The sequence below is a fragment of the Rousettus aegyptiacus genome, unplaced genomic scaffold (genome assembly GCF_014176215.1).
Source record: "Rousettus aegyptiacus isolate mRouAeg1 unplaced genomic scaffold, mRouAeg1.p scaffold_m13_p_1, whole genome shotgun sequence".
NCBI lineage: Eukaryota > Metazoa > Chordata > Mammalia > Chiroptera > Pteropodidae > Rousettus > Rousettus aegyptiacus.
Window position 1 is genome coordinate 25,879,220 of NW_023416284.1, and position 286,034 is coordinate 26,165,253.

General features: G+C 44.1%; 7 protein-coding genes, 2 long non-coding RNA genes, 1 other non-coding gene and 4 pseudogenes across 33 annotated transcripts; 11 read left to right on the forward strand and 3 right to left on the reverse strand.

The window, feature by feature from the left end:
- Positions 1–200: 200 nt before the first annotated feature.
- On the reverse strand, positions 201–1,301 carry LOC118611453. The gene is made up of 2 exons (XR_004954460.1): positions 1,116–1,301; positions 201–359 (listed from the first exon to the last, which is right to left on the reverse strand). It is a non-coding gene; the product is annotated as an uncharacterized LOC118611453 (long non-coding RNA).
- Positions 1,296–12,331, forward strand: ZFP69B (ZFP69 zinc finger protein B). 2 transcript variants are annotated; one of them, XM_016140042.2, is made up of 6 exons: positions 1,296–1,463; positions 1,940–2,390; positions 4,667–4,752; positions 6,611–6,737; positions 6,990–7,085; positions 9,494–12,331. In XM_016140042.2, exons 2-6 carry the CDS (start codon positions 2,156–2,158, stop codon positions 10,660–10,662), a joined length of 1,713 nt encoding a protein of 570 aa, XP_015995528.2. In that variant the 5' UTR covers positions 1,296–1,463; positions 1,940–2,155; the 3' UTR covers positions 10,663–12,331. The 2 variants fall into 2 exon arrangements, with proteins under 2 accessions (XP_015995528.2, XP_036088295.1); XM_036232402.1 differs by having other exon boundaries at positions 2,104–2,390.
- A 6,677-nt stretch (positions 12,332–19,008) lies between these two features.
- On the forward strand, positions 19,009–32,412 carry ZFP69 (ZFP69 zinc finger protein). Of its 3 annotated transcripts, none has more exons than XM_036232416.1 (6): positions 19,009–19,444; positions 20,542–20,986; positions 22,321–22,406; positions 26,439–26,565; positions 26,883–26,981; positions 29,746–32,412. In XM_036232416.1, exons 2-6 carry the CDS (start codon positions 20,860–20,862, stop codon positions 30,879–30,881), a joined length of 1,575 nt encoding a protein of 524 aa, XP_036088309.1. In that variant the 5' UTR covers positions 19,009–19,444; positions 20,542–20,859; the 3' UTR covers positions 30,882–32,412. The 3 variants fall into 3 exon arrangements, with proteins under 3 accessions (XP_036088309.1, XP_015995532.2, XP_015995533.2); XM_016140046.2 differs by having other exon boundaries at positions 26,886–26,981; XM_016140047.2 differs by lacking the exons at positions 19,009–19,444; positions 20,542–20,986 and adding an exon at positions 21,003–22,250.
- Positions 32,413–33,782: 1,370 nt separating this feature from the next.
- LOC118604691 lies at positions 33,783–33,901 on the reverse strand (annotated as a pseudogene).
- A 5,012-nt stretch (positions 33,902–38,913) lies between these two features.
- Positions 38,914–43,645, forward strand: EXO5 (exonuclease 5). 4 transcript variants are annotated; one of them, XM_016140052.2, is made up of 3 exons: positions 38,914–39,014; positions 39,189–39,245; positions 42,090–43,645. In XM_016140052.2, the coding sequence occupies exon 3, from the start codon at positions 42,116–42,118 to the stop codon at positions 43,202–43,204; it is 1,089 nt and encodes a 362-aa protein (XP_015995538.2). In that variant the 5' UTR covers positions 38,914–39,014; positions 39,189–39,245; positions 42,090–42,115; the 3' UTR covers positions 43,205–43,645. The 4 variants fall into 4 exon arrangements, with proteins under 4 accessions (XP_015995538.2, XP_015995540.2, XP_015995539.2 ...); XM_016140053.2 differs by having other exon boundaries at positions 38,942–39,080; XM_016140054.2 differs by lacking the exon at positions 39,189–39,245.
- Positions 39,191–62,589, forward strand: ZNF684 (zinc finger protein 684). Of its 3 annotated transcripts, XM_036232457.1 has the most exons (7): positions 43,776–47,594; positions 48,516–50,266; positions 51,537–51,575; positions 56,570–56,696; positions 57,022–57,111; positions 58,158–58,205; positions 61,015–62,589. In XM_036232457.1, exons 3-7 carry the CDS (start codon positions 51,561–51,563, stop codon positions 61,920–61,922), a joined length of 1,188 nt encoding a protein of 395 aa, XP_036088350.1. In that variant the 5' UTR covers positions 43,776–47,594; positions 48,516–50,266; positions 51,537–51,560; the 3' UTR covers positions 61,923–62,589. The 3 variants fall into 3 exon arrangements, with proteins under 3 accessions (XP_015995535.2, XP_036088350.1, XP_036088355.1); XM_016140049.2 differs by lacking the exons at positions 43,776–47,594; positions 58,158–58,205 and adding an exon at positions 39,191–39,245; XM_036232462.1 differs by lacking the exon at positions 56,570–56,696 and having other exon boundaries at positions 48,516–48,637.
- Positions 59,332–59,450, forward strand: LOC118606868 (annotated as a pseudogene).
- A 2,242-nt stretch (positions 62,590–64,831) lies between the features above and the next one.
- On the forward strand, positions 64,832–73,595 carry LOC107508318. The gene is made up of 3 exons (XR_001596289.2): positions 64,832–65,273; positions 65,824–65,933; positions 71,568–73,595. It is a non-coding gene; the product is annotated as an uncharacterized LOC107508318 (long non-coding RNA).
- A 6,623-nt stretch (positions 73,596–80,218) lies between these two features.
- Positions 80,219–80,337, forward strand: LOC118604043 (annotated as a pseudogene).
- Positions 80,338–97,861: 17,524 nt separating this feature from the next.
- Positions 97,862–136,963, reverse strand: RIMS3 (regulating synaptic membrane exocytosis 3). 3 transcript variants are annotated; one of them, XM_016140056.2, is made up of 8 exons: positions 136,688–136,963; positions 120,912–121,139; positions 116,288–116,535; positions 110,729–110,870; positions 108,281–108,393; positions 106,013–106,114; positions 105,526–105,665; positions 97,862–104,014 (listed from the first exon to the last, which is right to left on the reverse strand). In XM_016140056.2, the coding sequence occupies exons 3-8, from the start codon at positions 116,502–116,504 to the stop codon at positions 103,802–103,804; spliced, it is 927 nt and encodes a 308-aa protein (XP_015995542.1). In that variant the 5' UTR covers positions 116,505–116,535; positions 120,912–121,139; positions 136,688–136,963; the 3' UTR covers positions 97,862–103,801. The 3 variants fall into 3 exon arrangements, with proteins under 3 accessions (XP_015995542.1, XP_015995541.1, XP_015995543.1); XM_016140055.2 differs by having other exon boundaries at positions 120,963–121,139; positions 136,688–136,962; XM_016140057.2 differs by lacking the exon at positions 136,688–136,963 and adding an exon at positions 122,807–123,134 and having other exon boundaries at positions 120,963–121,139.
- A 6,297-nt stretch (positions 136,964–143,260) lies between these two features.
- Positions 143,261–143,376, forward strand: LOC118605233 (annotated as a pseudogene).
- Positions 143,377–155,049: 11,673 nt separating this feature from the next.
- Positions 155,050–213,330, forward strand: NFYC (nuclear transcription factor Y subunit gamma). Of its 13 annotated transcripts, XM_036232530.1 has the most exons (12): positions 166,386–168,340; positions 170,100–170,193; positions 177,643–177,718; positions 185,866–185,978; positions 192,019–192,090; positions 193,413–193,526; positions 196,966–197,061; positions 202,085–202,258; positions 205,416–205,574; positions 208,671–208,778; positions 211,122–211,181; positions 212,117–213,330. In XM_036232530.1, the coding sequence occupies exons 4-12, from the start codon at positions 185,874–185,876 to the stop codon at positions 212,546–212,548; spliced, it is 1,320 nt and encodes a 439-aa protein (XP_036088423.1). In that variant the 5' UTR covers positions 166,386–168,340; positions 170,100–170,193; positions 177,643–177,718; positions 185,866–185,873; the 3' UTR covers positions 212,549–213,330. The 13 variants fall into 13 exon arrangements, with proteins under 13 accessions (XP_015995525.1, XP_036088409.1, XP_015995526.1 ...); XM_036232526.1 differs by lacking the exon at positions 177,643–177,718; XM_016140039.2 differs by lacking the exons at positions 166,386–168,340; positions 170,100–170,193; positions 177,643–177,718 and adding an exon at positions 155,050–155,214 and having other exon boundaries at positions 212,429–213,330.
- LOC118606404 lies at positions 194,554–194,660 on the forward strand. The gene has a single exon (XR_004952360.1). It is a non-coding gene; the product is annotated as a U6 spliceosomal RNA (small nuclear RNA).
- A 10,000-nt stretch (positions 213,331–223,330) lies between the features above and the next one.
- Positions 223,331–280,339, forward strand: KCNQ4 (potassium voltage-gated channel subfamily Q member 4). Of its 2 annotated transcripts, XM_016140035.2 has the most exons (14): positions 223,331–223,958; positions 253,470–253,560; positions 254,206–254,332; positions 254,525–254,700; positions 255,424–255,549; positions 255,944–256,054; positions 256,230–256,325; positions 258,596–258,684; positions 260,392–260,553; positions 267,280–267,500; positions 269,261–269,360; positions 271,584–271,715; positions 273,925–274,054; positions 274,690–280,339. In XM_016140035.2, exons 1-14 carry the CDS (start codon positions 223,645–223,647, stop codon positions 274,900–274,902), a joined length of 2,088 nt encoding a protein of 695 aa, XP_015995521.2. In that variant the 5' UTR covers positions 223,331–223,644; the 3' UTR covers positions 274,903–280,339. The 2 variants fall into 2 exon arrangements, with proteins under 2 accessions (XP_015995521.2, XP_036088464.1); XM_036232571.1 differs by lacking the exon at positions 274,690–280,339 and having other exon boundaries at positions 223,645–223,958; positions 273,925–274,638.
- Positions 280,340–286,034: the final 5,695 nt, after the last annotated feature.

Genomic DNA, 286,034 nt, shown 5'->3' on the forward strand with positions numbered 1-286,034 from the left:
AAGTTACTCAATTTCTTCAAATCTCAGTTTTCTTATCTGCAAAGTGGGGATAATACTACTACTTACCTCAAGGGGTTGTTATGAGGACTAAATCAGTTAAAATATGTAATGCACTTGGAACGAAGCCTCATACTTTGTAAATACTATATGCTACTGTATTAGTCTGCTTAGGCTGCTACTACAAAATATAAGAGACCGAGTAGCTTAAAACAAAAATTTATTTTCTCGCACTTCTGAAGGATAGAAGTCTCAGATCAAGGTCTGGCAGGCTCAGTTTTTGGTGAGGGTTTTTTTTCCTGGCTTTGTAGATGGTGCCTTCTTGCTAAATCCTCATCATGCCCTTTCTTCAGTGCCTGTACCTTCAGAGAAAGAAAGAGTGGGAGGGAGGGGAGGAGGGTGAGACAGAGACAGAGACAGACAGACACCTCTCTGCTGTTTCTCGTAAGGACACTAATCCTATGGGATTAGGGCCCTGCCTTTATGATCTCATTTAATCTTAATTACTTCCTTTCTCCAAATACAGCTACACTGGGGTTTAGGGCTTCAACATATGAATTTGGGGGAGTGGGTGGAGAGACACTCAGTCCATAAAAGCTAGCAACTACATAGTTTCTATTTTTCTAAATTGCTATTTTTGTAAGCTATTGATATATATATTTGGAAAGATGTATTCCTATTTTGTTGGGGAGACAAAACCCAGCAATAAAACAGCATTACAGTGTGATCATTTTTGGGAAAAAAAAAAAAAAGAGGCATGAAAAACCACTGCTCTGTGTGTGTGTGTGTGTGTGTGTGTGTGTGTGCACCAAATGTTAACAATCTATTTCTGCTTGGTGAGATTATAGATAATAATTAATGCTTTGTGTATTTCCTGGCGTTTCAGAAATATAAGGAAAGCGACTGACATAAGAACTTGCTGAATTATAGAACAAAACACTATCTGATCATGGTATTCTTTTAGTAAAACCTTGGATTCTACTCCATTTTCATCCTTTTTTCATATATTTATTATACAGTGACAGTGGCATGGATTCCTTCATACCAATGTTTCGACAAAAAATGATACAGATGTTTCCCTTCTGTCAAGGGTTTCAAACTTCCCCACAGAAACTCACATTCCTATTCTCGGCAGAGGAGAGCTGGTTCTATTTCGTAGTCCCTGTGTGGGGTAGGGGAACAAGAACACAGGCTCCGGTTCTCCTGCCGAAGCGGAGCTGCTTCCCCCTGTTCGGATCCGGGATGTCACAAACGGAGAGGGACCGAAGCGCACGACGAGCATCCCGGGAGGCGACTGCGAGCGGGTAGCTGCCCTAGAGGACGCTGGGAACCACGCGTGGAGGCCGCGCCCGCGCAGGCGCAGGGGCCGGCGCCGTGCTACGTGGGAGCGTTTTCGCGTGGCGTGGACACCGGCTGGCCGCGGCGGTGGGCCGAGGGCTTGGGCTTGCGGTCCGCGCCGATGAGGGGTGAGCCGGAACTCTCCGGGGTCTGGGGAGGAGATGAGCAGGGGTGCGCCGGTTCTGCCCCGCGGGCGGTCACCCGTGGCGCGCGGTGAGCCCAGAGCCCCGGAGTCGGGCTCAGACAAAGGCTGCGAGGGCAGGGCCAGCCGGTACAGCTCTGGGGAAAGGTTCAGCCTCTCCATTTATCAGGGAGGAAACGGGATTAAAGCGGGTACAGGATTTGCCACAAACGACAAGTAAAGGAGCTGGGATTCAAATCCAGATCGTTTTTGATTCCAAATCTCAGACTGTTTTACACATACTGGTGCCTGAAACAAAGAATTGGGTTGTCCCCGACTATTTATGCTTCACTGACTCCAGCACCGTGCTTTGAACCATGTGTGTTGTGTATAAATTGTTCAGTGATTCGTGCAAGTTCTAGAATTCTGACCATGTGCTTGAGGCTTCTAGATTCTTTGCTGACTCTAATATTTTCTGTCCAGCATCACCAGGGGTCAATAGAGGTCGCTGTTTAGCATAAATACCTGGAGCTTCCTTCCACCTGCCTGCTGAGAAGACAAATGGAGCTCAATACGGGACGTATGCCTTGAGAGCCTTGATATTAAAAGGTCCAGACTCCGGATTTTGGTACTGTTATGTTCCCCAGGTTCCTGAGAGGGAGGTCACCGATACGACTGTGACGCCTCCTTTTAGAGTTTATGGCAGTTTCCTCATCAAAAGTGGACAAGCCCCATCAGGACTCTCTGCCTTGTGGACTGAGGCCAGAGAGTCCCACGGAAAGGAAGAGAAGGAGAGCAGATGTCATCATGCTGCAGCAGCTCCTGATCACCCTGCCCACCCAGGCCCCCACCTGGGTGAAGTTGCACCATCCAAGGAAGGCCAAGAAGGGGGCGCCCCTATGGGAGGACATGACTAAGATGTTTGAAAGAGAAGGTGAGAGTAGACTGATGGGTGGGAGGGAGGAAAAGCAACATCTTCTAGTGTGAGAAGGAAGGTAGACACCTGAGCAGAAGCATCTCCTGGGGAGACAATTGGGTAAGGGTCTCTGGAGGTCTTGATTATGGCTCCTGGCCTGGGGTTTTCCTGAGTAGTCATGTTCAACTTAAAACCATTATTTCAGTGTCATCACTGTATATGTTATTTCTTTTCATCTTCCCCATGGGTGTATAGGGCAGGGAGGACTTGCCTGATTTTCCATATTTTATAATAAAGAAATGTGAATCAAACAAGAGAGCTGGCCAGGTATTTGGTGGCTAGGTCAGAAGTAGAAGGCAGCAGGGAGAGTACCAGGTGAGCCCGGAGTATCTTGTGCTAGAAAGCAAGAAAAAGCTCAAAAACTAATGGAAATTTATCACATGAATACAACAGCCAGGTTCAGGGGGCTTCTACTGGACAAATTTGACCATGTAAGTGTGCAAATTGATTGTAACACCTTGAATAAATAAAATTCCATAAGTTCATGATAATATTAAAATAGAGAAGGAAGGGGGAAAAACTCATTTGCCAACATTGGTGGTGATTAATACACTGATTTCTTACTTTGAAAATAGATTATTATGTGAATGAAGGATGCAATTTATCTTGCTTGTTAGATCATTTCCATTTATTGAGGGAAAGTTCTTTACTGAAAATATCTGCCAATAATAAATATAGAAGAAATTATAGAATATTTTATTATAAATGAAATAATTGAAAGGTTGACGGAGAACAGGATATTCACAAGGTATCAGAGTTTCGTGCCTATACATTATTTGCTAAATGCCAAGGAAAGGACATACTTTTCCAATGGTGATATCTGGTGGTCAGATCTTAACCAAGTGTCCCAATAAAGAGATAACCTGACATTTTGCACCTTGTGGGTAATGCACTATAAGGCACATGATATCACCTGTAAAATGTTTAACGTGATCCTAAATTAAGCTTAAAGACTGAACTTCTGGTTTAAAGAAAATACAGGGAATGGAGAAATAAGATAAACCTCACCATGAGGATATAATCCGACTGTTCTAATCTCTAAAAAGAGCGAAAGTCCTGGAAAAAGGGGAAATACTATTCTAGAGTAAGAGAGAGTAGAGATAACAACCACTTTGAATGTGTGAACCTTTACTGGTCCCTGGTTAGGAAAAAATCCATAAGAAGAGACAGTTTGGGAACAATTGAGGAAATCTGAATATGGGCTGAATTTTTAGATGATACTGTGGAGTTACAAATGGTATTATGATAAATGATATTGTGGTTACTCAGTAGAAGAACGTTATTTGAAGTATTTTTGGATGAAGTATCATGATGTCTATAAATGCAAAACGGTTTAGAAAAAAATACAGATGGATGAAGCCAATATGGCCAATGTTAATAGTCATTGAATGTAGGTGGTGGATATATGAGTGTTCGATATTCATGATAAAAAGTTGGGAAAAAAATACGAGGACAATGATTGTGTGCCTTCATTCCTAATTTATAATTTAATACCTCAAATTCAGCTGCTATTTCTTGGAATTCTAGCAACCTGGCAGGGTGTTATGTTTAACACTTTAAAAGATGGGAAAAAATAAACCAAATACAGTTTCTACGCATTTACTCATAATTACACTCAATTGAAGGAGATAAATATCTAAATAAATATAATAGGCAGCCTGGCATAGATACCAGAGGGGAGAAAAAAACTTTGGGGGAGTACAGGGGAGAGGAACGTTTCTCCTTATTAAGGATGCCTTGAGAAAATTTCACTCAAACTGGTCCAAAAGGATACCTCAGTTTTTTCACTGAAGAGGACCTGGGGGAAAGTGCTTGAGGTGGGTACTATCCAGGTATGTTCAGTGAATGGTGAATAGGATGACGTGGGGGAGTGTGGCCAGTGGATGAGGATGATGTTAAGAGGGAGATAATACTTGGAGAAGCAGTTTTGGACTGGCGGTGGAGGATTTTGAAGCCCATGGTGAAATGTTTGGATTTTTCTTTCTTGTCAGTGGGGAGCCTCTGAGGATTTTTGAATAGAGGCGTGCTTTTGGTCTAGCACTGACATTGAGAAACATTAATCCCCAAAGCACTACAGATCCTCATTAGAGAGGTTCCAGTCTGCCCTTGAATTGTTCTAAATGTGCCTCTTCATGAATGTATTGAGGGAGGAGCCACATTAGCAAGTCTGCAGGCAGTTTTTTGATTTGGGGGATCTGGGAGATACAAACCTCATGGCTCTTTTCCTTCCCCAGCTCTGCTATCTCAGGATGCTGATGAGACTCAGGGAGAAAGTTTCGAGAAGGAAGTGACCCTGGGGCCCTCTACAACAGAATCCCAGGTGGGTTGGAGTTTCCTGTCACTTACTTGAAATTGTTTCTCAGATTTTAAGAGCCCTAGACTTGGATTTTCTTTGACTTTGATTTACCTGGCTTGGATTTTCTTAGCCTGTTCGAAACGAAGCTGAATCCATTGATTTCCCAGGTAATTTCCCCACCAGTAGTAACCTTCCTCAGGAATCCTCTTGTTTCTAGCAAACCTCCAGCCATTTATGCAACACATTTAAAAATTATGCTGGTGTGTGGGGGATGGGGTGGTAAAAGTATATAGTGTAGTTCTTACTCTTAAACCTCAGGAATGTCATCTGGTAGAAAGAAAAACATTGTAAACATTTTAAGCCCCATTTAAAAATGAACACATACAGATTCTGGTGTTCTTGGAGATGTATACACTTCATTAATGACCTATGAGATGATTTTTGGTCACATACTGGAGCACAATGGTAGCTGAAAAGAGAAATGAGTAGAGAAGCTCCTAGCGGGTCATGAAAGGCAACAACTAAATAGGCTGAACAGAAAAGGAAAGAAAACTTCTAAGAGTAGAGTAAGTGTCCGTATATCATAAACGAGCTAATCAGAAAACCAGTGGCACCGGCAAAGCTCTATGCTACCAAAGCCCAGAAGCATAGGGAAACTCAAGAAGAAAATTATAATCAGAGAAAACCAATACAGAAGGAGATATTATTAGAGAACAGAAGTGTTTTATTTTAAGAATTTTTTAAATTAATTTTTTGATGACATCGATTAATGAAATCCAGTAAGTTTCAGGTGAACAATTTAACAGTAAGGCATATAGATATTGCATTGTGTGGTCCCCTCCCATAGTTAGACTTTTTTTCTGTCGCCACATATTTGACCTCTTTCACTCCATCTCCATCCCTCCTCTCCGCTTCCCTCCCCCTTTGGTAACCACTAGTCTGTTGTCCATGTCCATGAGTCTCTGTTTGTTTGTCCTGCTCGTTTGTTGCTTTTAAGTTTATATCCCACATGTGAGTGACATCATGTGGTTTTCAACTTTTTCTGTCTGGCTTATTTCGTTTAGCATGATTATCTCAAGGTACATCCATGAGAAGTGTTTTAAAGTGGGGTGTCTTAGCTTCCAAAATTACATGGTACAGGATTTAGTCCCATGTGTTTAACCTTCCTGAAATTCAGTTTGTCATTTGTTCAATGTGGATGCTAATATCAGCCTAATAGGCATGAAATACATTATTTACGGTACATAAAAAACATTAAAATAGTCTCCGTACTTAAGGAATTTGTTGAGTCTTCTGGATTTTGAGTTCTCTTTGCATTTGGGAATATTTTTTTTTAAATAGCTATCAAATGGTTATTTAATTTGTCTAGATCGTACATAACAGACTCTTGTACTTCACAAGGCAGAACGTCGACTTCCATCAGGGAACCTTCCTTACTAGGTATAATTCCTGCACTCTCCAGAAACATGCTCTTCTCACATACTTTTCTTACTAACAGAAATACCCAGCTACTAGTATTTTACCCAAGCTGAAATGTTCTCATTTTCACTAATTCTTTCAGCCCAGCAGTGGTCCCCATCTCTTCTTGTGGCCTTTGCCCCTTTTGAACTCTCTTCTTTCTCACATATTTCTGATCTTTATTGTCTTTAAGTTATTACACAATGTTCTGTGACCTTCTTTAATATTGCATGACTATTTTGCTTTCCGCCAAGTTTTAAGTTGCAAAAGACAGCTTACATGCCCTAACCTGCAGCAGAGAATCATCAGCCAAACAATTCCCAAGAGGGTGTCCAGGAAAACTTGACTAGAATCTTAAAAGATTAGATAAGGTCAGAACAACTTCCTGAACTCTGGCTGAAAAGGAACATATTTGATATTCTAGGAACTGTTAACTTTCAAGGACATATCTGTGGACTTCACCCAGGAGGAGTGGGGGCATCTGGCCCCTGCTCACCGGAATCTGTACCGGGAGGTGATGCTGGAGAACTATGGGAACCTGATCTCAGTGGGTAAGGATGAGTCCCGCTTGTAACTAGAACCTACCTATTGGAAGAAAATCTTTATTTCTAAGTTAAATGGTATGCTTGGGCTTTAGGTTCTCTTTTATAGGTTTCTATACCAAATCAGGATTGCTGTGGTCTTTTGTGCCCTGGTCTTTGTACGCCACCCTTCAGAAAATCTGAATACCAAAGAACTCTCTTGAAATTCTTGGAATGGCTTTTTGACCTCAGCACATACAGTTTTTTCTTCTCCATGAGCAGGATACGAGCTTTCTAAACCTGGTGTGATTTCCCAGTTGGAGAAGGGAAAAGAACCCTGGCTGATTGAGAGAGAGATTTCAGGAGGTCCAAGTTCAGGTAAGAGTAAGACAAATGGAGTCTTTGTCATGTTTGCCAGAGAGTTCCACTCAAAAGTTTCTCTGGGCTGTGGGGAAAGGCTGAGGCCACTAGGATAGAATTCACAAGAAACCTGATTACTACCGTTACCCGTTTCCTGCATTTGCCTCTTCTCATTAGTTTCTCTGGAGTCAGAGGAAGAGATGCCTTTCTCGTCAGGGTAAGTCGTCTTTACCATATCTCCTGATCTGACTTCTATGATTTTCTTGCTTTCTCTAGCATTCTAAAACCTACCCTGATCATCGTTTCTTTCTCTTGTACATTCAGGTATCCACAGATCTCTCCTCATTAAATACAGTACCCTTCACTGGATTCTCATGTCATTTTATCATAGATTTCACTCTCTCATGATTCCATTTAAAATCTTCCTACTACATTTTATTCTGTGATCCTAGCTTCAATTCTGATTATCTTTTTAATTCGTGTGACTTAACTTTTTATTTCAAATAATTTATGACTCTTTAAGAAATCACTACAGAATTCCTTACCAAATCTGGTGGCTCCGTCAACTTCTAAGAACAGTAATAGTGACAGCTATTTAACGAGCTGGCCTCTGTGAGTCGTGTGCCTACTCTGGCCTCATCTTACAAATGGGGAAAAGAAAGCTCAGAGAGTAAGGAATTTCTACAAGGTCCCTAAACTACTACTTAGTGGAGTCAGTATTTGAATTCTAATCATTCCGACTCCAACTCCACAGCTTGCGTGCTTATGGTGCTATTCTACAGGCCAGCATTAGGTTGTATAGACTTCATCACCTCGGTATTCTTTCCTCCAACAGCCAATTTAATAGTATTGTTTCCTTTTTCAGTGTTTCTCATCAATATCCTTTCGATACAGATTTATTCTTTCCACCTTTGTTAGGATAGGCTAAACTACTACAGCAAATGGATTCTAAAATTTGTCTCAAATGGAATAGGAATTTCTCACATCTACTGGTCTGTTGGTTCAGTGGACAGTTCTTTTCTTCCACCTGGTGGCTCCACAATCCCCTAGAGTCTCCTCATCATCTGAATTTAGCCAGCAGTAGGATAAGCACAAGAGGGAGTTCGTTTGGGAGTTTCTTATGGGCCAGCCTGGAGTGGTTCACATCACTTTCACGCTCATTCACTTCATGGGGGAGACCTTTGTCACTTAACTCAATCAAATTCAAGGAAGACTGGGAAATATGGTATAGTTGTGTATTCAGAAATGGGGAGAACAGATTACAGTGAACAGCCAGCAGTCTCTGCCACAATCCCCAAGGAGCCCCTGTCTTTTACATTGCAGTTCTGTTTCTGTACAAACTCCCACAAATGAATTGTGATGGTTTCAACTCTCCCTTTGACACCTATATTCTCCATATTTTCATCTTGGTCTTATACATTCGTATGAACTCTAATCCTATATATCCCTGGTATCTAGGACATCTCTATATAAATGCACTGTTGTCACTTCAAACCCATAAATAAGCAAAAATTATGAAGATTGATAAAAATCCTGTGAGTTTGCAGGGAAAGGCACTCACATTCACTGAAAGCACACATACCCACGACCCAATAATTCCTCTTTAGTAAATCCTATGAAACACTGACAGGCGTGTACACAAATGTATGTATAATGGGAAAATTTAGATAACTACTGTTTTTCAGTAGGGAAAAGTCAGATTATGATATATTCATTAAGTGTAATGTAATGCAGTTGTTAAAAAGAATGAGGTAAATATAAATATATAGACATGGTGAAAGGGGGCCTAAAAATGTAGATGAGTTAAAAAACAAAACAGATACATAACTCTATGTATACCATAATCCCTTCTCTGTGCAAATGTATATTTGTGAACATATATATGTAAATGCAAACATTCCCATCACATGTTGTTGAGAAATGTCTGAACAGATGCAATCCACAATCTTAAGAGACTGAAGGGAATGGGGATGAGGTTGAGGAAGCTACCCCATTTTAGTGAATGAATTCCTATATTATTTAATGTTTTAATGTGTAAAAAATATGAGATAAATATTTTTAAAATTTTTAATAAAGAAAATTTTGTCATACAAATAAGGGCTTGAGATGATATGGTATTAGAATCCTGTCTTCCTTAATCTTATCTCTTATATTTGCCCTTACACCAATGCTTTCTTCTTACTCCATTTTCTCTTGCAATTCCCATGGTTGAACTCTCCTGGTTTTTTAAAGTCACCCCTTGACAGCTTCCTTTGACCACTTCCTCACTTCCTTCACATTAGCTTTCTAGGTGGCATGATCACGTTTAAAGACAATCCAAGCTTCCTTAACTAGTATGTTATTTTTCTCTCCTGTTCTTACTATAGCCATTTATTTTTTTTAAATGAAGTGAATATGGGTCATTTGTATTTTTAAATTTCTTTCAGACTTGGAGAGTAAAACAGAATCCAAAGAGTTAACCTTAAAGAGTGATATTTCGTGGGAAGAATTACACCATGACCTGATGCTGGAAAGGTCCACAAGAGGAAGCACCTTGCACACCACATTTGGAAGAATCACCAAATGTGTTAAGTTAGAAAGTCACCAGGAAAACCAAGGAATGGGTGAAGGGCAGATCCCCTTGATCCACAAGAAAATGCTTACTCAGGAGAGAAGCCAAGAATCTAACAGATTTGAGAAAAGTATTAATGTGAGCTCGAAAGTTATTCCAGGACCAGTAAGTACTCCAAGAAAAAGGGACCGTAAATATGACAAAGCCAAAAAGAGAAGTAGATGCCATTTAGATTTGATTAATCATTCAAGGAGTTATACAAGAATAAAAACCTTTGAGTGTAATATTTGTGAAAAAATTTTCAAACAGCTTATTCACCTTACAGAACACATGAGAATTCATACTGGTGAGAAACCTTTCAGATGTAAAGAATGTGGAAAAGCCTTTAGCCAAAGTTCATCCCTTATTCCACATCAGAGAATCCATACTGGTGAGAAACCCTATGAATGTAAGGAATGTGGGAAAACCTTCAGACACCCATCATCTCTTACTCAACATGTGAGAATTCATACTGGGGAGAAGCCCTACGAATGTGGTGTATGTGAAAAAACATTCAGCCAGAGCATTGGGCTGATCCAGCATCTGAGAACTCATGTTAAAGAAAAACCTTTTACATGCACAGACTGTGGAAAAACATTTTTCCAGATTAGACACCTTAGGCAACATGAGATTATTCATACTGGCGTGAAACCCTATGTTTGTAATGTATGCAGTAAAACCTTCAGCCACAGCACATATCTAACTCAACACCAGAGAACTCATACTGGAGAAAGACCATATACGTGTAAGGAATGTGGGAAAGCTTTTAGCCAGAGAATACATCTTTCTATTCATCAGCGAGTACACACTGGAGTGAAACCTTATGAATGCAGTCATTGTGGGAAAGCCTTTAGGCATGATTCATCCTTTGCTAAACATCAGAGAATTCATACTGGAGAAAAACCTTACGATTGTAATGAATGTGGAAAAGCCTTCAGCTGTAGTTCATCACTTATTAGACATTGCAAAACACATTTAAGAAATACCTTTAGCAAAGATATGTGAAATATGTTCAACATCAAAGAATCCTCATCTTGGATTGGTGATTTTCTGACTTTTAGATTTCGAGAACCAATAATATTTTTATTGGTTTGACCCAAAGTTACAACTATTAATTTTTCCATATTAAAAAACTCACCTATTATTAACATTTTTCAGAAAAGAAAGGCATTTTAATATTTAAACATATAGGAAAGATTTAATCATAAAGAACAGCCCTTTATATCGAATTAAGTCACCTTTGTGAAAATCTCCCAAATATGTGTTTATTTTTCTCATTTCTCTATAGTCCAGTGGAAACTTTATCATGGCAGGTCAGTGATCTGTGGACTGGCTTTTGAGAATCACTGTTTTAAATTTCCCTTTAATGAATCAGAGCAACTTATACTGTAGTCCTTTATATGGCTGGAAGAGGTATAAATAAAAATATTGGTTGGCTCATTTCAAGAAGAAACAATGTTAAAGGAAGTTAGCTAAAATTGATTGATAACCTACTATACATGAGATCCTTATGTATATTTTATGGTTTCTTATAAAGAAGAATTGGCAAACTTTTTCTGTAAGGGGCCGCATAGTAAATAGGTTTGTTAGGTGTTATGGGCCATAAGACCTCTGTCAGAAATGGTGAACTCTACCATTTTAGTATAGAATCATCCAGAGACAATATATGAACCAGGGTATCTCAGCCTTAGCATTGTTGATCTTTTGGGGTGGATACTTTGTTATGGAAAGCTGTCCTGTGCACTGTTTATCTCTGGTCACTAGATGCCAGTGGTTCCCTCACCCGCAGTGACAACCAAAAATGTCTCCAGACATTGCTAGATATTCCCTGGGGATTAAGATTATCCCTAGTGAAGAACCAAAATGAATGAATGTAGCTGTGTTCTAATAAATTTATTTAAGAAACAGTTATTGGGTTATATGTAGTCCAAAGGCTGTAGTTTGCCACTTCTGTTATAGATTATGTAAATAACTACTAATGGCAAGAAACACATTTAATGTCAAATTAGTATGTTTGTGTATATATCTGTCGCAAGTCTTATGTCCTTATTAATTCCTTTTGTATTTTGTTGCAAGAATTTTAAGGAATCACATTTGTAAAGCTGTTGTGGAAGCCTAGGTTGTATTTATGGAAATATTTATGAAGACTTCAGTGTATAGTGATGCTTGTTTTGGTTCATCTATAAGTACTTGGGAAATGTGTCTTAAAAGATAAGCACTCATTTTTAAGACAGCCGCAATGCTGTTATTACTCCTAAAATTATTAGCCATAATTCTTTAATACATATTGATGACTTTTTGAGATAGAAATATTGAGATCAGCAGTCACCATTTTAATTTTTTTAGTTTTCCCTTTGATAAGTATATAGTATTAGATTTGAAAATGTGCATTCTGTTGATTGGAAGGGATTTAGAGGTAACCCCCAGAACAACACATCTAGGGACCCACTAAAGAGGTCGAGGGAGAAAGTGACTGCAAGAGCCATATTGAGGCAGGGAAGTATGAGGGAGGAAGTGGAGGAACTGACTTATAGTAGTACTTCACTACACTTAATAAATGCTGCATCCTTCCAAACATAATATGAGATAGGTCAAGTTCAGCTTCTTAGGTAGCAGAATAATTCGAGTGCCTGAGCATTGTGTGAACTATCAAAAGTAAAACTGTAAATCTGGACTATAACATTATCTCTAGATTTTTTTGTATTGCTACATTTATTTTTTTTTAACTGGACTCTAGTTCTTAAGTCCTTGTGTGACTTTGATGGTGCAAAGAGAAAGGGGAATATGCACTCTTCCTTACATATGTTCTATCATGTTTCTGTGGTCTTAGGTTTCCTAAGAGTTTGGGGTTTTCTTATGGCTTCTTTCAGGGCAGGGCGCTTTATCAACAGTCCCTGTCTCAGTAATCTCATGTAGCCTTATGGCATAAAATACCATCTCTATTTAACTGTCAAATTTACATCTCCAGCCCAGACCTCCTTCATGAGCCCCAGCTTTGTTCCTGACATTGGGTCTTTGCACCAGCTGTTCCTTTAGATATCCTACACCCTTATCTTCTCAAACTTTGCTCAGATGATGTGTTTTCACTGAAGCCTATCCTGATCATGCTGCTATACTTAGTATTGCAATCAGCTCCTTACTCCCCAACTCCAATATTCCTAAACCACCTTAATTTTCTCTTTTTTTGTTATCACATATCACCTAACATAATAGATATTTTTGCACATTTATTGTGCTTATTGTTTACTACTGTCTCTAGTATGTAATCTATGAGGGCAAGGATCTGTTTTTTTCACTGACGTATATCACATAATAGGGACTCAAATATTTGTTCTATTCTGATTTGAACTGCTTGACTTATGTATCCCTGATAACAGCAGAGAAAGGTGATCCCTGTACTTTCCTATCTAGATTTTGTACATAAGATCTTTCTGTTTCTTTTTCTTTTTTTTTTATTTTCTTTTTTCTTGCTTTGCAAATGGATGCAATTTATAGGCCTCTAAGAACTATGAATTATAACCGACATACTTTTAAGATGGCAGGGTATTTTTTAATTTGCCAAAAATGCAGTTAAATATGACTGATTAACAACATAAGTTTACCTTTGTTTTGTAAGCATGAGTTAATAAAAAGCTAAGGGTGAGTAAAGGACAATACAGCAGCAGATAAGAGATGTCAACACAATTTTGAAGAGGAGTGGTTACTGATTTAGCATAGCCTACAGATAAGTATCCAGGCAAGAAGTCCCTGGGAAGACAGGCCTTGGAGACACTGGGCATCATGGAAGACGAAGGGTTGAAAATTGGAATTAGTTGGAATTCTGTAGTTAGACCCCAAGATCCTCTCACCTACCCCATACACACACATTCCTCTCTCATCTCTTTCTCCATTCCATTACCACTTTCCCTCATCTCAGAGGAGACTAGAAGTTTGTTCCCTGGAGAAGGAGGACCAGAGTTGCTCTGGAATCAGGGACACCAGAGACAGTAGAGGCCAGGGGTAAGATGCAGGGCTGGAAACGAGACTAAGGCTACATGTGAACTGTAGGGACCTCATCTACTTTTGCTAGTGAAAGCCAGGCTCCACCCCTTCAATAGTCTCTACCTTCATCCCCCAAACATAGGCTGAGTGGCTTATAAACAGTAGAAATATATTGCTCACAGTTTTTGAGGTTGTTAATCTGAGACCAGGATACCAGCAGGGTTGGGTTCTGGTGAAAGTGGCCTCTTCTGGATCACAGACTGCCGATGGGTCCTCACTCCTGGATGTGTATTAGGCATCTCAAATTTAACAAGCCCATTTCTGAACCTGCTCTACCTCTAATGTTTCTTGTTTCCATAAATAGGAACATCTAATTAGACTCATCCTTGATGCCTCTAACTCTATATTAAATCCATCAAAAATTCTGTGGGCTCTATCTTCAAAATATATCTTTTCTCATCACCTCTACTACTGCTACCAAGTCCAGTACATGATTTTCTCTCACTTGGATTATCGCACACTTGCATCCCCCATGGTTCATTCTCCAAATAGCACCCAAATAATTTTGTTAATATAGAAGTAAGATCATCCTGCTTCTCAGTTCAAAACTCTCAAGGGCTTCCCACTATTTTCAGAATAGATCCAATGTTCTTAACTATAGTTTGTCTTAATATAGCATTCAATGCACATGCCCACAAGTGCTTCCACCTCAGAGCCTTTTGCCTGCTGCTAACATGCTCCTTCTCCAGATATCAACATGGTTCACTTCCTGTCTATCAAGTCTGTTCAAATAGCATCTCATCAGAGGAACTTTTCTTGATTACCCTCTATAAAACATCTCCCCACTTCTTATAGTTATTCTCTTGGGTTGATTATATTTTACTATTTCTTTCACCCTTTTTACTAGTTTGAAGTTAGGTACTCTACTTCTTTTAGTAGTTGTCCTGAAATAACATGCATCTAAAAAAAACTTTATTAAATTATAATAGTCATATGGATAAATGAATACATGTGGATATCTTGATGAATTTCAAAATTAAATATATCTATGTAACCAGCTCATAGATTAAGAACAGAAATTATAGCATTTCAGTCATTATCCTCCAAAGGGTAACATCTAAAACCATAGGTTAATTTCACCTGTTTTTGTACTTTATATAAATAGAATTACATGGTGTGTATTCTTTTGTGTCTGGCTTCCTTTGCTCAACACTGTGTGTGTGAAATTCATTAATATTGAGTGTAGTTGTTGTATGTTTATTTTCATTGTATGTATTCCATTTTGTGATACTGAAATATTTATTTACCCACTCCACTGTTGATAGGCATTTGAGTAGTTTCCAGTTTGGGGCTAATATAAAGAGCATGCTATAAACATTCTAGTATATGTCTTTTGGTGAACATATGTATGCATTCCTGTTGGGTGTACACCCAGGAATGGGATTACTGCGTCATAATGTTCGGCTTTAGTAAATACTGCCAAATGTTTTTTCAAAATAATTGTACTAATTTATATTCTCACTAGAAGTGTCTGAAATGTCTGGTTTTTAATTTTTATCTGGGTTAATTTATCAGTCTTTTCTTTATGTTTAGCACTTTTCATCCCATGTAATAAATCTATGCCTATTGCAAAATTATAAAAATATTCTCCTATTATGTTCTAAAGTTTCATTGTTTTACCTATCACATTTAGCTCTGCAAACCAGCTAGACTAATTTTTGTGTTGTAAAGTAGGGGTCAACATGAATATCCAATTGACCCAGTACCAATTTATGAAAAAGACTTTCTCTCCCCCACACTTGTCATAAATCAGGTGATGGTCAATGTTTGTGTCTGAATCTGGACCCTGTTCTGTTCCGTCGTTCAGTTTACCTATTATTTCACCAATACCTACCACATTTTTCTTAATTACTATAACTTTATAAGAGGTTTTTATAAGTATTCTAGCTAATGATGTACATTTTTTTTACTTATTTAATGCTATAAATTTAATGTTAATGATACCTCTACCCTCCTCCAAGATAGTCCTTATAGAACTTAAACTTAGTTTAACATAATTAACACTTAAAAGTGTTATATTTTAACTTAGAATACTTTAACTCCATCCCCTTCTGACTTACATGCTATTTTTCTTGGGTATTTTAATTATATCTTTTAAAACCTCACAAATAAAAGATTTTTAGTCTATAAATGCTCATTTAGATTTAGTCATGTATTCTGATTTCTTTGTTTTTCTTTCCTTTTTGTATCTTTGTGCTTTCATCTGGAATCATATTCTTTCTACCTGAAATTCAACCTTGAGAGTTTCCTTTAGTATAATCTTCTGGTGGCAAACATAGTTTTTGCTTTTGTCTGAAAATATCTTTATGTCACCTCTATTCTTGAAGGATTTTTTTTTTTTACTCTGCACTGAATAACTCTGGTTGTCAATTATTTTCTCACAAAACATTGAAGATTTCATTGCATAATCTTCTGGCTTCCATCATTGCTTTATTGCTGAGATAAATTTGCTGTCATAATGCCACTTGTATTAGTTATCAAATTTTGCCATTGCATTAGTTAGCAATTGCTGCATAACAACTCTAAAATTTGTTGGCTTAAAAAATAAACATTTTTTAATCTCACATTTTTCATGGATCAGTAACTCAGAAGCTGCTTAGATGGGAGATTCTGGCTCAGGATGCAGTCAACATGAAGTTGCCATCAAGATGCCAGCTGATGTTAGCGTTATCCGAAAGCTTGATTGGGGATAGAGAATACACTTCCAAGATGGCTCACTCATGTGGCTGGCAAGCTGATCCTCCTGGTTTTCAGCTGGCTTTCCTCAGAGCAAGCAAGGAGTATGCAAGGTAGAAGTGGTAATGTCTTTTATGACTTAGCTTCTGAAATCACACACAATCACTTCCCCACATTCTATTCTTTAGAAGTGAGTCTGCCTCACATTCAAGGGGAGAGAAATTAATCTCTACATATTAGAGGGAGGAACGGATGTATTTTAAAACCACCACAGCTACTTTTAAGATTTTCTCTTTGTCTTCAGTTTTTTGAAGTTTAACTATAATGTATCTAAGTGTGGATTTCTTTTTATTTATCCTGTTAGGTAGTTATTGAGTTCTTATATCTGTGATCTGGTTGCTTTCATAAATACTGAAAAAAATTCAGCCATTATCTCTTCAAATACTGTTTCTGGTCCAGCTTTTTAAACTTATGCTAAATCTTCTCCCTTAATCATGTATGTCTCTTATCCTCTCTTCTGTACATTCTACCCTTTTGTTTCTCAATGCTCTATTCTAGATAATCTCTTCTGACCTACTTTCCATTTCATTTATTCTCTATTCAGCTATGTCTACACATTCACTGAGTTCTTAATTTTGTTACAGTATTTCTGTCATAGAATTTCTGTTTAGTTCTTTTTTTTAGACCTGCTCTATCACTTTTAATAGTTTCCAGATACCTGCCCAAACTGTCTGTTATCATTTATTTCTTTGTACAAAGAAAATAGAAATTATTTTACAGTTTGCATCTGATAATTCCGAAACAAGTTATTTTTGCATGTCTTTTTCTGTTTATGTTTCTGGTGAAGCATTCACCAAAGATAGTCTTGTTTCCTGTGTACCTGTTTATCTTTAATTCTGTACTTAAAATTTCTATGATAACTTTTGTGTAGGAACAATTTAAGACCTATGAATATACTGCTTTCCTCCAGTGAGGATTTGTATTTGCTTTTGCCAGTTATCTGTCTGGTGGCATTACAGTCAGAGACCGCCGGAAACCAAGACAGGCAATTTGACCCCAGCCTGTAAATTCCTCTCAAGCTATTCCACTACCAGTTCATCCTCATCCTGAAGGTGTAGCCCTTTGGAGTCCCAGTTATTATACAGAGGGTCTTCTATGTTGCCCCTTACACATTGTGTTTTATTTATTTATTCCTCCTTTGAAGTACAAAAGGAAGATCATTTTCCAGCTAGCTAAATGCCTCAGGGCAAAGCATCTTCCAGTGTTCCAAGTTGGATTACCTTCTTGGACCCTGGCTTTCCAGCTTATGGCCTGGTAATTCCATCTTGCCATCTCTTAGACACCTTGTTATGGGCTGAATTGTGTGTCCCAAAATTCATATGTCGAAACCCTACCCCCTAGTACTGTATTTAATCACATATTTCCATGATTAAACTTAATCACTTTAAAGAGATAATTGAGTTAAAATGAAGCGTTAGGTTGTGCTCTAAACCAATTTGACTGGTGTCCTTATAAGAAGAGGAAATTTGTGCACACAGAGAGACAGACACCAGGGGCATGCAAGTACAAGAAGGAAAGACCCTGTGAGAACACAGGGAGGAGAGACCAGGTGAAGATAAAGGGAGAAGACCAAATGAAGACACAGCCATTTGCAAGCCAAAGAGAAAGGTCTCAGAAGAAACCAACCCTGTTGAGACCTAGATCCTGGATTTTTAGCCTCCACAACTGTGAAAAAATATTCTGCCATTTAAGCCACCCAGTTGGTGTTATTCCAGTTGGTGTTATTTTATGACAGCCCTAGCAAATTAACACACCTCTAAGAGCATTTATATATATTATATGTGTGTGTGTGTGTGTGTGTATTCCAGACTTATTTTTTATTATTATTGTTTTCTGAGGGGGTTGATATAAATATCCTAGCCCACTATTAACAGAAAGAGGAACTCCAGTTATCCTCTATCCCCCACTCTACACACTGCTTTCCTTTTCCTCATAGCCCTTATCATCACCTGGGATAGTATCTATTTTTTTATTTATCTATTTAGTCTCATTGGATATAGTATGCAAGAAAGCAGGGACTGCATTTTGATAACTGCTGTATCCTCTGACCTTGTAACAATGCATGGCAGACCTAGGCACTAAGAAGACAGTTGAATGAATGAATGAATGAATGAATGAATGAATGACAGAGAAGGGGCTTCCCCACTGGAAAAACTCCCAGCCACGTAGTCTCTGGGGACCACTGTCGGAAAAAGTCAGGCGGTCTGCTTGGGTGGCCACCGCCCCTGGGTCTGGGCAGCCCCCGGAGACGCGCTCCGCTGCATCCGGGTTTCCGGGTTTTAGGGCGCTCCCCGCATTTCTGGAGCGGGCGGGCTTCTGGCGGCCCTCGTGGGCGGAGCTGGCAGCGGGCCGGGCGGAGCCTGCAGGCGGGCTTGAGGCGCCCACCGGAAGACGCTTGGGCGCTGGACTGGGTGGCGGCACCGCCGCGTGGGTGGGCCGCACCCGGGGGCCCACCGGGGCCTGCGCGAGGGCGACCTGCAGCGCTGGCAACCGGGAGGGCGCGTGGGGAGGCGGAGGCGCGGGGAGATACCGCGCTGCGGCCCAAGAAGCAGGGCACTGGGGACCTGGCCACTGCCGCCTCCCCGGCATTGGAGCCGCAGCCGGCGAGGTGTATCCTCGCCCGGGTCCGGGGAAAGCCAGTTCAGGGCACCCCTCCCACTGCGGCCCCCAGATCCCGGCTCTTGTGGGCGCAGCCGAGAAAGGCCACCTTGGAGGACGGTGGGTTGATGTGGAGCAGCAGCACCCTCCCTAGACCGCCTCTCGTGGGAATTTGGAGAAGACCCACCTCCAGTCCGGAGGCCGACGTTAACGTTGGCTGGGTTTTGTTTTTTGTTTTTTTAGGAATGGTTGTGTTGAGTGGGGATGTGGTCTCTCTGTAAAAGGCTGGATACGAACAAATCCGTTACCACTCAATCCTCCTCTAAAGAGACACCCTCTGGAGCTGAAAGCCTCAAGAGCGAGCGCGCTTACACCCGGGGCTCTGGTCCTACCTGCGTCCAAGGCCGATCTGGTGAGTCGGAGGCTACATCGCCTGTGTCTGCTGTCTCAGTCCGAGGGAGGCATATCTGGGAGCGGCGAAAAGGGGCATCTTCGAAAGGAAGATTCTCTGTCATTAACTGTTTCATAAGTTTCTCCACTTTTGTAACAAGGTATTTGTTATATATTCAGAGAGCATTTTTCCCACATTCTCCAGAGTTCATAGAATGTGCAGCTCCTTTCTCTTCATCAGTTACAGCTGAAAAAAAGATACGCCCGTAAACCACATACCCTTGCCCACAAACTTCAAAAAGTTGGGTTGGCCTCCTTTCCACGGAGCTAGGACTGTTCTTGGGGCTCCAGATACACTGGACCTAGACTGACTTACCTGCTCAGATGCCAGGGGTTGGATGATTTAGATGATGTATTTGGGTTTCGTTTTTTTTTTCCCCCCCAAATTTGTTACAAACAGCTATGTACTCATTATACTCGAGGTACTGTATTTCCTCCATTTGACGACTTACCCTCTCTCCGATTTTTGACATTTTTGAAACCAGGATGCATCTTAACAAAGAGGTAAAAAGGACTTGCCAGCTGCTGGGGAAACATGGGTGGTGGTGTGTCTGTCACCGCTTGCCTATGTGAAAACTGCAGCTATGTGACTATTCCATCAGTTGAGATACTTGAAAGGAACTTTAAATTGAGATCTCTAATTGTTTTAAAAGATAACTTTAAAAGATATGCTATGATGCAGCATTAAAACAAAATGTTTATAACAATGTTTAATAAGGGTTTGCTGTATGCCTGACATTGTCTCTAATCAACATTACAACCCTATGAAGAAAAAACATATATTATTATTCCTGTTTTATAGATGAAGAAACTGAAGCTCAGTTGAAGCGTCTCAGAGTTTTTAAATGCAAGTATCAGGATTCTAACCCAGGCTGTCTGATTTCAAACATGCATGCAGCTTACAAAGAGGGACGTTAAGGCAGAGTCTGTGCTTGTTTGTGTATCTTTTGCTTTTTGTGAATGTGTGTATGGAACTGGGAGGTAGAGTCACAAATCAAGAGCATTGATTATACTTATTCTCACATTGATGCCAAATCTTTGTTTTTGAATCTTTTGCAGTTTTAAATATATTTTTTTGCAAGCTCTGGAGTTCTGGCTGTATGATTAGTACTTCTGGGTTCCTCATCTCCTGCCTTTTGCTCCTCTAGAAGAACAAAAGCATGGTCTCGGACCTACTCAACCAGCTGCCTCCCGAGGAGGCAGTACTTAATTTAAGAGAGGAGTGAGTTTTTCAGCATTGTTAAAGTCACAGAACATGCCAAAGTGCTGAAGGCTGGAGATTGTGATCAGAAGAGCACGCAGCTGTGAAGCCTCTCAGCAGGGCTTCTGGCAGTTTCCTCACCAGAAGTGGACAAGCCCAGCTAACAGGTTGTGGTCATGCTGCAGCAGCTCATGATTACCCTGCCCACCCAGGCCAGCACCTGGGTGAAGTTGCAGCATCCTCAGAAGGCCCAGGAGGGGGCGCTCCTGTGGGAGGATGTGACTAAGATCTTTGAAGGAGAAGGTGAGAATAGACTGATGGTTGTGGGGATGGAAGGGGAAGAAAGAGGTCTCGTTTGTATGTGAAAAGATAGATACATACTTCATTGTTCTGATCTCTTGGGTAGAAAACTGGGGGAAAGCATATCTCAGGTTCATACTTGTGGCTTTTGGGAAGGGAATAACTATGAGAAAAAATATTCTGCACTCCATGCCGCTCCCATCTCCAATCCTCAAATACGCACATGACAAGACAGGCACATGATGTTCCCCACCAGCCACTCCCAAGTGTGTAAATGTGATTCATAGACAGCAAGGTCAAAGGCTTTTGCACCTTTAGGACCTCCAATGGTTTTCTTTTACAAGTTTCAGTCATTTTAGCCCCAAACTAATATTTTTCATGAGTATCTGTTTTTTGTTTTCATCATCTGCTGAGAGGAAGGAATGATATGCTTGATTACTTTCATTTTACCTTGAAATTTAAGAGTTCAATGGGAAACATGTCCAAGATTACACGTTATTTAGTGTTGTAGTCATAAGAGACAGATGGACAGAGGAATTCGTGTGTTTGATGTGGCCTTTTAGTTCATACCTTTAACACTTCAAAAACAGCCAATATTTATTGTATTCTCACTGTGCCAAGCAGGGACTTTGCTAAGCACCCTTACAGATGGAAAAAATGAATAATGATCTTTAGTGCTAATTATTAATTGATAGAGAGAGACATATACCCAGATCAAAATAATAGCAGGTAGCCTAGGAAAAATGCTGTGGTAAAGTTCTTTTGGAAGACAAGGGATAGGAAGCGTTCTTCCGATTGTATTTATATGAGAAATTTTAACAAATGAGATAGCATTGAATTTGGCCTTGAAAGATGTGCAAATTTTTTAGGATATAAGGATATAAGAGTGGATACCTTGAAGAGTGGTTCAGAGAATGGAGAACATTGTAATCTAACTGAGGGTTAAGAATGTGGTCAGTGTATGTGTCAACAGGTAAAGGATGGTGATTAGAGGCAACCAATAATGGGAAAATATGCTCCAGGGAGATTATAGAGTGCCTAGAAGACCATGGGAAATGTCTGGTTTTTTCTTTGTTTTAGGGAACCTTTGAACAGAGGCGTGGCCTGGTGGATCTGTGTTTTTGGACCACAGTATTGGGAAATACTGATCCCCAAAGCAGTACGCTGCAGATCCTCATTAAAGAGGCTCCAGTCTGTTCTTGCGTCCTTGCGTCATTCTAAATGTCCCTCTTTGTGAATATATTGAGGGAAGAGCCACATTCAGCAGGTCTGCAGGCAGTTTTTTGGTTTGGGGGACTTGGGGAAATGCAAACGTCATGGCTCTTTTCCTTCCCCAGCTCTGCTATCTCAGGATGCTGATGAGACCCAGGGAGAAAGTTTAAAGGATGAAGCAACCTCTAGGGCCTTGACTGCAGAATCCCAGGTAAGTTGGAGTTTCCTCTCATTTTCTTGACATGCTTCTTGGTTTTTAAGGCTATAACTTGCCCCTTTTTTAGGGGGTAAGGGATGAATTCAGCCTTGGGAGCTTAGAGGAAGTTGCTCTTACACAGAAAACTGGGCCATGGTGGTAGCAGTTTATGTCCTTATAGTGGCTTCCCACCATGTAACTCTTGTTTCTAACCAACGTCTAGATCTAATGTTGTGCTAATTTCCATAGAGAAAGCAAAATGAATGATATCATTCTAGCTCCTAAAAACTAACAGATACCACTTGGGGTCTAGAATAAGCCTCATTGTATTTGAGTATTTCATATTAAAAGACAAACTTTGTGAGAAGAAAGTTCTGACATTCTTAATGATGTACATATATTGCTTGTGAACTTGACGAGGTGACCGTTAGTGTAGTATTGGGAACAGGACAAACGGCAGCCAAAGAAGTGAGTAGAGAAGAAATGGTCATGCCATACATTGCACACAGTAGGCCAAGCAGATACAGCAGAGCATCAGGAGTGGTGAGAAGAATAGGTGAAACAGAAGGAAAATTGTTGAATAAACAGGAAGGGAAAACTATTAAAGAGAAGATGTTATTTGAGAACAGAAGAATTTCAAGTGAAAAGAACTTGGGTTCTGGAATTAGATGGTAAAGGATTTGAATTCCTCTCTTGTATTTACTAGCTTAGTGATATGGGGCAATTTTTTTTCTTTTTTTTTCTTTCCTTTTTTTTTTTTTTTTTTTTTTGCCGTTTTACAACCTCCATTTCTGCAACTAATTCAGATGCTAATATCTTCTAGGATTGAAATGCATTCTAAAGTTATTTACAGAAATATGGAAGAAGTGACAATAGTCTAATTTTTTAAGGAGTTAACTTATTTCTATATTCTACTTTTCTGGAATTTCTTACTTCCTGACATTAAAAACTGATGGAATTCTTAGCACTGGGAAAAGGTTAATTTTTTTAAATTGTGGTATAATTTACATATAGGAAAAAAACACTTAAGAAAGTGCATAGTTCTATTTTGACATATGTGTGTACCATGCAGTCAAATCAAGATAAAGAACATGTCCACAATCTCAGAAATTTTTCTCATACCTCTTTCCAATCAAAACTCTGCTTCACTCCCAGGAGAGAGTACAGGAGATCTCTGTATTATTTCTTATAACTGCATGTAAATAGATTTACATATAAAATCCTGTTAAATTATCTCAAAATAAAAGGTTTAAATAAGAATGTATATTTTCTAGTTGTTAGGTATAATGTTCTATAAATGTCAGGTTAAGTTAGCAATAAGTTGTTCAAGCTATGTCCTTGATGAATTTTTGTCTACTTATCTCAATTACTGAAGAGGAATATTAAAATGTCTACTTATTGTGGTTTTGTCTGTATCACCCTTTAATTCTATCAGCCTGCTTTAGTTTGAATTCTATTATCAGATGCATAAATGTGTAGGATTGTTGTCTTTTTGATGAATTGACCCTTTATGAAATGTCTCTTTTTATGCCTAGTAATATTCCTTTTTCTGAAGTCCCCTTTGTCTTATTTAATATAGCTTCTCCAGTGTTCTTTTAGTTATTGTTTGTATGGTATAGCTTTTTACATTCTTTTACTTTTGACCTATCTGTGTCTTTATATTTAACGTGTGACCTTCTTAAATATAGCTAGGTCTTGCTTGGTTAGTACATTTACATAATAATTAATATGATTGGATTTAAGTGTATAATCTTGTTCTTTGGTTGTCTCTGTTCTTTGTTTCCTTGTTCTTCCTCTCCTGCCTTCTTTTGAATCGAATAGTTTTTTAGTATTCCGTTTTATGTCCCTACTTAGCTATACTTCTTTGATTAGTTTTAGCAGTTACTTTAGCCATTACAGTATACATTTTTAACATATCACAGTTGCTTTGAATTAATATTATACTGTTTCACATATAATATGAAAGCATTATATTTCTATTTACTCTCTCCCATTCTTTGTATATTGTCATCATACGTTTCACTTAACATGTTATAAACCCCACAATACAGTGTTCTTATTTTTACTTTTTACAGTAAATTGTGCATAGAAAAATTAAGAAAAAGAAAAGAAAATGAGTCTTTCATATGAATACACATATTTACCAATTCTGGCACTCTTAATTCCTTTCTTTAGTTCTGAGCTTCTATCTGGCATCATTTCCCTGCAGACTAAAGAATGTCTTTTAGCATTTCTTGTAGTATGGGTGTCCTGATGACAAGTTCTCACTGTTTTTTGTTGATAGAAAAATGTCTTTATATTGTCTTCCTATTTGAGGATCTTTTACTAGATATAGATTTCTAGGTTGACTGTTCTTTCTTTTAAACACTATAAAGATGTTCCATGACCTTTTGTTATTTATGTTGTTTGGGATGAGAAGTTAGCTGTTTTATCATTTGCCTATATATGGTGTGTCTGCTTTTTTTTATGACAACTTTTCTTGTTTTTCTTTTTCCTCCTTTCCTACCTTATTTTGGCTACTTTTGCAATCTTCTCTTTTAACTTCGCTCTTCAGCACTTTTACTCTGATGTGCATGGGAATGTTTTTCTTTGGATTTATTCTTTCTGGGGTTTGCAGAGTTTCTTGGATCTGTGAGTTGATTTGGAAACTTTTTAGCCTTTATCTCTTCAAATATTTGTCTGCCCATTTTCTCATCTCCTGAGATTCTAATGATATGTATATGAAACTGCTTGATATCCCAGATTTTTTTTCTCTTGGTGCTTCAGTTTTAATAGTATCTACTGAGCTGTCTTAAGTTTTACTGATCTTGTCTTTATCAGGGTCTAGTCTGCCATTAAGCCCATCCAGTGGACTTTTCAGATATATTTTTCAGGTGTAGAATTTTCATTTAGTTCTTTTTTAGCGTTTCTGTCTCTCCCTCAATTGCTCATGTTTGCACCCATTCTATCTATATTTTATTTTAAATTATTTAACTTATTTTAATAATTGCTTTAAACTTTTTGTCTACTAATTTTAATTACTTGGTCACCCATGTGTTTGTTTCATTGATTTTTATTTTTTTGATTATAGGTCAGATTTTCCTCCGTATTCACATGTCTGACAATTTTTTTTTATAGTTCAGATACTGTGAATAAAAGAATAGTGGAGGTTTAAACATACAGTTTGCTTCGTTTCATTCTGTTTATTTCTAAGAGACTCTAAGTCCTTTCCTCTGGTGGTTAATAAGTACTGATTCTTCATATTCCTCCTAGAGCTGTGGCTGAGCTCTGGCTAAGATACAGCTTTGATTGAGTTCACTTCTGATTGACCCAGCTACCAGTGCCCCATGCCAGCACTGTGGAGGGAATGATCTTTTTTTTATTTTTTTTTATCTCTTCAGTGTTTGAGCTAGGAAGGGATTAAGACTACAGTTCTGGATGGTTTTGTTCTTTTGTTTTTTTTTTTTTTTTTTTTTTTTTTTTTTTTTTTTTTTTTTTCATTAAACTCCAGCAGAGCCCCAGAATTTAAGGTCAGCAGAAATGCATTGGTCTTTGCCCCAGTAGGTGCTAAAAGCCTTTCTTCTTTGTCCTTCTCCTCCCCAGGCCTCTCTGATCTCATCTTCTTCCACTCTCTCCTTTACTAACCTGCCTCCAGTGATACTGTTCACTTTCCCATTTCTCAGACAAGACAAGGACACTTTCACCTTAGTTCCTTTATACCAGCCTGAAATTTTCTCCCTTTAAATTTCCACATGACTTTTCCTCACTGAATTCACACCTCTGGTCAAATGTCACCCTTTTCAGAGAGGCCTCCTCCAACATCGCTAACCCTCACTGCGGCTCTCCCTATTCCCCTTATCCTGCTTAATTTTTTCCAAGGCACATATGACCACCTGTTTTTCTATGTATTGAATTATTTACATAATCTCTAGAGAATCTCTAAACAGACCTAGAGGAGGCTCCAAGTAAAACAATTTAGAATCTCTTGAAACTTAAAATACTATCAGAACTCTTTGGACTTTGATGGAGGTGATCTCTGGCTGAAAAGAAATATATTTGATATTCTAGGAACAATTGACCTTCAAGGACATATCTGTGAACTTCACTCAGGAGGAGTGGGGGCAACTGACTCCTGCTTACCAGAATTTGTACCGGGAGGTGATGTTGGAAAACTATGGGAACCTGGTCTCAGTGGGTAAGGATGGGCTAAACATACAAAACCTGCCCATTACAGGAAAATCATTATTTCTAAATTGTTAAATGTTGTAGATTCCCTGGATCTTGGCCTTGGATCCTGTATTCAAGATGTCTCATTCCTTTGAAAATCAAGTCAGGACATATCTGATTCTCCTTCCTCAGGGGAACAACTTTACTTTGTAGAGCTAGAATAGACATGCTGTGGTACCCCTTTCTATTTTCAGAGACCCTAACTATCAGAGGACTGGAACTAAATTCTGGGGGTGGCTCTTAGACTCCAACGTAAACATTCATATTCTTTTTTTATTCCATAAGCAGGATATCAAATTTCCAAACCTAGGGTAATTTCCCAGTTGGAGAAAGGAGAAGACCCATGGATAACAGAGAAAGAAGGCCCAGGACATCCCAGTTCAGGTGAGACTAAGGCAGATACTATGTTTTCATATGTAGGCCAGTGTGCCCAAAGTCTTTCTAGGCTGTGGCCACTGGACAGGTCATGCATTAGACTCGACTTCACCCCTCACTCTGCCGCCCCTTTTTTTCCACTTACCTTGGAAAAGTCTTTCTGGAGTTGGAGGGAAGAGAAGTCTTATCTTCCTTAAGGTTAAACGTGATTTTCCCTTTTTCTTTAATATCCTAAAGTCAGCAATTGAAAGCTCCTTTCTCTATTTAGTCAGCTATATGTGGTCTCTCCTTACAGAAGACAGATCTCTTTTTAGGATTCTCACTGCAGTCTACAAATCTTGATTTTCTCTCTTGTATTCTATTCACCATCTTTTATTTAATAATCCTAGATTTCAATTCCCACTCTTTTTAACTCGTGTATCTTAATTTTTTGTAACAATTACTTTATGAAAACTCCTGCAAGAGAAATTACTACAGGATTCCTTCTCACCAAATTCAAAGATCACCACAATCTCCTTAAAGTCTGCCATTTTATGAAATATTTTTGATGTTCAGAAAGGCATAGAGAACATTATAACAAGTTTCTTTGTCACTTCCACCTAGATTAAGAAATAAAACAGAGTTGAAGTCTCATTGTTCCCCTCCTACCTTTTGGAAAAAAAACAACTTTTCTGGATATAAATATTACCATTCTCATATGTGCCATCATAATTTTATTATATGTATATATCCCTCAACAATATATAGTACTTTTTCATATCTTATTTTTTAAATAAAAGGTAAATATTCTTCTACTTGCTTTTCTCATTCGACACTGTTTTCTATTCATATTGTTCTGGTTCATACATTTCGTTGACTTAATAAACCACAGTTTATCCACTTTCCTGTTGGTAAACATCTATACTGTTTCTAAATTTGGTGTTACGAAGATGCCGTAGTCAATCTTCATGTATGTATCTTCTTGTGTACATATACAAGTGTTTCTTAGGTTTAATTAGGTTTAATTTACCTGAGATTTATTTTATATATAGTGTGAAGTGAGTAGTGTAATATTTTCCACATGGATAATCAGTCTGTTAGTTTATTATTATAATTATAATTATAAGTTTATTATTATAATTATTAATAGTTATTTATTAACAGTTAATGGTACTCTGTCACCTGTCAAGTTTATTTATCTGCTTGGGTCTATTTCTAGGCTCTCTATTCTGTTCCAGTTTTCTATTTTTCTATCACTACTCTAATGTCAGGCTGTCTTAATTACTGTATTTCATCTGAAACTTAATATCTGGTAGAGGTAGTTCCACCAGCTTGTTCTTCAGAATTACCCTGGCTATTCTTAGCCCCTTGCTTTTTCATATAAGTTGTATAATGAATGCATCAAATAAAAATCAGTCTGTTAGTTTATTATTATAATTATAATTATAAGTTTATTATTATAATTATTAATACTTAATGAAGTTTCAGGATTTTCTCCGTAAAGCTCTTGTACATATTGCATCTCTTTTTTTACATTCATGTTGAAGACTCTATATTTTGTTGCTTTTATAGATGGCATTTAAAATTGTGTTTTCTGTTTGTTGCTCGTGTATAATAACAATTGGTTTTGTATATTGATCTTACAGCTGATCACCTTGTTTCACTCTGTTATTAATTCCAGTACATTCTCGGGTTTTCTCATTTTCAACTTATAATAATGAAAATAATAATAAAAACTACAATTATATTCTTTCCCTACTTCTGGATGAAATCTCAAAGAGGTCCCCTTGATGGCCCAGTCCCTTTACATAATAAAAACAGTCTGGTTTTAGTAAAATGTTTAGTTCAGTACAATAATAAAAACTCTCATCTTCATTCAAAGTTAAATCTCCTCTTCTCCCCTAGCTTGGGCCTACTTCAGGCCTAGATACTGAACTGGGGAGGCGGACAGAGACGGCAGCTTCATCTTTCCCTGTCTTCCCTTTCTCCTCCACTATTCAGGACCAGAGTCAGGGGCCTGCAGAACATAGACTCTGTTCTTACTTCTGTTCATTTAGAATGTGGAAATTGGAAGTACCGATAATCCTTTTGTGTTGACAAAAACATCCTACAAGATGTTTTACCTTTCGGGAATACAGAGCTATCAGATGAAATATTAGTAATGCATGCAACAAATTGTCAAGTAAGAAAACTAGCCAGAATTTTAAAGATTAAAGGATATTTTCATAGAAAATAGCAATAGTAGTGATATAGTCTGGGTTTCTTACAAGTCTCCCTTGTATAAATAACACTTCCAGTGACAGATTAATAAGCACAAGAAACAGAACAATGTGTAAATGTTAACATGAGTTTCAGTAAAATACAGCTTAATGTTCTTGTGAATATCCTTAGTTCCAACCTTAGTTTTTGAACTAATGTCTCAGACTGCTGCTGGGGTTGAGGGACGGATATCTTTTTATCTTTCTGAGATGGTTTTCTAAAAGTTGTCAATTTAAAAACGTATTAAGACATAGCTCTGAAATTTCATTATTTAGTGTTATTAGAAAAAGCAGGAGTAAATTGCTCAAATTTTACTCTCTGTATGAAGTTACACTTTTACTCTGTTTACTGTTTACTCTGTTTACTGTTTCTTAATTCCTCTCCAGGCTGCATAACCATATTTAAATATAATCAAAATCTCATATACTTTGTATATATTGTTATTTAAGTCTCTATTCCATATACCCTCTTAGAATAATTGATTTTTCAAAGCATAAAGAACATGAATTATTTGTATTTTTTCCATTTCTTTCAGATTTGAAGAGTAAAACAGAAAGCAGTATGTCAACTGCAAAGAATGCTATTTTACAGAAACAGTTATATCATGGCATTATGATGGAAAGGTTTGTGAGGGATAATGTCATTTGTTCCACATTAAAAAAAGTCTCCAGATATGATGATGAGTTAGAAAGGCATCAGGATGCCCATGGAAGAGATGTAAGACAAGCCATCTTGACCCACAAGAAGAGAGGCCAAGAAACTAACAAATTTGGGGAAAATATTGTGAATTCAAATGTTGTTATAGAACAGAGGCACCGTAAATATGACACACTTAGAAAGAGGAAAAAATACAAATTAGATTCAATGAATCATCCAACAAGTTACATAAGAACAAAAACCTATGAATGTAATATATGTGAAAAAATCTTCAAACAACCCATTCATCTCACTGAACACATGAGAATTCATACTGGTGAGAAACCTTTCAGATGTAAGGAATGTGGAAGGGCCTTTAGTCAAAGCGCATCCCTTAATACCCACCAGAGAATCCATACTGGTGAGAAACCCTTTGAATGTGAAGAATGTGGCAAAGCCTTCAGACATCGCTCATCTCTTAATCAGCATCACAGAACTCACACGGGGGAGAAACCCTATGTATGTGATAAATGTCAGAAAGCTTTCAGCCAGAACATTAGTTTGATCCAACATTTGAGAACTCATTCTGGAGAGAAACCCTTTACCTGCAATGAATGTGGGAAAACCTTTCGACAGATTAGACACCTTAGTGAACATGTAAGAATTCACACTGGGGAGAAGCCCTATGCATGCACTGCATGTTGTAAAACCTTTAGTCATAGAGCGTATCTAACGCATCATCAAAGAATTCATACTGGGGAGAGACCCTACAAGTGTAAGGAATGTGGTAAGGCCTTTAGGCAGAGGATACACCTTAGCAACCATAAAACTGTTCATACAGGAGTGAAAGCATATGAATGCAACCGCTGTGGAAAAGCCTATAGGCATGATTCCTCCTTTAAGAAACATCAGAGACATCACACTGGAGAAAAACCTTATGAATGTAATGAATGTGGAAAAGCCTTCAGCTATAATTCATCACTTACTCGACATCATGAAATACATAGGAGGAATGCCTTCCTAAATAACATGTAACAACTGATTATCCAACATGAGAACAAAAGCCATGTCAAAATCAGTGATTCTATACTTTGTTTCAGCACTTTTGATTTATTGATATAATGATGCTGACTTTTAAATTATGCCCATTGTGTAAATAAACACTACATTGGTAATAACTGTCTACTAACACCTCCATACAAAGTACTTAAGAATACAGGGTGGTCCCTCAAATTAAATCTAGCCATGTGGAAAATTCACACATTCTTATTATTTTTCTGATTTCATGGTGGATTAGTTATTATTCATGGGCATTCACTGACCAGCATTTGGGAACTACTATTTAAAATGTCACGCCCCCATTTTTTAAATTAAAACTTTATTTTTTTAATGAGAAAAACTTTCAAGTATACAAAGTTCAAAAGGCACATACAGTCATATAAGTGAAAAGTTTTCTTCCTCCATTCCCTCATGACCAAATTCTACCTAGAGGCAACCATTTTTTATAACTAAATTTTTTGTGTACCTTTCCAGAGGTTTTTCTACTTATATCCAAGAGCATACAAATATATAGTTTTCCTTTTTAAGCATTAACAGCAGAAACATCTGCACTTAATATTACTTGCCATATGTCGTAGAGGTCATTCCATATCAGTAGATCAAGTGCCTACTCATTCTTTATAGCTGCATAGTATTCCATGGTCCGAATGTAGTTTTTACTTAGCCAGTTCACTATAGAGGGACTTTTGTATTTCCACTCTTGTTTATATAATGTTACAGTGAGTAGTCTTATAAATTCTTACTTCTCACACATGTAAGTATATATGTAGGGTAAATTCCTAGAACTGGAATTTTGGTGCTAGAGGATGTGTGCATTTGTATGGATATTGCCAACTTGACTTTCCTAGAGGTTGGACCAATTTATTTTCCCACCAGCAAGATATAAAACTCCATATCTTGTGCTGAAGCATCTCTCAAACCAACAGCCCTATCAGCTATCAAAGAAATACCAACTTGTCTCAGTACCATAGTCTAGAAATACAAGCTGAGCTACATCCTCAGAAAGATGAGCACTTGCCATCCCTGGAGCCAGAGAGGAATCTGCATCTTATCTAATAGTAGCCAAGTCCATCAATTTCTCAACTGGAGAAGACATTTCTCCACCAACTGCTATAGTCCTTAATTTTTGAGACTGAAACTATCCGATAAATGAGAGTCCCTTTAAAGAGACTGATCCACCTGCCTTAGCAAATATAATCTTGGCTAATTTTGATTGGAAAGAAGAAAAACTGACAATGATTTCATAGTGCTTGATGGTAGGGTCTGTCATAATCAACTGACCATATGTAGCATTTTATAGGATGGTTGTGTTAGCGAGTTATGAATACATTGAGGGAGAAGAGTAGGACACAATTTTTAAATTAATAAACAATGAATGAGAACATTAATTAATAAATTGACATTGCTTATGTTGTAAAAACAGCACCAAGGTCAAGACCACAGTGATTTCGTACCTGTTCATTTTTCAATCCAATAACACTTTATTAAAGTTTTCATGATTCTCCCATTTACTTTTTTCCTTCCCGTGTGTGCTCTAAGTATATTAGTTGGGACTCTAGGTTGTAAATAACAAATCAATTGGTGCTATTTGTCTCAAAGGAGGTGTTACTAGAGGGATATTGGGGGTATCTCATGTAACTCAGGTTGCAATAGCTTCTAACTGGAATGGAACCAGAACCTAAAGTATTTTGAAAAACCCAGGCAGTTTTTTCTCCATTTGTCACCTCTGTTTCTTGTGTTGTCTACATTCTGGCTTTTTTTTTTTTTTTTAAATACTTCATTGCGAATCATGATTACCATCAACTCTAGATGTTATATATATTTGAGTTACCCATCATCCAGAGAAAAGCTGTCTTTTCTTTCTCACTTCCTATCCAAAATCCTAGGGAAGGTCTCATAGGCCCACCTAGGTCAGATAATCATCTCTGAAGTTAACTGAAGGAGTACATCTCAGCTTCTATGAGAGTCATGTAGATGGTGTGAATGCTGGATGAGCAGGGAAGGAAGAGACGGAAACGGTTATTGCTCATAGACTTCCAAATCCTACTCATTTTTCAATGCCAGCTCATTGGATCTGAACTTTAGAACTAGAAAGTGTCCAGGAATTCACCTAATCAAAACTCCTCACTTTATAGATGAAAAAAAGGTGGATCTCCTTTAATTATTCATATCCTTTTACCTGAATCACATTTTTGAGAGCATTTTTTTTTTTAAGTTTGTTAGCCTAGCTTTTCAAACACCTGCCCTAAATAGCTAAACAGAGCTGCTCTTTGTCATTCTAAGAGCTTTACTTCTTAGGTCTGCTATGGCCCTGGGGTCTTCATAGGTTAGGATACAGAGCTTACCCACTGAGCTTGCCTTTTCATTAGTGCCTGTTCATTCTATTTCTCCCACAGGAACTTTTCCCTCCGCTGGTCAGTGAATGTTCTTCCTCAGAGCTGTATATCCTTAGGCATATTCTCTTCTCAAGCTAGTTTGTCTGATTGATTTTGTTAAACATTCCAACACTTCTTACATCTACATCTTATGTCTTAGAAATCTCTCCTGAGCTCCAGAACACTTGTCCCATTTGGATATCCTCTGGTTACCACGAAGTATGTCCAAAACTCATAATTTTTTCAATAAAATCTGTATTCCTTAATCGAAAAAGTGGTGCCACCACCTATCCAATTCTCCAGTTTAAAGTTCTTCCTCTCCCTCACTCATCACCTCCCTCAGTCTGTCACCCGATCCTTTATATGCTATTTCGGATTTTTTTTTTTCTGTTGGTTTTTAAAATTTCTTATTTATTTATTTTTAGTCAAGGTAACCCTTGGTTGGCCTCACAGATTGCAAGGACCTCATCAGCTTACAATCCCTTATTTTTTTTATTTTTTATGCCTACAATACCTGGCCTTCCTAGGTGGGCTCCCAGCCAAGTACTAACCAGGCTCAACCCTACTTAGCTTCTGAGATCAGATGGGATCGGGCCTGTTCAGGGTGACATGGCTGTACATGATATTTAGGATTTCCATCTATCTTCTCCACTCCATTCCCATTTTAGTGCTTTAATCAGGCTCTTAGCACTTCCTAGCTGCTTAAATAGGTTTCCAACTGGTTTTTCTATATATCTAATCTGAACTCATGTCTCCACTCGCCTCACTGCTGCTAGAGCATTAGAAAACACATATCTAATCAAATGACATGATTGTTTTAAATTCCTCACTGTTTTTTCATAACTTGAAGATAAAGGTCAGATTCCTTAATATAGGACACTTGATGTAGAACACTTTATTTTTCTAGTAGTGGTTCCCAAATTTTACCCCAAGCATATTTCACTCCAGACATAAACATCTTATGGTCCTCTAGATATTCCATGCTATTTCATGAGGTCTGGTCCTCAACTGTGCTATTTTTAATTCCTTCTGCCCAATTTCTTTGTTTAGCTAGCTCTTATCATCTTTCCAATTTTAGTTTGTGTCACATCATCAGGAAGTACACACCTCACAAAATTTATGCCTTCTTTGATGAACAATTGAATTATTGGCCGAATTTACTAAATAAACCAAAGAAATAGGCCTTATCTTATAGGATTTTTGACCAGAGAGTGATAACATGGAATTTGAATTTTGTGAAATTACTCCAGAATCAATATGGAAGACCATGGCTCAACATGAAGCAATAGCCAATGCTGGACCACTTTAATTTGTTTCATGTTTTTGCTTCACTTCCTTCTTATCCTTGCTCCGTTTTCTAGAAAACTCTGGCTAAGATTGACATATAACCCCAGTTAGGCTATTAGGGACGATGGGACAATTTCTGGACTTATCTTTGAACTATTAGGGAAATGAATGTCTTTTTTTCGCCTGGGCACAAATCTGAAAGGCTGTATCCCCAGAAGCTATTGGCAGTGGGAGAAGAGGGAAGCTGCTACAAATGGAGCAAATGCACTGGAAATACATCCAAGAAATGGAGAGAGAAGATCAATTATAGTCATGCTGTTCAACCCCATGAATCAAGCTAGAGCTCCTGGGCTTTAAAACTTTTATAAATAAATAAACCTGTAAGAGTGAAAAATTCTCCAATAAGCTAGTCACAAAGACAAGACAGGGAGCGATATCTTCAAGTGCCAGCTCCCAAAGGAAAAAAATAATATCACTGCCAGGATGCAAATAACAGAACTGTCTACCAGGCCCTGTTTGTTATAAGATTTAAGAGTACTCCAGAAACAACATTTTTGCACCAGACCATAACAGCCAACTTCTGCTTCTATAATCTGCTTAATGTATAACTAGGGTGTAGTTCTAAGAGATGTCCTGAGCAAAGATGTACTGATGGCTAACTTCTGCTTCTGTAAACTGCTTGCTTGTTTGATGTGGTTTTAGGCTTTATAAGCTACCTCCTCTAAAAGCTTGGGGCTGACTCTCTAGTGGGGAGAATCAGTCACTGGCCAGCTAATAAAGGCTCATAATTAATCTCAATTGGCTCCATGGGTTTTAAATGTGAACGCACCACAACAAACCCTAATTGATTCACAGAATCAAAAGTGCTATAGCTGAAGCTGCCTTTTATTTTATTTTATTTTTATTTTTTTTTTATTTTTTAATTTTTTTTAGCAGAAGCATGCCCCAGTCTTACCTCCTTAGCTCATTTCCACCTTCCCCAAATTCCTAACTTTGGGCTACCTTCTCTGGCTTTCTCCAACTAAGCAATGCCCTTTCAATTACTGGACATTGGTGTTTTGCTGAAGAAAGGCTGATCTTAATATGGAGAAGAGAAGATTATCAGATACAGAATGTTGTCAGTGGGCTTCTCTTGAGCATATAAAAATCATGTCAATAAATGTTCTAGCACCTGTGAGGAACACAAACTAGACCAAGATAAATCCCCTGCCCTTAGGCTCTGATACTCTAGAGCAGCACTGTCTAAGAGAGATGTGAGTCCAAACACAAATGTGAACTACATATGTAATTTAAAACTTTCTAGCAGCCACGTTGATACAATAAGTACAATTAAGTTTAAAATATAACATTTATTTCATTTAATCCAATATATTCAAATATTATTTCAGCATGTAATCAATATAAAAATTATTGCTTATTTTGCCTTTTTTCATGCTAAGTCGCAAAAATATGATGTACATTTTATAGTTACAGTTCATCCCATTTTGGACTAGCCACATTTCAAGTGCTTGAGAGCCACATGTGGCTAGTGGCTACTGTATTGGACAGTGAAGCTCTGGAGAGTATTCATATAGGCAAAATTTATCATATAGATAAAAACTTACATGATAGACCATAAACAGTGTGATGTTAGAGGTACAAATTCTATACTCTGAAAGAGTGAGGAAGGAAAGATGGAAAGAGAGGAAAACACCATTCATGTCTAGCAGTATTTCTTTGGTTACAGATATCTTGAAGATAAATGAACTAAATCAATGACTTTGTATATGGATGAGGCTTAAATATACAGACTTCTTAGGTTAGTCTATTGGAGGAAGGACATCTTTTCCTGAAATTTGAGTCCCAGAGTCTTGAGAATAAAAGCTTTGGGGAACATGGTTCTGCTATTTTGAGTATTTCTTTTTCCCAGAGAATCCATGATCGTTTCTGAATATATTTTGCTTCACTCTATCCAGTAGCGTTACCTGCCCCCCAACTCCATCTGAAGATAGGTCAATGTGTGAAACTGCTGAGGAAGGGTTTTCCTGGCTTTGAGAGTTATATCCTGGTGAAAGAAGGTTATACTGGGGAGGAGGCAGAAACTTCTAGTCTCAATCTAGCAGTGCCTACTCATATTTCACTTTATTAAAAAGATTTTCCAACTTTAATATTTCCAAGAGCAAGGACGTTTTCCTACACAACCACAAGATCATTATCACACTCGAGATATTATAATTGATTGATACTATTACCAATACACAAGTCACATTTAAATTTCCCTCAACTGACCCAAAATAATCTTTGTAGTTTAACATTTTTGATATTTTTATTTAAGAATTTTTCCCTAAAATGAAGCCCAAAAGGTACTTTGCCATTTAATGTTCTAAATGCTTTATAGTTTAGTTTTTCACATTTAGGTCTTTAATCCTTCTGGAATTATTTTTGGGATGAAGTCAGATAGAGGTCTCATATTTTTAAAATAAGATTACCCTACTGTCACAGAACGTTCATTGAAAAGACCATCTTTTCTCCATTGCTATGCAATGTCATCTTTGTCAGAAATAAAGTTTCCAAATATGTGATAAAACTGTAAAGAAAAGCAAAGAAGTGACTCGTAAAAGTCAAGCTAGTGGTTTCCTCAGGAAGGAGGCATGGGAATGTGCTTGGGAAGGGCCTGACACTATTCTGTTTTTGCTTTAATGATAACATGTGGAGAGCCGGTTGCAAGCTGACAAGGTCCTTGCAATCTGTGAGGCCAACCAAGGGTTGCCTCACCTCTACAAATCCGAAGAATGGGGAAGTAGGAACTGATTGGAGAACATTGCGGTGCTGCGGTGCTGAAATGCAAATGATTACAGCAGGGTGTGTAGGGTGGAGATAATCTACGGAAATGCAAATAATTATAGTAGGATGTGTAAGTTGAGTGGGGCTAATTTTATTTTAGCCAGCAAATGTATGCTCTAGTATAAAAGCAACTTGCAAAAATAAAATCGCTCTCTACTCCATCATCAGTGGATAATGCGCCTCCAGATCTCAGCTGTCTTCCTCCTTTCCTCAATCTCCCACCGTTCCTACTCAGGATTATTTTCCAGAGCCACGCTGGACGTGGCAAGATTTATCACTTGCTGGATGTGGCAAAACATGTCCAATAATTATTATTCATGCCTTCATTTCATATTTCAAAATGCATTGTCACATTTCTCAATAAAAAAGGTCAATTAAAATGTAAATAAATAAATAAAAACATTTATGAGACGAGCGACAGCATCTTTGAAGAGAGTTCGTGGTTGTTCTCTCGACTGGGAAAGCTGGTGCGAGGTGCAAAGAGGGGACTACAAAATCCAAGGGTGGCAAAGCAAAGACGCAACACTTAACGGGCAGAGAGCAGGTGCCCGGACCTTCCCTAGATACGGGATTGGCAGTAGCTGGAAGACGTCCCCGCCCCCGCTTCAAAGTCAAATGATAGCGCAGTTCTGTCCGGAATTAAATCACACGCACAGCCAGCTGCGCACAGGAAGGGCCTCTCCAGAGGTAGACCCGGCGTGAAGACGCTCCCCTGCGGGGCAGCGTGTTGGCTCCAGCAGAGCTGCAGCCGCTCCAGGCCTAGGCGGTGCCGCTGAGGCCTCTGGGATGGGGCGGTCCTTGGGCAGCCGCTGGGGATTCTGGGCCTGGTTTTTTGTGCCTTTGTTTGTGGCGGGGAAGGAAAGGGCTACTTCTCGACCTGCTCACGCTGGTCTGGGTTAGCGTACTGGAGCATTTCCGAGGTCGTGGCGGAGCCAGGTGGAGTTGGGAGTTCGCAGAAGTATCTGAGGTTAGGAGAAGACCGGCGAATGGGGGTGGCGGACTGAGGGGCTGTGTTTTGGAACCTAGGGGTCTGTCCCCGCGGTTGCCTCATTCTCCTCCCTCGCCACACACACCCCTCCCCATGTGGCAGAGGTTCCCAGGCAGACCAGGCTCCTGTGGGTTCTCGACCTTTCGCCCCCAGAAGACCCTGCGATGAGCTGGGACCCCTTCCGGAGGCCTACAACCGCTTGCTGTCATTCTCGGCTCCCATTGTAGGAAGCGCTCAGTAAACTTTAGGGCATGCGTGGAACTCCCGGGAAGACAGTGGTGTGGGTCCGGTGGAAACGTTTGCAAAATGCATGTGTTTTCAGAGCCCGTAAGTCTGGGCTGCTCTGAAGAAGTCAGGGTGTTGAGGGTGACAGCACTGGCAGTTACACAAGCAGCAGGACCCCATCAAAGAATAAAAGCCTCAGTCTGACCTGAAGTCTCTCTCTGAGCTTCAGAACTGAGCTCAGGCCTGGAAGAGAGAACTGAACGCAGAAGTCCTGGGGGACCTTGGTTATTTTTGATCCTTTTGCTTACAGGGAGCAGGGACTGGATCAAGTAACTGCATCCAGGGTACAGGGGAAATGAATTCATGGAGGATTTGTTCCTGGAGAGAGGCAAACGTTACCTAGGACCTCAGGTGAGCAACAGTCTGTGTGGCGTGGATCAGAGAGAAGGAAACGCCACAATGTGAGGGAGTGGTCAGGTGAGAAAGGACCAAAAGTCCCCGTTCTACCACAGCAAGATTCAGAGTTGATAATCTGGATTCTTCGAAGCAGACCTTGTCTTTCAGAGCTCCTTTCTTCTCCCTTAGCTTTGTCATTTCAGCATTCTGCCTTGCCCTGTGAGGACGAAGATCAACGAAATCCCTGTAAGTAGTTTTCCTCTCTCCTAAGGCTTAATTTCATTTGTTAAGGAAATTGATACAGTCTCATCTCTTCCTTGGGAAGGGGAAGAAGATCCACATCTGTTGAGTATGTGTGTGTGTGTGTGTGTATGTATGTGTGTGTATGTATGTGTGTATATATGTGTGTATATATACATACATACATACTGTTTTATCATGCAGTCATTTGAATAACTGAGTACAGTTGGAAGGAATACTCTAAAGATGTAAACCCCAAGAAAACTAAACACTTGTAGTAGAGTGCTCCTAAGGAAAGTAGCATACTACTAAATACTGCTGATCTAGTAAGGATCAGATCCAGAATCCGTATCTGTAGGTCCCCAAGACTCTTAACACTATGCTGGTGTTTCCTAAACATTTCATTCACTTACTACCAAATGATTTTTGCCTTACATATATAGTACCTCTATTGTTGTTCTCATATTTTTAATTTTTACTTACAGTTATTTAAAAATCAAACTTGTCCTCCAAGAAACATTATCTATGAAATTATACATTTCATGAATACTCTACTAGCTTTACATTTATTCTAAGATATATCTAAAAATGTTGATCAATGTACTGTGTAAAATCATCTTGCATCAGATAATCCAAACTGCATTTTGGCACATAATGCACTGCATCATGCTCTCACTGGGATTTTTTTTCTGCATAGGGAAGTCCAAGAAACACATCCCCAGTGTATTGCTTTCTTTTTCGAGATGAGTAAGTCTGCAGAGAATGCTTCTGCCCCTCTTTGTGTCTTCTCAACAAAACATTTCACTTTCTTGTTTAGGACTGCTCTGTTCTCAACGTTGTATATAAAACAATTGGAAAGTCCATACCTTTCAAGAATTTCCTCTTTCTTTAGGGAATTAATATACATGAATAATCTAAATCACTACTGTCCAATAGAGCTTTCTGTGATAAAGGAAGTGCTCTGTATCTGTGCCTTATAATGTGGTACCCACTAGCCACATGTAGCTACTGAGCGCTTGAAATGTGCTTAATGCAACTGAAAAAATGAGTTTTAAATTTTATGTATGTTAATTAAGTTTAGCTACTTGTAGTCGGTGGCTACATACTGAATAGCCCAGGTCTAGATATGTGAAATAAAATATTTTCAAGATCAATTGATTTGAATTTAGTGCCCTTCCCCCACAGGGAAAGGAAACCTACAAAGTACACATCATGTTCATTGCTACTTTAACTTTAGTTTCTTGGGACTTTCTCACTAACTTTCAGGGACTTTCTCACCAACCTTCAGGGACTTCATAGTCCAAATAACATTACTCATTTTGAAACTATCATCATTTAAGGGACATGTACAATTTAAGACACTTGTACAAATGTGCAGTTTCTGTGTTTTATTACTGTTGAAGTATACCATTTCAAAGCATCATTTCTTAAGCTTTTAAGTTGGTACATTCAGCTTATTCATTGCTTATTAGAATAGCAAGGAGGAAAGGGGGCTCATAGTTCCCTCGATCTGCTTAAATTCTTTGTCATATTGTCTTCCTAGCACCCAAAGTCAAATACTAGTCAACTGGTCATATCTTATTTTGTTTCGTTTTCTCTCTATGCAGTGTTAGATGTGTCAGGTTAGGAGGAAGACTTAAAAAGAGTATCACAAGATACTTTGCCTAGTTTCTTAAGATTAAATATATTTGAGAGACAAAACAAGTCAAATACAATGTGTGGGCCTTGTTTCCTGGTTTTTAAAAAAAGCTACCCAAGACATTTTAGGGCAGTTGGAGAAATTTGAATACAGACAAGAGTATTAAGGAATTATTATTTTTGTAAGATATGACAATAGCATTGTAGTTAATGTAGGAGAATGTGCTTATTTGGAAATATATGCCAAAACATTTATATTTGAAGTGTTATGATGTCTCTAATTTACTTTAAAATTGTTCAGCCAAAAAAAAAAAAAATAAAAAAAAAAAGGCATGTGAAAGAAGCAAATACAGCAACATATCAACAGTTGTTTATCTGAATGGTGTATATATGGGTGTTCATTGTTCTTTTTATTTCTCTGTATGTGTGAAATTTTTCATAGTGAAAATTTTAAAAAAGTACCTGTCTCACAATAAAGCAGTAAGATATTGGATGTGAAGAACTTGTCTCGATGCCTAGTACACAATAACTGCATAATAGATATTATTTTTTATAGCAAATATAGTGATATCTTAATACTTCTTATTGACATGCTTTCCATCATAAGCTAATGTCTTGCGGAAGGAAACACCAGTTTTTACAATGTTAGGAGGATTAAGTCAGAAGGGGTAAAGTAAAATCCACCAAGAGCTTTTTTTCTTTGCCACTTCCTTAATATATCTCAAGTATAAAAAGCAACTGATTTCCACCTGTCACTGTGAACAACCTCTCTCATTATCTCATTCTCTTTGATTTTGAGTGTATGTTTGTTTTTATCTATAGTTAGTTTTTAAATTTCACCATACTTTGTTCTTGAGAACAACATTTAAAAAGTCATTGTAGAGCTGATTTTTCTCCAGGAACAGTTTGTAGTTGTGATTTATTTTCCTAGTCAAGGACTTTGTATCAGAATAATTGTAGAAGTGGCCCATGGTAAATTGTCAAACATTTACAAAGATCTATATTCACATAAAATAATAAAATAATGTCCCAAGTCAGTAGAAGTTTGAAGTGGAAAGGCAAATCTCAAATCTTTTAAATGAAATTGAGGTTAAGGAAGGTGATTTACTTAAAATCACATGCAATAGTCATGATTTGTTTTACCTCATTGGAATTTGAAAGTGTTCTTTAGAAATTTTTTTGGATAATGCATTTCTTTAACATGATATGCAGGGCTTAACCCAGCCCAGAGCTGTGCCATGGCAGAGACTGGGGAAGAGGAGACGGTGTTAGCAGAAGCCTCGGGGTTCTCAGACCTGAGTGACTCGGAGTTTCTGGATCTAGAAGATTTCAAAGAGTCAAGTGCTTTACTTAGTAAGCCTGGCCCCTCTTCTAAACTCCCCGAAAAGGATGGCAACGTCACATGCTTACCAAAGTGGAAAAGAGAATTGGATATCTTATCACCCATGGAGCGATTCCACCTTAAATATTTGTATGTCACTGACCTGTCCACTCAGAACTGGTGTGAAAAGCAAATGGTATATGGAAAGGAATTTCCTGGTTTCTTGGCACCCGAGAAAGCAGCTGTTTTGGATACTGGTGCCAGCATCCACCTAGCCAGAGAACTAGAAGTTCATGATCTTGTGACTATCCCCGTCAACACTAAAGAAGATGCTTGGGCAATTAAGTTTCTGAACATATTATCAATGATTCCTACTCTGCAATCAGAAGGGTGCATTAGAGAGTTTCCAGTGTTTGGAGAAATGGAAGGTGTGCTTCTTGTTGGAGTAATTGATGAGCTGCACTATACAGCCAAGGGGGAACTGGAACTCGTTGAACTCAAGACACGCAGACGCCCTGTGCTCCCTTTGGAAGCCCAGAAAAAAAAAGACTGTTTTCAAGTCAGCCTATACAAATATATCTTTGATGCCATGGTACAAGGTAATGTGACCACTGCTAGCCTAATCCACCATGTAAAATTGTGTCCAGAAAAGCCACTGGGACCTTCTGTGCTAAGGCATGCCCGGAAGGGAGGCTTCTCTGTGAAGTCCTTGGGTGACCTTATGGAGCTGGTCTTTTTGTCTCTAACACTGTCTGACCTCCCAGTTGTCGATATTATGAAAATTGAGTATATTCACCAAGAGACTACCACTGTGCTGGGTACAGAGATCGTGGCCTATGAAGAGAAGGAGCTGAAAAGCAAAGTGCAGCACTATATGGCCTACTGGATGGGCCAACGAGAGCCTCTTGGGGTTGATGTGGAGGAAGCATGGAAATGCCGGACATGCAACTATGCAGATATCTGTGAGTGGAGGAAGGGTGGTGGGGTGCACAGTTCCATGCTTTAGCCCCAAGCCAAAAAAGCCAGATGAACAGAAGGTACACCTTCAGAAACTGATCCTTCCTGCTCCTGATGTACTCAACAGAATGAAAGAGGACCAGTCTCTGATCTTCACTTTCATGGAAAATGTTCCTATTTTGGTTCTTTTTATAGTTCCTCAATGGCTAACTCTTCAAATTCAGGACCAAGGGTTAGGGGTGAGTGGGAGAGATCGGGGTTTATACTGTACCTGGAGTTTTGCCATAGGTCACCAAGCATAGCTGGAGTATGAACCGCAAGAAAAGGTAGAATGGATATTGAGTGACAGCTTACAATCTCTGCTCCATCGAGATTTTACATCAGCAGTCACTGCTTTCCTAAGAAAATTCTTCGGTTTCTGTTAGGTCCCTTTCCTATTTTTCCTCAATCAAGGTTTTCTACATTTTGCATAATAAAATGAAACACTGTCCAGTTTGGTTGAACTGATTTTTTTCCCCCATAATCTCAGTCTTCCAAAGAAGACCACTATAAATGTGTGTATGCTATTCCAGGCCTTTAAATATATGCATAAACATATTTCTGAAGTAGAATTAATGGAACAAGCAAAACAAGAAATTTTAGCATAATAAATATGCTTAAAGAAAAAGGGAAAATGAAGCAGGAACAGGCAGTTATAAACAATGAAAATATCAGATATAAAAAATATAATACATGAAGTAACATTTACAGTGTACAATCCAGCATTACCACTCGTAGGCATATGCTAAGAGAAATTGTTATACAAATGCAATAGGAAATATGAATAAGAAGATACTTATAGCACTTTCACAATAGTGAAACCTAAACCTAAAAACTATCCAGACGCCTATCATCAGAAGACTGGATGATGTGGTACAGCAGCCAAAACAAGTGAGCTACAGTGACATGCAACAGTGTAGCTGCACAACAGTAAGTGAAAAGTCCCAATAGGTTATATAAGGTATGATACCATTTTTATAAAGGGAGAAACAAAAAAAACATTTTGAGTAAAGTGTAAAGATAATAGAGAGGAATCTCAGTGCATCTTAGAAGGCAATGGAGCCCTTATCTGTAGACATCACCCAAGAGGCCAGAGGAAAGAATGATATGGACATCAGTCATCTGGAAAATAAAGACATGTTTATGGAGACTACTGGAGAATCAGCAGAGAAAGATGGAAGGGAAGAGGAGTTGGTGGGGTGGAGTTTCTATATTAACTGGAAGGCCAAGAGCCAGCAGAACTTGAATATTGTTAATGTGACTCCATGTTATACATGAACTGGTAAAACCTGGACAGTTGTAAGATAGAATAGGTTACCTCTAGAGGCCTTCTGAGTTAACATATGCTTTTCTTATGGACATTGAGAATTTTATGATAACTTCCCAGTTACTGAGTGAATGTTATGTACCAGGCACTGTGCTAAGCACTTTTATGATTAAATCTATGTATATCCATTATTATCCTTGATGAGGGAAATGAGGCTTACAGGATAATAAAATTTACCCAGGATCTCACAGTTTAAAAGTGGTAGACTCCTGCCTAGATATGTCTGACTGCAGTAAATTTTTCTTTCTGTTGCTAAGCCTCATGCACTGCATGTTTTTCTAGGTCCTAGGAAGTTGGAAATCAAATTGAGGGCATAGTAAAGTGGGCCTTATAGGATAGTGTTACCATAATAGTCTTCAAGAAAATAACTTGATCGGGGTTCTGTGGCATCATCTTATACTAGAAACTTTAAGAAGAGGAAAATGAGAAAATCCATTGGTTTCAGACAGTTACCCTGTCAGAACTCAGGAATTAGGTAAATCAGTAACTCCCTGAGCTCTGAAATCCTTATTTTAAGTTAACATCTTTTGATTATCACTTTATGGTTTCTTACAAAATAGTTGAGGCATCTGTAGTTTGGATCACCTCAGAATCACTGATGATGTTTTCTACAACAAATACTTCCCTGATTTGCAGCCTTCACATGAAAAATAATTTCATCTCTCCCTTGTAAATTCTGCCTAAGGTGTCTGAACCCCAAATTATGGACTTCTTAGATGAGTGGGTAAAAAAGAGACATCACAATGAAGCTATTTCTTCATTTTTTTTTTTTTTTAACTTGCCTTCTTGGCCAGAGAATGGGAAAATACCTTAATTGGGATTAGGTTCAATTGTTCATAATAGAAATTGCCAAAATAATAGTAGTTAAACAAAATAGAAATTTATTTCTTATGAAAAAGAACCCTAAATGTAGTTAGTCTAGGTATGATGTGGCACCCTGTGGTGTCAGGAGCCCAAGTTCCTTCTCTCTTATTTCTCTTAATATCAACATGTATCTTCGTACTTCATAGTCCAGAATGGCTGGCCAACCTCCAGTCACTCATTACATATTCAGTATAGAGCTGAAATAGGAAAAGGACATTTTAAGGACACTCCTAAATTGGCATCACTGCTTCCACTTCCATCCCACTAGCCCAAACTTGGTCACTTGCTCATAGTTAGCTACAAGGGAGGCTGGGATATGTAATTTTTTTTTCTAGGAAAGCATTACCCAGACAAAAACTGGAGATTCTATGAACTGCAAGAAAGGGTAGAATGGATATTGAGTGACAGTTTACAATCTGCTCCATTGAGATTTTCAGAAACAGCGCTGATAATTTTTGCCTTGCCAAGGACCCTAAACCCTTGGGAGAAAGAGGAAGAGATGAACATGACTAGTCCTTAATTGGTTCCCACAACTCTATCCTGGTACCAAAATGTGCTAGAACTGACAGTTCTAGGTTAAGGCTCATAATTTAAAAAAATCTGGTAACATGATTTTTTAGATGGAATCTGGACAATTGTTTCTCCGCCTTGCATGTTCTAGGGAAAAAAACATCAGATTGAAAGGGTCAACTTTCAGAATTTGATACTTGCAAATCTATTGAAGGCTTGCAGGAGACAGATAATCAAGGCCATGAGATTCTTGGAAGTTTACCTCATCATTCTGGGCATCCTGTGGTAGGCACAAAGGGAGCAGATTTGAGAGGACCCAGTCAAGACATTCAGTTCTGGTCCTCATGCTTTATATAGTCTAGCAAAGAATATAGACAAGTAAAAAGGCAATGACAGACCCATGTGACGAATTTGTTTGGGTGATACAAGATACTAGAGATTCACAAAAGGAAGTCTACACTGGACTTTTGAGGTCAGGGAAGCTTTCTGATAGAAGTGAAGGCTGCTGAGACCTGAACAGAGTGAGTTAGCTGGGTTGAAAGAGTTTAAGCAATAGTTTTGCAGGCAGAGAAAGGTATATACAACAGCCTGGCAGATATAGAACATGGTGGCTTCAAGAAGTAAAGAAGTTTATTAAATTTAGGTACTAGGATGAAGGAAAGTGGGAGGAGATGGAAGATAGATAAGCAAGGCATGGGATTGTACAACCTTAAAAATCTTGTATAAAATTTTGGAATGAGAATTCCTGTATGTCTGCCCCTAATTTCTCTTTTTCCCTCAATTTTCAACATCTTAAAACATTTTTTTTTATTGTGGTAAAGTATGTAACAAAATTTACCATTTTAATCATTTATAAGTGTACGATTCAATGACATTAAGTACATTCACATTGTTGTGTAACCATCTCCATCCATCTCCATCATCCACGTACAGAACTTTTTCAACTTCCCCAACTGAAACTGTGTATCCATTCACTAATTCCCCATTCCTTCCTGCGTCCAGCCCCTGACAACCACTATTCTACTTTCAGTCTCTATGTATTTGACTACTGTATCTCATATAAGTGGAATCATACAATATTTGTCCTTTTGTGTTTGGCTTATTTCACTTAGCATAATGTCTTAAAAGTTTCATCTATGTCATAGTATATGTCAGATCAATATTCAAAACTAAATTGTATTTCTACTTAATTGCAGTAAACAAGTGGAAATTTAAAAAATAATTTATAACATCAAAATGTGAAATACTTAGGGATAAATCTGACAAAAAATATGTAAATCTTACACTAAAAACTAGAAAACATCTCTGAGAGAAAGCAGACCTAAATAAATGAGATATACCATGCTCATGGATTGAAAAACTCAATACTGTTATCAGTTTTCTCCAAATTGATCTTTAGATTCAAATGATGAGCCAGACAAGTTCCATAATGCATTTATGGAGATAAAACTATAGACGGACTTACATTTATTCATTATTAACAAGTATTTATTTAGCACCTATTATGTGTCAGACTTTGGAATTAATGTCATGAACAAAACGAAGATTCCACTCACAGCAATTCTAATGTGTGTTTCTTTTCTCCACCACCAAGTGAGTCTCTGACAACAGTTTGGTGTCCTACAATTCAACTCACTTCTGACACTATATACCTGGTGAAGTTGGAGGTGGCTTTTAGATACTCAAGGGGAGATTTCAGGTGGGCATAAGGAATTAGGGGTCTGAAGTTCAGGGGAGAGGTGAGGGCTAGAGATAAAGATTTGTCTGTCATATAAGCGGTATTTAAAGCCATGGGACCGAATGAATCTTTTAGTGAAAAACTGCAGAAAGAAAAAAACTGCAAAAAAAAAAAAATGGCTCAAGGCCAAACCCTTGAGTATTCCAACATTTGGATGTGGAACATTGGAAGGGGATTCAGTAAAGGAAATAGAAAAACAGTCTTGGTTAGGTGGGATAAACTAGTTTTTATGAGATTTTCTGGAAACCTCACAAGGAAGATTTTATTCCAATTTTGTCGAATGCTCTGGATGAAAAATATGTTGAGGACAGAGCCCATTTCATTTTGCAACTGAAATTTCACTGGTAATTTGACCAGAGCAGTTTCAGGAGAATAGGATCAAGAAACCAAATTAGAGTGGACTGAGTTAGAGGTGAGAAAATGTAGGCAGCCACAAGAAGGAACTTTTTAGAGAAAATTTTCTATGAAGGAAAGCTAGGAAATGGTACAATGATCAAGTGGGCTATAGTACAAGAAAGGATTTTTTTAAAGATGAGCTATAAAAATATGTCTTTATGACACTGGGAATGCCAGGAAAGTCAATGGCAACTAATATCAAGTGGGCTCAATGCTGCCAGGCAATAGTTACTACTTTTTCTTTATTCACTGTTTCACATTCTTAAACAGCATTAGAATCTCAGATGTCATTGATTATAAGATGCATCATTATTTTACATACTATTAAGCAAGAAGAAATACTGCCAATTAAACTATAGCACGCTATCATTTGTAAGATAGCAATTTCACAGTTGTTGACATACGAAAAAGTGTGTTAGAATCACTGTAATATAGTAGTATTATTTCCCAAGACTTCTAATACCTTCTCTTTATTTTCACTTTCAGCTTCCTATTTCACTGAGAAAATAGAAGGATTCAGAAGAGGATGTCCTCATTTGCCCACTATCAAATCTGCCTGCCTGTGTGCATCTGTATCTATGAACTGTGCCTCCCATTTATTTCAATAGGTGAATTGTCCATATTCTTCCAACTGACCCTTCTGATTGTGTACTGGATTTCATCCTTTCTCTCTTCAAGGATTTTCTTCCAACTGTTTTGTCTCCTCTATTGTCAATTTCCCCCTCTCTATGTTATCATTTTTATTAGAATACAAAATACGGTAATTTCTTGCATTTAAAAAAAATTCTGGACCCATAATCCATGCAAAGACACCTTTATTTTTCTGCACACCCTAAAAAGCAAAACTTCTTAAAATTACTATCTGTACTTACTTTCTTTACTTCCTCTTCTATGCTTTCATCCCACTCTTATCAAACTCTTATCAGATATTATCAAACTTCCACCACTTTGCCAAAATGGCATGTTTCGACAACTTCTACATTGCTAAATTCAATGGTCAATTCTTGGTTCTCATCCTATTTGACCCATGAGCAGCATTTTACACAGTGGATCGCTCCCTACTTGAAACAAAATATTAACTGTGTGAAACAAAATACTTAACTGTGTAAACCCAAATATTTACTTAACTGTGTGAAACAAAATATTTACTTAACTGTGCGAACCAAAATATATACTTAACTGTGTAAATCGAAATATTTACTTAACTGTGTGCATTGACTGTGCGAGACAGGTAAGTAGACTGCCCGCTGATATCAATATTTACTAAGAGTGTAAGCATGAGAAAATATTTAGGTTGCTCGCTCGCTATCTTGCTCATAACATGCAATGCTCGCGTGTGATGGACAATATAAGAAGGGTGTATCCAAGAAATGGCATAGAGTGGGGCCGAGAAGGTAGCAGCACATTCTCCAACGCTGACCGACGTGAGACGACGTGTCATGAGACCTACTTGAGGCTGCAGCCGACGCCGAGGAGAACCACGGGGCCCCACTCTTAAGCTGAACTCGGACTGTGAGTAATAAAGTGTTCGTGTGCAACGTCTGTATTCTTCCTCCGGTGTCTTTAATTATGAGATCCAAGTCCTGTGCGAGGTTCTAGGGACGCCTGGAGCCTAGTAGGTGATTGCCACGATGAAGGTCACTTACTTGGGACTAATTAAATACAAGTAACAGGTCAGAACATTCTACTTGGACAAGATTTAAATTCTACTTTTCCATCTACCTCACGGATTATTCCTTCTCGGTCTTTGTTGGGTCCTCGTCATCTCCCTGATTTAAGCTACTGCATTGTTAACAGAAACTAAACTGAGAAGGGGTAAATTAGTCTCTTAGTATACTGCTGATTTAGAGTTTCCAGTATTTAAAAATTCTAATGTCTTTTTAAACGAAAATGACACGTACACCTGAATTTTAAAAATGACTATGGCTCTGAGAGATACCACCCCAGGAATCTCCAACAAAAGACGCAGAAGCCTCTGACGCCTTCCGGAAACGGGCTCCATCGGCCTTATGGGAAATGTAGTCTCCGATGGGCAGCCTGCACCGCGGGGAAGCCTGGGAACTCTATGTGAGCAGTTACTTCCGCACATGCCCAGTGGAGTGGTAGCCAATGTTCCGTAATCCTCGAACCATCCCCGCTTGCGAGTGGGTGTTGCTCCTCGAGTCTCTGGGAGATGTCTATAAACTGAATTAGGGTTTAGGGCCGGAGCTGGGAGCGTGGCTGTGAAAGGCTGATCGGTATGACTCTGCGGGACTTGGGGCTGTAAGGGAAGGGCAGGGAGAAAGACAAGAGCAGGTTTATTAGTTTACCCAATTGAAGATAAAAGTTAACTTGCACGTGCGGTGATTTTGTGTCTGGATGAGTGGACCTTGTCCAATTTTGAAGTAGTTCAGAGAAAGCAAGCGAGGGCTCCAACTGTCACTCCGTAGGTTCCTAGATCCCAGGTGGGGCTGGGAAAGGCTCAGTTTGCATTCCTGCTCTTGTTGGTAAAGGTCACTGTGTAGGAGTCTGTGCATCAAACTGTACCTTTCCTGGTTACAACAGCACCGTTGGTCCTATCAGAGCCTGCAACAGGAAATAGTTAAAACATTTCAAGGAATCTAGGAAGAAAGCATTTTTAGAGAAACTGCTATGCTGTTTTCCTAAAGTATTTTCACAACAATCATAAGAAGTAAGTTATCTTCATTTTGCATATGATTAATTGAAGCCGAGAGAAGTTACTTGGGCAGAGACACAGCTTATGAAGTGGAAGAGCTGAGATTCAGATTCAGATAAATTTTCTACAAATTTCATTCTTTTTTGCAAAATAGCCCCCTGCAAAAACCGATGAGTTGGTTGTTATCCTTTTGAAATATCTGAACAATGAATACTGAGTAAATTTCAATTTGTCGGCATTTTTAAAAGGATCTCTAGGTGACTCTGCAGATCTTCCAGTTAAGACTCTATAATAAAGCTTAAATCTGTGAGTCCCTCTTGCACATTGTAGCTTTTCTAGGGTTCCAGCAGTGTTGGTTGACTGCACTCATACGAGATGATGAGTTAAAAGAGGGAGAGAGATTGAGATTGACTGATTGATTTGGAGTCTAAACCGGTCTCCAAGTTAAAAAAAAAAAAAAAAAGTTTCCTGGTCTCCAGATCCAACCTTCTCAAGAAAGTCCAGCCTAATTTGAGATCTTTTACTCCAGCTTCAGAGCAGGGACCAGAGAATCACAGGAAGGAATAACTTCCAGAGATACTGAGCTTCAGAGACCAGGCTTTTAGTTAGTCTTTTAACTCATTTATTATGAGGATACATTTCTGTACAACATCTTTACATTCAGAACAATCACAAGAAGAGATTGGCGCTTATAAAATAGGGGCTTTTCTGACTTGCTAGAAACATCATTCTCCCACTAGGTGGCATTCTCTGAGGCAAGAGTCTGGGTCGCTTCTGTTTTGATAGAACAGGGTTCTACATTGCAGTCCTGATTTTTCATGTCTTTCTATTTCCCATTTCTACTTTCATAGATCTCTGTGCAAGAGTTGCAGAAAATGATCAGCTTCCAGGTAAGGCATCCATTTACTTAGTCATTTAAATCTCTCAAAATCCATATAAAAAGGAAATGTATTATCAGGGAAATGTAGATTTGAATAGATTAGGTCCAAAAGGAAATTTAGAAAATTGATTAGTTGATATTCAGGTCACAGGATCTGCATATAGTTGGAATAGATTTGAGCTGCATATGTGTACCTCGTCTTTCTGGCGATCATAGAAAATGGATAGCCAACCAGTTAAAGGTTTGATATTGTGAGGAGGATAAAGCAAAAATGTTCCCCAGATAAGTAAAGTTTTTCTTGGCACAGTTCTCTGAAAAAAATATCTTATAATGGATTTTCATACATATAATGTTAAAAATAACATTCACAGCAAGAATCCTGTGATGTTATGTTTTATAACAACAGATTTCTTATGACTTTCTAATAGTGTTCCCTAGAGTACCAGTGAACTCAATTTGTAAGTCCAGGTACATAGCCCTTTTAATATTCATCTGGATCCATAAGTAAACTTTGTACCTTTTCGAGGGTCTCCAGCTATTCCTGAAGATTGTCTCTTCCATGTGCATTTTAGAATAAGGTTGTCAAGGTCCATAAAAGAGTGTGTGTTAGGTATTTTATTGTGATTGATTGAATTACATTTTTGGATTAATTCGGAGAGAATAACTTTTCAATAATGAGCCCTCTATTTACTTTTTCTTCATTACAGTTTTATAGTTTTATTGTAATTCTTGTACTTTTTTTGGTAACATTTATTCTTACATGTTGTTAAAGTTGCTATCAAGAATGGTATGGATCTTTATTATGTTTTATTGGTTATCGTATATAGAAAATTATGGATTAATCAATTTGACTTTATAGTCATGCACCGCTTTACGATTGAGAAATGCATCATTAGGTATTTTCGTCATTGTGTGAACATCATAGAGTATACTTACACAAACCTGGATAGTATAGCCTACTACACACCTAGGCTAGATGGTATAGCTTGTTGCTTCTAGGGAACAAGTCTGTACAGCATGTTACTATATAAAACAACACAAGAGTAAACCAAGCACAAGAGAAAATGATTCACAGGAGATACAGGAAATGAGATTTTTTTTTTAATAAGCAGAAAGAGTACACTCTAAAATAGTGATTAACTAAACTCAAGGACCTTGGACTTAAAGAGGATTTTATGAATTTGACCTCAAAGACTGGGTAAGTAAAAGTAAAAATAAATGAATAGGACTACATCAAACTAAAAAGCTTCTGCTCAGCAAAAAAAAAAAAAAAAAAAAAGTCGTCAACAAGGTAAAGAGACAACCATCCAAATGAGAAAGTATATTTGCAAGCAATGCCACTGATAAGGGCCTAATGTCCAAAATATATTAACAACTCATATGGCTTAATAACAACAAAAAAGACAAATGATCCAATCAAAAAATGGGCAGAGGACCCGAACAGACACTGTTGGACACACAAATGGCTGACATATATATGAAAAGATGCTCAACATCGCTAGCTATTAGGGAAATGCAAATCAAAACCACAATGAGATACCATCTCACACATGTTAGAATAGCTATAATCAACAGGACAAGTAATAACAAATGTTGGAGAGGATGCAGAGAAAAAGGAACCCCCATACACTGCTGGTGGGACTGCAAATTGGTACAGCCACTATGGAAAACAGTATGGAGGTTCCTCAAAAAACTAAGAATTGATCTACCATATGATCCAGCAATCCCCCAAAGACTTGAAAACCTATATCCGAAAAGATATTTGCACACCAATGTTCATAGCAGCATTATTCACAGTGGCCAGGACATGGAAGCAACCAAAGCGTCCTATGATAGATGATTGGCTAAAGAAGCTGTGGCACATATATACAATGGAATATTACCCAGCCATAAGAAGAGATGAAATACTGCCATTTGTGACAACATAGATGGACCTCGAGATAATCATGCTAAGTGAAATAAGCCAGACTAAAAAAATTGAAAATCACATGATATCATTTATATGTGGGATATAAACCTAAAAGCAACAAATGATCAGGACAAACAGAGACTCAGGGACATGGACAATGAACTAGTGATTACCAGAGGATAGGGGGTGAGGGAAGAAGGAAAAGGTAGATGGAGTAAAGGGAGTCAAATATAGGGAGGTAGGGGGAGAATGAAGTGGATAAAGGGGATCAAATATATGGTAGCTGAAGGAAACTGGACTCTGAGTGGTAATCACACAATAGAATATATAGATATCAAATTATAATGTACACCCAAAATTATATAACTGTATTAACCAATGTTACCCTAATAAATGTAAAGAAATAAAATAATGATTAAAAAGTAGTTTATTACTTTTAATGATAGTTCATTATTATTAAATAGCATATACTGTACATAATAACTGTATGTGCTAAACTTGTATGACTGGTAGCACAATAGGTTTGTTTACACCAGCATTACCACAGACACAAGAATAATGTGTTGCACTATGACCTTACGACAGCTACGACATCACTATGTGATGGGAATTTTTCAGCTCCATTATAATCTTATGGGATCACCATTGTCTATGTGGTCAGTCATTGACTGAAACATTATTATGCAGCACATGACTGTATGTCAACTTACAGAACTCTTATTAAGTCCAAGAGGTTTTTGGTTGATCCTTAGATTTTTCTAGTTAGACAATCATATACTCTTCAAATGGAGTTTGTCCCTTACTGTGCAACACGTATGTCTCCATTTTTTTCTTGTCTTACTGCAATGGCCTGGACTTCTAGTAACTATAATTTTGAATGTAATTGCTAGCAAAAATCTTTTTGTTCCATTTTTAATGGAAATGCTTCCAGTGTTTCACTGTTTCCTCTTGTATTCTGGTAGATAGTTGTTTTTTGTTTTTGTTTTTAATCAGGTTAAGGATTTTTAACTCGTGAAGATTGTTTTCATAAACTGGAACTTTTTTCTCATATCCTTTTTTTAATACCTGTCAATAAAATCATATATTTTCATTTCTCTAATACAGTTTATAGAGAATTTCTAATACGTTTCCAATAATGAACTATCTGTGATTTCCTGGGATAAAACCTACCTAGTTTTTTTCACTTTTTAAAGGGGTCAAATGGTAAATATCTTAGGCTCGAAGGCCATACAGCCTCTGTAGCAACTATACAACTCTGCTCTTGTAGCTGAAGTAAATTAATGGGTTTAACTACATTCCAGCAATATTTTATTTACAAAAACAGGAAGTCAGCCCTTGAGTTGTGGTTTGCTGACCTCTGCTCTATGTGGTCTTAACTGTCTCTTTGTGATAGACATGTAGCCACATCCCTTTTTAAAATTTCAGTTTAAGTTAATTAAACATGATTTTGGTTTTGTGGTTGGGAGGATATATTTTATCATATTAAAAGATCCACATCTTCCTATTTTATTATGCTTACGTGAGTCTGGTATGTTAACCTTACAGCCCCTGTAATATCTTATTGCACTTATATGTTTACTTTGTAGTGTCTAATAAACTGTAGGATCTCTGAGGGCAGTGTTAATTTTATTTTTTTGCATCACTAGTACAGTATTTGGTCAGTCTTCATTAAATATTTTATGAGTGAACAAATGAAGAACATAAAAATATTTTAAAATAATTTGATTGAGATATAATTTGCATATTACAAATTAACCTGTTTAAAGTACATACAATTCAGTAGTTTTGCTATATTCATGGAATTGTGAAACCATCACTACTGTCTTAATTTAAGAACATTTTCATTATCCTTAAAAGAAACCCCACACCTGTTAGCAGTCACTCCCCATTTCTGTGGAACTGTACGATCTGATCTTTTGTGACTGGCTTCTTTCATCCAGCTCAATGTTTTAACTATGTTGTAGGTTCCTTTTTATTGCTGAGCAATATTGCATCATATGGATATACAGAAGCATGTTTATCCATTCATCAGTTGATGGATAACCATATTGATTTCACTTTTTGGCCATCATTAATGATCCTGCTGTGAAAAAGTGTATACAGGTTTTTGTGTGGGCATTCTTTCAATTCTCTTGGGTATATATCTATGAGAAATTGTTGGGTCATATGGTAACTCTATGTTTAACATTTTGAGGAACTGCCAAACTGTTTTCCATAGCTGCTGAACAATTTTACAATCCCTCCAGCAATGTACAAGAGTTCCAGATTCTCCATGTCCTTGCTAACACTTGTCATTGTCTGTCTTTAATTTTAACCATCTTCGAGGGTGTGAAGTGATATCTCATTGTGATTTTGATTTGCACTTTGCTAATGACTAGTGATGTTGAGCATCTTCATAAGCTTATGGACTATATATGTCTTTGGAAAAATGTCTGTTCAAATCCTTTGCCTATTTTTAAATTAGATTGTCTCTTTATTGTTGAGTTATAAGAATTATTTTTATATTCTTACAAATCTCTTGTCAGATTTATGATTTGCAAGTATTTCCTCCCATTCTCTGTGTTGTTGTTTCATTTTCTTGGTGGTCCTTCGAAGCACAAGATTTTTAATTTTGATGATTTCCACTTTTTCTATTTTTTCTTTTGTCACTTAAACTTTTTCTGTCACATCTAAGAAACCGCTGCCTAATCCAAGGTCACAAGATTTACTCCTATGTTTTCTTCTAATAATTTTATAATGTTAGCTCTTACATTTAGGTCTCTGACCCATTTTTAGGCTCATTTTTGTGTATGATGTGAGGTGTGTGTGGGAGGCAAGTTCAACTTCATTCTTTTGCAAGTGGCTATCCACTTGTCCCAACACCATTTGTTAAAAAGACTATACTTTTCCCCATTGAATTGCTGGTACTAGTTGAATATTTTTATTTGATTTTTGTTTCTATCACGAAATATACCTCCGAATCAAAGATACAGTAGTTATCATGCGTAACATTATGAAAACCCAGCAATGAACATAATATGACCATAAGAGGCTGATTTTCTTGTGAGTCTTTAAATAATGCACATTTTAGTTTGAAGATCGATGTGCTGTTGCAGGGATCAGTGACATTCCAGGATGTGGCTCTGGACTTCACCCCAGAGGAGTGGCAGCTGCTTGACTGTGATCAGAGAACCTTGTATTGGGATGTGATGTTGGAGAACTTTAGAAACCTCATCTCAGTGGGTAAGGACAGTGGGTGGTAACTTTTCAGTGTAACTCAGAATGTGTTAATATTGCCCTTCCTGAAGACCCATGAAAGCTGTGAACATTCTGAAGTTTTAGTAAGTTTGTCCCTGAATTTTAGTGATCAAAGATTCTTAATCCCTTTTGGGGGTCAGATAGTCTGTTTATGCTTCTGCCTCCCAAACGGAGGAGAAGGGTCTTTCTGTTCTAAAGACTGCTTGTCATCCTTTACAGGCGTTGAGACTCAAGGAGGCAGACGTGAGTTGTGAGATAGTTATTTGTCCCTAGCACCTGTTTCCAGTTCTGTGTTGTTTCCCATGAACAGGAGGTCCAGTTACCAAAACAAAAGTGATCTTCAAGCAAGGGCAAGAACCACAGATGGTGGAGGGAGAGAACCTACATTGGAACTGTCCAGGTGAGTGAGAGAAACTGGGTAGATGGGAGCCTTGGGAGTTGAGATCCCAGTCAGTCAGTGAGGGACAGGCACCTTAGAGATACTTTGCAGGAAGCATCTCTTAAACGCTACACTCCTTTGGAAGTGACTAGGTATACTTGACATAACATCATCAGATCCCCAAATGACACCTTCACTTTCAGTGTCCCCACATAGCTGCTGTTCCTCTTTGCTCAACTCTGGTGTAAAGGAATGTCTGTCTCTTCTCTGCTGTGGCTTCTCGCACTGCCGCTTCTTCTAGGTCCTTGCTTTGTACTCTTAATTTCTAAAATCTTCATTCTCTTTCCTTCCTAAACAGGATCGCAGATCTTTTCTTTATAATGTATTCAGGTTGTGTGGATTCGAAGTCTTCCTCCACCAATCGCTGTCTAACCTAATTAGTTTGTAGCACAACTTTATAAAATAGGGATAATATTAATTCTTAGCTCAGATTGAAATTCTTAGCTTAGATTATTTGAGTCAATACATGCAAAACCCTTTAAATAGTTGGCAGATAGTAAGTGTGTAGCATGTTAGTTGTTTTTATTTAAAAACTTTGTTACATTATGCTTTCTAATGATTTTCCTTTTAAAAAACTCATTCCTTTTCTTACATCATGTATCCCACCTATGCACCTCACCTTGCTTATCTTTAGTCTCAGTGCTAACTTGGGGTAGCTACCTTTTAGTGCATCTTTTTGTTTCAATTGGTAGTGTCAGTTTTCTACTGGAAATTATCCTCCAACTTTATTCAAGTTGGTTCCTTGCTAATATGCCCTTACCCTTTTTTACTCTTTATTTACCTTTTGCTTCTTGTCTTCTCTTTACATCTTCTTACCTTTTTTCCACAGTAACTCTCTCAGAAACTTCATCACTCTAAAAACTAAAATTATTTGTTTTATGTCATCTTTAGCATCTTTGCCTCACCAACTTTCCATTCCCTTAATGTCACCCTATCTGGCTTTATAGTCTCTGTTTTTTTATAGCAACCAATATTCTTCAACCTTCACCATTATCTTTATATTACAGTAAAGAACAATGACTGGTCTGCTGCTCTGCAGTCTCAAAGTCACTGTGGTAAGCAGGTTGGTTTTTTCTCTTAAGAGTTCCTCCTGAAGTACTGTTGTGACTTATTGCTTATGATTTCAACTATTAGTTTATCCAAGACTGATTCAAAATAAAATCTTCCTTTTCCACAGAGACCATAAAAGAAACATATTTCAAATGATTATGATGCCAATTAAGTGTACTTAGATTCCCTGGGACCCCAACACCTAATGATGTAAACCAAATGGACTTTAACTCCTAATATGGCATCTGTGCTGTTTGCATTCCTATATTGCAAATTCTGTTCTATTTTCTAATTTATCTGAGATGTTCCTGCAAGATTTATCGAAATTATTTCATTTTTCCTGTCACTCTCCTGACAAATAGGCATGTTATTCCTGTATAACCTGTATTGTGATATTTAAATGGCTTTTAAAGCCCTCTGTAATGTGATCCCAGAATTAGCCAGAATTATCCATCTTTTCTCTATTCCATGGCAGTTGAGTTCTTTAGCATCCTCTATATACAGTTTTCTTCTCTGCATCAGTCCTTTGATCCTGCTAGGCTCCACCTAACTAAAACCAGCATGCTGCTAAATCTAAATTCTTATTTCTCTTCTCTTATGATAATTCCAGTATGCATTACCTTCTCCTTCCTTTGGAGTCCCATCCCAACTCTAGTATGGCTCTATCATAAAAACTTGACATATACTGTCTTGATTTTTTTTAAAACCCTGTGGTTTTCTCATAATAATGCCCCGAGGAGAAAGACCTATATCATTTTTTCCTTTACACCATTGCTGAGCACATAATAGGCATTTAGTGAACATTTCATTCATTTGTAAATTCAGGCATTATGGGGATGTTTCTTATTCTTTATTCAACAAGGCTTTTTATTGTTTTCTGAAAAGTTGTCAATGAAAGCAAAAAAAAAAAAAAAACATTATTTTTTTCCAGGTTTGTAAATTTTAATTGAAAAGCAACATAGCCATATAAAATATTCTAAAACTTGGCAAGTGTGGAATGTTTGTTCAGTGCACAATAACACTACAGTTTTGTTCTAGTTAATTGTCAAAATGCATGGTTTAGGCAGCAGCAGTGACTACCTTAAAAGTTCAAAGAAAATGGAGCTTAAAGTTTAAAGTATGCAAGGATAAGTGTACAGCCATGCCACCCTGAACAAGCCTGATCCCATCTGATCTCAGAAGCTAAGCAGGGTCGGGCCTGGTTAGTACTTGGAGCGGAGATCACCAAGGAAGACCAGGTGGTGTAGACTTATAAAAAAATAAAAAGTAAGGGATTGTAAGCTGACATTCTGTGAGGTCAACCAAGGGTTGCCTTGCCTAAAATAAAGAAAGAAAGAAAGAGAGAGAGAGAGAGAGAAAGGATCAGAGGAGTCATTTTTTGAGATCATGGGACAATGGCTCCTTCCTATATATATCTAAGTACTAGATAGGATGAGAGGGAAGTAGGGAGGGCAGGTTACGGTGGGGAAGGAACATGAGCAAAAGATTATTTATTTGAGTCTAGAATCCTTGGAATGGAAGGTAGTTGTTGACAACTAAAAGAATTCATGCTTAGTTACTACGAGTAGATTCATTATACTGCATAGTTTGTTCACCAGGCTGATTACCCTGTATTTTTCAGTTAGTTATTATTGGTTGAGGTAGCACAGGGTGCTGCTTCCCATTGGTTATAGCAGAGAAGAAAGAAGACAGAAATCCAATTCCCATACTTACACTCTATAAAGAAGTATGTACTAATGTCTATAGCCTACTACTCAGTCCAGCTCCACAGAGAAAGATAAGGAATGGAGCAGGAGGCTAAGGGTGTTTTGCTAACACTTCACATGGAAGGAAACTCATAAGCAGGGAATTATAATCCCCTATTCCTATTTTCTTCTTCTACTTCTTCTTCGTCTTTTTTTTTTAATGGAGCAGTGGGTTTGGGATTTATATGATTTTTGAGGATAGACATGAAAAAGTGTGACTTTAGGAGCAAGGCAGCTTTCTGGGGGTTAGTTTGTTAGGCAGATTGAAAGAGGATGTAAAAACAGTATTTGTCAAATAAAAACATGACAGATAGTTGTCATATATAGAAATCCAGCCAGAATAAAAATGATAACAAGCAGAAAGAATCTATGCCTGGGCTGAGGATGACTTGCCCTTGATTGGCTTATTGGACATTTGTGTTCCTGGGTTACAAGAAAGTACATGTAAGAATGATGCCCAGCTATAGCAGAGTTGCAGCCCTATCTACAGATACATCCGTCTCAACTGTGGTTTGGATGAGGTTAGAGGACTGGAGATAAAAGAATGTTCCTGAAGGGAACTGACATTGCATCAGGTGGTTAAGAGGAGAAGGAGAGATGAATAAGGGTAATAGGGAGCTATCTTAACAAAGTAACCTCGAACTTAGGCAGTGAGGACTCTGATCTGCCTCCTTTAAATTGATTTTTTCCTCTGATATTTTCCCTTAACTTGCTTGTCTCTTGTTCCTCTGGTTACCCTATCAATTCATCAGATCTCCACAGTGGGCACCATCCATTCTGTGAACTAACCATGCACCCTTGTTGAGCATCCTTTGACTTCCCTTGTATCCTACTCACTATACCTTGTGCCTATTTTACTGTCTTCCCAGAAGTCACAAGTTAAGCTATCTCTTCTTGACATTCATCTGCTCCCATTTCCTCTTTAGAGTTTTATTCTTAAAGCTCAGGAGCAACACAAATATAGGATTTGTTTCAAAATGAGAGATTAGATTTGAAGTCATATATATTTCTTTCTGTAATTGTTGATGGAAAATATTAACTAGGAATGTTATATTGTATTCCTTTTTAGAAACCGAGTGCCCGCATATTGATGATGCATCAGAGAAGCACCAGGAAAGCAAAGACAATTTTTTGAATTCAATTTTGTTTACATTCAATAAAATTCTGACTATGGAGAGACTCCATGGTTATAATATGAGCACAAGTCTTAATCCTACAAGAAAAAGATCATATAAATGCAAATCATATGGAAAGAGTTTGCAACCCACTTTAGACTTACTTAATTATAACAGATTGTATACTGGAGAAAACCCTTATGAATGCAAGGAATGTGGGAAAGCCTCCAAAAAGAAGTTTCATTTTATTAGACATGAAAAAAATCATACAAGAAAAAAACACTTTGAATGCAATGAGTGTGGTAAAGCCTATAGCAGGAAGGCACACCTTGCAAATCATCAGAAGGTTCATAGTGGAGAGAGACCCTTTGTGTGCAATGATTGTGGAAAAGCTTTTATGCATAAAGCACAGCTCGTGGTCCACCAGAGACTTCACACTGGAGAGAAACCTTACGAATGTAGTCAGTGTGGGAAATCGTTCACTTGGAATTCCTCCTTTACTCAACATGTGAAATCTCATACACTGGAGAACTCATTTGAATGTAAAGAATGTGGGAAAACCTTCAAGTACAGTTCATCCCTTTACAAACATTCTAGGTTTCATACTGGAGAGAAACCGTACCAATGTATCGTATGTGGCAAAGCCTTCGGCAACACATCTGTGCTTGTTACGCATCAAAGGATTCACACAGGAGAGAAACCTTATGGATGTATTGAATGTGGCAAAGCCTTTATCAAGAAGTCTCATCTCCTTAGACATCAGATCACTCATACAGGAGAAAAGCCTTATGAATGTAACAAATGTGGGAAAGCATTTTCACAGAAGTCAAATCTTATTGTACATCAGAAAATTCACACATAATATTCATTTATGAAATATGAGAAAGCCTTAGATATTGAATAAATCTTATTAAATAGAGAATTCATGGTAAGGCAAAATCCATGAATTTGAGTGAATTTGGAAATGTCGATTCTCATTAAAAGGTAATCAATGCCAATCATGTTCTGGAAGTGATAATAAAGGTTCTATAGAAAAGATCACAGAAAACATTGAATTATAAATAATAGAGCATAGAGCTTGGAAAGAAAGCATAAATTAAGGAATCAGTGAAAACTAAATTTACCATATCTTTATTTTTATAATATTAAATAATTATTTAAGTGAATTTAAAATGTTTATACATTATACTAAATTATATTAAGTTTCTGCAGTAAATATCACCATTTTCCTTCTAATAACATGCAAGTGAAAAAAACATGTTTTGGTATCTAGTATGAATTTCAGTTATATTTTATCCCATTTGCTGGCACTTTTAATGAGCATGGCAGTGTTATTGAATAAGTGTCTCCTCTTTAATTATGAAACTTCTTATAAAGATATTTTCCTATGTATGTAAACACCAAAACAAAAAATTTAACAAGATACCAATTGAGAGGGAAAAAGCAATTGTATTCTTTAGTGCAATAAGCATTCAGTTGAGGAAAAGAAGTATTTAAATAAGTATGTAATTAAAACATTTGCACTCAAACATTTCTGTTCTTTTTCATTGGTGTATCTACATAAGATGTAAGCCCAGTTCAAGTATTATTTAACTGACGTGTCTGTATTTGATTTAAATAAGTAGGGTGTCATGATATCTTGCAACCTTCGTGGAGCTAGTTTTTGGGTCTGATTTTTGTGGGGGTTTTTTTGTAAGAAGTTAATACAAGTTTAGCTCCTAGGGGTGCCTGGAATTTTCTATATGTGACAGCACGAACAGCATTAACTAAGGTGAAAAGAGCAAATTTTTCTGCTTAGCAGCTTTGCTGTGAAATGTGACAGTTTGTAAGTTCCATATATTTCCTTAAAGGATGACCCATCCATTATTTAAAGTTTTTATTGCTGTCCACAGTATTTCTTGATAATGTCAAAAAATCTTTATGACTTTTCTTGGGTGATGCTAAAACAGCTTGAACCTAAATTCATAAATTAAGCCTTTACGCTTAAACTTACCTTTAAGTTTAAACTCTGTTACAACTACATTGCATTGTTTTTCTTTCATTAACCATTTTTGAAGAGTAATTGTTGAGTAGCGATTGTAAATGAATGGTAGTGCTTTTTTGAACCAGCATACTAGAACTTAAGGATATAAATTATATCTTGTCTACTGACACATATTCTTTGACCAAACTTTAGTCCTAGGCCCATCTGTGCACTTCCTTGTAAAATTTAGTTTCTCGTAGGAACCCTGCTGAAGCATTTTAACCAGAATTCCCACCCTTGATATCTGATGAATTACTACTCATCCTCACCACCCTTCAGCTGATGGCTTATCATCCTGGCCTATCTTCAGCAAGAATCCTGTTAGGTAGATTTAGCCAGAACCCCACCTCCCCTCTTTCTCCTGGTGTTTCCTCTTATTAATTTTCCATCCACTGACCCTCACCCTGCTCCTTGGCTATAAATCCCCACTTGTCCATGCTGTATTTGGAATTGAGCTCAATATTTTCTCTATTAAAATCTCATTGTAGCGGTCCCTGTATCTCTTATGATAGTACTGAATAAGGTCTGCCTTGCCATCTTTAATAAGTGTCATTGAATATCTTTTTTCTTTAACACTTTCCAAGTTATTTTAGGGGGCTTCATGCTGCTTTCACTTTTGCAATCATTCCAGAGTTTCTGGAAACTTTCGGAATTTTCTTCAGAATCAGTTTACCAGCCACCCAGGAAATTGTTCAGGTATTTATAGTCACAGGACTTTCCTTTTCTTCAGCTCAGCAGATTTCTCATTTCCTACATGAGATCCTCATTTTGCCCTACTTAGTGCTCACCATTTGCATCCTATCTCCCCTTCCCATGCCTCTCATCTGAGAAACTCCAAAATACTTCAAACTAAAAGACACATATTAGGAGGGAGTGGAAGTTTCCACTGTTGCCAGGATGATGTGAAGTCCCCTTGAGAGAACAGCTCTGAAGATCAAGGTAGCAAGAAGTGTGCAATGGTCTGCTATAGGAATAAGGGACTAAAACAAGAATTTTAATTGTAATAGATCAGGAAGCATATAATATGTCCCCTAAGTAATTTGTTAGCTCCCTTCCATAAGTGTAAGAAGGAATACAGAATGATATATACAAAATGTATTTCCAGTACTGGACAAATATAAACTCACCTAGAGAGCTTTTGTCACTGACCTCCATTGCCTTAGGCTGTAGAAGGTTTTGGAAAGAAGAAAACCAAAACTATGGTCATCCAAACATAGAAACTAAATCAACATATTTTAGTTGAATGAATGTTAGATATATGTTTACAATAGGCCTCACAGTATACACATTTTTTTAAAAAAGGGCAGAGGGTGGCGTAGGGAGAGAAAAGTCTGAAGAACCCTATAAAGAGAAATTGTCCCAAACCCGGTATAGAAAAAAATTTTTTCATACTATGATTTATGACTTCTTTCTGGAAAAATTATTCCTGATAAGCAATTTTAAAACGACTTTTATGAGATTAAATCTTGTTCTAGAAAGTAGTTGTCTACCTTCTCTTTTCCTATATAGAGTCTTTTCCCTGAGTGAAACTTGAAATTGGGCTCTTGCTGTTCCCTTGCAGCAAGATTGTAATAAAACTTTGAAACATACCCATAACTGAGACGTTTGAAACAAAACACCTTTTTGACATGGATCTAATACATAATTTGCATAATCTATGTTTAAAAATGATTTAGTTATGATATGCTTATGTTATTTCCATATTACTAAAATAAGTTTAATTCTTTTTAAAAGTAAAATGAAAGCATACTTGGTCATGGTATATTTTCCTTTTAATAAATTATTGTTTTCTATTTGCCATGTCTGTATGCCATGTTTTCTATATATCATGTCTATATTAATATGTAAAAATTATATACACATTTCTCTTCAGTATGACCAGAGCTCTCCATGAATGAAGCTCAAGCAACACCAAACTAGAAATCTCTTCTGGGTGAAGAGGAAACCTCTGATACCTTCCAGACCTAAGTTCCATAAGCCTTATGGGAAATGTAGTCTTGGATGGTTTCTTCGAAGGACCCTGGGAAATCTGAGCAAATCACTGCTTCCTACATGCGCAGTGGGGTCATCAGGCCGTGTTATGCGTATCTTGGCTGTGTTTTGATACAAGAGGCTGGTGACCCCGAAGTGCCTGAGGGACACATGAAGAGCAAAGACCAGCTTGATGGTTTATATTAAGGAAGTAAAATTGTAGGTAACCCCTATGCGCAGGGACATTTGGCTCAGAAAGAGCTGGGTAAAGAAGGGCAGGGCTGCCGCTGCCCTGATGTGGAGCCCGGGTCCGGTGGGGGTGTGGCGGGCCAGTCTGTATTGCTGTGTTGGAAGTAGCGTGTGCTGCGTGGGGAACCCATGCCGGTGTACCTCACTGTACCTCATTCTAGGAGCCTTTTGTCCTGCAGACGGCAGTAAACCCTTTCAAACAGGCGGTGAGAGAATCAACATACCCAGTGCCAGGCACTATTAAACACTTTCAAAAGAGTATGACATTTATCACAGTTACTCTGTTATGTAAGTATCCTCATAGTTTTACAGAGACATGTGAAGAAGTTACTGGCTTCAAATCGCACAGCTAGTAAGTGGAGACAATACTAACTGCAATTTTACCCGAAATTTCATTCTTTTTGCAACATAGTACTTTGCCTAAAACAAAAAGTTTGTATTCTCGTTTCTGAGGCGTGAATGCTAAGTGAATTTCAACTTGAGATCACTGTTTCTGAGAGAACTCTTGCTGTCTCTGCAGAAAGGCTGTATATTGAAACCGTGAGTCCCTCTTGCATATTCTTGCCTGTCTCAGCTTCCAGCAGCCGTGGTTAAAATCTACAAAAGGCCAACGGAGGGCTGTAGATGATGGTGAGTTCACAGAATACCAGTTGAAATAGTGTTGCTTCTCTGTCATCCAGTTCATCTTTTCTAGGAGAAAGGAAAGGGAAAAGAGATTAATCCTGGGAAGAGGCTCTCCTGACCTGTGACTTTTTACCCGACTTTAGTAGAGACAAGAATCAACTTTTGTCTCTCCTGTCTAATGATAGTAGGGCTTGACTCATGGCATTACATGTAGAAGCCATCAAGGGCTGTGCCCATGAGGTGTTCCAAATGTTTGAGGAAAGAGGTGAGAGTTATAGAATAATGGAGAGTGTGGATTTATGTGGTCAGGCTCCACAGGAAAAGGAAACTCACAGGAGGAGAATAAGGAAATGGTCAAGAAAGGAGGACCCAGGAGCTGCTACGGGAGAAATTCTACTTCTTTCCTAAACACATACTCTCTGTCTTTCTGTTTCTGCTCGGCTCTCACAAACACACATTAACAGCAGTGCATTCCCTTCATTCCCCATTGGTTCTTTCAAGATTCGGTTGGCTCCATACTATCTCAGTTATCATATTTGGCCTTTGAGATTATACTGATTCCCTATGTTCTACCTAAATGCAGAAATAGTTTACAAAGTAATCACAGATTGGTAGTGCTAGAAGGGCTTTGGGATCTTTTAGTTCTGCTTCTTACTTTAAGGAGGAATAAAGGGAGAATTTGAGATCTTGCTCCTGGCACACGTTGTCCGTTTGGCTGAAATAAACTCTTATTTAAAAAAAGGCAGGGCACTAAGACTAGCCCTGAGATGGCAATTGGGAGCTGAGACTCTCACACTTTATTAGTGTCTAAATCAGGCCTAAAATCTAGCCTTCAATTCTTTTTCCTGCATCACAGTTCATTGGGCCAAAGTTGCTTCATAAGTTTCTGTGAAAATGTATAACGAGGAAAGAATGAACAATAAAAGAGGGTCGTCCATTCATTCAACCCTGAGCGTCTATCGTGGACCAAATACTGTTATGGTGCTTTATGGACCACAATGAGCAAATCAGAGTATGGTGTGTGTGTGTGTGTGTGTGTGTGTGTGTGTGTGTGTGTAGATAAACAAAAACCAAATAGATTACACAGTCTGTCATTTAGTGGCAGGTGCTATGGAGAAAAATAAAAGCATAGTATGGGTGTACAGATTGATGGTGACAGTGAGGGAGGCTCTTTTGTATGAGATGGTCAAGAAAAGCTTCACCAGTGAGTGACAGGTAAGCAGACACCTAAAGAAATTTAGAATGAGCCGTGCAATGTCTGTGTGTTTTTGTTTTTGTTTTTGTTTTCTGCTGAAGAATAGTTCATTCAGAAAAAAAGGTACAGAGATCCTGAGTAATCAACCTTGGTATTTTCGAGTGTCAGCAATAAAGCTGAATGGCTGATCAGAGCGAGCTCTAGGAGAGTGATTGAAGGATTGAAGTAAATGAGGTAAATGAGGTGCTGTAAGACCTTGACTTCTCCAAGGTCTTAACAGGGACTCATTCTGCATCCTTGTTAAGAGTCCTGTTTAACGTTCTTTGTCATTATTATAACTTTACTTTGCACCTATTTCACCATCTTTCACGGGTAGGAAAGTCATAAATAGAAAAAGCTAATTGTTTTTGTTATGGTTAGTTTTCCAGAATGGGAAACTAGAGCTGAAACAAGAGACCCATGTGCCTGTGTGTGTGTGTTGGGGGGGGGGGGGGTAAAAAACAATGTGAAGTTTACCTTCTTGCCAAATTTTTAAGTGTGTGGTACAGTATTGTTAGCTATATGTACATTGTCATACAACACATCTAGAACTTTTTCATTTCGTATGACTAAAATTCCATAGCCACTGAACAGCAACTTCTCATTTCCCACTCCCTCTAGACCCTGGCATCCACCATTCTGCTTTCTGCTCCTATGAGTTTGTGTATTTAAATACTTCATATTAGTGGAATCATGCAGTATTTGTCTTTCTGTGACTGGCTTATTCCACCTAGCCTGATGTTCTTAAGGTTTATCCATGTTGTAGCGTATGTCAGGATTTTCTTTTTAAAAATATGTACATACCACTTTTTTTCTTTCTTTATCTGTCAGTGTACATTTAGATTGTTTATACCTCTTGGCTGTTGTGAATAATGCCGCAGTGAATATGGGAGTGAAAATATCTCTTTGAAATCCTGTTTTCAGTTTTTGTTGTTGTTTTTGATAAATACACAGAAATGGGTTTTCTAGATCATGTGATGATTTTAGTTTTTATCTTTCTGAAGAATATTCATGTTCTTTTTCCATAGCGGCTGTTCCATTTTTCATTCCCATGAGCAGCCTATAATGGTTTCAATTTCTCTATATTTTTGTCAAAACTTGTTATTTTCTGTTTCGTTTATTTTTGTTTTTGATAATAGACATCCTAACAGGGGTGAGGTGGTATCTTATTGTAGTTTTGATTTCCATTCCCCTGAGGATTAGTGATGTTGAGCATCTTTTCATATACCTGTTACCCATTCATATGTTTCCTTTGAAGAAATGTCTATTCAAATGCTTTGCTAATTTTTAAATCAATTTATTATTATTATTATTATTATTATTATTGCTATCGAGTTGTAGGGGTTCCTTCTGTATTTTGGATATTAATCCCTTATCCAACATACGTTTTAAAAATATTTTTTCCCCATTCTGTAGGCCGCCTTTCTCTCTGTCAATTTTTCCCTTTGCTGTACAGAAGCTTTTTAGTTTGATGCAGTGCCAGTTGTCTGTTTTTGCTTTTGCTGCCTGTGCTTTTGATGTCATTCCAATGTTATGAAGCTTTCCCCTATGTTTCCTTCTAATTTCGGGTCATACATTTAAGTCTTGAATCCATTTTTAATTAATTTTTGTGTTTGGTATATGATTGGGTCCAATTTCATTCTTTTCTACGTGGATGTCCTGTTTTCCCAGCACTATTTGTTGAAGAGTCTATCCTTTTCCCACTGTGTAGTCCTGGCACCCTTGTTGCAGACTTCTTGTGAGTTGGTTTCTTTCAGGGCTCTCTATTTTGTTCTGTTGGACTATACATCGGTTTGTGTGCTAGTACCATATCGTTTTCGTTACTGTGGCTTTGCAGTACAGTTTGAAATCAGGAAGCGTGAGGCCTCCAGTTCTTTTCCAGAACTGTTTTGGCTATTTAGAGTCCTTTGCGGTTCTATACGAATGTTTGAATTTTTTTTTCTATTTCTGCAAAAAAATGCTATTGGGATTTTTGATAGGGATTGTGTTGAATCTGTAGATTGCTTTGCATAGTATGGACATTTTAATAGTATTAAGCCTTCCAGTCCTTGAACATGTGATATGTTTCCATTTATTTGTGTATAATTTCTTTCAGCAGTGTTTTGTAGTTTTCCTTGTACTAGTCTTTCACTGCCTTGGTTTAAGTTTATTCCAAAGTATTTTATTCTTTTTGATGCTATTGTAAATAGGATTGCTTCCTTAATTATTTTTTGGATTGGTCATTTTTAGTGTATAGGAAATAATTGATTTCTGTATGTTGATTTCGTGTCCTGCAATGCAACTTTGCTGATTTTTTTAGTTCTAGCAGGTGTGTGTGTGTGTGTGTGTGTGTGTGTGTGTGTGTGTGTAATCTTTAGGGTTTTCTACATGTGACATTTCTGTCCAAAAATCAAATGAGAATGATTCCGAGAGATTCCCCCGTGGAGATTGGGGCTACTTGCAAGTAGGGGCTTGGAAGCCCATATAGAAACAGCAAAGCAGTCAATGTGACGGCTGAGTGGGCATCGTATTAAGTATACTATCTGGGGATGGGGGACGGACCCAGAGAGTTGGAAGAGGTCACAGTAGGGTGGAGCTCCCCATCGGAGAACCACGCGGGAGGAGAGCTGCACACACCTGCCCTTCGCGACCTTGTCTTAGAAAGCCTGCTTGCCCACCCAGAGGCACCTGTGCAGGTGTTAGTGGAAGCCAGTGCGGTGGCATTTCAGAGAGGACTACTGGCAAAATAGGAGACGCCAGTCCCTTTACCTCCTCTTAGCCCCAATCGCTTAGGAGCCAGACTGAGAAGGGCAAGGGGAAGGATTAGTACAAGGAGGGCTCGCCCGGGCTCGGCTCGCTCCACTCCGAGCTTCTTATCGGAAAAAGGGAGGCCGTCTGCATTACCATTGCAGAATCCCAGGAATTAAAATTAAAAAATGATTTTTTCTACCCCATAACAAGGCTGAAAGGGAAATGTCCACACGCTACAGCATGAAGGTTAGGGCAGCGCCAGCACCCAGGGGTCTTGTGGGAGGTACCACGGGCTCTCTGCGCAGGCACAGAACGACCCCGCAGCATGGGTGGGCGCCGCGCAGGTAGGTGTGGGCGGGTCTTCGCAGCGCCAGCAGCTACTCTCTCACAGGACTGGGGCTAGGAAAGGCACGCTGGGTCAGTGGGCAAATGGAGATCTAAGGGCCAGAGTTGGGATGCGATAGAGCTACTTGAAGCCCCAAATCAGGGGTCTCAGGAGCTATGGTCCAAAAAGAATGGCTCCTGCGATTGGTTAGAGAGGGTCGGATCCTTCCAAGTTCCCTAAAGCAGTCTCTTCACCCAGCTTTGCTCACCTCAGACAAGAGCATCAGGAATCTGCCGTCCGTGTAGCTCCAGGATCCCTTTCTCCTTCAGATTCCAGCCTTGGCTCGGCAGCTCTGTGTCCCGCTGATCCCGGCCGTCAGCGGCATTAGATCCCGGCCGCGATCTCGGGATAGCGGCGGTGCGGGTCAGCCGTGGATCTTTCCTCACAGAGCAGTTTGTGCCGATATTTCCACCTTTTGGTGCCTCAGGTTTCTCCCTCAAGTGTTGCAGTCTCGATGTCCAGAGATCCCTAGCCTGGGTTCCTCCAGGACTGTATCCAAGGAGGTGCTTTGTGTAGGGGAATCATCAGTTTAGGTTTAGGGTTTTTGTTTGTTTGTTTGTTTGTTTTTGGTTCAGGATTCTTGACTATCATCTTTTACCCTCAGGACTCTGGAGACCTTGTACCATTGTCTTCTGCCAATACTATTCTCTTTTTCGAGGAAGTAACTTGCTTTGTTTTTTAATATTTTGTATGCTCATTAGATGTTTTCTTGATCTTTGAAATTCAGAAATTTCATCCAGAGTCTGTATGTGTTAGTTTGTCCTTTTTTTTTTTTTTTTTTTAGCACTCCTACACAGTACTGGAGGACTATTTTCAATCTAAAGAATCAAATTCTCTTTCAGTTAAGTACATTTTCACATTTATTCTGTTTGTTCTCTCCTTCTGGATCTCTCAAAGGTATTTAAGATCTGTCCTTCAGGACTTAGTATTTTTCTCAGAATTTCACTTTTTAAATTCTTTTTTTCTGAGTCCTGGTAGAACTCTTCAAGTGGGTCTTTTAGTTGACTAGTGTAGTTTTCCACATTCTCCAGTCTGATATCCTATTGCTTGCACATTAAGATTTTTTAGTTTGACAATCATGTTTTTCATTCTTGTAAACATTTTCTCATTCTCAGAGCATCCCCTTTTTCATGCAGGAAAGAAACTTTATGACTGTGCTGAGTGTAGCAAGAGCTTCAGTTGGAGCACAGATCTTCGCTATCATTAGAGAATTCACACCGGAGAGAAACCTTTCATATGTGATACATGTGGCAAAGGCTTCAGTTATAATGCAAAATCTTCTCATTCACAGAGGGTTCACACAGGAGAGAAACCTTTTAAGAGTGAGGTGTGTGGCAAAGGCTTCCATCAAAGCTCCAATCTTCAAATCCATCAGAGTCCACACTGAAGAGAAACTCCACAAATGTGGTAAGTGCGCTAAGGGCTTCAGTTGGAACATAGATCTCCAAGTACATCAGAGTCCACACAAGAGAAACTGTTTAAATGTGGGACTTTTAAGACACAAACTTTCATGCTCATCAGGAAGTCCACACAGGAGAGAAAACTTTAAGTGTGAGGAGTGTGGTAAAGACTTCAATCATAGCTCTAATCTTCACGTTGTCCAGAGAGTGAAACTGGAGAGAAATTCCACAAGTATGACGTTGTATGATAAGGGCCTTTTCAGAGTATATATCTTCAAGGTTATCAAATAATTCACACAGAAGAAAAACCATTTATATGGGAAAAGTGTAGTAAGGGCTTGAGTTCATCAATAAGTCTACACAGGAGAGAAATGTTCTGATGTGCTGAGTGTGGTGAAAGTTTTGTTTAGAACACAGATTTTTCTCTAACAGAGAATCTACACAGGAGACAGTAGCCGCTCAGTAAATACTTGTTGAATGAGAATCCATGTGGGAGAGAATCCCTATTCATGTGATATGTGTGGTAAAGGCTTTAAGGTGCAACATTGAAAACCTTTAAATTCATGGTAAAGATTTTAATCAGATTACCAGTTTCATCATGAGTTAATCCCTGCAGGAGAGAAATCCTGTTAACGTAATGAATATGCTAATGGACTTAATCAGAAATGTTCAAGTTATTAAATCAGTGTAGTAATTTAAAAATACTTATCTTCAATTAAGAATCCATACCCCCAAAACTATGTCAACTATAAAAGCACTTTAGTAAAAACTCATAGGATAAAATGTGTATCTATTTATTATTTGGGGAAAAAAATTCCATGAATATCTTAAATGAGATTATGTGTGGGGCTCTGGACTGACCACATAAGGTAGACTCTACCAGAATCTGGTAACAGGAGCTATTCTTTTATTTTATATTTCGTCTCAAGGAGGCATATGTTAACATAACCAGTGAGTTATCCAGGACCAGTGACTAACGGGTCTTCCTCCTGGGAAAGACGCCCATTCCCTGGCAAAGTGTCCGAGGATGAAAGCCTCCTGGTCCTAATTGAGTGTCTCCCTACCTGTTATGTCACCAGGCAGCTGGATATCTCTCACCATGATAAGGCATCTTCAGGATAGATGTCTGTAGAAGAGATAGCTAAAGAAGGAGTCTGGGTCAGGGTTTACGGAGGGAGTTAAAGGAGAGGAAAGCAAATCTGAGAGTGTAGAGAATGATAGAAAGAATAAAAAGAAAAGTACAGTGCTAGATTGTGGGCTGGTAGGAGTGGAAATCTTGGAGGCTTCTCCAGCAAGTGTATTGGCCCCCCGGTACAGGGCTCTCCCTGGAAGTCTGTGCTGACCAGAGTGTGGTCCGTGGTGGGTAGAGATTGACCCCATTGGCATCAGGGCCAGTTGAGACCAGAGGTAGAAGAGCTTCTGTGAGGGACCTTGGAAGGCAAATCCACGTCCCATCATTTCCCCAAGTGTCCCAAATCAGGTGGGACCGTTATCCCTCCAATGGAAGGAAGGATCATACATGAAGGCAATAATAGGGCTGATCCCCTTTGGGAGATGTAATTGGGGCACAGAGCCTGGGGACGTGGCAATGAAGAGGAAAAACCCCGGGCAGTGGAGGTTAGGAAGAGGTCATCACTAAATGTGGGTTGGGAAGAGAGAGAGTTTGCAACATTTCAACTGAATCCTTCACAAAGCAATGTGTACTACTCTGTCCCCCTAAGCAGCTATTTCGGGGAAAAGGATATCCATGATTAGAAAAGCTTTGGGGCTCTTCAGGGGGACAGCAGTTGAGCAGTCCAGGGACCACCATTCCAAGTTAAGAAAGAGGGTTAGTATCCCTGAGCACTATGATGGTAGCTGACACATGGAAGGCACTCAGACATCATCAAATGAAGATATTAATAAAATTCTCATAACAACTCGGAGGTTTTATATTAGTTTCTTTTCCTTCCTCTTTGTTTTTCCTTTCTGTTTCTTTTATTTTTTCCTTTTGTTTTTAGATTGACAAATATTTTAAATATAAAATATATCAGATGTACAAAAACGTTTAGAAAATATAACAGTTATTTTCTCTCCTTTGAGATCAAGTAGATGTTAAAATTTTTGCCATATTAGCTTCAGATCTTTTTTGTTTAGGAAAAAAAAAACAGATACAACTAAAACCTTATGCTCTATCTTTTCTCTTAACTCTGCCCAGCAGTAAGCATTATGCCTAAATTACTGTGTATTACTCTTGTGTATGTTTTCATTTCTTAATGACCTGTATGTCCATGGTGTTTAAAACTTTTATGTAGAGATATCATATTGTATATTATCTTTTTGCAATTCGCTTTATTTACCAAACATTACATTTTTCACATTTTTTATGCTGATGTTTTAGAACTAACTGATGGATTTTAACTTCTTTTGTGTTCTAAGCTATCTCAGATAGATGTACTTTTCAATAGATTATTTGTATATTCCTGTGCCAATAACACAATTTTGACTTTTATAGGTATTGACTTTCAATTTTGACTTTGTAAGTATTGCCTTTGCTAGTTAAAGCCCTTTATTCTTATTGTAGTATCAATTTGTCAAAATCTTTGAAAAAAATCTGTTGAATTAGAGTTTTGGGGGTTTCCTTCCTTCCTTCCTTCCTTCCTTCCTTCCTTCCTTCCTTCCTTCCTTCCTTCCTTCCTTCTTTCATTCCTTCCATTGGATGATGTTTTTTGTCCTCTGCAAGATTCGTAGTTACAATTTTATATTTTTTTGTTTTATGTTATCATACATAACTTGACAATATCTGAGTTATGCCCCTTCTTAATGATATGGAGCAGAAAGTTTTAACTCTTTTTCTCCTTCTTACATGTTACATGCTGTATATGGTTTTATTTTCATTATGTTTTTAACATGCCCCTAAATTTGTCACTATTATTATTATAAAGAACCAATTAAAGCTTGGATTAACCTGTACATTTGCCAATTTTTTACCACTTGTTCTTGCATTTTATCCTTCCGAGTTCCATTTCCTTAGCTTCCCAGAGCAGGGGCAGCATGTATGGTGGTTAAAGGTACCAACTCTGCATCCAGACTCCCCGGGTTTGATGTTCAGCTTTGTTGATCTTTAGCTATGTGACCTTAGGCAGATAACTTAATTTCTTTGTTCTTCAATTTCTCCATCTGTAAAATAGGGATGAAATTATTATTTACTTTGTGGGGTCGTTATTAGGATCAAATGAATTAATATTTATAGAATGATTAAAATAGTGCCTACCACATTGTGTTTTTACAGAAATAAAATAAAAGAATCCTTTAGTAGTTTTTTAGCAAGTACATCTGAGAGTAGTAAATTCTTTATTTCTTGAATTATAGCATAGCTGGGTATAGAGACCTACACTGACATTTATTTTTACTTGCCTCCAGTACTGCTATTGAAAAGTCTGAAAAAAAAAAAAAGTCTTGTTTTAGTCTAATTATTATTTCCTTTGAGACAGTCTGTCTTTTCTTTCTGATTATTTTTAAGATGACTTCTTCATCTTTGAAGAGGTCCTGTAAAATCCTGAAAAACAGAGAAGTATTCTGCCATTTTACTAAATGTATGTAGGTGTGAGTTTACATATATTTTTCCTAATCAGGACACACTGTATTTCTATATGATATTTTCTATTTTATTAATATTTTATTCTTTATTATATCCTTCTACTTCTTTTAGGTTTATAGTTTTTTTCTAGCTTCTTGGAGTTACATGGTTAGAGTTTATTTAACTTCAAGCTTTCTTGTTTTCTAATAAAATGCATTTCACTGAATTAAATTTCCACTCAGTACTTTGACAGCATCCTTTCTAGAACATAGTTTGGCAATATATATCATAAGCCTTTCAAATGACAATGTCATTTGACTCAGAAATTTCATAGCTAAGAATCTAGGTGAAGGAAATAATCAAATGAATTATGCATAAGAGATACACATTACCATATTATTTCTACTATTTTTACAAGGAAGAAAAAGATACTTTATAATAAAAGAAATGTTTTCTAAATCACAATATAGCTATATAATGCAGCATTCCTCAGCAAGAAAAATAATGTTTTTGGATTATTTTTAATGACTTAGGAAAATGTTCATGATATAGCAGATATAAAGATACATACATAGAGGAAAAAACTAGAAAGCAATATACTATTAATAGTGCCAATGAATGACTTTTAATTTTACTTTATACTTTTCAGGATTTTATAAGCAGTCTATAATGCTTCCCACTTCCTATTGACAACTGTATTGATTCTTCTAATTACAAAATAATATATGTCTATTATAAAATTCATAATATAGCAATGTATAAGTAAATGTAACTGGTTTATTATGGGATATCAACTCAGTGGGTTATATAAGATCATGAAAAAGTTTTTATTTTTTCCCATTCACTGCCTTTATCTGAATCCCTCTGAATGAATGAATAAATATTGAGTGGGAAAAAGAGACCTGAAGGAGAGCTTTAGGAAAGAAGAAGACTTTCTCCCTCACCAGTTCCCTAAGGAAAAATACAAACTGGGTAAAAGATTAAAAACTGGTGAAAGTATTTACAATCCATATCACAGACAAAGAGTTTCATCTCCCTATTTATTCAGAGCTCTCAGAAATCAAGAAGAAAAGTGCAGAAAATGTGAAGAGACTGTTCAGGGATAATACAAATGGTGTTTATATGTATGAAAATGTGTCAAATTTTATTCATAATATAAGAAATACACATTAAAACCATGCTGAGACACCATTTACTACCTATCAGATTAACAAAAAATTGAAAAGTCAAAGTCCATTGTTAATAAGGCAACAGAGAGATAAGCATTCTCATATATTAATTTGGGGTGTGCAAAATGGAACTCTTATAGGTAGGAATTTGACAATATCTACCAAAATGATTGATACATTTACCTTTCAATACAAATATCCTACTTCTGAGAATCTATCCCACAAATACACCTCCAAATGTGCTTTGAAAATATTTGGTATTGTTACCAATAGTGAAAAATGGAACAGATTACAAATGTTCATCAATAGAGGACTGGTTTAATAAACTACATTTGCACAATGGAATGGTATGCAGCTGCAGTAAAAAATTAGGAAAAATTTCTTTTCGAAATGGAAATATATCTAAGATATATTATTAAATGAAAAATCAAGATGAAAAGTAATGTGTATATGTGCACATATATAAAATATGTATTAGATAAAATGTATAAAATATAATATATAATGCATTTTATGTATTATGAAGGGAAATTAGAATCTATTTCCATGTTTGTTTATATTTGTATTATCTTACACTGGGAGAATAAACAAGGGACAAATAAAATGGTTGTGTGGGTGACTAATGGTGGTAGTGAGTCTTTTCTGTACTTTTTTCTTTTTTCTTTTTGTGTTTTTAAATATAGCTTTGAGTTGAACATACTAGCTATTTTTAAAATAATGCCTAATGAGACCAATGGCTTTTCAGCATTTATTGATATTATAATATTGGTTTCCCTATTATTTTATGGAATTAATTCATTTTAATAAAATGTTTTATATGTAGTTTTTGCATCTATAGGTTTGTCTTTTATTTTTTCTTTCTTGGTACTATTTTAATCAGGATTTGGTATTATGGTTATATAATCTCCCAAATGGGGTAATTCACCTTAAATAACCTAGAAAAAGAAGAGCAAAGTAAACTCAAAGCAAGCAGGAGGAAATAATAAATCAATGAACTTGAAAACAGAAAAGTAAAGAAAAATAAATGAAAGCAAAAGCTAATTCTCAAAAAAAAAAAAAATTAAAGTTGATAAGTGTTTAGCCAGATGGCCAAGAAAAAAGAGGGAAGACACAAATTATTGACATACAGAATAAAAGTGGAGACATTACTACTCTGTCTACATTAAAAGTGTAATAAGGAAATGCTATGAACATATATACAACAACTTAAATGAAATGGAACGATTTCTTGAAAAACATAAATTACCAAAACTCAAGGAGAAATAAAGTGCAATTCCTATACCTATTAAAGAAATCTAATTCATGGCTTCCAAAAAAAGAAAACTCTAGGTTAAGATGATTTCACTGGTGAATTCTACCAAACATTTAAGGAAGAAATAACAATTCTTCACAATCTCTTTCAGAAGATTAAGAGGCAATACTTTTTAGCTCATTTTGTAAAGCCAACAGTACTCTCATATCAAAACTAGATAAAGAGTACAAAAAAAAAAAACCTACAGACCAAATCCCCCATGAACATAGATGCAAAAATTCCTCAGCAAAATATTAGCAAATCAAATTCAGCAGTATATAAAAAGATAACACATAACCAAATGATGTTTATCCCAGGAATACAAAACTGGTTCAACACTTCAAAATCAAGGTAATTCGCCACATTAACCACATGACCAAATCGATAAGGTGCAGACAAAGCACTTGACAAAATGTAACATACATTCACAATAAAAATTCAGCAAACTAGAAATAGAAGGTAACTTCAGTCTGATAAAGGTCATCTACACAAAATTACAGCTGACATTATACTTAATGATGAAAGATGGAATGCCTTCCTCCTAAGATTGAAAACTAAGGCAAGAATGTCTCCTGTCATTACTCCTATTGAATATTGCTCTGGGAGACTTAGCAAATGCAGTAAGGCTACAGAAAAAAAGCATTCTGTTTGAAATGGAAGATGTAAAAGTATTCACAGATGATATGATTGTCTATGTAGAAAATTCCAAGGAATCTATAAAAAAAATTTTTAAAAACCTCCTAGAACTAAAAGTTTAACAAGTATGTGAGATACAAGATCAATATACAGAATATGGTATTTATAATGAACAACATTTAAAACACAGTACCATTTGTAATAGCTCTAAAAGAAAAAGAGAAATAAGTATAAATATAACAAAATATGTGCAGGCTCTCTATCTTAAAAACTATGACGTGCTAATGAAAGAGTTGAAAAAGAACTAAAGAACTAAAGAGACATACCATGTTCATGGGGTATACGACTCAATAGAGTTAAGATGTCAGTTCTGCCCAAACTGATCTGTAAAGTTTAATGCAATCCCAAACAAAAACTGATATATAAAGGTAAAGGAACTAGATGAGCCAAGACAATTTTGAGAAAGAAAAAAGTTGGAGGACTCATACCTGATTTTAAGACATACTATAAATCTACAGTAGTCAAGACAGTGTAATATGGGTAAAAGGATAACAGAATAATGGAACAGAATAGAAAATCAAGATATGAACTAGAGTGGCAGTCTCAAATGGAGGATTGACTGGGGAAGATCCACTCCCAAGCGTGATTATTGGCAGATTCAGTTACTTGAGGGCTATCAGACTCTGAGCCCCAGTTCCTTACTTGCTGTTGGCTGGAGACCCTTGTTCTCTGCCAGGTGGCTCTCTCCATCAGTACAAGCTTGCAAGAAAAACCAGAAAGAGATTAGCAAAACAGAAGTCATACTCTTTTGTAACTTAACCACAGGAAAAACACCCCATCACTGCTGCCATAATCATTTTGGTTTAAGAAAATGAAAGGGAAATCAATATTTTTATTGTTTCTTAGTCTATTTGTTTGAAGCAAGTTATTTGGTTTAGCTCAAACTCAAGAGGACTACACAAGGGTGTGATTACCTAGAGACATGAATATCATGGGAGGCCATGTCAGAAGTTTCTTACCTACCACATGCCCTTTTTAGATGAGTCAAAAATTTTAAGTACTGACAATACCAAGTGATGGCAAGTGTGCGAAGCAACAGAAACTCATACGTTGCTGGTGGGAATGGAAAATGTTACAGCCACTCTGAAAAACAGTTTGGCAGTTTCTTAAAAGTTTAAACATATACCATATGACTCATCAATTCCTCTTCTAGACAGTTACAATCACACGAAAACCTGTACGAAAATGTTTATAGCAGCATTATTCGTAATCACCCAAATCTGAAATCAACCCAAATAGTGGGTAAATGGAATACTACCCAGCAATAAAAGCGATGAACAGTTGATGCATGCAACAACATGGATGAATCTCGAACGCATTGTTCTCAGTCTCCAAAAGTTACATATTGTTCAATTCAATTTATATGACATAGGAAAGGACAAAAATACAGAAAGAGAACAGATCAGTGGTTGCCAGGGTTAGGTGCTAAGGAGAGGATCTGAGTACAGATTAGCCAGAAACAGTGCATTTGACAATAAAAAGCACAAAGAGATGGTTTCCAAATGTGAAGAGGAAGAGGTGGTGCCTAGATACAAAAAAGAATCTTTGTATACACCGACTAGACAGCAAACAAATACATCTTTTCCCCCCATTCTGAACCTTCATCAATATATCTCTATGCCTCACAGGTGTGAGCATCGTAAAGCCTTCAGCCTGCGTATGGGTCTTTGAGTTCATCAGACAACCCACACAGGGTAGATGTTGTATATGTGAAGAATGTCTTAAGAGCTTCCACAGAATTCATCTTGGAGTTCACGCAGTAGAAGGGCCTTACAAATGTGATGAATGGGCTATAGGTATCAGCCAGTTCAAAAATATTTGCAATCAGTCTATGGCCATGCTATCCTGAACAAGCCTGATCCTATCTGATCTTGGAAGCTAAGCAGAGTTGGGCCTGGTTAGTACTTGGATGGGAGACCACCTAGGAAGACCAGGTGTTATAGGAGTAAAAAATTAAAAAATAAGGGATTGTAAGCTGACAAGGTCCTTGCAATCTGTGATGTCAACTAAGGGTCGCTTCACCTAAAAATTAATTAATTAATTAATTAATTAGTTAATTCATTAAAAAAAATATTTGCGATCATGAAAGTATCCATATAAAAGAGAAACCCTATCAATAAGGTAAAGATGGCAAGGGTTATTGTAGAGCTGCAGATCTTTGAGTTCATCAAATTCCACTTAGGAGAGAAAGCATAGTAAGGGTTTCACTGGCCAGGCCACTCTTTTCCATGATATCCTCCATTCAGGAGAGAAGGCATATCAATGCGATAAGTTTAGTAAGAATTTTTCTTAGAATGCAAAGGTTGGCATTCCTGAGAGTCCACAAGGGAGAGAGACCTTATGAATGAAATTAGTGCAATGAGGGCTCCTGTGAGGCTTCAAAATTTCACATTCATCAGAGAATTCACACAAGGGAAAATTGCTATTAATGAGTGTGATATAGACTTTAGGTTAGAAAGGAAATGTTCACCTCTAGGAGAAACTACACAGAAGAGAATCCTATATAATCAATGCAATAATAAGGATATCAAAACTGTAAGTTACAGACATGCAGAAAAGATACCTACTATAAATATGACAATTAAATATAGTGGAAAAAAGTTTACCCAAAACCTTAAAACCCACAACAAAATTACACATAAGAAATAAACCAAACCAATAGCCTAAATGAAATTTAAATGAAAATATTATTTGTCAAGTGTTTTAATGTTACAAGATGTAGGAGTTACCTTAAGGTTCTGTTTGTGAAGAAGCAATAAAAGGAGTCGAAAAGAATGATCACCATGGGACATCTTGGACCCATTATGAGACTAAAAAGCCTCATGAAGAGTTGGATTCATACCATGACTTGTCCAATGGTACATGGTTCTGCCAAGAACGTCAGGGATCATGGACGTAGGTCCATAATGCCACTTTTCCTGTGTAACGGTGTTTTATGCATTGTGTAAAATCTTGTTTTGAGAGGTGTGAGAGTTTCTAATTTAACATCTCTTACATATGTATTCTTGTTTCTCAAAGTGTGGTTTGCAGACTACTTATATCGGAATTACTCAAGGTGAGTCCTAGAATGTAAATAATACTTTAGTATTTAGTGCACAGAAACTTCAGTGTACATAATTAATTGGGGGAGGAGGGCTTGTAAAAATGCAGATTCCTGGACCTTGTGCCATGTCTACTTAATCAGTCTGTAGGTGTGAGGACCAAAGATTTGCATTTGTAAAAGCTACTCCTTTTCCTGTAGGTGATTATTGTGTATGCTAAAGTTGGAGAATTAACTGCTCTATGGAATGCTTGCATAAGGTTAAGAAAAAGAAAAAATCTTAGGTGGCATTTTTGCTAGTGTGCTGAGTCCACTGAATTTTAGCCAATAAATTGAAATAGGAAGTAAAGTTCAGGAGACTTGAAAATGCACATCAACTGGCCCAAGAAAACATTAACAAATGCGATCTGATATGACCCATGATATGAAATGGGTGATGATCACAGCTAAAAACTAGTGAGGACAAACAACCATAACTGGGCTTTCAAATGATGTTATTTCTAAAGCTTTAAACAAACATTAAACTGGTTTGGCATGGGAATATTCAACTTGAGAAAGGGCATCTGATATGGATCTGTTATATATGAAAAAAACAGATTGAGAAATTCCTATATAAGGATAATGTTTAAATCATCCTTAGTGCGACACTGATTACATCAGAAACATCAGCATAAATTCAATCTGTTACAGAAATAATCTTCGCTGTCTCTAGCTTATTTACTGCAAATGGTCATATGGAATGGCAAAAACATGCAACTGATACCCTAATCTCAGTCTGTATCACTGGTTCCCAGATGTGGCTGGGCATCACAATCAACTCTACAGCTTGTTAAAAATAGAGTTATCTTGGGTCCCACCCTAGGAGACTGTGATTCAGCATTTCTGTGAGAAGGACTGACTAAGCATCTAAGTTCCAGTTTGGAGAACTGCTGCTTTGTACATCTTTTTAAAATAGAACCTGGCTTCCTAGAGGCTGGCTAATTCAGAATCGAGATGGGACCTGGAACATCCTGTTAAGGTTCTGATGCTTACAGAGTTTCCTGGGGTAGCAATTAAGGGAAGTAAAGGGACCAGACAAGAAGAGGGCTTCTGCTTATGAGAATGGTCAGGCAATGACAAGTGGAGTTGTCAAAGCAACCTCTGATCATCCTGCCTTAGGGCTAATGAATATGTTCCACAAGTACTCTTTAAAGAATGTAAAAATAATTGTGCACTTATCAGCAGTTCCTCCCAGAAAAATGTTTCTGGGACTGGAACATATTGCTCTACAAGTAAGAAGGAGTCAGTACTGTGATAAATAAGCCCCTGCTTTTTGACATGGTGCCACAGGAATGAGTGAACCAATAGGATCCGAGCACTCACTCCCAGCTTCTCCATAGAAAATTTAAGGTTTCAAAGACATTCAATAGATTTCAATAAGGAGCAGGCGTCTGCTTCTGAAAACAGGCCGAGAAGGGGCAAAGAGACCAAAAGGGTTGAGTGAGCAGTTGTCAAGGGCAGGGCTATTGTGGTGCCCATCCTTTTTTTGATGGCACTTTAAAACATTTAACACCTAGGCTTCCCTGAAACTAGCGAACAACTAAGGGTGACAAGCCATGGTCAGGAGAAACCTCTTCACCAAGGGCTTTGCCAGCCACTTGTCTGGGACTAAAAGTGGAATTTTTGGGGGGGAAGGGGGAATCATTATTTTGTAGGGGCCATTGCACCCCAACAAATAAGCCTTTATTTTAATAATCTATCATCAGGCAACTAATTTGGTCAGTCCCCAGGGGTCGGTTATGAAGGAGGAGGCCATACCATTCCCTTTATCTTCCTCTGGCTCTCCCAGCTAACCCGGGCCATCTGGAACCCTAAAGCACACTTTCAGATTCGTCCATAAGCAGCTCGGGCAATTTCTTTATCAAGCCTTTCTTCCAACTTAAAATTTCCTCTTAAGTCAGAAATGGTTATATTTGAAAACTTGATTTGGGTTAAATCTTGTCAAATTAATGCCTAAGCCCTGGGATGGCTATTGAGTTTCATTGAAGGAGTTACTTCTCTCCTCTCCCACTGTCCCTTAGTCACTTGTTTCCCTCAAGTGGCTAAGACTGTCATTTTTACTTTTGATCTATTTCTCCTCTGCCCTTTGCCTGCATACTGATCTTCAGAACAGGAAATGAGTGACATCTCTCAGACCAGGGCTGTCCTCCTTCTAAATTATCCCAAAGGGTGTGCCTCCTGGTAATCGTTGAGGAGCTTCTTGTGTTTGGTGCCTTCGCCATCCAGAATTCTGATTGCAATTCTTTCTGTCAAACATTAAGGACAACCATGACTTATGTCAAAGACTCTCTGTGGAGGAAATAATAAATGAGCATTGAATAAGTTCTTTTTTTCAATGGTATAAGTAGAGGAAAATAGTACACAGAAGGTAGCCTTAGTAGTATCAGTTAGCTGGCCCTCTCTCCCAGCCTTTCAATCTCTCTCTCCATCAGTTCTGAATATAATTTTTAGCACCTTTCTATATCTGGGACACGGAGCCAAGCTTTGCTTAATTTAGTCATATTGTTCTAGTTAAATGAATTGCAACCTTCAAAATGAATTTATAAAATCCTGATATTCATTTCATTCCAAATATTGTTACCCTTCCAGCCAGAAAGTCCTTGGAGCCACTTTACCCACTTGCTTTTAAATTTTCCAGCGCTTCACTTACCCATTAAATTGACTCAAATTCAACCATGAATTGTCCTTGACTGTCTAATTGGATGGATATATTTAGTAAATGTTCCTGCATTAGCCATTTATTCATTTAACATTCGTTTAAAAAACGTTCAGTGAGTGCCGGTCCTGTGCCAAGCAATCCGATGTGTAAAGGCGAGTGTGCTCATTCCCCATCACGTGCCCCTCCAATGTGGACTGAAAATGCGTAGCGTCTCCGTGAGCTAGCCAAGGTTGGCCAGCACTATATATGTCACTTGGAACATTCTGGAATTTCAACAAATAGTGTTATTTTTGAGGAAATCGATGAGATCACTTAGAGCACGATTCCTTTTATTCATCTTTTATAAATAATTGGAACTCAGATTTCATGGACAGTGCTTATTAATAGCAGGATAAAGTATGGATGGCCTAGAAAATTATGTAGAGGTCTAGGACTTAAAGCAGTGACTTAAAGACTCAAGGTCATACACCAGGTATGGAATAAAGAATATTGGGTATTTCAAGCAGAAAATTTGACAGAGACATCAAGATTATTTAGAAACTGAGTGACAGCAGTCAATGCTATTAAGAAACTTAGTATTTCAGTCACGGAGTGATAGAGACCTAGCTCAGCAGTGTACAAAGGGAAGGGAGAGTGTGGGAGGGTCTAAGAGCTATTTCCCTAGAAAATGATAGAAAACAAAGGAAATATTGGTGGTAGAAAATATAATATTAGTTCAAGCTGACTCCATAGTTTCTAAGAGAGAATGTTTTCCTCTCTTGGTGGCTGTATGTCTTTACAGAAGCTACTTAACGTCAATGACCACCACCCTCTGCCTTTCCAGTTTGGGTTCTCTGGTACCCACACTCCAATAATTCTTCAACCTCATTCGGACCTCCCAGGACCTGACACCCCCACTACTTTCCACTCTATCCCTGCTCGCCTGTCTCCACTGTCCACCTGTCCCAGCATAGACTCCACGGTTCCTCATTATAGATCTATGTAAACAGCTTCAATACTCTCCCCGCTCTCCATCCATCACACTAATCTAGAACTCTCCCCTCCCCCGCAAACCCTTGATAAACCCAGCTCTGACTTTTCTGGGCTGTACTCAAGCAGCCGACCACTGCTGGAGAAGGGCCACACAACCCTGACTGCCTTCACTTTAACCCCTTGACCGTTGGTAGTTGTGTTCAATCAGCATCACTCAAGATGTAATCAAACTTTATTTTTGTCTCTTATCAGCCCTTTAATATTTATTTAGTGGAGTAAACTCCTTCTTTGGAAGAGACTCCAGCTACCCATAACTTTTCTTCTCTTAGGAAATAAACAGTCCTATAGTCACTTTAGGACCAGACATGACTCAGTGTTGAGTCTTCCCACCTTTCACAGGTGGAAACGGCTTCAGGCAGGAAGCTTGCCATGGGGCAAGGGCTTCCTCACTCTGCTCTCCTTTCTTCCTCGTTTTGTCCCCTATCACATGGTTTGGGACCTGCCAAAGTGTAAGGAGAGGGGAGAAAATAAAGTAGTATGTGAACTGGTATTCCTGAAATCTGGTTTCAAGGCCTCTGGTGCAAGCTGGCACTCTTGTTGGGTCAAGTAGATGAATAAAGTCAGTGCTCTCATGGGTGCTTTGATGGTTATTCAGAGGTTTTCCCTCTCTGACATCTCTCTCTCAGTAAGCTTACCTCAGATGAATGCATCTCTATTCTAGATGGCTGCTTATTATTCCTTCCTCAGCCCTGGCTTCAAGTACCACTTCTCAGTCTCTGCTCACCACAGTCTCCTCACCCTTCCAGATAGCCTAGTTGTACAGGACCCAAGATAACACCAGGCCAGTTCCCTCTTGAGCTTCTCGCCCACAGGAAACATTTGTATCCTCTTGCCATGGCATATTCCAGGAATGAGACCTGTCCCAGTATAGCAAAATACCCTGACCAACGCAGTCCAACAGCCCTCCTGTGGCCCTGCAGACGTCCACGTCCGCAGCCTGCTGTAACTTTCCCAGGCTTATCCAAGCCTCTTTGCTCCCAGCTCAGGGAATGCAACTCAAAGCTGTCCTGGTGGGAGCTTTGTAAAAGGAGGAATCTCAGCCTGGCATCAGCGACATGTCTCCAAAGAAGTCCCTTCACTAGTCTCTTCCTCTTACTCTTGAGCTCCTTGGTTTGGCGGAGGATTCAAGGAGTTCTGGAAGAGGTTCTTAAACCATTTATCTTGTAGCTCCTCGAAGGGTCATTTGGCCTCTCACTCTGGCATTTTACATCTGTTGCATCTTGTTTCACAGCTATTGTATCTCATTGCTAAGTCAAAACTTCATTTCGAACAACTTGTTTCGCTTTAACGAGTACTCAGTACTGAGTACCACTGCTGTTCACTAATTTGCATGCTGCCTGCTTTCCAAGACAACAGGAAAGTCAGGGCAATGGTGTCTGACATTGCAGAGCCTGGGATCAAACCCTCTCTCTGCCCACTTAGCAGTTGGGTAACTCAGGCAAGTTAGCTAACTTCTCTGTGCCTCATTTCCTTACCTGAAGAATGGGCTCAAAATGCTTATTACTTCACAGGGTCGTTATGAGGATTAAATGAGTTGACACCAACAAAGCTCTTAGACAGTAACTAGAGTCTAGTAACTGCTCAATTAAGTGTGGCTGTTATAACTTTCCGTAAACCAGCTGCAGCTCACCCAGCTCTCATGTGATGATTTTGCCTCATGTTTTATTGAAAGAATAAGGCACCCAGAAAAGGAATCCTCTTCTTGCTACCAAGTCTACCAATGTGCCTGCATTTGTACTAATATTTTTCTTTCCTCTGCCTGTTAAAAATATCTTTGCCAACTCCTCCACCTGACCTGTTCTCAAGAGCCCACTCAGTTTACCTTCAAGAACTTCTTTGACTTCCCCTCTTCCTAGTATCATTCTCTGCCTAACAGCGAGCAGATATTTTTTTAAAACAAGAGCCCCCCCCCCAAAAAAAAGGCAAACCCTTCCTCAACCCCGCATCCCTCAGCAGCCTTTGAAGGATGGAGTAGGAGAGCAGAAGAGAGTCCACATCTCCCATGTGGGGTTGCTGAGAGTGAAAAGAAAATGTCTAATAAATGATGTCAAGTCCTAACCACAGCATCTAGCTTACGGCACCCGTAAATGTTGGCCACTATTACTGTTGTTGCTATTATTATTGTAAACTTTCATTTCCATGCTGGCTGCCAGAGTGGAATCTCGTAAAGATATTTTAGGCAACAATTAGGGATCCAAATTTAAGATACAATTCACATAACTTACTTGAAGGGAAAAAAGGATTCTTAATATAGCCTGTTCCCAGTTGATCAATCAGACACCATCCTCCCTCGCCTGCCAGCTGGCAAGTTTTAACGATCACACTCTCCTTCTCTTAATATTTTTGTCATCAATGTGTCTGTATATGAAAAGATTATGTTTTAAGCATTTCAAAAACAGCTTTGTTCTTCAGTAATTCTAGAATGTAGAACTTTGTTCCCCTCCACACACATAACCACTACACCCCCACTCACAGCCCGCCCCAAACCAGAGTTCTTGGGGACACTTTCCTTTGTTCCTGGCTGTGCCACTTTGGACTTAGATTAGCTGAGCTCTTCGAGGGTGCAGCAAAGCCAGGCAGTCCTCAGAAAATATTTTCTCATTTCATTTATTTTTTATTTTCTTGTTTTACGATCTAAAAGTGAATATTTAAAAACAAACAAACAAAAAAGATATTTAGTTCCCCTTCCCCTCACTACTGATAACCCAGTCTCGGATCCGTTTTTGTGCTGCAAGATTGTCACGCCCATATCGTCTCCTCCATCATGACAAAAGGCCGTCTCCCTCACTCTTGGCTGTGACCCAATAATGCTGGTACTCTGCCTTCAGCCCCATGTGTTTTTGGGGGGCCCTTTTACACTTTGAACACCTGTTTCCTGTAAGATTCCCTTCAGGTACACAACAGGTTGCATAGTGATGCCAACCAAGTCCTTTACGTCATAATACTGGTATTTCTCAAAGGCAGCAAATAGCAAGGCTAACGCCTGATCTTTGTCAGCCTGCACTCTCCTTCCGTCCTCCTTTTCCCCCTCATATTCAGTGTTGCACTGATGATTAGTGACAGGTTCCTAACAGGTTGTGACCGCCCTACACGGTGTCTATACGGTTCTCGGTTCTCGTTCTCACAGGTTTGGAGGACTGCTCTATTTGCATTCCCTTCAGTCTCATGTAGTTTTTACTTGCAGCAGGTCTACATTACAGCCGCTGTACCCACTGATCCATCCAGGTAGAGCTTACCTAGTGCACCCTCAGACAACGCAGTGAGGATCTGCCCTTTGATCCCCTGCAAGAGAAACCAAAGCTCCTCCGTGGGAGCGCGGACCGCGGTGGGTTGTCCAGCAGTCTCCTGAATGCTCTGGAGTTGGATAGCCTGAGTTCAAACCCAGGCTCTGCCTCTTACTGATTGTGTGGCCTTCGGGGTGGGGGTGGGGGTGGGGGTGGGGACGCTTAACCTCTCCGCGGCTACTCTTCTGCATTGGTAAAATGAAAATAATAATAGTGCCTACCTCTTTGAGGTTGATATGAGAATTAAATGAATTAGTAAAGTGCCTGACATGTAGTAAGGACTAAGTAAAAGCCACTAGAATGCCAGTTCCACAATGGTAAGGGATTTTGTCTGTTTTGTTTATGCTGTATCACCTACGCACAGAACAGTGCCTGGCACCAAATAGTGTTTTAAAAATATTCCTTGACTACGTAGAAAAAATTTTCTATAAAACATATTATGGGTACGCTAAAATAAAAATACTCATAATAAAAAAATTTGGAAACATTCCAAATGTCCAACAATATAGAAATGAATAATAAATAACAGAATGAACGAAAAAGGAATATTGTGAAATTCCAGAAACCAAGGATTAAGAAAAAAAATACTAAAAGCATTCACAAAAAAAAAACCACAAAAAACAAAAAACAAAAAACAGATTCCCTATCAATGGAATATACATCATGTTGACTTCAGACTTTGCATCTGCAGCAATAATTGCAAAACTACAGTGAAGCAATAGCTTCCAATTTCTGAGAGAAAATAATGTTGATCCTGAAGCTCTAAACTCCACCAAACTTTCATTCTAGTGTGAAGACAAAAATATACATTTTTACCCACAGACCCTCCCTTAATAAATTTCTAGGGGATAAAAAAGAAAATCTGGAGAAAGAAGCCAAATACCAAAAACAATAATAAACAAAAAATGAGTAAAATTTATTGGTAAGTTCAAATTCCTGCTGATTAAAAGATTTTGGAACATTTAGCATAATCATATAGAACTAACACCCTGGATGCTCTTCAGTTCCCACTTTCCCTTTCTCAGTGACCTTGGAAGCTGTGAGCCCCTCAGGAGATAGGGATAAGATGTCCCTACATTACTACTTGGAGGACAAAAGCCCAAGACAGTGGCCTGACTCTCATTGAAATAGGACATGAATGATAAGTAAGACTTTGTTATATTGAGCTGCTGAGATTTCAGGGTTTGCTATGCAAGCATAACCTGCCCATTCTGACAATTATGCCTCTCTACCTACAGGCTCCACTGTTTGAAGGGCCTCAGGGCAGGTGCTGAAGATGGGTGGCAAAGAGACATGGGACCAGGATGGGTACGTTGGGGATGAGATTCATATAGACTCAGAGAATACTCGAGGTTGAAGGGGCGGTTGTGGCTTCTGTCATTATATCCATGTCTCTATCCTGGTCCTGGTATATTATTCCCAGGCCGTGTGGCCCTGGGCAAGTGTCTACCCCTATCTGGGCATAGTTTCTCTTTCCTTAAAATGAAGGTAACATCCCTGCCCTGTGAACTTCTAATGAGACAGTGAGAAAGTTGTGGGAGCGTCTAATGCAATGACTCGGGGGAGGCTCTAAACTCTCTTTGACCCCTCCTTCTGCTGCGAGACCTTCTCCCCCATGTCTCATACCCCAGGCCTGAATCTGAGTGCAATTATTGCTTGGCGACCAGGTCAGCACTGGTGTTTCCTTCATGTTCAGTTCAGTGTCTCTCCTGGGCATATGCAGTGGGCTTTTTCATGGTGGGGGGATTAGGGACTTATTGCAGCTTTTGGTAATGGCTAGAGAGGAGTAGAAGGTACCTTTCGAGGCTCCTTACAGAATGATACAGAACAGTCGCTTCCATTGCCTATATCTAGGGTGAGCCTTAATGATCAGAGGGATTTTGCAGGTATCTTCCAAGTCAAAATGCTGTAGAATTTTGGGCTCTCTTTTAATGGAATCTGAGTCATAATGGAATCAAGCAAAGAAAGAATGCAGAACACTGAACCCATCACACAGACCCTCAGCTGACAGCCATGCAGAAGAAGCTGCCCTGTCTCATTCCTGCTCAGTCTCCTCTTCATCGTACTTCTCCTGGTGGCCCGGCTCAGCTTCCAGCTCCCTCCCTTTCCCCTGTCCTGCCTCTTGTCCCTATTACTTCCATGTCTCTTCGCCCTGTGCCGGCCTCAGTCACTGGCTACTCAGACCAACCTGGTCCTCCTCCTACCTCATGCCCAGATCGTCTCCCCCCTCTTACCAGTTTCACCCCTTCCCACCTTCCTACCTGGGTCACCTCGACCCTTGCCTGTCCCCCTGCTCCTCCTCCTACCTGCCTTCCTCCTCTCCCTCTCCCTTCCATTCGCCGCCCCTTCCGGCTTGCTCCCCTCTTCTCCCACACCCCTCCCTTTACCCCTGATTCTCCTTCTCACCCTACTTCTTCCCCCACCTGCCGGGGCCTTGGGCACAGATAAGCCTGCCCTGCTCCTGCTAGGACATCTGCCCCAACCAGCCCTCACTAAGCATGATGATTACTACATTCCATTGTGGGAAACTTGTGTCTCTACCAGTGGGACACCCGGCCTATCCCAGAACTCCTGAGAATGTGGTACTCAAGATCCTGGTGACTTGGTGGACATGGGGGACACTGGATGATGACCAACAGTCATACGACCTGGAGGGGGCACCTCCCTCAGGTAAGGGCTTCTTTTCCAAGACAGAGTTCTCAGCCACCCCTACCCCGTGTCTTGGTTATCTTGCACCTGAATTTAGCATATGCCTCTATTCCCAATCTTTATGGCAAATATAGATAGAGAGCTTACTTTTATATAAGAGACTCCACAAGGAGTAAAGTGTAGGAAAAATTGAATTCTGATTATCTCTATTTGTCTCAATATTTAAGTCATGGACACTGGTGCACACTACCCGGCACCAACGTTCCTGGTCACCATAACTCTGTGCAAGTATCAGCACAGAAGTACGAGGCATCTTTGGCCTGATGATGTGATTGAAATACTCCTGAGACGTTCTGTTTTCCCAGCCCTTTTATACAGTACAAAACACTTGGAATCTCTCAGTTTGCTTCTATATCATATCCAGTTGCGGTCCATTTGGACATAGGATACATTTATCTTGGAATGGGGAAACTTTTTTTTTTTAACCTCAGGAGCAGAGGACTAAGTTAATATTTCTCCTTTGTTCATATCATGCTTTGTCATGGGCCTGTGGCTTTTTAAAAAATTTTTCAGACATATTATATGCTAGATTTCATTTTGTTTACTACTTTTTCATTCAGCATTCTATTTCTAAGATTTATCTATGTGTATGTGTGTCATCTGTTTCTAACTACTCACTGTACCCTGCTCAGTGTCTCCTCCATATGATCCTCATCCATTTTTCCAGTGACACATGGACACCTAGATTTACTCTAACTCTCTACCACGGCGGACAATTCTGAACTGACCATTCGCATACACTCCCTCTTTTGATACCATGTGGTAGTTCTCTGGGATAGGTGCCCAGCACCGGGAGCGCTGAATTAAAAGGTGCTTCAGTTGAATCTTCCATCATTCATGTGCAAGTGTTCTTGTTGGGATGAGTTTTTCATTATATATATTCATAAGTCAAGTTCAGTAAGCTCCCTCTGGGCCATTGATACACCCAAGACCTAGGAAAGGTAATAATTTTATCAAACCTATAAGATATCTTTTAGTTTTGTCGAGGTCAAGACTTTTATAACCAGCTTAAATTTTTTAAATATTCCTGGATCTCAGTAGATGTTCTTTATAAATCTCTGGAGCTTTGAGACAAGTACAACACATACGAATCAAGACTTTAGACTCTCGTCTCAATCACCAGCACCAGCAAATATTAGCTAATTAATTGGTTAATGCTCATTGTTAAACTTTATTTATAAAGGAGCTGCCAGCCAGTCTACTTCTGCAACTTTTTTACAACTTGTTCTTGCAATTATTAGAATTACAAATCACAAATCTTACTTACAATCCATATTGCCTCACAATTTCAAAAGCCGTTAGGATCTTCAGCAAGTTTTTTTTCCTTAAGCAGGTTGATCCTCCTGCATCCCTTAGTCCTGCCTGGTTGGTTAGCCTTTCTCTCGAAGGAGATTTGCCTTTGTAATTGTCCCTTTGCACCACTTGGGCCTTTGGCAAAACCATGGAAGATGCAGGATTAGCGATAGCTGAGCTAGAGAAAAATGCAGGGGTCTACCCTCTGAGACATCATGACTTGAGTTTCCCAAGTAACTTTCTTCCAGGTGTACCATCTCATCTGTATCCCAAGAATAATCCAAAATAATTGTCTATGACCACCGAGGCTTTCCAGCTCAGAGAATCCACATTCTTCAGGAAGACAGGTTTCCAGTGTTCCTATCAAAACTGTGACCCTCTCAAATGGCCTTTGCCCTGGAATTTACAAGGGACCAGGGTTTGGAAGGGTATTCTAGATCATAGGAATCTGATTTACAGATGCTATTTTAAACATAGATATTACTGAGGTATAATTTGAGGTATAATTTACATAAAATAAAATGCCTCCATTTTAGGGGTACAGTTTGATGAATTTTGATAAATGTACATATACATGTAACCGTTACAACAAACCAGGTATGTAATATTTCCATCATGATCTCCAAATTCCTTTGTGTTCCTTTGCAGTCAATACCACTTACCCCAAATCCCTGGGCAAAACTCATTGACATTTTGTCCCTATAAATTAGTTTTGTATGTCCTAGAATTTCATACAACAGTACTTACCTTTTTGTGTCTGGTTTCTTTCATTCAGTATGCTGTTTTTGCAATCTATGTTGCATATATTCATCGTTCATTCTATTTACTTCTGAGTGGTATCCCATTATACATATATACCACAAATCATTTTTTCCATCGTGCTCATTGATAGATGCGACAATTCTCAACTTACTGCCTCTCAAACTCTAAATTTATTATCTTTCATCACCTACTCTGTGTTTAGTGCGATAGCCCCTTTAAGCATTTCTACTTTGCAGAGAGAACAGTATTGAGCTTTGTCAGTAGATGGCGCTGGAGGGACACTGTAGGTGAAGAAACTTCTTTTCCGGAACCAGGGTACTTATGTTTTGCTTCTCTTCTTCAGGTAGCACTGCCTTCAAAGGCACAGGCATGTGGACATCCACTAGTATTCTGCCCTCACTGTGCATCTGGAGCGCACGATGCCTGTGAGATCACAGCCTAGCCCAGTGCCCACCTCACTCTCATTGTGGACTCTGCCCACCTCTCAGGCTTGCACAGACTCTGTTGGTGAGCAGGCTCCCGGCACTCTGTCTTTAGCTGGACATATGTTTTTATTTTTCCTGATAAACACCTAGGAGTGAAATTGCTATGTCATGTGGTCAGTGTGTAAGAAATTTATAAGAAATTGCCACTGTTTACTATTTTATATTTTCATCAAAAATTCTGCTCCCTATCACCACCAGCTCTTGATATTGCCAGTCTTTAATTCTAGTGGGTAAGCGGGTCCCTGATGAACATGGGTGATGAGTATCCCTTATTGGCAACTTGTGTATCTCCTTTTGTGACATGTCTGTTCAAATCTTGTGCCCATTTCCACTTGGGTTGTCTTATTTATTAAGTTACCATTTTATTATGAGTCGTAATGCTGTCTTTCAAAGAGAAGAAATTTTAAGTTTGATAAAATCTAATTTATCTCTTTATTCTAAAGTTAGTGCTATTTATTGAGGTATAATTGACATATAACATTATATTAGTTGCAGGTGTACAATATTTGATTCAATATTTGTATACACTGTGAAATGATCACCACAATAAGTCTAGTTACCATCTATCACCATATATAGTTAGAAAAAAATTTTTTTTCTTGCAACGAAGACTTTTAAGATTTACTCTTAGCAACTTTCAAATATGCAATGTAGCATTATTAACGATAGTCTCCATGCTGCACGTTATTTCCCTGTGACTATTTTGTAACTGGAAATTTTGGCCCCTTTCGCCCATTTCGCCCACTCTTCTGGCAACCACCAATCTGTTGTTTTCTGTATCTAAGACTTGGCTTTTGGGCTTCGTTTGTTTTGTTTGTTTTGTTTTTAGATTCTATATATAAGTAAGATCATATGGTATTTGTCTTTCTGACTTATTTCACTTAGCATAATGTCCTCAAATGTCATCTGTGTTGTCACAAATGGCAAGTTTTCATTTTTTTTTATATTAAACTGTCTCATCCAAAAACAGGGAATGTCTCTTCATTTATTCAGATCACCAACTCTGTTATTGATGTGAAGATTCTCTCTATAGAGATCTTATAATACATATATCACCTCTTTATCTCTTCATCCGTCAATGAACACTTAGCTCACTTCCACATCTTGGCTATTATAAATAATGCTGCAATGAACATTATTGAATTTTTGAATTAGTGTTTTTATTTTCCTTGGATAAATACCCAGAGGTGGAATTGCTGGGTCATATGGTAGTTCTAGTTTTAATTTTTTGAAGAGTCTCCATACTGTTTTCCATAGCAGCTGCACCAATTTACAGTCCCACCAACAGTGCACAGGGTCTGCATAGAATTGGACCAGATAATGTCAAGTTGATCTCTGTACTGGCTTCACCAACTATATCTCCATGTCCCCGTCATTATTTAGCATTATCCAGTTTTCTAATTTTCGCAAGTCTATTATAGGTATAAAGTGATATCTCATTATTGTTTTAATTTGCATTTCTGATTATAGTAATTCTGAGGTTACTTTCATATGCTTATTAGCTTTTGGAGTTTGCTTGTTCATTTCCTTTGACCATTTTTCCATTGAAGTTGTTGTCTTTTTATTGCTGATTTGCAAGACTTCCTTGTATATTCTAGGTATTAATGCCATTTTTTGACATTGCAAATTACTATTCTGTAATGTTTGTTAACTTTTGTCCATGATGTCATCCATTAAATAGAAATCCTTATTTTTAATGTAATCACATCATAGTTTTTTAATGTATGATTTGTGCTTCTGAAATTTTAAAAGTTCTTCCTTGAACTTAGTTCACAAAAATATTTCTTACATTTTCTTTTATTAATTTTACATGTTACCTTTCAATATTGGGTCTATTAAACCAGCTAGGACTTACTTTATATCTTGGTTCAGGTAGGGATTTTTTTTTGTCCAGGTAGTGATCCTGTTTTCCTAATACATATTTTAAACAGTTCTTTTCCCTTATTGTTTTAAGGTGCCCTCTTTGTCATATATTAAATTCTCAGCTATATATGTGTCAATGTTTGAGTCTGCTCTTTTTTTCTTTAAACAGAAGTTGATTTAACCATTCATGGACTTATATTATTGAATATAAGTTGTAGAGTAAGTTTAGTAGAGTAAGTAGTTCTTAACATACCAACTGAAAATTTTATTTATGTTACATCGAGTTTATAGATTAGTTTGGGGAGAGTTAATATCTTTACATTAAGTGGTCTCATTCGAGAATAGAAAATGTCTCTTCCTTTATTCAGATCACCAACTGTTATTAATGTGAACATTCTCTCCATAGACACCTTATGTGTTCTTAAATAATCCCTACTTAATAACATAAATCACTATTGTGGATAGTAGCTGCTTATTGTTTATTGATTCCAGCTGTTATAAAAAAAATACAATTGATTTTTGTAAGGTGATCTTGTATCCAGCAACCTTGTGGAATGCTCTTATTAGTTCTAATAATTTATTGTTTTTTAAAAATTAGTGATCAAATTATCTATAAATGATAGCTTTATCTCTTCTCTTTCAATAGTCGCACTTCTTTTTCCCTTTATGGCACTGTACAGGATTCCTACAACTATGTTAAATGGTAGCAATGATAGTGGACCTCCTTGTGTTGATCTTAATCTTAAAGAGAGTGTATCTAAAGTGTTCCATTAACATAATATTTGCTGTAGGTTTTTTGATATATGACTTTATCAAATTAATAGTTACCTTGACTTTACTTAAAGTTTTTATTATGAATAGGACTACACCTTATAAAATGCTTTTTCTACATTAGAATAATTATGATTTTTCTCCCTTAGCCTATTACTGTGGTGAATTACAGTGATGAATTTTTCTGATAATAATGAACCATCCTTGCATTCCTGAGAAAAATATCACTTGATTACCATTTATTATTTTTTAATACACTGTTGGATTTCATAGTTGGTATTTAGGATTTTTGCGTCTACTAAATTTTATCTTCTTAGTATTTAATGTAGATTTTAGAATAGATACTTAGGGATATTAGTTTGTGCTAACATTTTTTAACTTCACAAATTAAATATTGAAGTTTTACAATGTAGGTATGTTACTATTCACTAATTTTAAAAACCTATTTATTTGATCACTTTTTTTTTCTTGTATCTCAGCCTTTCCATCTAGGATCATTTTCCTTCATAACAGCAAAAGCATTTACTATGTGCCAGGCACCGTTCTGAGCACTTTAAACATAGTCTCATTGTAATCCCCCAATAATCCTATGGGGTACGGACTACATTCCTTCTGTCCGAAGAACATCCTTTAGAATTTCTCTCTCTAGATCTGTTTTTGTTGTTTGTCCATTTTTGGAAATAATTTTGCTGGCTAGACGCACAGGAATTCTTAAACTCATGAGAGTGTATGGGATGTCTCAGGGAGAGAGCATAAGCAGAAAAGAAGTAAAAGATAGACCCTTGGGCAGCATCAGAGCTCATATATTGGTCTCGCGAACTTTCTTTCAAGAGATGGTGCCTACTTAGGGCCAGAGCCAAAGCAGTGGAGGTCACCTGAAAAGGTTCTTGGGTTAGAGAATGCCAGCCTTTCCCTAGCAAGCAAGTGCTGTGACCGCTACTTTTCCTTTATCCATCTTTTACACCCCTAGACCCAGTCCTAGGAGCAATGGCACTGCTCAGAAGTGACTAAATATTAACATACCTTTCTGTCTCTTCCTGAAGCCAGGAGTGCTCCAGGAGTCAATGCTTAATGTAGTCCACATCACTGGAGGTCTACTTGCTATATTTACCGCTTAAATAAGCAAGAGTGGCTTAAATAAGCAAGAGTGCCCCAGCCATATGCTGGAGCAGAGCTGCTAGACCCAAGAGCTCAGAAAGAAAGGAATAGTCTGTGGATTGTAAGCCTTTGCTCCATTTATGTGGCTCTGGGGATCCCCTGAGGACTCTGTGGGAATAGAAGCTTTGAGGGCCTGTAAGCAGAGACCATGGGAGGCAGAGCCTGGAAGTTGCCTGGATCGGTCAGATTCCATGGCCTTAGGACATCACAATGGCAACAGAGTTCCCAAACAAGAGTCAGAGGCCCAGGTCATATTTTTTTCAAGCCTTTTTCTGAGATGTATTGCTCTCTCTCGTGCCTCTCAACCAAAGCATCCTCCTCCTCTTTTTTTCTCTCTCTCCTAGAAGAACCGCCTTCAGAAAGCAACACATGAGACCATTTTCAAACTGACTTTAATCATTTTTTGCTGCCCAAATACTGTACATGCAGAAGCCATGTGAAGAATTTTCTCCTCAAGGGAATTGGCAAGAATGTTGTACAGAACAGCCGGCAAGTCCTTCCCAGCCATCCACCTGCCACCCAGGAGCCACAACCAGTTTGGAAAGATGCTGCACATAGAAAACGTATAGAGCACAGATATAAAAGGCTAATTGCTTCTTATCTAAACAGTGTGCTTGTCAGTCCCTATCAGCTATCTCTTTCTTTGCAGGATGCATTTGGAAATTCTAAAAAAGAGGTCCCTGCCTCCTGTGAATTTACATTCTAAAGGAGTGGATAGAAAAATCAGGCCAGCTTTTCCTAAGGAAGCAGCCACTCTGCTTGCTGAGATGTTGTCTCAGTAAAAGACATTCTGGAGAGAGGAGTGGTCGAAGAAGCAAAATACATGGAAGGGAAATTTATTCTCTCTCTTTCCATCAGCGAGCATTTCCTTTCAAATCCTCAGATGTTCAGCTCTCCCACGGATATCATTCTAGAAGCTGAAATGAGGACCGACCTAGCCTCATCTGCTGGTGGGGATACTGACCTTCACAGGATGCAGCTGAGGTTGCGACATCACATCAGCACCTTGAAAACTGTCCATTGTAGACACCCCTTAATTATTTTCATCATTACATAAGAATAAAAGAGAGAGAGCACACCACAAACAGGCGGAATCAGTCTGTTAGGATTCCCCGAGTTCTTGTCAGAAGTAGCATCTGAGCATAGACGGGTGAGGACTGAACCCAGCTTGGGCACCAGGGGCTGGAAGGAACCAGCCTGTGAAACCAGGTGCCACATGTGCCAGGCTTGCAACCCTCATCGGCTCCAGGTCAGACTTTTAAAACCTGAAGGGAACCATGGAGCAACCAGCAAGTGCTCTGATTTTGCAGATGAGAAAGCTGAGGCCCAGAAAAGTGAGGAGTCTTGCACATGGTCACGGCTTCTGGCAAACTTTATGGAACAGCCTTTGATGCTCTATAGCCAGCTGTTCAGGCCACTGGCCAATGGCGCAGATGCTCTGTTGGCCCTGGAATTCCCAGGGCTCATTTCTGTCAGACAAGCTCTCTGGAATCCAGTCCCAGGGACCCTTCCTGGCATTGGCATGAACTTCTTGGGAAGCCCAAGGCCCTTGTCCTTACTGGCCAACTTTCCAACCAGAGTGCTAGAAGTTTGCCAAAACATTCGTGCTTTCCAACGAGCACTCGCCCCCAGCCAGTCTCGGCCCCTAAGGAGATGCAAGTTTCTCTCTCCGGTGTGGTTTCCCTCACAGGCACAGCCATGCTGGGCCCACAAAAGCCCAAGCTCAGGGTTGAGGGAAGGGGGAGTTGCTTTGCTACCTGGAAAGATTAAGCCCTTTGTCAGAGAACAAGGTCCCATCATCAGGCAGGCCAACAGAGTTGGTGCCTAAGGAGGCCAAGTTGCTCTCTTTGGCATCACTGACATTGCTCTGAGATGCTCAGGCACTCTTTCAAAATAACCCTTTCCCAGCCAGACCAAGATAATCCAGCTCCCATTAGGCCTCACCTGATCAGGTGGGGCTTCCCTGCCCTTCATTCACGATCTTTTTGTTTTGCCCCAATCTCTTCTGACCTGAGTGAAAGCAGACTTGAGGGAGAAGGCAGGAGACGACGCGCCCACATTCCCATCTCCTCCCTGATCATCCAGTGAGAGATATTCCAGTATAGGAAGCAGCATTTTAAAGACCCTCTTTACGTGTTGGGATGTTGGAGAAGAAAAGGTTGAGGAGAGGAAGAGAAAGGGAGGGGTCGGCAGGACAGGGGGCCTCTTCTTTTCCATCTCCTTGAAGCCACTGGAGAAACACTGCTGGTCAACTCCCTGGCCCTAAATGTCACACTATCTCTCTGCACTCAGGTGGAGGACACCTCATTACAACATCAAGCAAAGGCAGCAATTTCTTGCAGAATTTGCACAGTGCAGGAAGCAATCAGAGAAACAGAAGAGCAGCCTTACTGAACCCCTGCTGCTTTCTGGGCCAAAGAAGATGGGGGATCGGAGGTATTAGGAGCTCTAGAGCCCCAGGGAAGGAGTGCAGGTCTCTGGAGCAGCAGGGCACGGAGCAAGAGCCCTGCTCCTGGTAACGCACTCTAAGGTTGTGCTACATTTCATTTCCGAAGAAGTACCCTTGGAGGATTCTATTGTCTTTAAAAGGGGTGGGGGAGGCTTATGCTCTCCTCAAGGCTGGCAGTAAAGAAGAGCTCGGGTATGCTTGCCCTGGTGGGTGTCATGCCCCACAGAGAACTGGCTTGACCTCTGTGTCTAACCGGCAGCGATCCCAGGAGTGATGAGCTGCATGGGCACCCACTCTCTGGAGCTTCTAGGTTGTGCCTCAGCCAATCCTGGCAACGCATAGCAAGAGCCTCCTGAGTGCTCCTTTCCTAAGAGAGCTGGGTGGTGGAAGAGACTGGATGGGGAGTAGTTTTGGAGATGGTTCTCCCCTGAAGGATCAATCCCCCATGTCAAACCAAGACTTGGCCCATTTAGTTGAGCCTGATTCATACCAAAGGCCCATCACAGGCTTCCCTGTAGGGAAGGAGTCTATGAAGGAAGTGGGACAGATTGAACAGAGCAGAAATGTGAAGACAGATGCTCTGAATCATTTGCCGTGGTTCCTGCCCACAGCCCAGCATCGCTGCAGGGCCATTTCTGTCTCTGTCACATCTTCCACGAATCCTGCCTGAGCAGAAGAAGATGAAATGACAGAGAGCCCCAGCCTGTAGTCATCTGGGTTCCACCTGGGGTAAGAACGCATACTGGAGCCAAGATACTGTACCTGGCACTGAGTGGTCTCAGGTTAGGGAGTACTCTTAGGGGATCATGTTCCTTCCTCCCCTCCCTGCCCCCCATCCTCTCTTCAAAGGACAGATGCTACTCCCACCCTAGCCCCTGCCCAGGGAAGGCCAGGAGTCTCCCTGGAACTCCTTCCTCTCCTGGGACAGGCGAGCTCCAGAGCAGCTTCTCAGACAAGCGCCTACATCCTGGAAGCTGAGAAACAAACCCTAAATCTAGCCGGTCACCATCACACGCAGCAGCCTCACACGACTCCACCCGCATGGGGGAAAATCCCGGTAGGGGTTAGTCACTTATTTGGTGCAAAGGGTTAAAAAGAATAATTCCCAAGGTTAACTTGGGGGCAGGAGATTATTTCCCATCAGAGAGGTGGAAGTGGGGAGTGGCCCAACTCCTGGGCAGTGTTGGCAGCTGAGGACTGCAGGCAGCTCAGCCCATTAGCAGCCTGTCAGGCCCCGCCTCTGGCTGGAACTCCCCCTGTGCTAACCTACCTTCCGGCAGAGGCAAGGGGAACCGGCCTCCAGCTACCCAGCAGCAGCCGCTCTGCTGGCAGCCCCTACTTTCTCTCGTGACCTTTCTGGGTCCCTGGAGGAATGAGTGATCTCCCTCAGTGACACCCCTATTCCCTGGGGGTGACTGCGCGGTCTGAGGATCACCACTCAATGCTACATCAACAGATGTCTATGCTACCACAAATAATCCTACCACCCCAAGGTGCATTTTCACACCATCCTGAGGGTGACCTCTGTCGAGGCGAACACATCACAGACAGGACATAAAAATACCTTCCTTCAAGTGAGTTTCCTCCCTCCCTCTCCCCACCCACCCTAGGATCACAGAGTACAGAGCCCTTTGCTTCATTTTAGAAAGATGAGAAAAGCATGCATTACTCAGTCCTGGCAATGGGAGAGAGTTTCTGCAGAAAGAGAAGACAAGACCCAGCTGCCTCCTCCCTCTCCTCCACGCACACGACAGTTCTGGTCTGTGATACAAGACTGGAGGTTCCAGCAGGAGACGGGAGCCCAGAAGCTCACCGTGTGTGTCTCTTTACTGCCCATATTAACAACTTGTTGTCTGTGGTCAGAACTGATGGGCTCCTGTCATCTTCTCCACATTTCTTGGGCAGGAGGGTACCGAGCTCTGGCTTTAGCTGAACGTGGATCCCGCCAGAAAAGGAGGCCTTTTGGCAACAAAGGCCGTATCTCTGGAGAGCCTCCACCTACACCCCTCCCTCGGAATCCACTTCCATGCCCATCCAGCTTTGGTTACAGATGGCGCCCAAGAGCGCAGGCCTGGAGACCTCTCCACCGCTCCCCTGGGTCACTCCCCGACCTGGTGTGTATGTGGTTGGTTCGAGTCACTGCAGCATTGCGGTTGATGTCAGGGGAAGAGACAGAGAGAGCCTGCCCCATACCTTGACCCCTCCAGCCATCTCTTTCTTCCCCATCAGACATGGACCCAAGGACTGCTATACCTGTCTCCTGGGCAACCTCTCACCTTTCACCCTAGACTTGAGGAGGGAGAAGGACTAATCTGGGCATTCCTGAGCCAGACTTCAGGATTCTCAGCAGACATCTCACAAGATCCAGTCCGGATGCTGGTCCCCACCCACGAGGCCCAGCTATCACATCAAGTCAGGGTTAGAGTAGATTGGGGAAGCTCCAATCAGACAAGGGTGGAAATAAAGCAGAGGCAGGTAGGTGCCTGAAGCAGGCCACTCTCCAGGGGGCAGCAGTGGAGGGCAAGGGGACAGGGAGGCTAAGACAGGTGAGTATTGCTTGTACAGAGCTGGTGACTGTGGCAGTCTAGAGTCCAGAGCCAGGCTGTCCATGGAGCCAAGAGGCTAGAGCCTACATGAGTCTAAGCTCCCAGACAGGGACCCTGGTCTGAGAATGAGCAAAAAATGAGCCCCAAACGATCGCCTTCATGCAGCTAATCCCCAAAGGTCAGGATTCTCAACAGCGGCTCAGAGCAAGTCAGCACCCTCCCTCCTTATTTCAACAAATGGCCCCACCTTCAGGACCTCCTCACAGGCCAGGCACCACCTGGATGAGCCCAGCGGGGGACAGGGCCACCCTTGGGGCCTGGGGAGGACACCGGTGCCTCCAGGGACTGTCTGCTGTGGCAGATTACATCCCCTCTGAGGCCAGCCTCCTGGATGTCAAGACCCTACCGTCCACACGTCCCAGGGTCCACTGGGAGAGCTCCTTTGGCATGTCAGAAGTGAGGAGGCTTGGAGGGACACAGGAGGTGAAGAGCAGTGTTATGGAAGGTACTGGCAATTCCCTCTAAGGTATCTGGCCAGTAACCCTGGGAACTAAGACCTCCCCGTGTTTGGCCTGTAGGAAGGAGGTGGCTCCAGCAATCTCCAATCCCTCAGCTTCCCGGGCATCTTTGCTCCCAGGGCACTGGCCAAAGCACTAGACGAGCATGCTACATGCCGCAGATGCATTTAGTGGGAAAAGCTGCCAGAGTGCTTGGTAGAAGGAGGGGTGTCAGGGTTCCCAGAGGGGCCTCAGTGTGGCCAGCTGCAGTGGATGCTACATTCCTCAAAAAAAAGCAGCAGTGCTGGAGAGGCAAAGGTGGAACAAAGAACAAGACAGAAAATTATGCAGGGACCACTAAGAGGCATAGGCAGGGACACACCGGCCCCGCCCTGCACACCGGACCAGGCAGGATGACCAACAGCCACGTCCCCCTCTTCCATCCCTGGATTGAGGGGGAGTCGTAACCACACAAGACGCCTTTGGGTTTCTTTTCAACAAGACACAGAGAGACATAGATTCCAGCCCACGTAGTCACCAAGACTGACTATACCCAGACAAATGAACGGATATAACATGGTCACACACAGACACACATACACACACACACACATGTGCACGGGTGCGCACGCGCGCGCGCGCACACACACACACACACACACACACACACTACGGTCTCCACTGCCAGCTGGGACGGGCCCAGTAGCCAACAGGCATGCAGCAGGGTGAAGGGGCCAGAAAGACGTGACTATGTACAGGGGAGGAGGTGGCGGGCCAGCAGGCACCTCTTCCCACACTGCATCCCGGCCTCTTCCTGAGGTCCTTAGGAGCATGAGGGGCTGGTGGCACTCTCCAGGGAGGACTGGGACAGGCGCCTGGTGAGGGATCCGAGCGTAGAGTCTGCCACAGAGGATGTGGGGAAGAGTTTATACCAGCCAGTGACCGCGGCACTCAGGTCCAGCTCATCCAGCATGATCTGGGCCATACCCATGAAGCACTTGTGGTCCATGCGGCCGTAGTCTCCCCAGACGATTACCTGCCAGTGGGGAAGAGGAGAGAAGCTGAGCCACCTCCCCGACTCCAGGCTGGGCAGTGGGCCCAGGGACCTACATATTTTGCCAGGGCACAGATGGGACAGAGAAAGCCAAACTTGGATTGATTCCAGGCAATAACTTATTGAGCTCTTAAGAAGTGCCAGGCTCCATCCTATGGGCCTTAAATATATCATCTCAATTGTTGCAACCATCTAGGCAGAGGTGCTGTGCATTATTATTCCCACAAAGAAGAAACTGCTGCTCAGAGAGGATAATTAACTAACCCCAAAATACACAGGACTTGGTGGCAGAGCTGGATTGGAACCTGGGTCTGACTTTCAGAGCCTCTCGGTATCCCAGATGACAGTTATTCCCAGGACGGAGCACACTCAGAGTCCAGGATGTGAGTCACTGTTCCTGCTCTGCCACAAGCACCTGGCCCTCACTGGACCTCAGTGTTCATACTCATATAAGTGAGTGAGGGGAATAGATAACTCTGTGATTTTCAAACTCTTGTTTTATCGATGAACCCTTTTCTCAAGACAGAATCCCAATATATATAAACACAGACACCCGAGACCACCCTTTCCCCCACAGATCCCCAGGGTCCCTCAGTTCCTACTGTTTGCAACTCCAGGGGCCCCTGCTATGGAACTACCTCAGCCCAGAGAACAGCCCTGGACAAAAAGTCACACAGCCCAGACAATCCCCAGCCAAAGCCTCTCCTCTGCCACCTCCATGGCCTAAGGCAAGGCCAACGGCTTCCACCACCACCACTGTTAAGGCTTAGTGAGTAGCTGTCTGTGGGCCAGGCGCTGTGTGAGGCCCTCTACGTGCATCTCTCATTTAATCTTTACCACATACTACAGTTGGTAAGTGATCAAGCTGGAACTTGAACCCAGGACTGAACCCGGAGGCCGACCACCACTGTGCTCTGGCCCCATGTAACCCCTTATGCACTTCGGGCACTTCATCCATGAAACGAGCATGACGCGCCCTCCCTCCAAGGCCTGTGGTGAAGTGTGTTGTCACTCTCACGTAGTTGGGGTGAGAGTCACCCAAACCTGGGCTGAACTTGCTAGCAAAAACCTCCAGCTAGTCACTCCATCTTTCTGAGACCGCGTCTTCATTTGTAAAATGGGGAGAATCATACCTGCTTCACAGGGTCATCTCAAGGACAAAGTTAGGTCACGTTTGGAAAGCACCTACCACAGAGCCTGGGGTGAAGCTGAAGCACAATAAACACCAGCACCAGCTGACAGGAGGAGGTGACGGCCAAACGGATCCTGCTCCTACCTTCCCGTGGTGCAATCTGGGGGCATTTGAGTTATCCCCCAAACCTCAGTCTCCTTATGAATCAACTGGGGGCAGTAATACCTCGCTTGGTTGTAAAAATAAATAGGTGATGTGTACTAATGCATCCGGCATTAGTGCCTGGCCCAGGAGAAATCATAAGTGAAATAAATTTTAAATTATGACTTGCAGTCTTTGAGAGTCATCCTGTCATACTCACCTGCAGCACCCTGCCCTGGGGCCCCTCGTCAAAAAGCAGAGCCTGCTGGTACAGGGGGTCACAGGTCTTCTTGGCTACCTTTGTTTTCTTCTTGGCCACGCAGGCCCCGTTCTCAAGCAGGTAAACCTTGATATAGGTAGCTGAGGGATAGAAGAAAGCACGACGGGAGAGACTGCTGTGGCCTGCCCCATCCCCAAACTCCAGGTCATCTTGGAGGCAGGCAGGGTGAGCAGGATGAGCTGCCCAGTGAACAGCAGGTGGAAGAGACTGACTCTAATACTGACTCCTCCACCTACCCCGACCCCCACCCCTGTTCACTGGCCTTCCAGGCAAGCCAGGACTCTGGTGTTGAGAATACTGACTTAGGTGAATGGGGAGCTGAGGACTTGCTAGACCAAGAACTCAGCTACATATCCCTCCCTGGAAGGACCCCCCATGTCCAAAATCCCTCTCGTAGCTGCTCGTCCTCGTAGCTGCTCGTCCTCACCTGGGAGGGATTTGGAGCCAGGTTTGGGGGTCAGGCCCCGAGCTTCGATCACTTCCACCTCAAGCTGGCCGCTCCGGTCCATGATGGCAATGTGCACGTCCCCTGTGAGGGAGAAGAGGGACAGTCCAGCCAGAGCCAGATCAGGGGCAGGCCAGCAAGCCGCTGTGCAGAATGCCAGTCTGCAGAGGACACCACAGCATTGGAAAGGCCACAAGATGGAGAACATCACATGTCTAAGAACTGTCCCCAGGAGATCACTTTAAGGTGGCTGGGAAATGCTTTGCTAGGTCCCTTGGAGTGGGGTGGGGGCATGACCCTCAAGGGACATACGTGCTTGGGGAACAACAAATGGCTGCCAAACTCCCATCTAAGTCTGGTTAACTGAGGGGCTTCTGCTGTGCTGAGCAAAATAGGCACGTTTGGGGACAGAGCTTCATGTCAGGAAGATGGAGGGAAGGCTCAGTGACTCTCATTCACCTTCTACGCAGCTGCCCACAGCCACTTCTCTAAATAAATGTCAAACAAATATTTAAAGAATATCAGTTTGCAGAGATGCTGAGATATAAGCCTGCCCAGGACACGAGGCCCTCCCTGGGAATGAGGGTCTGCTTGTACCCTTGCCAAAGGATGGAGGGAAGGTTGGCAGATTTCCAGGGAGCAGAGAACTGAGAACCCCTCACTGTGCTCTCACAAAACGGATAATCTGCTGGGACAAGTTCTATGTGTGGAGTCTTGTTAGTTATCTGATTTCTGCAACTGTTAGCTTTGTTCAACCTGAGTTAGCAGAATTTGAAATTACATATTAGTCATTTGAAACAGCCTTCAAAGAAGTGCAGAATCATAAGCTTGGTGCAAAAAGATTAAAATAGGCTAGACTTTGGGTTCAGCTACCCATTTTAGATTCTCTGAGCCATTATGCAATTGTTTGTATTTGCATACTTGGGAAGATGGGGATTTATTATTTTTAGGAGACATTCTGGAATTCATCCCCCTCCTCCAGCTAATCCTGACCTCCCCATGGGGAAGAGAAGGTGAGTGACTCAGGAATTAATTTCCTCCTTGTCTCTGAAACATCTCTAAGATGGACAAACGCAAACCTGTCCTTCCCAGTTTGGGACGCCAGAGGGCACCACATGCATAGTTCTAGGCTGTGATGGCGCATTTGCCTTGTGGAAGTGGCTGACTCCTCTCACCGTCTCTCACTCAGCCTTTGGCTGGGCCTAGGGCTGGGAAAAGCAGACCTCCGAGGCTCTTAAGAGTCTCAAAGTAGGGGCTGGGAATTAGCCAAATCCAACCCAAGAGTCAGATAAGAGCTGACGCTCACCCTCCGAGGGTCCCCATGGACCCCTCTTCCAGCAGACAGAGGCTCCTGGGTTAGCACATTCGAGGAAGACAGGGCAGTGCAATGGGAGGAGTCCTGGCCTGGAATAAAATCCCAGCTCCACTGTATTGCTCACAGCAGGGCACTGTCTGCACTCAGCTTGCTCATTTGCTGTAAGGTCAGTGCAGATGTGTGGGTCAGACACTGTTCAAGTCAGACACATGGAGAGGAGGATGGAGATGAAGAGGTATCTCTGGGGTAGCTAGGTCTGGAGGAGCTGCTTGCAGCCAACATAGCCAATATCTAAGGGAGAGGAGGGAGCCAGAATTGCAGCTAAGAGGACCAAGTATTGACTTTAGGAAGTACTTCCTAGCTGCAGGGAAGATAGATGAGAAAATTACTAAAAGGCTTCTAAGTGCCAGACACCGTTAGAAGTAAATAAGGCATAGTTCCTAAGCAGTAAATGAAATACTTCATGCAAGCATCAGGAAAAAAACCCCAAAAAACAAAAAACTCAATAAACTTGGATTGCAGAATTAAGGCAGGTATAAATCCCATTTTACAGATGAGGAAACAGCCTCAAGGAAGGGACGCTTGTGCAAGGCCACACAGAGAACTGATGCTAGAATAGACTCCGTAAAAGTTGATGCCATGAAAATTTTTGCTCACCGTTTTAAGTCCAGCACTTAGCACTGCTGGGTACACAGTAGGTGTGTGAGTGTGTGGTGAAGCGAGGGAGGGAATGTGCTAGAAAATCTGTTGCAGGATAGCTTCCTTTTCGAGGAGGGGCGTATTGACGAGCGCTATGCTCACTACTTCTCGTTGGCACCGAAGCCTGAGCCAGGGCTCATTTCTGCTGCTTGGGTCACACAGGGCCCTCATTGGGCATATCCTGTCTGCTGCTTGACTGCCATTACCCCACTTGCCCTGCCCTCCAGAGGACTCACCCATTGGTGGTGTTGCCAGTGTCTGTCGCCCCACAATCTGGGCTGGTCCCAGCCCATCCAGGAAATCGCTGAACTGGCTTTCAGCCCCTAGCCGGGTGGTGGGGAAGATGAACCTGGGGAAGGAGGCAGAGGGGCATGTGAGGGCATCTGGCTGGTAGGATACAGTGGCTCTGTTTCTTGGGCCCTGGGCATGCTCCTCTGTGCCTCAGTTTCCCCTCTACAAAGTGTGCGTGTACTACTGTGGCTGGGGACAAACAGACTGTCTCTGCACGTTAAAGAAAACTACTTGGATGTCACCTGAAAAGAGACTAATCGACGTAATGTAATGATGGTATTTAATCCTCACGCTCCAGGATTCCTTAGGTGACCCTTAAAAGGCAGGGCTTGCTGGACACCTGTGCCCTCACCAGGGGATATGAATGCCAAGAAACAGAGGCATAGGCCAGAAATTTCAATGCCTGGAGCAAGTTCCAAGAACTGAGGTTTCGTTTATTCTAAGTCTGAAATCAAGTCAATAGCATGAGGTGGTGCCCAAAACAGCTACTGAGACCAAAATAACACAATTATAGGGTTGAGATTAATGACGAGTGATGGTAGGTGGTCCACGGTTGTAGGGGGGCCTGGAAATAGTAACGAGAAAAACTGATGATGATTGAAAGTTGGCCAGATGCCAATAGCACACTAAAGGCTCTATGTGCACCATATAATTTAATTCTTACAACCACTCTGTGTGGCAGGAGCGATTATCCAATTTTACAGATGAGAAAACAGAGATTTCAAGAGGTAAAGACTTGCCAGCAAAACAGAGATGATGCCCAATTCATGTAGTGTTATGGTGAGGGTTAGGGCGGATGGCGCATAAAAAGTTCCAGACAAACAGAAAACAATAAATGGTAATTATCATTGGCATTGTTATCATCAAAAGAGAAGTACTACTTGCTCATGTCCTCAAGCCTAGGTGTTCTGGGTGTGGCCCGTAGAAAAAGGAAGGATGAGGGAGGGCTGACCCAGGTCTGTTCATGGGATACAGTGGACCAAACAAAGTTCTAAGATCTCTTGGAACAGCTCAGACTCCTGGCTAGGGAGACAAAAGGCTGTCCTGGAACAATTCCCCTGCGGGACAGCTTGGCCTTGCATCCCCCTTGGCCAGTGACAGGCAGGGAGGGGAGATAGGGTGCAAATGCTATTGGAGAGGGCCTGGGTGTCTCTCTGCACTCTCCAGGAAGAGGCTCTGAGGCTCACCCTCTGTTACTGGCCACAGTCGGCAGTACCCTAATATCATATTCTTAAGATAATGGTATCAGAGAAGGTTAAATAAAGAAATGTAGACTCTGGAGGTCCTAGAATTTCAGGAGCTTGGTGCAGAGAGTGTAGAGATCATGAACAAGGGTTATAAAGTCGAATGGCCTTAATTCAAATCCTGACTCCACCACCATTTAATAGCTGTGACCTTGGGTCAGGTACCTCATCTTCCTCCCATGCCTCAGTTTCTCGGGTAGTAAGGACATCCCTCAGGGGTGTTGTGTTAAATGAGACAGTTTTTGTTCTGATAGTGACTGGTAGATTCCAGAGTAAGAAGCACTGATCTGAACTGCCCAGTGATGCTCTGCGCATGGCTAAGACCCCAGAAACGCTAGTGGCTGCTCGCATTCATGAACGCAGGCATGGTCGCGAGATATGTGATCACAGAATCTTAAACAACAGAGCTACACAATCCTGAAATCACTGTGCCTTAATGAAGCCAAATCATAAAATCTTAATCACATGACCATAGTTTCATAATTCAGAAGAGATCCGAGGGGATATCTAAGCCAGTGACTTTCCCATTTTTGGCTGTGACCCACGCAACGAATGTAAGAAATACATTTAATGTCATAGACCTATGTGCATCCATAGAGTCAAAATACTGAAACAGAAGTTCATGAGGTAATTCATCCTTACTCTATAGGATAAATTTGAATTTCTATTTCTTCTTCTAATGCAGGTTTTGCTCCTTCTTTCCTATGAGTCACCACCCACAGTTTGAAAGACATGAGCTAGTCCAATCTCCTAAGTGCCAAGGAAGGCGACTTATGAGGATTCCACTTATCTGAGCCATAAAAATGGTTTTAGATTAAAAGGATTTTAGAATCACATTTTCCTTTTGAACCCTCTCCTCTGGAGCAGGGCAGCATGTAGGTGCTGGGAGGCGGGAGGCATGAAACAAACAGAAGGGATGAACTGTTCCCGGGCCACTGGGGCGTTTGGGTGAGAAACAGCAGGCTGGAGCCATAGCAAGACTGGGGCCCAGGCACAGGATGTCGGGGGAAGAGGATGGTGGGAGACAGGGGCACAGAGGAGCCCAGACGTCTGGGCTGGAAATCCAGCTGGAGGTTTTCTTGCCCTGCCCCTGGCTCAGTGTAGGACCAAGGAGGAGGGCGGGGGCCACGGTGGGTGGGCTGAACGCACGTGCCGTCGGAGCTGTTGCTGTTGGTGCTCCCGTCGGTGGACTCTCGGCTGCCCTGGCGCGTGACCCGGCTCCGCATCTCCACAGCGATTCCTGTCTCCGTGCTCCGCCGGATGTTGCTGCGCAGCTTCTTGGTCGCCCCTTCTGTGACGCCCCAAAGCACAGAGAGGGAACAAGGTCAGATCACAGACGAGCTGCCCGAAGTCACCCGCTTGGGAAGGGGCATGATGGCAGGGCTGTGACTGGAGGCGGAGCCATGAGATGACCTCTAAAGCCGTCTGCAGCCTGCCCCCTGGCCCTGCTCAGGGCAGTGGCACACACAAAGCGGGCTAGGAAGCTGGATGGAGGCAGAGTTGGGATGGTGGGGCTGGGATGTGTTGAGAATCAGGGAAAGTCCTTGCCCCGCAGTGCTTGGCCCTCCCCATCCCCGTCGCCAGGCTTCCCTGACAGCCACCTTCCCACTCAATTTCAGCCCTTGACCCAAAGGACTTGTTTTTGCCTCTCTCTTCTGGAAAGTTTGCCTTCAGTGGGATTCCAAGATTTGCTTCCCCTTGTGCATCTTATCACACTCGGAGCTCATAACCCGCCTCTCTGATACCTTCATGGGCCCTATAAAAATCCTGGCCACTCTCAAACTAACATGCATTCTCAAGGTGGGATTCCCCATTAGGGAGGCAAGACTGGGAGAGGGTTGGCTAGCTTGACCTGAACTGACTTTGGCCTTGAGAGAGAAGTCTGCAGAAGAACCCTAGAAGGTATGCAGAGAGAGCTCACCCCCTGTCACTGTGCCTCCTGTTCAGAGCGCCCCTCTACCCCCTATCCCAGCACCCCCCCTCAGCCTTGAAGGGAACATGGACACTTTGCCTGTCCTAGCAGCACACCATCCTGCTTGGGTTTCCGTGGCAACCTCCTCAGCATTGCAGTGTGGTCCCTCTAGATACCTTCTCCTCCTGGGGCAGGGGTGTGGGGAGCAGATGTGTTGAGGGTTTACAGGACTTCCCCTGCAGAAGCTTGGCTGCCTGCAGAGCCTGATGGGAAGGGAAGTGATACTCAGATAGGGACTGTATCAAAGGAGCCATCTGCTGTCACCGATTAGAGACCCAGGCAAATTAAGAGTGAAGTTTCCTACAGGGATGAGGAGAGCTGCGGGTGGGACAGGACGTGCAGCACCCCTTTCCCAAAGCAGTGGGGTGAGGGGAGCTTGTTACCCTGGCAACCCCTTCTTCCACCCATATCTAATGGTAGGTTGGGAAGGGGATTTCAAAGATCCCGGCCTGGGAAAAGGGTAACTTTATTTCTACTGCTTTGTCCTACTTATCTTTCAGAAGTCCCACTGAGGGAGGGAAGGCTGAGAAGGCTAGCATCACTGGTAGATGAGATGGGGGACCGGAAGCAGGGGTGGTAGTGAGGAGGAATGTCTTCTTTGAAACCATCCCAACTGCCAGGATATTGGAATAGCTAACTATCCAGGAATCAATGGGACCATCAATATGTCTGTCTGCCTGTCTGTCTGTCTTACACACACAGTCACATTAGCTCCTACATACTTCTTTCATACCAACAGGCATAAGAAGACACACACTAGTGCTCACAATCACATTTATGAAGACAATGATCTCATATACAAGGTCATGTGTATGTTCATACAATAGTCACAGATGGTCCTACCAGGTCTTAGTCATAAATACACATGACATACTCTGCCACATAAATGTGACCTTCGCACACTAACACTTGGAGTTGAACCCATCCACTCAATCACACACACACACACACACACACACACACACACAGATGCAAACCCACAAACAGTGTGTGACCCACCACTCACAGCGTTGGCAATAATGGTGGGTGTCGGGGGACTTGTCTTGTCCCTGGCTCCTAACTGCCAATCTCCTCTAACCCAGTTAGAAGACAGGTGGGTCTGTGGGAGCTGCACTCTACCCTCCCTTCCCTGGAATGCCCCCCACAACACACACCAAGTTGACAGAGCCTCACTACCACATGGCCCCAGTCCCCCCTCTTCTAGAGCTTGAAAAAGCTTTGACCCATTTGGGAGGAAATGTACCTTCTTTGATCAGACCTGCCCAACCCACTGTGAGCCCTTGGATAGGGGAGGCACATAATCCTGAAATGTTAGACACTTCAGCTAGCCCCCTGCCCCTGCCACTTCACAGATGGGGAACCTGAGGCCCAGGGTCTCATAGGGCTGGGGCTGGACCCCAGGCCCACTGACTCCCAGTCTACTACATGCTACTTCCCACTCCCCTCCACCAGCTGCACGTTGGTTTGAGATGTGATTCAGCAGAGATTAAATTCCACGTCTTCTGGATGGGGAGAAAAGTCTTGCAACCTTAGAGAAAATTTCTTTACTGTTTCATACCTGTCCAGTCTCTAAATTCTGTTGATCTGGGGAGCAACTTTATGTAGCCTCTCTCTCTAGAGAACGAGGCCAAGTTGCTTGCAATAAATCTGTGGTCTCTGGAGACCGAAAGATGCCAGGGATCATCCCATTTGTCCCACCACATACAAGGGAGAGGCAGTTACAGCTCCCAACAGCACTCCCCATGGCATCTTCTGGAATGACCCAGCGTCCAGAGCCCAGGAGGGTGGAGCTGCTGTCCTTGGTACTGAAAGAGGAATTTCATTCGAGCAGGGGCTGGGACAAACCAGGATGGCCCTGTATGGACTCAGCCTAGGGCTAGGCCAGAACTCACCTGAGTCCTGGGACCCCAATGCTCTGACTCCACCCTCCTCACTGCTCCCACAACTTAGAGAATGTTAGATCTAGAAGGAAGCTGGGAGAGCGTCTTTTGAGCTCCAATTTACAGAGGAAACAGACCCAATGGGAAAGTGACTTCCCCAAGGTACCATGAGGAGTTAGAACCAGGACTAGTTCTCTAAAGCTTCGGGTAAATTTTTGAAAGCCACTCTATGGCGGTGTGAGAAATAAACTAGAAGGGGCATGCAAGAGATCAGGGAACTAGAGTGAAGGCTGGTCCAGGCAGCTTTAAAACACAAAAGAGAGGATGGGCAGAGCTCGAGCCAATGCAGGGTATGGATAAACCAGGAGAAAGGAGGCCCCTGGGAAGGCAGATCCAGAGCCCAGAAGACTGGGTCCAGGAGAGGAATTCCTCACCACTTTGCACAGCCCAGCCCTGCAGGCAACTGAGCCATCCCACCTCGAGCCAGCAGGGGACACTTTGCTAAGATCTTTTCCCAGAACGGAGTTTCCATGGCTGATACCCACAGTGAGTCATCCCCATACATTCCTCTGAGGCCAGATTATGCTACCTAGGATAAGGCTCCAAGCTGGGACACTGGCAACCTCAAAGCCTGGGGGGAAATATGAGGACAAGGAATTATAGATGGGAGAGGAATACGCTACAAGTAAGAGGCAGAGCTGTGAAGGTCAGAAAACTCACATTTGGCCCTACTGTGTGACCATGGGTAAGAATAATAACCCCAACCGTTACTATGTACAAGGCTGGCTGCCTTCACATCTCCTATCTCATTTAATCCCCTGGGCAACTCTGCAAGGCATGTGTTATTGTCCTTATTGTCAAACAAGGAGGCAAGCACTGAGAGCTGAAGTAACTTGCCTGAGTCACCCAGCTAGTAAATGGCAAGGTATGGCTCTGAAGGCCACCTTGAAGTCATTTTCCAAGAAAGTGCCTTCTGCTCTTCAGGCTCAGATGCCTCATCAATAAAATGAGTCCATCAGACTAGATGATCTCAAGGGGCCCTTCCTGCACTGACATTTAGTGATTGGATGATTCATAGAGACCTTCGATTAGAAGGGGATCGAGGTAATTCCCCTGGCTCTGGCCCCAGTCCTTCAGCCGTGCCTTCGCATACCACTGAAATGAGTGATCCAGATCCCCATCACTCAGCTCCCCTCAAGGCTAGAGGTCTCCCTGGTGCCCACTCCAGTCCCCGTCTGCTGACTAGAGTCTAGGAAGATGGACAAATGGAGGCAGATCACTGAAATACCTCCCAGTGACTCAGGCTCCTGACTTGGCTTTGAAAGACTGTCTGTCCAGATCACTTTGAGCACCGAAAACCCTTTGGGTCTGAAGCTGACTCAGCAGAGATCAGCAGGGCTTGGTCTTTTGAAGTCCAACACCTCCTTGATTTAATCTTAATCCTCCAACCTTAATCCCACCTCTTGGTCTGGTCCCAGCCCAACTCCTGGATCCCCAGCTCCCCATCTTCCTGACCTTCAGGTCTACACTGCATATTCACAGAGGCTATGCCCACCCTGGGGCACTGATAACTGCAAGCCCCCTCCCCATTTAGCATTTCTGTGAGCCAGAAACCACATTGCAGCTTGAGTGCTAGAAAAGACCATCCCACATGCTCCTGTGGAGGGCTTTGTAAAAATCTATTTTAAGGCCTGGAAAAGTCCCCCACCCCCAGCCCCAACTGGGAGTCTTGATGAGCGTTCTCCCCGGATCCTCCGGCACCCCCGCCCCCTCACCACCCCCACCCAGCTGCCTATTTGAAGGTTTCTTGGGGAAGTTGTTACTCTGAGAAAAATAAGCAGGAAGAGATTTTAATACACAACCAGCTGGTGTCTGGGCTAATGCCACAAAGTAAAGAGGTCTTGGTGGGGAGGGCTGGCTCCCTGTGATGTGGGGTCCAGGTGTGACTCTATGTGATCAGGTGGTCACCCACCAGTTTGAGGATATCTGGGATTCCATAACTAGGCGTCTGAGAAAGCATATTTATCAGTATATAGCTAGTAAGGTGTGTGAATGCGGTTTTTCATGAGGTATGTACATACACATGTGCAACGTTTCTGTGACCATGGGCCATTGTGCGTGCATGTGGGCGTAATGGAGTTTCTCTGATCTGGGTCTGTCTGTATCAGAGGACTGTGTTGGCATGATCTGCATGACTAGCACTTGTGACCATGTACAGCATGACTGGCTGTATAATCCTTTCCTGACAGTAGGGCAGTGTCTTACCTGAGTAACACAGCACACTATCTATGTGACTATGCAAGGCATGTGTCTTAATGTGTGTACGTCTCTCTCGTGACTTTGTAATGTATGTGTATGACTATGCAACTACATTTGTGTGACTCTTCGTACTTAGGAAACAGAGATTACAGGTGAGACTGAGTCTTGTGGATGTGTGTGTCTGTGAAGTTGTGTCACTTAGCACAGTGCCAGGAACACAATGACTGTTTAGTAAATACTTGCTGATTATGTCACTTTGTGCATGGAGGCAGCAGAATATAATGGTTAGGAGTTCTGTAATGGTAATAAACTCAGAGGCCCAACTGCTGGGGTTTGAATCCAGGTTCTACCACTTACTTGCTATGTAGTCTGGGGCATCTTACTTCCCTTTTGTGTGCTTTTGTACTTGCCTCATAGAATGACATGATGGTTCAATGAGTCAGGACGCATACCAGACCTAGAAAAGTGCCTGGTATATGGTAAGTGCTACATAAGTGTTTGTGGGTGTGGGCATGCACACCCAAAAGGACAGTCCCTGGACGCCCTGTCATTGCAAGGTGCCCCACCCCGGCCCCTTGGTGTCCCATGCCCCCTTACCAGGCTGGGGGAGCTGCAGTGTGCTCTTGCTCCACTGGGTCAGGCCCACGATGGCCACCATCTTGGCCCCAAGGCTGCTGCGCCGCTTCTTGGCAGTGGTGACCCCTGTCCCACCCCCCACCTGCTGGGATCCGCATATTTCGCCGCTGATGCTGGAGCTCCGAACCACATTCCTGGAGCCCGCGGCCGAGGCTGGACCCGGCTCCCCGTCAAACATGGTCTGAGGAGCAGCGGGGCCTCAGGCAACTCTGTGGGGGAGACAAAGAAACAAAGGGGTCCCACATCAGACCCCAGGGCCACTCTACTGCAGTCACCACTTCCTAGCTGTGGGACCTTGGGCAACCTCTCTGAGGTTGTAAGAATTCAATGAACAAACAAATGTAGAGTGTGCACAGAGTCTGGTTCAATATATTGGACTATTCTTATGGACACATGGCTGCCCTGGCAAGTGACATAGTTTGGTAGCAAAGACTGAGGCTATGGAATCGCACAGCCCACGCTTGGATTTCCAAAGGCCTCTGTACACTAGCTGTATGACCTTGTGACCAAGCATCTTGGGGTTTCAGTGAACACCTCAGCAAAACAAGAAATAAAAGCACTCACCTCATCAAATTGCTGTAGGGATTAATGTGTGAGGCAGAGAGTAAATACTCAATAAGTGTTAGCAATTGTTATTTCATAGCCAACAAGAACAGGGAGAACAAAACTGGCTGGAACTTGAGCAAGTGGAAGGGGTCCTCCTGTTTGAAGGGGATGGTACAGAAAAGGCTAAAGAAGCAGCCAAAAGTCGCCCTTAACTGCACTGCTGAGAGGCAGCCACAATGCATTTAACCTATTTCCTCTCAGTCTCTTTTCTATGAATTTTTTAAAATAATTAAACTCATACTGCAAATACAATTTTATATCCCAGGATTTTCCATTTAGCATTGTATCACAAGCATTTCCCAATGTCATTAACAGTTTGTATAAATGTTTTAACGCCACCATAATATTACATTGTATGGAGGTAGCATAATTGACTTAAACACTTCAATACAATTACCTTTTAGATTAGGTCCGACTTTCTTCTCTCTGTCTTCACTCCACTCCCTTCCCTCCCTCCTGTCTTTTAGATAACACTGCAATAAATCTCTTTCTACACTGATTTTATCTGCTTTTTTTCCTTAGGATTGATTCATAGAAATTGGGTGACTGGTTTAAAGGGCTGTGGATACTGCTGGTAGCTTCCATTCTCTCCTCCTGCTTCCTGAAGGAGTTGCTGGTTTTATCCAATATCCTGATTAGTTTAAGCTGGTCAGCGAGTGACAATCACCTTGGGAACTCTTACTGGTCCAAAGGTAAGCATGTGACAATGTTGGCCCAATCCAACTTAGGGAAAAGACTCAGATTCCATGCTTACAAGAGAGGGGTCTCTCTCCCCCTGCCTCTCTCTTTCACTTCCTCCCTCAAGACTCCTCCCCATAGAGAGGGCCCAGTCCTAGGATGAAGCCAGTGTTGCTGAGGACAGCAAAACACAGATACAGAAAGGACCTCGGGCCACCCTGAAGCCTGCCTTTCTCTGATCTTCCCATTAAGTGAGTCAATGTGCCTCCCCTGGCTTAAGCCAGTCTGAATCAGGGTTCTCTCATATCCAAAAGCACCCTACTTGATATTGAGGGCATAAACATTTTTTTTTTTGATTCTTGGAATATACTGCCAAATTCCTTTCCAAAGTATACAAATTGACTCTCCACATTAACTGCATTCAACAAATATTTAAGCCCCTAAAATCCCAAGGCTTATGTTGAGTGCCAAAGATACAGTAGTGAGCCAGGTGGAGTTAGTCCTGCCCTCCTAAAGCCTTCATTCCAAGAGGACAGACAGACAGTACACAACTAATTATGTAATTAAATATTTAATGACGGTTCCGATGGGTACTAGGGAAGAGCACAGAAGGTACTGGGAGTCATTCAGGGGGAGTCAGGCAACAGGTATCTATGGGTCTGTTTTGAGGAGAGGTGGGATCTCTGGCTATTGGTCCTACAATTTGGCTGAAAGTCTGATGCTCAGGGCAAGTTCTGGAGAAACAGCTGCTCCAGCATGCTTTTCATTCAGTCCTTCCTGGCTCTGTCTGGCCCACAACACTTTTCCCAGGGCAGCTCCCCATCTCAGGGCTCAGGGCACTTTCTAGGACTCTTTACCTTCAGGCCTGTCACCCTGAGGGAATTCAACTTTTCAAAAAGACATAGAAAGGGGTGGGAAAATAGAGGTGGGAAAGGGAAGGCACCCCTCTGGCTGACTGGGAAGGCAGTTCCCAGATGGCTGAGAATGGCCACCTGGTGTCCTGGTCAGCATGGCTCCTGCTGGGCTGGTGAATTAGGGCTGATAGTGATGATGAGTCGATGCCATATTTTGCCTTCTTTGTGATTGTCTGGCCTGTTCTCGCTCACCCTGTGATGTGTGCAGAGCCCTGGATTGTATTTCTCCATCCATCCCCCATCAACCTTGCAACTAATGGAAAGTCCCCTGGACTTGGGCCTATGATGATCTCTTCTCTTTACTTTCCAATTCTAGTGCCAGTCTGTGTGTTTCTTGGGGCATCTGCGTGGTCTCTTGGTGGATAGTGGAAGGGTGCTTATCTGATACTCTGAATCTGCTACACTGTAAGTCTAACTTACTCGTGAAAGTATTTCTGTTAGGTGTACTGTTATCTTCATGTCACAGATGAGAAAACTGAGTCTCAGAGAAGTCGAGACCTTGCCCATCCTATTTGGCTAAAAAGTGGCAAGGCCTGGACTCGAGCCCAGGTCTCCTGTTTCCACAGAGAGACAGACACACTCTGCAGTCCCTGCCCCTTCAACCCAGAGCTCACCCAAAGATGTGGGCCCATCCCTCCTGCTCAGGTTTTGCCCTGGGTCTCTGGGCTCTTTGAGAAAAGTGCAAGGAAAGTATCTATTATGAAACAAAAACAAAAACAAAAAAACCCCTCTGGCTCAGGTTCCCACAGCTGGTATGAGCATCTAAAGGGCAGCAGAGATCCCACCCAGACCATAGCTGGAGAAGCAAGTGCTCCCCCCAAGCAGCCAGCCTATAGCAAGCTCAAGAACATCACTCCCAGGGGACAAGGAGGAAGGAGGGTAAGGGACAAAATTCCTGATCCCGCCAACCCAGGGACTCATGTTTCCTCATGAATAATAAATAGAACTGACAAGCAGATGGTTTGACATCCAGGACTCTGCACCATCCAGAGCCACTTCTCATCTTTAACCACTCAGAGGGCCTGGAGAGCTGATGAATGCCTGGAAGGACCCAGCCCAGCTGGCTATCCCCAAGGGGATGGGAGGAGCCAGACCCAAACCACTGGACCCAAGGTCTTAGGGCCTGACCCTTGGTATTGGAATCCTACGTAGGTAGTCTGGGAGAGTTAAGAATCAGGATAGTGGGATTAAGATGCATACAGATACCTTGTGGCACCTGTCTGGGCCTTGGTTTCTTTATCTGTATGTAAAAATGAATGGGTTACATTAGGTGATCTCTAAAAGTCCTTTTGACTAGGAGAGCAGAGTCTGTGAATACATACTGCATTGGCAGGCTCAGAACTGGGGTTCTAGTTGCTTCTCTGGTAGCCAGTCTAGCTCATGAAGGGAAAGACAGAGAGACAGACAGAGCCAGCTACCTGGCCCATGAGGAGGGAAGTCCTACTGCACAGCAAGCCCTGTGCTGTCTGACCACGGGGATGGGAAAGGGGCAGCAGGCAGAGTGGTGAGGGGCCGGCAGGATACAGAACACAGCACCTAAAAGATTATTAAATGAACTACATACTTTCCACAAAAGCCACTTCAACAATTTCCTGCCTCTGAGGACTGTCCCTTTCCCAGCCCAGTTCAAGGCACCCCAAGGAAGGGAACTTTGCCCAGACTTTGCTGGGTCATGGGGACCTCACTGTCAAGTTCTCCCTGCTGACACCACTTTACGGCTCAGCAGCATCTATGACTACAGCTCAGATTCACCACTCAGGGAGGAGGCCACTGCCTCCACTTCTATCAAAGCTCCACGCCAAGTTCCAAGTTCCCCAAGGAACAAGCTTGGTGTTTTCTTTCCAGCCCTCAATGCTTGGCTTCTATCATGGGGTCTCAGTACCCTAAAGGCTTCCCAAACCTTCTACAGAACCCCAACAACAGCAGGTCTCAGGGCTCTGTCAGGCCACCCTGGGCCCCTGGGTCCCTTTGACCAAGTGTCCAACCAAATAATGAGCTTTATAGGAGTCAGTGAGACCATCCAAAAGCCAAAGATGAACCCAGCCACCCAACTTCTCAACAGGGAAGGTAAAGGAATCTATCACAGGATAATGGACTGTTAGGCTGGAAGGGGTGGCAAATAACCACTTCTCCCCATCCTCCAACCACAGCAGACATCACTAATCCCTCTCTTTCCCATTGAGGCAGATTTAACCTCAGAATCCCTCTCAGCACTGTGTTCCAGCACCAACTGATGGGAACCAGCTCAGGAGTCAAAACCAATTTGCCACCCCTATTGCATCCTGAGGTCCAGAATGGGAAGGAGACACACCCAAGGTGACAAAAAAAAGCTGGTGAAAACACCGGAGCACCGACCCAGGTCTCCTAACTCCCAGGTTCTGCATCACCTGTTAGGTGCTTCCTCCTCACATCTCGCCTCGAAGAAAACCCAAACTCACTGAGCTGATGAATCTGAGAGCGGCGTTCCACATCACAGGGGGCTGGGCCCCTCCTGACGACACTCCCTTAGGGCATTGACGCGAGGCTTCAGTTAACTTCTGCTGAGACACTAGTTTTCGAGAAAGGAGGTGAAGGCAGTCCAGGTAGCTCCCAGGAGGAAGTGATGTGATAAGAGTCTGGAAGGAAAGCGGGGAGGTTATAAGAAGGGCTAAAGGAGACATCTGTCCTCAAAGGCTTCCAGTAGCTTGCGGAATAAAAAGACAAACTTTCTAGATCACCATGTGACCTTGAGCAAATCACTTCAGCTCTCTGATTTGCTGTTTCCTCCTTCACAAAATCCTCCAAACTCTGGGTCCCCTAATCTGAACTTTAACATCAAGCTGCTGGTGCTGAAGCCCCACCCACAATTTTAGGACTTTTAACACAGGAGGGACTCATCCAGGTCCAAATGCTAAGGAGCTCTAGACAGTATTCTTCCTTCCTCTGTCCTCCTCCTGACTAATGGGGTCTGTGTCCCTCCCCAGACACTTGGTGACATGCCCAGGAGTCAGGAGTGCGGAGGAGGGGCACTCCTGGCTCCAAGCCCAGCCAGTCATTCAGCTTCTCTGAACCTCAATCACTTTTCTATAAAATAAGTCTACTGGCCACCTGGACCCAGCCCGACTCTCCAGGCCAGACTGGGCATCAGGTGAGATGACGAGGAGCAGGAAAGCAAAGTGACTAAAAGCACAGGCTTTGGAGGCAGACGGACTTAGTTCAAAACCCAGATCTGCCACTTACGAGCTGTATGAGACAGGGCAATCTCCTTAACAAACCAAGCCTACCAGTCATCATCTCTAAAGTGGGGATAATAATAACAGCCTTAGGATTCTTAGACGAAATATTATAAAATAAGGATTGGTACATGCTAAATGCTTAGTTGGGCAATTACATTATTACTGCTCATAGTGGTACCTTTGTAAACGGTAAGGGACTGTACAGGTGTTAGTGCTTGCTGGCCTGGATTGCACGTCAGATGCGACCACTTGATAGGAAGGCCCAGAAACCAATAGGGTCGGCTCCCACTCCAGTCCGGGGTGCTTCTACCCAGAGCCCAGGATTAAGTGTGGGATCTGGAATCCTGCACCTCTCAGTTGGAGTGGGAGCTGCGACGTAAGGCTGTGCCCTTCTTTGTCGGCATCTCAGCTCCTGGCCCCTTACTGGATGCTGGGCCTGGAATTTGAGACCCTTGCCCTGACCCTGGCCCAGTACCAGGGCTGCCCACCACATCACCCATGCCACTCCGTGCCTGTGTCAGAGGCCAGCGCCTACATCCACAGAAGGGGAGAAGGGTTCCCTGGTTCCTAGCCTTTCCTCTTCCTCCTCAGGGACATACCGGTGGGTGACAGGGCCGGTGCGTGATGGGGGAGGTAGGCTGGGCTGAAGGAGTATAACCAGCCTGAGTGGGGAACACTGTGCCAGCTCCTCTCCTGGTTGTGCAATCTTTATCTCCCACAAAGCTCACACACACACACACACACACACACACACACACACACACACACACACTATACACATAGGAAGAGACACAGGGCACAGAATTTCAAATGTATGATCACACACCACACAGACTCACACTGATAATACACATAAAGACACAGTCACATGCATACACAGATATGTCCACACACCTTCAAGATACTCATCCACACAAAGGCACACAGAAGCAGTCATGTGGACAGCCACAAGCCTTCACACACCCACGCATGCTCACACACACGCCATTGCCTCGGCCCCTGCCTAGCCCAGCGAGGAAGGAAAAGCCTCATCCCTTCAGCAGGCAGGGAACTGGGAAGTATCTTACCCAAATCTGTTGGTTCCCTTGGCCGAGGCACACACACGAGCTCTGCGCAGGCACTTGTGTGAGCCTGAACACACACACACTCATACACGCTCCAACCCCCAATCTCACACTCCTGGCCCCCATCTCAGCAGGCCGGACAAAAGAGCTCATCGGTGAGGTTTGTGGTGAGGAGATGAGAAGGCTGGCAGGGAGCAGCTGCTGTCACCATGGCTACCGAGCTGACCCACTTCTCCTCCACTCAGCCTGGCCCACCCAGCCCAGCCAAGGGAAGACAGGCAGCACTGGGCAGGGGGGCCCTCTCCTATCACACACAGTAAAGGGGTGGCCCTCTGAGGGTGTGGTAAGGGACAGGTTAAGCATCAAATCGGCTGGGTCCTGCATAGGAAGGCAATATCCAGACCTCCCTTGAGGGTAGCAAGGTGCTGAGGAGATGGCACCGGCAAGACCCAGCTCCTTGTCTCCCCCAGCATTGGGGCCTCTGGCCTCAGGGACCCACAAGGGTCATGCACTTGCCCTGGACACATTCTTATACAGTCCCCACAGCAAAATGGAGAGAAGGGCGGCCAAGCCCAAAGCTGAGCTCCCCAGACTCCAAAGACTCAGGATACTCAAGGGTGAGGCAGACCCAGAGCTGGGTGAGCCCTGTGTCCTGTTCAGGACAAGGTTCTCAAGGTCAAGGCTCGTCCTTCCCGCTTGGACTGGGGGCTGCTGGGGGCATGGTCATGCCTTCTGTCTTTAGACAGGGCTTCCATGTGTCTTCTCTCAGCCAAGGGGCTCTTTAGGACATGGCCATGTGTCTTCCCTCAGAACTGGGGACACAGAGGAACAACAGAGCCCTCAGATAACTCAGTTTTTTGAGGAGACAGGTCACAAAGCAGAATGAATCACTCCTGCGTGACAGTCTCCCATAGCTCCGCACTGCTTCCAGAAGAAAGTAAAAGCTCCTCATCAAGACCCACAAGCCAAGTGACCCAGCTCATCCCATGCATTTGCTCCTCCTCTGTATTCTAGTCGCACTGAACTTTTTGTCACTCCTCAAATGTACCACTTTGTCAACTGTCTGCCTGAAATACTCTTCTTTAGCTGCCCTCATGTTCTGTGGCCCCCAGATTTGTCTGTCATGCCATCTTTGCCTGCCTGATCCATACTCATCGCTCAGTCCCAGTTTGAATGTAATTTCCTAGGACAGTCTTCACAGACAAGGTTAGTCCCCTACTGTGCTCCCCAAGACTCTGTACTGTTCCCACATGTGATGGGTTGGATTGTGTCCCTACAAAAAAAAAGATACATTGAGGTTCTAGCCTAATATCTCAGAATATGACCTCAGAATAAGGTCATCACAAATGTGATTACTTGAGGTCACACTGGAGTAGAGTAGGTCCTTAATCCAATATGACTGCTGTCCTTGTAAGAAGATCGCCTTGTGAAGACAAAGACACATGGGGGAACACCTATGTGAGGATGGAGGTAGAGATTGGAGTGATGCAGCAACAAGCCAAGGGATGCCAAGGATTGTCAGCTGTCACCAGAAGCCAAAACAGAGCCATGGAACAGTGTCTTTCTCAAAGCTCTCAGAAGGAATCAACCTTGCCAACACCTTGATTTTGAACTTCTAGCCTCCCGGACTGCAAGAAAATAAATTTCTGTTGTTTAAGCCATCCAGTCTGTGGTATAGGTTACCGCTGCCCTGGGTAATTAATACAGCGATGTTCCTAACTTGTTCAGTGCCTGTCACCCGCATCCCACCCCCTGGCCATGAGCTGCCTGGAAACAGGAACCACATCATCTTCACCCAGAACCCCCAGTGCCTGGCACAGGTCTGGCACATTGTGGGGCTCTGTAAATATTTGTGGAATGAATGAATGGTGATCTAAAATAAACATGAAATCAATAGTATTTATAGCTGAATAATAGAATTGTGAGTCATGTATATTTTCTTCATGTGACATATTGTGTTTTCTAAAGTTACCACTTCAGAAACTGTATTAATTATGTATGTTATCATAAAGAACAAACTAAAACACATTTTTTTCTGCAAAACATACATTAAAATAACAGACATTTCTACTACTATATATTTTGTGAAGAGGGAAAAGTTTTGCTATATGCTTGATAACTGCTTTTTTATTGATTAATTGATTTCTCCTCATGTTGCTGGAGTGCTTTCACGAGTCAGATTTAGAGTTTGAGCTCTGGGGTCTTGCGGGGCATAGATTCCGGGCAGGAAGGGTCCATACCATCCACTGCTTGTGGGATCTGAGCAGATGTGGCACTTGTCACCTGACAGGGGCTGCTAGCTTTGGCCCTTCAGAATACCACCGGCCCAGGCAGAAGGCCACTTCCAAACAAAGCAAGCTCCCGCCCTCGATGAACACACTGGCCAGTGCTTCTCAAACTTAAATGTGCTCAAAAAAATCACCTGGGGATCTTGTTGAAATGCAGATTCTGATTCCTTGGGTCCCAGGTGAAGCCTGAGATTCTGCATTTCTAACAGACTCCCATGTTGCTGGTCCACAGACTACGTGAGGTGCTGAGAGGTAGAGATAAAATACTCTGGTTGTTCTGCAGGAGGAGTGATGACCAGAGAAGGCATCATGGGAAAGTGCATTGTAGAGCATCTCAAAAAATACGTGGGATTTGGGGAGGTAGACTTGGCAGGAAAGTGGTGGGAATTCCCTAGGAAGGTCCAGAGAGAAAACTTTATGTTCTGAGACAATGCCATTGGAGTTTCAGAAGGTAAACACAACTGCAAAGAGTGGGCTGGAAAAGGTAGGCTGGGAATAGCCAGTGAAGGACTCTGAATGCAGGACTAAGAGGTTTGGCTTTAATCCTGAAGGGAGCGAAATCTGACATAACTGAGATGTAATACATTATAGAGATCAGTCTGACATTGAGCACAGAATCAGAAGAAAGCCTGACGGCAGGAGGAGCAGTCAGGAAGCAGGTAAGAAGGGCTGCCTTGCTTCAGATAGTGCAGGTGTAGAGTAAAGAGTGGCCAGTAGTCATGGGAGGGTTTGGGGGGGGGGGGCTGGCTAGAGTTAGTAATGACAAGTTTGGGGAGAAGGGAAAAGAAACAGAATCCAAGGTGATTTATAGGAAGGGTGTGGGATGAGAGGTGACATTGGCTGAGTTAAAGGTCTAGAGAAAAAAATTGGCTTAAAGGGAATGATTCCCCAATTAGATATGATAAGTGTGTGATAATATTGCAACTCCTACATGGAGGTGTTGGGCAGGTAAGCAGACTCACTGGAGCTCAGAAGAATATTGTGAGTGGGCAGGATTCGGTATGCTCCCCAGAGGAAAAAGTGGGGTACGGAAAGGAAGGAGAATGCCCACAGAAGAGTACAGAGGGAGGAAAGAGCGAGAGGTAATACCCACAGTTAGGGATAAGAGGGAAGCGAAGCCCATCAAAGTGGGGCGAATCAGCAGTTAAAAGTAGGGAAAGATGGCATGAAGATGGCCGAACTGGAGGCCCCACCACACCCTGCCTCTGAGACCAAGAACAGGCCTTCCCAGTCCAGGATGCAAGAGGGAGGCCAGGGAGCACCCTGACTCTCTCTCAGGGGGCAGGGGAAGCCCAGGTCTGAAAAACAGCACAGCATATACAGAAAGCAGAATTTGGACTGGTAGAAAAGGGGGCTAGATCCCCCAGAGAAGGTCAAAGCTGCAGCAAAATCCCCAAAGCCCCGCGGCTCCCAAGCGCTCATTCTAGCTCAGCCCAAGCACAGGAATGACAATCCTCCCACTCAAACACACACAGCACTTGCACACCCACATGACTACAGAAGCCCTAGGGCAAAGCAGAGAAGGTGGGGGGAAAGGTCTTTGGAGCAAAGTCTTATTTCTGGGGAGCACATACTTTATCATTCCACTGGGACTATTTTGAGAATGAGCAGGGACTACTAAGAATCACACAGAGACCACAGGTGTAAATTAGGACTATCCCTGGTAAACCCAGCAGTATGGTCATCCTGGCCCTGGGAAATACTAGATCTCAACAAAACACCCATTTGGTCTCTGTTCCCCCTTCCTAGATGGGCTAGCAGAACTGACAGACAGGCTGGAGGGACAGGCTAGTTCATCCTCGGAGGCAGGGCCTCTGCTGAGGGCGCTGGTGGATGGGGAAGTCTCTCTCCTCCTTGCCCCAACGCCCCCTTCAGGGGAAACACAGCAGCACCAAGGACAGCGGCCGGTTGCCTGCCTGGGTTTTTTATTTTTTATTTATTTATTTATTTTTTTACCAGGGCTGCTGCTAGGCTGGATCAATATTTCATGGGTGAAGGGGCTCAGGTTACCAGCTCCGCGCCAAGCAGGAAGGCGCCGCCCACTCCCGCCACCAGCCTTGGGGACCCTCCTCAGAACTCATCACACCTGAAGCCCCAGCCCAAATAGACACCGCCCTCAACGTACTCCAAATTTCCAGCACAGCCCACTGTCCACCCCTAATCCCTTTCCAGGGCACAGAGACCCGTGTGCACACTACATGCTTTTAAGTGGCCACTCAGAAACACCACATAGCCAGAGCTGTACAAAGCTAACGACATACACAATACAACAGGCACACACCACACCCAGCAAACAAGCTGCCTAGACACACACACACACACACACACACACACACACACACACTATATGCCTCAGACACATTACATGGAGATGCAATCACCATAGACCCACATGCACATCACGCACAGACACATGAGACACCCTGCCACTCATGCTGCACAAAAATACTCTCACAGAGAACCTCAGACATGACACAAAGATGTCTTTACCACAGACACACACGTCACACACCCACACATGCATGCATGCACACACACACAAACACACATAACATGCTCTCTGAGAGACCCCCAAACATATCTCTCAGAGCTACATTCGTCACAGACACACACACACTGCATGCACATATACATATAAACTTAAGCTCTCACATGCACATACATACACAATATACCTTCACAGAGACCCTCGGACATTCACTTTGGATAGTCCCACACCATCCAGGCCCCCCACCCTCCGGGAGCCCAGGCCTCCCCTCTCACTGTGGACATGGGACTGGGGAGGGGGCAGGCAAGTCTCGGGCCCAGTGGATAAATCTTGTGTCCTCTGAGGCTTCCTGAGGTTGATGCTCAATCCCCAGGAGCAGGCAGTCAGCAAAACAAAAAGGTGGGGAAGTGGGGAGCAGGTGAAAGGGGGCCTTTGAGACCCCAAAGCCTCCTGGTTTCACTGTCCCTGGGCTCAAAGTTCTGGGGCATGAAGCTCTGGGGACAGCCTGGCCATCACCCACAACGTCGGCAGTCCGTGGAACTCCAGGCCTCTGGGAGGCCCTGATACCTGCGTTGTCCATAGAGACGGGGAGAACTGTGGAGCCTGCACCTCCCACTCCTCTCAGGAGTGTCCAAACCCTGCCTCAGAGATGAGGGTGCACCATTCGCCATCCAGATACCCCAACTTCAAGAGCCACCCCCCTCAAACAGGCTGAAGGGACTGTGGCACAAATTCTCCTTTCTGCGGGACAATCATGGCAGGATTCTCTGAAAGCAAGCCACGCCAGGGCACAAGGTGAGGAGAGAGAAGCAAGCTGGCACAGCACAGAAAGATGCTCAAATTTACCAGGTAGGTGGGAGGGACCTGCAAGATTATCTAGGCCAATGGTTCCCATCTCTGTCATCCCCGTACCACTTTTCGATTTTGCATCATCTACATAACACAGTGCTCCCTCAACGACATCTGCCAAATCTATACATTCCTGAGGTGCTCATTATTTGTTTTCTCAAAATTTACACTTCTATGTGCATTTACTTTAAGCAGAACTCTGTGTTACTATTATAAACAGGAAGCCAATATCACTTTTAATAAATGGAAAACGACAGTAAAATAAGGTCAGTATTAACAAAGCTATATTATTAAATTTTAGCTACATGGAGCTGCCAGTCAGGATCTCTTTGTTGAAAAGGAGAGAGCGGCAAGTACTGGAAAGTTGTTAAAGACACACTACCACTACATGGACACTCTCCCTGGGACAAGCTTGGATTTGATAGAGCTGAAAGGAAACCCACTTTCTCACTATGTGATTCAGTGTCGTGCAATGGCAGGCCCAGGAGCCACTGAAAGTCATGTCAAGTATCAATGAAGGTACCACTCTCCATGCTGGGAAGCTCCAGGCTTGTTCGCCTTTTATAGAAGGTTGGGCACAGCGGCCAGCTGGCACCCTGCTGCCATGGTCCATTCCAGTAATAACAATCCTTAGAAATCGCTCAGTTCTTTCCTATTTACAAATCATCCTTCCACCCACTATCTAATACTAGACCCACATTTTTTAATGAGGAAACTAAGGCTGTGGATGGTTAAGAGACTTGTCTATAGCAAAGCTTTTTGGCACCAGGAACTGGTGCTTCTATGAGAATCTAATGCCCGATGGTCTGAGATGGAGCTGAGGTGGTGATACCAGCGCTTATTCACCTACCGCTCACCTCCTGCTGTGCAGCCTGGCTCCTAACAGGCCTTGGACTGGTCCATGGCCCGAGGTTTGGGGACCCCAGGTTTAGAGGCACACAGCTACACAAGACTGATCCACAAGCAGGAGACCTTCTCCCTACTCAAATGGCCTTTCTACTCTACCTTCATCCATCTGTCCCACTGTGGGGAGCCCTTGCTCTGGTCTGACCCTCATCGGGCAGTGGGGAGTAGAGGGAGGATGGTAGTTGGTTATTTGCCCATGAGGCCCTCCCAGTTCCAAAAAAAAAAAAAAAATAGGCAAGTGTATAAGTAGCTGAAGTTAAGAGAGGTTAAGAGCTTTTACTCTGGAGCCACACTGTCGTGTGTTCCTAGTTTGTAAAGGTCACCTCTCTGACCCTCGGTTTCCTTGTCTGTAAAATGAAGATAATAATAGTACCTCTCTCAAAGGGTATGAGGATTAAGTAAAATAATGCATATGCGTAGTGCCTGGCACAGAGTAAATACTTGAAAATGTTCAGTACTAGAGAAGTATAAAAAATAGAATTAATGTAGGTAAAAAATGACTGATAAGAGCAGGCATGGCGTGGTTCTTCGCTGAGGAAAGGAAATGAGCTAAGTCTGGGAGGATACGTAGGATTTTAGAAGGGAGAACTGTCCTAACGGCTTAGGCCCTTCTCCTCCCTCTCTCATCACTCCAAGGAGAGGTGAGAAAATTCAAGGTTTCATCTCACAATCTCTCTGCTCAGGCCTCTGAATGACACTTGAAAGGTTCTTCAGAGCCTGTCCTGAGCAGTGCTGCCCCAGGATAAGACTACCCTTTAAATTACAATGCCCTCTAGGTGCTATCCAGATGGAAGGTTGGAGGCCAGGCCCACAGTGGTACTCTAAGAATTCTAGAACATGTCTTTTGAAGTACTTTCCTTGATAACAAAAACCCCTACTTTCTCTAAGGGGGTCAAGAACCATGTTTGCATGTCTGACTTTATGATCCTTCCCAGCAGGCTGCAGTTGAATGGACCAGCGTGGGCACTTGACCCACTCAGCCAATCAGACCTTCACTTGTTAGTTTGGACTTGGACCTGTCAAACCCTTGGTTCTATCTCTAAATATGCCTGGAAATGAGGGACACAATACAGAAACTATTAGTGGCCCAGCATCTGGAAAAGCAAAGAAAATAGTTTGTGGAGACAGAAAGGTAAAGGTGGCCAGCATGGTGCAGAGAATGGCTGCTTCAATTTCTCCTGGCCTACAGATCCTGCTTCCCAGAGGCTAACAAATTTTCTGTCCCTTAGTTCCCAGGAATCCCTTGTGTCCTTGTAATAAACCCTGCTGTATTACTAAAGCTGGCTTGAGTGGGTTTCTGTATACAAGCAAAGACCTAATTAAGACAGGGGAGAAGCTGGGAGCTGGAGACACAAAGATGAACAATCCTGAAGAAAAATAATCACTGTGCCTGCACTGGAGGAGCTCAGTTTAACGAGAGACAAAGAGGAAGACATGGAGACTCCATGCAGATGCAGCTGAGGGAGGTGGCCTAACTCTGCCTAGGGAGGGCTGGGAGGGCTCCTTAGAGACTTCACAGCAAAGGTGGCAGCTGAACTGGTTTTCACAAATAAAGGACTTTCTCCAGAGAGATAAAGCAGAGGTGGGGAGGCATCACAGGCAGAGGGAACAGCAAGTGCAGAGGCACAGAGGCACAAAACAGCTGATCCGCTAGAGGAACTGCCAGGAGTTCAAAGTGTGGTGGGGGAGCAGAGGAGATGAGGCTGGAGAGGCAGTCGGGAGCAGATCACAAAGGGCTTTGAACACCATGCTGAGGCCTTTCCTGTCAGCAATGGGGAGCTACTGAAGTATTTTAAGTACCAGGAGTGACAAGGTCGGTTCTGTGTTTTAGAAAGATGGCTCTGGTATTGTAATGAGAAAGGATTAGAGAAGGCAGGAAGACCAGAGGATGCTGTAGCAATGATTCATCTATTCCTTCGTTCACTGAACAGCTTGCTGTGTACCTACTATGTGCCAGGGCTAAGCAAAACGGTATTCCTGACCCCATGGAGTTCACAGTCTAGCAAGAAAGAGAGACAAAGGAAAAGCAATTCAAGTGTGATGAGTACCATGAAGAAGTACAAGGTCCTATGGAGGGGGAGGGGTGTTTAGTTTCCAGTTTTTAGGCTTTGCTGCAGAAATGATGTTTAAGCTGGTATCTATCTGCAGGTTAGCACATAGGTTAAGTAGGAGTTAACAGGGCAGCAAGAGGAGGAGTACATTCCAGGATGAAGGACATGTGTGAAAGTTCTGCAGCTCAGGGAGAGGGAGATCCAAGATGATAACAAAAAGGTAGGCAAGGACCAGCTCACGCAGGGCCTCACAGATTACATCAGAGTCTAGCTTTTATTCCAAGAAGTCTTGGAAGGGTCTTAAGCAGAAAAATGGTATAAACATTTATGTTTAGAAGATCACTCCAGCTACAGTGGGAAAATGAAATCAAGTGGGGTAAGAATAGAAATGTAAGGAGACCAGTTTAGGAGGCTGTCGCAGTGGTCCAGGTGAGAGCTAATGGTGGTCTAGGATGGGGTGGCGGGCAGGGAAAGAGATGACAGATTCAAGAGAGATATTCAGGAGAACTAACAGGACTTGCTGAGGATTGGCTGTGGGATGTGGGGGTGAGGGAGAGGGAGGTGTCCAGGAGAACTTCCAGCTTTCCAGCTTGAGCAAGTGGGTGGATGGTGGTGGCAGAGATGAGCTGGGGACATTGGAGGCAGAGCAGGTGCTGGCAGGCAGAGCTGGGGACCTGAGTTTGGACCTGAGGCTGATTGTGAGACATCTAAATGTGGCCCAGGAGGCAGTTAAACCTTCAGGTCTTGAGCTCAGAAAAGATAATTAAAGTCAAGAGAGTAGATAAGATTACCTGGTAGTGGGGGAGAAGTGTGCAACAGGGCAAGAAAAGGGGCCAGGCAGCTCCGAGGAATCATGGTAGCAGCAGGGACTGGGGTAAGAGTGACTAGGAGCTCTGAGCTTGAAAAATCACAACCATGAAATCCAAAGGTTATTTCCTTCAGCCTTTGAGAGACATCTGGACTCGGTTCCACCTTTCCTGGCCAAGCGCGACGCCTCGGCACAGGTGTTTCCCCACTGAGACAGCCCTCCCTTCCCCACAACACCCTCCTCCTTGGCAAACTCCAAGATGTCCCTCAGACCCAGCTCAGGGGCCCCTTCTCATAGTTGAAGACTTCCCTGGTCCAGGCATGTGCTCTGCAGTCCAACAACCTGGTTTGAATCCCAGCTGTGCTACTTGATGGCTATGTGACTTTGGCCAAGAAACTTAACTAACCTCATTTTCCTCATCTATACAATGGAAATAATAATAGTACCTACCTCATAGGGCTATTTGAAGATGAGTATGTAAAGTGCTTAGCAGAAAACCTAGCACACAGTAAGCACTAAATAAATGTTACTATTATTAACATCCCACCCACCCTAGGACAGTTAGTCATGTCCTCCACCTTATACCTCCTCCACTTGGGAACTATTTGCAGGTCTCTGTCCCTCCCTGCTTCCTCTTACCCCCACCCAATTTGCAAGGCTATATAATATGTAGGGCCCAGTGCTTAATGAAAATGCAGGACCCCTTATTCAAAATTATTCAGAATTTCAAGATGGTGACAGCAAAACAGTAATCCAAGCGTGGGGTCCTAAGCGCAGGGCCCTGCGCAACCACAGACTCATGAAACCAGCCCTGCCCCCACCCACAGCCAGCCCTGGGCCTGGCCCAAGTAAGTGTTAGCCCCTATGCAACAGAGTAAAAATGCTAACTGACATTGAGATAGAGTTGTGTGATTTCCAGCTGGAATTTAATTTAATTGTATCATCCCCATAGGAAGATAATATCAATCCCATTCTGTAGTTGAGGTTCAGAGATGGGGTGTGCCTTGCCGGAGGTCACCCACATGTTGAACTAGAGATCTGGGATGGGAACATAGGCCAGCCTGGTGCCTCAGCCCTGCCTCGTGCCCTCTGGCTCTGCAGGTAGACTGGGAGAACCTGAACCCAAGGGATGAACTCTGTCAACAAGGCCCAGAGTGAGAGAGCTGGAGGGACTGGGACTGGTCCTCTCCCTCCTGAGATGAGCCACATAAACAACCAGGTCCCTGGGCACCAGGGCTGCTGCAAGGGAAGGGGGTAGGAAAGGGCAAAAGGTCAATTCTGAGATGGTTCTGCCTGAGGGCCACAGACCCCAGCCCACACTCTCTGGAAGTGGGATTCTGCCTCCTCTACTTAAAATCCCTTAGGGGCTGCCCTTGGCCTCAGGAAAATTCCCAAATCTTTAGTATTCTGCTAGACCGGGGAGTTTTGGCCTGGCTGTGCTGATGCCTGCCCACTCTCTCCCCTCTTTCTACCACTGCTGTCCTTCTCCCATCACACAAGGCCTGTTCCTACCATCATTGAACCCTTAGCACAAAGTGTTCCCTTTCCTTCATCCCTTCTTTTTTGCCTTCTCAACTCCTTGTCACCCTAGTCTCCCTGACTCCCTTCTTTCAACACACGTCACCTGCTCTGGGCCATCTCCTGGCTAGAATGGACGTTCCCAGAGGCAGAGGCTGCCTGGCTCACAGAGCTTGGTACATCAGGTGTCCGAATGCATCCCACTCAGCAGGGGGCGGGGCCTGCACTCTTTCTCCCCTTCTCTCCACTCCTCCCCACTCCTACCTTCCTTTTCTTGTCCAGGGCTCCTCACACCTTTTCTTGAGCACAAGGTGTGAGAAACCCAAACCTGCAAAGAGAAGAGAATCATCATTCACTATGCGCCCTCCACCTGCCAGCCCTGGGCTGGGTGCCGGACTTCCAGTTAGTACATTTAATCCCCTAAGCACCTTCATGGGGGTGGGGCAGTCTGGGTGTAAATTATTCCTATTTTCCGGAGGAGTGTGAGACTACCTGCCCGAAATGGTAACAGAGCCTGGAAGTGGAGGATGCGGCATTTGAACTCACATCTGTCTGCTGCCCAAGTACCTGGTGTCTATGACTCACTGTTCACAGCCAGCTCACCTCCAACCAGAGATCAACTGTTTCTCACCCATACCCTCAGTTCACACACACCCCAGGCAACACAGTTCCTCTGTTAGATCAGCAAAACACCAATGTAAAGGCCAATGTAGAAACCACTCCTTCCCTGGGTCAACAAAATACCAGTATGGGAGAAATACCCCCAGGACAGCCAGACACTAATCAGAGAGACACCCCCATTGTCAGTGAAGTGCCCATACAGGAGGCACGCCTTGCATCCTCAGTCAGCAAAAGGCCATTGTGGGAGACACTCCCCTATACCACCCTCTGCCCAGGCCCATGACGTGGGCTGGGGGTGCACAGATAGAGTCCTTCAAGGTGGTGCTCCCGGGGTGGGGTAGGCAACATAGCTGGGGCTGCTGCTGCTGCTTGGGGGAGAAGGCTGTGGCTGGGGAATGGGGTAGACTCGGTGAGAGTTCTCACATGGCACTAATGAAATCAACCACCAGCCCGTGGCCCCCCCCCTTCCCAAGGGACCCTCCAGGCTCCAGCTGATGCAATGCCCAGGCCGGATAATTGTTTTCTTCCTTCCTTAAAGGGCCAGCTGCTGTTACAGCTGCATACATAATCCAGACCCCTGACAGACCCCGCAGAACTTAGTACCTGGTTAGGGATGGGGGAAGCCCAGAAAGGAGCACCTTAGGCCTGGGTTCTACAGAAGAAAATCCAATTAATGTCCAGAGACTAGAGGTGTCTGTGAGCAAGAAGGGAGGGAAAGATAATAACACAGACCACATGCCCAGAGGGAGGGACCTTGGTCCCTGCTAGGTCCTCAGCACCTGACTCCAGCCTGCCTCTCCTGTCAAGTCCTTGGCACAGGAATTGGTGCTAAGTTTAGCAGCTATCTTATTGAGCTCCCCTGAGTGCTAGGCACTGTGCTAAGCAGCCTAAACCCACCATTTTATTTACTCCTCCCAGCAGATATAGAAGGTTGGTCTGTTTTACTAAAGGAGGCTCAGGGAGGGGAAGTGACTTCTTGAATAGCAACAGCCAGAAAGTGGCACAGTCTGGGTCTGAAGCCAAGTTTGCCTAACTCTGGGCTTCATATCCTACAGAGAGTCAAGTAGGTGTTGAACCGCAGGGCTGGAGGTCCCTAAGCCAGGCAGCCTGGCACAGAGGGCAGGGAAGGGGCCTGTGGGTCCTAAACAGGCGCTGAAGGGCATGGTGCTTGGTTTAAGCACAGGTTGCACAGAACCTGCCCCAAGAGAATGTCCCATTAGGTTGCCCACATGCCCTCAGGGACAGTTGGCAGCTGCCTGATTACAGACTAATTGGTGGCTGGCAGCAACTGTGGGGGCTGGCTAGTTAACCCCTTGGTGGCCAGGCCTATCCCAGAAAGGCCCTCTCCCCACCACTTCAGGCCTCAAACCTAAGGACCCTAAACTTAAGTCATGGCAGACAGAAGACAGAACCAAAGAGGTAGCATCCTTCCTCTCCACACCCTGGAGCTGGGGTTGGATACTGACATTCATCCAGGCTCCCCATCCTCGCAGGGCCACATCCAAACAGCCCCCAGGTGGCAGTGCCAGCCAGTACCCCTGTTCTCTGGCCTTGGGTATGGCATTGCCAATCTCATCCAGGACCACAGGCGCTATGGTCCCTCCCTGTGTTTTCAGGCTCAGGATGCTGAGAACCCACTCCTCAAGGTTGGGCTGTCCAGAGAAGATGATGTGGGCATGGGTTCAGGCGGCCTGAAGGCCAGCCAGTGAAGATACACTCCCTTGAATAAGAAGGTGCCCAGGTTGCTCACCAAGGGTCTTGCCAAGCCTCCCTGAACCTTGGACTCCCCACCGTGGATTGACCAATTGTCTTTCCCAGCTTCCCAGAAGCCCCCTCTTCCCATTCTAGGGCTGGAGTGAGCACCACCCCTTTTCTTTCAGGGAGTGTGGGGTCCTCTAGGCACCACAATGGTGTCTCACAGGGAAGAAAGAGTGGCTGCTTCTCAACCAGGGCACGGACAGGACAGAGAAAGGCAGGCTGCCTTCCAGCTCCCTTTCCAAGAGGGATTTTAAGCACTTTCCAAAAATGCCATGCGAGGCAATGCTGTTGAAGACCAGGGCCCCAGATGCTCTGAGCATCAGCAAAAAACTCAAGACTCTGGTCTGGGGTCCCTTACCCCATTTTCCAGGCTTCCTCAAACATTCCATGTTCCCCTCTTATACCTTAGCCCCCACCCCAGAGCCATCATACACACTATGCTCATCCCCCGGGCTCCCGCCCCCCAGACCCTGCGCGCTCAGATCCCTACGTGGCGCCTTGCGGCCGGAGCCCCTCTTCTCTCCCCAGGTGGTCTCCCAGACCTCCGCAGCCTCATCCCCACGTCCACTCCCGGGCGAGCAAGGCCTACTGACTTACCCGGAGGCGGGGCTGGGGTCCAGACTGGGAGGGGTCTCCGCTGACGGAGGCGGCTTGCGAGGCGGGGCAGGTGCTGCCCCGGGACCCCGCCCCGCGGACCCGGCGGTAGGCGCGGCCCGGTCCCAGGCGGGCGGCGGACTGCGAAGGGGTAGGGACGAGGGGCGGGGAGGGACCGCGAGGGAGGTTCACGGGGGCATCGCCCGCCACCGGGCTGGGCAGCTCCGCTCCGCCCGCCTGCGCTGCAGCCTCCACAGTTCTCAGCAGCCGCCGGGTGCAAAGCCCAAGCCCTGGCTGGCGGGAGGCGAAGAGGGAGGCGGGGCCTGATGGGGGCGTGGCCTAGGTCAGGCGGGTGGGGCCACTGAGGGGCGGGGTCGCCTGGGCGGGGGGTCCTTGGTGGTGGGCGGGGCCTATGGGGTAATGGCCCAGTCTGGGTTTGCCCGATTAGGGGCGACCTACGCTAATAAGGCCCCGAAGGGGTGGGATCTAGAAGATGGCTCAAGCTTCTCCATACCCCTAGGATACTACTGCCTCAATACCTGGTCCCCCTCTCCACCACATCCTCTACATGTTCTTTCTCATCCCTTCCTTTGGGGAGCCTCACTGGCACCACAGTACCCTTGTTCCACCCTGGATCAAATCCGGGAATATTAGATAGTGAAAGGGGAAAATGACTTACAAACTCCAAATCCAACTTTAAAATGGAAAAACTGAAGCCCAAGGAGGAGAAAAGACTTGTCCCAATACCTGCTATGAAGAAAAAGACTTTTTAATGTCTCTTTCAGACAAAGAGTAAGGTTGTAGTGTCCTTTCCTTAGACTCTAGTTAACCTCCCTCCCCTGCCCTCTAGAGCAGTGGTTTTCAACTTGAGGTGATTTTGCTCCCAACCCCCACCCCTGTGAATATTTGGTAATGTCTGGAGACATCTTTGGTTTTCACGACTGGGGGTTGATACTGGCATCTAGTGAGAAGAGATGAGGGATGCTGCTAAACATCGTCCAATTCATAGGATAATCCCATGCCAAAGAATTCTCAGGCCCAAATCGTCAGTAGTGCCAAGGCTGAGAAGCCCTGCTCTAGGACTTGGCATCAGCCTAATTGAACTTCCAAGTGAGCTCCCTGAGTCCTGGGTTTCTTGGCAGCCTGGGACTTGAGGAGGCTGCAGTATAAAGTATCTCCTAGGGTCATGCCTGCCACCATCTTGCTGTGTTTAACCTTGCTTAGGTGGCCAATTCCACTCATTTACAGAAGGGACAATATTATTAGTATTTGCTTTCCCAATTTTTTGCTGGAGGCAGGCAAAACAATGTTCCCTGCTGAGAGCATGGATTAAACTGTGAATGGAGAGTGGAACGGTGTGGGGAAAAGGAAAATAATTGGAATTAAATGACTCTCGGGATAGCTGGCTGTATCTTCTACATGTCCCTCACCCTGTATCATCTCTTCTCATCTGATCTGCGAGAATGGTAAACTGAGGCCCAACAGTGCGGATAGCCTAAAGCTGAGTCCCATGGCTGGTCTGGTCAGTGATAGAGCTGGAACGAACAATTTTACTCATTTATTAGCTAAACTTTTGTTATTATCTAATCTATATCAGGCCTAGAACTAAGGCCTGTGATATAGAATGATTGCTCTAGAGCAACGAGTGAGATTAGTTTGGGGGGATAAGATGGAGGCCAGGGAAGTAGCTGGGACAATGGTGGAAGTGTAAGATGCAGAGAGCAGAGCCTGTGAAGATATGGGAGAGAAGGGAGGAATCAAGAATCAAGGCATCCCATCAGAGAAACATGTAAACCGGGGGCTCCCTTTGGAATCTTAATTCCTTTGCACATCTGATGAAAACTTGAACTTTCCCTCTAGAGAAATGTGCAGATGTACACTTTCTATATCATTTCAGGGACTCCAAAACTCCATATTGGTTTCCAGGAGGGTTGGATAGGGAGGTGGGGGTATGGATTGATCCTTAAAAGCATATAGGAAAATAAACATACAGGAATAAAAAGCTAGAAAAAAAAAAGGGATTCGCCTTACCTGTAACTCCATATTATAAAGTCAAAATATTTAAAGCAGTATGGTATTGAAGTAGCCCTAGAGGAACCAGTGGAACAAAGTGGAGCACAGAAATAAGCAACCACACAAGGGAAATATGATAAAGATAGCACTTGAGGTCAGCATAGGAAGGATGGAGCCCACCCATAGGCACATGGGAGGAGGCCTTAACACAGGGATAATGGCAGCCCTCACTCTGAAGCCACACAACTCAGTCTCTCTCTGTATGTCTCTGGCACCTCCACTAGAGCCACTGTCCCTCCACCAGGGGCCAGGCCCAGACCCAGGCTGTTTTAATTTCTACTTCACACAAACTAAGGAGGAGGCATACAGATGACTAACATGAAACATAAAAACGGCTTCTAAAAAGTTTTGTAAAGCATGAACATCTACAGAAACAAACAAAAAATAAAACAAGCAATTGACAAATAGAAACAAGAACAACTTAAACAGGTCTTATAAAATGCAAAGGTTTGGGAGAGGGTCTTGGAGTGTGTTCACTTACTATTTGTTGAATACCCTGGGCCTAGAGTAACTCCTCCAAATGATTATAACTAAGAATCAGATCAAAAAAGATCACAAAGAACCAATACTTTTTTCTTTTCCTGTAGAAGACGCTAGATCTCATAAAGTGTGGGAATGGATCATTTTTCATCAATTTGTTAATTGTGCTCCTAAAAATAAATAATGATTGAGGCACTTCTTTATTATTTCTCAGAAAAAAAATTAAATGCTGTGATAAGAATACAATATACTGTTCAAAACAAATCTGGAAACATTTAGATCCTCAAATTTATTATTTTAGTCATAAATCAATGTTTAAACTGGTTTAAGAGCTACAAAAAATGTAAGTTGTATCCAGTCCTTTTTTAAAAATGGAATCTGATTAACAGAATGTCAGAAAGTGATTTCAAAAAAAAAAAAAGATAGCACATCAGGTAAATGGGAGGAAATATGGGCCTTTCAACAAATTGGTGGAATAACTGGCAAGTCATTTGGGGAAATAAAAGAAAGCTGTCCTTTCCCTACATAGAAATAAATTCCAGGTGTAGTGCATATTTAAATAACACCATAATGTACCATAAGAAAACATACGCAATGTTTTAATAATCTTGGAGATGGAAGACTTTCTAAGCATGATGAAACCTAGAAGCCAAAGGGAAAACATAGATCAATTTGACTATAAAAACTTCAATAGAGAGGAAGTGATCATACTCAGGTTTGAAAGACAAATGACAAGCAGGAGAGGATAAATCCTATTTGCCCTCTACTCTTGCACCCTCTGGACCTGCCAGACTCTCCTCAAAGCCGAGAAGGGGACCAGCAGGAGGGACGGCGGTGGCTGTGAGAGTTGAGACCGAGCACATCACGGAGGTTCCTCCCACGTCGTCCTGGCCAGAGCCCACCTGTTCAAGGGCCGGAAAGCCCCGGAAATCCCCGCCAGGCCATCTGGGTCCACAGCAGGTACCTTCAGCAGAGCGGAGCCTGAGTTCACCTCAAGGCTGCTCCCCACTTCTCTCGTGTGGCCATCCTGGGAACTGCAACCCTTGGTTTCCAGCTCACGCAGCTTCCCGGAGTTAAGGCCGGAACTTTTTTCTTAGGATAAATAACAACCAAAATTCTGAGGGAGCTAACAGTATTCCAGGCATTGTGATAAAAACTTAGCATCGAGGATTTGACTTGATCCTCAAAACAACTCTTCCAGGCAGGGTGCACTGTAGTTCATCTCCATTTGACAAATGAGGAAACAGGGTTTGAGGGAAGTCTCTTGTCCTACTTCTAAGTGGTGGCATCAGAATTCAATGTCTGACTCCTGGCTCCATCCTTAATGTAAAAAAGCCAAGACCTTGGGGGAAATCTAGAAAACAAAGTTTTTTTGAGATTAATCTTGATTCAGGTCTTGTCCCAGGTGCTAGGGATTCAGAATTGAGAGAAACAGCCAATAGGGCAGATAGGTGGAGAGAACCATATCTGATTCCGTACATCTTGGAAACAGCAGAGGACATGTTAACCCCACAAAGTGATGGAGGCCGTGAGGAGGAATCCCAGAGATGTCCTTGAAGCTGAATAGTTAGGAGTTTGAGGGAGGCGTGAAGGAGTGGGCCAGTACTCACAAGCTTGGGAGGAGGAAGAGTAGGGCTTGGGGGAGGGGAAGTGGTCTCTGTGCCCTTTGCTGTGGGGGGAGGGGGTATACATTGGAGACAAGACTGGACAAGTACAACAGGACCGAATTAGAGTTTGGGCACAAAGATTCTGAGAACATTTCCAAGTTTCAGTTGACTTGGTCTAAGGGCCACCTGCTCTACCCACCTAACCTGCCTCTTTCCTCCCAGGTGCTCCCTGCCTGGGTTGAAGGTACTAGTTGCCTAAGTCAGAAACTTAGGAGTCACTCTTGACTCCTCCATCCTCACCTCCATCCAGTTAATTATTAGGGCCTGCTCAATCTACCCCCTAAATATTCCCAGGTTCATTTACTGCTCTCCATCCCCATGGCTACGATCCTCATCTAGACTCCCTTCCTCTCACTCCTGAATCCAGATGCTGGCAGTGACTTGGACTTAGCACCTCCAAACTTCCACACAAGAGAAATCCTTCTAAAGCAAATCTGACCACAACTCTCTTATTAAAAAAAAACTTCTCACTTATTCATTCAACAAATGTTGAGCAAGCATTTCTTACATGTTGGGCACTGAGGACACACAATGAGCAAAGCTTAGAATTCAAAACCTATTGGGGTAGCAGATGTCAATCAAATGACCCCCCCCCCACCCAAATAATACATAATTACAAACTTGGATACATGCCATAGGAAGGCCTGGCCTAGTAAGGGAGGTCTTAGAGGATTCCCCCAAAGTGTCCTGTCTAAAGTTTGAATAGCAGTCAGCCAGATCTAAGAGTCAAAGATGGAGTGAGGGCTTATGCAAAAGCTCTGAAGTTGCTTTTCTGAGTCTTGGTTTCCTCACCTGTATAATGAGAACATTTAGAGTTGTGAGGATTAAATATATCGATATGTATAAAGTCCTTAGAATAGGTTCTGGGACATAATAAAATTTCCGTTAGTGTTAGCTATAATAACAACGATAATCATTACCATTAATATTAATTTTTTAAAAGTAGAAAGCCACTGAAAATCTTACAGCAAAGGAGTTAAATGAGAAAGCATTTTTTATCATGATTGTTCGTTTTTAAATAACTTTTTATTTTTCAGTTATAGTTGGCATACAATATTATATTAGTATAAGGTGTACAACATATTGATTAGTCATCTATGTAACTCATGAAGTGATCACCCCAATAAATCTAGTGTCCCTCTGACACCATACATAGTTATTACAATATTACTGACTATATTTCTTATGCTATACTTTACATCTCCACGACTATTTTGTACCTATCAATTTATACTTCTTAGTCCATTCCCCATTTTTCATCGACCCTCCCAATCCCTCTCCCATTTGGTAATCCTCAAAATGTTCTCTATTAGTTTCTGTTTTCTTGTTGTTCTTTAAATTACACATGTACATGAAATCATATGGCATTTGTCTTTATCTACCTGACTCACTCCACTCAGCACAATACCCTCTAGGTCCATCATGAAATATCTCTTTCCATCCAAAAGTAGCACTTTTCAAAGGTCACTCTGGCTGCAGCGAGGGGCATGGATTGGAACAAGGAAAGAGCAGATTCAAAGGAACTAATGGGGAGAATTTGCAGGGGTCATTGAGGGCTGTGGGGCATTTAAACAAAGAAATCAGAAAGGACTTGAAGAGATTTTGATATTAGAAACCACTGGCATTGGTGTTTGATTGGTGGCAGGAGGCTGTAGGAGGTAAAAGGGGGCTCCTAACATTTTGGTCCCAGCACTGGGGTGAGTGATGATGATGTTTTTACCAGGTTGGGGAAGCCTGGAGGAGGACCAGGCCTGGGGGAGATGCTGAATCCAGTTCTGGGTGTGTTCAGATACAGGTACTGTGGGGCATCCTGAATGAGGGGCTGCAGAAGCAGCTGATTAGTTCTGGAGTTCAGAGGAGAAATTATGTCTTGAGACGTTAAATTGAGATTGTTGGAAAATACATAAAATTTGGACCTCAATCATCCCATCTGTGAAATAATAGAGGAAGGAGATAGCTAGATGATTTTTAAGTTTTCTTCTGGTTCCAATATATGTAGGATTCAAAGTGTTGAGGTTAGTAGGACACCAGAGACAGAGAGAAAGAAAAAATCGATATGGCCTGAAAAACTTGGCAGAGGCTCCTTGGAGGCTATTTATTATTCTTTCATCTGACTGTCTTTCACTGAGCAGTTGCTATGAGCCACATGCTCTACTGGGGATGGAAGGGTGGACAAGACCCAGCCCTTGCAGTCAGGGTATTCACAGCCTGGTAGGACTGAACTGATTGGAAATATCAAGGAGAAACTGGCTGGGTAAGGCTTAGGTCTCCATTAATAGTGACGTCAGAAGGAGGTAAAAGATGGTCAAAGGATTAGTAGGAATAAGAAATCAAGATGGAGAGAGAAAGTAACATAGGCTATGGCCATGCCCTGAATGTGCTCTATCTCATCTGATCTTGGAAACTAAGCAGGGTCGAGCCTGGTTAGTATTTGGATGGGAGACCACCTTGGAATACCAGGTGCTGCAGGCATTAAGAAAGAAAGAAAGAAAAGAAAGTAACATAGGGGATTGTCATGGCAATGTGGTTTTGGCTGTTGCATGTTGGAGCAGTGGTTAGACTAAGGAACTTTGTGGTATTCATAAAAAAAAAAACACACACTCCTTTATATTTGAGCTAGACTGTGTTTTGCATGGAGAGAATGCAGAACCGAGGACTTGATATTTTGACTTTGGAAATTTGTTTTTGGTTCTATTGACCCTATCTGGCACAAAGAGCTCTCTCTGGCATTGAATTATTAGAAGAAATAAAACTTATCTATACTTTGCATCATTACAACCTGAAAAATATTTCCAAAGTACAGGGACAGGCTAGCTCCACACTATCACAGGAAGTGTTGCTGAAGTGGCGGTGGTGCTTAATACTCAAGGTAGACCTGTGTCCTTGTATGGGATCTTAGGTCCTCAACACGGAATGTGCAGCAATGTACTCTGAAGACCATCAGGCTAGATCTCGGAGGGCTACAGTGCCCTCTGAATATGTAGCAATGGTGGGATGGGCTCCTTTGTGCTGAAATAGTTTAGTGTCTTATTGAAGTGCTGTGAGTGAGAGGGAATCTATTGCCAAGCCCCACAGATATTGCTCCCATCAGAGAAAAAAAAAAAATCCTCCTAAACCATGTATGTTGAAACCAAGGGCCCTAAGGCAAGCTTGAGAGACCAAGGAATGCTTCCTACAGGAGGTAACATCTAAGACAAGACATGAAAGTCAGGCAGAAAAAAGCTGTGTGGAACATCTTGGCCCAAGAGCGTCATTTGTGTGATTGCTGTCCATGTGGTTATTTTAAAGGTGATTTCTCTTGAGTTTTTCACTCTGGATTCTACCTATGTACCTCAAGTCCATTTCAGGAACAAAGGCCCAGAGTTTCTTAAGCTCTGTTGACTGCTTTCTCCTCCTCGCTCCTTGTGTTCATTGCTCCTCATGGCCTCAATGCCACACTCCCTTCATGCGCTTGGGTGAGAGGGTGGGGCAAATGAGGCACCTCGGCAGAAATTTAGAAAGGAACTCACTCTCAGGGGCACACAACATGCTCGCAGCCCTGTTCCCTGCTCACACCCACTCTCCAGCCTCTCAGGTGCTCCTCCATGCTCACGTCTTGCTGTTCAGTCCCATACTGCTCCAAGGCTCAGCTCAGATATCACCTCCTCCTGAGAGTCTACTGCTCGACCCAGTTATTCCTGTTTCCTCCCTAGGCCAAGATGGCCCTCTGTACTCCAACAGCATGATAAAGGCTGCATAGCACAGTGGTTAATGGAGCAGCTTTGGCATCAGAGTCCTGCTGTGCTCTTTATTATCTGTGCACTGCTCTCTGAGCCTGTTTCCACATATGTACAATGTGGTGCCAACTTCACAGGGGAGCTGTAAAGATTAAATGAGAAAATGTATGGGAAGCGATCAGCAGTGATTGGTGCAGGGTACTCAGTAAGTGGTAGTTATTATTACTTTGTTTATACTTCTTCTAAAGCACTTATATATTCTAATTATTTTCCTGCCTTTATCTTCACTGTATGGTAATTTCCTCCAGGCAGGGAGGAGGAGGAAGAGGAGAGGAGGAAGAAGATGAGCATGAATGACATTTAATGGGCATTAAGACATGTCTGCTGCATAAATAAATAAATGACAAATTCCTTGAAAAAAGTTCTGGGCAGAAAACCCAGAGCCTTGAACTCTAGTCACATGCTCCCAGGGATGGCACAGTGCCGGCCCAACTCACATCCACTGTGAAAAAGAGCTGCTCAGACCACAGACTCTGGCGGGACCATGTTTGAGACCACTTAGCACCCCCAGTCTCTAGACTTGAGCAGAAAGGGCCAGCACCAGAGCCAGGGGTTACCATTTCATATATTAGCTGGTGACCTTTAACTAATGGCCTAGTATAACAATCTGAGACAGGCCAATGAGAGGCTCTCTTGAACCAAGAAATGGAAAGAAATTATGAGATGGCAGAGGGAATTAAAGTAGGGAGGTCAGAAACAAGCGAGCCTTGGATAGTAGATCTATGTGCAAGCCAAGATAAAAGGGAGCGGAGACCTCTTTTTATGTAGAGGAGAAAGGAGCAGCCCTGTGCAGATGGGGAAGGTGTGAGGAGGAGGAGAAGAGAACAGTGAATCCTAGACCTGCCTCATTCCTGCTGGTGTTTCAATTCCAGTCCTTACAGGAAACTTTTTTTATATTTGAGCTAGGTTTCTGTTCCTTACAGGCCTATGAGCCTGACTCTACTTGTTATCTTAGCAAGTCTCGGTCCCTCTCTGGGCCTCAGTTTGACTAGACCATCTCTACCGTCTCCAGATGAATGTTTTCTTTGAACACTGTGTAGAGAGAATGGTTTTTAGGTTGTTGGCAACTGAATTCAGTATTAGTTACAGAGTGCAATGACATCCTGGCTCCCAAAATAGCTTGGTAGCTGGTTAATGAGCCAGTGGGAGGATTCAACACACACCTGGCTTTGAACATGAGCCCTTTTGATACAATCCGCCTTCCCCTTCCATTGCATCCTTTGTTGGATCACAAAGAAGCTGAGGAACCAAGGCTGGTGTTTCTCCAGTGTCTTTTGGTTGCTGAATGCCCTATCCTACTCCTTAACACTTTCCTGGACCCACTACAGCATTTCAGAGGATTCCCGTGCCAGATCTGCTCCAAAGAAAGTGCCGTTGCAGAAAGAATTTGAACAAAGTAACTTTCCTTCTTTGGTGTTAAGATCCCGCCTTCCAGCTGTTTGGCTCTCGGCCTATGCCCTGCCTTCATCCTTCTAAGCTAACAACTATGTTGATAATAATACTTTTTACTTTAGTATAGTGCTTTGTACTTTTCAGATCATTTTAATGCTTATTATCTTACTTGATATAGAAACCTGGGGTGAATGGGCAAGAAAGAGTAGAGGGAAATACCTATCATTTCTTCCATCCCATCCACTCCCTTAAAACAGTTTATTTTAAAAGAATGTAAAGAAATATCCATCTGTTCTTTTTAAAACAGATGGAAATATTGAGACTGAGCTTGATTAAGTGACTTGTCCAAGATCACAGAACAAGGCAATGGCTGAGTTGGATTTAGGTTTCTAATCATCAATCACACTTAAACAGGACTTACCTAAGACCACCTTGCAAAACACTACCAGCCATGGCAAAGGGGCCTCTGACAGAAGTAGTATTCTTGGCACTGCTGTCCCTTTGAGGCCTCCCGGAGTCAATCACAATCTTACCCCTTCACTCCCTACAGAGACTTGGCTACCCCCTAATGGTTTAGATAGCGCCAGGAGCCCACACAAGTAAGCCAGGTTAGATATAAAGATTTAGTAACAGTTCCCCAGTTATTGGCAAGGATAAATGATATTGGAAGAGTCAGTTTTCTTGTGTTGATTACAGAGTGCTTGGTAGAAGCTAATACAGAAAAAGCTGGAAACCACTGGTTTTACTTTCCATCAGCACCTCTGAAAAAGTGGAAGCAGAGGTCATAGTCACTGCCCCTCCTCCCTTACTAAACTCTCCTTGCTGCATGGACACGCTTTCTTAGTCTCTCTGTTTTGGGTCCCTTGCCAACCTTACTCACTGCTGAACTCCTGCCAGTCATTCTGGAGCCTGTCCCTCCCAGTTATCTTGGGAGGCAATAGTAGGTTCTCCATCACATGGTTCTAATAGTTAGAGGTAGGTGAGGAAGCAAGAGGAGTAGAAGATTTTCTCCAAGATCCGCCCTTGCTCCTTTCCTAGCGCCCCAGCGGAGAGCTTACTGTGCTTCTATTGTGGCATCACCCAGTCCAACAACTGCAAACGGCACAACTGGGAAATTAGCCATGGCAGTCAGCTTATCACCTCGCCAGGGAGCACTATGTCAGACAGGGTGAAGACGAGAAAACAGAAAATGTGCTCGGAATTTCCAACAGAGGAAATTTACTTCAGAGAACTGGTTAGAAACCTGTCAGCTTGAAGGAGCAAAAGGGTAAAGTGGGCAAACTGGAAATTAGTAGCTGTAGGGTGCTTCTACCACTCGTAGGCCCGGATCAAATGCAAGGGTGTTACTGGACCCAGAAGGGCACTTGCTGCTGACATTGCTAGAGCATTGTTTTTGAAATGTTGCTGCCGGCAGAATTTCCAGAGGTCACTGGAGCCTACAGCTACTCACTGCTGCCCCGCCAGTACCACTGATACTGTTGGAGCCCGTGGCAGTAGCCTACCACTGCTGGAAACACTGAAGGTCTCTGAGCCCATAACCACCAGCTGCTTGCTGCTGCCAGTCTCAGGTAGATGCAGAAAGAACAATGGCTTTGCCTCTCCTTCCGCCATCCCATCTCCAGCCACACAATTTTCCACCTGTACTCTCCATTGGCTGAATCTGATGAGAAGCCAGCAGGCAAGGGGAATCTGAGAAATGTAGTTTTCAGGGCCCAGCAATCTTCAGCTCAAAGCAGAGCATGGAAAGGCTAGAGTGGAGCTCAGAGCAAACAGGCCATCACAAATGCTATTGAAACTTTCGACTAGTTTGTCACCTTAAAGGCCATAGGTATTGCACATTAGTTGATTACCTCTTCTTTCCATTTCCCCCCTTTCCAATAGCCCCTGTGTTCCTTTCCAGGATCCATGTATTTCCAGGAAGCCAACTCTTTCAGGGTAGAACAGAACTGAGCCAGTCAATCTCAATGGCCAGAACAATTAGTTTAGGGTGGACATAGGAACTCAGCCTGTCCAATCAAGTGAATCTTAGGGTTTTTGCTGAAAAGGCTGGCACACACACTCTTTTCCTTGCTAATCGTGAATGAAGAAGTGTGCAGCCCCTGGGATCTCTGATGGCAGTCATCTTGGGACAATAAGGGGGGCAGAAACCAGGAAGAAAGAGTAGCCTTAAATAGATTAATTTGGGGGTCCATATGGAACCCACATGCCATAGGCACTGTTTTGGAAGACCTGGCATAGTTGATCAGGCCTATGCCCCTTTGGGGTGCCTATTACATGTTCACAAAGCAAGACCAGTTTTCAAGCATGATGGAAAATTCTGGAAGAGAAAGAAAGTTTTAGGAATCAGCTACTTTCCCATGGTCACATCCTGGACCAATGGCTTTTAAATATTTTTTATTGTACCCTCAATAAGAAATATATTTTACAGTGTAACCAGTACACATGTAGCTGTATGTATAACTGAAACAAAAGTTTCACAATAGTTTTCACAGTATTTACCCTTGCTATATGCAATTAATTCAAATTTTCAGTTGTATTTTATGCCACTTCTTAAATAAAACTGGTTGCAAACTTCTAAATGATTTCATGATCTACTAATGAATTATGACTTGCAATTTGAGAAATATTACCCTATATATACCATGCCATCATCAATTGCTGTACAACTTAACTCTTGATTTTAAGCATCCTAATTTTTACTTTTTTTTTTTTTTTTTGCTTCTGTATAAATCATATTCTGTCTTCTCTTGTTCCGAAGGAAAGTCACAGTGTCCCAGCTCCTGTCAAAGGCCAACCTTTCCTCAGCCTGTGCTGAAGACCCCAAGAACTTCCATCTGTAGATATTCTCTCTTTTTGCATTGTCAAATTCTACTTGTCTACTGGAATATTTAGTTTGCAAAATTGCTCTAGAGTCTCTCTCCTTAAAACCAAAACCAAACAAACAAAAATCTCCTTTCGACCTCATTTCAACTCTTGCTTCCTTCAATCAAACCACAGTAGACATGGTTGAACGGGACAGAAAGTAGAAGGGTGGCTTGGAGGTGAACTCAGTAGAAAAGACGAGGACCTTAGCAAGAAGGCAAGTAATGGGTGTTGAAGGGAGAAGAAGGCATTGAAATTTACATGATGAAAGAAATTAGAAGTGAATTTCGACCCTAAAACTACTTTCCTTTACTCCCCTTTTGAGAATCCTGCTCCCTGGATCCCAAATCTTTGTTGCTGGAGCCTGGACTTTGGAGTCAGGTAAGTTCAAGTTCAACACTGGCTTTGAGCTGGCTAACTTTGGATAAATCATATCTCTTCTATAAGTTTTCTCATCCATAAAATTAGTCTAATAAAACCTTTCTCATTGAGTGGGCCTAAGGATTAAATGAGATCAACACATGTTAGCAATTATTATCATCAAGGCCTTCCCCATTCTTATGCAAAACCTTACTCTCTCAGTAATAATAATTACTATGGTGATCACTCATGGAGCAATTCCTCTGTGTCAGGCAGTATGCTTAGGGCCTTACAAATTGTTTCCAAGCCAAGAAGTGTTCCCTGGCACCTTCTCACTGCAGAGTTTCTCTCTCTGATAACTTAATTAATATTTCTAAAGTAAATACAATGCACCAGGGAGTAAAATGGCTTACTTGCATTCATTCGTTCTATAGATGTTAATTAAGCACCTACTACGGTGCTAGGAACTTACTAGATAACTGAGGATACCAAGATAAACAAGGTCCTGAACATTGAAGGATTTATAATCTAGTCACACGGTAAGTACAAGGTAATGAGGGTATGTATGTGAGACATTCTTTCCTTGTGGCTTCCTTGGTTTAGGCAACACTATCTTTGACTCCAGACCCCACAAATGACAGTGTTTCTGCTTCTGTCCTTTTGGCTAGACCTTGGACCTCTATCTTCAGGATGCGTTTTTTAGTTCTCAGCTTCCCATGTGGCCACAGGATGAAGAGAACATGTTTGTGTTCTCTGTCTCTCCCTGCCTGGTATCCCCCTCCAGAGAAAGGAAAGTTATCAGGTGTCTAAAAGACAGGTAATTGCTGGTCTGGCTTTTATGCCATCACACTTTTAACATACCTGTCTCAATTCATGCATAGTCTCCAAATTGCCAAATCCAACAGACTGTTTGTCTCCTTACAGATATTTTGACAGGTACACCCACTTGGCAATGCAGAATGTCTCTAGACAGGTTACATGGAGAAATTATACCTTAAAACAGTCCATCAAAGGAAGGGAGAGTAGGTTGTTGTTTTCTGCTCCTTTCTCCCATTGGTCAGTTTGCCCTCTGGGTAGTTAACTGTCCTGTATTTCCAGGTTGCTTCACTGGCCCCTTCAGGAGCTGCTCAGAAAGCCAGATCTCATGCTCGGTGAGGTGCTGTGTCATCAGGGTCTGGAAATTGCAAGAGAAGCCATAGAATCCATGTTTGCAACTAGTTGGCCTCAGGCAGCAGAACTGTGAGGCCTCACTCAAGAGCTAGTTAGCTATGTCCGTGGTTGAGGCAAACCATGTAGCTTGTGATCTGGGAGCCAAACGGCACTGAGAGACTCTAAGGGGCCACAGGGTCAAGATGTGGGGATCATTATGACTGGTCGGCCTGGGTCATATGCTTCCCCCCATGGCTGAGGCAGCATAGAAGTGATATTGTGTTAGAAGCTCTCTCATTCTCCATCCCCTTATGTCAGTTCAGATCCTCAGAAAATCAGACTCTAAGACAGGATTAAATGTGAGAAATTTTTTACAGAAAACATCTATGAGAGACGATGTGCAGGAGCCAGGGAAGACTCAGAGATAACCATTGGACAGTGATGTAGCTCTGACCCTAAGTAAAGGAGAAAGAGAAGGAAGGAGTTCAAAGTGGAAGTGCTTTAGACTGTAGTGTGGCTCTAAGAAAAGTTTGGCAAGGACTTTGAGGAGTCCTTGAGCCAAAGTCATCCACCAGAGGAGTATCGCTTATCCTAGGAAAAAGCCAATCTTAAAACCCCTGCTGTGCTCAGTCACTGGCCAGGAGTAGCCTGTGGGAAGCGAGGCCTAGGAGTTAAGGGCAGTGGATTTCAAAGCTTAGCATGGATTTCAGACGGAACAGCTGGGCTGTTGAATTATACTTCCCCCAGTTAGAGATATGAGAAATGCATTCTCATGGCCACATACCATCCTGGCCCAGCACTACATACAAATGGAGGATGATTCTACAGTCTAAAAAAAAAAAAAAAAAAAGATGAAAAATAGAATGCCATTATCAGTTGAAAGAGCAAGGGTGTTGAGCAGGCAAGACAACAAATGTCCATCCCATAGCTTATAATGTCCTGCTGGTAAGTCAAGCTTTATATGTTCAAACCTGAATTCATGACTTTCTTCATGCTCTGGAGAAGTCTTCATCTTGAACTACTATCCTCCAGGTGTGAAACCTGTGAGTCACATTAAACACCTCGTTATCCCCACCCTGACAGTAGCCAGTCAATAGTCAAGTCCTTTCTATTCCACTTTGTCGATATCACTTTGTATTTGTATCCTCTTCCCTTCATTCTCATTGCTATTGATGTGTTTAGGCCTTCATTCCATCTTGCCTGAACTATTGTGGAAGTCTCCAACTGGTCATTCGGCAACTCTATTCCATCCTACTTTCTCTGCCAGATTGTTTTAAAACACAGTTTTGACCATGTCATTCCCCTTTGTAAAAACTACCATTGGGAATGTATGGGACAATCAGAAAATTCTGGAGATGGATAGGTGTGATGGTTGCACAATGAGAATGTACTTAATGCCACTAAACTGTACACTTAAAAATGATTAAAATGGTAAAGCAACTCTTCATAGTAGAAAAATAAAACCCAAGAGCCTTAATCTGACCTTAATATATCTTTCTAAACTATTGTTCTTCCTATTTTTACTCTATTTCCCCAATTAATCCCTGGCTTCCTATATTTGCGCTAGTGGCTGTCTACATAGGGAGTGCTCTTCCCCCAATTCTACCCATTTTTCAGGACCCAGTTCAAATGTCACATCCTTGCAAAGCTTTCCTGAACTCCTCCCATATTTCATACTAAGTGGATGTAATCCTTCCCTTTTTTGAATTCCTACAGCATAGTGAATCATCTCTTTAGCACTTAGTGCTTTTCTTTTAGATCAAAGAAAGGACACAATGAGGAAGAGTGTAGCTCAGGGTCATCCAGTTGGCCCTCTTGACAGGTCCCTCTACAGTGCCATAACCTTAAGGAATTAACCATCATCCCAGAACTGGTGTTCTGCCTTGTAAACTCAGAAGCCTGATTTTAATAGCAAAGAGTAGAACCATTTCTCAGCAGGGTTCTTGTATTCACTAAGTTCACAGAAACTGATAGTTACATAAACCTGAATCCAACAGACTAAATGAAAAATGTAGATATCAAAAGAACTGGAATTCAGTAGGTGGCAGATCACTAAATTGTTCCTATAGGCAAGGCATTTGCTGAGTGGGCAAAATCACACCAGAAAAAACGCATTGGAGCATTTCTTAGCTGAGGCAGCCTGAAATACTTCTTACCCGCTACAGGGATGACATGGACAAGGAAATCCAAATGCTCAGGTCAGCTTGACTGAGACAGGGCTTAGAGGGGTAATGCTAGTGCTTGACTCTCAGCCTTGTTTTGGGCTGTCATGGCTAATTAAGTCCTTTGGTTTACAGATTCCCTCTGCAAACAGGATATAGCATGATTGGTTAAGATTGATTAAGCTCCCTTTTATTAAATTACAATCACATTTGCCTTCTTGAGATTCCTCCCATATGACCTGGATCACTGTTAGCTTTTTTTTTTTTTTTTTTTTTTGATGTTTGTAGACAAGCTCTTGGCTTACCTCCACAGGTAGCTAATTCCAGGGCTGCATTAGTCAGTTTAGGCTAGCTAGGTTATGCTGCAGTAGCAAATAACTAAAACAATCTTAGTGGCTTACAACAACAAAGGTTTATTTCTTACACACTTTACATGTCACATGTGTCAGCTGTGGCTATGCACATATTCACTCTGGGGCCAAAGCTGAAACACCTCTATTTGGGATATTCTGCTCTCACGGTGAGGAAAAACAATATGGCAGAATCATGAGATAGCCTATATACTTCTGTTCAGAGGTGGCTCATGCCATTTCTATTCATATTTCATTGATTAAAATAAGACCTAGCTTGATGACATTAGGGTGAGAAGTATAATCTCCTAGGGACAGGCCAGATATTATAATATAATGTATTATAATAACTATTATCAGTTATATACTATCAAAATAGTGAAATACTTTCATACTAGCTGGTAAATAGCTGCTGTCCCAAGCCTCCTGACAACTCCTATCCCCTGGGATTCTCTGGGACCTACTATTCACAAACTAGCAACTGAGGGGTTAACACCTAGCATACCTAGCAAGCCTAGCACAGGATAGCTCCAGGATTTCAGATCTGTTAGAGTGATGCTTAAGAACTACCCGTTGTTAAATGTTGGCTAATTTCCAATACTATGTAAATTTTTATTAGTTTAATTCTGAGAGCAACCTGATTTCCAGGCTCTTGGAAGGAAACCAAATGCAGCCCCTATATGTTGTCAATACTTTTAATAATACTAATTTGTGCTGCTTTCTACACATTTTGACATCTTTTGCAAACACAGTATATGCAATAAATGCTCAGTAAATATTTGTAGACTTACGTAGTTTTTTCACATTAGCTCAGCTTATCTATCTCAACATACTATGTTGAGTCTCCATTTTTAATTTCTTATGCCATTTCTCATGTCTGAAAATGTCTTATCACTAACCTCTTTATAACACACTTGCAATTTACAAAGCACTCTCCCTTACACTATTTCATTCAATCTCCCTGACACTCCCAGGAGGTAGGAATTAGGTCATTTTACAGATGATGAAATTGAGACTCAGTGAAATCAAGTCTTATAGCCAGTTAGGTTTCATTCATTCATTCATCAAATATTTATTGAGTGCCTAAAGTTAGATTTTTTAAGGTTGGATTTGAAAACAATTTTCCTGAATTCAAGTCAAGGGTTTTATTGCACTATTCTCAGCTACTTGATCACCAGGGTCATGAACTCAAAGGAAAGACTAAGTCTGTTGATTTTATTATTGAGGACCACTGCGACACAAATATCAGAAAGGCTCCAAGGTCATTTGTAAAATTCAAGGTAACCACCAGCAGGAGCAATCTCATTTCTCTGTGTATTTGCTACCTAATGCCCTGTTTCACTGTAGATAAGTCCATTCAATACATATTTGATGAGTGTATCTTCAGGTTTCGGAGCTATTCAAATTGAGTTTTGACACTACCGTAAAAACGTGATCGAGCTGATTAGCCCTTTCAGCTTTTTATCATTTGTAAAATAAAAATAATATTAATGTCCTAGAACTAAGTTGTTGTGGAGATTAAAGAGATAAAGTATGTAGTACTCATTGTAGCTGTGGTTTCCAATTCTTTGATAAAGTTTCAAACTCTGCATTCGAATGAGAAAAACAATGTCTATGTCGATGTAAGATTACAGGCTGACCATTCTTGGAAGTGCTGTTCTTTATTCTGGAGTATATCGTTTTACAGTTTTGGTGTTCAATCCCCTCTTTTACGGTACTGGTATCTATTTTTTTCAACAGCACACTTAATCTGGCCTCCCCATGTCCTTTGTCCCTCAGCTCTTTCTTCCCGAATTAAAAATGCACACATATTCCTGAGACTCATCACGAAAGGGAAAAAAATGCACACACACAAATTCCTAAAAATTACAAGTGTGCGCACCACAGCCCAAACCCATAAGCATAGAACGCCCTAAGGGGGTCACCAGACAACGCCTTCGTATCCCTCAGGGAAGGGCGGAGTCAGAAAGCTCAGATATCTTTCCGCTTCACCATGTCGTCGTCCCTTCCCAATTCTCGCGAGACTTCATGCAACTCAGCTTCTGCGCATTACAAGTTACTGCGAGTCGAGGCGCCAAGGGAGGGGGAGGGGGACGGTGCAAACGGCGTGGCCGCCATCTTGTTTGTACCCCCGCTTCGCGCGCGCTGTTCTCCGTGACGCACGCTTCCCCTCCCCTCCGCGGTGCCCAGGCCTCTGCATTGCCCTACTCCGCAGGAGCGCTGGGCGGCTCCTGCTCTCCCCTGGACACCTGAGCAGAGGTGTGTAAGTGTGCGGGAGCATCTGCAGAAGGGAAGGTGAGAAGTGAGCGGCGGCGGCGCGGGGGGGAGGGGCAGCACTTCCCGCCTTTGGCGGAGACCTCACTTCCCTCGCGCGGCCGCTGCTGTAGTTCGGTCCGGCCTGTCCGCCGCCATGTTGTGTTCTCGCCGGGGTTGCCGCTGTCGCCGCCGCTGCGCTCGTGGGGTCCGTGCGCCTAGTCGGCCCGGTCCGCGGGCTTTCTCCCATTGGCGGAAGGCGACGGCGGGGGGGCTCGCTCGTGATTGGTCGGTGGCGAGGAGGCCGCAGACCTGGTACCTCATTGGTCGCGCTGGCTCCGGCCTAGGGAGTGATGAAGGAATCTGAGGCTTCAGGGATTCGCGGGTCTGGGGCTTGGGCTGCAGGGTGGTTACCCCCTACGGCGCAGGCGTAGGGCAGAGGCTGGGGGTCAGCCTAAAGGCCTTAAGGGAGAGGGAAGGGTGTTGTCTGGCAGGTACTTTGGAGTAGCATGTGCATGGCCTGAAGTAGGAGGCCCTCCTAATTCCAGAAGTAGCCTCCGTGGAATATGCAGGGCTCAGGATGGGGGCGTGCAAGCCCCAGGGGTGCCAGGCTTGGAAACACTGAAACCCAAGTAACGGGCTGAGAGTATCTTCGAGATCAGGGGTACTAAACTTATAGAGTTTTAACAGTTTGCAAATGATCCTGATTTCCATGGATACCAGGTCTGAGTACATGGTATAGGAGAAAAGGTATCAAGGCCCTAAGGACATAATCTGAACATTAGGATCATATCAGGTAAACGGTGCGGTTTAGGTGGAGCTCTGGAGTCCATAGTTACCAGACCTGGAATGTGATGTGAGGAGGAAGTAAACAGACCCATCCTGAGGGAGAAATCCTGTTGAGTAGGTGTGCCCGGTCTTAATAACAATGCCAAGCCTACAAGGCACAGCATTTAGTAGTGACAGGTCTATAGGAGCGAGAAAATACGAAGTATTTTTGGGAACATTTTCAGACTTAGTAGTTCTATAGTAAGAGCGGTTATAGGTTATTAGGGCCCAGGACCATGCAGCTAGTTTTGAGTTGTTCTCTTTCAAGCTTTTCTACTCTAGGAAAAATACAGGTCAGGGCCGAGTTTGCAAAACTATACTTTCCAGCAAACATTAGACTTGGTAATTATTTGTTGAATGGATATCGTTAGGTTCCTCTTAAGTCAGAGAAAACTTGGCAGGGATCCTAGATCTTGGCTTTTTTATTTCTTTTTTTATATGTGCCTAAAAAATAGACTGACCCTCATATGCATTTTTAAAATCAAAGAAAAAAGCCAGGAACAAAAATAAACTAGTGCATAGCTTCTTGCATCTTGTCTGAAGTAATGGAACTTGTCACCACTTTCTGGTTAATGTTTCAAAAAACTTTTGTTGCCATTGAGAGTTAGAGTCAGCTTGTTGGGGATACATTCTGCTTCCATTGAATGGTACGTTGGTTTGTTTAACATTTACATCTTCCAAGGTTTGCAAATCAGGAAAACACATTTGTGTTAAGTTACTATGTTTTCCTAATTTGTTTTTCCTTCTCTGTGTTGGGTGGTTCAAGCTTTAGATAGGTGTTACACCTCTGTTTTCATATAAATTTCAAGAAATTCCTGCGGTTTTCAGATTTGGTCAGGTTTATGTGAATGTACCTAAAGTTTTGAGAGAGAAGTAGTACTTTCTAGTAGTAGAGGAAGGAGATTGACATTTTGTGGCATATTTAATACACATTCCTGTTAGGTACAGGCATTATCATTTCCAATTGCAGATAAGAAAGTTGAGGATCAGAGAGGTTAAGTAGCTTGTCTATTTCAGTGGTTGAACTGGAATTCAAATCCAAGTTCCTTTATGTCAACGTCTGTAGTTTTATCTGCTACATTATGCTGTCAACATAACCTTGACTAGTTCAACTCCTGGGTGGTTTTAAATTTCAGAGTGGATGGTCTTTCTTTGATTTCTGGGTGTAAGGAGTGTATTGAGTAGAATATAATTAGTAGGAATTTGGAATACTGTTTCAAAGATCCAGACCACAGAATGGTAACCCATTTAAATGTGGATTCTTCAACTAGGTATTTAAATCTTACCTATTGTTTTTTATTGTGAAGGGAGAGATTTACAGAGTAAACTGAAATTTTCCTGAACTCAGGTAGATTATGGGGAAAAATATGTACAGAAAATTTCAAGAATCTGCATTCTTTAAAACCAGGCTTCATAGGCTTTCTGTGTATGGAAGTGATTAATGCCCAGCAGTAAGGGACTACAGTGTAAAGAGCTCACTAGGGAGCTTTTTCAAACATCACAAGTTCTTAAGGATGTTTGTGTCCAAGTACAGAGACTTATCCAAAAGCCTAGTGCCTTCTTCAAATTGTGGAATAATGATTCTATGATGTTTTTATTCTGAATGATGTATCAAATTAAAACTGATACAATAATATTACATGGAAATCTTTAATTCAGGTTTCAAGGGAAAGACCGATGAACTGAAAGTCTCAATTGCTTTGTTTCACGATGTGTTTAGGTGAGGGTCTCCCCGCTTTTATTTGCAATTTCATTGTAGTGGGGTAATAGGGCTTGTCTTGCATTTTGTGCGTTGATCATCTCAGCTTCATTTGGCCCAGTAATTAAGTCAACCAAATACAAAGAATGTTATGGCATCCTTAACTAAGTTTCTTTTTTAGTAAGTCTGGGCAAGGTTACAAAAATGTTAATATACATGTGTCTTTTTTATTCAGTAAACATTTCTTGACTACCTGCTCTTCAATACTACTGACCAACTTCATTCCACATTAGCTCCTTACACCCATAACCACTTGTTGGGCTTTGTTATCATTTTGAATTGACCACCTTAGAAATCTTGAACTCCCAGGAGGTCTGAGTAGGTCAGAATTTATAATAAAAACCTGTGAACATCAGCTTTGTCTTCTAAGCAGAAATCATACTACTGCTTTATACTTTACAGACTGTGTCCATATAATCTTATTTGATCCTTATGACAAATAATTCTTTTACCTCATTTATTCTTACACATTTTTCATTTGGTCAAAACTGATTCATTGTACTAGAAAAGATACAAGGTTTATTATTTACACTTACAGAGAATGGAGGCAAAGTAACATGAGGAGCCATGCTAGGTGACATTTTGAGGCAATTTTGAAATTCACTTGTCTTCTCTTTTAGTTCAGGGGTACTGAGCCACTAAAAATACTCAGAAATAATATAGTTACTACCTTTTGTTGAGTGCTTACATTGTACCAGCTAGGGTATAAATGTTTTATATGTATTATCCTTGTACAATATGAGGTAGATGCTATTACCACCCTCAGTTTTACATGTGAGGAAACTGAGGAGGTAAATAATTTGCTCAAGGTCACACAGCCAGTAAGTGGCAGAGCCCAGATTCAAACATAGGTCTGTAACTCTAACTCAGACATAGTTTGTGGAGCCCTTACTCCTAAACTGTGTTCTCTTGACCATAGAATATTATGAGAAAAGAAAAATCCTTGCATTTTAGCTCAGAAAGTGACCTTTGATTCTTTCAGGCATTACCTTTGTATCAGGCCCTACATAATAATGTAGTGACCTTGACAAGGTCACTTAGCTATGTAAGGGCAGAGCCAAGTCTAGGCCAGTACACTGGATTCCCAGACCAGTACTCATCTGGACAGCATTTCCTCTCCTGTGGAATCATTGACTTGATAACAGAGATGCCTCTAAGACACCTTTTGCATTTTGACAAGTTTGCCTCATTCACAGGAGGGAGAATAGCAGAGGACACTATTAGGTTCACAGGTGACCTTCTTGAGGTTCGTTCGAGCCTCAGGTGTTACAGTCAGTGAAGAATATTCCTTAGCCAGCAAATTGTTCTTTTCCATTCTCTTTCTTGTGTTCAAAGCAAACTGTGGGTTATCTGATGTCTTACAGCCTCTTCATTTTGTTTATTCAGTTTTTCATGCATGCACTGTGACTAGTTAGGAAGGCTACAAGGTTATTTTGTATTTTCCCACAGAGACTCAAAGTACCACGTAACATAATGTAAGTCAATTAATTGTTAAGAGGAAATGGATTTAAAATATTTTGGCCAAAGAGTATCTTTGGGAGGGGCCAGTGTAGTTGCTGACATTGGGAGTCAGACTTGAGAAAGAATTCTGTCCTTGCAGTGAGTTTACCCTCTGTGTAAACTGGGGGTCAGATTCTTAACCTGTGTGAGCTTTAGTTTCTTCCTGTTGTAAAGTAGTGGTAATGATACTTATAGAGTAATTATGAAAAATGAATACAATAGCATATAGTAGGTGCTTGTCATTAAGTGGACCCTTCTTTTTAGAACAACATAAAGTCTCTCTGGATAGCCAGTTAGAATTCTCTGATGAGGAGGCCTTTTGTAATTGTCTACTCTGTTGTGTACAGTAAGATTTCCACATAGAGAGCAACCACTTGACATGAAAGACATAACATAATTTATTTGTGCTGTTGTGGTTCAGGAGTTTGTTTTAGGGTTAGATTGTCTCCCAATCATCTTCATTAACCCAGGTGCTGAGTAGTAATGATTCTGATGAGATGAAAACTTTTTCATATTTGCCAAGTATCAATGATTATTGAAATCAGAATAACCAGAAAGAAAGAAATTTGCATTATAGCCATTATTATTATTATTATTATTATTATTATTATTATTATTGTAGAAATTGTCAGTTGAAGTTGGGACTGTCAGTTTGGTTTATGGTCATCCGGGTAACATTTTCTTTGAAATAAGCAGAAAGGCAACATTGTTGGAATAGGTTAGGGAAAAATCTCTTTGCTTGCAGAAATTTTTGCAAGGTTGCAATTTGTCATACTTCTCCATGTTTTAGCAGTGTTGTACCTGATAGCAGTGAGGCAACACCTGCACTCATTTTCAGCATGGGAGTTGTATTTTCTATTTTGGTTTAAGTTCTTTTTTGTCTGCAGACAGATTACTTCTAAATCCACTGTTCATTCTTTTATACTGTGAAAGCTTTCCAATGGATAAACTTAAGGGGCAGTTTAGAGAGAGGGACTAATCTAACCTTTGTATTTGAATGTGTCCAGTAGAATAGGTTTAAATTAAAGGTTCAAATCTCCATGTCTTTTTAAAGAATATCCTCTATTTAAAAGTCAACAGTATATAGTTATAAACCAGATTCAAGAATTATTCTAAATACTTTCATGGGTATGAGCTATAATTAGTGATCTTGAGCAGTGCTTCAACAAATGCTTCTGTGACTCATAGGAAATACATTGGACTATAGAATATTTGGTATCATGTCATTGGTTAAAATCTATTAGAGTTACTGAAGGTTTTCACAATCCCTAATTACTATTAACCTTTTCCTCGGGAGCTACAAATTGTCCAGTGATCTATACGAAGTAAGATTCTTTGCCTAGTAGAAAACATATCCCCTCACCAGTGGCACAGTCTGTCCATTTAAAAGAAAAAGTACAGTTGAATATCTGTCATTTTTAACTGTCTTAAAAGTTAATACTGTACCTGGAAGGTTACTTAAATTTGCTTATTATCAGATGACAAAGTTGGGGCCTTTTAAAGAAACAAAGCATATTTGGTTGGCAATAATTTGGGAGGCAGAGGGTTGCTATTTATGGTCATATTTAATGCCATTTTCAGTAAAACTAAATTAAAAAGGTAAAATGCCATAATATATGTAAAACTAACCATTTTGGAAGGTGGTCAGAATAGAGTTGTTTATAGTCTTTTCATTCCACTAACGTTTGTAGGTTGGCTTAGAGCAGCATTTCCCAAGTTTTATTGAACATTAGTTTTTATACAATGCTAATAAGTGTCCTCTGGGGATGAAAAAAGGATTCTTGACAAAATAATGGCCAAAACGAAATGCATTTCTTTACTGCAGAATTAGTATTGAGAATTTTTGTACTCATGTGCCTTAGGACTCTTTAGGAGAAGAAATCATACATTATGCAATGTTTCTCAAACTTCTTTGGCCATGGAACCCTGTTTGTAAGGAGGTCTAATAAACATTTTATGTTATGACTGGCGTGTAGTTGAGCCCGGTTGAGCAGTTCTGGTGTAGAGAGTTTATGAAGAAAAAATGAAACCTTTTGTATGGGATAGTTCGGCCATTAGTAGGAAAGCACTTTTCTGAGAACATATTTAAGGTATGTTTCTGAGATAACAAAGACTCTTGGGATGAATGTGATTTTAAAGGTCATCTGATCCAGTTCCCAATAACAATAATATTAGTAGCAGCTACCATTTTTGGGAGCATTTGCTGTTTATCAGGCATGGTGTTGTTATTTTACATACATTTATTAACCACTGGTCTTAAGTGATTTTTTTATCTTAGTATTTTTCATTTGTCTACTTTTCAACAGCTTCGTTACTTTTTCCAGTAACTAGATTAACTTGCAGTGTCCTGTTTTCTGTTATTTCACTAGAGTGCTGCCACCCTCCCACCTTGTCTCCTTCTCCATATTTTACCCAAAAGGATCTTTTAAAAGGGTAATCTAATGGTGCTTAAAACTCTTCAGTGGCTCACCATTGTCCTCAGAGTAACATTCCAGTATCTTCGCCTTTTCCAGCCTTGTTTACTTTCCTAACTTTACTTCTAGCCTCTTACTTCTGGGCTGTTGCCATACCAACTACAGGCGTTCCAGGAATGTAATCCTTCTCTATCAGCTCCAGGCCTTTGTACATGCAGTTTGCTTATCTATCTAAGTAGGTTATTAAATCTCCCAAGAAGCCTTCTCTGACTAGCCTGAAACTGAAATAGGCTCTGCTTATGTCCTGTATTATGCTTTTGCCCCTATTGTTATTCTTAACACATAGCACTATGGTTGCCTATTTTAATTTTCCTGTATGTTATAATAGACTTTAATCCCCTTGAGGACAAGGACTGTCTTGTTTAGGATCCCCAGATCTTTAACATAATGCCTACACATATAAGTACTTATTTGAATGAATGAAAGTATCCTTAATCCTTATAACCTTGCAAGACGTTTTGTAGTTTAAGAAATTGGCCTCAGTGGGGTTAAGTAACTTACCCAGGGTTACTCAGCTAAAAAGAGGTGAGGAAGGATTACAATCTAAATCTGTCTAGCTGCAAAGACCCAGCTTCTTTTTTTACCCCTGCTTCTCCACATGGCTGCTCTTTTTCATCTTGTCTTTACACATTTCTGTCAAGTGTTCCAACAGCCTTGCTAACAACCCCATCCATAGCTTCTGAGGCAGCTTGTGCCATCTTTGGATACCTCTGAGAGCTGAAATAGGTTCCTCTAGAATAGTTTTCCATCTACTAGTCTTAATTTATGCTTTGGAGAATATAATTTTTTAAAAGTCAGAATATAATTTTTTAAAAGTCAGAATTTTAAAAGTCAGAATGAGACTTAAGGTCTTATTTATTAGTTATTTTATTCATTTATTGAGCAACCATTTACTACTGAGTACCAGTGCTAGGTTCTCTATTCTCCTGATGTCGTTCAAAATGTTTCTGCGACTTCTTTGAGGATTATCTTCAGACTTCCTGTCAGATACTTTTGAAAATGTGTTGACATTCTTTTTCTTAAATCTCAAAGGCGGATTTGATTTGGCAAATGGCCAATAGTTGTTCAGGACCAAGTCGGGTGAAAAATATGGTTCAGAAGTTACAACCTGGCAGCCCTATTTTCTTTGATCAGTTTATAATTTTTTAAAAATTTAAGCCAAAATTGAAAATGGAAAGAGTTAACATTAAAACAAGTTGGCTTGTTTTTTTCAAAAAACAGACAAAAGTATACTATTTATGAAGCCACTGCAACAGTTCTGAAAGAGATAATGAGGGTAGTGGTACAAGGGATGGGCATAATGGATTTCCCTGGTGCTATTTATAATATTTTTAAATTGAAAAATTTGAGATTATTAATATGGAACTTATTAAAAATTATGTCACATCCATTCAATGGAGTGTTATTCAATTACAGATGATATAGATCTATATTTGATATGAAAAAGTATTCACGTTTTTAAGTGAAAAAACATTACAAAATAGTTTGTATACTATTTTTTAATATTGCTGGACTAGGCCTCTTATCTCATTTACATAAGAAAAATTTCTAAGAGTATATAACCTAAAATACCAACAGTGCTTGATTCTGAGTGGTTGGATTAAAGGTGTGTGTGTTATTTTTTTTTTTAAAGCTGTTCTTAAAAAAGTTCCCCATCTACCTAACCTATAACAACATCATTAAAAAACAAACTACTATATATATCCATCTCATCAACTTAGTATATAATGATGCATACAATATATTTAATATTCAAATGAATATGGCTTTGTGTCCCCATTCCAACATATGAGAAGTTTATTTTTCTCTACAGGTTCTCTGAGATTTCCTGGGACCCCCGGGTTTACTTAGTCTGAAGGAGTTAGTTAAGGACACCATCAATAAAATGTTCAGGCCACTGAAGAGCCCAGTATTTTTGCTGCTGTTTTAGCTTCTGCTGGGTTATAGTGTAACTCCCAAATCAAGTAATCTGGAATACTGAGCAAGACCTTGTCCTTGACAGAAATTGTCATAGTGGTTGAGGCCAACTTTTGATCCTTCAGTCAGTCATTCCTCAGAAGGCCAGATTAGGAGCTGTTCTAACATCAACTTTTTGTGTCCAGGATCTGGCTTTTGCTTTTTTTTTTTTTTTTTTTTTTTTTTATCATCATCGCAGCTCTTAACTGCAGTGGACCAGAGTTCCTCCATGGCCTTTGACAGATGGCACTAAGTAGTAGCTGCCCTTTTAGATGAGACATGTACTCTCCAGTTTTCCTCAGTCCTCCACTACTCCCTGTTATTTTCTTGACACTATAGTTAAGGCTGGGTTTTATATCTCTGTACCAAGCACTAAGGATATATGTGGATATAAATAAGACACAATTGTTGCCTTCAAGAAGCTCTTTTCTAGTAATAGAGACATGATAAAAAGTAATTATAATATGTGATAAGTGCTATGGTCAAATGTATATTTTGATATTAGTTGAGCACCTGTCACATAGCAGGTATTAATTCTGAGTGCTCTAACTTATTTAAGCCTCAACACTATTTCGAGTTGGTGGGTCCCCTCTCCCCCATTTTACACATGAGGAAGTGAGCTCAGAAATGGTTAAGTAACTCGTCCAAGGTCATAAAGCTAGTAAGTAGGTAGCTGTGTTTCAAAATCAATTTTCAGACTAAGAGCATCAGTTCCCATTCTGCCTTTGAGAGCATAAAAGCCTGAACTGTGTAACCAGAGGCACTGGTTTTGTTTCATAGTGATCTGAGTGTTTTTTAGGGCAAGATGATGCATATATCTGGTATAGAAGGCTGCTGAGATCCAGGTTCAGGAAGGAATGTGAGTTGGAATCCTAGCGATCCCATGAGGCTCTTAGTCCAAAGTAATGACAGGCTAGGGGAGTGAAAGCTATAGTAAGCAAATGGGTCAGGCTGCCAAATGAAATTCTAGGATAATTCAAGTTCTCTTCCAGTGGCTTGAATTCTACTAAGGCGACTATTGATGAGAAATAGGCGTTGAAATGGTTTTTTGTTTGTTTGTTTGTTTTTGCAAACTGCCAAGGACTAATAAAACCTATGCCAAAGACCTTCACGGGGTATAGAGACATGTTTGGTTTAATCTGGTACGTCAAAAGCAGAATCAAAGGGTAGGCTTTTGTAATAATAAGCAGACCTCAGCCAGGGTTGGTGGTGAAAGGCATGGATTTCTGGCATAAAAACTGGGGAAGATTTTTAGTAGCAGCTGGTACTTCTCCCACACTGCCCTTTATGGCTCAGGAGTTGCTTTCTGCAGAGCTGCAGAGTATACTAGAGATAAAAAGAGACATTTCCTCATGGTAGCTTTAGGACCTTAAGGAGCTAGGTCTCTCTGAACCTTAAGCCCTTTTTAAAACAAGAGATTTGGATTGGGTGACTTTTAGCACTTTCTATTTTTTTTTTTTCAGTGCTTATTCAGTACAACATACTTTACATATGTTATTAGCTCATTTAATTCTTACAGTGGCTCTGTGATAGAGATATCTGTATATGACAAATGAGGAAACAGTCTCAGGGTTAGTCCAGTAGAGGAGTCAGAATTTGAAACTAGCTCTGGCTGACTCCCAAGAGCGTAAGTTATTTTGCGATAGTGGCACTGATTAATAGTGTTGTGAATATGTTTTTTTTCTGTTACTCTGTGTCCCACTCTTCAAATGAGCTGCTTTGCTTCCTTGCAGCTGACTTGACCCATAGTGTTTTAGGTTAAAAGAGGCTCTAGTGTGGATAAGGCACACTGGTCTGTTGGCCTTCTGCCTTTTCTTAGACTGATACCTATTCAGAATCTGTGATCTAAACTTTTGAGAAAAGGATTATAATACCTATGATTCTGTGTAGCTTCAGGAATTGCCCCACAACATACCCTATTAGCTTAACTAAACTCTTATTTAGATGCAATAGTGAAATTGCCTTGCAGTCCCTTAATATTTTAAAGTATATTGTTTTTAATGATTGTTAGTTATTTTAAGTCCTTATAAATTATAAATGTGATTTACTACAGGTTAAATGTTCCTAATAGTCGAGTAATAAAATGTGTACCAATTTATAGGGTCTATTTTATCAAATACTTAGCTAAGCCTATAACCAACAGATCAAATTCAACGTTAGTCTCATTTCTGATTTTTAAATTAATGAAGTTGCATGTAATGACTTATGCTATCTGTATGTGTGTGTGGCACCTAAGAATTTTCTTAGATGTGCCCTGAGGTGTTCCATGTTTTGGTAAGCAATTGGTGCAGTGGAAAGTGTACTACCCTATGTGGGACTTGAGTTTGCATCCTAGGTATATGGTTAGGGGGCCAGTTTAACTTTTCTGAACCTCATTCTTTCTCATATGTAAAAGGGGATAGATAGTGAGGATTAGAGGGTTAAAGTTCTCAGGACAGAACTTGGCACTGGTTAGTATAAAGAAATTATTTCAGTGTAGAAAATGAGTAGAATGTGTGTAGAGAAGTTAACATGGCAAAGTGATTGGACAGACTGCCTTGCTTTTATTTCAGGGCTTTGCCGAATCTCTGCATATGCCCACGATGACCTCTCATGTGAGATCAACCAAGGTATTTCTAGAAGAGAGCTCATCTACCTGGTAAAATAGTTGTGTTGTTTCCTTCTGGGATACTTAGCTTTGATGGGGAGAGCAGATCTAAGGAGATTGTTAAAGACCCCAAGTAATAGTGAGATGTTTCTACTTTCATATTTTGTAAAAAAGAAAAAAGTCACGTTAACTGATTTTCACCGTTTTAAGAAGCTCCTCTTAAAACCTAAACAGTTGGGCCCCAAACCCATAAGTAAATCTTCAACCAACTCTGGTAAGCTTCAGTACCCCAGAATGTCTTCAGTAACCACAATACTACCTATTTCCTCTGCTATCCGAAAGTAGATCATTACTGTGAAACCTTTGTAAGCCGAAATGGTGTAAAGTGAAGAAGCAATCACCTTAGGACATATCTTGCTAATAGATGTACAAAATAAATTGAAATAAAGCACAGATGCTTACAGACACAGTTCAAGGCCAGTCGATGCTGAGATGCTAAGTGTTCCTAGTTCCTGGGGAAGGAGTTTGGTGGTGCCACTTTTACTGTTCCAGTGCTAACTGCAAAACTAATGCTGACTTATTTTTGCTTTTTGTATTTTTTCATAAAAGCAAAAATCCTTTTGGATTTTCTTTTGGTTAATGAAAACGGGTAGTAATTAGGTCTTTTGTAAAAGTGAAGTGGTGTAAAGTGAACTTTAGAAAAGCAAGGGATACCTGTATTTATAATATCTCAGGCTGGGATCAGCTCTCCTATTTATTCTTGAAAATGTGGTAAAAAAAAAAAATTATCATCAATTAAAAGCTAATCAGCTACATTTTGTGACTGCCCTAAATAAATTAATATAGCAAACTGTAATGTGCTTTAAAAATATATTCACTGATGTTCTATCTTCTTTGCTATTTTTTCTCCCCCTTTATCATTAGAATGCCTTCTGGGTTACTGGTAGACTTTGGAAATGCCACTGTTTCTGCCACTAACTTTATATATTACCCCAGAATTTTCCTGTTTAAATTAGTTTGTGTTTCGAAATAAAGTGATTTGCCTGGTACTGACTGATACATGTGCTTTTAAAATTACCATGGACACAGTGACAGATGCCTTTTTAGAAATTCTGCAGATTATTGTATGACCATTGAAATTACTTTTTGGCACTGTTAAAGAAGCTGCATTTTCTTTGGAGCCATTGGATTACCACACCCAATTTTCTTTTTCAATTTCTGTTAATGCTCAGCAGAAAATCGAAAATAGTTAAGTCACAACTTCCAACCTTGTGTACATTGCTTCTCTGGTTTACTGCCATAGGATACTGTAGCAATATCTTACAGACATCTTTGATGGCCAATCAGAAGCAGTTAAATTACCTTAAATTTTTTAAATGGAACTCTGACAGCCAATGAGAAATCCTTAGGGTGGGAACTGTAACAGCCCTTTCATGTGATTTTAAAAACAACTCTAAATTTGTAGTATCCTCCCTTTTGGAAGCACATGAAGCCCTAGTGCATCTGCTGTGTGCATTTGCCAGGCGTTTTCGTGCCTTAAGTTCCCTGTAGTTTGGAGTCTGGATCTGACCCCTGTTCTGCTTCTCAAGGTAACTTTAAAACAGGAAGTGTACAAAGGAGGTAACTGATGACGTGAACAGCCAATCATGGCTTTGTATTCTTAGCCTATAAAGCAGCTCAGCCAATGGGACCACTTTGGAGGCAAGGTTTGGTGTCAAATAGCATGCTAGATTGAATGCCTTTGACTGTTAAAGTGGAAGGAGGCTGCAGGGCTTCATTGGAGCCTCGGAGTTTTTCACTGAGGCAGGGGTCAGCTGAAAGACAAAGAAAAATGGCGAATAGTTTGCTAGAGGGTGGGGGGACAGCTGTTCGGGTTTTCACTGGAGTGGACATTCCAGACTCAGGTTTCTGCATCTCCTGCTGCCTTTTGTTTCCTCCGTCCTTTTGGGGGGGAGGGATAGGAGTGACTTAAATTCTCCCTGTCCGAGGAGATATAAATAACTACATGTAAAATTAATGCAGTTCCCGGTAAGTTTAATTCTTTGTTTTGTGTTAAAATGGTAGAAACTGTTTAGCTTCAGAGAGTGTAGACAAGTTGCACTGTTTCAGAAAATGGCCACTTTACATTCCATGCATACCTTTTGGTGCACCTAGAATACCTTGCTCTGTTTAGATTTTGCATGCCCTTCAACTGGGATTTCTTTTCCTAGTTGAGTATGGACAAGATCAGGTACATGGAGAAAGGCTAATCATTTTTCAGGGCACACAGAAGCAGAGCACTTTCTCTTTGCATTGGGTAAACTTAACTGTTTTCCAAATAATTTTCCTTTGTTCAAGTGCACTGAAGCTTTCCTACAGAATAAGCTGAGTTGTTGTAAGACTTTTTCTATTTCCATGCACTTTGTTGACATCTGTGTTTTCAGAAGTAGAAGCAACACTATTGCTGTTCTAAATTTGTGTTAAAATATGATTTGCACTGATGCAGCTTCTAATGGTGAAGGCCCACATGCCAATGTGAAATTCTCCCATAACTTTCTTGATTTATCTGTCTATTTCTAGATTCTAGTAAGTACCAATTTGATTAAGTAACAATCTTTGTTTTAAAATGCACATTTTAGCATAGAATTCTGGTTAGAACATAACTCTACTATACTGACAGTGACAAGAGCAAATCTTTTTCCACCAATTTCACACATTTTGTCAGGTGTTGATTTGGTTCTTTAAAATGATATGAACAAAATGCTTTTCATTTTCTGTATGAAATATTTAAATCCTAATTTATGTGCAGTTTGTGAATAGGAAAGTTAAGAGTGTAGGCACCCTGTCTTTTGCCCTTGATAAATTATTTTTTCCTCTTTAGCATATGAAGCATATGCAGGTTGCTAATCAATAACTAGCCAGTTCTTGTGACTAGTGAAATCTTCCACCTCACATACTAAAGATCTATATAATACATTTGATTTTAAAAAGCAATTCTTTGTTTTCTTTTTATTTGCAAGTATGGAATGAAGGTCATTGGAACATTTCTGCAGCAGACTCAGTGTGAAACAGTGAGCCAGCAGCACTCAGTCTCTGGGTAGGGAACAGGAGCAGGCCCTCTTAGAAGAGAAGTTTGGTGGGTGTTGATTTGCCTTCCCTTCACTTCCCCTCAAGTAAAGGATTTACCTGAGAGGATCAATAGGGGTTTAGATTTTGGACTCTTAGAATTGGAGTAGTGTAGTAGTCAAATTTGCCAAATGCAGGCCTCTGTCGTTGCTCGCAAAAGTGACCTTGAAAAACTGCCGAGGAGTTGAAAGATTGAAGGACAAAGTTTATTTATACAGATTTGAACTGAAAAGCTCTATTTAAGATGAAAATAGACTGTACTTTTGATGTTCAAGTTGAGTGGTTAGTAGGACTATGTTATAGATTCGAATTAGTTTTCAAGCAATAAGACAATAGGGCTGTATTCATTCTCTCCCACTCTTATATGTTCCCTCCCCCCAGCAAAAAAATTCTAAATCCTTTTGGTATGATAGTTGAGTGAACTGCTTAACAGATTCAGAATTCCTTGCATGCTACCTTGTCTTCTGTGTAATCTAGAGGGTTCTTGGTGAAGAATGGTATTTCAGGAGTTCAAAGTAGTTATGTTTGTGAAACTTCTTTTGGGGAATTGCAATGCTATGGTAAAGAAAACAGTCATTCTGGGAAGTTATGTCATAAGAGAAAGGAGTATATGTTAAGGATTACATTTTAACCTAATTATTTTAATTTAGTTTTTACAAGTCATTGATTTATATGTTATTAGTTGCTGCAGGTTTTATATGTGATTTAAAAAACAGTTATAGATACCGAATGACCCTACTGGCTCTGGAAGAAGGCCTGGAGAGGGGAGGCTGAAGGTAAGTGGGGCACTATACGAAGCCTAGATAAAACTCTTTATATTAAGAACTTTGTGGATTTAGTTTCTTGGAAAGATATCTAGCCACCGTCTCTAGCCTGGGTTTTAACCTTTTTAGGGTCATCGACTCAGAATCTGACCCACTACCTGGAAAATGCACATAGGCATGCCTATGCAGAGCCCTTGGTGACTAAGATATTTTCCAGTATTATAGAATGGTATTTATATGATCTCTTCATTTGCACTATAGCCAGGTAAATGTTTCCCAGAGAAATGAAAACGCTACTTCCATAAGGAGCAAAGACCTTTTAGAGTTAACTATAACTTAGACTAGGGGTGACTGTGTGCGAGTAGGAGAGGCTTAGATGGGGTCTGAGATTTGGGCATTTATTTACTCTGATTACATTATTTGAGGCAGCATAGTGCAGTAGCAAAAGCAGGCTATTTAAAAGTCAGGAGATTTGTGTTCAGGTCCCACACAGCTATTGCCAGCTTTGTGAGCTTGGGCAAGTCAGCCATTTAGTGTCAGCTTCCTCACATGTAAAAATGGGACCTAAAAATAGCGCCTTCCTATTTAGTGGTGAGTCTCAAATGAGATCATGTATGTCAAAAGTGCTTTGCAAATTGCGAAGTGCTACATAAATTAGTTGTTGCTAATCCCAACTCTTGGTGGGTTAAATGCTTATGAAGATAGGAGTGGTATACAAAAAAAAAAAAAAAAAAAAAAAAAAGCCAGTATTTTAATATGTTCACAGAGTAGCTTGTTTAAACCTGACACTTCTTTTTTAAATTGGCTCCACATATCTCTACCTCCATATTCCTGTTTATGCTGATGTGACTGGGTATAACGCATACATTGAGACCATCAAAAAACCTTCCCTTACCAAGCATTTTAATTTTAACCTCTTTGTCAAAAATTAGGGTCCTCTCGGAATAAGGTGGTATGGAAATGCTGATTTTTTTGAAACGCTTATTAGGTTTAGGAACTGCTCAATAAAAGTTGGAAACCTGTTCTGATTGAATACTGAAATTTGCATTATAATACAGGTAAGTTGTAATAGTTGCAGATGTTTATCAGCAGAGGTTACATTTTTAGTTTGTGTACCGAATATTTATAAGGTAAACCTGAACCATTTTATTTTGTTTGCTTTGTGGTCATATGATCTTTCTGTCAATTTTCAAGTTTAGGAGGTAGTTACAGCTTGCATAGTAGTAGCAGGCATGTAAATGTTGGGTTGAAGACTTTTTAAAAAAATAATTGGTCTTTCATCAAAATACAAACACTAGCATAAATTTCACACAGTTGATACCTACTGTGAGATACATTTCCAAGATAAATGGTGGAAACCCATAGGGATCTCCTCACGCATTTTACATGCCTGCTGTCATCTATTTTTAGGACTCCCTTCCCACCCTGGGGTGGGGTGGATATTTTGTGATCTGTTCAGTTTCCTGTCCTATTAAGTCATTTCCTCAGGCATAGTCAGTCAGCATTGATATCTGCCTCCTTTCTGTGCATAGAATAAGGCCTGGCAAAATTGGCATTGGCTTGTCCAAATAAAATTCCAGTTTCTGGAATGTGTATGCTTGAAAACAGCAATCATGGTCACTGTGGGGTTTTATTCCTAAAATAAGATGAAGTCTTTAAAAGAAGCTATATACTTTTGTGGAGGCTTCATTTACCCAAAAAACATTCTTAAAGCAAATCATTTATAGACAGTCTTCATGAATGAAGTTATTTTTGCCTATCCTTACCCTTGATAATATATACATAGAGTTTGTATACTCTTAAGTAGGCTAATGAAAATCACTTAGGGATCTAGTCTAGTTCCCTTCTTTAAAGTGGAGAAGTTGAGGCTCAGAGATGTACATGCCCTAGTCTTCCGGCTTTTTAATGACTTGCCTATGAAAGTTTAGAGATTCAACTCCCATTTAGTTCATTCCATGGTTCTTTTATTCCCCAGGTTGTTTTTACCTTTTATTTTACATATTTGTTTCCCTTTTGGTACATCTTGTACAGGAACAGGGAGAAAATGGACCATGGAAGAGGTTCAGTAGTCTCCACGTGGTCTCTTGGTTAGAAAGTCTGCCATGGAAGCAGACTTATCTGAGATCTGAAGATCTCTTGCCTTAGCCAGTTGCTTATTCAGAAAGCTGAGAATCAGCTAGGAAGCTAATGGTGCCTACCTGGCAGAGGCATCCCAGAGAGCTGGGTCACTTTATACATTACAAGGAAGTACACTAAGATATACAAATACAACACCTGTGCCAGTTAGTTGGTTTTTGTTGTTGTTGTTGTTTTGTTTTATTTTGTTTTTGTTAACACACTTCAAGAACAAGTTAATTCCCAAACAAGTTTGGGCCTGGTTCTTCAAGTGTTTTTAAGCCAACCTGTATTTAATAAACAAACTTCCCAGGATCATTTAAAGCATTTGACAAGTCTAAAATAGAAATCATTGTTTGTATACTCCCAAAATATTATTTTACCCATGCTGACTTTAGTCTTTACCACCAGCAAAGTTGTATTGTGTGTATCTGCATGTGTGTGTTTGTGTAGTTGTGGATTTGGTTTTTGTTCTTATTTTGCATATTCTCTGATAGACCATGATCTACTTGAAAATTTTTAATTTTTCTCTTTTGTAGTTGGATTCCTTTAAAACACCTTCATATATTTGAACAAAAGTTAGTTTATTGAAAGAATGAGAATTTGAATGATGTAACTTATGTAATCTTAAGTCCTAATGTATAGTGTGACTGAAAATTCACAGCTGAATGGTATCCACGTCATGTCTGCATTTCCTAGAAACTTCGTTTCCTTTTTAATCTATTCTTTTTGCTGCCCCAGTATTGGGCTCAGCTCTTTAGAACTTGGTCAGATCCTATTTGTATTATCACCCTTATCTTCCTGTCTCTCCCTTTGGTATCCCAAAGCCAGACCCCACTGTTCAATAATTTACCAAAAGTTTTTCTCTATTTAGAATGTTCACTGTAAATTAAATTACAGTTTTGCACACTGCAGTGAAAAAGGGCAGTTGAAGGATAAAAAATGAAGGTAAATTCCAATGAAAAGGCAGAACTAAAGGAAAAAAAAAACAACCTAGTAAATGTTTAACTTTAAAGAGGCATAACACAGCTTGTGACCTTGTGTTCCTTAGTTCAAAGGAAAAATAGAGGCTAAAATAACCACTGCAAACAGCAGTGCAGATTCACTTGGTTATCCTTTTTTCTGGGAAGTACTATCATTTTGATCTGTCTCCATAGTTTCACTTTTATAGACAACTAAAGGAAAGACCTGCTCGACTGGAAATATCCAGATAAAATGATTGTTTCCTTTATCTAAGCTATATAGTTCTTAACCTTTGAGAGAGTACTAAAGTTAGATGTTTTATACTTTCTTTCACTAATTTACCATGCATGCATGTCTTTTATGTGAAGATTTAAAAATGTATACAAATAAAACTTTACTTCAGGATCTAACAATCTGGTAGGGGAGACAGATGTTGTATATAAAATATATGAAACTGCTATGGAAAAATAAAAGCACAGGACACAGAATTCAGAGGAGGGGAGACCTTACTTCTAGCTTAGGAATGAAGGAAGGCAGTTTAACTGAGCGTTGGACTCAGGGATGTAGGGACAGGACATTCCAGGTATAGGGAATAGGAGCAAGGTCATGATTCAAAAAGTGCAGTATGGTCTGAAGAGAGCAGTAAATGGTCCAGTCTGCTTAGAGCATAAGGAAATGCATTAGAGACAAGAGGGAGGGGCAAAAGAAAGAAATATGGAGAAGTAAGTTGGGTCAGATTATGGAGGGCCTTACCTTGATTGCTTGGCTAAGAAATTTGAACTGTCCCTTGAAGGTTTGGGATAATAGGTTGATGTGGCATTATCAGAAGTATGCTTTTATAAGATTTATTAAGCATCATTATGTAGAAAGGAGTAGAATTTGAGAAAACAGTAGAAATAGTGAACAATGCAATGAGTTCACATACTTTTGTTATGAGGGTCAAAAGAGAGTAATGTAAAGAGGTTAGAACCAAACCTGACACACAGCACTAAATTAGTATTAGCTATTATTATGGTAATTATCTTTTTTTATTAATGTGGAGGTGATGAGAGGCCGAATAAAATTAAGGGCAGTATGAAGAAAGGTCAGGAGATGGACACTATTATTGCAGAATTTAGCAGTTGATTAGAATTGAAGAACAGCGTCCAGGGTGACTCAGATTTCAAATCTAGTTGACTAGAGGATAGAAACAAAAAAGTTAGAAGGTGCAGGTTTGGAGAAAGAGGACGATAAATGTATTTTAGGACACACGGAGTTTGAATTCTGGATGGCTTTCCAGTTGGGATGTTCAGCATGCAAAACTGGAGCTTTGGAGAAATATCAACATTGGTAATATATATTTGGAATTTAAGTGCATAGAGATTATAGCTGAACCTGGGGAATGAATGGAGAATCAAGGGAGAGAATGTACAGGACCAGAAGAATAAAGCTTAATATCAAAGATGGAAACACAAAAAAATGTTGGACCCTCAAGTTGAGACACCTAGAAGGGAACATGGTAGAGTCCTCTCAGTCAGTGCTCTCTAAGCTTTTTAACTTGCATACCCCTATTATCTGAGCATACAGCTCACCTGTATAAATTAGTATCCTTTATTCTAAAAAGTCAGTTGGTCGTTTTTTGAATGTTAGTTTAGTTAAAACCAGGGAATATCTATAACTTCCCTTATCCAGGCATGCATAACAAAGTACAAGTGTCACTGTTTAGTTAAGCCCACTTTTTCCTCAGAATACTTAGAACTCCATGCATGCTGTATGATTTTGGGACAAGTTAAACTGAGTGAGGGCATCAGTATCAGCCCATAGGTTAAATATTCAGAAAGCTAATATTAGCATTTTCTGTGTGTCTTGATATGTAAAAGATTAGAAATACTGTCCTAGAATCTGGTGGCTTTCACTTGTCCTGAAAATGTACAATATTCTTTTAAAATATCAGTAGTCCTTTGGGATTAGTTATATGTGTGTATATGTGTGTGTATGTATAAGCTTAAGTTTTCTTGATTAAACTTTAAGTGTACACACACACACACACACACACACACACACACACACGTAGTCATCCAATGCACAGACTGGAGTTTTTTTTTTTTTCTGAGTTGCATTAGGCTTAATCATACTGATGTTAGCTTTGTGAAGTCTCAAATGGCAGTATTCTGCAGGAAGCCAACCATAAATGCACATGTAGGAATTTGGCAACATTTGCTTAGCAAGTAATTTATAGCCACATGATCGTAACAGTGATGAGAAGCATACACAATAAATTACCAGGAATAGAATAGCCACATCTGTACAATCTAGCAGAATTTAATATAAGGCACCTACATTTAGTTACTAAGCTAGGTATGTTGTAATTATCTTCAATCTAAAAGGCAATAAGAAGCTTTTCGCTGGAGAAATAGTGGTAAATTTACAACCATCTTATCCAGTTATTTATATCCTGAACTCTATGATTATTTCTCTTCTGGTAATTAAGTGGCCAAATGCCCATGAAGCTACCCTTGAAGGTAGTTAAGCATTTTAATAGTATGTAATGTTCATATGAAACGATACTTTACAGTTAATGGAGTAATTTCATATTTATTCTCTTGGTATTTACCTAAGGTAGTTAGGACAGAGGATTACTACCCCATTTTGTGGCAAGGAAACAAGAGGCAGAGGCTAGTAACATAAGCCCTGTCCTCTTTGCAATTGCACTTCGCTACTGTACATAAAACACAAGGTGTAGCAGTGTTCATCTTTTGGGACTAATTCTTCCTCCCACTTCCCCTTTTCCTGTGTTTACTCTTCCCCCAAAAGGCACAAATTTAAAAAAATGGAAAATTTCCTGGAGTTCTCACATAATCTCATCTTATATGACTAAACAAGTGAAACTTAAAAGGATCAAATATATAGTCAAACTGAATTATTTTTAAAGTTTTTGTCAAACGAGATAGGTGAACTCAGCCACCTTTCTTTTCAGAGCAAAGCATAGTGTGTTAGGAAAATGTCTTTTGTCAATTCTAAGTTCACTAAGGTTTGATAAGTAGTTGACTTTTTCCAGATAGATATGAGGTTAGCGTTGTATTAGGTGTTCTATGTTGTTCCTTAGCTGTGTAGATACACAGTTTGTGGTATATATTGGGCATCTTTTAGATTTGGGTTCTTTCTTTGAACCATAGAGACTGGTATTTTTAGATGAGTCATTGTGTTCTTAAATAACCAGTTGCTTTTTAGTTCTTAGCTGTGATTTATACACCTTGCTTTACCCCTAGGGAGGTAGTTAGAACAAAAGAATTCTGATTTCTTGGAGTGATGGCTGCAAAATAACGTTGTCACCATGTTCACAATAGTAACAATAGCTATAATTTGGAAGAACTGCATAAATTTAGCCAGATGATTCCTCATAAAAGTGTGCAGCAATGGAAACATCTTTAATGAGGGACTAGGATAACGCTATTCCTGTGAATGATAGTGAAGAGATAGAGTGACTTCCATCACAGGACAGAGTGAACTTTGAGCTCGATCCACCAGATCTTTTCATCTCCAGTCTTGGTTGGTGACCACCTATCCCCAAGTCCCAGTCCTTGTGGGCAACTGCAACTTTAACAAGCATGAAAAACCTTAAGCTTTCTGCTTTGAAACATGTAAGAATCTGGCATCTTGGCATGTTGGAGTACTTTTCCCAGGCAATTGATCAAAAAAAACTAAAGGTAAAGGCTTGGTGGATTTATGTTCCAGACTGAGAAGATCCATAGGTTCTTAAGTTTTTGGTCCTCCACTAAGTTATCAATTCTAAAAAGGGAGGAGGACATATATGAAAGGGCACAGAACTGAGAATCAGGGCATATGGATTTTAGGTCCAGCTCTGCATGTACTTGCCCTGTGACATACGGCAAGTCCCTCAGTCTGTCTGGATAAAGTATTTTTATCTGTCAGATGGGAATATCAGTACCTGTGTTGTGTTTGTAGTGAAAAACAAATGAGATAATGTAAAGGAAGCTACTTTACAAAGTGTAAAGCAAGTACAGATGTGAGAGATTAGCATAACCATCTCATTTGCTTTGCACTCTTTGGAGTGGTCTTTACATTCTCAATTCCTGATAGCTGTATAATTGGAGGTAGGAGATTTGTTTCTTCTCAAGCTGCAGCCTGCCTGCCCTCCCTCTCCTCTTTTTTTTTTCTTTCGACATTTAAATCAGTGGTAAAAGACACTAAGCAAAGTGCAGAATTCAGTGTATCTGAATCAGCAGAATCCATACAGCTAAATCAATACAGCCAAGCTCATCTTGACATTCTTTTAATACCCTCCAGGTTTTTAATTGAGAATTTCCTGAGCAGTGATGATGATATGCTATCTGGTAATTTTCGAGGCCTTCTAACATGTATTTTCCCGTTTGTGTGCTGCAGCTGCTCTGTGAGGTTCTGCTGTAGGTGAGCAGAGGCTCCAAGAAGTGATTTGCCCAAGATCATAAACATATAGCAGGTTAGTAGCCAGAGAACAAGAAACTCCAGTTCAGTACATTTTTTCTTCATGTTTTTACCCTGTGCTTTACTGCCCCCAACTGTTCACAGCTGAGTATTCATAGGTGCTACTGACCTAGAGATATGCAAAGGGGAAGAATAAAATAGAAGAATGACAGAGCATGGAAAGAGAGACAACAGAGAAGAGAGATGCTTATATGATAGGAGACAGCAATGCCCTTCACATCTCTTCTTTGATTGCCACAGAGATGAGATGTTGGGAGTGGGGAGCAGCAAGTGAATAGAAATGATTTTCGGGGTTTCAGGATTTAAGTTAGTGGTCAAAGCTGAGACTACTAATCTTTCTGAACAGTTCGAATAGATACCTTAAAACAATGCATACAAAAAGGGAGAATAAACAGGCTATACTAAATCAAGAACACAGTTTTAGAATTTCTGCATTTCTGATACCACCTTTTACTGTATTGTGACCTTGAGCAAGTAACTTAAGATACTTAGTCCTCAGCTTTCTTATCTGTAAAATTGGAAGAATATTGAAATCTTTATTACTGAGCTGAGTGAAGATCAATTGAGGGTAATGTATGTTAGTAGTTTATAAATGCTAAAGCTCTTAAGTTGGCATCTTTGAAACATTCTTTAAAATCACACTTCTCACCTGTCCTGAGAGTACACAAACACAGGGTCCTGTCAGAAGCTGGACAGGAGGAGGTTCTCAGGGTTTCTGAATCTCAGAAGGGATCCAATGAGCACAATGGCTCTTTGTTTTAGGATATAAGTTGACGTCAGGCTACAGGCATTATTTCTGTATCCAGTTCCTGTCAGAATTCTCTTTCAGGCTCAGGGCCTGAAAAACCAGTTAGTCATTCTTTCTGTAAGGATTTATTTACTCCTGTTAGGTTGGAGAGTCAAAGAGATTAACAAATACTTCTGTGGGGCAGAGGGGGCTAGCCCAGTTCACTCCTAATGGAGGCTGAACAGGTGAGGGAGCCATGTAACAGCTATGTGATTTCCAGGAAGCTTCTCAGCCTCTGGCACTTAGTTTCTCCATCAGTAAATGAAGGATAACACTACCTTTGTTGGGAAAGGATTCAGTGAACTAAAACACTTAACATGCTTTAGAACTGGGTTCTAAATATTATCCGACTCCTTTTTTTTTAAAGGGCCAGATAACATTTTCGGCTCCAGGTCATTTGGTTTCTGTTGTAAGACTTCTGCTTTATTGTCGTAGCGTGAAAGCAGCCATAGACAATATAAATGAATGAGAGTTGCAGTCTTCAGGAAAACTTAATTTACAAAAAGAGGATGCGGGACATATTGGGCCTGTGGGCTATTGTATGTGGACCTTTGCTTTATTTTATTAAACTATTTAGTCTCTTTTTTCTACCAAAATACTGATAGGTGTTTCATATATGCAGGGAAGGTTTAAGTTGAGCATTAGGGAAGGAATGAGGAAGAAAGTGTATGAAGTTAAAATGTTTACATACCATATCTATTCCACAGAAACAGATTTTAAAATGTTTTGTTTATGCCTTCCTATCAGTTTCTTTCTATGCCTTCATTTTTTTTTCCAGTTATAACTATCCTATGATCTAGCCCCTATTTAAAAGATTGTTATAGTAGATAGAAAACAAACAAGTTTTTGTTTTTGAAGGGAAAGTGTCAGTACTGCCAATTTGAAAATGCGTTGTGAGCAGATCTTTAGGGAGAGCCAGTTCCAACCCTTAGTCTTTTGGGGAGCATGGTTTTTCTAGTAGGCAGTTTGAAAAGCAGCTTCGTGCTTAGCCTGTTGGAGCTGGAGACAGACACACCCTCAAACACTGAACTTGGAATTAAGCAACAAAGGGATCTCCAGTAAGACTACCTTATTACTTCTTATAGTAATAGATGCCATCAGGTATTTAGTTATGTCAGGGTTTAGAACTTTAGTAAGATTTCTGAGACTAAACTTAGTGTTCTTTGCTTAAGTAGAAACCTTAAATGAGCTTAAAGACTATTGAACCCTCTTTTCTCTCTAGTCACCCTGTCTTCCCTTGTGTTCATTTATTTATTATATCCTCAAGTAGTGAAGTGTAGGCCTTTCATAATAGACCACCTCTTGGCATATGTGTTCAATATACTTTGTTCATGGAGTGGCTTACGGGAGTAACTGGCCCGAGGCCACCAGCTAGGCGGGCAGCAGGCCAGTTTACAAACTTAGGATTTTTATTTTCCAGAGCATTGTATTTTTCTTATTCTGAAATTGTCAATTTGAGGTTGGTTTTACTGTGGAGAGCATATGCCTCCTTAAGGCTTGAAATCCTTTTTAGCCATCGTGATTGTTAATGGTATATGTCCTTAGATCCATCTGTACAAATATGAGAACTAAATTGTCTATTGGTAGATTTGTTTTGTTTTGAAAATCTCAGTCCTCAAATTCAGTTGTTTTTTGTTTAGTTTTGTTTTGTTTTTTTGTACTTTGGAAGAATATCTGAAATAGTAAGCACAAGTTAGCTAAGTGCTACCCCCTTTCTTATCTATTTACTCATATTGATATTCTTTCTTTCTCTTTATCTCTCATTCACAATTTAAAGTATAACATCTGAACAGCTTTAACTGGAACTAACGTCAATAAATACCTGAAGCAGTACTGGAACATAAAATACATGTGATAATGATGCTGATTGGATTTTAAAATAAAATTTTCATTTAATGATGGGAAAACTTCAGAAAGTGAGAAAGGGAGTGCAGAAGATACGTGCTTTGAACATAGAGAGATACCTGCTGATGTATGTTAAGTTGGAGACAGGAATGATTAGGGTCACTGACAGCAGCTGAAAGGCTGCAGGTTGGATTGGTGGATGTTTAGGGGAAAGATGGTATCAGTGTTTAGATTTGTTTTTTTATGCATAATTGGACTAAGAGATATTTGATTGTATTTGACAATGAGAGCATTATTTTTAGGTAAAACTTGACTGCCTGGGATGGATCAGCTCTAGTACTTTAATAGAGGCAGCATTGATGAGGGTTTGGGCTCCATTTTAGGGGAGCTTCCTATTTTTTTTTTTTTTTCTTGAATAGTTGTTGTGATATTATGGTTTTAGGGTATTCTCTCCCAAAAATGTCTGTTTGATTTTAGTTAGTTCAAAGAGCTGTATTGTGCATAAATGACTTTTATAGAAAGAATGAGGTATATGCCAAGAAAGAGCTAAAATCTAAAGCTACATAGTTTTAGAAATTAAAGATTATTATAACAAAACCTTATATTTCTTTGTGTTTTATGAGAGGTTATTTTGATACATCCTATTCCATGTCTAGGCATATCACTTAAGGGAGAATTTGGCAAGCATGGTACCTGGTCAAACGAAGAGCTTGAAAGATTTCCAACAGAATGTCAAAAGAGGAACACTGCTTTTGGGACATTTTGAAAACTGCTTCCGTCTCTCTTTCTTTCTTTAAGTATGATAAAAAGTAACTGGATATTAGAGTGACAGCTAGATTGGCCACCCTTGAATGATCCTATTGAATCATCTCATTTTCTCCATGATTTTCTCCTTATCGTCTTGCTAATGGATAGCCAAACCAAAGGTATTTGCTCTCCTTCTCTTTCTACTTACCTATTGTCATTAATTTTTCAAACTTTGCTAATCTGTCCTGGTCTCCTTTCTGAGAAGCTTCTGACTTTGAAAAGATTTACACTTGGGAACGGTATGCACCCATGTTTCCAGCCTTCCAGCCCGCCTTACAACTTTCAGGACTGTGTGTGCATGCGTGCACACCTTTCCTTCCTATCATGCTTTTTAATCCTTAGTTCACCTCAGTAAGTCCGGGATTTCCGATTTGTAGTCCTTCTTACTTTAAAGGCTCAGAGAGAATCTTGTTTATTTTGACCTTCCCAGAATAGTTTGTATAACCAGTTTCTTTGGTTGTTCAGGCAATCTCGATAAGTCTGTTTTAGGGCCAAGCTTTCCAAGAGGCCTCTTTCTCTCAAAAAGGCTATACTCAGCAACTTTCTTGTTGTTCAGGAGTAGAGTTATTAGACTGCGTGCTAGATGCTGCAGGGGATCCAGAGATGAATCATACTTGGGTCCTAGTTAAGGAGTTTGTAAACCAGAGGGGAAATATGAAAAGGCATACATATAAATAGTAGTCATACAAGGTAATGTGGTGAGAGCAGAAAGAGGTACAGATGAAGGGCTCTGAAGGTTCACAGGAAGGAGTGATCATTTCCAGATGGGGATGTTTAGAGAAGACTTGTGGAAAGTTTATTGGGGTAACATTGGTTAATGCAATTATATTATTTTCAGGTGTACATTGTAATTTGACATCCGTATATTCTATTGTGTGTTTACCACCCAAAGTCTAGTTTCCTTCAGTTGCCATGTATTTGATCCCCTTTATCCACTTTACCCTCCCCCTACCCCCCTAAGTTTGACCCCCTTTAACCCCATCTACCTCCCCCCTCCTCCCCCACCCCCTACCTTCTGGTAACCACTAGTCTGTAGTCCATGTCCATGAGTCTCTGTCTGTTTGTCCTGTTCATTTGTTGCTTTTAGGTGTATATACCACGTGTAAGTGATATCATGTGATTTTCAACTTTTTCTGTCTGGAAAAGCAAATTTTTTAAAATAAATTAATAGATGTTGGGAGTTGAGATTGCTTCTAAGAACAACCATTCAATACTTCATCTAATCCTTAAGTTTTTATTAATCAGGCAGTCTTATTTAAGTATTTATAAAGTAATTAATGAACATGGATTATAATTCTAATAATAATGAATTAAGTCTGGAGAATGCTATACTGTATTTTTCATAGTGATCTGAGTAGCTTGGTCTTAAGGCAGTTTTGTCCTTGTCAACTTTATATAGCTTTATCCTTTGATAGAGATAGCAATTTAACATGGAATAAAAAGGATTCTAAAATATAAATCTCTTTCTTTCTTTTAAATGCCTTCTTTCATTCTAGAAGATGAACCTAGCATATTTTCCATGAGTTGTAGATATTATAAACAGGTTACTTCTGTAGCAAAATTAATTTAGTTGCAATTTATGTATTAATTACTAAAATAAGAAGTGACAAGATTAACTAGGTTTGCTTTATATTTTTTAATTTGTTGAAGTGTTTGGTGAGCAAAATTTGTGTTTATGATTAGGTTTTTTTTTTTTTTTAATGTTGAGTTGTGCCTTATAAAATATTGAGAACACCGGTTTGTTTTCGAAAAATCTGTTGCTTGGGATTTGGTCTGATTTTTAAAGCCCCATGTAAAGATGATCTACTTTAAGAAAAGCATTTTGAATCAAAGTACTCACTTTTTCTAGGAATTTACAGTAATAGTTTGTGTTCTTTCAAGAAGTATTAAAGGAATAGCTGCTAATAATTCTGTGCAAAGATGCTAGAAAACGGGCTCCAAATCTTTTTCTCTCTTTTTCCTGAGAGGATGGTCTGTCCCTGGTGAGGAGAATATCTTTGTTTTTTTGGTCAGGAATTTAGAAAAAGAGGTTTCTGGATGGAAAAATTATAAAAGCTATTAACTCTAAATCCAAAGCTCACATGGAACTTCGTAAATTCAACTGAATGTAAAGAACAGTCAGAGCTGTCCAAAGATGGAAAAGAATGCCTTACCAGTAAGTCAATTTCCCAGAACTGGAGAGGAAGGAGCTCATATTTAAGCTAAATGACCACTTCGGGTGGGATTAAGGAGGCTGGGCAGAGGTTGAAGTAGAGCTGTAAGTATCTTTTAGAGGGAGTGGGCTTGATTGGCTCTTAATGTCTTTTTTTCAGTTCTAAACTTCTGTGATGCAATAAAATATAAACGACATTATTAATGTATTTTTTGCCATTATCCATTTGTGATTATCTAATTCAGATGGGCCTCTCAAGTTAAAAACTTAGCTTTTAGTTCATTTTCAAGTTCCAGAAATATTTGTTACCTTCCGTTTTGCACCCAACCCCTACTCCAACAGTGTGTGGCTCTGAGCCACCCAAAGATGCATTCATGATCTATTGACTGCACGCATGTTTGGGAACTGACTGCGCCAACACATCCTTAGTTGGGGCAGTGCAAAATTTCAAAGCAGACTGTACACAGACAGTGTAAAAAGTGCTTCTTGAATTGTTTGCCTTTGTAATGTTTATGGGAAGAGATCAGAGGACAATAAAAAATTGTTACCACCTTTCTAAATCTCACAGACCTTTACACCCAAACTACACCTACTCATCAGTAGCAAGTATACAAAGATATCACGTTGGCAATTGTGCATCTTCCTCCTTTGACTGTAGCAGTTTGCAGGGCAGATTTTGCTAAGATGAGGCCTGTCCATGAATCCATACAATAAAAGATTAGATTCTTATTTTAATTTGTTTTGATAATTATTTTAATTTCTAGAAAGATACTTTTATTTGCCTCATCTTAAAAAGTTAAAGTTGCACCTTCATTGTCATGAGTACCTCATAAGAATCTATTAATAAAAATAAACTTCTCTAGTTACCTTGATTTCTCAATACATCTAAGAGAATAGTGTATAGGCCATGTACATATGGGTAATAAGTAAAAATATAATAGGAGCTGAGTTGAGGACTGTTCTTGGTTATTTAGAACGCAGGATTTTATCTAGTCATTTCCAACTATGATTCAACACTCTTCACTTTAATCACCTCCAGAAATGCCAAGATCATATTGCTTCCTAGTACTTAGAGTTCCTGTTGATGTATAGAGCTTCTTGTAGGCCTCCAGCACCAGAAGTTGGCTCCAAACCTTTTCCCATTACATCACCACCCACTAATGTCATTACACCAGAGTGAAATTTGCTTTGAAGATTATACTCTTGTTTTCTTTCCATTTCTTTCCTTTCATCATTTCCTTTAGAAGGAAGCAGGAAAACACAAAACAAAACAAAATCAGAGACCTCTAGGACAATCCCAGGCAGACATTTGAGTGAATCAAACATCCTCACAGTCTAAACCTAGATTTATCAACCTTCATTCCACTCTGCTGATGGAGAGCGATCAGCCCAGCCCACATGGAGCCTTGGAAGTAACACACTTGGTCATGTGACACCTGGCTTTGGTGCTTTTCTTTCAGCTCTTCAGAAATAGTTCTTAATGACTTACATAGCTCCTGCCAGCATCCTGTCACTGGCATGTTAAACCTTTTCAAATAATTTCCCAGAATAGAAATTCTTAGGATATCACTAAGTTTCTAATTTTTGTGTGTGTTTAATTAAACTGTTTCTTGCAATTAAGTATTTGCCAGATATGCATTTAAGCCATCTGGAGATTTGTACTTTCCCCCCTGTAAATCTTTTAATTAAGACATTACGATATTTACAGTTATAGCTGATGTGGGGGTTCTGATTTATCTTCCCTCCCACATCACAAAGTAGTTGACCAAATGCATGTTCTGATCCTCTCCTCTCTATCCTAAATTTAATTCCCCATTGTTTTTCAACTATCTTTAAAGCTTCCAATTGATGGTGTGCTTTGTCTGCCTACACACTGACAATAAGATTTAGGTAAGGAACAAACTGGGTAGTTGGTTCAGTTCAGAAATTTTGTGCTACCCACTCAATTACTGGCCTAGGCTTGTGCTTTTGTTTCCTTTGAGGCAGATTATTTCGAGATTAGAAGGAATAGTCCCAAAGAAATGGGCCACGGTATCTAGAACAAAGGAACAAACTCGATTCATTTTATGACTTTGGGTTTACATTTCTGTAAAAGTATTAATCACTGGGACCCTTACTATATCTGTTGCAGCCTATAGCATGGAGTGTGAGAAGCCACAAAGAACTTGAAAAAAACATTGGAGGAATGGTATTAAAAATTTATGAACTGAGTTAGGGCAACCAAGTGCCTTCACCCCCAAGATGAGATATTAAAAGCCCTTGATTTACATTAGGATTTCGGATTGGATTTCTAGCAAGTTTAGATTTTCTAGTTGGAGCTCCTTGATGTTCTCTGATGTATAAACTGGATAGAAGCAAAAACTTTCCCCTATATGTTTTTGCTAAGATTTAAGTCTGCGTTAAAAACCTCTTTAGCATAATTATATGCCTTCTCAGACTGAAAAGTTGATGAATTAGTGAAAATATCTACAAAGAAAGATATAAATAACCTGGACAGAAAGTCTGACTTTATTATTATTTTTATATGTCTCATGCATATGTTTGTTTTCAGTTGTCAAAATGTCCACAGAAGGAGGATTTGGTGGTACTAGCAGCAGTGATGCTCAGCAAAGCCTACAGTCCTTCTGGCCTCGTGTCATGGAAGAAATCCGGAATTTAACAGTGGTAAGAAAGAATGAGAAGTTTTTAAGCAGTATAAAGAGCCATGAGATGAATAACCAAAAGACTAAAACATGTTTAATCTCAAGCACATTTACAAAGGCTTAATCCATGCCCAACCTTAGGGTGGGGAAATGAAAATATAATTTACCTTAAGTGAAGTAACTACAAGGATTTTTTTAATATTTTAGTGACTTTTTCTTAGGCATATGAGTGTGTAGTGGATGTTTTGACTTGAAGTTAGTTTAATGGAAGGCATATCTTTAGAGAATGCAGATGAGCGGAGCTCTCACTTTTCTTCAGTAGCTTGAGCTCATTTCTTAGGCCCGATTTAGTGGCCCTGCCAAATTTCTAGAACCCGGAGAAAACTACTGAGCAATTTATTCAACAACAAATCTATTAGAAGCAGTCACTCTTTCCAGGTTTTAAATGATATTTTTAGATTAGGATTTCTCAACAGCAACATTATTGACATTTTGGGCCAGGTAATTCTTTGTTGTGAGGGTTGTTCTGTGCTTTGTTGGATGTTTACCAGCATCCTTGGCTTCTACTCACTAGATGCCAATAGCACTCCCTACCTCTTGCCAGTCGTGAAAACCAAAAATGTCTCCAGACATTGGCACATGTCTCCTGGGGGCTACAGTTGAGAGCCACTGACTTAAAAGAATCAGATATAACCTTGGCTGTTGAGTTTATAATCTAATAATTATAACGAGTCATTTATTTAATAAGTATGTATTAAATACTTACTGAGTCAGGCACAGTGAAGAATTTGAAGCAGTAAAAGTGCTATGGGAGCACAGAAGACAGTGCTTGTTCCTCCGTGTTTGAGTTAGGGAGGCTATACGAAAAGGGGACATTTTAGGGGGTATTGAAATATGAGTAAGCATTTACCAGGTGGGAAAAGGAGGGGAGAATATATCTTAGGCAGAGAGAAGGGCATGGAGGTTTATAAGGACATGGAGGTTCCTTATATGTAGAGGAACAGCAAGAAGTTCAGATGGCTGGAGGTTACTATGTGGGTAGTAGGGTTGACGGTAAAATTAATGGGTATAACAATGGTAACAGAAGGTAAAACATGTTAGAATTGGAATATTTTCAGAGTGTAAATGAATATTCCATTTGGTGTCATTTTAGCAAATACTGAAAGAGCTCTCTAGGTTAGATGTGTCATTCCTGCCCTGAAGGTATTAGCATCTTGGCAAAGCAGACACTGGATTCCTTCCTAATGTAGAAATAATGTTGCAGTTTTTTAGTTAGTGGCTTTTAAGCTCTGACATATAGTTTATTTATTCAATCAACAAATACTTATTATGCGCCTCCAGTTGGCTATACAAGATACTGTGGATCCAGCAATGAACCTGACAGACAAGATCATTGTACTCAGAATGTATATTCTGGTGGGGGAGACAGACTATAAACAAGTAGTGAAGAAATAAAATAACTTCTCATTGTGATTGATGTCTACTGACTTCAGGGGTAAAAAACTAATTCATATTCAGGATGTACCTGTGGGTTGTGTTTATTTATATGGGGGATTTTCAGCAGTTGAACTTGACTTGGCCTTTCTCAGAGTGACCTATGTTCGCATGTGGATTTCCACTGAAAAGTCATCGGTTCTCTTCTGCAATCAAAAGAAGGTAGTTATTTATACTGTCTCAGATATAAAAGCAAAATTAGGAAAAAATGAAATTGTAAAGTCAAAAGTGGTGTCTTTTCTTCATTTTGAGGGGATAATCTTGCAGTTAATATAATCAGGTTTTAGTGCTGGGGTCAGCCTGATGTAGAACTAGTGCCCTCCTGGAGTGTGGTGGGGCTAAGCCAGTACACCAAGTCTGCGCTCAAGCTTAAGCACAGAAACAAATCCAGAATCAGGCAAGTGGCAAGAGAAACTCTGCAGGTTCAGACTCACCACTTTTCTATACTTTGATGGGCTTTGATTTTTTAAAAACTTGTGGTAAAAAAATGTAAAAAGCATTACCATCTTAACCATTTTAAAATATGCAGTTCAGCAGTGTTAAATATATGCACATTGCTGTGGAACAGATTTCCAGGACTTTTTCATATTTCAGAACTGAAACTCTATACCCATTAAACAACAATTGCCCTTTCCCCTTCTCCATCCCCTGGCAGCCACCATTCTCCTTTCTGTTTCTATGAATTTTACCACTCTTAAGTACTTCATATAAGTACATCCATACACTATTCGTCTTTCTGTAACTGGCTTCATTTAGCATGTCTTCAAGTTTCATTCATGTTGTAGCATGTGACTGGATTTCTTTCCTTCTTAACTCTGAATAATATTCTCCATATATGTATACATACTCCATTTTATTTATCCATTCATCTGCTAGTGGGCATTTGAGTTGCTTTATTTCTTGATTATGGTGAATCATGCTGCAATGAACATGAGTGTAGGCTTTGATTTTTTTCTCTTCCTGATTTAATTTTTAAGTTTGAAAGTACATTATGTTGTTGACCAACTTTTTGTACCTGGGCAGCTAGTCCATCAGAGGTTACTTCGAGGGATTCAGATCTAGTTCAAGTGTTATGAATAAGAGAAAGAAGAACAAGGAGGAAAGTTGTCTTTAATCATTTTTCTATCGATGGCTAACTACAGTTCTCTTCCCATATACCTTTGAAAAAGACTCCTAGAATGCTACCATGGTATCTTATAGCAGATGCTTGGAAGAACATTTGGCATATAATAGGTACACAATAAATGTGTGAATGAATCAGACTGCTCTACTCTAGATTTAGCGTGAAGCAATATCAGTGCCACGTTTGAATGAGAATGCAATCTAGTAAAATCAGAGTGATCTTTCCCTTTATAAGACTCTTATTTTCACTTCTCCCTATGGCACATGAAGGCATCTGCTTCTCTGACTGCACCTCTGCCTGTGTAACTTGGCCAAATATTTTAGTAGTTAGTCTGTGCCTTTCTAGAACTCAATAGTACTGGTAACCAGACTTCTTCAGATAAGTCTGAACCTCTTAGTTTGACATCTCAACATTTCTAACAGGTTTTTTAAAACTCCATATGTTCAGACTATCCAAACATAAATAAAACTTATGAGAATATTCACAAAGTGTTGTGGTCTCTAAGACTGGGGCACAGATTGTTCCAAAAACAAGTAATTGAAGTTTTCTAGATGTGATGTATTTCATTATGTATTGGAAATAATGACCCTGGTCATTTTGGTCTGAGTTCCGGAAAAGCATTTATCTTTCATCTCAGCTTGGCCATCATGCTCTCCTCACTCTTAAGAGCTCTGTAATTGTCCATAAATCTAGGTATTATTCAGTTGGAATCGAAGTTGGTTAAAAACGATACCAAGATGATTGTACACCAGGATGATTGTGTAAATTTTCCTGCTCAGTAGAGCTCTGAGAATAATAATGAACAGACTTTTTGATGTTGAATTTTACCCCTCTAGGCTTCTTTGAAAGTGGGCAAGAAAAAGCAACTTTGTCTTTTGGGGGCCAGGTGGAGGCAACCATGCTGCATCTTGAAAAGAAAAATCTAATCCTCACCTAATTTACTCCCTCCATCCCATTTGGCCTTCGGTTAGCTGTAATTTAATTCCTAAATCACTTTCTTTTAATTGCCAGTTACATCTTTTCATTCTTCAATGTCTCCAGATTAGGTGATGGCATTTCTAATATTACAGTCAAATCAGATAACCATTTAAACAAGAACTTGAAGGTGAAGGTTGGTGGACTGTTATAAAGCAAGTCTTGTGTTGTTTGAGCCCTTCCTACAGAGCAGTGCTTCTCAAACTTTGTTGTCTAATGAACCACATTGAGGATCTTGTTAAAATACAGATTTTGATTTAGTAGGTTTGGAGCAGAGCCTGAAATTCTACATTTCTTTTGAGTTCCTAGGCAGTGCCATTGTTGGTATAAGGACCGCACTTTGAGTATTAAGGCTTTAAAGCAGTGGTCCTTAACTCACACTGTGGATCACAGTTATCAGAGAAGTTTTCATAGAAAGTCTAAAAGTGGTATTTTACCCTTTCAAGTTGGGGAAGGAGATCTTTTTATTAGCTTTTGGGCTTTGATTAAGTAACCTTGGAACAATCTTATGGAAATTATATTCAATAGCCAACTTAAACGAGAGCTTACTTGCAAGAGAGCTAAATCTTGTGGTCATAATCTTGTGCTGTGTGTATCATCCTGGGAGGCCTTCCAAAGGAATCATCATCCCCAGCATTCTCTTTGGCATTTCTGTTTAGCATCATCATTTTCTGTGATACACCACACAAGAAGGAAGATCAGTGATCGATTTCTGTGGTGAAACTTTTTAAAAAATCCCTTTAAGGTCTGGCCCCAGTCCAGCATTCTCTTTCCTGTTGTTCCCTTCTGTACTAAGGTCATATATCTAAAATTTGAATAGGCCATGTTTTCTGTGTCTGTGCTTCTGCACATGCTGTTCCCTCTGAATAACATTCTCATACTTTTTCAACAAGGAAATTTCTTCCATCCCTTAAACACAATTCAGATGTCTCTGTGGGATTCTACACCCCCATTCTAGTACAGGATAGGATATTATGTTTTTATATGACAGTCTCTAACAAACTACGTTGTTCAAAGGTACGAATTTATCTGCGTCTTTTACATAGTAGTAGGTATCATATTAGTTGAGTTGTGTGTTGAGTAAATGAAAGAGGAGAATAATAAGAATAGAAAGAATGTGTCCTGCTGTTTCCTTTTGGTGGAACTTTAACGAACTGGACTTCTAAACCTCTGCCACTCCGGGGTTAGTTTTAGTAGAGGCTTCATAGAAAATGTTGATACCTAATTTGGAAAAGGAAAAGATGAAAAATTAGGGTTGGAAGTTTGTAGAGGTAAGTGGTAGCCAAGCAGCTTGTTGGGTTTGCATGGGGAAATTAGATATCTTGGTGTACATTTTATCCTAATAGTCTTTCTTTTGTCATCATAAAATAGTTTTTGGATAGGCTGTTTATGTTTTTCCAAAATGCCCCCACTGCCTTCTTTGACATAGAGTCAAGGTTTTCTGTTGGTCTTAGAAAAGAAAGTTCACTTATATGTTAATTATGTGAAATTTCAAATAACAGCTGTTTTTTCCATAACGTGATGATGCAAATTCCCAGGTGAGCATATTGGGTTTGGTGTGTCACATTTCAGACCACTTATAGAATCAATCATTTGACACTTAGTCCCAGCAGGGATTTTGCTGATTTTAGCTAATCTCTGCCTTTGTACCTTTCTCTTCATTGCAGCTCTGAAACCCAGAATTGATTTTTATTTCTAGAATTGCATCCATCATTGGCAATGTGTTTAAATACCAGTGGTATCAAAATAAAACAAAAAAAGGGCTTAATCACAAATAGTTGAGTAGTGCTGGTTGAAAGCACTTTCCTAAATCCTATCCACAGTAAAATAATGTGGTTTTCCCTCCGCCTGGTCTTGTTAGTTAAGAAAAAATGTGCCAGGATTATTCCAAAAAGCCAGCTGATAAATTCACACTTGCCCTTCTTTCATATTCTTCCTACCCCACCCCCAAGAAAATTTTGGAGACAAGCCCTTTGTTATTGTGATGCGAAAGGAGTTTCTCCCCAATTTCTGGTGGCAGGTTAGTGCAAAGGTCAGAAATAGCCAGTATCACACTGGCTGAAGAGAACTGTGGGTCACTGCGTTCAGGTGCTGCTGACACTTGCTCTTGCAGTCCCTGAATAGAAGAAAGAACTGACAACTAAGAGGCATTCCCCTGAGGCAGAAATCTTGTTTTAATGTGCACATTGCATACTGGTAAACTTTCTGGAAAAGAAAAAGACACTCATAATGCATCTCTGTCTTGTGTTGGCAAAGAATCTGGTATTGTTTGGAGCTATTTTTCTGGAGGGTATTGTGAGAAGCCATCATAAGTTTATCTTGAAACCGTTTAAATGTTTGAAGCTCTGCATGAGTTAAGAAGAATTTTGCTGCACCTTCTTTCTCGCCATATTTTCTGAAAGGAGGGACTAAGCCAATCTGTGTTTTGTGCTGCCTATTGATTCTTCCCACCTTTTATTACTCGTTTCAGAAAGATTTCCGAGTACAGGAACTCCCACTGGCTCGTATTAAGAAGATTATGAAACTGGACGAAGATGTGAAGGTGAATTCACATTCATTTTTATTATTTATATTGAAAATAAAGTGATTGGTAGATTATTGCTCATTTCTCTAGGGCTCAACGTTTAAACAAAAATGAAAATATTGTTGCTTTATGTAGTTCCTGGTAAAATTGTTAAGCGAGCTGAAATTGAACAGTTTTAATTGTCATATTATATGATGCTTCTCTGAAAATTAGGGATATCTTCTTTCTAGATTTTGAAAAGATGCCAAGTGCTTTTCAGTCACCCAGTTCTTTTCACCATGTAATGTAAACATGTATCATCAAATCAATAGGACAGTGTCATCTTTTTAACATCTTATTACAATCCCTAGTTTGTTGATAGGAACTCTAAGAAGTATTTGATAATGATATTGCATCTGTGAGTTGTTTTACATGAATTATACTTGGGAGAGAATTTACTCGACGGTGGCTATTTCTGTATTTCTGTATTGGGGTTCACCTCCACTGTAACAGGAAATGAGCAACTCTCTCTCCTTAACCACTCAAAATTAATAGTCTTTTGTATTTGTATAGAAAACTAACAGTTCACAGCAGTTTTCCCTTCCGTTAGCTTCCTTCTTCCTCATAGTAACCTTGTGAGATTTGGTAGGATAAAAATTATTAGTTTCATTTTATATAAGTATGGAAATAGAGAAAAGAGGTTAAAAGTGACTCACTCACCTAGCGTAGGAAAACCAAACTCCCAGTTTTCATCTCCTGCTTCCTCAACTGCAGAGCCCTTCCCATGGCTCTATTCTGTAAACACCACCTAACTAAGGGTTCAGAGCCTCGTTTGACCAACAGCTTACATTACTGGAGCCCTGTGTGAGGTGCTCTTACATATATCATCTCATTGGATTCCCACAAGAACACTGGAAGGTTATCCTCTTTTGCAGTATATAAAAAATAATGCCCAAAAGGATGGGCAGCCTGAGATTTTACCTAAATCCATTGGTTCTTGAACTCATTCCCCACTTTGTCTCTTCATGGATTAGGACCTAAACCTTGTACTACTTACTGGCTTTATGGCCATGGGCAAGGCACTTTACCTTTCCTAAATCATAGTTTCTCTAAAAGGCTATTATGAGAGTAAGAAAGTGCATGATAGGTGCTATACAGTTAAGTATTCTTTCTTTCTCTTTCCTTCTATCTGCTACCTGCTTTGTCCCTACTCATGGATTTATTTTACCTTGGAATTTCCTGAGGCTACCACATTCTCATTTTCCAATCCCTGCCCCATAATCCAATGGCAGAACAGAAACAAACTGACTGGTTTGAATGATTTGCTGGTGATTGACAGGGAGGGCCTATGTCTGTTGCAGATGATCAGTGCAGAAGCCCCTGTGCTCTTTGCCAAGGCAGCCCAAATTTTTATCACAGAGTTGACTCTTCGAGCCTGGATTCACACAGAGGATAACAAGCGCCGGACTCTACAGGTAATCTTGTATATTTACGTTGGGAAAATTGGACAAGCAGTTGCCTTTGTGTGCTTCTCTTGCATGTCTTTGGACCAGAGATTATTCTTCCTTAGGCCTCTGTAAAGCCGATGTGTGTAATTGGCTTCTTCCTCTACTGTTGGGAGGCAGCCATACCTAATAGCCATGTTAGTATTTTCCCCACCAAGAATCTTATTTTCCAACTCTTCCATGGTTTTCACAGCACAGTGACTGAACTCTTCAGTTGGTGATCCCTCACTATAAACAGAAGCTATGGTGATATTTATCTCTTTTCAGATAGATAAACAATTTCTGGTTAGAAGTCTTGAGAGACTCCAGGAAAGGACAGTCCCGGGAGGACTCACTCAGTCTCACTAACCTCATTAGCTTTTTTGTTCCTTGTCTGCTTTCCTTGGACTACTTTCCCCATTTTTTTTTTGTTTGTTTTTATTTTAATCCAGCAAATCAATATTTATATTATATGAAGACCCCTTGGTCACTGGCTGAAGAGGCCCTCCCCTGAATAACCAGGCCCCAGCTCTTGGAGGAAAGGTTTCCCAGAAGAGGAAGGGTATGACAGATTTAAGAAAGGGGTAGTACTTTAACAACAAAGCCAAGAAAGTTAATTATGTTTTCTTCTCTTATTTCCCTTTACCTCCAAAATTGAAAGAACATGGATTTATTTACGTATTCTACAAATATTTATTGAACACTCACAGTATGCCAAGTACTATTTTAGGCCCTGGGGATTAATATGCAAAACAGACAAAAATCTTCCTTCCTCTCCACTGGCCCCTGCCCTGGGAAGCCTACATTCTAGTACAGCTAGACTTTCAGTGAAGGAGAACTTACTTTATGCTGCTTCGAAGATCTAGAGAGATCCAATTAAAGCTACCTTCAAGATCAATTCAGATTAAAAAATAAAATGGACAAAATATGTGAATATTTAAAAAAGAATATGTCCAAATGACCAATGAGCATATGAAAAGGTACATAACATTATTTGTCATCTAGGAAATTAAAACGAGTGCTCGCTTCATTAGCATATATACTAAAATTGGAACGATACAGAGAAGATTAGCATGGCCCCTGCACGTGGATGACACGCAAATTTGTGAAGCATTCCATTAAAAAATAAATAAATAAAACGACGATGAGATAGTGGTTTATACCCAGTAGAATGGCTAAAATTGAAGGGGAAAAAAAACTGACAGTACCAATTGTTGGCAAGGAAATGGAGCAACCGAAACTCATATACTGCTGGTCAGAATGTAAAGTGGTGCACTCACTTGGAAGACTATATGGCACTTTCTGGTAAAGTTAAACATATCCTCACTCTGACCCAGCCATTCCAATTCTAGTCATACAACCAGAAGTGTGGACATTCTTTTTTTTTTTAAGCACTTACAACACCTGGTATTCCTAGGTGGTCTCCCATCTAACTACTAACCAGGCCCAACCCTGCTTAGCTTCTGAGGTAAGACAAGATCGAGCACCTTAAGGGTGGCATGGCCATAGACTGTGGACATTCTCGTATAAGAATGTTCATATCAACCTTATTTATAATAGCCAAAACCTGGAAACAACTCAAGTATCCATTAAGATAGGAATATACAAAAAAATTGATATATTTATAAAATGGATTGCTAAACAGTAAAAAGAAAAAAAACCTATTGATTCACACAATAACATGGATGAATCTCAAAAATATTATGTTAAGCAAAAGAAACCAGAGAAAAAAATTACATAACACATGATACCATATACCGTCACCATCTATGGTGATAAAATAAGAATTGTGGTTCCCTGGGGGAGGTGGGGAATGGTGGTAATTGACTGGAAAGGGATGGAAGGAAGCTTTTCGTATTCTTTTCTGGGTGATAGCTTCCTGGGTATATATTTATTAAAATTCTTCAAGCTGTGTACTTAAAATTTCTGTATTTTACTGAATATGAGTAATAATTGAGGAAAATATTTGCATTAAAAAGACCAATTTAAGTGTATGTTTCTAAAATACTGTAGAACACTTTGGTATACATTTAGAGGTGATTATTATTTCTTTTTTCCTACTCATTCCATCCTTAGATGAATCATTTAGATAGCTTGAGTAGGTGACATCATCAAGAATGTGATACTATATCATACTAATCTTAAATGAGTCCTGGCAGCCTTAAAATGTTCCCTGCTTTAATAGGATGGGTTTATTATCAAGCTCGTGGTTGGCAAGAAGGGTAGACGTAGTTTTGCATTTCAGTGGCTTGGGGCCATCACAGACAAGGGAAGGAAAAAACAAAAGTTCTGTCCCCTCCTATTTTTTCTGATGAGTCACCTTCTTTCAAGATAAGATATATAGAGGTTGCTAAGGACTTCTGTTAGTGGGTTGACCTTCCCAACATTTTTTTCAGAAAAAATTTAAATATAAACAAAGTTTATAGTGAACACCTATATACCCACCACCTGGATCCTGCCATTAACATTTTACTTGTTTTATCCCTATATTTATCTGTTTCTCTGTTCATCACGTTATCTATTTTTAAATCAATTTCAAAGTTTACTATTTCCTAAATACTTGAACATGCATATCATTCACTAGAATTCACTCTTTTTTTCCTGTTATTTTCTTTTTCTTTGAAATTTTTATATAGTGAAGTACCTATATCTTAAGTATACATAGTATGTTGGTGATTAGTTTTTAAAAAGTCCTTTAAATTTTTAAAGAAAGGGACTGTCACTCTTGAACCTTCCACAGCAGACCTTGGTTTCAGTATCATTAGTCAGCTGCTCACCCTGCTTCTATCCTAGTAACTTCAGACTTTTTGTGTTCATATCACATTAAACAAGAGTTAAACCATGGATTTAACATTGCAATTTTAAATTCCAAAATAAAAATTATAGCCTTGTGGAAGCTAAGATATAGATCAATGACTAGGATATATTGCAAAAAGTTATTGAAAGATTTTAGCTAGAAGATTCAAAATAGATTATAACTGCTTAACCAAAGAGGGAAAATATTATTTCAGGCCTTAAAAAGGTTATAATAGCAAATGGTAGCCTAACCTAGGTAACCACAGAATGACCAGAAACCTGCTAATTGAGATTTCTAGGTTAGTACAAATTTAGCTGGATGATAATTTAACAATTATGGGGAGGACCTTGGGGCAGGATCCAGCAATAGCAGTAGTAGTTGGAGGCTCAAACATATGATTTGTGGAGCATGAGCTATAGGTAGCTCTTTTTTTGTCAATTTTGTCAATGTCTTTACAGCAAGTGTGATCGTTTGAAGTTTATTAGAGTTCGGCTGTGCTTATTTCAGCTATAGACTTGTCCATGGCTATTAGGTTTAGCTGAGAAATCATCATCTTGTAACTTAGAGGGTATAAAGCTGGGTGAACTAGTTTCTCCCCAGGCTAATTTTTCACCTAACTTTTCTTTGTTACAGAGGAATGATATCGCCATGGCAATTACAAAATTTGATCAGTTTGACTTTCTCATCGATATTGTTCCAAGAGATGAACTGAAACCTCCAAAACGTCAGGTGAGTTGGGAAGGCATTGTTGCTTCTGCTAACTGAAGAACACCTTGCATATAGGTGTCAGATAATGCTCCTCTTTGTCTCTCAACACAAATCATTTGCTGTTCCTTTTGCTTCTTCTTCTGTAGACCAGATCCATCCTTAACATCTTCTGTTACTCATTTATGGATACTTTTAACTCAGTGCCGCTGAGGTAGTATTTCAGTGAAAATAGACAAAATGAAAATTAAAGACTTCAGTTATAAACAGTGAAGGGAAAGCTCATTTCAAGGTCTCCTAGGGAGTCTATCAGAGTTCTTAATCTGGGATGGAGAACATTCCCAGCAAGTGACAGATTTTAGATTTGTAAGAAACAGCCTATATGCACAGTGTTATTGGTGTTAGTGGACTTTGGTTTTCTGTTACTCAGTTGTGGTTCTCTATATAGTGCCCAGGCTCGACCTCCACACCAGATGAATCAGAACCTGTGAGGGAGAGGCCCAAACATCAGCACTTTAAAGCTCCCCAGATGCTTTCAGTGTGCAACCAAATTTGAGAACCACCGCTTGAACTGTTTTCTGCACAATCACAAGAAGGAACCTGAATGTCTGTCTCCCCTTTCCTCCCTTCTGTGGGCCCCTCTCCAAAAGTCACACTGATTATTTTGTCAGCATCATGGGTGCATAAAGCTCTTAATTGCAATTGTAATAGACCCCTATCCTGTATAGCTCATTGTTTCAGGCACACAGATTGCGTGGCTAACTAGGTGTAGTAGTAGAGACACTTGAGGAATAGTGGCAGTCTCGCAGGAGCAAAGCTGCTTGCTTTGTTAATAAAATTTTAAGTGTTTTTAATGAATTATTTCATAGTATATTATCCTTAGAAACAGAGTCATTCAGTGACTCTCATGTTGTCTCATATTAATAACCAGTCAGAAAGTATAGGAGATACGGACATCTCAAAGGACATTTGTAATTCTGACCCTGCCTGGGGCCTTTGGGTTAGCAAGCCCCTCTGTCAACTCCTTACTAGAGTAGGGAGCCTCACTGCGTCTCCGTTCTTTCTGGGCAGTCTTTGCTACTGTAAACATCCTTGACTGGAAGCTGTAAGGTGTTCAGAGGAGCTTTCAGTCGGATGTTTACAGCGGCAGGCTGCCACGGTCGTCCCCGGCTGCGCATCACCTTTGAAACATTGCAGGTTTGTGCCCCTGGGCTCAGTTCCTCCTCTTAGTGTTGTGCTTCCCTCCTTTCTGAGAAGTCACTACAACAAGAATTCAGACCACTTCTCTTTCTTCAAAACAAATGGTACAACACACGTGCTCTCCTTGTTGGAATTTGTTTCATGAGACCCCTTTAAAAACAAGGTAGTAAAATCTAACAAAATCAGGCCTTGCTCATGCTCCTTGCACTAACTCTTACTTGCTCTCTGTGGGCTGCCTGCTGAACCAACTGGCTGGAGAGAAGGATCATGTCCTGTCCCACCCTCCAGAGTCCTCAGTGTTTGGCTCTCTCAGGGTGTCAGACAGCTCCTTGTTCCATCCTAGCCTGACTCAAAATGCTAGGATCCATCTCTTTTTAAAGTGTGTCGAGCTGAAACAGCTCCTTGCCGCCCAGATTCAGCTCTTTGTAGGTGTTTAAGCCATTGATTGGCATCCTATTCAGGACAGCTGCTGCCTGGCCTTTGAAAGGTTGAGATTGCTGAAAGCTGGCCTGAAATTCTAAGATAGCACTTTTAATTCTCTGTAGACATGAATTTTTCCCAGGCTCCAAATTGGCTGGCACCTCCTTAAGTCCTTTAAAAGCGCCTACTCTCCAAAATTCACCATTTCTGAAGGAGGCAGCAGTTCAGTCTTGCTACTGAAGTGAATATACTTTTTTCCAGTTTGGGGCTGGCTGTACAGAGCTGTAGTGATGGCCCTAGGAGGTGATGCTGCTCGTTTTCAGGTAGTGTTTGTCAATTTCCACTTTGGAACACACTCCAAGAGCAAGCCCTCTGGTTGGAGAGGCCACTGGTAAAGCTGGGCAAGTCCCCTATTCTGGATTGATCTAGTCATTCAGAGATTGTTCCAGCACTTGGGGTGATGTTCCACTGCTAGGGAAAAGAACGAGCCAGAAATATTGAGTTGTGGATCTAAGGCCCTTGACTTCTGAGAGATGCTTGGAAATTTTTCTAGTTCTTCAGGGAAGCAAGTAAAGACAATTTGAAAGCAGAAGGTAGTTGAGATCTGACTTCTACCCCACTAAAGCTATGAGTTGAAAGTTCCTGCCCATTAAAATATCATTTTCTTTTCACCCATCTCTTTAAACCAAGCATAATCATTCCCTTGCTATCCTGACCTCCATTGGCCGAATGAGTCTTCAGAATGCTGAAGAACTTAGCTATGCCTCCTTCCATTCTAGTGATTTGAGAATAGTCATGCCCTGTCCTCACAACACAGACCTAGGGGCCTCCACTTAATGGAGTTTTCTAGAAACTGCCTGGTTCATAAACAAGAGACTATAGTTGGCAGCATAGGAAAAGTTCTTTACCTGCTCTCACAGCTTCTGGCAAGAGGTATTTTGGCTTCTGAATGGGGTATTTAAAGGGTTTCCTTTTTGTCTGGCATAAAGACCATATTCACTTGCAGGTCAGCTACAGTCAAGGATAACTGGAGGCAGAACAATCACAGGCGAGGGCTAAGAAATGCCACTGTCTCCCTGCTCACTGACCTCTCAGTCCTCTGGGGGTGGTCTCAGTCCTCTGTACCTTCTCATCACCCAGGAACCTTGTCAAGTTATGTCTGGACTCTAGTGATTGATGATTTTTTATAAAGTGGGATGGGAGATATCAGTGGAAAATATTTTGAACGCATTTCAAGAGCTTTGAAGAGAGAAGTCGGCCTCTATTTCTTGGCTAAGGAGGGTATCAGTATTTTATCCCTGTCATTGCGAAGATCTAGTTGACAGGGCTGACTTTGATTTATAATGGTAAGAAGTTGGAGTTGAAATGGAGGTGACGTCATCACAGTTAAGTTCTGGAAACTGAGACCTAGATGAAAATGGAAGGGGAGCTCCTCTTCTGCCTCAGCACGATCACATTTAGGGTGCAGACTGTTTGGGTATGAAGCGCAGAATACAGTAACCTAGAAGGCAGTTCATGTTTGAGGACTAGCTTGGAAACCCTGCGTGTTACAAGTGTCCACCTAGGCTGTGTGGATGGCCATCCAGGAGTCTTGTCATGCAGAGACCCAAGTTCCTCAAAAGCTAGATATCAGTAGTCCTAGTTTTAGTATCCTGGGCCCCCAGTCACCGGGCAAGGAAACAAATACCCAGCCTTGTTCTGCAGGCGACATGAGCTGCTCCCTGCACTGTGACCACAAAATCCTAAAGGTAGCAAAGAGAGTTTAGGGATTCTATTGATAATAGCTGGTTGCGTTCAAGAGACATTGTCCTACTAGCAACTTGAGTTTAAAAAAGAGTATAGGCTTATCTCGGAGATAATCGCAGGTTCGGTTCCAGGCCACCACAGTGAATACAGGCATTCTTGGGAGATATTACAGGTTCGGTTCTAGGCCACCATAATAAAGTATCTCGGTAAAGCGAGTTGTAACCTTTTTGCTGGTGGAGGGTCTTGCGTTGAGTTTATAAAAAAAATGTAACACCTGTGAAGTACAATAAAGTGTAATAAATGAGGTAAGCCTGTACTTTCCCACCTGTAACTGTCTGGCTCTAAAATCCGTCATTCAGCAAGCAGTTATTGAGTGCCTACAAAGTAATGTATGGTAGGAATAATGAGCAAGGTTTTGCCCTCATAGCATTTTCATTCTAGCAGGGAAAACAGTGAATTTGACAGACAAGGACAAAAAAGTGTAATGACGAAAGGACTGTGGAAGCACAGGTTAGGGCACCTAACTTAATGATGGGATATGGTCAGTACTGACTTTGTAAATGTCCGATTTACTTTGGGGAGCTTTGAAGGAGTCTACAAGTTCTGTATATCTTGAAGTGTCTTTTCATCTTTTCTTGAACCTGGCAAATTTAGGACAAAATAAGGAAGTGAGTAAATTTAATATTTTTGCTCAGCTGGCCCAAGTTGTTGTATGTTTCTGTTGTTTTTGTTGTCTCAGGCAGGGGCACCGTGTGTCACAGGGCCCTCCGGAACAGATGCCGATCTCTGTTGGTGGTCAGGGGCTGACCAACCCTGGACCCTCAGGCTGTAACCATGCTGTAGTGTGTGTAAACATCCTACACTCTCAGCTGTGAGCTCAAGGTGGCTGGGAGAGGGTTGTTTACTCCTTCTGCCATGGAAAACGTCAGCTGAAGAAGGAAGCCTCTTCACCCTGCAGATCGGACAGAATACGACCTCCCTAGTCAGCCAAGGCAGCACCCCAGCGGAGAGCTGTTCTTCAGGCCCCCTGGGTTGCGCTTCTGTGGCTAAGTACAACCAGAACCAGTTGTGACACTGGACAGATGTGGCTCTCAGTGACCACAGAGCTCTCAATACGCTGTGAAAAACTGGGCATTTGCCTACTGGTGCTCTCAGTTTTAACATTTAATTCTGAAATTTCAACCCAGGAAAAGCCCTATGTCCCTTTTCCCTGCTCTGTCCCTTCTGAGGTGGTGGGAACAAAATAAGGAGAGTGCTCCTTATTTGGGAGATTGGGAGCTGGCCTGTGAGCATAACGTTTGGGTAGTATCTTCCAGTGCTCACAATTAGCACTGTTCTCAGATCATAGGCCTTGACAGCATTTACTGACAAGCACTGCTGGTGCATGGTTTTTAGTTACGGTAATTATTTGCCCATTTGCAACTCATCACACAATGGGTGATTACTCTGTACTTCAGAAAATTGGCTGTATGTTTTGTGAAGCCTATAGAATCTGTTATTTTTAGTTTGATTTAGGACAACTGGTCTCTTCGAATTCCACTTTCCCTTGGCTTCAAATGTGGAGAGCTCAGCATTCAGCAGGCAACTGCATAGAGCCCATTTGGGGGAAGAATGGAAATTCACTCTGGCGGCTGCTGAGTCAGTTCTTTTCCTCTTACCTGCCTTTCCTTCTACCCCACAGGAGGAGGTACGCCAGTCTGTGACTCCTGCCGAGCCCGTCCAGTACTACTTCACGCTGGCTCAGCAGCCCACCGCCGTCCAAGTCCAGGGGCAGCAGCAAGGCCAGCAGACCACCAGCTCCACAACCACCATCCAGCCTGGGCAGATCATCATTGCACAGCCTCAGCAAGGCCAGGTCTGTGAACTGTAGCAGTATCACCCCAGCAAGATAATACCTCTTAGGTTTGGAATAGTGAAAGCTTGACTAAGGCAGAGAGACACTCAGGTCATTACTATAGAGTACTGGATTTGAAAGTCTGGAAACCTGTGCTTTCCCCCAGATTCAGCCACCAAGGTCACGTGTCATCCTAATTTCTCTGGGCCCTGGTTTCCTCATGGGGCAAATGAGGAAAGTACAGTGGACAGGATGTTCTCCAGGATCCCTGTGAGCTAAAAAATTTTAGAAAGGAAAAAAGTCTGTATAATGCCCCCACAAAGAGTAGTGGCATCTCTGTAGAAGGTATTTTAAGGGAACTACAATTGTCGTAAGACCAGTAACATCCATGTTTGCTGGAGATCATGAGAGGTAGCAGAGAACTCTGTTCTCTGAGCCCTAAATTTATTTATTTATTCATCAAACATTGATCTTCTCTGTAGATAAAATCCTCTGCTATGTGTTGGGGAGACAAGCATGACTAAAATAGTCCCTGTTTTTAAGAATTCACAGTCTAGTTGGGGCTATAAGATTATACCACCTCGTAGGACATGTAAGATATTCTTAGGATTGTGTGGAGAGTGTTATGGGAGCACATCAAAAGAGGTACTTAACATAGATGTGAGGGAGGTGGTACAAGAGGATGTCTGAGAAGGTTTCCTGAAGGGACTAATATGAGTCTTAGAAGGAATAATGGAAATAAATCAGAGAGGAGAAGGAGGCTTTCCCAGTAGAGGGCTCAGCATAAGCAAAGTCTTGGAAGTGCGAAACAGTGCAAGGAGTAGTGAGATAGTACAGTCAGCATAGGGAAGCATCCAGGCAAGTCTGAAAAGATAGGCAGAGGACATGTCTTAGATAGCCTTATGTATTCTAGTATGGAACTGGGTTTGCCTAGAAGAAAGAAAAATTGGGGTGGAGATAGATTTAAATATTAATTATAACTTTAGGATCTATTCCCTGCTCATTTTTTTTATACAGATTACAGAAATTTATTGAATGCTTGGTCTTTGCCAGACACCATGCTAGGCAAGAGGGGTTCAAAGATAATTGTAGCCCAGGCTGCCTCAAGGAGTTCATTGCACTGTGATGCCTAAGGGACCTTCTTTGGTTCTTGCTTATGCTTCTGCAATGGTGAGAGCTTTACTTGCCAAAGGCTTTAACCTTTTCCAGAGTGAACTTCAAGGGAGTCTGCCAAGAGCTGGGTCTGATTTGTTGATCATCCTAAGAAGCTCATGGCTGTTGTGCCCCAACCACAGGGCACACACCATACATGATTTGACAACTGCCGTGCTAACATAAGCCCTCATTTTCTTGAAATGATTTAGAAATACTTTGGAAATTCTCTCAGGAAAATTTAGTGGATAGAATACAGTGATGAGTTGGCAGTATCCATTTTTTTTTTTTTTTTTTTTGGCAGTGAGAATTTCATCTGTCTACTTCTTTGCATCTCAGACTTGCTCAGATTGGAGCTGATAAGGCTTGTGAGGATGGTGAATTGGTCTCTCCCAACATCTTACAGCTGTTGTTTCAGTGTCTTGCTGGTTCAGGGTAGCCTTGTGCTATGTGACACCTCCCTGGACCTCTGTAGTAATGGCTATTTCAAATTGAGTTCAGATATCCTTTACAGGACAGAATACAGATTAAAGTTGGAAGGAAGGCATATTTTGGTAAAGTGAATCCTGTGTTTTCTGTCATGAAATTAGAAACTTTTATTCTTGGAGGTTTGGGGAATATGCTGAGTTGAAAATCATGGTGTAAGAACAGATGTTTCCTGTTGTCCTAACTCACTACATATATGTATTTTTACATAGGTCCCTGTCATCTTTCCCCTACTCTCTTACAGTTTGTAGTAATTTCTCTTTACCTTGTAGTCCCTTGAATCTCATATGTAGTTCCCAGAACACACATCCTTCCCTTGTAACTTCAGATGCTTAATAGACCTACCTATACAATCAGAATGTAAGAGCATTAAAATAGCAGTATTGATTGAAGCCCATGATTCATTGAGAATCCCAGAGTCCTCTTACTGAAGAATGGAAAGATAGCCAAATAGGGGGTTTGGGGGTATGAGTATAGTTTAAATGGCTCTACCTTCCTCTTACCACTCCCCAGTACCACTCCCTACCACTCACCATCACCACCACTCACAGCTCTCCACGCACCTCCCTTCCTCCCCCACCCCGCCAGATGAGCAAGATATGCTATAAAGGTTACATCTAGGGCTGAAGTTTTGAGATTTGAGAAAATGACTCACCTTTCTGACAGGTCATCTTTTTTTAATTAAAAAAAAATTTGGGGGGGGTGGTTTGGGGTGACAGGTCAAGTCACTCAAAAACATTAAGTTTCGTAGGGCTACAGTCCACTAAGTGTGTGTAAGAGACACAGAATCTGCCAAGTCGTATACGTTTGGACAGAAATTTCTTACATCTGAGATTCCTGTTTCTAGAAAGTTAAAATTCTTGCTTTATTAAGTTCTGTTACTTAGGGGTAGCCTCAATTAAGATCCAGATCTTAACAGTGTCCGTCATCCACAGTGTGTTAACCCGTTCACCTCTCCCATGGGAAGCTGTGCTGTGATCCAGAGCAGCCAGCTTGCCAGTGTGGGCTGGAGTCGCTCTGTTGCCCGAATGGGGCGAAAACCAGTGTGTACACTATTTCTTTCCAATGTCCTGCAAGCCTAAGGGGGAGCCCAGAATCCTGAATTTAGTAAATTCATTCTGACCCCATTTTCCGTTTAGTTTGCCCTCCAAATTCACCTGCTCCAGACTTGATTTTGGCCATTTTTCAAGTGAACTGTCCGTGATTGCTTTCTATTCTTTTGGACTACATGTGCTTCACTGTCTTTGAAGTGGCTGTGCAAACGCAACATTTGAAGCATAGAGATGTTTAGGGCCTAGGCAAATATTCTGTACTATGAGCCTAAAAATCTGGCTTTCCCATCTTTTATTTTGGAGAGTAACTTTGGCAGTATTCTAACTTTAAAGGACTCCGTAGGTAGAATATTATTTTTAGTGTTGAGATGAGTTCAGGCATTCATGGAGAGGGTTTGCTCCTAGTCATCACTCATTATTAACCGCTTGGTAAGCTGACTGACTCTGAGCCATACCTCAGTCAGCTTTCTCATGACTTTTCTTTCTAGAGCACACCAGTTACCATGCAGGTTGGAGAAGGTCAGCAGGTACAGATTGTCCAGGCCCAGCCACAGGGTCAAGGCCAGCAGGCCCAGAGCAGCACTGGACAGACCATGCAGGTGATGCAGCAGATCATCACAAACACAGGAGAGATCCAGCAGATCCCGGTAAGCCCTGTCCTGCCTCAAGGTCTGCATGGCACTGTGCTCAACATTATAACAGGAAATGCTTAAAGATTTTTATACCTTAATACACACGCACATACAAAATGTGTATATGTGTGTGTGTATAAATTTTGGGTGTGGATATATGTAACACACACATACGTGTATTCATTCTTTTTTTTAACCTTTATTCCTTCTACTCCAGACCACAACTTGCTTCACTGCCTATCACTGCTTTCCCTTAACCCAGGTTCAGGTTCACCACCATGGGGCAGCTCCTCTTGATTTCTCCTCACTTTGCCTACACAAAGAAATCATTGTAACCACTATTCCATGCCAAGGCCCAAAGGCCCTGTGAGGCAGTCCTGTCTTTTGATTAGCAGAGAATAAGATGGAGGTATATAGGGAAGGCCATAAATACACTTGTTGCATATTCATGAGTCAGTTCCCAGTGGAGCCTGCAGCAAAGTGTATTTTTGGCTTTCATTTAACTTATCCATTCCTTCACTGTGGACTGCTGTTTCCTGTGTGCTTGAGGGATTTCATTTCTCAGATTTGTTGGCTTTTTTACGTGTGCTTATTCTTTTGTAAAAAATGCTCTGTTGTAACACTTGCCATCTATACATGGGTCATCTTGCCACCAAAAATGTGGAAAGTAAGTGACAAGGAGCAGCCCTATTTTCTGCCTCTTGGCTATCCTATTGTAAATGAAATGTAGGCAGATAGAGAAATTTACTTGGACTTTATTAATCACTTTCTCTTTGAAAAAAGCTAAAAAATTATCCTCAACTCTGTTTTTGAAACAGTTTTTTATTAAGTTAACAGAGTAATAGGCTAAGAGAAAGCTTAGGAAAGTAGAGTGTGTGCGTGCATCTTTATGTGTGTGTCTCTGTATGTCTGTCTCTCTCTCTCTCTCACACACACACACTATATCAATTCCATGTACCTTTGAGCCACCAACCCAAAGGCCTCTTTCTTAAATGGTTTTCATTTATGTGAAGGCACCAAAACAAGTTCATTTAAGCCAGAGAAGAGTTTGCACTTTGCAGTAGCTTTAACTCTAGTGTTTTCAATCCTCTAAGGCAGAGCTTTAGCACAGAAGATTTGTTGTAGAATTCAGGACCTTGACTTCACTGTTCTCAGATACCTTCTGCAGGAGTCTGCATTTCTGAACTCATCAGAAAGCTTGTGATAGAGATGACCTTCAGAAAGGAAACTTTGCTTCTTTTTTGAAAGCCCAAGGAGTAGTCTTATTTGTTCTGCACTGACATTAAAAAAGCTTCGTGGCTCCCCACACCTATCCTTGTGGTAGAGGACTGAGGGAAGAGTATCACCAAATGTCTAAACCGAAGCCTAAAAGAAGAGCTTCTTGCTTCTAAGAACTGCTTAGAACTGTTTGGCTCACAGCTTTTCAGTCACATTTGAGTTTCTGCAGAGAGCTTTTTCCAGCTGGGAAATGGACGATTGCTATGGCCATCAGTACACCTCTCCCCATTCCTGGGACAAGGCATTAGTCTTGTATCCCATGTGCCTTGGCTAGAGTTCTGGTGACTCCTGGAACCACATATCATCAGTCTCAGCAAATGAGGTCTCCCAAGCCTCCATCCAGCTACCTTCATCCCCACAAGCATCTTATGTTGTTGCCTAGAAGCTGGTTCATGGGATCGAGTGGGGAGTTGAGGCTTGGCAGCAGCTTTCCAACAGCTCCTCTTGGCATATTCTCAGGAATTAAATGAATGCAGGTCACAATATCGAGCCCTATCTGCTTTGAACCAGATTCTTAACAGGTTTAGATTTTGTATCTCTCCAACTTGCCTTAAGTGGACAATTCTGGAATGGTCTACCAAGGACTTCAGGATTAGTCTTTCTTGGTTCCAATCCTGTTAGAGGCTGGCAGTTTTAGAGAAGCAGTTCGGTTTAACACTGCACACAGGCATGAAGCTTCCTCCTATCAACCTCTTCCTCATGGAAGTAAAAACCCCTACAATGACATTAGCTCTTGAAGGCATGGGGAACGTTTGCGCCAGAACAAAGAGGTATGACTTGCCTGTTCGCCTCAAGAAGCTCACCCTTGCAATAAAGGCAGTCTGGGTGGCCAGGGAGGGTGGCCTATGGGCCCATCTGCTGACCTCCTAGAACCTCTTTCATCCCCCAGATCCCGGGTGTGAATGCCTACAATCCTCCTTTGCTAACTGTTTTCTCTGCTGAGCTACAGTTCCTCTTGCATTGTAACTGCCTTGGTCCTTTCTTCATCCCCATGCACTAAAACTTTCACGGTATACCGGAGCATTAAGAGCTTCAGTTAAGGCTTTTAGCACACAATTAAATGCAGCATGTGGTATTATTGTGTTATCTGAGACTTAATCTTAAGCATGAGGGACTCTCAGGGCATTTTTGTAGCTTTGGTTTCCCATGATGGGGTTTTCTGTGAAGATTTTATTGATTCAGCTTCCTCTTGGGAGGTGTTTGGCCAGAAGCTAGTGCTGAACACCAAGGATCCTAAAAGTTCCACAGACCTCCCCATTGGTCCTGGCTCTTGGGGACAGCGATAGTAAAGCAGGCCAGCTTTTTCTTCCAAGACGTGCAGCTTGGAGTTGGGCAGTACCGGGGCTATGGTGCAGGGTGATGGCCATCTGCTTTGGGCTCTTGGCAAATGCTGGAACTCTTCTGTGTTAGATCAGCATTTCCAGGAACTGGGGTGAAGCATGTGTGGAAATGGAGGGGAGAAGGGCCTACACTGAAGGTACAGCATCTAATAAATGTCAGACAGCCTGACTGCCTAAACTGAGCAAAGAGCTAAGAGCCAGCAGATTTCGAGGTTGCAGCCATGCTGTTCTCACATATGTGACAAGATCCTCTGGGAATTTTTTCCAAAGTCCATTCAGGGAACATATCCTCTTTTGTGCTGTGTGACTTTCAGGGTGAGGATATTATGGTTTTGCTTGTGTTGATCTCTGTTAAAAAGAAACTTTTTATGGTAGGCTTCTTTGGAGGGCTTGTTGGGGTCGGAGACAGTCGCCGTCTCAGGTCATGAACAGTTTGCCCATCTAAGGTCATACTCAATCTCCTGTGGTCTGTTTGTCTCTGCCCCTGCCCTAGGTGCAGCTGAATGCCGGCCAGCTGCAGTATATTCGCTTAGCCCAGCCTGTATCAGGCACCCAAGTTGTCCAGGGACAGATCCAGACACTTGCCACCAATGCTCAACAGGTATGTGCCCCAGAGATGCGGAGCTTGGGTTCGAGTTGGGGACCAGCAGGAGCTGGCTTCTGGCTGCAAAGGAATGCTCAGCACACAGCTCTTTTGCCCCTTTATCCTTCAGCAAGAGCCACCTCTATACCCTGCACATCTATTCTGCATCCCAAGGGACAAGGTGGGGGTTTTTGATGTATTGTATACAAAGTGCATCTCTTACCATCAAGTTTTTAAGCGACAGAGATGCACGGCAGAGAGGTCTCAAGGATACTTGAAGAAAGCCTGATGTACATGTACGCATGCCTGACCAGAGGGAACATTTTGACAAACTGCCTCATTGTCAGGCTAAGTTTCCATCTTTAAACCTGAAGAGCTTTTCTGGCACCTCTAGTGCCCTTTGGAAAGCGTACTTAGATTTTATTCCCACCATGCATTTCTAACCAGAGATTGCCTCCCCGCCATCTCCTCTCATACCCTAGTATATTGACGGCTGTGAGCCACAGGTACTGAGGGGGCTGCCTCCCTGGGCTTGGGGATTGGGGAAGTTATGCATGATTTGCAGGGGATGGGGGATGCTGATCAAGGGGAGGCATTGTTAATGGATTCTTTTGCCTCAGACCCAAAAAAGGCAGCGATCGTTTAAGAGCTGGACCTGTCTGGCCCAGTTGCATTTCTGGTGATGTATCTATTGACAGTGGTGACAGGGCTGAGTTTATAGAGCAGGTCTCCAAAGATCTCATTTGGGAAAATATGAGGAATGCGCCAAAAGCAAGGCTTCCAAGTTCCCTAGAGTCTTTGGGATCATTAAAGGCTCATGTAAGGACTTGGGCTTTACCCTAATTTCCTTGGGGCTCACTGGACATGGAATAAGATCTCAAGACTGGTCACACCCTTGGGCACCCCTCTCTTTTTTAAAAAAAGATTCTAACCTGAGATCCAAAATTTCTATGGCATGGAGTGGGAGGAAATGAGAAGATAGAGGTTTTGGTTTCCCAGAGGTCAGTTTTAGCACCAGAAACTAAAGCCAGAAAGTGGAGAGAGTTGGGTATACAGAAGAGGAGGAGGAGAACCAAGAAGAAGGCACGTGAGGGCAGTCAGAGTCTATATAACAACAGATTATGATTGTGACAGCTGGTACTTAGGTGCTCAGTAAATGTTTGTTGAATGAATGCTGAATAAATAATATGTAAATGAAACTTTCTTCTCAGTGGATATGTTGAGCAGTTCTGCTGGCCACAGGGCACAGTTAACTTCATCTGCGAGGAATATTTTTCATTTATGTCAGGGTCATTCCTTTATTCTGCAGACATTTATTGAGCGCTTACTTTGCACTGGGCGGTATAAAGACAAAACTTAGCCTCTGCCCTCAAGCAGCCTTTAGACTGGTAGTAGGAGAAAGACCCAAAACAAGGAACAATAGTAAGAAACTTATGTGAAACCCTTTTACACCTGTCCCCTTCTTGCTCCTCCTTGGTAGGCCTGACGGGTGGTTTTTGGCCGTTGCGAAGACACTCGAGAGGTTGGCTGTAATGATTCCAGGAGATGGCACACAGAAGACATTACTAGTCAAATGTTCCATAGATGCACATTTACACAAGCTGCTTCAGTCTTCTTTCTAGTCTGCTGAGCTGTTTCCAACAGCTTGCATCATACAATGCAATTCTGCATATCAGTTAATTTATTTTAAAATCCACACATAATATTTCAGGCGCATGTGATAAATGTTTTCCTTGCTTACCCTCCTCCTCCTCACCCAGAGGGCTACACGTGACTACTATCGGAAAAAGTACTTCATAGGTTTGCCACAAGGGCTTCGAGGGCCAAGGCCACCTGCTTGCCAGGGTGTTTCATATGTCCGTCAGATAATCTGGGTGATATGGGTTTGGTTTGGAACCCACCTTTCAAGAATGAAGGGACCACTCACCACTTTGCCCAGTGTTTTACAGTCTGCCTTCACTGGCTGAAAGACCCTTAGGGTTTCTGCCTAAACCATAAATGTCGTGCCTCACTCATATCAGCACCTAGGAGCTCAGTGTTTTGTTTGATTTGAGCCTCAGGCCCTGGAAAGACTTTGGGAGGCGGGAAGTGGGCAGCCATTAAGAGAGGTGGTTGTAGAAGTGTGTTACGTGCTCCAGGGTCCTCTGTGTGGTGCTAAGTCCGAGTAGCCTTCAGTGCTAGGGAATGGGGAGGGACCCTTGCTTTCCTGCTACATGTCAAGCCCCTGTTCTGTGCCAGGCCTCATTCTGGGCTCTTTATATGCATTGTCTCATTTGCTCTTCATGACCCTCTCCTGGGAGGTGGGCTGGTGGACCAGACCCTACAGCTGACCTGCCTGTTCTGCCATCTCGATTCCTACAGATCACACAGACAGAGGTCCAGCAAGGACAGCAGCAGTTCAGCCAGTTCACAGATGGACAGGTAGGACAGCCAGCCTGGACGGGGGCAGAGAGTGAGGAGTTGGGAGGGTTAGTGAATGACATCCATGGGTTTGGATGGTTAGGGCCACTGTCTCATCTTCTGTTAAAAACAGGTGTCCAGAAATTGTTAAAACAAGTACAATCTTTAAATCAGGGTGCCTGTCCTTTACATTTAGACTTGTGGGAGCTGAACATAATCTTAGACATTATATAGCCCAAGCCCCCATTTTACAGATGAGTAAATGGAGCCCTAGAGCAGGGAAGTTCCTTGTCACTCAGCTGTTAATTGCAGAACCAGGACTAGAATGCAGGCCTCCTATTTCCTCTCTAGGGCTAGTTTTACTCAAAGCTCTGTTGCTTTTTAATAGTATGGATTAGTTAAAATGCAGAGAACATGTGACCTCTCAGTATCTCTCAGTGCTTGGAATTCAGTAATTCTAAACCCATGCGAGGAAAGAATCTTCCCTTTCCCCTTGTACTGTGGTCCCAGTCACCCCTGAGGATGTGATAGAATGACACGCCCAAGCTCATGTTCTCTGCTGTCCAGAAGGGAGAGGAGCTGCGTCACCCACCTCTGGCTTCTGCTGGCACCAGGGGCTAGGCTCACATGCCAGGGCTCCTGTGGCAGAGGGTCGTGGCTTTTGGTTTCTTTTGAAGAACGCTTGAGAAACCAAACCTTCCATAGTAGCTATGTGAGCATCTTCTTCACCCCGTCACGGGTCTTTGCTGCAGGAAGTGTGTAATCCCAGGCAACCTCCACAGCAGGGCCCACGTAGAACTACAGGTTCGGGGTAACCTCCACCTGAGTCAGATATTCTGAGGAAAGAAGGAGAGGGCAATCCTACTGCCCCTGCCAGTGAGGATTACTGAGAGTTGGGGAAATGCTGACTTCCAAGCTGCTGGTACAGTGGTTCGAATTGCTTGTGTTTGTCACAGAGGAACAGCGTGCAGCAAGCTCGAGGCTCTGAGCTAACGGGAGAGGCAGAGCCCAGAGAAGTGAAAGCCACAGGAAATGCAACTCCCTGCTCCTCTTCCCCGCCCATTGCACACACACCCTCACACCGTGCTGGTGCCTCCTGTGTCTGCTGTTCCCACCCCCAGCAGAGCTCTACATCCCCTCCTCCCTCCGACACCTTGCAGTGGGTGGTGGTTGAGGTATCTGGGGCCCCCAACCAACTTGAGGCCCATAGGGAGCTGCATGCCCCTCTCCCAGGGGTGACCTCACTCTCTCCTCTCCACCCCTCGCAGCAGCTCTACCAGATCCAGCAAGTCACCATGCCTGCCGGCCAAGACCTCGCCCAACCCATGTTCATCCAGTCAGCCAACCAGCCCTCCGACGGGCAGGCCCCCCAGGTGACCGGAGACTGAGGGCTTGAGCTGGCAAGGCCAAGGACACCCAACACAATTTTTGCCATAAAGCTCCAGGCAGTGGGCAAAGCGTCCCTCCCCAGAGGACCCGGCCGACCTGAATGCCTCCCGCAGGCTAGGACACTGGTGCACTACTACGCCTCATGCCTGGGGGCCAAGATTCTCCAAAAGAAGGATGCAATATTTTTTATTTCCTTTTCCACTTTTTCTTCTCCAAGGAATCAGTATTTCAGTACGCTGAGCTGTGTGTCCAATGCTATGAAATGAAAATATTAAATAACATATTTATGGCATTTTCTTGAAGAGTGTGGTTGAAGATTTTTTGGGGGGTGGGGGAGGTTCAGGTTCTTACCACCACTTCTTTTTAGGAGCAAATCTTCTCACAGGTGTATATTATCTCCTGACTCTTAGAACAGCTGATGCCCCCAGGATTTGCCAACCTGTACCGCCCTCAGATTACATTAGGTGAATGCTCATTTTTTTTTTTTTTTTCATTATTGGTCCTCTCCCCTTGTCCCTGCTCCTGCCCCAGGACTTTGTGTATTTGCATCCAGAGACCATGGAGACATTCCTTGACTTAAGAGAACTCATTCACCATGGGGAGTGGATGGTTTCATTCTCAAATCCTACTCTCCCAGGGACCCAAGGAGACTAGAACTTTGTGCATTTACTTCTCACCCCATTTTTTATTTTATTTTTTAAATGCATTCCAACTTGTGCTAGTCTCCTGTGCTGCATGGACTTCAAACTGCATGATATGCAATAAATCTCATTTTAGATAATATAGAGTCTGAGCGTCTGTGTCTGTGGCATTCATGGGCCACTTTGCTTGGGAAGAGTTTGGAAAGATTTGCCTTCAGGTTGGGTGTCTTGAAGGAGGGGGATCCTTGTGAACAAAAGCTAAGGGAACTTATGCTACATATGTGATTCAAACTGAGGTCTTCAGCTGATTTTAAAAATGAACTTCATCAGAATCTATTTGCTGCTCAGAGATGCCTGCCTGCCTTACTTCATGGACAACCACACATGGGCCAGATTCAGTTGTATCCTCTTGGGTTAAGGGTCAAGAGAGCATCTGTCATAGAGAAAGCTGTCCTTACCTTTCAAATAAGGGCCCAGGTAAATCCCTCCACTTCTGCCTAGGCACATGCAGGCTGATACTTGGAGTTGACGGCTATGGCCATGTCCAGTGACATCTGCCATGGAGGGCAGCCCAAGTCCCTTGTCAACCAGTGGATTAGAAGGGGTCTACAGCCAGGTCCTGTGTTGTATTGATTGAAGCAGGAAGAATAGAGCATTCTCCTTTTTCATTGGTCATAAAAAAGTAGTATTTGGGCTGTAAAGATCTACCTAGTTGTTAGAATTAGGTTTCATATTTCATCTTTAGCTTCTTAGCCACCAAACAAAAAGAGCTGGGGCCAGTTAAGAGATTTACTAGTTTTAAGGTTTGGGATACATGGTACTCCTCCAATGTCATCAGGCTAGGTGGAGCAGACACTATCACTGTGAGAAGTCAGTAGGTCCGTCCCCATAGTGAGTCTGGTGCAGCACCACAGGTATCTGACTCCCAAGTTCAGCACCCTTCCTCCTGTATTCATTCTAGCTCTGGACTTAGAAGGGGGGTATCTGGCTTTACCCACTGTCCTGTACCCAAACGTCTCAGACATGCAAGCATTCCCTGATAGCTTTGTGAAGAGACTGCAAGAGGGAGCGTAAACTCCAGTTCACAGAAGGAGCACTGGCCTCAGGGAAACAGCAGAAGCTCAGCTATTTCATTTCTTGGCTAACCCATGTCGAGGCCACTGTACTTTCCCACCTTGTTGCTCTGACTCATTCCTGAAAACTTAAGTGTAATTGGAAATGCAGGCCAGTCAATGGGTCCCCATTTCCCCATAGACTTCCATTCTTATTGGCAAGTAGCTTCCTTGCTGAGCACGTTCCCTTTAAATTTCCCGGCCAGCAGGTCCCATCCGGGTGTAAACAAACACTTCGGTGCAGCTCAAGAGAGCCCCAGCTAATACCCAGCACGATCCCCTTACATCCGGAGCACTCTAAACATTTTTCCTAGTACTTGCAGCATTCGACCTCTTAATGATCTTTACAGTGACCCTGCAGGGGAGACAGGAAGAGGGATCGTGATCCCTGTGTTGCAGAAGGAGACATGGGAGGCCCAGCGAAGTGCAGTGACTTTCCCAAGGTCACTCTATGAATAGGGGTGGAGCTGAAACCCAAATATTGGTCTTCTGACTTCCTTCGCATAGGGGGTGTGCGTGTGTGTGTAAGTGTGTAAGAATAAGCCTTTACTAAATGCAAATTAACTCCTTTTGCTTTTCCTCCCCAAACTCTTTGGCCCAGCCTTGAATATATGTGGAATAAATAAAGCAATTGGATCTTGTCTGTGAACAGCTGGTAGTTGGGGTAATTTCCTGGAGGCTACTGCAGGAAACTGGAAGCCCCTGGGATTACCAACAGACCACCTGCCTGGCCTGTTCGCTGCTCAATTCTGATGAGGCCACAAGGGGGCAGCATGTAGCACTCCACCAAGTCTCTGTCCCACCCTCATCCAACCTGAGACAATTCAAGGAACTGTGGGGTTATGACTGTCCCCTTTCTTGGTGGGTACTAGATTCATGGACCCTTCCTATTAAGATCCTTAATTTTTGAAGGGAGGGGCTTCCCTAGAGCAACAGCAAAGGCTGGAAACACTACCCTCTCCAGAGTATTAGATCAGGGTAGGTGGTTAGATTTTAATAAGGACTTTCTGACAAGTTCATTTAAGACCCTATCTTCTCAGCTTTGTGTCTTTCCACTCTCCTCTCCTGCATTCTGTGATCCTGCCATATTCAATTACTCATTAGTCCCTGAACTCCCATGTTTTCAGAATGTACTGGCCCTGATGCCTAGAATGTCCTTTAACTTTGTTTTCCACTTTATGATCTCCTATACATCCATCAAGACCCAGTTTAATGGCCCTTGCTGAGAAATCTCTAATTCTAGGAGCAGTTAGTGAAGATCACTTTGATACTTCCATAGCAACTTCTACAGCCTCTATTATTAGTACTCAAATACACAGTCATTCAGCAAATATGTCTTTGGCATTTTTCGTGTGTCAGACATTGTTTTGGACATTGTGAAGACAGTTGAAAACAAGTCAGGCGAAGCTTGTGTTATCATGAAACTTATATTGGGTTGGGGGAAGAAGGGGAGAGGGAATGGGAAAGAGAAGACAACACAAGACGAGTTAGGCCCTGAAGAGACCCCTGTCACTCTTAAATTTTCTAGTTGGCTGTCTTCTTTACAGATGGTTCTGCTCCAGTTCAGGGTCATCTCTGTGCCTCATGAGTGCAGCACAGGGCCTGACACCAAGAGAATAACAGTAACTGATGAGTAAGTGAATGAACATGAACCCGTCCCCCACGGATAGGGCCTCCAGCACTGCGCACATTTCCACCTCTGCTTTTTACTGTTGCTTTTTTCTTAACGACTTTTTATTGAACACTGATAATAAGCTGGAGAGGGGTAGTAGATGGAGATTATTCTTTTAAGAAATTTTGTTGTAGGAAAATGTTATCTAAAACTTGGTACCTAAATGGATTTTCTCATTTCATCTTCACATCCTCATTTAGGTAGGTATTCTCCCCATTTTATAAGTGAGAAACTGAGGCTCGAAGAGGTTAAGAAATTACCCAAGGGCACCAGCTCATTGAGTAGAGACAATGCTCCAAGAAGCCTTCTGTCCCCACTGGCTGAGATTAGTCTCATCCCCTCTGGTCGTGATTCTTTTTTCTACAGAATGAAATGAAAACTCTCAACCCCCTACTTCTAGGTAGGGATCTAGACTTTGTCTCATTTCTCCAGCCATCCATAGGCAACTGTAAGGCAACTGTAAGCATCTGACCTCACAGGAGGAGAGGACTCTAGGGTGAAGGTCAAGTCCCTGGTTACATGAGCAACTTGGGTGTGGCTTCCTCAAGGTCCTGTGAGCTGGGCTGGCAGCATTACCCTCTAGCTTATATACTGGGCTACTACCACAGCCCAGGGAGAGCGGATAAGACAGCATGGCTGGCACTCAGGAGGGGAGAACTTGAGCTGGGCCCCAGCTGGGCCGGGCTCCTCTGGCTGGCTGGTGCTGAGGAGAGATCTGAAACAATCCAGTCCCCACCCCCACCCCCCACAGCCCTGGCCCTCCACTTAGCCCCATCACTTCTCCAGCTCCCAGTCTCTCCCCAAGCCCCTGTGCCTTTCTCGTTCAGTGAAGGTCTGTGAGACAGAAGTTAAGATCTTGCATGTGTTAAAATGTCTTTATTTTGCCTTTTATTTAAATGGTTTAGCAATGTATGGAATTCTATGTTCACATTTATTTGCCCTGAGCATTCCAAAGATACTATTCCATTGCCTTTTGGCATCTGTTGTTGCTGATGAGAAGCTTACTGTCAGTTCAATTATTGGACCTTTGTAGATAAGCTATCTTTTCTCTCTGATAGCTCTTAGAATTTCCTTTTATCCTTGATATTCTACACTTTGGCTACAAGGTGTCTAGATATATTTTTGTTTTGTTTTTAAAGATATCTTACTAGGCAGTCTACGGGCCATTCAAACCTAGAAATTCATGTCTTATTTCTTGAAAGAGCTTAGTTACCCTTTCCAGTATCTTTTCTTAGAACTAATAATATACATGCTGGAATTTCTCATTAAATCTTTTATGTCTCTTTTCTTTCATATGTTTAATCTCTTTATTGTTCTGTGCTTCACTCCGGAGGATTTCTTCAGGTTTAGCTTTTAATCCACCAATTCTCTCTCCAGCTGTATTTACTCTATAAACCCACCTGAATTTTTTTTTTAAATGTCAGCGACTTTCGTTTTTATTTCTAAAATTTCTAGATAATTCTTGTCATGTCTGCTACATGTTCCTATTTGATATCTTCCTGCTCTGGTTTTATAGATGCTATTCCTTCTTTTATCTTCTTGAAGAATTTAACTATATTAAACTTCCTCTCAGGTTGCTCTATTATCTCTAGGTCTTCACGTATGGATTCTCCCATGAGAGATATCTCTAAAGATATTTTCTTCTTATATGTTGTGAAGTTTATTCTTGAGATAGTTATTTTCAGCACATTTTTCTGACAGTGCCTGGGATATGGTGGCTGCCCTAAGGGGTGATTTCTTAGTTGTATTTGCCCAAGTGCACTAACCCCAAACTCACGCTTATATTACCGTCTTGGCTTGGGATTTTTACATGTCATGAATAGCAAGTCCTTAGCCCACATTCCATGTAGACAGGCTTGAGGTATCATATTCATATGGGTACTCTTTCTACCCAAAGCCAAGGCCAGGTAGCTAGCAGGCAGAGATATTTTAGTCTTGTTTATGGAAGACGGCACTTTCCCAGACCCAGTGGCTCTAAACAGGGAGCCTACTATAGCTCCTGCCACCAGTGGGGTCTGTAAATAAACTTGCCATCCTGCTGGACTGTTGAACCCCTTCCCAGAGGTTCAGCTTCAACTCCTGCTCACCACTGGAATTCCCTCTCAGTTTTCGTCCTCAGAGATTTTTCATTCTTGTGTTTGAGCTTGGATATGTTGTTGTTGCTGTTTAATTATCCAGCATTTACCTTGTATACCTACTGTTTTAAGGAGGAGGGACTTCAATAGAGTTTGATCAAATTTGGCCTGGAAGTCCCACTCTCTGGACCTCTTGGCCCTGTCACTGAGCCCCCAGCCTCCCTTCTGAGCCCCAATTCTCCTCCCTGAATCCAATCTTTTATTTTGCCAAGTCTCACCCCTTTCCCGAACCTCTTTTCCTGGCACCCTTCCTCCTCACATCATCTCCTTCCCTAAGCCCTTATCCAAGTTTCTCCCACTAGGAGAGTGGGGAGCAGGAAAGCTTTTTTCCATTGCACTCTCAGCAACTCAGAAAAGTCCTTCCTCCTCATTTTCCAACCAGCTCCACTGTCCCAGCACCTTTCACTGAGAAAATGGAGCCTACTAGCAAATTTGCAGTAGTGTTGTCTTCCGCATGATCTTCTAGGACTTGGATTCAAAGAAGAATCCTGAAGATGGAGGAGGAGCAGCACAAGAAGGGGTGGCTTTGATCTTCATTTCCATACCCCCTTCTCTCTCAGTGCCTCTTCCTGGTGGGCCCCCCTCCAGCCCTGAGGATCAATGGGGGTTCACTTTCACTGAGCTCAGCGACACCGCTCCCTCCCCCATTTCCCCATGGCTCAGAGCTGACTGGCCCAGCAGGCCTGCATGGTCTGGACTGGGGAGATCTCAGTGGCATGTCCAGATCTAGGAGGAAAGAAATTCCCCAGGTCCCCCTACAGTATATCTCTCACCTCCTGGGTGGCCTAATTCTCTTGTCCTCTGGCCTCACTGGGAAAAGGAAGCAGGCCTGTACTTTCTCTCATACTTCCTCCTCCTGCTGTCAGTGGAGTTGGATCCTTAGAGGTGAATAATGTATGTAACGCCATCACTCCACTCTGTCACTCCCTGAATACCCTCTGCTCTACTCCCCCCTTCCTAGGAAGCCTTCCCAGAATGAGAAGAGCTGGAGAACTAGAGAATTCTCACAGCATCTCCCTTCACCACCTGAACACCTGAAGACCAGTAAGATCAATGGTTCACATTTGTACAGCTCCTTGCACGATTATAACTTTTTCATGCATCATTGCATTCGGCCCTCCTGGCAACCGGGGAAGGTGGGGCAGAGGTGGAGTGACTTGCCCAAGGTCACCAGTTAGCCCAGCCATGACTTGTATTTCAGTGTTCCTTCTGCTCCTGGCACTGCCAACCTCCCTGGAGGCTGATGCTTCCCATTCCACCCTGCTGAGCTCTCTCCTATAGAGCCCCAGCCTCTGGTGCCTGCCTGGACTCAGGCCCTCTTGAGCTGCCTGGTTCCTCTCAGGCCAAATTGGACCCTTCAGCTTAACATGCAAAGCACCCTGTGTCCCCCTTGCCAGGCTTGCTCTTCCTTCCCCGTACTCTGTAACATTCTCTCCATCTCCACACCCTACCTGCCACTCATATACACACGCTACGGCACAGGGGTAAAGAGCTGTACTAGATAAGTCTCCTCAATGAGCCTCAGTCTACTTGTCTATAAAATGGGGATGTGAACAATATTGGCTCACAAGGTTGTTGGGATGCTGAAATAGACAATGTATGGGCTTAGCACGGGCCTCATTAATGGTAGCTGCAGGCAATATTGGTTGTACTTCTCTGTACCTCGCCAAGCCCACCCTCTCTCTGTCCCCAGGAAGGCTCCCTCTGCCATTGCCTGTGATGTCTCCCTCATCTGACCACTGGCAACCCTAAGAGCTGTAAGAAAACCCAGGGAGTTTCTGGAGTGTGGAGAAAGAGAAGGAGGAGGTCTGGTGGGTAGAACCCTGACCCACTCATCCCAAGTCAACTAGAGCACCTCTGAATGCTTTTGACATACTGGGGTACTACTTTACACCTTGGTAAGAAGGATTTTTTGTTAATAAAGTTTGAAAAACATTGACTTAAACCACCCCTTTCCCATTCCAAGAAAGCAATCTGAGCCCTTGGTTGACCTGAAGTCATACTGGGAGTCAATGAGAAGCTTAAACCTGGCCCCTGGTCCCAGCCACTTGCAGAGCTCAACCCTCTCAGACCTGGGAGTCAGCCCCTAGCAGGAGTGAATCCTAGAGAACAAGGATCACGCTATCTATGGATCCCCCTCAGCCCACAGCACTGATCCGCAGACCCCATGTATAGTAGATAGGTAGGTGCCAGCCAGGGGAGGACAGGTTGTAGACAGTTCTAGAGTCACCTGTTGGTTGTGTATCCTTAGGTGAGTTCCTGTACCTCTCAACCTCAGCTTTCTTGCGTGCAAAGGGCTGCTCTTGGTCTCAGAAGGGGCAGGGCCTGGTGCACAGTTGGTGCTCCACAAATGGGAGCTCTTCGCCGCCCCCCCACACTTCTCAATCAATACTTGCTCCATTGATGGATAATGGTGACAGTGATGAATTACAGGAGATCCTAGAGTCCCACCCCTTCTCATGGTACAGATGGGGAAACTGAAGTCCAGAGCTGGGAAAGGACTTGCCCTGGTGGAACAGTGATTCTGGGCAGGGCAGGGATGTTCTGACACTGTTACCACGGGGTGAAGTGAGGCTGGAAGAGGGAAGGAAGCTGCTGAGGGTGGGGTGAAGGGAACAGGTGGGAGAGAGGGAGGGAGGAGGGTGGGAAACCACAGCATCCCACGCCCTCCAGCAGAGTGGCCTACTTGAGAGATCCTGAGACAGCTGTTTGCTCAGAAAAGTGTCTTAGTCACTAAAGACTGTGGTGGAGAAAGTCCATCCTCCCAAGTCATGTCCTGGGAATCCGGATGGGGACAGGAAGGCAGCCGGGTGACCCTCAGAGTGGCCACCTGTCCTCTCTGAACCAGACGTTCTCCTTTGCTCCTCCTCCCCCCCCTCTCTCTGTCTCTCTCTGTCTCTGTCTCTGTCTCTGTCTCTCTCTCTCTCTCTCTCTCTCTCTCTCTCTCTCTCTCACACACACACACACACACACCAACTAAACTTTGCTTATGTCCTCCTAGAACCATTTCCCCCTCTCCCCTTAGGAAGAGTTCTGTGTCTCCTCACTTTAAAAAGCAGTGGGCCTGACCCTCCATTACACATATACCTGCAGGAGAAACAGGCCTCTGTGCCCTATGAAAGTCCTTCCTGAGATCTAACATCCATCCCTCTAGCTGGATCTAGCTCCTTCTACTTCCTGCTGCCTGCGAGGGGGTAACCTGGAGCTGGATGTGGGAAAGATAATGAGAGACCCTCTCCCCAAGGACTTCTCACCAGGAGAAAGAGCAACTTTTTCAGTCCCCCAAATGGGAAGGGAGGAATGGAGGTCCAGAGGTGATGCTGAGTTGGAGGATGAGATTTCCCAGAATAGGCCCAATTTCAGATATTCTGGGTGTTGACAACAAGGGCAACCTGGGTTCAAGTGTCCTTTCTGTCATAGAAGAAGAGCCTCAAAAGGACCTCAAGAAACATCCCTAGACCCCTTGCAACTGCTTTCCTTCCACCCTTCAGATCCCCAGACCTTAGTCCCATCCCCGGGACACCTGATTGACAAGGCTCAGAGAAACAGTACCATAGAGTCTGGGAGGGCAATGCCACATATTCAGCTCATAGGGAGGGGATGGGTTAATCTAGTCCAGGCACCGCATCCATAGTTGGCACCTGGAGTCCAGAAGCCCTTCCGTTACCAGTGAGGATGGGGCATAACCTGCCCAGGGGCTCCAGGCTCTGGCCCTGGGTACACCTGGAGCCTGGAGCAGCTGGAGAGATTCAGGTCAGACCGAGAAGGCACCCCTTGCTATGCAGAGGGAAAAGGGTCACTGAGGGGTAGGGACGTGTGCTGGCTGCTAAGCCCAGCTTGGGGACCCCCCAAGTCCCTGCAGCCCCTCCCTGCCCTCCGGCAGCTTAGCCTGCCTCCCTCCCCCACTGGCTCTCAGCAGATCAATGCTGCCTTTGCTGACAGCTGAGAATCGAGTTCGCCTTCCCGCCCCCTCCACCACCCCTCCCGCTCCGCTCCGCTCCTGTCCCCCGAGATCCTCCGGGAGGAACGGGAAGAGTTTGCTGCGGAAGCTGTTCACCCTGGGGCAGGGCCTGTGGAGGGAGCAGGGAGCGGCCCAAGCTTTCTGCCGGGGAAGAGGGAAGAAGGATGGGGAAACCCAAATTATGGCTCTGTGGAGAGCCTAGAGGGCTAAAGGGATATAGAAGGGCTGCCTCTTACAGCTAGAGAGAGTAGGCCAGGCACCAAGAACTTTCCAGCTAAAGACGAAGTGAGGTGAGGGGCGGGGGTTTCCTTCTTTCTAGGTGGGATTCTGTGGGTCTCTGGGGCGGGGGGAGTCTGTCCAGCCCGCATGCTGGTCGGAGCTCACCTCCCAGCACCTACGTGCCCGGCACTTAGTTCCCTGACCTGGGGTTAAGGCAAGGGAGCATTTTAGACTGAACCTTGATCAGAGGAGACTCTTCTTTGGGGCCTACCTGGGAGCTCTTCCCCCATCATGAAGAAGGGAAGCTCTGAGGTGGGGGTGCGTGGAAGGAAAAACAGGTACACCAGAGGCCCACTGTGCTACACACACTCTGACACAACTTGGCAGTGCTTGGGCACCAGGCTTTGCAGGTAGGGCTGCTCATCCAGCCACGAGCTGCACGGGCGCACTTTCCACACCCGCGCACACCGCGCAAAGGGCACGACCCGACAGGGCACACCTCACTGCTTACATTGACAATAGCCAGCGGGCCAGACTCTGCATACTCATCTTCATACCCATCCACACCGGACCCAGGACCCACATCTCCACTGGCTCAGCCCCACCACCTAGCAGACCCATAGATTCACTCTGCACACACAGCATGCAACTCTGCATGCACTCACACCGAACTCCACAGCACGCGTGTCCCGACCGCGACCGCGGCTACAACTCCACACTTCACGCCTCACTTTCCAGCACCACACAAGAGGCGTCCCAGTCCCAGCCCGGCATTCGGATCCGCACGGTCCTTTGCAGCGGAGCACGCCCCTTGCCCACCGCCAGCTTCCCAGCCCCGCGCGCTGCCCCAGAGCCCGCCGCCACGTGGTCAGGCCCGGGCACCGACCGGACGGCTGGTGCGCCCTGGCCCGCCGCCTTCGCGGCGCGTCCCCTCCCTCCGCCCCGCTCGCTCGCTCGCTGGCTCGCTCGCTCCCTCCCGATTTGGGAAGGCGGCCGTGGGGCGGGCGGGGGCGGGCGGAGGAGGGGCGGAGCGGGGAGGGTGACATGTGAGCGGCGCGTCCGCCGCAGGTGGAAAGGCGAGCGGCATGGAGCGCGTAATAAGAGAGTTGGAGTCGGAAAGAGCCGCCCCAGTCGCCGGGGAAGCGGGCGGTCAGTGCGGGCTCCGGCGGCCCCCAGGCTCCGAGCGCCCGCCTCCGACCCCGGCGCGGCCCCAGTCCGGCCCCTAGCCCCCGCCGCCCGCGCCCACCCCGGGCCGCCCCGCCGACTCCGGGTCCGAGCCATGCACCACTGAGCGCCCCGCGCGCGCCCCCGCCACGGACCGTCCCCGGGCCCCGGCCCCCCGCCCGGCGCCGCCCATGGCCGAGGCCCCCCCGCGCCGCCTCGGCCTGGCCCCCCCGCCCGGGGACGCCCCCCGCGCTGAGCTGGTGGCGCTCACGGCTGTGCAGAGCGAGCAGGGCGAGGCGGGCGGGGGCGGCTCCCCGCGCCGCCTCGGCCTCCTGGGCAGCCCCCTGCCGCCGGGCGCGCCCCTCCCGGGGCCGGGCTCAGGCTCGGGCTCCGCCTGCGGCCAGCGCTCCTCGGCTGCGCACAAGCGCTACCGCCGCCTGCAGAACTGGGTCTACAACGTGCTGGAACGACCTCGCGGCTGGGCCTTCGTCTACCACGTCTTCATGTGAGTTCGCGACCCCGCGCCCCTGGCGGTGCCCCCGCACTCCCGCCCTGTGCGGCGCGGGAGCTCCACGGGGTTGGCCGTCCCGCCCTGGCTCCGCCTCCTGCCCCCCATCCCCTTGGCCGACCCTCATCTCAATCCCCCCTGGCTTGAGACCGGTGACTTGATTCTCCCTAGCCTGACCCTAATCCTTAATCTCCAACTCTTGACCCCTGACCTCTCCAACCTCAACTCCTTATTTCCATCTTGACTTCCAACCCCTGCTCCTCTGTCCCAGGTACTCCCCAAATCCAGCTTCTTGTCCCCCATCCTCTCTGCAATCTGGAGACATTACAGTGGGGCTCCCTTTTCGTCTTCCTCGCCTCTGTCTCTTGTGTCTCATACACAAAGGGGGCCCTTTGCCTCCCAAGTTTTCTGTCGCCGTCTCCCCCATTATGTCACTATAGTCGGCTCGCGGCTGGGCTTCCTTTGGAGACGCCCCTCTTCAAGGACAGTCTCCACTCCAGCCCAGGGAAGGCCTCCGATTGTAGGTGTGAGTGGGTCCCGGTGAGCGACCCAAGCCCTGAAGCTATGTGTGCTGTCTGACTTATCTGAGTCTTCACTCAGTCTCCCTTCCACCTTCAACTTCCCGGCAGCAGCAGCAGGCAGCCCTGCCTGTCCTGCCTGCCCAGCTCGCTGGCTGCTGCACCAGGCCTGGCTCTCAACACCCCAGGGGAAAAAGAAAGAGGAGAGGGGTAGCTTTGCAAACACTGGCTCTGTGGTCCGCTCCCCTTCCCCCTCCCCCGCAAGCTCTTAGAACTTTCAAAAACACTGACCCCTCTTGGATGTAAAGAGTGAATTTTGGCAGCTCAGAGCTCGGCCTTAGGGGACGGCCTGGCCCAGCCTGGAACATGAGAGGCCCCGCAGATATCAGTTGAAGGGCCAGGCCTGGCTCTCAGTCGCTCAGTGGTGCCTGAGAGAGAAAGACCTCCGGTTCCTGGAAAATGTGCCGCTGTTAATCCCTTCTTGCTGCCTCCAGAGAAGACCCCTTGGTTTTAGGGTTTCCTGAATGGCCCTCTGGCCTGTCCATCTGACTGTCTGACAGTCCTTCGGCCTGTGTGGCTGTCCCTCTGCCAGACCGAGTTTCTACCTGTGCGTGAGTTGGCCGGTCCATTCATCTCTCCACCTAACTGTCGAACAATCAGTCCTGCTTGCCTATTTCCATTCCTCTGTTGTCCTGTCCAGTTATCTGTGTGCCTGTCTGTTCATCTGTCTATCCGCCTGTCTGCCTGACTGTCTTATTCTTCTACCTGTCTGTCTCCATTGTCTTTTGGTCTGTCTTCCTGCCTGTCCCGCTAGTCTCTGCTTGCCTGCCTCTGCCCTATCCTAACTGGGATCACAGAAATTTAAAGGTGAAGGGGAAAAAAACGCTGGTAAAGGAGCCCCCTGGCTGCAGGGAGGGTGGAGGAAACTTACACTTTCTCAGGAAGCTCCTGGGGTGGCAGCCTTGACTTTGTGCAGAGACCCCAGCTAGGCTAAGCCTGGGGCAGAGAGTTAAGATTCCTGAGGACATGAGGTCAGACTTAGTAGGGTCAGAGTCAGTGGTTAGGAGTGGCCTGACACCCAGTGCCCATTGGGAGGACTGGGATGATTATTTTTTGCTGCAGAGAGAGCTGATGGAGTGATGGAGGTTTTGTGCAAGGGGTACAAGGGATGGTGGAGTTGAGGGTGAGGGGCAGAGGACTGATAAGAGTGGCTGCATTGTGGTGCCCTTGTCCAAGGAGGGTGAAACACTCCTCCGGGAGCAGCTGTGCCCTGCCTGGGCTCCCCTTGGGAGATGACTTTTCCAAGCCATGGCTGGGCCTAGGGAAGCCAACAGGACTCTGCGATGGGGGTCCTTGGTCCCCAGGCTTGGCCACTCAACCCTTATGAGGGTCACAGAAGGTGAAGGAGCTTTCCTGTGTCCCCTGGCCAGCCGCTGTCTTCACCTTCTCTGGAAGGGCCTCTCCTTCCTCTGTAGGAGCTAAATCCGCTGGTACCTTTGCCCCACATCCTGCCTTTCTGGATGCCAGGAATGCCCTGGCCAGGGGCATGCTTGCTCTGACCACTTGTCCCCAGGAGCCCAGAGTTGGGGCATCTCTCAGGAGTTCCGGGGAGGAAATGTGCTGTGATCTCAGAGGACTGGTCATCCACCTTACAGATCAAAGGAAGCAGAGGGGTCAGGAGCCCTACCTTTTGCATGCTGTGTGTTCTTGGGTTGATTACTGGGCCTCTCTAACTTTAGATCTCTAGGCCATCAACGCTGGTAGAAACCCTAACCTCGTGGCCTTCCTCTTAGATGAGGTAACGGGTGGGAAAGAGTTTGATGAGCTGCAAGGGCCTGTCGGAGTGTGAGGGATGTATGTTATTATTGGGGCTGGGGGAGGGGGCCACACGGGAGGCCTTTCCTGTTCTTAAAGAACTCCAGATGTGGGATTTCTCAGTCACTCACGACAGGGTCTTGGGTGAGCCAGGAAGTGCTTCGGGCTTTTGGACGTCTAGCCCCACTGTGGCATTTTTGGTCAAATCCTTTCCCCTTCCCCAGTGACCTCAGAGGCAGCCTTAGTGAGGGGAGTCCAGTGTGCATAGTTAGCTAACCCCTTTCCCAGAGCCTCAGGCCCTGGTAGGACGGGCTTCGGCATAAAAGCCTATAAGCAAAGAGCTTAGGAAGGGCTTAGGAAGGAGGGACTTGGGGTGAGATGGGTCCATTCACCCCAGGGGACACCTCTCTCATACCTGCCAGCCAGGTTTCGCTGGGCCCCGCACAGAACCTGCCCCTTTTCTGGCACCAAGGTGTGGGAGATTGCCTGGAGGACAAACCCCAGTTCCACCTCTCCTGCCAGAAGCTGCAGCCTCTGGGCGGTGGGAACCACTGACTCCTGTCTTCTCCTTATTGAAATCTAGAATGAGGGATTGCTGGCCCCTCTCTGAGCTCTCCCTCCTCTCTTTAGGCCCTTGGTCCTGTCACCAAACCCCAACCCCCTCCCTTCACCCTGGTCCCTAATTTAAGCCCTCAACTCTTCTCAGGCTCTGCTCTCTGAAGTTTGAGAAACAGCACGTCACTGCCCATCATGCTTTTTGAGCCAGCGGAGGAATGCTCACCTTGCTGCACCCTGTTAAAGGCCACCCCAGCCTCTCTGTGGAAGTCAGAGGGCTGGAAGGGACTGGGACAGAGCAAAGCCCCATCTTCCCTGAGCCCCTGTGAGACTCTGCTGCTCCCAGCCCCCAGCGACCCAGCAGACTTTCTCTATGTGAAGGTTTACGCTCTGTAAACATCCTCCCTCAGCCTTGTCCCTGGGGTCAGAAGCTATGGGAATGGAGAGGAGAGGAGGTGGCGGCCACTCCTGGGGCCCTCAGACTTCTAACCCCGGAGCCCCCCTAATTTTCTCCCTGACCATCTGGAGAAGGAAAGTCTCTTGGGCTGGAAATAATGTTAGCAAAGGGTACCCTCGGCCCTCAGGCATGCTTGCCAGGTGGGTCCTCACGTTTGACAACCCCATTTTCCTTATGAGAACGCTGAGGCTCTAGAGACCAAAGTCACATGATAAATCAGTGGCAGATACAGGACCAAAACCAAAGATGCCTGACTCCCTGTCCAGGACCTCTCCCTGCTCCGTGCGGCCTCGGGTTGGCTTTTGGAGTTCAGCTCTGGGCCAGGCACTGTGTCAAGCTCTCTATAAACCACTCTCATGTAGTGGATGAGGCGGGTGCTGTTATCCTCATTTGCAGGTGAGGAAACCAAGGCTGGGGAGGCCACTCAGTGAGTATGGAGGAGCTGCAGCCCAGAGCTGGGTCCGACTCCTGCTCCTCAGCGTCAGCAGCAGCACTCCATCTCCAGGCTCCACAGAAGCAGCGCTCCTGTGTCATTCGGCTCTTTCCCCAGCACGCAGCATACAGGCAGCGGGAGGTGGGCAGTGGCAGGATTCTGTGGCATTGAGTGGAAACTGCCCAGCCTCACCCAACGCAGTTACATTTCTGCTGTGCACGGCTTTGCGCATACACATATCCCTGCTACATGCCCATCTGTCTGTCTCATGCACACGCTCACTGCAACTTGGACACACGTCACAAAGGCACAGGCAGCACACACCCAACAAAAAGAAATCTCACGCACAGCTGCTCCCACCTTGTCACTGACTTCACAGACACACGCCAGGGCCTGTGGCCCCCACCTCGACCCCTGGGACAGAACGGTGTTGGCCCCGCTCCTTGAGCCTTTTGCCTTCACCTGTCTGCACTGCAGGGCTGTTCTTACGGATCTGTGTGTTTGTGCATCCACCTTGATGGGCAGCCTCAGACTGTGTGGGAGCCAGGTGACTGGCCTCCTAGAACTTCGCTGGCCTTTGCCCCTCCTATAGGGCCCCCTGAGATCTTTCTGTCTAGCCCTGTGGTGGACTGGTAGGTACACCACGGCACAGAAAGGGGCAGTCACTTGGCTAAAGTCACACCTGGCGAGTCAGTGGTAGAACTGTGCCAAGAACCCAGGCCTTCTGCCTCCCAGACCATATCTAAATATTTAGATGATATATCTCCTCACCCTAGCCAATAGGGAAGACCGATGCTCCAAGAACTTGGCCTTGTGATGGGGAAGGTCTTGGAGTGTGACCCAAACTCTGTCCTTTTGTTTGGTCTTTGGTCTTTGTAAGAAGGGAACAAGTACAGAGACCATTCTGCCCGCCTTCTAGCCCTCTCCCTCTCCCTCCCGCCCCTTTGTGCCCTCCTTCCTGAGATTTCCTTTGGAGTCACTGGAGAGGTTAGATCTCTCATAGTTGATTGCCCCACCCTGACTCCATAGTCTGTCTATTAAGGAAGCCCTGATGAATGTCTGACTTCAATCCCTATTGCTGCAGAAGGCTTTATTCTCAGAATATTGGAGCCAGGAGTGTTTCAAGAGGTGACTATTCTTGGGCTGATGGCAGCACTTGAGGGGGTGATTAAGGTTCTCTGAGCTGGTTAAGAAGCTGAAACTGCCTGGGGAGCAGGGAGAGAAGAAGGCTCTGCAGGGCCCCAAGCCCCAGCCTCTGCCCCTGTCCTGGCCCTCAGATGTAGGCGCTGCAGAGAATGTCCCTGGCTGGAGGTTTTCTCACACCCCTGCCTCGCCTCAACCAATGTGGGGCTTTGGCCCAGCAAGGAATTCTGCATGTCTGACCTGGGGGCAGCCCCTTGTTAACTGTGGGAGTTGTGGGGCTGGGTGGAGGGAGGCTGTCCCACAGGGGGTTAAGAGAATGGGATCCCCAGTCTGACAGATTTGGGTTAATTTCTGATTTTTCCCTTACCGCTTATGTGTCCTTGGGCAAGTTACTTAACCTCTCTGAGCTTCAGTTTTCTCATCCGAAAAATAGGAATAATAATAGCTGCCTCTAGGATTGTCAGGGCTGAATGAGTTAAAGCACCTGACACCGTGCTGGGCACAAATGTTCATCATTATCATCACCACCACTGTTATACTGTTACCATCATTGTCATTATGGTCATTCTCCTGGGGGAGAGGCTTGACCAGAGTCCTTGGCCCAGCACAATGAGTGGGTACGGGTATGCCCAGAGGGGGCAGGAGCTGTGTTTGCCTGTGTTATGGGGTGAGCTTCTGTCGGGGAGCCCAGGGATGTGTCTTTCTGAACTTTTGAGGAGCATCTAGGATGTGCCACATCCATGCTGAGCCTCTTACTTTTGGTCTCTTAACCCTCACAGCCATTAATTATATCAGGCAGGCACAATTATTGCCCTCATTTCACACTTGAGGAAAGTGAGGCCAGTGAGGGCTTGTCACCCACTTGCCCAAGGTCACACAGCTAGTAAATGGTGGCACCAGGACTCCAACTTGGGTCTTTAGGGCCTCATTGATTTGTTCCTTCTTTCACGTGACAAGTATAATTAAAGAGTGTCAGCTTTCTACAAAGCCTGAGGAGGCAGAGGGAGGTAGGCCATGTCTGCCCGCACCCTGCCCAGGAGGGGTGGGAGGGCAGTGAGGAGGCTGCTTTGCCTGCCCAGACCACTGGCCTCTCCTGCCTCCTCTCCCAGGGATTTGAAGAGAGGTCTGGGTGTAGGTGTGAGCATGTCTTCATGTGTGCAGGGAGGAGGGTGTATGTGAGGGTGTTACTGTATGGCCAAGGTGTGGGCCTCGTTGTCAAACTATGGCTAGCCCCAGGGAGATAGATATGGAACCACGGTGCTCAGGGAACAGCCAGGAACCCTTGAGAGGAGAGGGTGATCCCACACTCCTGAGCATATCGTCCTGGGGAGTGGGGGCAGGGAATCCCACAGGAGATTTAGAGATCTCAGTCTCAACACTTACTGGAAAGGTGCCCACTCCCACTCCATCCAATCCGCATCCTTACTAACCCTCTCTGGAAAGTGAGGGCTAAACAGGAAAGTGGGCCACTCAGGGCTGCCTGGCACAGAGGGACTCTGCGTGAATGGGAAGAGATGCTGTCTCAGCCTTGACTTTTGTAGGATTGAGAGGTGGGGAGTTCTTCCAGTACCTTCTCCCTGGGTTGCTCAGAAGACTGGGGAATACTTAGATGGTGAGCCCAGGGGGTTGCTTGCCCCCACCTCCCTGCTCTGAGGTGCTGGGAGAAGGTGCTGGTCAGATCTCTGGGGCTCCCATAAGGCGCCCCGCCTCCCAGGACTCCAGGCTTTTTGGGCAACTCTGTCCCTAGGGCAGGATCTGTGTGCCCTAGGGGTTGGCACCTGGGGGGTGAGGGAGGAGGGGCAGCCCCAGGCAGCAGACTAATTGGGCTGGGAATCTGTGGGCAGTGCCTGAGGGAGGCAAGCGAAGGGAGCAGGGAGCTCAGCGATTCCTTCCCTCTTCCCTCCCTCCTGGAGATTTGGGCAACAGTGGGTGGAGTGGGGTCTCTGGGCCAAGCCTAATCCCTGCAGGGAAATCTGGGGGCAGCTTCTTCTGAGCCTTTTCAGACATCTAGGCCAGGCTGGTGGGCTAGGCAGAAAGCACGCTGGAAAAAAATGGACCACGGTTTCCACTGAAGCAAAAGGGATGGAGGTCAGACAGTAGGAAGGACTTCCTTATAGCCAGGAGTTAGAGTGAGATTCCCTAGGGTTCTCTTTCCAAACCTTGGGGACCTGTGTGTACCCAGACGGGATAAGGTTTACTCTGAGAATTATCCTATGGAGCAAGTGGCACCCTTCCCTCACAGTATGAAGGATGGAGAGTACCTAGAGCCTGGGAGGGGGAGGGATCAAATCTGGCACGCTCGGCTTTTGGCGGGTGGGGGTGGGCACAGGCTGCCTTTCTTCCACCCTTCCTCCCTGCCTCTCCTCTCTGGGAGCCTTAGGCCTGTCCAGGTCACCGTCTTTGGGTTTATTTTTTGCTGGGCTCGGCTGTCCCCCGGGAGGGGCGGGGGTAGGGAGAAAAGGAGGGGAGAAGGAACAGCTCTGTCAGCACAATCCCAGGTGCCTTTGCTCCTGCCCTCATGGTCCCGGCTGCCACCCTTTCCTGGAGGGACCAGTTCCTGGGCACAATGGGGACCCAGGCCCCGGTGGGACCTCCTCCCCTGGCACAGGACCAGCAGGTCAGTATAGGCTTCTCTACCCTCACTCTTTCTCCATTTGTCCTGCCGCAGAGCATCTGAGCCAGAAGGGCCTCAGAGCTGACGCAGATCCATGGTTTCATTTCACAGATAGGGAAACCGAGGCCAGGAGAAAGGACCTGGCTGCCCAAGGACACAGTACACAGGGGGCTTCTCCACCTCCTGTCCTCAGTGGATGCGAGTTGTGTGGAGTAGCCAAGGACCCGGGAAAGCTGCCTTCCACTTCCATCCTTGATCTCAGAGGGAAGGATCAGCCCCTGATTGCATTCACTCATCCAGTTCTCTGACCTCTGGGGGCTGATGGAAGTCTACTGGGAGAGACAGGATAGGGGAGGAGAGTGTGGCCCATGGCCCAGCGGCGGGGAGGGAGGCTCAGTCTGGGGATGCCATGGAGGCCTAGGGAGCATGTCAGCCCCTCCCCTTATGCCCTTTATCCTCCTTTTTTGGGGAAAAAATAAATTAGCCCTATTTTAGAGATAGAGGAATTAAGATTGAGGTCGACATAGCTAATAAGTTGTATGGGTGGGATTCAAACCCAGAATGTGGCTCCCTGGGATGCTGCCAAGGTGACTCCCTAGGTCTGAGCCTATTGGGCTCCTCCTTCTTGAACATTTCCTCCCCTTGACTCTCACCAGCCTGCCTCTTCGGCTCTTCAGTCTCGGTTCTGTCAGCAGCTCTGTCTCCTCTTTCTGCCCCTTGAATATTTGGGCTCCTCAGGGCTCTGTCCTAGGTCTTCCTCTCTGTGCACACTTTTCATGGAGGGGGAGTCTCATACACTCCTGGGACACTGGGGGCCAGTTCTGTGTAGCTGCCTGTGGATGCCTCGCTTCTGCACCTCCTTCCTCAAACTCAGCATCTCCCTCTAAACCTACCCGATCCACAGTGACTGCGCCACGCCCAGTGCCCAAGTTCCTCAAGCACCCTTTGTTCTTCACCTAATTAACAGCTCGAACTGTCCCCAGATGTGCTGTTTAATGCTCTGGGTGCTTTTCCTTCTGCTTCTAACTCTTGCCCCTCCTACCCACCCCATCATCTATTGAACTCCTATTCATCCTTCAAATCCTAGTTTCAGCATTACCTCTTTTTGGAGTTGCTCCCTGCCCACCCCGACCTAGGCTCAACTGGGGGCCCTTCAAAGTCCCCTGAGCTCTGCTCACCCGCCCCTGTGTGCTCTTCAGCATCAGACAGGTCTGGGTGGTGGGGGTTGAGCAGGGAGCTTAGCACTTGGCTGGTAAATTAGTGAATGTTTTTTTTGCTTAGCCAGGAAATTAAGGTGGTGTTGAGGTCAGGTTGTAAGGATGAGAAGGGTTTTACCAACTAGAGGGAAACCGGAGAAAAGACCCCTGGGTCCTCCGTGTGTAAGCACTGAGCTAGCAGCTCTCCTGGTTTTAGTCTCGAGTACACTCTAGTTGGAGACAGCGGCTAGAGCAAAGAATGTGAGGTGGGACTCTCTTCCCCTACCCTCTTCACCCCAGGATCTGCAGAGTCTGGCGTGTCCAGGGCCCCAAGAGCAGAGCTTTGATCCTCAGTCTCCCCTGTGGACACTGGGGAGCCATAGACAGTGGCAGGACAGGGAGACACCACTGCCTGGGAAGCAGAGTTTGACCATCTCTTCCCATGAACTTGAGCTCTGCAAACATTTAGTTCTCACAGTACCACTATGTGGCAGGCACTGTTATTGTTCCCATTTCACAGATAGGAAACTGAGGTGCAGAGAGGGGAAATAATGTGCCTTAAATGACACAACTCGACGACCAACGACCATGGTGGGGCCGGGATTCGAATCCATGTCTGTCTGACTCCCAAACCCAGGCTCCAAATGGTTCTCAGACGTCAGCAGACCCGTGGCGGCTTTCGATGGCCTAAGGCAAAACCGAAGGAAATAAGGACAACGTGATGACTTTTTCATAAAGCTAAATTTATTCCATTTAAAGGACTGTCTTTTAGTCTGAGATTATGTCCTTTCTTTTACGAAATGATGGGGCTGGGAATTTTTTAAAAATATCCTTACTTGGCAAAATAAAAACTTGACAACTTATGCCCTCCCCAAAGTGTTTTTGAAAATTTTACCGGTGCGTGAAATCCCTGAGTCTGGGCGCCATCCTGCCTCCTCCCTCCTGAGTTCTGGGGCCAGAGTGGGAGGAGTCTGGGTGGGAATGGAAGGATTAGCGGGATGGAGAAGCCCTCAGTTTCCACTGTCTACTCTTCCTGTGCCTTAGGGCCTGCCCGCCCTAAGGAATGCAGTGAGGACCAGCCCAGGGCTCTTGCTAAGACTGGGGACAGGGTCATCTAGAATCGGTGCTCACCCTTCAGTTAAAGGAGCACTGGGCCAGGAGTCAGAAAGCTGGGGTTTGCTTCCTGCCTCTGCTTCCTAAAGGCTATGTGACGGCAGGCAGGTGACTCAACCTCTCTGAGGGCCTAGCTTCTGTCTATGTAGAGTGAGGGTTCTAATCTCTACCTGCCCACTTCCCAGGGCTGCCTCCTGCATCAAGTGCTTCCTAAGCTACAAAGTGCTGTGAAGAAGAGAGGGCCTGTTGTGCTTTTACTATTCTTATCCCCCTCTTTTCTTGGGCGCTATAGGCTCCTCATCTTACCCTCGCTTGCACTGGTTTGAACCCTGAGGAAGGGATATTGCAGGGGTGGGAGTGGGGGGTGCTATAGAGGTCCTGTAAGAGCGAATCAACCAGACTGGCAGTTCCTTTCCTCAGGAGCACTAGACAGGCTGGAGGCCTGGGGAACTCTACGACAACAGTGCATTCTGGGAGCTGCATTCTGTGTTCTAACAGTTTTCCTAGAGTAATAAGATTCATAGTCCAATCTATACCAGGTTCTGTGCCAAATGTTCTCCACATACTACCTCATTTAATACTTCCAAGGGCCTTATTATCCCATCGTATAGAAGAGGGCACTGAAGCGTAAGCCAGTAAGTGGTGACTATCCAGGAGGAAGGGAATGTCAGCCTGAGTGTGCAAGGAATCTGTGGCGTGAGAGGGTGGGAGCAGGTTTGCAGGGCTGCAGTGGGTAGAGTGGGTGGGGGTGCTCATAGGGTATGTGGGTGGTGTGGGTAGGGCAGGAGTTAAGAGACACATTCCTGCTGGGTGGCTCTCGGTAGTTACCTCCCTCTCTGTCTGCAGCTTTTCCCTCCTGCTGTGACTCAATTAATAATAAAGATAATAATAGCAAATGCTTACCAAGCCCTTACAGAGTGTTAGGCACCACTCGGGGAGCTTGCCCCACCTTCTCTCACTTTTTCCTCTCATCACCCCAGTGAGGTAAGGACTGTTATTTGCCCATTTTTCAGATGAGGAGGCTGAGGCACAGAGAGGTTGAGTAACCTTAAGTAGGGGGGCCAAGATTCAGACCCCAGAACTCCAGCTTTAGGGGCTCTGATCTTACCTGCCATACTATGCCTAACTCGCCCTGATTAGTCTGCCTGATTGGAGGCTGATACGAGGACCCGTTGAGGCTTGAAGTTCAAGTCCTGTTCTTTCCCTCTCCCTCTCCAACTTTATACTGGGGAATCATTCCTTCCTTCTCACTCTCTCTCATTTGGGAAGCCTTCACTGGCAATCCCTCGGGGCTGGGCCCTATCCCAGATGCTGCGGACAGAGCAGCGAATCAGACCCCACCTTGGTCTCTGGTGGAGATGGGCCAGGATGTTGGCAGTTGTCTGGGCATCATGGAGTCCAGCACAAAAGGACCAAACCCAGACCCATACTGGGCATGGCTGGGAAGGCTTTTGGAGAAAGGTTTGAAATTGAGACCTGAAAGATAAGTAGGAATAGGTGTCAACCAGGCCAAAAGAAGCAGGAAACAGCATTCCAGGCAGAGGGACCAGTATGGGCAAGCCCAGAGGTGGGACTGAACATGGCATTTGCAAAGAACTGCAAGAAGTCAGGAGAGTGGGAGCCTAGAGGGGGCAGGAGGTGTACAGAGAAGAGCCCGGAACATGACCAAGGCCAGGATGAGGACGTCAGGCTGAGGAGTAGCAACTTCCTGGAGGAGACAGAGTTCAGGAGAAGGAGCTGAAGATGGAAGACCCATGGACAGCTTGATGTTTAAGAAACACTTTCTGGATCTGGCAAGGAGGATTGTAGCGGGGGACTCTGGCACAGAGCCCTGGGGGTACCATCCACTTCACCTTTTCTTCCCTCTGCCTTCCCCTCACAGCCCAGCCCTGTGAGTGGCTTTTTTGGAGCTGCCCGCTAACCCTGCCAGGACCTGGCTGGCCCTGGCCTGGAGCCCTAGGACTTTGCCTGTAGGGAAAGTACAGCTGCTTATGCAAAGCCTGGCCCGAGGGAAGGTGTATGTGTGGCTGAGCTTAGGGAGGCCTTAGAAGCAGAGGGGTTTGGCACAGGCCCCAAGGCTGCCTGCAAAGGGGCCCTAGAGATATGCACTCAGGGTGTACGGGGGCCCCAGGATAGTGGCCTTAGAACCACCCCATGAGAGCACCCAAGGGTTTGGTGTAGCTAATGGTGAGGTGCCCTGGAGAAAGGGGCAGAGCCCACTGACTTGGCCTTCTCCAGCTCTTCCTCCTTCCCTTTCTCGGTGTTCAACAGGGTAGAGAAATCACTGGTCTCACCCTCACTCTACTGATAGGGAAACTGAGGCCCAGAACTGGGCACGGACTAAACTTAAGCTCAATATCAGAGCCCAGACTGGAGCCCAAGCTCAGCCCAAGCTCTCAGTCGTCCCCAACAACAATAAACAACAATGAAAACCTTTTAGCAGAGCTGGGGCGGGGGGGTCTGGTCTCCTCTGGGTGGTTTGGAGCAGGTCTCTTCACACCTCTGAGCCTTAGCCTTTGGGTCCAAAATACTACCTCCTACTGGGAAGGATTTGCTTTTCCAACTTGATGGTCCACAAAGCACTTTCAGGCATACCTGCCCTAAGGTAAGGCTTAATTAATTAATGTTTGTTTAATGAATCCCACTGAATTCTCAGAACACTGGAGGAAGATACTATGACACTATTTTATACTGATATTCAGAAAAGAGAAATGACTTGCCCAAGATCATTCAGCTGAGATGTGACAGGTATCCAGGTACCTGTCTAGGACCCTTGATGGGTACAGTCTCAATTTTGAGCTTGTGCTGATATCCCAAGCAAGATTCATTCGTCGACTGGGCAGCAAGTTCACGTGTGTGTGTGCGCAACTTGGCCGGCAGGCTGGAACTCAGCTCACATCACCACTGTGTCTCAGGGCTCGTGCCAGGCTGCAGCTGCTGCCTCACGGGGAAGGGAACCTTTCCACTTGCCCTCCTGTATCAAGGGTTTTTTTTTTTTTTTTTTTTTTTTCTCTTGGCTTGGCTGGCTGGGGAGAGGAACTGGCTGTGGTATGACCATAGGTGGGGTCTGGCCATCTAATGCCCTGCACATGATAGGCATGGGGTGAGTACCAGGCTGGGAGAGGGATTTACACTATCCTAATCTGGGGGCTACAGCCCTCCTCTCTCTTGGCCAGGGCCGTGGGAGAGGTTTGTCCCTGCTCCCGTGCCCAGTGGCCCCAGCTCAGATCCCTGGCATAAACCCAGCTCCTCTGCTTGGGACCTTCCCCTGCCCTGCACATACTCCCTACCCTTCCACAGTTTGAGCAGAGTTGGGACTTAATAGGGGTAAATATTGGGCCATAGGAGCTGATGGAGAGGCAATGCTCTGCAGCATTTGGGGCCAAAGGATGAGGGCAATATCAGGGAGGTTTAGGGCCCACGTTAGTGCGGAGATCGAGGAAGACCTGATCGGGGTGCAGAGCTGGAGTGTTTGGGGCTAATCTAGGGCCACCCCTTCCTGGAAAAATTTGGCTACAAGTCAGAGAGGCAAATGTGTGGGCCCTGCCCCTCCCTTTCTGGGCAGTAAACACAACCGTAGCCCAGGAGACAGCCCAAACATCCCGGCCCCCCACGGTTATTTATACCAGGCCTCCCTTTCCTTCTTGGGCCTGGGCCTGGGCTGGCCTCTCAGTCTACTCCTAAGCTAGGTGGCTTGAGTTAAGGGTCCATCCCCCTTTCAAGGTAGGAGGCTCCAGCAGCAGGCCTGCTCTGGACCGAATGCTCACTACCTCCCAATGGCCTGTCCATTGGAGCCACTGGGTCCTACTGATTAGAAATGTGCTCATGGAGGCCAAGGCCTGGGCAAGGAGGTGGGAGCCCCTGGCTTGAGCTCTGGATTTGCTCATCTACTGCATGACAGTGGTCTCTAGCACCCCTTAACCTCAGCTTCCTCTGTGTTCAGTAGGAAGGGGAGGGTCTAGATTCATGCTTTGCAAATTGTTTTAAGGAGATCTGGTTCTTTAAATGAAACATGACGCAGGAGGACAGTATATAAAACAGATCAAAGCAGGGCTGCTCTGGGTGGAATCCCGGGTGGAGGCCTAGAATTCTGCCCACTTAGCCTGTATGTCCCCCGATACCATCAACCCAGAGCCTACACATGACCCTCCTTATTCTAGAACACATTCCCGGTAACCCTGGAGTTCTCTGGACAAATTCCTGTGCCTGCTTCCGGGGCTTGCGCAGGCCTCTTTCCAGATTCATCTTCCCAAGAGTCACTGTCCTGTGAGCCCTTGTAGGGCCCAGGGCAGCTGTTTGCAGCCAGTGTAGATGGAGCCTGGGTGAGCAAACAGGGGGAGCCACAGAATTGCACCGAAGGCACTTCTTAGCCCAGCGTGGGACGAGAAAAGGACGCACCATGGGCTGGGGACGGGAGAGTAGCAGGGACTGGCTTATTCCTTTCCTACCAAATTCCAGCATGGGAGTCCAAGGAACCCACGGTTTTAAATTCAAACCTGGTCTTCTAGATCCTTACAAAGGTATATGTGTCAAGAAAGATAAAACCTATTTTATTTAACAGCTTGCTAGCCTGATTTAAACTTTTAATATTTTGACTTATAGTATATGGGTCTCCATTTGTATTTTTTCCCAGGCCTGCCAGTGTTTAGATGGGGTTGCATCGGCCCACCCTCCGCCCACCCAAGACTCCCTTTCCCAGAACTCTTGGGGTTCATAGGACAGTGGAAAAATCCTGATTCACTGATGCTCAAGGCCCTGGCGACCTTGTTCCTTCCCAGATACTGTCTGAGTATCTACTGGGCCAGCCTAGGGGATGCGGGGGAGTCAGAACTGGCCTTGCCCCTGGTGGGTGGATCCTAATGAGGTGGTGGTGGTGGCGCATAGACAGAGGTAGGAACAACCTTAGCACAAAGGGGCCTGCGGTGCCCAGAGGAGCCGGGGATCCCAACCAGGGGAGCACTTCTCCCCATAGCAGATCGGGAATTCTGGGAGGGAAGGGGGACAGTCCAAGGACATGAGAGAGCATAAAAGTCACCAATGTAGAAATTTACAGGGTATGGAGGAGTGCAGTGTGGCAGATGCTTAGTATGAGTATTGCCTCCTGCTTAGTTGAGGAGTTTGGGGTTTACACTATAAACAATAAGGATCGTAAAGGGGGGAGGAGCACTCAGACTGCAAGGTAAGTGAACTCAGGGTGGGGATGGGGCTTGAATTGGAATCTGGTGGTCAGTGTACAAGTGGCTGGAGGGAGGGGGAATGGAGTGAGTCTTCGGCTGGACAGGAACCTCTTCTATTTCCTTCACCCTTTCTTGGTTCGTATCTCCTTCCACCATTCATTGCCCTGGGTCTCCAGGCTGGGGAGAGGGGCATACCACTCCAAACCCCACTTCCCAAAGCAGTCCACTTCACATAGGTAGTGGAGTGGGAGGCCCTAGCTGTATAAAAGGGGACCTGCTCACTCAGTCATTTGCTCAGCAAATTGTTATTGAGAACCTACACTGCACCAAGCCCTGTTCCAGATGTGGTAGAGGAGATAGTGGTGAATAAGATAAAGTCGCTGTATTCATGGAACTTACATTATGGGGGGCCGGGGCCAGGTGGTATCCACCCTCTGGCTCTCTGGTCCTTGCCCCTGGGTGCCTGGGAGTAAGGACTCTCTCCATTACCCACTCATTTGTTTCAGCTGCCCTGGTATTAGCACCCATCTCTTAGGACACTGAGGAGGGGGTTCCAATGCCCAGGGTCCCCAATTCCACGGACCATCTGTCTCCATAAGAAAAAGCCTGAGAGTCAGAACCTGGGCTCAGGCCCTAGTTCTTTTCACTCTCATGTGATTTGGGGCCCTTACAAGGACTTTCCTGGCCTCAGTTTCTTTGTCAAGTGGGGTTTTGGGGAGGTCCTGAGGAATGAGGAGAGGGAAAACCAGTCAGATCCAGTTTTGCCCACTGATGGACAGCTCCTTTGACTGTGTGTGGAGGTGGAGGGGTGCCAGGGACACAGTAGCATCATCATTATCAACATAAGATAATGATAGCTGCTATCTATTATTATGTTCACTGTGGGTCAGCCTCATGCATCTTCTCATTTAATTTATTCCTCGCAAGCAGCTCTGTGTGTTTGTTTATCTTCCCACCCCATTTTCCAGATGAGGAAATTGAGTCTCAGTAAGTAAGGTAAAGTGACTGGCTTGAGGTCACATGCGAACCTATCCGACTCTGGGAGCCCTTAAGGATGGTGCCATGAGGGTGCCGCCTGGCACCTGCCCCTCCTGGGCACTCAGCCTCGAGAGTAGTTGTAACCCAGCCTTAGCGCCCACCCCCCCCAACCTGCTTGGGGGCTGGCACCACTCGCAGCCTCGGCACTGAGTCCTGAGACACTGGCCAGGGCAGTACCAGAGGCTGGATCAAGCCAGGACCCGACTTAGGGTCCTGGGTCCTGGGTCCTGGGGCGCTCAGTCCTTGCACTCGGCGTTGGTGGGTGGGCGAGCCCCGGGCTGTTAGTGTGTCGCGCCCCCTTCCCTGCCCCCTTCCTCGGGGACGCGGCGGCACCTTCACACTTTCCGCTTGGCCCGCTGCTCGCCTTTCAGGCCGCCGCGTTTTCAATTGTTAATTTGGAAACGGAAAAAGAAGCCGGCGGGGCGGGGGAGGGCGCAGGGTGGTAACCGGAGCTGCAGCACCGCCCCGGCCCCTCCCGCGTGCGGTGCCGGGTGTCGCTGAAGCTCTGCCCTTCCCCGGCCCGGGGCCCCGCCCACCACGGTGCCCCTCCCCTCCCAGTGTGCTCCTCCCCGCGCCGAGGCGGCGAGGCCAGCCCCGCACACCCCGCGGCACGGAGCTGCCGCGCCGAGGCGGCTGAGGAAGGGGCACCTGCGAGGAGGAACGGGACCGACGGCCCTGCTGTGGGAGGAGCCCCCCAGGAGCCCTCTTCCCCCGGACTCCCTCCCTCACCGAGGAGCCCCGCCTGGTGTCAACCTCCTCTGTGTCCCCAAGTGAACCTAAGCCTTTTTCCGACCCCTCAGCGCCCGAGTTCTTCTTCGCGGCCAGACCTTTGCCTTCAGACGGCTGCACCAGGGATCATTGGCACCATTCGACAGACAGAGAAACTGAGTCCCAGAGAGGGACAGTTCACTTGCTCAAGGTCACTCAGCCGAGGCCGAATTCTTGAGCCTGACAGAGGTTGGAGTTAGAGCTAAATTCAAGCCAGTTCTTTTAGCTCGGGGAAGCATGTAGGGAGGGTTCTGTCTTTCTCAGAAGAGGAGGGGGCATCAGGACCAGAGATGCAATTTGTCCCCTTCCCCTGACCTCCAGCGCCCTTTCTGGGGTTAATGATGAGCTATTGGAGGGTCTGCTTCGGTTTACCCTGATTCCTCCTTGCTATCATTTATATATGATATGCCATTGTAGAGGAGTTTTGAAGGTAGAATGAGGTTCCTCTAGACTTTGCATGCACACAAGAAGCACTATGCAAATGAAATGTAAAAGACCCTCCTCTGGAAACTCTAGAGGTCCCTCAGGACTGGAAGCTTCAGTTGCTGCCTAAGGCCTTACTTCCCATTTGGAAGCTGCAATGACCAGTTCCAGAGAGATCAGTGGAAAAATAGGGCCCTCTTTACTCAACCCCTTCCTCTCACTGAGGAGTGAATAGACTCAGATAGTTCTTCAACTCCTCAGCTGAGTCGTGGCAGAGCCAGGATAGAGCGCTGATTGAACAGGTTCCTAGCTCTGTCCACACCCCTAGGACTCCCCTTCTGCTGCTCCCAACCCTGTAAGAGGACTGTAAATTAGTTGGAACCTTAAGCTGGGCAGCCTCTTTCTTCCCTTAAAGACGAAGAAACTAAAAGAGTCTGTAGAGATGCATCCAGCTTTCCAGCCTAAGCCCCTCCTAACCACCTTTCCACCTTGGCTGTGGAACAGGCCAAGATAAGTTGTATTCCGTGGCCCAAAGTCACACAGCAAGGCTTTCCCAGCTGAAAGGACCCATTGGAGTCAATCTTGCTGGATTCAGTCTGGCTGGTCCTGGACTTGGGGTCCCAGTGGGAAGCAAGGCTCTCAGGGCAGCTGTAACCAACTGTCCCAGGTGTGGTTGTGAGTTTGCATGCTGCTTGGCTTATTAGTAGCAACATCATTGAAATGCACCCCCCCTATCATACCCCCTAAGCTTTCCACTGGGTGGGATCCTCAATGGCTGAGTCTGCAGGACTCCCAGGTTGAGCTCAGTCTTGGGGCCTGCACTTCCTAGGGGGCCTGGCACTCCCAGAAGCTCCTGTTTCACCTTGTCAGATCTCAGTGCCCTCTCGGGACTGGGAGTGCTGAGAACCAAGTGATGGAGACTGAGCTCTCTCTCTGCTTTGGACTCTTCCCGCCCTCCTTCCTCTCCCCTTTGCACAGGTTCTGCCGATTCAGAGGACAGAAGGCTCCTTAGGGGTGACCCTGACCCCTGCTGACTTAAGTATCTGGAGGCCTGGGCAATCCTCGAACCCAGTGCCACCCTGTCACAGATAGCAGAAAGAGCAAGGTCAGGCCCAGCCTGATGCCGGAATGAAGGAATTTTTGAGGTGAGGGTGAGGGGCAGGTGCCTGGGTCCTTCTATAGAAAGAGAAGAACATGGGAATATAGGAACTGGGAAATCTCGAAGTCAGGCCCATCTCTGCCTCTGATCTATGATATGATTACAGGTAGGTCATGCCCCTTCTGAGACTCAGTTTCTCCTCTATAAATAGAGGACCGATTGACTCTAAGGGATCTTTCGGTACCAAAATATAGTCAGTATCCGATCACCTCTTGCTACCTCCACTTCCACCTTGTACAAGTCACCGTCATCTCTTGCTTGTATTACACCATTACTTCATTACTTTCCCAACTCATATCAAGGCAAAGGCCATTGCCCCTTCCCCCACCTTCTCCCTGAAACATAGTCTGTTCTCCACTCAACAGCTTGTGTGATCTTTTGCAAACACTAGTCAGCTCATGTTACTCCCTGCTCAAAACTCCTCATGTCACTTGGAGTAAAAACCCAAATCCTCACAATAGCCAGGACATGATCTGCTTCCCACCTCCACTGCCTCTCTGCCCTCACAGCCTCCCACCTTCCCCTTGCTCACGCGCTCCACACCTGCTTCTGGAACACACCTGCACCCTCTGGCTCAGGTCTCTTGCACTTGCTTTCCTCTCTCCTCCCAGATATCCGCATGGCTCATTTCCTCATTTACTTCAGATCTCTGCTCACAGCAAGGCTTCTCAAAGCTGCTTTTCCTGACCTCTCTCTCTAAAATAACCAACCCCCAACTCCCATACCAATGTTCCTTAGCCCCTCTTCCCACTTAATTTTTCTCTATCATCATCTGACAGTTTTGTCGACATACGAAATGTCCAAACCTGTAGAGAATTTTGTGAGTTGATTTGAACTAAACTGACTTCATATGAGGGGGAGCAAGATCTCGAATGTTCCGGAGAATGGCAATTTTGTATCTTATTTTATACATTAGGATCAAAGGAGAAGACCTAAGAAAGATCCATTGGTGGTAGATTAAGGAAGCAGGAGAAACCAAACCCTTGGAAATCTCTAGGATTGGATAAAAGGCAAATTGGGGAAACACAAACTTCTTTTATGTTGAGGTAGGGGGACAGGATAGTTAATAATTAACGTTTACAGTAAATAGATATGGTATGCGGGCAACAAGATAACAATGAGGTCTTGTGCTCTGGTGTTGGTGGTTTTGCCTTTGAGGAAAAGAAAATTACCCTGCATTGCAAAGGTTTGTTATCCTAGATGCTAAGAATAGACAGAGCTCACTTAAGGTAAAGACCGACCTTTGCTAAGGAAGCTATAGGCCTGGGGCGTGACTACCCATTATGACCTACCTGGTTATAAATTTGTGAATGGAACATCCTGTGTGGTTACTTTTGGTCACTGAGCTTGTCAGGCCTGCCATGTGGCTCAGTGGAACTTGTGAGGGCTATTGTATAGTCCTTTTTTGTTCACATTTTGAACCTTTCTTTGCTTATTACCCATCTCCCTTCACGAGATGTAAGCTCCATGAAGGCAGGGACGTTGTCTTTCTTTGTGCCTGGCCCATCGTGAGCACTCAGCAAATACTCTGGGAATGAATGAATGAATGAGTGAGTGACTGAGTGAATGCTCTGTGGTTCTGGACCGGGTGGTTCCTGGAGTTACTGCCCTCCCAGGTGCCCTCCTAATCCCGCCTGCCACGGGAGGGTTGAGGTGTGGAGTCAGATGTGGCCAGCAGGGTGACACACACTGGGGAGGTGGGTGGTGCCACTCAGAGAGCCAGTGCTGGGGTCGTCCCCTCTCTCAGGAAACATATTCAGCGCCCATTCGGAGTTGGCCACAGAGCATTCAGGGTGGAAAGGACGAGACCTCAACCAGCGTTCTGTCTGGAGGAGGAGGCAGGTACTCAAACGGAGCTTTCATGTGCCGAGGTAAATGCCATAATGGAGGCGAGCATAGAGATGGGGACGGGAGACTAAAGACCTCAAGGTGGGGGCTGCCACCTAACTCAGCTAAGTTGGAAGAGAAGCAGCATGAGCAAAGGTAGGGAAGGAAAATAAGTCCCTGCTTTCTGCTGTTGGGGAACAGAGCTATGACAATGCAGCACCAATGCCAGATTGGACACGGAGTGGTGGAGAGTGAGGTGGAGGGTGGGTAAGGAAGGGCCTTCCCTGCAACCATACTAAGGAGCTTGGTTTGGACGTCAACCTGCAAGTTGGTGGATTTCACTCTTTTTTAAAAAAGCAACGAACTCCTTGTTCAAATGAAATCTCATGCCAAGCTCAGTATGTAGAACTGAGTCATCCAGATTTACATGGAGCTGCTCGGGTAGAACCAGGGAACGGTTTCCATTAGCCATCTTGTTTTAAGTTCACTCTTACTTTGCTGGCCTCCCACGCTCTGTTTGAGGAGTCAGTGTGGCCTGGCCAACCATGAGCAGATGGATGGCCCCTGTTCCTCCTTGTTCCCACCCTTGGCTCCTGTTGATGTGTTGCTCAGCCCACTTTCCTGGTGCACCAGGTACCCTGGCTGGCATGGAGGGAAGCGGCACGAACAAGTAGAAGGTTTGGAGCGGATCCCGGTGGGCGAGGACCAGACTATGACTCATTAAATACTTTGTCCAGAAGATACCACCTTCCATATTCTACTGGGACCAAGACCATTCATACTAGCTCAAGAAAAACTGGCTTGTGGAGGTGGAGGACACCTACTGCAAGGAAAGGGAAGACTCATAGCATCATGGCAGGAAGCGCATCTGGGCCTCATGGCGCAGAGCAGGAAGATGAGACACCAGAGCAGCAGTCTCATCTCTACTTCCCCGCACCTCTGCCAACTTTCCTCTATGGTTCTTAGTTCCACTCCCGAGGAAGACAATCTGATTGGCTCAGCGCAACTGAGTGGGGACCTTTCTCGCGTCAGTCTCTAGCCCTAGATGAATCAGTGGCAGCCTGAAAAGGGCCATGGAGCCACGAGGTTCCACATAGAGTTGTCCCTTCCAGGGCTGGAGTGGCTATCAGGGTGATCCCCAGGGCTCCTCACATTCTTCTGCATCCTGTTCACTGCAAAGGGACCTGGCTGAGATAATGCCAGTGGCACTGAAGTCCAGACTGTGCTCAGGAGAGCATCAGCACGGAGTAAGGGATGCTCGTTTCTAGCAGGGCCATCTAGAAGGGTCAACTCTTTATAATTTTTCAGGCTAAAGAGAATGCCTTTTTCTAATTGGTCCTCCAAGAAGGGGCATTTTTCCCCCATAGTTTGTTCTGTGTACTGGCAGCCACTGTCCCTCCAGGGACATCCTCAGAGAATCTGAAACTGAGCTGAGGGCCAGCCCTCTCCCTTTCATCCCATTGCAGGAGAGTCGTAGGTCTGAAGGACTTTAGCACTCACTGAGTTGTCCTCCATCTGCATGTTTTGGGCAGGGAAACTGAGACTCCATTGAGATCTTATCCCTTGCCCCAAGCCCCAGCACCAGCCTCTGGCCCAGAGAAGCAGCAGTCATGCAGCAGCCCTGTGTGGGGCCCTGGGTCACGTGCTTTTGCTCCCTTTGCCATATTTAGAATCGCTGGATCAGGGGAAACTTCTGTCCCAGCCCCTGAGGATTCTTGGAAAGAGCCTCGCTTTGAGGCCTGGCTGACTGCCCCTCCCCTTTATTCCCTTGCAAAAGGAAGCTGGAGCCTGGTCTTCCCAGAGGATCCCGGGGCCCTCCAGGCCACACTGCAGCACCCCCGCCCCCATCAGGAAGTGCCTCTCAGGTCTAGCTGAAGTCTCTTTGGCAGTATCAGGTCTGGTTTGGGGCTTAAGAAACCCTTTTCCACTGGAAGGTGGTGAGGGTCATGGCCTCTGCCCTCCAGGAACCTTGGCTGAATGGGGACAGACTGGCCTCATCTGTCCCCAAGACAAAATCTTGCCTTTGGGGTCCTAGTCTGGGGATGAAGAAGGAGTCACATACTCCCAAGGCCAGATATAGAAATGAGGGAGCCAGCTGGTGGCCAGGCAGGTGGCAGACACTGGCAGGACTGTCTGGGAGGAGGGACACTGGAGAGCGGGAAGGAAGGAGGGAGGCCCAAGAAGAAGGGGCAAAGCCTGGATCCGCATTTACTTTGGCCTGTTCGGGAGAGGTGTGTCTCCTTACCCACACAGGCTGCCTCCTCCCTTAGGATCATCGATGCCGAAAAACAAAAACAAAAAACCTCAAAGCAAACAAAACCACAAAGCAAACAAAACCACAAGTGTGTATGTGGAGCACCTGTGATGTGCTTTTGTCCCATTCTCATTATTGGGGATAATGGTCCTGTGTTCCCAGGGGAGCCCTCTCCATGGCCTGGTCGGTTCCCTCTCCAGTCCCTCACTGCAGCTGCTTCAAACTTCCTTGATCTCTTCAGCCCACCCCGTTCTCCACCTCTGAGTAGACCTGGCCTCCTCATCACAGAGGAAGTCAAACCCCTGTGGGGCCCTCTGGGCTTCCCTGTCGTCCCTCTCCCCCACCTAGTCTCTCCCTCGTCCCTCCTGTCACCATGGAAGCTGGCCAGCTTCCTTTCTGCTCAGCACCAGCTCTTCCCCTGCTCTGGATCCCAGCCTCCCTGCTGCCCTGTGGACTTCATCCATCGAACATTCCCTCTCTCTCCCACATCTTCAACTTCTTCTCTCCTCTTTCCACTCTCCTCTTACCTTAGGAAAAAAAAATTCCCTTTTCCCTGTATCCTTCTCTAGCTACTGATCTCAGCCTCTTTGCGTCAAACTTCCGAAAATAGTTATACCTACACTCACTGTCTCTACCTCCTTACTACCTCTCTCCCTTTCTCACCCCATCAGGGCCAGCTCTAGTTCTTCTCTCCATCTGAAGCTGCGCTGGCCAGGGCACCCAGTGACCAACGTGTCATCAAATCCAGTGAATATTTTTCAGACTCATCTCCCTCGACCTCTTGGCAGTATTTGACACTGCTGTCCACTCTCTCCTTCTCGAAACACTTCCTTCGTGTGGCCTGGCACCTCTTCCTTCTGGTTTCCCTCCCATCCCTCTGGCTGCTCCTTCCCAATCTGGATGGAGCGTCTCTCCCCCTTGGGATTCAGTTGGGTCCTCTAAAATTTCCCACATGCTCTCCGAATTGTCTCAGCGGCTCCCATGGCCTCAGTCACCACCTCTACCCTGATGTCCTCCAGATCTGCATGTCTGGCTCAGGTCTCTCTCTTCATACCTACTGAGTGTTCGCCCGGTGTCCCATGGCCCTCTCCATCTCGGCATGTCCAGAATGGAACTCATCACTCTCCACACTTGCTTCTTCCCTGGGGTCTCCCATCACAGTTCACTCATGGCACCTTCGTGCGTTCAATGCCCACACCAGAAACATGAGTCATTCTCCCTCCTTGTTCCCATTTCCAATTAATTACCAAGTCCTACTTCCCAAAACTTTATCCAGACCTTCCACCTCTCTTTAGTGCTGCCACTAGCATCTCTATAAAACGAATTATCGTGAAGCCTTTTACTTGCTTTTCCTCATCAGTCTCGCCTCCTCTAATTTACCCTTCGCACTGCCTAAATGGTGGTCCTAAAACACAAATCAGACCATGTCGTTCCCTCTCTTAAAACTCTGCAGTGGCTCCCCATTGCTTTTAGGATAAAAAGCAATGCCCGAGGGTGCCATTCGAAGCCCCTGGATCCGACTCTGTCTGGTTTCTTCACTATACGTTGGGCCCCCATGATCCAGAGCTGCTGCCCACCTGTGCCGTCTACAGGTTCCCATGTCTCTGTCGCTTGCACATCTTGCTTTCTCTGCTCGGGGCACCCCCACCCCTGTCTGTGTTGCCTCCTCCAACAAGTATTCATCGATTCCCCCCATTTTGTCTCTGCTAAAGCTGTCTTGGGGCTCCCCTCAACTCCCTGGGCACACTGTTATTACCTCATCCATCATATCCTTGCTATTATACTTGTTAATTTCTTGGGGGGGGGCAGATTATTCATTTCTGGCTTTACAATAAACTTGGCTGAGTGTAGATAGCAGTTAATGTTTCTTAAGTGAATGTGGCTCAGAGTGGTTGGGCAATAACCCCTTTTCTGCTGTGTGACAACTCTCCCTCCCTGTAACCCCGTCTCTCCAGCCTCCAAGCATCTGTCTCTCTAGGAACATCCCAGAGAATCTGGAAGTGAGTTCATGGCTGACCCTCTCCCTTCTACCCCACTGCTGGAGAGTCATAAGGCTGACACCCCCCACCTCATGTTGCAGATAGGGAAACTGAGGCTCAGAGAGGTGGTATGGCATGTTGGTCTAGGTGGACTTGGGTTCAGGTCCCAACCTCATGACTTTGGACAACCTTGTATGCCTTTCTTCCTATCCTTTTAAAATTGCTTTCTTCCTATCCTTTCTTTCCTTTTAAATAATAGCTTTAAGTAGACATAATTCACACACCATAAACCGCCCCACTTTTAAAGTGTACAATTCAGTGGTTTTCAGTATACTCACAGACTTGCGCGGCCATCATCATACACCTTTCTGAGCCTCTGTCTCCTCATTGGTCAGCCTTTGGTGATTACGGTTTAGCTCTCATGGGGTTGTTGTGAGGAGCGATATGCCTATAGAGGGCTTGGCACAGTGCCCCGCCAACAGAAACCCTTGGCCAGCAGGGGCAGTTATGGGGTCACAGAGCAAATCAGAGATAAAGCCAACATTGGCACAAGACCTGCTTCCTCAGAAAGACTTCCCTCCATCTCCTGCTCTGTGGCTGCTTCTGGGCAGTGATTAGAGCTAGGCCGAGGGAGATGGGGGGCGGGGCAGGGCAGAGGAGGCAATGATTACAGTTGTTTAAAAAGCCTTGAGGCAGCTAATAGCCGCTCGCATTAGCTAAGCCAGTGATTCTCAGTGGTCTCCAGAGGAGCAGCATTAGTGTCACTGGGGAACTTTGTAGAAATGCAAATTCTCATGCCCCACTTCACACTGACTGAACCAGACACTCTAGGAGTGGGGCCCAGAAACCAGTATAAACTCTCCAAGTGATTCTGATGCCCACTATAGTTTGAGAACCACGGTTCTAAGCAAACCATTCGCCTGTTCCTTGCTGCCCTCCTGAATGAGTAAAATGGTCACAGAATGGCAGGGGAGTGGGGAGGAAGGGTTGTGATAGGTTTCACAATAACCCCCAGCCAGGAAGAGCCAGCCAGAGGATGCCAACCTGTCCCAGCTCTGTCCCCTGGGCTGGGCATGGGCCCCAAATTTCAGCCAGACATGATGGGCCAAGGTGCTCCAGAAAGTGGCTGCCAGTCTGGCCTCTCTGCTAGGGTGTTTATAGAGGCCCAAGCCAGCCAGCTCCTGTGTACCATCTATATTTATATATATGGAGAAACTGAGGCCCCAGAGGGGGCCAGAGGCAATCTATAGTCTTTATTCGTTGCACGAATGAAGTCACGTTCTGGTTCTGGAAGACACAATCAGACCCCAGCTCCAGGCTCCTTCCCACTGTCTCCTCCCTCCCTCAGCTCTGCTTTCTCAAGAGCAGGTATCTGTGTGAGGACCCCTGGGGAAGGCCAAGGCAGCTTGGGGGTCAAGCTGTGCTGGGCTTCCAGCCCCAGCTCTGTCACTTATTCACTGTGTGATCCTGAGCAAGTGTTTCCCTCTCTAGGCCACATCTCCTCAACTGGAATATGGGGACAGTTCTTCAGGTACCTGGAACACAAGATGTTCTCTGTCAGACTAAGTATGTCTGTTCAGCTGTATTGAGTATCTAGGGTGAGGAAACTCCCAGCCAGAGCATAACGGCAAGAGGAGGTGAAGTTCAGGGGCTTTTTAAACAGCATCTACCAAATGGAACTGGTCAAAGCTGGAGATCTGCCTTCTCTTCTCTTTTCAGGAAAGATGCTGGGGAGACCAACAGGTCAGGGATGGATGTGCTAGGGCTTTGGGAGTCTTACTGGGTACAGTCTGGGGACTTTGGTGACATGGTATCTCAATGTTTGTTTACTATGAATTTCTACTATTCGTTTACTGTCTTTAGACAGTGCTACGAAAAAAATAAATAAATAAAGCAGGGTAAGGGGAGAAAGCGTGGGGATGGGGCTATCATTTTGGAGAAGGGGTGGTTGGGGAAAGCTTCTCCAAGAAAGTGATATTTCAACAGAGAGCTGGATGAGCAAGGAAGCAATAAATAGGCAGAGAAAACAGCAAAGTAAGTACAAAGCTTGGCGGTGGAAATACATTTGGTATGTTTCAGGAATGGCAAGAACATCAGAATGCTGGAGCCCAGTGATGGGGGGCCATAGGGGAGATCAAATTCAAGAGGTGGGGCAGGGGGCCCGATCTCACAGCGCCTTCCATGGTGGACTTGCTGAGGGTTTGGACTTTTGCCCTCTAAGTGTAATGGGAAGTCAGTAGAGAGTTTTGAGGAGAGTGATGGTTTCTGGCTATGCATTGTAGGAGGATCACTCTGGCTCCTATGAAGAGAGTGGGTTACAGTGGGGCCAGAGTGGAGGCAGGGAGACCAGTCGGGGGTGAGAAGGTGGTGGCTTAGTCAGGATGATGAGCTGTGGTTTGTTCAGGGATATATTCTGAAGGTAGTTCCAATAGAAATTTCTAAAGGATGGGATGTGGAGGTCGAGGGAAAGGAGAGTCAAGGGTAACCCTTAGATATTTGGCCCAAGTCCCTGGGTGGAAGCTGGTGCCATTACTGAGATGGAGAGATTGGAAAGGAGCAAGATTTGAGGGCAAATTGAGTTTGTTTTTGGACATATTTGGTTTGAGAGGCCAGTAGACCCCCAAGGAGAGATGTTGAGTGGGCAGTGGGACATGTGAGCTAGACTCTGGGAAGAGGCTGCCACATCGTCACATCTGCTAAATGGCAAAAGCTATTGTGATAAAGGGGTGGGGACAGGATTAAAAGTATTTTCTCCCCCCAACCCCCCATTTGTATTTTTAAGGAAATGCATTTTTAAATTTAGTTTAGAATTAGTTTGTTATTACCCATGTTTATTCTGAAAAATATTAGGAAATGCAAAAGCAAAACAAAAGCCAGAGCAGACTTAACTTTGCCACCCAGCAATAAGTCTTGCTGGCTCTCGGTATGCAGTATATAAAAACGTCTACATTTTAAAAAATTGTAATCACACTGCCCTTAAGATTTTATAATCTGCTCTTTTCACTTAACCTATTGTGAAGCAGACATTTATCCATGTGTAACTATTGGCATGGAACAAAAAGTGTTTAGAAAAAAATTCTTTGAAACACCCAGTGGGCGGCTCACTTACCCAAGGATCGGAGGTCAGCTGAGCAATGAGACTGAAGGATTTCTGTCTAGGATTGGAGTGAAGGCCCATTCAGATTTGGCTGCAGCCCTTCCCAGAGGATGGGGCTAGGTGAGGTGACTTCAGGGAGGACCCTTATGCCCCGGAGCCCTGTGTCAGTGGCAGTCCCCATTCCCAGTGGATGTGGCCACTGCGTTTTCTGTAGTTAATTATTGAACAGGAGGAGCTGGTGCTCTCCCCCACGCCATAGGTCTTCGCTGACTTAGCTCTTGCCTGGAACTGGCCAGGGAGGCCTCCTCCTCCTTCATTCATTCAAAACCCTTTACTGACATCTGTCACTTACTTCCTCTGCCCAGGGGCATGTGTTGGCATGCAGCTCTATACTTGCTCTCCAAGCAGGCCAGGTGCCCCTCTCCAAGGAGGTATAAGTGGGCCAGGGTGGAGCCATGCCCTTTCCATGTCTTTCCTCTTGTCAGCCCCTGTTTTACAGACGAGGTAGGTAACTTTCCCAGGGCCACACACACAACAGGACTGGTATCTGAACCTAGGTCTCTCTGATTCCAAATCCAAGCCCCTGCCACCACAAAACATGAACACAAATAAAGCTGTACAGAAAGCAACTTGGGACACATACAGGGAGCCCAGCATTGAGAGGGAACAGTAGGGTAGGGGGCATCCTAAAGGGCTCCTCAGAGCAGGGAGCGTGTGTGAACAGTCTCAGCAGGCTACAGTGATGAGGTGTTTTAGGCAGAATGCAGAGTCAGCAGTCCCAGGTGGGAAGACTCTGGGGACATTTGGGGAAGGCTATAGGTCAGTCCTAAGGGACGTGTTTCCAGAGAAGTCGATCCCCTCAGGCATCTCTTTCAGGCCATGTGCATGTCTAGCACATCCCCGTCCCAAAGAGGAGCCCTTCCGGGAATCCAGCCATGTTCCCTTTTGCTGCATTTGCAACTGTACCTCTCATCCTGCCTCCCTTGCTTCGTATTCCTGAGGCTTCTCTCCTCATGCCCTTTCCCCTCTGCCCATCCACCGGGAAGTTAGGAACCCTAGCTCTAATCTCCCCTGTCCTGGACATACTGGATGACCTTGGACAATGCCTTTTCCTCTCTGGGCCTCAGTTTTCACATGTGTGCAGTTGGGTTGAGAAACGTGGTGGAGGAGTTGGGTTCTAAGGTTCCTTCCATATCTGAACATCTGGCCACTCATTAGCTTCCCAGTGCCCTCGGAGGCAAGGGCGGGTAGAGTTCCAGGCCTCCATAGCATGGCTCCCTGCTGCCTGATTCCGCTCCCTATACCCTCTTCCTGTCTGCATCCTACTCTCCCTACTTGTCCTCCTTGATCCTCTTTCCTTCCATAGCCATCTCATTATTTAATTCCTTGAGAGCTCAGAAAGGTAGGGGTAATTGTCCCCGTTCTGCAGATGAGGCTATACTTCTGCCACCTGGGCCATCATGGGGAAGGGGGCACCTCCCTCAGCTGCTCACCTTCCCTGATCCCCTGGCTGACCTCTGGGGCACTTCTCTCAAGACTATCTTAAAACTAAGGCAGGGACCGAGGCCACCACTCATGAATGGCTGAGCCTAGAGGTTTTGCCTGATTGTGGGACCGTGGGCCAGTGTGTTCACACAGCTAGCCCAGACTGACCTACCACTCACAGTTGAGTGACCACTTCTTTGAGCTACAGCCTCCATCAAGGGCAGTTGAGAGGGCTGAAAGGTGTCTCTGAGCTCAGTTGCCCAGAGCTTGGGGACTTCTCCCTTTGGCACCCAGCAGAGAGGCACAACTCCAGGAAACTCTGATTCATTTATCTGCTTTCCAGATAATTCTTCCCAAATAACGTCTCCCTACTCCTCTGACTCAACAGCCACCTGTTCGGTCTCCTCAGCTGTCCCGTCCATCCAGTCTAACCCTTCCTTCCACGCTTCAATTGCAGATTTTTGCTGGTGTTCAGCTGCCTGGTGCTGTCCGTGCTTTCCACTATCCAGGAGCACCAGGAACTTGCCAATGAGTGTCTCCTCATCTTGGTGAGTGCTGGAGTCCCTGGCTCAGGGAGGCTGTGTGAAGTAGCATCTCAGAGATTAGGGTGAAACTGGAGAGAGGCTTCTCATACCATGGCTCGGAAAGTGGGTTTCTGTGCTATGTTCTTCGAGCTGGTGGCTGCCCCTCTCTGGGCTTCATCCCTTGCTTTATAGCAGGTGTCAGGAGACCGCCTGCCTCTATGCCAGGGCTTATGATGGGCCCAGAGAGAAAGTGAGTAGGTCCCACTCCTCAGGATCCAGACTGCTAATTCTGCCCTTAGAGAGATGTTTGCCGTTCCCCCCACCCCCTCCTAAAAAGAAGCATCTTGGAGGGGGGCAGTTGACAGTCACACTTTATGTCACCTGGTCAGGGTTTGAGAGTCTGGGATGACTGGGAGGGGGTAGGTGGGGTGAGGAGAAAAACCCAAACAGCTCGTGGGTATAGGAAGGGAGGGCAGACTTGGGCTTTCAGTCTCTTTGGAAGGGGTCACCTGCCTTCCAGAATCTTCAGGTTCATCCAGGTTCATCCAGGAGAGGTGGTCTGAGGAAATCCTAGGACCCCTAACTCAGGGACTCCGGGCTGTTTCTGGGCTGTGTGACCTGGGCCTCGGTCCTAGAGAATGGGGAGAACTCAGGCCTCTGGCCCCACAGGAGTTTGTGATGATCGTGGTGTTTGGCCTGGAGTACATCATCCGCGTCTGGTCCGCTGGATGCTGCTGCCGCTACCGAGGATGGCAGGGCCGCTTCCGCTTTGCCAGAAAACCCTTCTGTGTCATCGGTAATAAGGCCTGGTTCCTGTGCCTGACCCTTGACCCCAACCCTGACCCAGACCCTGGCTTCCGACACAGACTCAACGGACCGATTCCCTCCACAGCCCCACGATCCCAGGAATCCCCGACCTCGGGTTCCTGACATGGGGTGGGTTGGCTCCCTGGCGCTGGCTGTGACCTCGCCATCCCCACCCCTTCAGACTTCATCGTGTTCGTGGCCTCAGTGGCTGTCATCGCCGCGGGCACGCAGGGCAACATCTTCGCCACGTCTGCGTTGCGCAGCATGCGCTTCCTGCAGATCCTGCGCATGGTGCGCATGGACCGCCGCGGCGGCACCTGGAAGCTGCTGGGCTCCGTGGTTTACGCGCACAGCAAGGTGAGGCCGGCTGGGGGGCGTATGTGGACGAGGCCAGGTTCGGCCCGAGCAGGGAGGGCAAGGCTACAGTGGAGCCAGGGGGAGGGAGGCCGGGCGGAGGCAGGGCCTGGGGTGGTTGGACTAGGTCTCCAAGGAGCAGCAAAAGGTGCGGGCAGAAGCTGGGCCGGGGAGCGGCCTACGAGTCAGGACCGGGCCAGGAGGCGGGGCCTGAGGGCTAGAGCGAGAGGGTATCACTTCGAAGCTTCTGGGTTCGGGGGTCAACATGCGCAGCAAAGTTGTGGGGCAGAGGCGTGTCTGAGGGTGGAATGTGGGCGGGGCTAGATATGCGGCCAGATCAAAGCCCGAAAGTGGGGTTTGGGGGGCGGGACAAAATGGGCTTGCGCCGAGGGAGTGGTGGTGGGTAGGGTGCGGGAGGACGGAGGCCTGAGCGTGGTGTCTGGACCGTGGAGGGCAGGGCCGGGGGCGTGCCCTGCGGTCTTGAGAAGGCCTGACCATTTAGGGAAGACGGGGCAGGGTCTCCTTGAAGGGAGGAGCTGAGAAAGAAAGGCTGACTGAGAACTCGGAGATACGGGGTATTTTTATCCCCTTCCAGAACACCTCCCCTAGGCAATTCTGGGAACCTTTCACCTCCCCACCTCCCCCAGCTGGGCACAGCGTTCCTTACTTCCTCACGCCCTTCCGCCTCGGTCCTCCCTGTGGTCTCACCCGTTGCTGCCCCCGCAGGAGCTGATCACCGCCTGGTACATTGGGTTCCTGGTGCTCATCTTTGCCTCCTTCCTGGTCTATCTGGCCGAGAAAGACGCCAACTCTGACTTCTCCTCCTACGCCGACTCGCTCTGGTGGGGAACGGTGCGTAAGGGTCTACGCAGAGCCTCCCTTCTCCTAGGACTGCCCCGGGACCATTGTGACCTATTCAGGGTTGAGTGGGCTTGTCCCTGACCTCTCGGCTAGGGCTGGGACCCCTATGACCAGCCTGTATGCTAGACCCCCAGTTTGCCCTAGTGGACCGACTTACGCTATCTAGACCCCCATCTCAGGCCCTTGTGACCAGCAGGGCGTGGGAGAGGGGATATGTTTATGCCTCTAACCAGTCCCTGTGACAAGTTCTTGAGACCAGCCCCTCGTGGGCAACCATGGGGGCCTCTTCCTTCATGATCAGGCTTTCATCAGCCTGTGCCCCCCAACAGGCTCCTGTGGGTGGCCCCTGTGACCAGCCCTGTGAGTAACCCATTTATGTCCCCAGATTACACTGACGACCATCGGCTATGGTGACAAGACGCCTCACACGTGGCTGGGCAGGGTCCTGGCTGCTGGCTTCGCCTTACTAGGCATCTCTTTCTTTGCCTTGCCTGCTGTGAGTTCCCCTCCACCTAGGATCACCCAGCCTGGGGCAGAGGGGGCCTGGGGGCAGAGCCTGCGAAGCCCCTATCCTGCATTAGTGGCGGTGGGCACCTCAGATGGGCAGAGATTGCCTTTTTTTGTTCCCTGCCACCACCATCACATTCCCACAATCATGCCTATCCCCTTAGGGCATCCTGGGATCTGGCTTTGCCCTGAAGGTGCAGGAGCAGCACCGGCAGAAGCACTTTGAGAAGCGGAGGATGCCAGCGGCCAACCTCATCCAGGTACGAGATGCCCAGGAAGGCCCTGAACTGAACTGGTGTGTCAACACAGTATGCTGACCCTTGTGTGCCAGGTGGACAGGTGTGCCAGGCCCAGACCTGGGGCCACGGGGAGGAGTTTAACTTTCCCCTAAGAACAATGTGGAACCACTGACAGGTCTGAAGTAGGGGAGTGGGGATTGTAATTAGATTCGTGTTTTGAAAAGTGGCGAATGGATTGGAGGGTGACCCAGGCATGTGGGGAAGACCACGTAAGAGACTGTGGCAACAGTCTGGGTGAGGCAGGGTGCTGGGTGACATGGACTAGGGTTACAACAGGAGATGGAAAGAAATGGGCATATTCTGCATATTTAGGAGGTATAATTTGTGACACCAGGCATGAGGGAGAGGAGAAGGGGGTGGCAGGTGACTTCCAGGTTTCTGGCTTGCCCACCTAGATGGTCCATGGCCCTGCTCCGTGGAATTATGGTACCAGATTAGGGAGATGAAGAATGTGAGTTTGGCTGGAGCATGTGGAGTCTGAGGGGTTTCCGAGCCCCTGTGTGACAATGTTGAGGTGGCAACTGGATGTACAGGTGTGCTGCTGAGAGGAGAAGGACAGACAGGGCAGAGAAGGTGTGGAGCCATTGCATGTAGACAGTAATGAAGCCCTACGTACGGATGAGCTCACCCAACGGGGAGAGGAAAGAGAGAAAAGAGAAGATGGCCCAGACCTGGGCTTTTGGGAACCTCAAATTTTTGTGGCTGGGCAGCCAAAGTTGAGCCGGCCAAGGAGAAAGAGAAGCAGTAGTCAGAGGGGTGGGTAAAAACCAGGAGTGTGTGGCCTCAGTTTCCCCCACTGTGTTGAGGCATTCTGACAGGACATAGGCTGGCAAGGGCTCTGATTTATGTGGCTCTGTGACTCAGCCTTGGTTTCTCCCTGGTCAGGGGTGGGTGCAAGAGACACCCCTTCGGGAAACAGTTCAAGGAATGCTGGCACAGCCGACATTGGCCTGCTCCCCAGCATGCCACCCTCTGACCACCCCCTCACCCCAAGTCTGACTCAACCCCTCCTTATCTTTCCTCCCCAGGGTGGAACCCTGCTCCCCATCCCTACTATCTCCAGCCACCAGCCCAGCCTTTCGTTCTCAGTGTCCTCTGGGGCACAATGGCCACTGTCCCCTGGGAGCTGGCCTTCCAAGGGGCATTGCAGGGGCAGGCGGCTGGCACTGTCCATTCCGAGAGACAGCTGGTATTGTGGTGCCCATAATTAATGAGACAGTCTGGCAGCTGCTCCCCAGCCCAAGCCAGGGGCCTAGGCAAGCAGGAAGTAAAAATATTCCTGTCCAGGGAGGGTGCCTGGCTGGTGAAGTCAGCATTGGGCAGTTCCTTAAGGACAGGAGGCACCCACAGAAGGGGGGGCACCAAGGGTCGCTTCTGCTTTGTCTTGCCCGGCAGCTTCCATGCCTCTCTGCTCTTGCTGATCGCCCCACTCACAGTCCCTCCCTGGTTCTTCTCCTTACCTGGAGGGAGGGAGACAGTCCTTCCTCAACCCTCCTGCTGAGGAAACCCTGTGAGTTTAGGGATGCTGAGGGATTGGTAGGTGACGCTCTGTCCTCCCCTCCTCAACTGCACGGGCATTGACAGGCAGCTGGGCAAGACAGGGTGGGGTTTTTATTAATAATAATGATTCACTCAGTCAGCATTCGTTCCCTGAACATTTGCAGAACACCTACCATGTGCCAGAGGATACATTGGTGAACAAGACACAGCTTACAGCCTAGGAGGAGAGGTGTTGATCAAATACACAATGACTAGATATCTATCAGCTGTGGTAAGGAAAATGACAGGAGAGTTTAGCAAGGGACCTCGGCACTAAGTGCCAACTATGTGCCAGCCACTACGTTTGGCGTTTCGTATACAATCCTCACACTAACCAGTCAGGTTAAGTAGTATTACATCCACTTTGCAGATGAGGTACTTATAAGGGGCACAGCTAGAATTGGAAACCTATGTCTGCCTGACAACAGAACCCCAGCTCTTAACTCCTGCACTCTAAGACCCCTGGCTCTGAGGCTGATCTGCTCATGACTTTGGGAATGAATATCTCTCTAGGCCACCATTTCTTTGGCTGGACCTCCTGGTTGGTGGCTATGGAATTGGAACTGGCTTCTGGCTGTGTATACCCTTCAGCTGGCCCAAGGCCTGGGTTGTCTCAGGGGCAGAGGGCTGGTGGGGGCTGAGAAGCCTCGCTAATGCCTCCTCTTTCCCTTTCCCTTCCCACATACCACCAGGCTGCATGGCGCCTGTACTCTACCGACACAAGTCGGGCCTACCTGACAGCCACCTGGTACTACTACGACAGTATCCTCCCATCCTTCAGGTAGGCCCTGCTGCATGGGGGGCGGGGGGGGGGGGAGGCGAGGAAGGGAGGGCTGACAGTAATGCCCCTTGAGGACAGGTGGCTGGGACTCAGCCCTGGGGGGTGGGAAAGGGATGATGGTTCCCAAGGGAGCATCTGGGGGCTGGCTCTGCAGATTCTACCTAACTCAGAGCCTAGAGTGTCCTCTCTCCTACTCTCTGTGCCCGGGGAAGGCAGTGGACATTGGACACAGGGCATGGGGTGGAGCCTTGCCCCTCCGACTCAGCCCTGTGTCTTAGAGTGTGCATGCTCACCGAGAGTTGATGCCACTCAGGGCAGTAACGCAGCCAGTTCATCTCCCCTCAGTCTGAGTTGGAGGCAGTGTTAGCCCTTGCCAGTCGGTATATTGGATCTGGGTGGAGAAAGTGTGTGATGGGCAAGAACAAGTGTGCCAGAGTTGGGTACAAGGGCCCACACAGCACCTCTCTGCATAAATATATACCTACTTTGGCTGTGCCAGGAAGCAGCCTTTGGCCCAGAAGTGGGTTCACCCATCTGGCCCAGGCCTGGGTAAGACTGCAAAGGGTGTGGCTCCACACAGAGGATTGTTAATAGTGTCATCGAGGCTCATGTGGCCAGGTGCCTGGCCGGGCCCTCGGGTGGGAATGAAGACCGTGCGGCACGGCTCTGTCCCGTGGGCAGGCTGTCATCAAGGCGGGCCAGGCTGCTGTGCTCAGCGCTTCTTCAGGTGCTTTTTTTTTTTTTTTTGCCTCATTAGTTCTCCAAGAGCAGCTGTTGCGTGATCCCACTCATTCTTACACCTGGCTATCCCCCTCCCTGCCCCTCTCAGCCCAGGGGCTTCCCTGGGGAGCTGAGAAGGGTGGGGGGGGGCTCCCAGAATCACACTGGTTCCTCTCCATCTCTCCACCTGGCAAAGGCACGTTCCCATGTCAGAGACAGGGAGGGTGATTAGATTAGAAGAAGCCTCCCTTTCCATCAGTAGCCCTAAGACTTAAGGCCAGACCTTGGGGTGTGAGGCAGAGGTTGGTTTGTTAGGAATTTGGTGGGTGTGAGAGAGAGGAAAGATTTTGGGGTAGAGTGGTTTTGGGTCCTCTGGTAAGAGATACACAGCTTGGTTTGGAGATTCTGGGTCCACTGGGCCTCCTGCTCTTTGGACCTCAGTTTCCTCATCTATATGATGGGAAGGCAGAAAGGGGAGACATCCTCCATGGGTTATGGAAACAGGAAACAGGCGGGAGAGTTAGGAAGAAGCTGTCTTAAATCTAGTCTCCAAGAAGCCAGAGCTGCAGGGGAAAGAAGCTGGGCTAGCTACCCTATCAAGTCTCCCTCCTCGGCCTCAGTTTCCCCCTAAATCTAGAGTCAGATCTGGAGGGCGAGGATTTCAGGGCTGCCGCTGGCCTCCAGGCTTGATGGGCAGAGTAAGCTGGATTTGAGCTCCCACTTACTCCCCTGTGACAGTGCCCTGGAGTCGTGCCCAGCCTATACGACCTTGGTATCCCCGAGGATTTCCCAGGAACTGATTGTAGAAAGGGAGGGAGAAAGGCTAGTCTCTCCCACCCTGCACCTCTGCCTCCTGGGCTGGGGTGTTTGCTGAGCACCTTTAGAGGGGCAGGGCCTGGCAAGATCTGAGCTCAGGAGCTCAGTTCCCAGCAGGTGATGGGGTGGTGCCAGGGCCCTGCCTGCTGCTGATGGCGCCCTCTCCTGCAGAGAGCTGGCCCTCTTGTTTGAGCACGTGCAACGGGCCCGCAATGGGGGCCTACGGCCCCTGGAGGTGCGGCGGGCGCCGGTACCTGATGGAGCACCCTCCCGTTACCCGCCCGTTGCCACCTGCCACCGGCCGGGCAGCGCCTCCTTCTGCCCTGGGGAAAGGTAGGGGCCCTCTGGGGCTGCCGCCTCCTCTTGCTTCTCCTCCTCTTCTTCCATTCTCTGTCTCATCCTCTCTCAGACCTGCCTCCGGCCACTATATGGGTGTCTGGGCCTGTTCTGGGGACTCCCAGGCCTTGTCATGAGGCCCAGTCAGTTGTCGTCGGACAGTCTGACAGGTACAGACTGAGAGCCTCTCTGGAGAAACCAGGCTGGACTCACCTTTTTGTCACCTGGGAGAGTGGGGGATTTGTCCACATCATCCTTTCCTGTCACCTCCTCCGTTCATTCCATTGTCCTCTTTCTTTCTGTTTCCACATCCCCCTCTCTCTTTCATCTCTGTACCCCCATCCCTCCTGGGAAGCTGGAGAGAGGAGGAGGCCGCTGGGCACAGGTGCTTACGGCTCAGGTAATTGTGGGCACCATCCTGGGGTATGAGGGCAGGGACCCCCTCCCCCACCATGTTCCTCTAGAAGGGGCTTCACACTGAATTCACCTCTTGGGAACGAGATGCCAGCTGGAAAGAGAGCTCTGTGACTAAGAACTGTTGTAGGACCTACGTAAACTCAACCAATGACTAATGCTCTTGTCTTGTGTAACCCTTGTCCACAGCTTTGCTGATCCCAGAGGATCCTCCTGGGATTCTCCCACAATGCCTTTCTTCCTTGCTGAAGGACATTTTGCTACTCCCAACAGTCTCTTTCCCCTTGACCTAACTCTTTTGGAGCTTTCACATCTTGAAAGAACAAAGAAAGAACAATGCTTACCCCACATAAATGTTCATAATAATGGAAATTTCAGGCTTATTTGGATAAGGGAGGGCCCCTAACAGTAAGGGAAAGTGGCTGCCCCTGTGGAGGTGTAGCTTTGGGGTCAGAGATTCAACCCCCCATCACCCATTTCTCCCGTCCCGTACCCATCTCTTTGTTTCGTCTCATCTTCACACATCATCCCTGCATCAGCCAGCTGGACATGTGGGCCTTGAGCCTCAGATGTGATGCTAAGCCCCTGGTCCAGAACAAGGGTGAGGAGAAGAGGTGAGCCACTCAGTGGTCGGGAGATAGAGGTGCATTGAAAGCTTGCCTCTGCCACCTGAGGCTTTTTGTCCTTGAGAAAGTCATCAAGTCACTTCTAGCCTCTGGGGAAAACATCAGCAATGTTTAAGCTGATCAGGAGCTCTTGGTTTTCTGGGTTTCTGGGCTGAAAATCCTGGGAAACAGGGAGGAGGTGGTTTTGGTGCAAAGGATGCTTGGAGCAGCATTCTTTCCTGGTTCGCAGTGAGAACACTTATGGCCAAGGACTGCACAGGAAGTGCGTGGAGAGGCAGAGCCCTCCAGGTCAGGGCTGGAGGGAGAGGAAGTAGCACTGGCCAGGCCAGGCTGGCAGATCCCTGGGAGAGAGCATTCATGGTGTGGCCCCCATTCAGACTCTCTGTTACTGCCTGAAGGCTGTCATTATTATCTCCATCCCCGTCCAACCCTGTCCTCCAGGCAGAAACTCACAGTTTTGGCATTTTTGCAACCCTGCCCAGCTGAGCCAGGGTGCTCTGTAGCTTCCAGTTTGCTCTGGTCTCACCTTGCCTGACTAGGAAGGCTCTGGGAGTGAACATTAGCTTGGAGCCCAGCACCTGTACCACCCCTCACAACTGCTTTGGGTCTCTGGGCTCCCCAAGGCCTAGGAACAAATTATTGCTGAGTGCTTGGCCATTGTTAACTCTCAACCTTATGTCTTGTCTGCCCTAGAGTATCTGCATGGCTAGGGCTCATGGTGATGGTGGTGGAGTGTCTCTTCTACTGAGGGCCCCAGGTGGCTGAGATGTGACTTCTAGGAGATCAGGAACTGGGCTTAGAACAAATGTCTGTACCCTTAATCTTGGCTGTCTGGGCCCTATGGAAGGGACCACACACACACACACACACACACACACTTCATTCTCACAGCTTTAGTGGTGCTTGTGGATAGATCCAAGCTGAGCACATTCCCAGGACTATAAGGAGCAGGTCTTCCTGGAGGATGGCATTGTCAGAGCCAGAGCCTCCTCTCTCTGGCATTTCGCGATGAAGTGCTAAAGCAGTGTTTCTTAAAGCATGGTCTACTAATCTCTTGCATTAGCCTCCTGTGGGGTATTTGTTGAAAATGCAGGTAGCTGGACCTCTCCACAATCCTCCAGAAGGAGAATCTCTAGAGAAGAGGCACAGAATTCTGCAAATTTAACCTACCTCCCAGGAGATCCTCATGCAAAGCTAGAGAACCTCTGCAATCTGAGAACGTGGCTGGAGGATGATTTGGGTGGTGATGGGGGCTTCTCTCCCACCAGCAACAGGAAGGTGGCCCCATCTTGGCAGCTCCCCATTCTCTGCCCACCCGTCTCCTTCCCACTAACCTGTTTGTGTCTTGTTCTCAACTTTCCAGCCAGATGTTTAGTAATAAACGGAGTTTCTTTCGGATCCACGCCAGCTGGAGACCGAGGTACCCCCTTACCTGCTCCTCCTGTCCCCACTCCTCCTTGCCCCACCTAGTTCAGGGGCTGGAGAGGGGGACAGGATGGGCCTAGGACAAGGTGCATGTGCCTGCCGCCTGCCATCTGCCTTGGGGCCCCTTTGAGCCCTTGCCTTCCTGTGGATGCCTCTGCTAAGTCTAGGGGCATGGGCCTGGTGCCTAGTCTGCCAGAAGGAACACTTACAGGAGCCTCGGGATGAATTCTGGCTCTGCCACTGATCTGTTTTGTGATCTTGGCCAAATTGCTTCCCTTCTCTGGACCTCAGTTTCCCATCTGTAGAAAGGGAAGATTGAACTAGAGGCTCTCTGAGGGTCCCTCCCACTCTGACTTTATCTGGGCCTTGAGTTTAGCTTCCCCTCTGCCCACCTCAGGACCTGGCAGATGTCTGAAGGAGCTGAGATTGGCACCTCCCTCACTAACTGCAGAGCCTGGCATTTTTAGCTGCATCACCACTACCTTCCTTGGTACCTGCCCCATGCCAGGCCCAGCACTGGGAACACAGTGATTAATAAAACATGGTGCCCGGAGAATTGCAAAGACTAATTGCTATTTGGTGTGATGAATGCAACAACAGGAGGACGGAGAGGAGCTGTGGAGCCGGGTCAGGCACTTCCCACCCCAGGAGGCCTAAAAAAGGAAGAGACGTGAGAGAGGGCATTCTAGGCCAAAGAAGTGGCAAGGTGAGGAGCTGAGAGAGAGCACAGCAATGACAAAGGACCAGGCAGCCCGCATGGCCGGATCTGAGCGGGAGGTCAGGAGCTGAGGTTGGGGGCAGAGCTGGGTCATGAAGAACCCAAAAGCCCAGTGTGAGCCTCATTCTGTTGGTGCTGCCCAGCAGCTTGGGCTCATGGAATCCTGGGATTCCCCAAAGTGCCTCTGGAGTCTTGTGGATTGGGGGACCCATGAGTAGGAAATGAGTGACAGAAGTCTTGGCTGCAATACCCAGAGGCAGTGTTTCTTAGAAATGTTGGCTCTGGATCTGAACCTGGCCAGCAGGTTCCCTAGCTAGGGAACCTTGGGCATAAGCCTTTTGTGCCTGTTTCCTTACATGTAAAATGTGGATGATAATAGGAGCTGCTTCCATTCAAACTGGGCCTGCTCATAAGAAATGCTATATAATGTTGGCCTCATTTGGTTTGGCATGTCCAGGAGTTAAGATCTCTCTTTAAAAAAGAGCTTCGAAACCACGTCTAGGAAATGGGAACACACTGAAGGGTTAAACCGAGGAGTCTCCTGGTCAGATTTGCCCCTTTGCAAGATGACTTTGGCTGTGTGGGCGTGGTGGGTAGGAATGGCAAAGCCAGGGCAGAGGGGCCAATGATGGGGCTGTTTCCACAGTCCTGAAGAGGGGGCTGTATGCAGCACCAGAAGGGGTAGGTGGCCTCTCTTCTCCCCATGACCTTGGCCTTTGGTAGGCAGATGGTGGGTCCTTAAAGAAATTCCTGGTGGAAGTGAGTATGGGGTTGGGTCCAGCAAGGCAGTCAGAGGGCAGCCTGTGCCCAGAGCTTGCCCTTGCCCATAGGACAGCCACCGTCAAGCACACACCATCCATCTCCCAGGCACCAATGGAACCCTTAGATCAGAGTCTCTTCGGCACTGTTGACATTTTGGGTTGGATAATTCTTTGATGTTGGGAGCTGTCACATGCAATATAGGATGCCAGGAGCATTCCCCAGGGTAACCAAAAGTGTCTCCAGATACTTTGCCAAATGTCTGCTAGTGAGCAAAATCACTCCACCCTCTGTTAAGAACTACTCCCATAGACCCTCTCCTGATTGCTTGTTCCAGTCCTCGCTCAATCCACAGGAGCTCTGTGACCTTGGGCAAATCATTTCACCTCCCTCCACATCTATAGAATCGGGATGGAAAATATGGAAGCCACCATGCGAAGTGGCTGAGCGAGCTGAGGCAGTTGGACAGGACCTCGCATGTTTGAAGGCACCTGGGAAGGGAAGGTGCTCTTTCAATGTCTACCGTGTGCCAGGTTTCTTTCCATTTTCTTTGAGCTTTTCAGCATCAGAAAGGCTGACGTGAGCCATTTTCTAGGCCCTGCCCAAGGAGCTGAAACCAGGGCCACCCCTGGGAAAACAGTGCCTTCTTACATTGAAGAGGAACACAGACCTCTGGCTGGCTGGAAAGTTACAGAACCCACAACCCTGGCCAGAAACTCCTTCAACCATCACAGAATCAGAGCTGGAAAGGGACCTTTTGAGGCCTCTAGTATAAGCCCCTAGACCCGTTCCTCCATAAATCCTGCTGAGTGCAGGCTCAGTCTTGCTTGCATACTTCTGGTGACAGGGAGGTCACCCTCTTATCCAAGAATACCATTGGAGTGATGTGCTGGGCGCGAGATCCGGAGTTCCAGGCCCTTGGCTGAATGTCAGGGCCTTGTCCGCCTCCCTTTCTCTCCCCTTTGGAGGAGTGAAGGACAGAGGGGGTTGCACGCACCGGGCGGGTGTGGGGGTGCTTGCCAGCATGAGGAGAGCTCAAAGGAATGGCTCTGCAGAGGGAAGTTTGCGAGAGCCAACCTCAAACTGGTTGGAATCTTTGGGATGTGTTGAGGGGATACTGGGCCAGCAAACAGCATGCTAGATTGCAGTAGCCACCCCTGTCCTGCCCTTCTGATTTCAGGGCTCCAATCCTTGACCTATAACCTCTCCCCTCTGGGCAGAGGTCCCTACCTATAAGGATGGCCCCACATCCTGGCTGCCTTCCCGAAGGTGCCCCTGGTTTCAAGATCTTCCATACCTCAGTACCTTGGCTCTATACCCTATACCCCATGCCCAGGGCATGGGGGAACCTGCCTCCCACCCAGCCCTGAAACCAGAATCTGTCCTCTGCTCCACCCTTGATCTGAAAGTCTCTGAGAGTAGGTGACATAGTCTTCTCCCCCAGTTCCTGCTCCACCCCAGGCCTCCTCTGGGACTGGCTGGTGCTCTTCTGAGCCAGGGCCCCAGACATTTGGGGTGGAAGGGCCCTGAACCTGCCTGCAAGGGGCCCTTCAAGTGGCGAGCCACAGCAGGGAGGCAGCGGTGACACCCACAGGGCATGGGATGGGGGACGTTTGCATAGGTCCTACTCCAGTGATAACATGGTCTCTGACCCTCTTGGACACAGGGTTACTCTTACCAGGTATCTGTTAACAAGAGTTTGTCCTGGGGAACTTGAGGCCTCCCCCCGCACCTGTCTTCCTCCAAGGTTTGGGGGATGTGGTGGGGAGTGGGGTGTGGAAAGGGAAGTCTGAGCACACATAGACATACACTTGTGTGCTCACATGAGCACAGGTGTGTAAGTGCTGTTCACTGGGGCTCAGAAGGCAGTGTGTGGGGTGTGGGGCTGTGCAGGGAGATGCTATGGTTACATGGGCAGGATGTCAGTCCAGGTGAGCTGAGTTCAGGCAGGGGAGACCACAGAACAGGTTAGAGACCCTCACTGGGAGTAGGGGAACCAGGCATGTCCTGAGCATACATGTGGGTCCAGGGGCTAAACCCACAGGGCCAAGACCCCTCAGCAGGCCAGTATACCTCCAGGGGCACTATGTATACTGATGTCTGTGTGATGGAGACCTTTGGAATTTTGCAGTGCACTACCTGTGCTGCCGTATCAATCGGGTCCTAAAGCCCTGATCTGACCAACATGGGATCAGATAGCTCCACCAGTGGGGAAAGGAGGAAGATATAAATTGACACACATACACACGTCAACATATGTACATGCACCAGTACCTGTGTACCCACAGTTACATGTGTGCATACAAACACACATACACACCCTCCCTCAACTCCACATGGCCTGCCCCTGTGTATAGCTGGCCAGGTGAGCTGCTCTATCCCTCAGCAGCCTGCCTGTGCCCAGACTGGGTACCACCTCCATCCACCCACCTGCCTGGGCCAAGCCAGCTCCCCTGTCCTCCTGTCTGTCTTTGACTCCTTTCTGGGGTTTCACTCACTCCTTCCACTCTGACATCTGTCTCCTGTGCACTCCTTATCTGTCTGGGCAATGAGGGGTGGGAGGTGAGGTGGGAGAGGAATTGCCCAGACTGACCCTGGATCAGCTTCTTGTAGGAATCAGGCCCTCCCTACCACACCCTTATCCCATCCCAGGAAGTTACACATGGTGGAGAACCAAGACCCAATAGCCACCCTCAATTCCTAAGCCATCTGTGTCCCCCCTCACGCCCACCCTGGCTCTGGCTAACTTGGCTCTCTCCCCCACCCGCCCTGCCCTGCCAGCAGCCGGATGGGCATCAAAGACCGCATTCGCATGGGCAGTTCCCAGCGGCGGACGGGCCCCTCCAAGCAGCACCTGGCACCGCCACCAATGGCCACCTCCCCGAGCAGCGAGCAGGTGGGTGAGGCCACCAGCCCCACCAAAGTGCAGAAGAGCTGGAGCTTCAATGACCGCACCCGCTTCCGGGCCTCACTGAGACTCAAACCCCGAGCTTCTGCTGAGGGTGAGCCCCTGGGGTCTGGGGCCCAGGGCCTGCTGAGGGTGGCAGGGTGGGCACGGAGTCCAGGCTGGGGGGTGGAGAGACTTGGTTCTAGTCCCGACTATGCAACTGATTGACCATCTTTGGGTACCGATCTTTTGGTCTGTAAAATGGGTATCATGTATCATGATACCTGCTTTTCTGGGCTCTAGGCTGTTTGAGAATCAAATGAGCATGCAGAGGGTGGCACTTGGTAGTGGTTAAGGGCACAGGCTTTGGAGCCAGGCTGTGTCGGTTTGAATCCTGGCTTTGCCATTTGTCTTGGCACATCTCCCTGGACCTCATTTTTCTCCATCTGTAAAATGGGGACAGTAGTAGTACTTGCTTCATAAGATTGCTGTGAGGATTATAAGAGATTATCCATAGAAGGTGAACAGAAGAGTTTTTGCAACATATAGTAAGCACTCAGCAACAGCTAGCTGCATTACAAATGTGCTTTGGATGGAGCAGGAGTCTATACTTGCTGAGCCCCGACTGCGTATTGCCTCGCACTGGATTATCTAGTTTACTTCTCCTACACTGGAAAGTAGATTCTGTTTTTATCCCCATTTCACAGATGTGGAGACTGAGTTCTCTCAGCTAGTCAGTGGCAGAGTTGCTGCTCTCAACCAGGTCTGTCCGATCCGTAGTCCACATTCCCCGCCCCACCCATCTTCAGCCAGCCTAGCCTGTGGATATGACGCTGTGAACCCGGGGCGGGAGGTGGGTGTCACTTTTTAACCAGTCATAGAGGTCACTTTTTGAGTTCTAGCTCTGCTCCTAACTTGTGCTATGATTTAGGCAAGATATTGCCCCTTTCTGTGCCTTGGTGTCTCTCTTAGAAAGTGAGAGGTTTGGACCAAGTCCCCTGGAAGGGTTCTCTCAGCTTTGACATGCTTCAGACCCCTGAATGGGAAAAGGAGGGGTGGGTAGACAAGGATGGAGGATGGGGACGGGAAGCCCCTTCGGCCCTGGAGGGAGGCAACCCAGCTAAGCTGCCTCTGTCTGGGTCATGTCAGCCTCCAAGGTGCTGCTGGCTGACAACTCAGTGAGCCCTTTCCTAGAAAGTTATAGAAGCCAATAAACCTGTCTTTGGGAGGTGATGACCCTTGGGAGCCTGGGCATGGCTGGTGCCTGGAGCCTCTTCTGCCGAAGAAGCTGCCTGGCCTCCCCCACCTCCTGCCCCTATGGGGCTGAACAGCACCACCTCTCTGTGCAGTGCACCAGTCTTGGAAAAGCAGTTTCTCTTATCCGGAGGGAGAACGACTTGATTTAAGGATTTCCCCGGTAGCAGAGCTAGGCAATGGAAACTGGCCCCTTGAGCTTTCTTCCCTCTTGGCTGAAGGATAAGACTGTGTATGATTACGTGCAGAGGCTGCAAGCTCCTTTTCTCTGGGACTCACTGTTCTGCGTGGTGGGACTAGTGGGGCTTTCTCCAGGGCTCTGTGCCGTTTGCCCCGGGGCCAAACCAGATGTGCCCTAAAGCAGCTCCCACATCCAGCCAGCAGGCGGGTGTTTATTCCAACTCAGCATAGGGAGATGGGCATGCGACAAATGAGATTTCTGCCCTGGGTAGGGCAGCAAGCAAGGCTGGAACTTGGTCTGCCTTGTGCCCCTAGAAAGGTTCTGGGACGTTTCTGGGCCTCTGTCTCCCTGTCGGGACCTCTAAGGGTCGTTAGGCACATGGTGGTGGGGGAGGGAGTAGTCCTTTCTGCTGCTACCACCTGGGCCCCCTGACTTTCCAGAGGGCCCCTCGGAGGATGTGGCAGAGGAGAAGAGCTACCAGTGTGAGCTCACAGTGGACGAAGTCATGCCCGCTGTGAAGACGGTCATCCGCTCCGTCAGGTGAGACTGAGACCTGAGGTGCTCCTCACATCCATCTGCTGCCCACTGCTGCTCCCCATCTGGGGCTTGCCCTCATGGCAGACCTGGCCTAACTCCCGGGCACACCAGCTGCTGCCCGCCTGGCACCCTTGTCGGTGCCTGGCTGGCGGGGACCCTGGAGTGTACGTGGGGTAGGGAGGTGGCATATGGCTCCTAGCAGGGTTTGCTTATACTCTTACACCCAGAGGACTGGCTGGGTGGGCAGGGGGCACGGCTGCCCATCACGATCCCTTTCCTCGCACCCACAGTGTCCTCTCTGCTTCTCTCTCCTCTTGCTCAATTTATGTCAGGCTTTTATTTCTCTCTCTCTAGCTACGTATCAGCATCTGCCTGCTTCTCCCTGCGTCTTTGTCTTAAGTGCCTGTTCCCTCTATCTATATGCCTCGAACTTTCTCTTCTTGGGTATCTTGACCTCAGCCTCTCTGTCTTTCCAGGACTTCCTCTAGAACAGTGGTTTTCAAACCACAGGTACCAACAATTTGAAATCAACTTAGTGAAAGCAATTTAGTGGGCCATGGTCAGCATTAAAAAAAGAATAGAATAGAAAATATCAGCGTGCATCCTGGTAGTAAGGGTAAATAATATTTATGAAACAATGTTTCAGTTATGTGTTTGTGTGCATGTTTGTGTATAGTGGTTTCTGATGTAAAATATATTTCTTATGGTGGACTTGGTCAAAAAGCTTGAAAGTCCTTGCCCTACTGGCTCTACTGGCTGTCTCCTTGCTTTGACAGTTAAGGGGGGACCAGAGTCTCCTAAACCCTTTAACCATGGCTCAGCCATGGATCTAACCCCCAAGCTCCTTGGCATGGAGTCCTGGCCTGGTCTCCATCTTCAGCCTGCAGCTCTAGCTCCAAAGGCCCCTTTACCTCCAGGTCTTCCAGACTCACCTCCTCTCTTCCCTGGCTGACGCACCTGCCCACAAGCCTCTTCCCTTTGTGTTCATTTTTAAATCAGTCAACTGTACACCCCCACCCTGAGAATCTGAGGCCTCTCCCCACTGTCTTTTTGTATATCCTGTCTCTCCCCTCCAAGTGACTAGTTTCTGGAACACAGTGCCTGAGCTGCCACCTGGTCCAGGTCAACACTCCGTGGCCATCCCACAGACCCTTCACACTCAGCATGCCCCCAAACTATCCCTCCTCCCACCATCCATGGGAGTCATCCTGGACTCAGACTTTGGAGCCTTTCAGTCCCTTTCAGTCCTGAATTGCTCAAAGTTGTCCTGTAGCTCAACCCCACTGTCCCCTTCCAGCTCAGGGCCATCCCCTCGAGCTGGTCTTCCTGCCAGTTTCTTTCAGGGAGTAAGCCTCAGGTTCTCAGCTTCATCCCTCCCTCCATGGCTAGCAGAATGGTCATGCTAAAGCAGAGTACACCACCTGCCCCCTTCCCCAATGCCCCAACCTACCTTTGCACAATCTCTGCCAGGGATTCAGGGCTTGCCAGAGTATGCTCCCCCAGCCTCCCTTCTCAAGGAAGTCTCTTTCCCTGTTTTCTCATATGCCCCGCCCCCTCCTGTGAATTAACACTTTTCCTTCCCTTCCTGCTCTGGCTACTTTGAACTGACCCTCACTCACACACCTCCATGCCTCCCGTGTCCAGAAATTCCCCTTTTATCTCCGTCTTTTTGCACTGGGACCGGAAAGTACTATTCTCAAGACTTGTCCCCTGACTTTCCCAGCCGAGGTCTCCCTTCTCATGCTCCCCAGCCCTCTTTTTCCATTCTTTGACATGGCTATCCCCCCATAATTGTCTGTGCCCTCTGTCTCCCACCTCAGACAAGGCTTCCAGAGGCCAGGGATTGGATCTGATGCTCTTTTGGGTATCAAGGGTCCAGCACAGCCAGTATTTGTGGAGTTAATGCAAAAATATCTTTCTTTAAGCTGTCATCAGCAACAGGGTTCACAGATGCCTGCCCTGTGTCCCATCTAGCAGAGAGCAACCAAGCCCAGACCCCTTCCCTCCCAGGCTAATGCGACTGCAGATATAGGCACATGAAAGAAAAATGCCAAGCAAGCCTAGAGGGTCCTGGGACAGGAGCATGGTGGGCAGACCAGGAGACCCAGCGGAGACTGTTTGTAGTGGCCCAAGCAGGAGGTGCCCCGGTGCTGAACAGGAGCTAGCAAAGAGATAGAGAGGGGCTGGAAAAGAATACCTTCCCTCTGAGAACCCCTCCCCCGACAGGATCCTGAAGTTCCTGGTGGCCAAAAGGAAATTCAAGGAGACCCTGCGACCGTACGACGTGAAGGACGTCATCGAGCAGTACTCAGCTGGGCATCTGGACATGCTGGGCCGGATCAAGAGCCTGCAGGCTCGGTGCGTGCGCCCGCCCCGGACGGGGGAGCGGGGCAGGGAGGCCGCCACCCCAGACTGCGCGCAAGGGCCGCAGGCCCGAGCCTGTCCGCCGGTGCTCGAACGAAGCTCCGAGCGCCCCCTAGGGGCCGCTGCGGGAGCTGGAGTTTCTCGTGGCTGAGCCCAGATCCCGCACCTACTTTGAACCTGAAGAACGAACCAGTTGGCAGGTCCTCTGTGAGAACCATATTGACATGTACGCCTTAGGGGACGTCTTTGGAATGTTTCTTGGTCCAAAAATAACAGGCCTAAAATAATCAGTGACTCCTCATTTCCCAAGAGGATAAGAAAATTATCCTCAATGCTGCCTACCTCTTGCTCCTGGAATCTGGCACTTCTCTCTGCCCAGCATATACGAAGAATTCTCACATCAAGACCCTAATCACCTACACCTTTCCCTTCTCCTGTGGCCTGAATTCTCACTGCCTTTCATTCATTTGTTCTCTCCAGAAATAATCATTGGGTATTTGTTACTTGACAGACTGGGAATATGCTGGAAAGCAAAACAGATTCCCTGCCCTCATGGAGCCTTTGTTCTAGTGGAAGGAGAACAGCTGATAAATAAGTGAAACTAGGATATGTCAGATGATGATAAATGCTAAAGAAAAAAATAAGGACTAGGGCGTTGGGGTTTGCGATTTTAAATAGGAGAGGTGATATTTGAGAAAAACTGAAGGTGAGGCTGTTTAAATAGTTTCCAGAGGGAAGAGCAAGTGCCAAATTATTGAGATGGGCAGGGGCTTGGGTGTCGTTTAAGAGTCAGCAAGGAGCCCAGTGTTCCTGTCCTGGTGTGAGAGAAGCAGCAGATGAGGTTAGGAGGTTAATGACACTTAGACTGTATAAAGCCCTGCAAAGATGTTGGCATTCATCCAGGGTGCAATACAAGCATTGGAGGGCTTTGAGCAAAGGACTCACAAGATCTGAGTGATATTTTTAAAAGGATCACCCCAGTGCTGAGTTGAGAATGGCCTATGAGGGAGCTAGGGTGGAAGCAGGGAGACAAACAAGAATGCTACTTCAGACATCCAGGCAAGAGATGATGGATGATGGGGACTTGGACCAGGGTGGTGGCAGTGGAGGTGGGAAGAAATGGTCAGGTTCTAGATATATTTTGAAGATAGAGTTGATAGGGTTTTCTGATGGGGCATAAGAGAAAAAAAAAAGTCAATAGTGAAGTCAAAGCTTTGGGCTTGAGCAAGAAGAAAAAGTTGCTGTCTATTGACAAGGGAAGGCAATGAGTGGAGCCAGTTTAAATCAGGAAAGTTGAGATGTGTTGGGTTTGTGATGCCTATCAGACATCTAAATGGAGTGTTAATCTGGCAGTTAGAGGAGTGTGGAGTTTGCAGGGAGGTATGGGCTGGAGATAAAGATTTCTTGTTAACAGTGTATAGAGGAGTTAAACATCTGGAACCGAAGACATCACTTAGAGTAAATGGAGAACAGAGGTCCCAGGAATGAGCCATGAGTCCTGCAATGTTTATAGGTTGTGGAGATAGAGGAGGAACCAACAAAGAAGGCTGAGAATCAGTGAGGTGTAGAACAAGGAGAGGGTGGTGTTTGGGAATCCGAAGGAAAGTGCAGGAAGAAGGGGTGCTCGGATGTGACCAGCGCCGCTAATAGGTCAAATATAATGAGAATTGGGAGGTGATCATCAAATTTAGCAACATAGAGATCATTTGGGATCTCGACACAGTAGTTTTGGTGAAGTGGTGGAATGAAAGCCTGATTAGGGTAGGCTTTGGAGAGAATAGGAGAATAGAAGAGAAATTGGAGCTAGAAGGTAGAAATAACACTTTCAAGAATTTTGCTTTAAAGGATAGCAGAAAAATAAGGCGGGTCCAGCTTCAGCTTTGTCCACATTATAATTCACATTTCCACTGTCTTTCCCTCTTTTCCCAGTCCACCATTTCCCACCTTTCCTCCCATTAAGCAGTTTTACTTGTCATGCTCGAGTGTGGTGCCTTTGCTTGGCTAGTTGGAAAACCCTGAAAGCAGTGGCCGGGTCCCTCCACCCATTCGGTCTCCATTTGGCAGGGCAAAATTGTCCCTTTTCTCAGATTGCCTCTCTCACTGGTGCAGGCTGTATCTCCCCTTTCGTCAGGCTACCTCCAGTTCTTGTGGGAGGGAGGGGTGGAATGTGTCCGGGCCCTTTGACAGTTCTCTTTCTCCACAGGGTGGACCAGATTGTGGGCAGGGGTCCCGGGGACCGGAAGGCGCGGGAGAAAGGCGACAAGGGGCCCTCGGACACGGAGGCGGTGGATGAAATCAGTATGATGGGACGCGTGGTCAAGGTGGAGAAGCAGGTGAGTATGCGAGGGCGTTTCATAGGTGTAGCAGAGCTAGTCGTCGACCGTCGACCGAGAGGCTCTGGAAGGCCACCGGGACAAGCCCGAGGGGAGGGTGCGCTTCTTGGAGCCGCAGCCCAGAGCACCCATTGGCGGAGGAGGCCCAAGCAGGGTTCAGGCATCCACTGCCTCGCACACCCCAACCCCAGCCTTTCAGGATTTGCCCCGCCCTTCAGGAAGCCCGCCCACTCCTGCTAAACGGCCGCGATAAACCCACCCTTTCCTGCCAAACCCTGCTCCAGGTCTCATAAACTCCTCTAAGTCCTACCTACTTCATTTAACCCCGCCTCCGTTGTCTCTTGATCTTTGGCAATATCCCAACCAGTCACAAATAAATTTTGTTCGGGAATAAGCCTCAGGTTCCCAGCTTCGTCCCGCCCTCCAGCCAAGCTTCGCCTTTCTTGTCGCACCTCCTCCGGGAGCAGCCGCGTTTCCCAGATGCGCTGGTCCCGGGACAAGGCCCGCCTCCCAGACGAATCCCGTCTCCGGTCCCGCCTAGACCCCGCCTCCTAGCCGCGCGCCTCCCAAGCCCCACCTCCAGCCTCGCCCCGCCCCGGCCCCAAGCCCCGCCTCCAGCCGCGCTCCGCCCCCAGGTGCAGTCCATCGAGCACAAACTGGACGTGCTGTTGGGTTTCTACTCGCGCTGCCTGCGCTCTGGCACCTCGGCTAGCCTGGGCACCGTGCAAGTGCCGCTCTTCGACCCGGACATCACCTCGGACTACCACAGTCCTGTGGACCACGAGGACATCTCCGTCTCCGCACAGACGCTCAGCATCTCCCGCTCGGTCAGCACCAACATGGACTGAGGGGCTTCTCAGGGGCGGGGCCGCACTAGCCCAGCCCCTTGGCTTGGCGCTGGGACCCGCCTCCGGAGGTCTCGGGATTCCTCTCTTACTTGAACTCACTCCCTCGCCGGAGGAGAGGCCACGCACAGTATTGAGCTGCCTGGGTGGGCGAGATGCCCACTGTAGGTGCCAGCGACCCGACCCACCTCCGGAGCATGAGATGCCAGGCAGCACGAAGGGCAGCAGCAGCGGCTGCCCTTTGGTTTCTGGGCCCCCCAGTGCCCTGCGCGTTCCATCAAGGCCCGACACGGCCTGCCTGGCAGGGGCACTGCCTCGGGAGTGGGAGCGGGGCCCTGGGGTTCTGGGCCCTGACCCAGCTTCCAGCTATGCAAGGCGAGGTCTCTGGCCCGCCCTTCAGACAGAGCAGGGAAGTCCTCCCGCCAAGTTCCCGCCCCCTCGGGGTGGGCCCAAGGTGCCCCCACAGGTACCCACAAGCACAGGACCCTGCCATAAGGCAGGTGAGCAGCATATATGCAAATTATGTTAAATATGCAACTTTGGGGACCCCTATGGGGTCCCTCTGCCCATCTTCCATTGGGAGATGGGCCCCCAGCAGTAGCTGGTCTCAGGCTGCTTAGCCATGACCCCCATTTCCATTCTTTGGCTTATCAACCCCTGGCCACCCAGCATGGGGCCTGTTCCTCTCGCCTCCTCCAAAGGCAGTGCCTGGGCCTTCTCTTTTGCGGTGTCCCCTCCCAACGTCTCCCTCTTCCTGTTGGATGTCCATTCCCCCCTTTGGCCCTCCAGATGCCTTCGACAGCATCTGTCGTTCCCCCCCCAAAAAACCTCCCGCAGACAATGCTCTCATGGTCACACAAACATGCCTCTTTAGTTTCCCCAGCCATGCAGAACGTCTCTCACACTCACACTGACACAATCACACCTGTGGAGACAGGAGGACAGAGCATTCAGCCTTTCCTGGGCCTCTGCAGCTGATGCCAGTGGACTGGTCTTGCAGGGTGATGTCCACTAGGAGGAGCCCCCCACTCCATCCAGGTAGGAGAGGGAGCTCTGAAGCGACTTCAGGTCTCTCCAGGCCCCACCCCAGAACTTTACCAGCTCCCATTTCTCAAGGAGATCTACTCCTCACTGGTCCAGGAGCCTCTGCCTTGCCTGAAAGGTCCCTCCTCAGTGTCCCCACAGCATGACTCAGGCCTAGGCCTCTGGGGTCTGGATGGCATTGGAAAGACCCCAGGTCCTTCCCCAGGGTGGTTATCAGGCCTGCTTCTATCTAGGCTTGCCACCTTCCTAGTCACTGTAACTCCCAGAGAGAATAATAGTGCATCTAGCAACTACCGATTTGCAGGCACCAACTGTGCATTTGGCACTCACATTTGCTGTTTCCTCTCCTACACCTCGCTCTTCACTTTAGTTGGCAGCCACCATACTGGCATAAGCATCTATCTACTCCAGGCCCTCAGCACCTCTTTGGTATCTTACCCCTTTGTCTTGTCCCTCTTCTGCAAAGTCAATGCAGGTAGCAGGAGAGTGGTGGATAGTGGGTCATTAGGGTGACTCTCTGTGGGCTGCCCGTGAACAAGGGGCTCAGGCTCAGCCACCTGCATCTCATGACTGGGGACCTGCATGCACCAGCGCCAGGGATGGGGTTGGATCTTGCTCAGCTGCATAGTGCCCAGCCTCTGCCACAACATCCCCTCTGCATGTTACCGTCATGCCCTGGATGGAGCCTGTCCTGGCTCACCTCACCCGCACTGCACTGTCTCCAGAGAGCCAACCCTCGGCCCCTCAGAGACAGAGCTGTGGAGAGGGGTAGGAAAATGGGATTGCCCTATGACCAAAGGAGACTTGGGAAGAAGCCCCCCCCTTCCATGATCAAGGTTCCCCACCAATCCAGTTCTCAGATATGCAAGTACCTCACTTTGTTAACTTATTAACTTATTGGTTTCATTAAAGTTTTCAGTAGGAGGTGGTTGGCCTTGGCTATTTGGTGGCTGTGGGGTGGGGTGCTGGGTGTGGGGCGAAATGAGATTGGATTAGTCAGGACTCTTCTGGTTGTAACCACAAACACTCAACCCGTTATGGCTTAAGTAAAAAATAACACTAATTGGCCCAGATGACTAAACAATCCAGGAGCGAGGTTGAGCTTCATGTGTAGCTAGATCTAAGTGCTAAAATGTGTCAGCCATCTCTCTTCTGTCTCAGCCTTCCTCTCAGGCAGGCTGACCTCTCATGGTGACCCCCCTGACACTTCCAATTTTACTTTCTTTTGGCTTAACATCCCTGTGAAAAGCGAGTGCCACTTTCCTAATACTTTGTATCAGTCAGGAAAACAGAAATTACACTAGACTTTTCAACAGAGAAGTTACTATACTGAAATGGGTTACACTGATGTAGGTAGATTGAAAGAACAAAAAAGAACACTGAGATAATCTGGAGAAAAATCACTGCAGGAAGCCCCAGGAATATAGGGAAGAGGTTGGGGTTAGCAGAACCCACAAGCTTGATTGGGGGATCCCTACAGTGCTGGGCTCAGAGGTCTGAAGAGGGGATGCTGTCTGGCTGGTGCTAGTACCTCTTAGGGGACACAGCGAGGCTTGTCTGGGAGTGCAGAAAAACTGAAGGCTGTGATCAACTGATCAACTCTTGCTACCAGGCTATTGCTGACAAAGCTAGTAAGCAGAGGGAAAAGGAAGTCTCCATTCCTGCCTTTCAGTCTTTCCCTAGTGCCCCTTATTGTCAAAGCCAGCTAACGAAGGAATAGTGTGGTTTGTAGAGTCCCAGCCCCAGTATCCCAGAGCAGAGCACAGAAGGCTGCATTTGGAACTAAAAGGTAGCAAGTACAATAAACTGTAAAGGTAGCAAGTACAATAGCTAAATAACTCCACCCATTTGGACACTGTATCCAAACACATCAGCTCACACATATAGCAACAGTATCTTCCACCTAATAAGATGAAGCTATCTTGCATACAAATGAAGACACTCTAACTCTCTCACCCCAAATAGGAAAAACACAAAGTTCCACCATCCAATAGGTGTATCTGTCTCCTGGAGTTAGTTGCTGAATCCACATTTGGGTGATGTTAATTACTCCTCTAATTCAGGAACAATCCCACCTGCAACTAAACCCTAAACTGTAAAGGTAGCAAGTACAATCTTTATATAAAATAATAGGGGAAAAGGAAGAGGGAGGAAAAAGTAAATTACTTAATAGAAACACACACTTACACACACAAACGCCAAACAAGGAAGAAAATATTTATAGCTGCAATAGACCTTCTGCCAGTAACTGGTCACAGTACCGTAGTTGATCTATACTGTGTATCTGCTGGTTGGTCTGTCTATCATCTATCTGTCCATCCATCTATCCATCTATCATCTAATCATCTATCATCTAGCTATCAAGTCCCTAAATATCTAGCTATCATCTATGTCTTCTTTTTTCTACTTCTATATTCTCTTTGCCCTTAGCCAGGGCCGCAGCTGGTTAGAGTTCTTCATGTGGTAGAGTGACCTAAGGAATCATTCCTGAAGGCTCCAAATCCTCAGTGGTCCTGTCTGATTTTGGGTGCAATAGCTTTTTGTTAACTTTTACTCCTGTACAACGAAATAATAAAAGGAATCCTAGAAAATGCCCTGGGCTCTAGATATAGTCCCCCTTACCCTTATTATGTAACAGCACCCCGATTTCCTTTTGGTGATGAGGACCAGTCAGGCAGCCAGTATGTTAACTCTTTCTTTGCCTGTTTGTTTAGTGGCTTGAGGAGCCCAAAATAGCCAGTTAGAAGTTTTAAGGTCAATTCAGTGAAAACTGCATTGCTTCCCTTCCCTTAAGAACTAAGACCTCCAAACTAGCAGAGCCCAGCATTGAGGGGACAAGAAGCAAAAGTTTTGGGAGTGGGTGTAGTAGCCTGGATAATGTCCACCCAAAGTTATCAGGTCCTACTCTCTGAAATTTGTAAAACGTTACCGTATAAGGAAAAAAAGGTCTTTGCAAATGTGATTAAATTAATGACCTTAACATGAGGGAGATTATCCTGGATTAACCAGTGAGCCCTAAATCCACTCGCAAGTGTTCTTTTAAGAGAGAGACAGAGGGAGGTCTCACACACACTGAAGAGGAGGAGGCAATATGGAAGCAGAAACTGGAGTCATGTGGCCACAGCAAAAGAATACCAGCAGCCACCAGAAACTGGAGGAGTCAGAGAATGAATTCTCTCCTAGAGCTCTGAAGGGAGTGTAGCCCTGCTGACACCTTGATTTAGGCCCAGTGAAGCTGATGAACTTCTGGCCTCCACAACTGTGAGAGAATAAATTTTGTTCTTTTAAGTCACTAAGTTTATGGTACTTTGTTATGGCACCCACAGAAAATTAATGTGGTGGGTTATTTGGCGTACTAGTGAGAGAGCCACTCTCGCTACCACTGGTTCCCAAAGCCTTAGATTCTGGCTGTTAATGAGGGTACATCTCTGCCATCTCCATGATGGAAAGGATCCAGTGGAATCAACCTGGCACCAGGTAACTCGATGAATCCCTTCTCAATGGTGATATATTGGGTATTCAACATTTGTCTCTGCTGGTGGTAGGTTGGATATACAATAATGGCATTAGCCAGATCAACCTTGGGGAGGTAAGTCCATATTGTTGAACCTACGAGTAGTCTCCATTCTTGCAACAATCATCACGTTGTACAAGAGCATGTTGAGCGCACACTAATAGGACTGCAGAAAGAGGATGGCTACTGGCCATGGGACGTGCCATCTTAGCCTTCTGATTATCAAGAGCCTCTTCTGCCATGGATGCTCTTTGGTGATATTTCACTTGGGATAGAAATATCTGCACACTCTGCCCATTTCTGAAAATCCATCTACGTACTCTTCCCAAGTCTTTCTTATCACTAATCCTTCAATTCTGTGCTTCCCGCGTCCCTGACCAACCGGCCAAATCATTAACCACTGCCCAGAAACTTATGTAGATTCACATTTCTTGACATGTCCCAAGTCAGGCAAAATGGCCAGCTAACTGTACTGAAGCATGAACAGGATTTAGCCAGACAGGGTACTGGACAATGGTGAATGTTCCAGCTAGGGGGCATAGCACATGGAAAGGTCTAGAGGCACTAGGGATTGTGGCACATGAAAGGAACAGAAAGAAACCCCTGTGACCGGGGCCCAGACGGCAAGGAAGAGAGTGGTGCAAGATGGGACTTTAGAATTAGACAGAGGTCTAGGTTTGCAGGATTTCATCACTCATTCCCAAGAGACAGGGCTTAACCACGAGGGCAGTGGGGGAGCCAATTAAAATTTTGATCAGGAATCAACCCAGGATAGATTTGCATTTTACAAAGTTTTCTTACTAGGACGGAAGATGGATATGAGGGAGCAAGTCTGGGTGCAGGGAGACCAGTTAGGAGAGCAGGAGATGTTGGTAACGTAGACAAGCCCCATAGCATTTCACTAATTGAGTATATGTCTTTGAAGCACCTGCTTTATGTCTGCTCCTGGCTCAGCACAATACACAGGATGAACTAATGCAGGAGACTCAGTTATGGCCCTGAGGTCATCCAGCCCCTGAGGAAAACAGGTGCACAATTAACCAATGCACTTACCTCTCTTTATCTTCTAAGTTTGTTTGGCTCAGCAAGGAGGGCTTGCAGGTGGCCACGGGAGTCCCCAGACTGTCATCAAATATGTCCTTGAGAGCAGATATACTTTTAGCTTAGTGTACCATTTATTGCCATGTGACAACTCACCCTAAAACTTAAAATAACAACCCTCTTATTTACTTTTGATGCTGTGGGTGGGCAGTGCTGCTAGTCTCACCTGCGATCACCAACGCGGTTGCAATCATCTGGCTTCCTGACTGGGGCTGGATGGTCTATGACGGCCTTACTCACATATCCTGTATTTGGCATTGGCTATCAGCAACCTGGTTGGTCCACACGTGGGATGGCTTGTCTTTGTTCCATGTGGCTTCTCATGCTCCAGTAGATTAGACTGGGCTTCTTCATGTGACAAATGAGCAAAAGCAGAAGCTAGATGGCCTCCTGAGGCCCAGACTCAGAAGCTGTAGCAAGCAGCCTGGGACTGCAATGATGCAGAGGTCAGCTCACGTAGATGTGGGGGGCTCTGAATCTCGTAATTTTTATACTCTTGCAGATCAAAGAAAACCATGCTGTGTGTTTCCCAATTTAGATAACGTATTTCATGCACTTTGGACAGTTCCGGTTGTTCAGACAACTTCTTGGTTTTCCCTCTGAGAAGCTGAGTGATACATTTTCCTTTTCCACCTACCTCTGTGTGCGAAAGGATTGTGAAAGCTACTACCCTGGTGTTTTAGTTTGCTGCTGCCATCATAACAAATGGTACCTACTGGGTACCTTAAGCCACAGAAATTTACTTCCTCACAGTTCTGAAGGCCAGAAGTCCAAGATCAAGGTGTCAGCAGGGTTGGTTTCATTCTGAGGTTTCTTTCCTTGGCTTGTAAATGGTCTTCTTCCATCTCTACATGATGTTTCTCGGTGAGCATACACATCTGCACTCTCTCTCTCTCTCTCTCTCTCCCTCCCTCTCTCTTTCCTTCTCCCTCCCACTCTCCCTCCCTCCCTCCCTTAATCACCTCTTCTTGTAAGGATACCAGTCATATTGGATTAGAGCCCACTCTAACAATCCCATTTTAACTCAATCACTTCTTTAAAGGCCCTATCTCCAAATACAGTCACATTTTGAGGTCTTGGAGGTCCTAACCCCCAAGTACATGAGTTATGGGCAGTCATAACTCAGCACATAACACTTGAATTGGTTTGACCCACCAATCTAGTCCCTTTCTGCTATAAATGCACAGGGCTGAGAATTTTTTTCTGGGGCTTGCCCCATCTCAGCTAGACAGATTCAGACACATGTCTAGCCATCACGGAACCACGTGGTTTGGAAACCTTTTTTTTTTTAGCCCCAGAACCTTTGCTACAACATAACTTATTTGCAACTCCAGTGTAAAAGATAAAATCATTGCAACCATAAAATAGAAACCTCTCAGAATGTGGCGTCAGTTCTCACCCTGCACACTTGTTGAGCATGTACTCAGGATTTTGTTGCAGCCAAAAATAAGTCAGATCTGTCTTCACGATACATTTTTTAATGATGGCATTAGATCATATTATTTGTCTGGAAGTCTTCCTCATCGTTAGCATAGCTACCTTTGGGCAGAGTATCATTCCCTACCTGTCTTACAATGGGTTTCCCATAGACAGATTCTGAGACAGAGTGCTGCGCAGGTTTATTGGGGAGTGCTCTCAGGTGATTTGTCTGTAAGGATGTTAGGAAGGAAGGACTGGGCAGAGGGAGAAGTTGATCTGCAATGTGGATTCCACTGAGGCATCTGCTCATCTTAAGGAGTTCTGAAGCTTAGATAGTCGGAGTTGTGCTAAATTGAGGAAAGGAGGCAGCCTTTGGTTCCATGAATCAGCCAATTGCTGGCCCTGGGAAGGGCCTGATGTTGGGTGAGGTAGTTCCCTACGGCCAAGGGCAATTTCCACTGAGTGACAGTTGTGAGTCAGCAGCTGAGCTTCCCAGTAGGCAGCTGGGGAATGGATGCTTTGGCCCTGAAGGGGGCATCCGTACACCACAGCATCCACTCCACCACCCACTGACTTTGGGCTTGGCCATGGAATTTACTCTGGCCAGTAGAATGTGGGGTAAAGCACAGTGTGCTTATTATCCTAAGGGTAAGGCCATAAAGGGCATGGCAAGTTCTGCCAGGCTTCTTGGTACTTCCTTCTTCCACCGTGAGAAGGGTCAGATAGCTGTTGTTTCTTCATCCTAGGTCCAGAATTCAGTCACGTGGCGTAGACCTGTACCAGACTCGAAGTCAGGAGGCCAGCCTGGCCCAGTTAACATCAACTGAACTGCAGTTGACCTAGAGACTGAGGAGTGTGACATAATATTTGGTTTTGTAGGCCACTGAGGTTTGGTGCTAGTTTGTTTCCCAGCATTATCACAGCAAGACCTGACTAATACAGCTAGTAAGGTGGATTTTGCCCGAAGCAGTGAAGCCAAAGGTTTACATTGCATACTGCAAAGCAGAACATTCTTTAAATAATCCTGAAACATCTTCGTTTTCATCCGAAATGGCTTCTCTGAATACCAGACACCTCCTTTTTTCTTCCTTTTTTTTTTTTTTTTTTTTTTCCTACACAGCCTCTAAAGTGGTGGGAGACACCCATGATTTCCTGGAGCGGGGTGGGGGGAGATAGCCCGGAAGTAGACACCCCGGGGGGAGGATCCTGAGGCCTGAGACCCAGGCTGCCCAGACTGCTTAGAACCTGGGTGGGCTCTGCACTTACTTCAGACCCATTCTCCCACCAGACTCCCCTCAGCCTCCCTCCTGGACCCCACGACACCCCCCCATCTGGCCTCCCCCCACCCTGCCCCAGTCCTTTTCCAGGTGTCACTTCGGCTCCTGGAGCCCATTAAGAACACATGTTTCTTGTCCGCAGTCATCACCATCCCCTGTACAAGGCTGGTCACAAGGGTGATTAATAAATGCTGTTTGGCAGGATAAGAGGGAAGCAGAGCCACCTGGGATCAATTATCTCCCACCTGGGAATCCTCTTGGTCCCTGTTATGTGTGCCCACAGCCACAAGGCGTCAGTAAAGACCTTGGCTTGGAGTTGCAGTGCTAGCTTGGAGCCAGGAAGGAGGCTGGTCTTTTAGGGCCAGGACACCCCGCCATGAAAACCCATTAATTAAAATTATAACCAGTGTGTCTAGGGGCGGAGCAGGGAAGAAGAGGAGGAGGCGGGGGTGGGGGGTGGAGAGAGAGAGAGAGGGAAAGAGAGAGAGAGAGAGAGAGAGAGAGAGAGAGAGAGAGAGAGAGAGAGAGAGAGAGAGAGAGAGAAACAGAAAGACACAGAAAGTAGCAGAACTGAGCTACTGAGTTCATAGGTTGAGCAATAGGGACTCCAGGGCTCACCTCACCGAGTAAAAGGCTGTGTCCTCTGCCCTTCATTCATTTATTTTACAATTGTTTGTTCATCTCTTCTATGTGCCAAGCACTATTTTAGGTGCCAAGGTCACAGTGGCTCTCTCAAACTCACAAAGTCCCTGTTCACATGGAGTAGACAGTGGATTACTGTCTAGACAGAAAATAAACAAAAAACAAGATAATTTCAGAGAGTGATAAGTGCTGTGAAGAACAAAACAGAAATGGGATAGTGAGAGCAGGGGAGAGGAAACATTAGGGGGTGGTCAGGGAAGCTCAAGGACAAACAGAAGTTTTCATAAAAAGTCAGAGCTGCCAAGGCTCCCAGGGACTGGCTGGTCCAACAGCCACATCTTGCAGATGGAGAAACTGAGTCCAAGTACGGCAGGGTGGATCTCAGAGCTGAGCCCATGTCTCTTGACCCCCAGGCTTGTCCTTGGGTAGCCTTCCTCCTCTCAGGTCCTTAACCTGCCCCGGGTCATCTCTAGGAGGGAGCGGTAGATGTGAGAGGACTCTACAAATGTGAAGGTTAAACAGGGACCCGAGAGGGACATTTTCCGAAGTCCTAAGTGCAGAAAACACAAACCACACCATAGTGCCAAAGAAGTCCCACAAAGTTCTGATTATTTCCCATGATGCAACTTCAATGCTTCACAAAATATATTAAATAGATAATTCTTTTCCAAATTTTGGGTTTGATGCCTTTGCCTGTTTGAAGGGTGTAACTCTAGGAAAGTCATTTCCCCTCTCTGTGAGCTTCGGTTCCCTCAGCTTTCCTAACTCTGTCCAGTCTTTGTGAGACCACAAGCAATCCCCTAGGCTCATCCAGTCTGGATCCCCTCCCTCTACTTCTGAACCTGACCCCACTGCCTACCCCTAAACTAAATCTGCCCATAAGGCCGTAAGACACAATCACACTCGTTTAAAGATTCCCAGTGACCCGAGATAGGGTTGGGTTCGTCATCATCCCTAGTTTGCCAACCAGAAAGCAGGACTTGCTCAAGGTCACAGCCAGGATTTGGTCCAGGTGGGGTTGCTTGGTGTGGTGCTGCCACCTCCTGAGCAAAGGTGAGTATTGCACTCCACCTCTTGCAGGCGCTATCTGGGCCAAACCCAAGAGTAATACCCAGAAGAAGCCCGGATGTGGATCATTCCGCCAACGAAAAGAGGTCTCAAAGATGGCTTAAAGAAGTCACTGACCTTTGCAGACTCTTCTTCCTCTTTTCTCAACTCCTGCTGACGCACTGAAGCCAGACTCCCGCCGTCTACTCCCCTGAAACTGCTCTAGAGGCCAGTGCTGGTTTTCACTTCCTTGTGGTCAAATTGAGTAGCCCCTTTCCAGCCCTAATTTTATTTGACTTTTCAGCAGCATTAGACACTACTGACCACCTCCCTTGGCTTGCAAGGCATCTTCTTTGCTGTCTCTCCTTCTGCCTTCCCAACTGCTCCTTCTCAGTCTCTGTTCCTCCCTTCTCTTAAATGTCTGCGCTCCCCAAGGTTTGCCTTTTTTCACTTTCTTTCATTACTGGGCATCATTATTCTTATGGCAACTACAAACATGCTAATAATTCCAAAATGTTTATTCTCAGTCCAGACCTCACTACTGAGTGCTTACTCATTTACCTGGCCTGCTTCTACTTGGATGTCAACTCCAAATGACCCAAAATATTTCTTCTGTCTTTACCATCTCTCCCACCTAGCTCACCTTGCCACCACTTGTCCTTTGGCCCTCATCTCTACCTGAATCGGTGTGACAGCCTTCTCAGTACTCTCTTTTTCTCCCTTGTGCCCCTCTCCAATCTATTCTACTCATAGCAGTGAGAGTGATCTTTACAAAACACAAATCTATCTTTTCCCATCTCGCTCATATATTTTATGGCTGCCCATTACCAATAGGATCAAATTCAAGCTCCTCAGTCTGCCACTCAAGGGTCATCCCTCTTGCCTACTTCAAACATATCCCCTGCCTGTCTGATCATCCACCTTACATGATAACCGTACTGGATTTGTTGCCATTCCCTATTCATTTATGCCATTTGGCCACTGCACACATTGTCATGTCCCCTGGAATTTCCTTCTTCCCTGTGCTCATGTCTAAATTCCGCCCTCCATTACACCATGTGAGTACCCAGTATGTGTCATGAACTTTGGTA

Coding starts and splice junctions, on each gene's coding strand:
- KCNQ4 (XM_036232571.1), top strand. CDS start 223,645: ATGGCCGAGGCCCCCCCGCGCCGCCTCGGCCTGGCCCCCCCGCCCGGG. Junction 254,701..255,423: donor TGGTTTACGCGCACAGCAAG/GTGAGGCCGGCT, acceptor CTGCCCCCGCAG/GAGCTGATCACCGCCTGGTA. Junction 267,501..269,260: donor ACCCCGAGCTTCTGCTGAGG/GTGAGCCCCTGG, acceptor CTGACTTTCCAG/AGGGCCCCTCGGAGGATGTG.
- ZFP69B (XM_016140042.2), top strand. CDS start 2,156: ATGGCAGTTTCCTCATCAAAAGTGGACAAGCCCCATCAGGACTCTCTG. Junction 2,391..4,666: donor TAAGATGTTTGAAAGAGAAG/GTGAGAGTAGAC, acceptor TTCCTTCCCCAG/CTCTGCTATCTCAGGATGCT. Junction 7,086..9,493: donor TTCAGGAGGTCCAAGTTCAG/GTAAGAGTAAGA, acceptor AATTTCTTTCAG/ACTTGGAGAGTAAAACAGAA.
- ZNF684 (XM_036232457.1), top strand. Junction 56,697..57,021: donor TAGAAACCTCATCTCAGTGG/GTAAGGACAGTG, acceptor TCCCATGAACAG/GAGGTCCAGTTACCAAAACA. Junction 58,206..61,014: donor GCAGTCTCAAAGTCACTGTG/GTAAGCAGGTTG, acceptor ATTCCTTTTTAG/AAACCGAGTGCCCGCATATT.
- RIMS3 (XM_016140056.2), bottom strand. CDS start 116,504: ATGTTTGACGGGGAGCCGGGTCCAGCCTCGGCCGCGGGCTCCAGGAAT. Junction 110,871..116,287: donor ACTGCAGCTCCCCCAGCCTG/GTAAGGGGGCAT, acceptor GGGGCGTCACAG/AAGGGGCGACCAAGAAGCTG. Junction 104,015..105,525: donor CCCAGGGCAGGGTGCTGCAG/GTGAGTATGACA, acceptor CCCCACTGGCAG/GTAATCGTCTGGGGAGACTA.
- ZFP69 (XM_036232416.1), top strand. CDS start 20,860: ATGCTGCAGCAGCTCATGATTACCCTGCCCACCCAGGCCAGCACCTGG. Junction 26,566..26,882: donor TGGGAACCTGGTCTCAGTGG/GTAAGGATGGGC, acceptor TTATTCCATAAG/CAGGATATCAAATTTCCAAA. Junction 26,982..29,745: donor CCCAGGACATCCCAGTTCAG/GTGAGACTAAGG, acceptor CATTTCTTTCAG/ATTTGAAGAGTAAAACAGAA.
- EXO5 (XM_016140052.2), top strand. CDS start 42,116: ATGGCAGAGACTGGGGAAGAGGAGACGGTGTTAGCAGAAGCCTCGGGG.
- NFYC (XM_036232516.1), top strand. CDS start 185,874: ATGTCCACAGAAGGAGGATTTGGTGGTACTAGCAGCAGTGATGCTCAG. Junction 192,091..193,412: donor AACTGGACGAAGATGTGAAG/GTGAATTCACAT, acceptor TGTCTGTTGCAG/ATGATCAGTGCAGAAGCCCC. Junction 208,779..211,121: donor TTGCCACCAATGCTCAACAG/GTATGTGCCCCA, acceptor CGATTCCTACAG/ATCACACAGACAGAGGTCCA.